This window comes from Aedes albopictus, chromosome 2 (genome assembly GCF_035046485.1).
Source record: "Aedes albopictus strain Foshan chromosome 2, AalbF5, whole genome shotgun sequence".
NCBI classification, from domain to species: Eukaryota; Metazoa; Arthropoda; class Insecta; order Diptera; family Culicidae; genus Aedes; species Aedes albopictus.
The window spans coordinates 492,678,599-492,966,956 of NC_085137.1; the positions used below are offsets into that span (position 1 = coordinate 492,678,599).

At 38.8% G+C, this 288,358-nt stretch overlaps 7 protein-coding genes across 11 annotated transcripts; 4 read left to right on the forward strand and 3 right to left on the reverse strand.

Annotated features, from left to right (window-relative positions):
- The first annotated feature begins 5,739 nt into the window (after positions 1 to 5,739).
- Positions 5,740 to 132,985, forward strand: LOC115265162 (electron transfer flavoprotein beta subunit lysine methyltransferase). Its single transcript, XM_062848680.1, has 6 exons — positions 5,740 to 5,850; positions 87,426 to 87,729; positions 121,193 to 121,429; positions 121,504 to 121,634; positions 132,298 to 132,533; positions 132,659 to 132,985. Exons 2-6 carry the CDS (start codon positions 87,473 to 87,475, stop codon positions 132,833 to 132,835), a joined length of 1,038 nt encoding a protein of 345 aa, XP_062704664.1. The 5' UTR covers positions 5,740 to 5,850; positions 87,426 to 87,472; the 3' UTR covers positions 132,836 to 132,985.
- On the reverse strand, positions 5,878 to 7,420 carry LOC115261964 (growth arrest and DNA damage-inducible protein GADD45 alpha). Its single transcript, XM_029863891.2, has one exon. The coding sequence runs from the start codon at positions 6,799 to 6,801 to the stop codon at positions 6,328 to 6,330; it is 474 nt and encodes a 157-aa protein (XP_029719751.1). The 5' UTR covers positions 6,802 to 7,420; the 3' UTR covers positions 5,878 to 6,327.
- Positions 63,286 to 65,025, reverse strand: LOC109423337 (growth arrest and DNA damage-inducible protein GADD45 alpha). Its single transcript, XM_019698280.3, has 2 exons — positions 64,466 to 65,025; positions 63,286 to 64,018 (listed from the first exon to the last, which is right to left on the reverse strand). Exons 1-2 carry the CDS (start codon positions 64,802 to 64,804, stop codon positions 63,827 to 63,829), a joined length of 531 nt encoding a protein of 176 aa, XP_019553825.3. The 5' UTR covers positions 64,805 to 65,025; the 3' UTR covers positions 63,286 to 63,826.
- An 8,656-nt stretch (positions 132,986 to 141,641) lies between the features above and the next one.
- On the forward strand, positions 141,642 to 174,831 carry LOC109423339 (solute carrier family 25 member 32). 2 transcript variants are annotated; one of them, XM_062854235.1, is made up of 7 exons: positions 141,642 to 142,729; positions 153,772 to 154,294; positions 170,466 to 170,619; positions 170,687 to 170,927; positions 171,040 to 171,153; positions 171,485 to 171,630; positions 174,623 to 174,831. In XM_062854235.1, exons 2-7 carry the CDS (start codon positions 154,129 to 154,131, stop codon positions 174,750 to 174,752), a joined length of 951 nt encoding a protein of 316 aa, XP_062710219.1. In that variant the 5' UTR covers positions 141,642 to 142,729; positions 153,772 to 154,128; the 3' UTR covers positions 174,753 to 174,831. The 2 variants fall into 2 exon arrangements, 1 of the variants encoding a protein (XP_062710219.1); XR_009998093.1 differs by having other exon boundaries at positions 141,643 to 142,729; positions 171,485 to 171,883.
- A 14,782-nt stretch (positions 174,832 to 189,613) lies between these two features.
- Positions 189,614 to 268,030, forward strand: LOC115253596 (ras-related protein Rab-32). Of its 4 annotated transcripts, none has more exons than XM_062854237.1 (5): positions 189,614 to 189,989; positions 266,566 to 266,782; positions 266,849 to 267,030; positions 267,268 to 267,411; positions 267,481 to 268,030. In XM_062854237.1, exons 2-5 carry the CDS (start codon positions 266,572 to 266,574, stop codon positions 267,589 to 267,591), a joined length of 648 nt encoding a protein of 215 aa, XP_062710221.1. In that variant the 5' UTR covers positions 189,614 to 189,989; positions 266,566 to 266,571; the 3' UTR covers positions 267,592 to 268,030. The 4 variants fall into 4 exon arrangements, with proteins under 4 accessions (XP_062710221.1, XP_029719747.1, XP_029719746.2 ...); XM_029863887.2 differs by lacking the exon at positions 189,614 to 189,989 and adding an exon at positions 219,197 to 219,535; XM_029863886.2 differs by lacking the exon at positions 189,614 to 189,989 and adding an exon at positions 219,577 to 220,065.
- On the forward strand, positions 206,140 to 207,956 carry LOC134287476 (synaptic vesicle 2-related protein-like). The gene is made up of 4 exons (XM_062849334.1): positions 206,140 to 206,571; positions 206,640 to 206,765; positions 206,832 to 207,307; positions 207,367 to 207,956. The coding sequence occupies exons 1-4, from the start codon at positions 206,473 to 206,475 to the stop codon at positions 207,659 to 207,661; spliced, it is 996 nt and encodes a 331-aa protein (XP_062705318.1). The 5' UTR covers positions 206,140 to 206,472; the 3' UTR covers positions 207,662 to 207,956.
- Positions 207,749 to 210,243, reverse strand: LOC109423260 (protein MTO1 homolog, mitochondrial). The gene is made up of 5 exons (XM_019698194.3): positions 210,173 to 210,243; positions 208,440 to 210,117; positions 208,277 to 208,380; positions 208,160 to 208,220; positions 207,749 to 208,102 (listed from the first exon to the last, which is right to left on the reverse strand). Exons 1-5 carry the CDS (start codon positions 210,241 to 210,243, stop codon positions 208,007 to 208,009), a joined length of 2,010 nt encoding a protein of 669 aa, XP_019553739.3. The 3' UTR covers positions 207,749 to 208,006.
- Positions 268,031 to 288,358: the final 20,328 nt, after the last annotated feature.

A 288,358-nucleotide genomic window follows, 5' to 3' on the forward strand; every position in this document is an offset into this window, starting at 1 on the left:
TTAATAGTTTCCTTACAAATAGAATTAAGTATCAGATTCCAACAGCACGATACTTAAAAGGAAACTATTAGAGATATGCTTTTTCTAACGGAAAAACGTCTGATCAATTTCGACCTGAAGATCAATTTGACCCCGGTTTACGGTACTTTTTTGGGCTTTTCTCCACTATAACCTCCCTAAGGACACCGTCAGAATTTCCTGGCCGAGAGTAGAAATCGGCAATCATAAACAGAGAATTGTGGCATACCTACTAATGTTTATTTTGTCTTCTACTTGTTTTAATGTTGCACAAATAGTGATATTTAGGAATTCCCTTAGTCGTCTTTTCAATAAATTACTCTGGAAGCATTCCTCCAGAGATTCGTCAGGAAGATTCAGGGGGTTTTTCCCCAAAGATCCTCCAGCGATGGATTTTGATTTATTCAAACATTTTTGCAGAGAATTTGTCTGGTGATGCTCAATAAATTTCTTCAAAAAATCTCTCAGCAACTCCTGCAGTATTAATTCCAGTTCTTCCACGTAGTCTTTCAAAGATTTTTCATTGGTTCCAAGTATTTTTCAATATACTGTCCCAGCCTAATTTACTGAAGGGTGTAACTTCCCGAGCACAGTCTATCAACAAAATAATAGCAAATCGAAAACTCGATTTGTATTCAGCATCAAATTGATATCACAATTTTGATATCAGTTTGTCTTGATTAAATTTGATTTCAAATTTAAATTTCGTTTTACTGCCACTTTAAACTATTATAAAAAATAAGTTTTTGAGTTATTTTAAAACTTCTAGGCAACCTTGCATAATAACTCTAAGAGTATATCATTAGTGTAATTATCTTATGGCATTCATGATTTCATATCAATCGAAAAAAAAAATCCTATATTTAACGATTTTTCCTTTTTTTTCGTACTCATAGCAAAAACAGTTATCAGTTTGCTATCACTGATAGCAGGAATTGTTTCCAACTTGCTGTTACGGGAACATTTTTCTGCTCTCATTTTTGATGTTTTAACCGTTAAAACGACCAAAACGACAACAACCTGAGTTATCATAATTTGCAATAACACCACATCAAAATTTGTTTTCAATTTGATGTCAGACTTTGCTCTTTGAATTTTCTTTAGGGGTTCTTGTCAAAAAAAAATCCGGTATTTCTATCGAAAGAAGATTCTCGCAGGATTTTTAGAATTAATTTCCCCCACGAGTTTCTCTAGAAATTACTCGTAATCTTGAATCTAGCTCATTAGTTTCATCAATAACTCCTGCAAAAACTCTTCCTAGGATTCCTTCAGGGATTCTTAAGGATTCCTTCAAATATCGCTATAGGCATAGAAGTTTGTGTATGTATTCCTTCATTTAACATTTTTGAAGAAACTTTCCCAGGAATATTATCAGAATTTCCTGCAGAAGGTATTCTTGGGAGATTCTCCAGGAATTCTACTAGATATTTCTCAAATAATTCTTCTAAGAATTTCTCCAGGATTTTCTCCAAAGGATTCTTCAAAAGATGCCATTCCAGAAGATTTTTTCACAGAGATTTGGAGTTTGTTTTAGAAATTCCTCCAGGGGTTTCCTTGTGGAAATTCAGAATCTTTTTTTTTAGTAGCTCTTCAGATAATGCTCCATATATTCAGGGAGGAAAGAGCACGATAGGCGAACGAGATGGAACTTCATCTGGCAAGCATTGGGCATGACCGAGGATAGAGAGCGGAAATCATCAACAGAGTATTGTGGCGTACTATTGTTTATTATGTGTTACACTACTTTTAATGTTGTACAAATAATGATATTCAGGAATTCCCTTAGTCGTTCCTTAGCATCCAGGGTTCCTGCACAAGTTTCTACTGATTTTTCCAGCAATTTCGAAAGATATCGGCAGGTTTTTTAAGGGATTCCTTTAGAAAATCCTTCAAGGATTTTTCAGAAGTTTTTTCAGGGATTCGTTCAAGAATTCGTCCAGTAATGATACTTAAAAGAGTCTAAAACGGCTGTTCAAAGGGAAAATTCTGACTAGTCTGAAGAAGACCCGAAACAGACGGAAGAAATCTAAAACAGTCGTTTTGATTGACTGCAGCGTCGATAAAGTAGCTAGACTTCCAGTGATGTTTTGTGCAACTTCTGAAAAAACTTTCAAAAAATCCTTCGAAAAATATCTGAATCAATTCCTGGCGAAATCTTTAGAATTTTTAAGATTTTTTCTGAAAAATCAGAATAAATCTCCAGCAGAATCCCTGTAGAAATCCAACAAAGAACTCTTAAATGAACCCCTAGAGGAATATCTGAAGAAATCCCAAGGAAATTTTCGCAGGAATCCAAGAAGTAATTTCTAACGATTTTGCAGGAAAAATATCTGGATATCTTGGTGGAATCCCTTGGAGAGTTTTTTGAGATTTTTTTAGGAAAATTCCTGGAGAAATTGATTAGTGATATTCTTGGAGAATTTTCTGAAATTATTCCTGCAGCAATCTGTGGACGTATTGCTGGGGAAATTCTTCGAGGAAGACCTGGAGAAAATCGTTTGTAATTATTGTTCCTTAAAAATAAACTCCTGCGATTTTTTTTTTAAATTCCTGGAAAAAATTTCTGAGAAAGATATCTGAATGAATTCCTTTAGGGATCCATGGAGAAATTCTTGGCGTTATCCTTAGAAGAAATGCCAGAGAAATTTCTGAGGAAATGCGTGACCTGGAGGCAATCCTGAATACCTACAAGATTTTCCGGATGAATCACTGTAGAAATTCCTTAAAACATTTCAGTGCTTTCCTAGAGCAATTGCTTAACAAATCTGTGGTGGTGGACTTCTTGAAGGAATACCTGTACGAATTAGTGATAGAATCTCTGAAAAAAAATTCTGGAGAAACCACTGGAAGAATTTACGAAAGATTTTTTGTTCAGTTGCGTATTTTATTGATACAAACAACTTTGCAGAACATTGTATGGGTCTAAAAATTCAACGAATGTATGTTTTGCTTAAAAACGTGTTTTTGGGGTTAAGTTCCAAACACACGCCTCTATCTCCATTGGTGTGAAAATAACAACATTAACGTCTTCTGGAAAATTGTTTGGAATCAAAAATGCTACAACTTTGCCGAAGACGTCAACCCTCTATCTCAATATTAAAAAAAAAATGATTCTGTATCTCACTTTTAGGGGGATTGGTCCGAAAACTCTAACTGTCAAAAGAGGACGCTGGTCATTCCCGTCAACTTTGCTGAAGACACCATTGCTCTATTTCCTCAATCCTACGAGCTATTAATTAAGAGCGTGAAAACGAAAAAATAAACCATTGTTACAACGGTTGGACTGGTGGTGAAAAAACAAAGAACATGCTGGTAGGCGGAACCGAACACGACCGGATCCGTCTGGGTAATAATGTTACGATAGACGGGAATACTTTCGAGGTGGTGGAGGAATTCGTCTACCTCGGGTCCTTACTGACGGCTGATTACAACGTGAGTCGTGAAATACGAAGGCGCATTACTACGGGCTCCAGAGAAACTGCGGTCGAAAAAGATTAACCCACGCACCAAACGCACCATGTACAAAACGCTAATAAGACCGGTGGTCCTCTACGGGCACGAGACATGGACCATGCTCGAGGAGGACCTGCAAGCACTCGGAGTTTTCGAGCGACGCGTGCTAAGGACGATCTTCGGCGGTGTGCAGGAGAACGGTGTGTGGCGGAGAAGGATGAACCACGAGCTCGCTGCACTTTACGGCGAACCCAGCATCCAGAAGGTGGCCAAAGCCGGAAGGATACGGTGGGCAGGGCATGTTGCAAGAATGCCGGACAACAACCCTGCAAAGCTAGTGTTTGCAACTGATCCGGTTGACACAAGAAGGCGTGGAGCGCAGAGAGCACGATGGGCGGACCAGGTGGAGCGTGACTTGGCGAGCATTGGGCGCGACCGAGGATGGAGATCGGCAGCCACAAACCGAGTATTGTGGCTAACTATTGTTGATTATGTCTTGTCTTAAATGTGATGTTGAACAAATAAATGTATGTATGTTATGTGTCCGACAAACTTTTTGTGTGTCTACGTATATCTGTAGTTTTGGTGCATGACAGCATGAAAACGGTAGAATATGATTCAGGATACTTTTCTGGATATCCTAGGTCGTACAAACTGTTCTTGAGTTTAGACCCTAAAGTGTACGGGTGTATCGGTAACTTCTTTCATTATACAAAGCTACTATATATAATCTATCATGTCCAATAAATCTTCTTATTGTCAATGGGCATCACAAGATCAGCTGAAGTCATCCTAACTATTATGATTTTTAAAGTCTAGCATCTACAGCAATTGATGTTTCTGTTTTGGCTATATAGAGTTATGCTGCATAATCTATTTTACTTACTGGAGCTCACAAAATACAATCAGAAACTATGACATAGCTTCGGGATATTCAGAATCGTGCACACATTACTGCAATATATTACATGAAGTCTACAGCCATAATATTTTTTTTTGTTGCTTTGAATTACATAACATCACCAATCCTAGTGATTGTACCTAATTAATTTATTTAGCGTTAAAAATAATTACAGTATGACCCATAAAAAAATGTGAAAGTTTTCAAAGTCATCGTTCCCCTACTTTGAACTGATTAACCTTGCATGTATCTATTGGATAGTATGATAGAGCCACTTATCTGATAATGGTAAAGGAACATAGACTGATTTCATGCACATACCTTTGGAAATATAACGTTGAACATATGGATATCGAAATCGTCCACGCGCCAGAGGCCGTTTTTAAGGATATAATTTTCTTTCAATTGCTTTCAAACACATTCAATCAAATTTTATTTTCAAAATAGTACTTTTATGGCTGGATAAGGTCTTCAGGAGTTCGTTGGTTCGTCGGACAAGAACGAAAAAAATATTAACTTATAAATTAAATGACATTTTCTGATAATTGAATTATTTGACAAATGATAATTTTTGGAAAATATTATGTTTTAAGCATGAAATTGTTTTTAAGTACTTAGTATTTGTACCTATCATATAGGTAGGTTTATATGCCTTCATCGACAAAAAATTGTTTTGAAAAATGTTCAAACAGTGCTAAGTTTTTTATTAATTTATCTTAAATACGGTTTTTAATATGTAGCACCTTTTTTAGTTTTTGTTTCCTAAACATTTGAAATTATTTTTAAAATATTGTTCAAACATGGGCGTATTAAAGAGTACATATTTCTTCATGGTTTTCATGTGTTTAAAAGCTTTAATCTTAGTTCATTTTGCTCTGAAAATTAGAGGAAAACTTGATTTTATTTAGAAATTGTTAACAATTAGAAGGTATCCCATATACGTAACCAATGAATATTTTGACAAAAAAATTAGAGATCCTGTATGACAATGACCTCTTATTGTATCCTAATCCAAAAAAGCTTGATTCATTAGGACTATTTCATTAAAAATCATCAAATACCGCAAAAAATGGAATTTCGCATTTTTTTTATGGGTCATACTGTATAACTGGATCAAAAATTTTCTATGCGCTAGGCATCTGGGAATTTTTTAACAAAATGTTGAACACGTTATTATTCGAAATGTTTCCAATTTGTCAAAACTTTTTCCAATGCAAACTGTTTTTATGGCACTTACCGAGGACTCAAACCATTCTGTTTTCATACTATCTTGACACATGCTAGAATGGCTATAATGAATACCCATACAGCGAAAAGACACACAAGGCGATGCCGTCAAAAACACACAACAGGGACGGTTCTTTTCACATGACAGTACCATTGCGTTGGTGTTGAATGTCAGTTGAGTTAGTGATTTTCGCTTGTTTGTGTAATCTTCTGTTAACCGTAAATTGAACTCTTTCAAGGTTCTCACCAAGGTATTGTGATATGAAATAATTAGGATCTTGTTTTTTTATAGTTTCAATCATAGTTTATATTATGCTCTTTGTACGCAAAAATCGTACGATAACTTTTGATTAGAACTTAATGAGATTAACTAAACTCATTATATCAGTAGTAGTAGATAATACATAGAAGTAAATCACTGACAGTGTTCTGAATGTATTGGCTGATTGATCTTCGTCAATCACTATCAAGGCTATGAATATCGCACCTTCAGGTGCCTATCTTATATACCGCCATATCACTGCTTATATAGAACATCTGTCCTCAACTGTACACTGGATACCCGATGCCATCGTATTTCCGACATCCGGCTTTCTTTATACTCTACTTAGGGGTAGCACACTTTGCTCTGTTATCACAAGCAATGAAAGTGCTTCCCTTCTATAGTTTCACATTCATAGAAAAACTGCTTATCGCTGTTCAAATAGTAGGCGTCTGTCACGTTGCGTTCACTTCTCTGGTAATTTGATAACAGGTTTCACAGGTTCATCCCAATACAGCTCACAGTGGTCGATGAGGATGTTTTCGCTGCGGGAGAATTCCTCCTCTTCTGAATCGCTGCTTGATGGGCGTTTGCTGACCAAGGCGCAGCCAGCCAAGTCTGACGAGCCCAGTAATCGGCTGAGCTTTTCCGCACTGTCGACTTTGATGATGTAGATATCGTTCTCCAAGCAGAACGCCTCCAATAGAACCTCCTGCATGTGAGCTGTGCTGTCCTGGTGTTTAGGTGCAGCAACGAAGCAGAACAGGAAGTTGTCCGGGTTTTCCGAGAGGCTTCGGATGGCGTTGGAGATTCCCACCACGACTCGGGCTTCCTTGTGGGCCTGCACCAGAGTCGATCGGGCGTTCTGCCCGATTCCGACCGTTTTGAAGCCAGCTTTGATGGTCATCTTGAGCGATACTGATCCCTTAGCAATCACCATTTTCGATTGTCCGTAGTATGTTTCGTAGTGAGACTTAGCCAGGGTGGACGATTCCGGAAGCGATTGCACCTTGCGAAAAGGTGTCGTTGTGTTTTCCAAACTCTGTCTTGCACTTGAATATCCGTAACAGGCAGACACTTTTAGCAAACTTTCTTCTTTCACCAAACACAAACTATTAAGCGACGTTGTGAAATAACTTCTAGCTGGAGGAGTATCCGTAGTTTGTCGCGCGTACTGGTTAATGTTCACGGTTCGAGTGTTTCTCACTGAATAGTACCGCTCGGTTCACTCGTGGGGTAGTTATACTTATAACCGAGCTCTCCTCCACACCCCCAAGTTGGGCCCCCTTGCAAACACCGTCCCATACATCGGCGCCACCCATCGCGACGTCGCCTCCGCTAGTTGATTGCCATTGAGCAGCCCCAACACACGATGCTTCACGATAGAACCTGTCGCTGTCCGTGAACGAAGGGAAATTTGCAAAATCATCACGCGCCTGCTGCCCGTGGAAATTCATTCACTCGGAGCGCCGCGACGGCCGACGACGCCACGCGTGTGTTCATTTTTCACCCTCTTTGTTGGAAGCGGCATGCGCTAGCTAAGTGCCTCCACAAACATTTCGCATGAAAGCGTTCCGATTTCGCATGCAGGTGAGTTTGATAAGGAGTGCGGTGTTCAGTGTCGGTCGGCTGCCTCCGCGTCACCTGCATACAAATCACCCATTTACAGCGTGGCGGCGGCGGCGGTGAGGTTGAAAGTATTTGAATGAGACAGGGTAATCTCGGCGTCGCGTCGGTTCACAGCGGTACTGCACTGGTGGTGGAATGATATGGCGCTTCTTTTGTGGGCCAATCAAGGGAGGCGTGTGCTGTTGGTATGGCTTGGCGCGAAAAAATGATGCAATTTACGATTTCAAACGAATGTGGCGAAGGTTTGTTTGGAATTTCATCTTCGTACTGGGAAATGTTATCATATATTTTATGGAAAACATGTTCAACTCTATCATAAAACAAATTGATATAGTAATGTAGGGCAAGAGTTCGAGTGGGACAACCCGGGAAAAATATCAACAGAAGATAGATGCCATTGAAATTCAAAAGTTGAATGGCAGCATTTGTGTTTGGTGTATAGGAAATAAGAGCTAAACCACAAACAAAATAATAACTTGTTTTGTACTGGAAGTAACTACATGATTATATTTTTTGATATTATTAGAACAAACTAAGCACCTTTGTTTCAAATACAGGAAGTCCAAAAATAACTAAAAAAATATCGAGTTATTGAACTAAATAAAAACAAAATGAAAAGGTATCGAAAATAAAAATAACATTGATTGATTGATTTGTCTTTATTTAAGAGACTTGCAGCCCTTGGCTGGTTCGTCTCTAAAAAAAAAAACATGATAAAATGTTCAAGTTTTATATTTGATATAGATGGACGTTGACGCAAAGGAATTTGACAATGGAGAGACAATAGACTTTTGTCAAAAAATTGAAAAAAAAAATCATTTCCAACTGCAACAGGAGTATAATCAAGGATAGCCCCACAAATTTCTCCTGATATTTCTCAACTGGATTTCCAAAAAATCTATCAAAGAACTTTCCCAGAATTTTTTATTTCAGTTTCTCATGAGATGCATATACACTTCCGATCAAAAGTTTGGGGCCACCCCCTCAAAAACATGTCATTTTATTAAGCCCATAGAGATATGGGTTTGCGTCCGATTTCAAAATCCTAGGTTTCATTCAAAAGATAATAAGTCAAAGAAACTTTGAACATGATTTAATAGAAACTTAAAAAAAAAATGTATGTAAACTTAACCCAAAGTTGCCAAATTTTCTAAAAAATGAATTTAAACTTACGACAGTGTCGCTGGAAATTGGGTCGACCAAATTTTAAGATGAGAGCTATTGGCTTTCAAGTGCTTTTACAGAACTTAGCTAAAAAATCTAGAAAAAAAAGTTGTTAAGTTAATTAACCCTTGACGTCATCGGCCAAAAGTTTGGGGTCACTTTAGTAAAACATGGTAAATTGATTTGAAGATATCTTTGTCATCTTTCATCCAATTTTAATTCTTCTTGGCTTATTTGAAACATAATGATTGGTACTTACTGCATAGACATCTAACCATACATATTTGTTGAAATTTACATACTAAAACTTAACGTAAAGTTGCCTCATTTTTTTAAATGTGTTAACTTTACATAACATTTTTATGTACAAAAATCGTTAAATATGTTAATTTAAAATCATCAAACGTAAATTTAGTTAATTATCTTTGAAATGAGCCAAAAAGATTTAAAATTGAACTATAGATGACGAAGATATCACCTAATCACTTTTTCATGTTTTACGAAAGTGACCCCAAACTTTTGGCTGATACATCATATTGAGGGGTGACCCCAAACTTTTGGTCGATGACATTAGGAGTTAATTTACCTAATAACTTTTTTCCTAGCTTTTTTAGCCAAGTTCGGTAATAAGCAGTTGTAAGCTAATAGACAATAGGTTATATTACCGCTCTCACCTTAAAATTTGGTCGACCCAATTTCCAGCGACACTGCCGTAAGTTTATATTCGTTTTTTTTTTAATTTGGCAACTTTGGGTTAAGTTTACATACAAATTTTTTTGAAAAAGTTTCTTTTAAATCATGTTAAAAGTTTCTTTGACTTATTATCTTTTGAATGAAACCTAGGGTTTTGAAATCGGGCGCCAATTGGCGGAGATATGGGCCTAAAAAATGACATGTTTTTGAGGGGGTGACCCAAAACTTTTGATCGGGAGTGTAGGTATATCTACAAAAATCATACAGGTGTTTCAGAAACTCCTCCAACGTTTTTTTTTCAGATAATCTTCCAGGATTTTTTAAAGAAATTTTGACATGAAAAAAAATACAGAAACTAAATTGTTTCTTTTAGTTTTAAAAAATTATAAGTTTCCTTTAGTTTTTTCTACAGTTTTTTTTATAGAAATTACCTCAGAAATTAATCTAGGAACTTTTTTATTAAACCTTCCCGAGATTCCTTCCGATATTGCTCTATGGATTCCATAAGAAAATCCTACGTGAATTCCTTTCGGAAAATCTTCACTGGATTTTTTTTTTGAAAGTCCTACAAAACATTTTCCCTGGATCGTTTCAGAATTTGCTCATGAATTTCCTTAGAAATTGTCGTTAAAGGATCTTCCAGAGCTTTCTCCTAAAAATCCACTTGTAAAGCTTTTATTAGTTTCCTCAAAAATAACTCAATAGCATTTTCAGGAATCCGTACGAGAATTCTTTCTAGAAATCATCCACGGATTTCTTATCCCTCTAATACCCGACCCGCAATGCTCAAACTATACCCCTTTAGACGGGGTACATTTTTAGCATTTTTGTATTTTTTCTTGCCTAGACAATCAAAACTTTTATATTTTTAGCTGATATTTAGGACTGTTCTGTGTATCTGAAAATGGTTTTTGGTGTCTTTTAAAGTGTTATAACATTTTTTTGAAAAATAATTTAAAAATTGATGTTTTGATCACCCTTCAGATCTTATTGTTTCTTTTGTATTTCATCGGAACAATTAATGTTTTTTTTTTAATTTTTTCTCCATCATTCTATTGTAGTAATAGAGTTCAAGGCAGTTGAATACACACTAAAATGATTTTACTGAAAGCTACATGGAATATAAAATTTTCGGTAAAAAAAATAAAAATATTTTAACAATATTCATAAAATTTAAAAATGTTTTCCTCTTAAAAAATTGGTATGCCAAATAGACTTCCAGGAAAAATATAATAGTATAGAGATGTTTAAAAATAAAAATTAGAAAAATAAAAAACCAAAATTCACAAAATTGAGAATTAAAAAGAATCATCTTCCAGAACATGGTAAAATCGATTTTAGATTACGAAAAATGATATTTAGATCAAAATTGAAAATTTGAGTATTAAAGGGTTAAAAAAATTTGTAGCGATTCAATAACGAAATCCAAGATTAACTTGAGAAAATCTTCCACAGACACCTGCAGAAATTTTTACAAAGATTCCTTTAGAAATTAATTCAGGAGATACCCACAAAAAATCCTTTGGAGATTCCTCTACGTATTCGTCCAAGGATTCCAAAATTTATCCACGGATTTCTTCAGTTATAACTCTAGGAATTCGGTCTTCAAATCTATCAAGGATTATTTTAGAAACTTTTCCAGCGATTTTTTAACAGGGGTTCTTATAAAAATTTCTCCAGGGCTTCCTTCGAAAAAAATCCCTGATGAATTTCGCCAGGAATTCTTTTAGGTAAACTTCTATGGTTTCTTTCTGAAGCTTCACCAGGAACTTCTAAGGAACTTCTTCTAAATTCGTTTAAAAAAACAATTTAATTTTTCCAGGAAATCCTTCAGAATTTTCAATGGTTTTTCATTCAGAAATTCTCTAAGGTCTTTCTTCAATCTACCAGAGATTTGTTTAGTAATTGCTATAGGGATTCGACAAATCATATGAAAGTGTCCAGAAATTTCTTCAAGGGTCCAGAAAATACTGCAGGAATTCCTTCATAGATTTTATTTTCAGTGAGTCAGGTAGAAATTCTTCCACAAACTTCTGCAGGAGGTCATACAGAGATTAATTCAAGATTTCTTCCATATATTATCGCAGAAATTTATCCGACATTTACCGCAAGGATAACTCCAATAATTCGTCCAAAATGTATTTCAAAATATTATCAAGAATTTGAACGGTAATTCCTCTAGAAATATCTCCATATTTTTTCTAGGGATCTATGTAGATGTTTATCTATGCATTTCTACAAATTCATCTACATATTTCTCCAGCAATGTTTTCAGAAAATCGTGCAAAAATTTTAATCAAAGATATCTCAAGGAATCTTCCTAAAATCTCTAAACATTTTGCTTTTTAGGAATGCCATGAAGAGTATCTCGATGAGTTTCTTCAGATATTTCTCCATGGATTCCTTCAATAATTTCTATGGGAATTCTTCTGATATCCTTCCAGAGATTTAGTCAAAAATCTCTTCCTAAGATTTCTACTGGGATTCTACTGATGATTTCTTCTTGAGGGTATCTCTCGGAAGTTCCTGCTGAGATTCCTTCTAAAATTCCTTTAAGAAAATGTTTTTTATCTCTAGAGATTTCTTAAATATTTCAGGAATTTATGCAGGAAGTTCAAAAAGAAATTACTTCCAAAGTTCTTCCATGGAGTTTTCAGAGTTTTATCCAAAAAATTCTTTACGAATCCTTTAGGGATTGCTTCGGGAACTCTTCTCAGGGCTTTTAAAAAACTCTTTGACGAATTCAGTGCAGTACAGTCATTGCATAGTTGTGGGTCACTCTGACACAATTGTTAGTCTATTTATCATGCTATTTAAATGGAAATGACTTTAATTGTGGGTGACCCATGATTGTGTTATGACTGCAGTGATTTCTGCAAAATCTCCTACAAGGATTATTTTTTAAAGAAATTGTTCTTGCAGTTTCATCAGGAATGTCTTTGAAGATCGCTGTAGAGTTTGAAGTAGGTGTAATAAACACCGAAACGTTGGATATAGAGCGATATATAGTCGTTTGATTGCGCTTGGTGACAGCGAAGCCTAAAAACTTCCCCGGTCTGATCACATATTTCTGCTGTAATTTTTTCAGAAGTTCGTCCAAGATATTACAAAAAAAAATACTGAAGAATTTTTTTATGAATCCCTGATGGAATTTCTAAATGTTTCTAGAAGTTCTCTAAAAATTCCTGGAGCTAACGTTGGAAACTCCAAAAAGAAATTCTTTGAGGAACTCCTGGACAAAAACTCGTGAGCACCACAATAACGTTGAATACAGAAAGCGAGATTTTTTCAACGTGTTGTACAAAATACAACGGCGCAATCACTCGAGGAATAATATCTAGAAGAGTACCTAAAGAAACACCTTCTGGACGAACTCTTCAAGTATTTCCTAAAATGATGGAAGAGTTTCTGAATGAGTTCCTGGAAATCCGTATAGGAATTTCAGAAGAAATCTCTTTAATTTTGAATTTTTATAAGAAATCCAATAAATTTCCTGGGATTCTTATTCTGAAGGAATTATTGGAATAACAGCTGGAGATACCCCTGAAGGAAGAATCAGAAAAAATCCCATACAGTTTTCGGAAAGATTTCCTGGAAAAATTGTTTGAGCCATTGAATAAATAGTAAAAAAGAATTGATAAGGAATCTTTGACATATTATCAAAAAGAATTGTAGAACTGGTTGCGCAAAGTCCGGTTAGCACGGAGCCTGCTTCTTAGTTTAGTGTTCTAGGAGCACACAGTTGCACAGATCATTCCGCAATTATAAACTGTTTCAAAATCCACCCATTTTTCTCCGATTTTTTTTTTTTTTATCTGTATTAACGAGATTTTTAGCCCTGGGCTAGTTCATCTCGGGACCCACGCTTTACTTCCCTTCCGAAGGAAGAACTCACAATTTGTGAGTTTGTCGGGAGTGGGACTCGATCCCAGGTCCTCGGCGTGATAGTCAAGTGTTCTAACTATCCAACCAGATCCGCTTCACATTTTTCCGATTTATTGAATTTTTCTAACCATCGTAAAAATAATCTGGAAAAGGTTCCTGAAAGCTTGGAATCTGAAGATTTTTTTTTGGTATACTCAGTTCAAAACCGACTTACACCCCTTTGCATCTGGGCTCCTCAATGATCAAGGTATTAGAGCCTCAGGTAACGTTTTTTGATAGGCATTTTTTTATTATCTGTATTAACGAGGTTTTTAGCCCTAGGCTAGTTCATCTCGGGACCCACGCTTTACTTCCCTCCTGAAGGAAGAACTCACATTTTGCGAGTTTGTCGGGAGTGTTGATAGGCATTTGCAATTACTACGTGATGTTGTTCAACTATTATATTTCGTGAAAATTCTCATGGAAATCGATCCTTATGCTTCATTACAACATTCGATTGATATTCCATCATTCTTACCTTTGACCAAAGCGTACTATAACTGATTGGAGCAGTTGGCGTATCAGTAGATAAAACGGTTTCAGATTGGCGTGTGCTCTTGAACTCACTATTACGCTGATGCAAACAATTACAAGGCAATTTACGACGGAACACTTGGAAATATGATAATCCATAATGAAACCGATGTCTGCCATACCTCGGCGTGGTAATTGTTTTGCCTTTCTCGTACACCAAAGTGTACTGAAAGGCTATATGTTCACTCATTTCGTCGAAGTGAGATGATATCTGTATGTGTGTATGTATGTATGGCTGTGTGCAAAAAAGTTCACTCACTTTTAAGGCACTTCCCAATGGCCGATTTTTTTGGATTTTAGCACGATTCTAACCGCAATTTTACCGCATTGTATGCTTTTAAAAAAATTCGGATCGGTTATGGCGATCCTGAGTAATACCTTTTTCAGTGATCCGGACCAGCACCGGTAGAACTGGCCGTAAATATATAAAACTGAATCAAGCCCCATCATACGACACATCAAACTGCGGCGATTTTTGTACCCGTTGACGAATTTTGTGCGGAAATCAGAACTGGAGACCAGAAATGCCGTGTGCAGCATAGTTGTCCCATTCATTTTCTATGGAAATTCCCATTAACATGGGACAACTATGCTGCACACGGGAGAGAAATTCCACGATGTTGGCCCATAATTTATGATGGCAGCCTTTTTTTTTTCAAGATGGCGGCTTCAAATTCAACATGGTTGCTGTTTAATGGAGTATTAGGCCCAAAAACCTTGCAATATGGGTATATTTTGTATATGAAAGATGTCCGGAGTCCAAAAATGGCATCCTGAATATCCAATAAGGAGGCTGCAAATTCAAGATGGCGGCTGTTTAATGGTGTTTTAGACCCAACAATCATGCAATATTAGTATATTTGGCATAAAAAAGATGTCTGGACTCAAAAATGGCGACCAAAATATCCAAGATGGCGTCTCAAAATTCAAGATAGTGGCTGTTTATTGCATATTTAGGCTCCAAAATGAAGAAATTTGAGTTTATTTAATATGTAGAAGGTGTTCCGACTTCGGAATCCGAAATGGCGACCGGAATATCCAAGATGGCGTTCCAAAATTCAAGATGGTTACTGTTTATTGATGTTTAAGGCTAGTAAATCATTATATATTAGGCCTGTCCCCTTTTTCAAAAATGTTCTCTGATTCTCAAGTCCACCATCATATTTTGATTGGCATCTAAAAAGGAGTAACTGGTCAAAATTTCAGCCAAATCCATCAAAATTAAGAGTTGCATCAAATCAATTTTGTGTTTTTAGACTATTTTCGAACTTCAAAAAAATCATAACACACAACGATTGGATGCAAGACATCTCAGAAATTGCGGTGGGCTTATAGTGGGTGGCAGTGTCTAATAGGAGACTCGACTAGACGTGACTCGACTAGAAGTCCAGAAAAAAACAGCTTGATCTTGTGTGAAAAAGCAGGGAAATTTAAATTTTGTATCCAATGGATTATCAAATTGAAACCCGAAGATAACAAGAACAAACCAAACTTTAAAGAAATCAGGCCAAACATTTCAATAGGTCCTATCTGCATTTGAGAGGCTCTCTTTGTTAACTTTCTCTTTCAATTATTGGAATGTAATGGTACACTTTTCAACTATTTTTGCAGTACAAACCAAAAGACGATTGTTTTGACCATCGTTCAATGCAAGAAGGCAATCAAAATACAAATAAACAGCTGAGATATTAACGAAAGAGAGAGAAACCAAAGAGAGCCTCTCTTCTGCAGATTGGACCTTTAGACATGTTTGGCCTGAAATGTTATAAAAACTTATTTCTGTTTGCTGTCGCAATGACTGTTATTTCAGATGAGCAAATGTATGTGGGAGCCGTTCATTAAACTTGTTATTCTTTTTTGTGACGTTGCGTCGCAAATGGGATATAAACTGCTACTCAGCGCTGAGTTTTATGAGCACTACCAAAGTTGTGTATTTGTTCATTGTCACGTGTAAATCGTAAATGTATCAGCTAAGTACAGTACAGAGATAATCCAGTATATGCACTTTGGTGTAGCACGCATGCTCAGTACTCGAACTTACTAATAAACTCACAGTCAACCAAGGTTCAGACACACTAGTTTTCCATAACACTATGAGCACGACCTTTCTAAATGCCGTAAAAGTAGTGAGTATTCGCACGTGACGGAAATCATGCAACTCTTTCATTTCCACCCAAACCAACTGCCATGTGAGTTGATGAAACTGACCTCCACGTCAAACAATACGCTGTGTGTAGATGGTCTCCTGATGGTGTCCTATAGCTAGTCATAACTACCTCCGCCGACAACCCGTCAGATAGATACCTACTATACACCGCAACCAACCAGCAGCAGTTCGACCGTATAGCAGTAAAAACAAAACTCGTGACTGCGACGAACCGCGCGTCACTTACTCGCCATACGCCGCGATACCACCCCCGATCATCCTAAATATAGCCAACCAGCACCCGCCCGATGCGATGCTATGATTCAGGTATTTACCTATACAAACCTGCAAAAACGTGTTTTTATTTTGCTTCACGCGCCCGTAGTCTGTCTACCCCCTTGCTCGGAAGCGCGGAAAAGACGCCGCGCCGCATCGCGGAACCTATAATACGACACCGGGTGAGTCCGTTCCACCCTCTCGCACCTTGATAAGATAATGGCGGCGGCGGTTGTCCGCGGTAGCTACAAGCAATACGATCAGCAAACTATCTAGGGTAGGGTAAGGTGTGGTAAGATGCCATTTTTCCAAACTTTCGTCGTTTTTACTGATAGATATGGCAGCCTATTTATTGCACCCATAAACAAACAGAAACGCTCCATAGAAAATCAAAAAGCGCTCCATAGACAAAAAACATATGTTCCATGAAAATGTACAATGTTACCCATAAATAATTGAAAACGTCCCATACTTTATAGAAAATGTACCGGTAAAACATAAAATTTTCTCATTAAAAGTGCAATTTTGTACCAATAAATAATACTGAAATGCTCCATACTAAAACACAAATGCTCCATAATAAAATGCAAATGCTCCATGGAAAATTAATATTGTACCCATAGTAAATTGAATATTGTTCCATAGAAAAATTAAATTGCTCCATAAAAAGTTGAAATTGCACCATAGAAAATAGATAAATGATCCATAAGTATTATCAAATTGCATCATACAAAATATGAATTGCTCCATGAAAAATTGAAAATTCTCCATAGATAGCATATTGTCGTAATTTAAATTCGGCAGTGGTGAACTGCTTTACGTAGCACTACTTTAGTGGTGCAGATGTTTAAAGTTATGGAGAATTTTCAATTTTTTATGGAGCAAATCATATTTTATATGGTGCGTTTGTTGATACTTATGGAGCATTAATCTATTTTCTATGGTGCAATTTCAATTTTTTATGGTGCAATTTAATTTTTCTATGGAGCAATATTCAATTTACTATGGGTACAATTTTAATTTTCTATGGAGCATTTGCATTTTATTATGGAGCATTTGTGTTTTAGTATGGAGCATTTCAGTATTATTTATTGGTACAAAATTGCACTTTTAATGAGCAAATTTCATGTTTCACCGATACATTTTCTATAAAGTATGGAACGTTTTCAATTATGTATGGGTAACATTGCACATTTTCATGGAACATATGTTCATTCTTTAGGGAGTGCTTTTTGATTTTCTATGGAGCATTTGTAATTTTTTATGGTCGCAATAACATTTTGCCGATAGATATAGTCTCATTGTCATACATTCAAAGTGTTAATAGCAACTAATTAATATTTGCTCGATGTTTCAGCGAAAAAAATCTTGGTTCTGTGCATTTTCATCGACTTTTAGCGTTTTTAGAAGTTGATTCGTAAAACGGAAGTGGTGCATCTGCCACTTAACATGGGCAGCATAGGAATCAACAACTATGCGCCTCCATGTGTTTCTCAATTTTCTTTGGAAACACATGGCTGATAACAAAATCATCGGATCACATCACATTCAGGAATGATTTGTTTTGCAATGTAGCATTTTTTTCCCACTTGTGCATTTTGGGCCACGTTCCCCTACATGTGCGAACACTCTGATGGCTTGTATGAATAATAACAACAAAACGGTTGGGAATTCCTCGTTGAGCTGAGAGTGAATCTGATGGCGGTGGAATTTTCGCTTCTCCTAGGTTGCGTTCGGGGAATTTGTTTAGCCGCGCCCCGTTTGTTTAGAACGTACTTGGAATATGAAATGAGGATAATGCTTCCTTGAAAACGGGAGATTCTGAAGAAGATTATGTTTGGGGATTCCGTTAAATGCGACGAAGAATCGTCAATACGTTGAACATAATGCTTGTGGATGTAGTCTGCTCGCAAAATTTTCGGCCAAAACCGGTTTCTTCTGCTTTGAAGACTCCTTCGAATAGTAGGTCAACCACCCTTTTTCGTCGAGGATTCCACGTGATTACCCCGACGGAGAGATGACATCTATTTATTACGTTACTGTTTTTATCATATATTCTTATTATCAGCACATATTGCAAAGATAATCTTAAAATATTGCATTGTAATGTATACATCCTTAGTCCTTTCAGTATCAGTGACACACCCGAACAGGAATCAGTGTGGTACCGTAAACCGGGGTCAAATTGATCTCCGGGTCGAAATTGATCAGACGTTTTTCCATTAGATAAAGTATACTTTAAATAGTTTTGATGCAGATATCGTTTAGTACCTGTTTTCAACAGCACAATACATAAAAAGAATCTATGTAAAATATGCTCAACCTAACTGAAAAACGTCTGATCAATTTCGACCCGAAGATCAATTTGACCCCGGTTTACGGTACTTGGTTTTTGGTCACACATGCATGGATTATCACATTTCCAGCTACTGCACAAAACATTTTTTTTCTTCTGAAGGCGTGGGTCTCTGATAACATGCTGCTACTAATCTTACGTCCACCGAAGTTTCTCGCATATCTTGCGTCTGATTGTATGTATACTGAAATTCACAATAGTTTTCAGCTATAATTCATCTAGGCTCAGTGTACCAGTTGGTTAAAAGACAGCGAAGAAGTTGTTGGTCTTGTTGCAATAAATGAATTAAAAAAAAAACGCAGCCAACGTTCGCAATTTCGTACAACGTAACAAGTGTTCTTTGTTCCGGCAACGTAGTCAATATGTACTTGGGGCCACGTATGATGATATTATTTCCGCATGAAGTGGCACGACACCGTCGACAATCGCCGATAAAGGATTTGCGTGTGTTTACTTTGGCTCTTCTTCTGAGCCGAAGATAATTTCGCGACAAGGAAGATGAAATTTCGCCACAAGTTTCATCAGTCGAAATTGGGAGAGTGCTAATTACTGGTACCGGATGATGTTCATCGGTGTCGTCTGCATGGTAACCATTATGCAGACTTGATACAGATGTTATGTTTGATTAGTTTAATTGGGATAAAGATATCACACTTAAATGCATGACTGAATAATTACTATTTAAAAAAGTAAGATATCTCATTTACAAAGATTATGTAACGTTAGTTATTATATATAAGTAACGTTATAAGCTTATTTTGAATTCAGATTTTGGGCATACTAAGGAAGTAAGAAAAAAAAAACCAAAAAGAAAACTACAGCACTTTCCAGGAACCATTCCAAGAAAGTTCCTCATTCACATATCGTTGAACCTCCCAACTTACATTTCCAGTGCTATAAGCTTCAATCATTTGCTTTCTGTTGTGTAACAATCGAATTGAAGCAGTCAACGCTGAATAAAAAGGAAGATACCCCAAAATTAACCATAAGCTAATACACAGCTGCAAGTCAAGCACCATACAACTATCCAACTCGGTTTTCTAAAATCAATCACTTGTCACTGGGGCTGCCTTTACTGCACTCTATCCCAACTCCGGGAGATTTTCCAGAAGATGTGAAAATTTGAACTAATCGAATAGGAGTTCCCACTAATAAAACTGCTGCTACTATACAGTATAATTCGCAATACTGATAAATCCACAAACCAGCAGCGTTTTGAAAGCCATTATGCGATATCATTACAGCTAGAAGCTGTAATAAAGAAACTGTTGGTATACCAACACAGCTTGTCGGATGCAAACATTATTGCCAAAAGAAACTTTAAACGGAATTTATAGCTACTGCACAAATACTTTACAGCTATCCATCTCTGTGATATGAAACTGCACTTTAATCCAACTCCGGAAGATTTGGCGGAAGATGTGGAAATCGAATAAGAGTGCCAGCCAATGAAACAGCTGCTTTTAAACAGTACATTTTGTAATGTTGCCAAATACACAAAACAGCAGTGCTTCATAGCTGTTTAAAGAACACTGTTTCAGCTAGAAACTGTGACGAAGTACCTGTTGGCGCACCCACACAGCTTGTTCAATGTAAACATTATTGCGTTTGACGTTTCACTAGCTTTTGCAGCAAGATGAAGTTGGGTAAGGTTTCTTGTGGCACAATTATGAAGCCTTGCCTGGAGTAAAACAAAACGGACTGTTTTCTACGCTATTTATAAATATCAGAGTGGCAGCGAGGACATTATCGAGATCAGCGGATACGGAGATCGGGAGTTCGATTCCAAGTAGCTGCAAGTACTTTAATCATTAAATTTTAAAAGCGATAATTCCAGTTCCATGTGTATTGCGTCACGGTATCCATAACCTAATTATATTCAATCGATGAATTTGGGGATGCCGTATAACTATTATTTAACAACTGTGAAAAGGCTGAAAAAGCACCTTCACATGATGTTATTCAGTTAGTGTTTACATAAGAGCCGAGAAAAGAGCTATGACTTGGTGGCATAGAAGCTGCTCCCACAGCATATACATGTGGATTAAGATCGCCAGATTCATTGGTTCAGGGCTTGGATAGAAGCTTCCGCCCATATGTACAACACAGTAACTCAGCATCAAGCCGTATTGAGGACGATGTGTTGACGTTTACATTCACAATAAAGGTTAGTTGGGCTCCCTTGTGCATTATGGTCATTTTTAACCCAAATCAATTACTACATCAGCGAGCTGTTCTCAACGTGATGCATAGGAAGGTTAAGCAAATTATGTTTCACGCAAATAAATAAATTGTAAACACCATTAAATTTTTGTTCAAATCAACCGATTTTTCAGTTTGCTATTGTGACAAACTGATTTTTAGTTTCAACTGAACTGTTCCATTGTTTGATGATACAAATATTTTCATTTGTCGAAATTTTAACAGTTTGTTAGACCAGACAGAGATTCAATAGTTTCAACATAAAATAATGGATTGTTTCAAGCGACTGTACTTTTGCCACTGACAAAGCCGGAATGTGATTGTGTTAGTGACGACAGCTCCTGCGGCAGCTCGAAAATCTATGTTTAGATATTTGGCAAGCGGATAGAAAGTAGAACGAATAAATAAAAGACAAAAAGGCTGAACCGCTGCACCTTCCTCGTTGTGGCGAAGTTGAGGTAGGAATTTTAAAGATGTGTGATTGCCTGGAAATGTTTGTGGTCCCCATTTTGTAGAAACAAATGAAGCCTCTAATATTTTATGCGATGATGGTAACTGGTTGTTTTTATCGATAAACTTTAAGTAAGAACAAAGAAATATAACTTTGGAGTAAGTAAACTCTCGGTTTAAAAAACAACCATACATTGTTTTAAACAAACGTAATTTTTCTGCGTGTATGCATAAAACAGTGGGTTAGTTGTGTTAGTATAAAATGCCCCTTCAGCAGTATCTTTTGGTACGGAATAATCTCATACTGGACATTAAATTTTTAAAATGGTGGAAAGCATTTGAAAACATTTTGAGTTACAAGTATTCTCGGATTCTAATACTTTTGACATGACACCATTTAACATATATTTTTTAATCATTATGCCCCTTTTTGCTTTGTTAAACGGAGTTATGCCAAATGGAGTAGAGCTATAACAAAGAATAAAAATAGAAAGAATGCCATCTGTTGTCTTTTTCCATGTAAACTCCAAATGACAAAACCAGTGGCGCTCTCTACGCATATCAAGGTGCAAGCTCCCTGTATCAGTGCTAGTTATTCGACAAAAAAGAAGGTGGTTTGCGTATGTTTTGGTATCCGTTTACAATCAGTAACGCACACTACTGCATGAAGATTTAACTCTCATCCGTAGATAGCGCTGCGGTAGTGTCCCCCTGATCGTCAGCGGAGTGGGCATTCTTGATATTATTATTCTTTGACTATAATCTTAATAGTAGAACGTGTCACTTATCCAATGTGTGAGTCGTTTTCACATATTCAAAACAAATCTAAAAAAATTGTTCGTAATCTCTCTAATAAAACGAAAACGAGCATCAAACAAAAGTAATCCATAATTGGCACAAACATAATTCCCACAAAATGGATTCATAGTGAGTCAAAAAGACATATTTTCGCAAAAAAAAACCGCCACGCCACAGTAGTATCACCTATTTACAGAAATGGTAATCCGTTGATCGCTAATTGAAACCGAATCTGGTTAGGACCTTTCTGGTTGGGTTCCTGTAAAACTTCGTTAGACAATCACGAGGATAATCTTTTCATTGTCCACCACATCCAAGATGAATATTAACCCTAGTAAGGTCTTGGGGCCAATATACAGACAGACAGCACGCGGATATTACACCAGGAATGGTGTATGGATTTTTCGTAACAAGGCCGTGCAAAAAAAAACAATCGTGCAAAATAAGAACTAATACATACATTTCAGTGGCTTAGCTAGAAATTTACTCTAGGAGGGTTTCAATAGTTTTAAAAAAATTAAATGTTTTGTAGTTCATCATAAAAAAATGAAGGAAAAAACTGAGGTGTAGCAATTTAAAGATATCTAGTTTGTATGGAAAAATGGCTTAATTGTACTCCAAAAACTAACAGCTCCCCCACTCCACCGTGGAAACGCCACTGATACAATTTTTTGCTCCACATTGCACATAATTGAGACAAAATCAACTATAGTACGCCACAATACTCGATTTGCAACTTCTCCTCCGCCCTCGGTCACGCCCAATGCTAGCCAGATGACGCTCCACGTGGTCTGCTCATCGTGCTTTCTGCGCTCCACGCCTTCTTGTGCCAACCGGATTAGTAGTGAACACCAACATTGCAGGATTGCTGCCCGGCACTCTTGCAATATGCCCTGCCCACCGCATCCTTTCGGCTTTAGCCATCTTCTGGATGCGAGGTTCGCTGTAGAGTGCAGCGAGCTCATGGCTCGGGGTTCATCCTTCTCCGCTGGCCTGCTTCACGTTCTACGTGAGTTTCGCAGTTATTAACATAGAAGTTTCTCTACCAATGATCATTCCAAACTCGTATATCGTATGACAGCCACGAAGATACTCTATACCCAAGAAAGTCAAGCCAGTTGCCATTTCAAATAGTTCCTGTACGGACGGGTAACCGAATCCGTCACCCTCAGCATGTACCACCACGGGTATGGGGGCCCCCAAAAATTATATAGTACCGCACATTTCACGGTGATGAACGATTCTCTTAGTATAGTTATTTGGTAAATCTGACGAAAAATAAATAGAAGAAACAGTGGAACAAAAAACAATGGGTATGACACAAATTCATACCCCTGAATATGAATTGGAGACTAGTCATAAGGTTAACTTTTCGCAAAATGGTCTCACCTGTTTGCAGAAATGGTAAACTGCCGATCGCTAATTGAAACCGAATCTGATTAATACCTTTCCGGTCCTGATTTTGGCGGCGGAAAATCACGAGGATGTTTGTCAAACCGCAAAAATACAACTCCACAGAAGAATGAATTTTGCTACAGGTAGCTCTCTATAACTTGATATTTTAGAAACATTTTATTAAAATCATTTTCGTGTTGATATGACCAAAACAGAAGAGTCAATTAGGTAGACCGTCTTGAAGTTGCCTAGGCTCGACTTGCGATTAGATAATGAGTAAGATTTTCTATATTATTAGAACAATATTCTTTCTGTCACTAAGAAGTTTGACTAAGAAGAGAATCTTGTACCGTAATTCCCGATTGCTCTTCCGATCATCAAAACATGAATTTACTGTGATTCAACGGGCTTCTAGTTATACTACCCGAGCAGAAGGGAATAACAACAGCATAAGGAGCTGTGTTGTTTGGGTAAAATAACTGAATCATAGAATCGATTATTGTTATGTTATTAACATAACATATAATGTTACAAACTTGTCTGTCATAAGCGGCAAAATAACAAATAACATAACAAAAAAATCTCCTTGAAAAAAACATTTTAATAACTTGTTTTGTGAGTTTCAATAACAACTTAATAACAGGTAATTTTTAAAATATTTCAATATCAAATTTTGATATTAATATGTTATTGATAATAATCATAAAGCAAAATTTGTTATAATATCAAAATCGTAACTAAGTAAATTATAATACTTATTACAGGGGATGGCCAATATGTTTGGGATAGGCAACGTTTTTTCTCCCACAGAAAAAATCAACATGCTGTAACTTTTCATAGAGTGCATCAAAAAATCTCAAATTTTGACTGTTTATCAACCTATTATATGTGCATCATTGGTATAAATTTGGGCTCGATTGATTAATATTTCGCAAAGTTAGAACTGTTCGCGTAAAACACTATTTTTTAGACGACTTTTTTTTGAACTGTCATATCTCGGAAATCAGTGAACCAAATTGAATGAATTTTTTAACTTTTATCAACAACATATTGATACTTTATAAAATGTAATATTTTCTGACGACGAATTAAGTTATACCGGGTTGAAATTTTTACCCATATAGAGGAAAATAAGTCAAATTTACAATACCACACAAAAATTATTAAATGTGTTCTTCCTTCAACCTAAATAGGCTCTAATATATCTGATTAGAGATAATTTGAGAACAGAAGTGGAAAATCTTTGGATATCAACACGAAAATTTATTGACATTGATGTAAAAAATTTACGTTTTTTCGAGAAAAGTCCAAAAAGTGTCAATCCATGATAACTTTTTTCAACGTTTAAAAAGAACCTATGTTTTAATAGTTTGAGAAGCATTTACATATTGTTAGTGTACAATCAAAATTTTATTCAATTCGGTTCACTGGTTTCCGAGATATGACAGCTCAAAAATGAGTTGTCTTAAAAATAGTGTTTTACGCGAACAGTTCTAACTTTACGAAATATTAATCAATCGAGCCCAAATTTGTACTAATGATGCACATATAGTAGGTTGACAAACAGTCAAAATTTGAGATTTTTTGATGCACTCTATGAAAAGTTATAGCATGTTGAACTTTTTTGTGAGAGAAAAAAAAGTTGCCTATCCCAAACATTTTGGCTATCCCCTGTATATCCCTTTGGGGACGGATCTTCCTACAAATGGCTCAACTTTGACTTTCCAGAACTCTTGGGTTTCCCAATAAAAAAGTAATTATTTTTCCTCATTTGAAAGAACTACTCTTTATCTTTCGATTTCTAGCTTAGACTACCTAGATAAATCGAAAATAAAAAAAATATGCGACAGATAACACTTTTTCATGTTTTACGATTTTTTCCCACTTCTTGTTTGCCTTGTTGTGGTGAATCTCACAGGCAACGTAAACAAAAGTTTGTTTGCACACATACAAGTATAAGTTATGGCTGATTTATTGAAACAGTTTACGACACATAAAACGACAACACATAAACGTTATTTCCCTTTCGTGACGAACCAGCACAATTATGCTATTGAGTGGTAACAGTTTTGCATATTTTTCCATCTGTTTAGGAAAAATATGCAAAACTGTTACAACTCAACAGCATAATTGTGCTGGTTCGTCACGAAAGGGATATAACGTTATTTACTTTGTCCCCACCTATAACATGAGTAACAATACTTTAAATGATCGACAAATACTATATTCAGTTTTTTATTCATTCCAAGAGAATCTAAAAGAAAAACCTTCCAGAAATTTATCCGAGAATTTTTCCACAAAATCATTCACAGATTTTGAGAATTTCACCAGGAGTTTTTTTTTTCCGAAAAATTCTCGAGGAGTTTTTAAAGAGATTTTGCCAAGAATTCTAATAATTGCTCAGAAGAATTACTTTTGGAATCTCTAAGAAGATTGCGCCAGGAATTCTTTTGAATACTTTTCCAAAGTATCAAAGAGCTCCTCCAAACTTCCGAGTGTTTTTCCGAATATTATTTAAGGAATTTTCAAAGGATTCGATCGAAAATTTCCGTCCAAACTGAATATAAAAATGAAACAAAACAAAAGGACAGGTCATTATCGAATTGTTGTTTTGATTTCAAAACTTGTTACTGTTGTGCTATTGTAAATAAGTTGATCAATAGTATAGCATTAACAAAACTTGTATTTCAACAAAACATGTTATTGGAATGAAATTGAGTGAATGTATACCAATATCTTGATTATAACAAAATGAAATTGTCCAACAAAATTAGTTATGGAAAAGCTATGCCTTGATAAATAAAAAATAACGAAGCAAGATATAAAAACAGGTTATGTGATTTCGTAGTTATTAATTTGATATTCTCCTCTGCTCGGGTACATAGTAGAAACTTTTCGTCAAAACGGAAAATTCTCCACTGAACCACTGAGTGTTCGTATGTTGTCCGTTATCTCATGGTTGTGAACGTTAAATCTATGCAATCTCTGGTGTAGGGTCTTTGATAAAAAAAAATGTCTGTTAGCAAATACCCATTCGTGACAGAAAAGCTGAATAATCAACTAACGAGAAATACTCAGCGCAACGACAATGACAAGAACTGAGTTTCGGTCTTCTCTTCGGATTGTATAATAATGAAAAAAATTCTCCTCTAAATCATCCCGGGCAGAAAAGGATTACAAAGCAATAACAAGTTAAAAACATTAAAAAAGAATTACTGAATGGTAAAATTTGCCATTGGTTTGTTTGAAATAAGTGACAAAAAGACAAAAATAATAACTAACATTGTTCTACGAAATAACTAAAGAATGGCAAATGTTTGCAGTACAATGGCAGACCAAGAACAAAAAAATTTAAGGTTGAAAATTGCCAAATATATATACCTATTGTTGAGTTATTGAAAACCGAACAATAACAAAATTAGTTATTCGCTTGTCAACCAAAAGAATGGTATATTCAGTTGTTTATTCCAATAACAAAATGAAAATCTTATGAGTTTTCTGGATGGAATGTAACTGCAAACAAATATCAAACGAGGGGGTTAGAAGCAAGGGGATGTAAGTGACAAAAACCAATTTTCGAGTAAATGAGGTTTAAAGTTTTTAACCAATTTTTCATCCCATACAAAATGTATGGAGTTTCAAAATCAACCCAATTTTCTCTGATTTATTGTAATTTTTCCAATCATCGGAGAAACAATCTTAAAGAAGTTCCTGAAAGCTTGAAATCTGAAGAATTTTATGATATGCTCAGTTCAAAATCGACAAAATGGTCACTTACACCCCTTTGCATCTGGGCCCCTCAAATGTTACCATTAGAATAACCAAAATTCAAAACTTGTCATTATGTTGTTCTTAATAAGAATCAAAACTGCAATGGTTCATCAAACTTGTGAGAGGTCAACAATATCTCGCCAATTGCAAAATTAGTTATGATAGCAAAATAAGACATTCGGTACTTATTCTTCCAATTTTCAAATCATTTGATAAATGACAAGCAAATGACATAATTTGATATGATTTGATATGATATGATTTTAAAATTTGCTATTGATATGATGTTTTATGCTGTTCATGAAGAACTCATGAATGGTAAAATAAGTTATGACAATACAATTTATCATTCTTTTGTTTATGGTTTGCCATTCACCTCCACCCGGGATGGCACAATGGCACAAATTTCCTAAATGGAGGTGAACGTGCCTCTGGAGCCGACCTACTGATATCTACTGATGGAGTAGTACGACATGTACTTAGTCCTGAGTATACGGGTATTGCCACAAAGGATCTAAGTAATGGTCGCAGTGGCTCATACGAACAGAAAAAAATTAAAAGAAAAAGAAACGACGGCTTGGACTACCAAACCCATCTGAAAAACATTATTATTTATTTTGCAAAAAACTAGAGGTCAGACATATCATTCTTCTTTCTTAAAACAACCGTGATGAAGCTTAGAAGCAACTTAGTATTGTATTAGCACTTCCTCAGTTACCAACTGACAGCTTTCAATGTTCCATTTTTGCAATCAAATTTCGTATGTATAGGTAGCACATGGAGAAAATTTTTACCAAAATGATCAATAAAGTAAACAGTTGCTTCAAACTAGGCACTACTGTGGAAATAAGTATGTGTCATTTAGCAGCCTCAAGCCCTAAAATATTTAAAACTAAATGTCGTGACCGCAGCAGATTATTCCTCGTACACAGAAGCCGCAGTGAGGAAACTCTTCTAAACCTCACTGCGAGCCAACTGTTGTACGGCATTTTATATTCGGCTGCTGCTATTCGAAGCTCCGAGCGGGGGAAGTAATTGCCTTTTCTAGGCGAAGCTGGATCTGCTGCTCTGTAGCTCAAATACCTCCAAATCGTGTTTGCAATAGTCTATCAACTGATCTGCTCAAGCTCAGCTCACAGCTCGACTCACCGTTTGCAATGATAAGTCGACAGTCGACATTGCGACTTTGACAGTCGCTCGGACAGTGTAGCATTGGGCGATTTTGCAACATAGAAATGGGAGCTTCTTATTTTTTTACTTCGATTATGTTGATACTTAATTCGTACGACACTATATTTGTTTAGAGCAATATTTTACATTTTATATTTTATAATCCCAATCTCTTACTCTACAATCCCCCTCTCCCCTACTCTCTTGTGATAAATGTTGATTAGTTTTAGTACAATATATACGAATAATACAACATGGCAGCTTGATCACAGACAAACACAAAAAAATAAAAAAGGCAGGAACTGGGATCTTCAAGGATCTACAAATTTATTTTTTATCGGGATCTTCACTCAAAAACCAATCGAAATCCAAAACTTCATCATTTTTAATGACTGAGAACCATTTTTCAAATTCATTCGAACTTCGTTTGGGGATTTATTTTTCTTCGAAACGAACTCTCAATTTTGAACATAAAAAAAATCAAACCCACACACTTGAGATGAAGAATGTTATGTAAACCAAAGTTTAATCTCAAACTGCAAAAAATAAATCAATAATTTTGTTCCATCCTCCCCAACATTTCAAAGTCTACGTGTTCTTCTCATCAACAATCGTCAGCAGCTGATTTATGAATTTATCATAAAAATTTGAAAAATTCTCAATTGAAACTCCCATTCCATAACCTCTAGACCAGTTGTGCTCAAACTGCGGCCCGCGGTGTGTTTCAACTTGAGCACCACTGACCTAGACCATCTAAGCATCCTATATGTTAATAATTGATTAACGATTTAATCTTTGTTTTAATTTCTATGGATGACACTTATCAGAATCCAGATACTCCCAAACAGCATAATTAGTTTAAATATGTATCAATCAATATGCTCTGTTTACTAAGATTCAACAATTCTTGATACGATTCTGTTTTCTTCGCATGCACATGTCTTCTTTTTATGAATATCATTAGGATTCAGAAGATTTACATAAAGCATCAAAATAGTCATTTAGAATTGGCAACAGATGATTCAATTCTCAAAACATTTTAGCATTAAAATCCACATTTTTTCATTTGTAAATACAGTGCCGATTCATTCGTTAGGGGTTCGCTAGATGGGCTGTCTCGATGGAATTCGCTAGTTGGGGAAAAACCTAACTAAAAAGCACTGTCAATGTTAAAATCGATGTCAAAACGAGTTTGACGTGTGACCGCCGTCGCATCGCACCTTCTATATACAGAATGTTTGTGCAAGTATGTGAGTGTTCCGTGACGTATTTTTCATCGCTTACGTGTGTCTAGAACATTTTGATCAGTTGCCCCAACTAACGAACACAATTCGCTAATCGGGGCGCAATCGTGACCCAACCAGCGAATCCAGGCTGTAGTTTTAAATCTTTAAATTAAATGTTTCTAAGCACCATAATCATATTTACCTCTTAATTCAAAACTGCATAACAATTATCATTCTTCACGTTTTGCTAATTATTCAGCATAAAAAACTTAATACCCCGGACAGACATGTGATACGAGTGTGATTCCTGTACAACGGTACGCAGTGTCAAGAAAATTCTAACAAGAGTGACTTGAACTGAGAAAATTTTCAGTATGGCACTCATTTCAAGCACAATTGTACAGTGATTCTTGTATTACATGTGTCATAAGTATAACAGAGAAAATAAATATTGTACTCCACATCGATATACCTCTTCTATATCTCAGTTATTGGGGCTTTGATTAAGCTTCCTTGAAAATACACTGTACTCCAAAGTAGCAGAATCACAGTGCCCTACATCCCCAATTTGATTTCTTGGCAACTGTAAATGAAATCCCTTTGATCTATTCTTTTCATAGATCATGACGTCGGAGTCAAAACAAATAAATAAAAGAAAATTTGATTGCACATCTCTACATTTGCCTAATGTAAAAATTGAATCATCACAGATATTGAACATTGTCAAGCAAAATTTTCTTCAAAAGATCGGCCTTTCTAAAATATTATTTCAAACAAAATTTAATTTAAAAAAATCAATCACAAACCATTATTTTTTTTTACCCAATTTTTAATGAAGTGCATTCCATATTATTAAAACTCGATGTATTTTTATGTTTTTTTTAGAAGTCAGGAGTCAAAACAGTCGGCGTTCCTTCAGAAGCTCTTATCTTAAAAATTATAAGCTTTTTTTTACCAACTTATCTGTCCTTCACGCTAGGATGTTATTGTCACACTTGCTCATTATCACTTCATATGCACTTGCAAATCTGTTCTATTCTACTTTTTTTTTTAATTCGTACTTTTAACTCCCGATTACATTTGCATTTCAAAAGTTTCCATGTATCTCACCATCTTAACTTAAGCTCAGTAGCCTGATCAGAAAGAATCACTCATAAAATTTCTTGGCTGATACCTGCCAACTTTCTACAATGAGTGTCATTTCATTTCTACAAAACTGTGTACTATGATCGAAAAAGCGATTCCTTGAACGGTTTACTCGAAAACCAATATCCGTAGGAAAAACATTCAATGTCAGTTCGACTTTTGTTGTTGCGAATCTGTCCTTCTTTCACGCCAGATTGCATCCACATTAAGATATCCGTTTTCTCACCGACATAATAACTTGCGTTCCTCATCAAGTCTTTCTTTGTCTCTAATTTTTATTTTACTTTTTTTCTGATCCTGCAAAAATGCCCTTCATTCTCACCAGTTTGCTTTGTTTACCCGCAAGTCAGTCCTTCTATTATATTTTTAACGTTAAACTTCTCCACTACTCCTATCACACTTGCTCACGGTCACGGTTGAATTTCACATGCAAAACTTTCAAACTTCACCAGCTCGCTTTTTAAAGTTTCTTTTTTATAGACTGCAAAAAAAAAACATAACCATCCTTTTTTCAGGCGACATGTAGACACAAATCTTGACTGTCAACAATTAAATTTCCAGATATCCAGATCTTCATTCCAAACGCACTAGTCTCAACCAAAGCTCTTTGAAATTGAGTAGTCTTCCATTCGCAAGCTTGCGTTGCATAATACATAGCATACATGCATACATTCGGTATCAGGTATCAGAAGGCCGGCTCCAGAGGCACGTTATCCTCCATTTGGGACATTTGTGCCATCGCCAAAATAACAGCCTATTTCATCATCTACCTGAGGGAAAAGGAAGGAAAAAGGATTTGGATGGGGATAGGGACAGGTAGGGAAATAGGAAAAATACCCTGGAAGAGGGTACTAACGTACAAGCGTACCACAATGGGTTCAAACAGCGCCCTGAAAAGGGCACTGTAATAACGCATAAAGCGAAAGAGAGCCTATAGCTCTTTACCACAGCGGGTTAAGAACAACAGAATATCCTGAAGATTCAGGTTTCTGAAGTCAGTTTCACTTAATAAGTGTTTACCGAATACTCGGAAACGCAGTTGCGCGAAAACTGGACAGTTACATATCAAATGATACGAAGTTCCATAATCGGATTCACAGCTATCACAGGCAAATGAATCAGCTTGCTGAATATTCGCCATGTGATAGCTGAGTCGGCAGTGGCCAGTCAATGCTTTGACCAGCATGCTGCAATTCTGCTTAGACAGATTAGTTAGATACTTCGCCACCCGTAGAGATGGCTCAGCACTATACAATTTGGTTTGACGACATGACTCCAAACTATTCCAATATTGTCTGTGTTGAGTGACAGCCCAGGTGTGAATCTGAAGCTTAATCCAACACTTCGATATCGGAATAGCTGGCTCAGGGCCAATGAAGTCATGTGATGCTCCAGAGCGAGCTAACTCAACAGCCAATTCATTTCCAGCGATGGAAGAATGACCAGGTACCCATAGAAGGTGAACAGCGTTTGCTGAATTCAGCTCCTCGATTTGAGTTCGACAAGCGATAACTATCTTCGACCTGGAGTTGGCCGAAGCAAGTGCTTTAATAGCAGCCTGGCTATCTGAACAGAAGTATATTACTTTGCCCATTACGTGCTGCTGAAGTGCTGATTGCACTCCGCACATAAGAGCAAAGATTTCGGCCTGAAAAACGGTGCAATGTCTACCAAGTGAGTGAGACTGATACAGCCTTAGCTCACGAGAATAAACACCAGCACCTGCTCGACCTTCGAGAAGGGAGCCATCAGTGTAACATACGATGCCGTCTGAAATACTTCTTTCCAGATAACCAGATGTCCACTCTTCCCGGGAAGGGAATTTCGTGGAAAATGTCCTATATGGAAAATTACAAGCAATTGTAAGATCACTTGGAGCAAGGACAATTTTGTCCCAATTCACCAAAAGTGGAAACAACGAGGTGTGTGTTGAACTGCGGTTCACAGGAGTTTCCTCTAGTAGACCGAGTACCCGTAACCGGTAAGTGCAAGAAAGGGCTTCTTGTTTGAGATGAATGTGTAGTGGGGCAACGTCAAAGAGAACTTCTAGCGCTGCCGTAGGAGTTGAAGAGAACGCTCCAGACATCGCCTTTAAGCACATCCTTTGGAGATGGCCTAATTTTGATTGGACCGTTCTCACTTCACCCTTTTGCCACCACACAAGACATCCATAAGCCAATATTGGCCGAACCACAGTTGTGTAAATCCATTTGATATACTTGGGTTTTAGACCCCAAGTTGTACCAAAAGTACGCCGGCATTGCCCGAAGGCCATACAAGCTTTCTTGATTCTGAACTCAATGTGAGGTGTCCAGGAAAGCTTGGAATCAAGAATGACTCCAACGTACTTTACCTGTTCAGTCACATCGATTTCAGAATCAAAGAGACGCAAAGGTCGAACGCCATTACGGTTTCGCCTTTCCGTGAAAAGAACAATAGATGTTTTACTCGGATTAACCGAAAGGCCATATTGGCGACACCAACCCTCAACTACCTGAAGGGCGTTTTGTATCAGGTCGAAAAGGGTGCTGATGCACATACCAACTAACAATGTTAGGTAGTCGTCGGCAAAACCATAAGTAGGAAAACCGCTATTATTGAGTTGCCTCAATAGCGTATCTGCTACGAGATTCCACAAAAGCGGTGATAAGACTCCCCCTTGGGGGCATCCACAAACACTCAATTTCCTAATCCCTGCTAGACGCAATGTCGAGAAGAGATATCGGTTTTTGAGCATTTGGTGAATCCAATTGGAAATCATTGGAGATATACCATGACTCCGTGCGGCTTCCAATATGGCATCGAAAGGCACGTTGTCAAAGGCACCCTCGATATCTAAGAAAACACCCAAACAAGATTGCTTTTGAGCGAATGCTTTCTCGATATCGTAAACAACCTTGTGTAAAAGAGTCACAGTGGACTTACCAGATTGGTAGGCATGTTGGTTCACATGAAGAGGCACGTTGGCCAGATGAACATCACGGATATGATGATCCACAATGCGTTCTAAGCATTTCAGAAGAAAAGAGGTCAAACTGATAGGTCTGAAACTCTTTGCTTCTTCATACGACGCACGACCCACTTTCGGAATAAACTTTACAGTAATATCCCTCCAGGATTTGGGAATATACCCTGTAGCAAAACTGCAAACAAGTAGTTTTTTCAAAACATGTTTGAAATAATCAAATCCCTTCTGAAGCAAAATAGGATAAATCCCATCTGCCCCAGGAGATTTGAAAGGAGCAAAGCTATTAAGAGCCCACTCAATCGATTCTATAGTTACAATACTCCGAGCCGAAGCTAAAGAATCATAACTACAAGAAAAGACATCAGGATCATCCGAAGATGTAATATCCACACATCCAGGGAAGTGTGTGCTGAATAAGCATTCCAGAACTTCCTCATCAGAGGAAGTCAGATCGCCATTTGGCAAACGAAGTTCGTTCACCCGGAAATCCTTAGATTTCGCAAGGATTTTGTTTAACCGACTGACTTCACTCAAGCTGGAAACATTTGTACAAAGGTTTTTCCAGCCGGATCGTTCAGCAGATCGGAGAGCTTTCCTGTAGGCCTTGCGAGCCGACCTGAAAGCCTCCGAACCAGCCGAACGTCGTCTGTTCCAACTCTTTCTACATTGTTTCCTGAGTTTCGCCAGATCAGAGTTCCACCAAGGGGTTCCTCTTGTGATCTTCACGGACCGTAGAGGGCATGCTTCTTCAAAAGCTTCCATGATGAAGGTCGTTGTAGTATCAACGGCATCATCTAAATCACTTGGAGTGTCAATGGATGGTGAATATCCATGAAATTTGGCTGCAACCAAATCAGTATAAAGATCCCAGTTTGTTGACCGAGGATTCCTGAAACGCAATGTTTGCGAAGTAACATTTAAATGTTCAAAAAAGATATAGCGATGGTCAGATAAAGATTCTTCATCTGACACATGCCAATTGGTCAGCTCGTGACTAATTCTGCTAGAGCAAAGCGTTATATCTAACACTTCCTCTCTAGCAGATACCATGAAGGTTGGGCGGTTGCCTATGTTAAGTAATGCAAGATCTGTACTACTTAAGTACTCCATCAAACTGGAGCCTCTCAAGTTAATGTCTGAGCTGCCCCAGATGATATGGTGAGCATTAGCATCACTGCCAACAATTAGCGGAAGGCCTTTTGAAGTGCAGTATGCGATGACTTGTTTGAAAGCATCCGTAGGGGATGATTCATCATGTGGTAAATACACAGAACAATAGACGTATTTCCTGTTGAGGTTTCCAACAGATACATCAATTGTGATAGCACATACATCTCTGGTGGTTAGTTCAGAGATGAGTGTAGCAACTATTGCGTTGTTGACAAGCACACAGGCTCGAGGCATGACACGCGAGTTTGCCATTTCATGTTTACTGAAAGTGGCAAACACCGGGTTCACAAGGTTTCCTAGATAGAAATTTCCCTTACGAAAGTAAGGTTCTTGTACCAAGGCCACTTGGGCTGTACCATTTTGCATAAGTCTGCAAAGATTGATCGTTGCTGTTCTTTTATGCTGAAGATTGATCTGAGCTATCCTAACCGTAGCCACTACCCAAACTAGGTAAGATTAAACTCTTCGCAACAGCAGCACAACAAAGAACAGCAACAATAAAACCAAATCGGTATCGATTGGAAAACGCCAAAGGCGAGGATACACAGAATACACTGTGTAAATCGCATAATGCGAAACCATATAGGTGAAAATTTAAACTAATTAACAACATCTTCATAATCCCGCCCTTATTTAGCCTCAAGTGAGACTAAAGAAGGGCAGCTGATTGTCTCGGAGAAACACAAGGTCCACTGCACCATTGCTCCGGTTAGCGCAGTAAGGGCTACATACTGTGGAGGGCGCCCTGGTACTCCACAGGCTCCGTTAGCGGTTAGGTTTTTATTAGACCCCCCTAGCCATTCATTCCTAGGCACGGTAAGCATAAAGCCGCATCACACCATGAATTAGGGGTCACCTGTTGGTGGATTCTTACTACCGGAACAGGCGGTCCGTAGTGTTATTCTTAGCCAATTGAGACAATCGCTACCGACACTACACAGCTATCTAGGCTGATCGAGAAAAGAAGTTAATATTGATGATCAACTTCATACGGACTCGAACAGCCGTATTTTACTTTTTTTCTGATCCTGCAAAAATGCCCTTCATTCTCAACCAAAGCTCTTTGAAATTGAGTAGTCTTCCATTCGCAAGCTTGCGTTGCATAATACATAGCATACATGCATACATAGCCAACAGTCCATCCTCACAATTACTAAAAAAATAAACTACTTTCGAGAAAATTCACTTTTTTGTTAGCATTATCCATTCAATTTTTTTTAGCTAAACTTTTCTTCATACTCGCCAGTTTCTGTCCTTCAATCTCTTTAATAAGTCTGTCTTTTCTTACGTCAAACCGTCAATTGCTCATTGTGTTTTTTTTTACTTTATTCACTTGCAAAACTGTCCTTTCACTCGCCAGTATTAGTTTTTTTTTTTACTTTTGTCAATCTGTAATTTTCACGCCAGCTTGCGTTCGCACTGACGAAGCTGTCCTTTTCCTCGCCAGCTCGTTTTTTTTTCCTTCAGCGAAACTGTCCTTTTCTTACGCCAGTTCGCTCTCATTTACCAGCAAATCTGTCCTTTTCCACGCCATACTGCGTTTTTTTTACAATCAATCTTATCAAAATCACTCTCACAAAGCTGTCCTTTTCCTCGCCAGCTTGTTTTTTTTTTTATTTCAGCGAAACCGAGAGCGAAACTGTCCTTTTATCACGCCAGTTCGCTTTGATTTTCCAGCAAGTCTGTCCTTTTCCTCGCCAGACTGCTTTTTTTTTACTGCCAATCCCATCAACATCGCACTGACGATGCTGTACTTTTCCTCGCCAACTCGTTTAGACTTCAGCGAAACTATACTTTTTCCCCGCCCCGCCAGTTCGCTATAATTTACCAGCAAGTCTGTCCTTTTTCGCGCCAGACTGCAGTGCTTTTTTTCTACCAATCCTATCAAAATCACACTGACGAAGCTGTCCTTTTCCTCGCCAGCTCGTTTCAGCTTTTGCGAAACTGTGTTTTCTCACGCCAGTTCGCTTTCTTTTCTCCAGCAAGTCTGTCCTTTTCCGCGCCAGACTGCCGTTTTTTTTTTTAAGTCAATCCTTTCAAAATCGAGCACTGTTTTCTTTTCATACTTACTTCCTGGGAGAACTTCTGCGCCATTGTCGTGACCGCAGCAGATTATTCCTCGTACACAGAAGCCGCAGTGAGGAAACTCTTCTAAACCTCACTGCGAGCCAACTGTTGTACGGCATTTTATATTCGGCTGCTGCTATTCGAAGCTCCGAGCGGGGGAAGTAATTGCCTTTTCTAGGCGAAGCTGGATCTGCTGCTCTGTAGCTCAAATACCTCCAATCGTGTTTGCAATAGTCTATCAACTGATCTGCTCAAGCTCAGCTCACAGCTCGACTCACCGTTTGCAATGATAAGTCGACAGTCGACATTGCGACTTTGACAGTCGCTCGGACAGTGTAGCATTGGGCGATTTCGCAACATAGAAATGGGAGCTTCTTATTTTTTTACTTCGATTATGTTGATACTTAATTCGTACGACACTATATTTGTTTAGAGCAATATTTTACATTTTATATTTTATAATCCCAATCTCTTACTCTACACTAAATATTGATTTTTTTTTTGCCACGACACCGGCACGACACAATGCTATAACCAGTTGGCCGAATTCGCAAACCTGGAATATCATTTATTGGAACCGAAAATGTTTATCGCCTGTTCGGTCGACTGCATATGAAATTCGGATGGAAAAATACCACAACAACAATATTATGACTAGGTACAATGGAAATTCGCGGCAAAATTTCTTAAATTTCGCGGACTACTATTGTGAATTTCGCGGCAAATTCGCGGTCCTATATGTTTGACCGGATTGTCGAAGAAAACTCCAAATTTACTTGGTTTTGTGAGGAGTAATCATAAATTTACTGAAAAAAGTTGCAAATTTGAAAAAAATATAAAACAAATATATATTTAAAATGCAATAAACACGTAAAAAACTTTACACTGTCAAAAGTTATCAGTCAATTTTGCTAAAATATTTGTAATTGTTGGAAATTTGTAGGGTATTTTAACAATGTAACCCAATTTCGCGGAATTCTTCAAATTCCGCGGCCATAGCCCGATTTCGCGGATTTCGCGGCTTCCGCGAAATCGCGTATTTCCATTGTCCCTAATTATGACTGTTCGATTCAAATGTATATAAACCCCAAAATAATCAATATCAGCTGCTGGAAGTTATTAAGTGCTTATATCGTACATCAACTATGTCACTGTTTTACTTTTATTCAAAATCAGTAATAGAAGCACTTAAAGGTCCCAGGTATCCGAAGTGGTAAACAGGCGGATATTTAAATAGAAGTAGACCATACTGATTGCAACCTGTTCGATTATCGGTCACTCCAAGAACTTTTCGTAAGGAAAACTGATATAAAACTAAGCTGAGATAAAGGGTATCCCGACCCAAATTGCACCACGGAAAATAGTGTATAACTTTTTATTGATGCCGGGGCCCCTGGCGCAATTGATCACACGTCTGCTTCATAAGCTGATGGTCATGGGTTCGATCTCAGCCCCGGCACTTTCGTCAGTTGCTTCTCCTTCCTGAGGGCAGCTGACACTGACCCTCTTCTGAGCCCATGGCTCAAACGACCGGATACATCACAGTTCGAAAAAAAAACCTGTAAAATTATGACGGTTCGAATTTATAGGACCCCGTCATATATGATGGAAGTTTATGTGCGATCTTAAAATTACATTGCAGATATTTGTTAAAAAATGTAAAGTAAAATTGCCATCCGAGCGAGAATTTAACTCTGATCCTTGGGGTGTGAGTAGCACGCCCGAGCACTCTCGGCTATCTCAGTTTGCTGAATAGCAGACAGCCAAAGTTAAACTGCTTCTACCATAATGCACGCATTCCCGACATGCTCCAGCTGCTGCAGAGAGTACTGAGAGAGACAACGGAGAAACCGCCACAGCTGCGAGCAGCCGTTCGTTTAGCTGATGACGGAGAGTGGCTCAGATGCATGTAAATTTAAAGCGAATATGCTTTAAAATCTGTAAACAAGCCATCTGAGCTGCAGCGGGCTGCTCGACTGACGTTAACTGTTAATGATTTACATTTTTCTGCCGCAAATTTCAGTTGATCTTCAATTTACGTGCTGTTTAACTTTCATATTTTTTTGCTGTGCATATATAATTTGTTATAAAATATTTGTTAGGCCGTTATAAATATTTATTCACTTTTTGTCCCACCACTCTTTGACTAGTCGAGGGGGGGGGGGGGATAAAAATAATAAAGCAATTAATTTGAAAAATATTAAAAACTCATCGGATTTGTTAAAGATTTTTTAGCAAGACCTGATATTTTGATAAATATTTTTTTATCTGCCCCCTCAAAATGCAAAATCTGGCCAACAATTTTTGAATGGGGGGAGACAAAAAGTCAAAATAAAATTTATATCAGCCTTATTTGGAATTGAATCCAAGATCTTCGCGTAACTATGATATAAGATTCAAGATATTATTTCAATGACACATTTTTAAAGTAAACAATCATCATCGAAAAATGCTGTCATTTCCCACACAATATATGATAAAGTTCTATTTTAAAACAGCATCTGCCTAATCTACTCTGGTATGATCGCGCGACCATATAAACGCTTATCTAACGGTGTATTATCGAATGGCATACCGGGCAAGTCCACCTTCCGCCACCTAATCATACCTACATAAAAGTAGCTGTCGGAAAACACCTTCCCATCTGTATGTACCTAGCGTGAATCAGTTACGAGGTGAGTCATCCGTTGGGCAACCCTACGATTTTTTTTGCCCAGCTGTCGGGGATTCACTTCGGCAAAGAATTCCATCGAAAGTCGCACAAAAAGCGATCATTTGCAATTGATAAAATAAAAATGGAATCGAGTGCCAACCTAATTTGATGGGATTCGTTATCAACGACCGTCGTCCGGCTCTTCCGATTGTTTTGCCTCATTGCACGAGAAGAACGCTACTAGTTCAGTCGTACTCATAGGGTTCAACCGTTTGATGCAAACAGAACAATTTATGCTCATTGAAGTGCGGTGATTGACGAAAAAACGTCAATTGCCAAACATTAAACGCAAGAACGTGTCAATTGAGCTGCAAGCGTTCCGTTTTAAGAACTCTTTATGACGACTGTGTTTTATGGTTCAAGCAACGCACCGCGCAAAGTCCGACAAGCCATCCATGACGAAACAAATTTGGTTTTGCGTGTTTGAAGATCGACTAAATTTCCTACAAACAATTCCGCTACAGTCAGTAGTGACGCCAATCGACGTCGTCAAAATATGTTTGCGTATGATCGCAATCCACTATACGACTCAATGCAATGGTGTCGTCGTCGCCATCGTTTGTTGATGAATTAAATTAATCGTTACTGTTGTTCTACTGATACAGTATTCATTCATTTGTGCTGCTGTGGTGAAGTGAAATGGATCGGTTTCTATTTCTGTTTTTATAAACATTAGTGAGGCGATAGCCCATCAGAAAGCAATTGACTGAGAATGGGAGGCGTGGTCCATTCGTCAACTCCGAGTGGCGCGATCTATAGAACAAATAGCGTGACCGTCGAATGTGGCCTCGTCTCGTCAACAAGGTAACGTTAAGGATCAAGGTTATCGAAATACTAACAAGTTCACCATGACTAGGCACTATGCTCTCATTCTGTAAGTAAATATTTGAATATGGACAGCGCATACTCTTGAATAGGCATAATTTAAATAATCCAAAACTGATACGAAACAGTCTGTCTTGTCTTGGTGCCATCCATAAACGTTGGCTCTCTCAGACCACATGATTGTTTAATAAAAATAGGGTCTATTTCTAGGAGTTGCGCGGAAAATACTACTGAAATTTCTCCAATATTTTCTCTAAAATTTCTGGAAATGTTACAGAAATCATTTTCATAACTAATGCAAGAATTCCTCCAAAGATACCTCCAGGAATTTTTTCGGGTTTTTTTTTTTTATTTTTCCGGGAATTATTCCGGAAATTTCTTCTGAAATTTTTCAGGAGATTCTTCCACTTTTAGCTCAGCCTTTTCTTTAAAAAAAGCATTTCCTGCAGAAATGCATTAACTTATTGTAGAGTAGATCCTCTAGCCAATCGTTTAGGAGTTTCATCAAATATTACTATTTTTTTCGGTAACTCCTCCAGAGATTCTTGCAGGGAAATCTCCAGAGGTTCCCCTGAGTATTCTTCCCAAATTTTTCCAATCAAAAATTTGGATTTTTTTTCCAGGAATGCTTTCTGAAAATTTTGTAGGAGCTCCTCATGAGGTTCCTTTCTGGAATTCCTGCAAAGATTTTCTCAGACATTACTTCAGAGATACCTATAAAGAGTTCTCAGAAGATTATTCTACGAGTTTCAGCATGGGGTTTCACAGAAGTTCCTCAAATATGCCTCTAGGGATTGCACCTTTCTTCATGGATTCTTCCAGACTTTTTCCGGGAACCCTTCAGGAATCCCTTTAGAGATTTTTTCAGGGATTTGTTTTTAATAACTTCTGGGTTTATTTCTTTATGTTTCACCAGGAATATCTGCAGATGTCTAGGCATTCCTTCAATAATTCCTTCGAAAAATCCAATTTCCTACAAATATAGTCATTTTAGTGATTTCTTCAGGAATTCTAGATTTGTTTCAAAAACCTCTAACTTTAAAAAAAACAATATTTCAGGTTTTTTTTTCACTTATACCTTCCGACATTTTGCAAGAAATTGTTTTAAGAGCTCCTCCAGAAATATCTCCAACAGTTCTTCCAGGTGTGCATCTGAACATTCTCCAAGAATTCCTTCAAAAAGTCATGTAATGATCCATTCAACTCCTTAAGTACTTTTGTCTGCAGATCTGCTTGGATTCCTCCAGAAAATTTTTCGTTGTATAATTCAGAAATTCGTCAAGAGTCTCCTTTGGAAATCCTTTTATTTTTTTTTGTTTTTCAAAAACTTCTCAAGGATTTTTTTTGAATTCTTTAAAAGTTTCTCATTAAAATGTTCTGAGAATTTCTCCAAAGCTATCAAGGTGTTTCTTTAGGTGTTCTCCAGAAACTCCTTTAAATATTACTTCAGATTTCTCATAAAGCTATTCTAGGATTCTTTCCAGGAATCTCTTTAGGAAATTTTCTGAAAAAAAAACATGAAATCTCTAGAAGAATCTCCAAGAATTCCTCTAAAAATTTCTCCAGGGAATCCTTGAAATATTTCTCCAGTATGTTTGGGTAATTTTATGTAATACTTATGTAAAATCTGTGAAAGAATATCTGATGGAATTCCTGGAGGAATCTCTGAATGAATCTCATGATATATTTCTGAAGGAACCACAAGAGCAGTACGAAAAATAAAACTTCTAGTAATTTCTTCATTAACTCCTGACATAATTTTCCAAGAAATTCCTGCAAAGTTATTCGAGGATTTTTTCTAAAAAAAAAACTTGGAATCTCAAAAAAAAAACTCAATGAATTCCTTTAGAAATTCCTTCAGGGAATCCTTGAAAGATTTCTTCAGTATTTTTAGAAAATTTTATAAAATACTATTTTATGAAACATTTTATGGAAATCTGTGAAAGAATATCTGAAAGAATTCCTGGAGGAATCTCAGGATATATTTCTGAAGGAACCATAGGAGCAGTATGAATAAGAAAACTTCTAGAAGTTTCTTCATTAACTCCTGGCATAATTTTCCTAGAAATTCCTGTAGGAGAGTTTTTTTTTTTGAAAAGCTATAGAATAATTTCTGAAAAAAAATCCTAGAAATAATTTCTGATAAAATTCATTTGCTAACGTTCATGGAAAAAACCTTAACCTATTGAAGGGGTCTCTGGAAAAATGCCTGTAGGAATTCCTGAAGATGTTTCAGAAATAGTCCGTGGAGGAACTTCTGAAAGGATCATTGAAAGAACTTTTGAATATTGTTTCATTCCAGTAGAAATCTTTGTAGATATTCATAAAAAAATCCCTGGAGAAATATATAAAAGAAGCCGAAGAATATTCCCGAAGAAATCCTTGAAGGTGTTGCTGAAAATATCCTTGAGCAATACCTAGAAAACTGATTGAGAAACCCTTGAAGAATTATTTTATGAAGTTATAACGAAATAATCAGAGGAATTCCTGGAGGAATCCTTTTTCGAAATATATGAATTTACTGAAAAAAATACCGGAAGGAAGTCGTGAAAGTTTTTCCTTCAAGGAGGAGTGTTGAGAGAAAAACTTTAGAGAATTTCTGTAGGATTTTCAAGGGAGGATTTCTTGAGAAACTCCTAAATACATCTTCAGAAGAAATACTGGAACAATTTCCGAGAAAATACATGGAGCAATTAATACTCGGAGGAACTTTTGAAGGAATGTCTGTGCGAAATTCTGCAGGAATCTCTGCTTCGGTGTTCTACTGGAATGTTTGCAGAAATTGCTTCCGGGATTTCTTCAAAATTCTTTCCAGGATTCATCTGGGACCTCTTTTTTGGTTTCTTCCAAGAGTTCATTCATTCTGGAATTCTTTCAGATGTTTCTAATGGACATCCTGCAGAGTTTATAAGGGAGATTTTGAGAAATTTCTCCTGCAGTTTTTATTTACGGCATTCCTCATGAAGTTCCTACAGGATTTCTTCGAGGAAATTCTCCACCAATTTCCTTCTAGTATTCCCCATACAAAAATTCCTGGAGGAATCTCAGATGAACCCTTTTAGGAATCTCAGAAGAAATTAGAAATGGCAGAAGAAGATTCTGAAGGAATCCTAAATAAACCCCCGGAAGAATCTCATCAAGAACTCCCTAAAATTCTTCCAGGAGTTTCTTGTGAATTCCCAGGGAATGGTGAGGTTCTTCCGGGAGTTTATATAGGATTCCTTCAAAAGTTCCCTCTGGAGTTCTTCTAGGAGTTTCCTAAAGACCTGATGTTAGAACAACTAAAATTGTAACAAAAAGTACACCGGTCTATTCAAAATAATAACCTATTTTGTTATGATCTGATCAATATATATAATATAAGTTTTAGCTTCAAGAAAACTAGTTCATATCATATTTTGATACAATTGTACAAAATGATTTTCTGAATGTCAAGTAATTGAAACTTCATTTATTGCACAATGAGTTATCAAACAACATTTATAACATAATATGATATAATTGAGATATAATATATTTAAACCCCAACGATATTAAAATTTGATTATATCACAATGAGTTATAAATATCAGCGTTTATCAAAATAATGTTATATTTTTGTCAGAATCTTCCAGTCGTGGAGGTTTCGTCTGGGATCGTTCAAGAGCTCTTGTCACGATTCCTCTAGGAAGTACTCCCGAGATTCTTCCAACGATTTTTCCTGGGATTTCTTATGACCTTCTGAGATTACACAGGAGTTTCTAGATTCTATCAAAATTCTTTCCGAAATTTCTCTAGAAATTTATTCCAAGACTCCTCCACGAATTCCTTTTAGGTTTACCCCAGCAATTTTTCTTGACATTCATCCAGGATGTTTTCTCCCGTAGTTGTTCCACAAATTTGTCTGGGAGCTCCATCCAAGATTTTTTTGGGGTTCTTTCAGAAGTTCTTCTCTGAGATAATGGAATTTTTCTGGGATTTCTCATGGAGTTCTGGAAATCCTCCAGGAACTCCATCCAGGAGTCTCCCAACAGTTTTTTTTTGGAATGTCTTCAGAAGTTTTTTTTTTTTACTTTCAGAATTTCCTAAAAAATATTCCGGGGAATTCCAGCAATTTCACCCAGTATGTTTTCCGAAATCCCTCTAGGAGTTCTCTCGAGGATTGCCTTACGAAATTCTCCCGAGATTCCTTAAGAGACTCATTCCAAATTTCCGTCAGGGATTGCTTCCAGGAATTCCATGCGAGATTCCTCCGGAGGTTCTTCTGGGATTTCTTCAGGAATTCTTTCTGAGATCCTTCTAGGAATCCTACCAAAGCATCTCCAGGTTTCTTTCAAGAACTACTTTTCTGGGATTGCTTCATCAATTCCTTCTGAGATTCGTGTGTGAACTTCGTCCAGGTTTCCTCCAAAAGCCTTTTCCGGGATTCCTCCAGGAAATTCTTCCAGGATTCCTTCCGGAAATGCTTCTGGTATTCCTCAAGAAGTGCCTACAGGATTTCCGTGAGAAATACTCCAGCAACTTAATTCTAATTTTCCTTCAACCGTTTCTTCCGGAGTTCTATTTGTCCAAGAATACCTTCTGGCAAACGCTTCCTATGTAAATGTAAAGCTACTAGAAGAATCTCGATTGGAATTCCTGGAGAGTTCCCAGAACTCATTCAGAAATCCCGGAAGAAATCCATTGAAGTCTCAGAAGAAATCCTGGCAGGGGTTTCTGGAGAAATGTCAGGCGGAACCTTTAAACAATTTCAGAAGAAACTCCAGGAAGGACCCAAGAGGAAGGAACCCGAAAAAATATCGGATACAGCTCCCTGAGGAATCGCAGAAGGAAATCTTAGAGGGATCCTAGAATAAATTTGTGGAGAAACCACGGAAGGAATTCCTGGAAGAATTTCGGAAATAATTTCTAGAGAAAATTCGGAAGGAATTTTGAAGAAATCCTGGAACTCCTGAGATAATCTCAGAAGGTCTATCTTTAGAAATCCAGGATAGAATCTCTGGAAAAATCCGGAGAGTACTTCCTAGAGGAATCCGGGCAAGAGCTCTTGAAGAACTCTCAGACAGAACTTTTTTAGGAATCTCAGAAGAAACTCCTGGAGGAACCCTAGCTGGAACTTATGCTAGAAAAACGGCTAAGCAGTCTCGAGAAAATCAAATATTATTATTTGATTTTGCCCAGTGTTTCGACCACATTGTTTGGTCTTCTTCAGAAGGCGGTGGAAGTGGGGAAAGCCGGAAGGCGTTCCCTAAGTTATCCCGAATGGAGTTCCTAAACAAATTCCGGAATGAGTTCTAGGAGGATTCCCCCGAGAAGTTTTATCTGGAAAGAATTCCTGGAATTTCTGAAAGAAGGCCTGGAAGCAGCTTCTTATTCAATCCTGGAAAAACTTCTGGAGGAAACTTGTAAACAGTCCAGGGTGGAATTCCTGAAAGGAACTACAAGGAACTTCTGGTAAAATCAACGAAGGAAATCCTGAAGGAATCCTAGAAAAAAAGTATGGGTGAAATTTATGAAGGAATTCAAGAAAAAGTTCCAGGAGGAATCCCGATAAGAGTTAATGAAAAAATCTCGCGAGAAATGGTTGGCGGAATCCAGGAAAAATCTCCTGTATCAATCCCAGAACTCTTGGAGACATCTCAGAAGGAATTTCTTGAGAAATCCAAGAAGAAATGCCTGGAAGATTCCCGGAAGGGACTCCAGGTGGAATCTCGGAATTTCCAAAAGAAGGGATCTCAGAAGAAACTACTTGGAAAATACCAGAAGACTCTTGAAGATTTTTTTTAAAGGAAGGAGGCAATTACGGAAGCAACTTCTGGAGGAATACCGGAAGAGATTACGGTTCAAATTCCCAGCAGGAGGAATCTTTGAAAGTACTCTTGGATAAATCCCAGAAGCAACTCCTGGTCAATCTTGAAAAAATCTTGGAGGAATCCCATAAGGAACTTCGGGAGGTTTCCGTAAAGGAACTCCTGAGGGAATCCTCGAAGCAGCTTCTGGAGGAATTCAAGAACAACTCCAAGATACTTTTAAAGAATTCCCCGAAGAAACTCCTGGAAGAATTTTCAAAAAATGAAGAAACATCTCAGAAGACTCATGAAGAAATCCTATAAGGAAGGAGTGAATTCTGGAAGGAACTTCTGGTGGTATACCGGAAGAAATCACTGTTGAAGTTCTCAGAAGAAGAAATCTTTGATCTGGCTCTTGGATACATCCCTGAAGCAACTCTTGGTCAATTTTGGAAAATCTTGGAGGAATCTCGGAAGGAACTCTAGGAGGTATCCGTGAGGAAACTTCTAAGGGAATTCTAGAAGGAACCTCTGGAGTAATCTTAGAAAAACCTCTTAGATCAATCACTGCATCAATTGCAAAAGGAACTCGTGAATGAATCTCAGAAAAAAACTCTAGGAGGAATCTGAGAAGTAACTTCCGTGGGAAAATTAGAAGGAATTCGGAACGAACTTCTGAAGGAATTTATTTATTATCAATTTTCATGGAGGATTATTACTCTGCAGCAGGTGAATTCACTGTTTTTTAGTGTGTATATAAAAACAAATAAATAATGAATAAACTAAACGGCTGTTTTCAAGTGATGGTGATACATGGTCATTCGATTTGAGCACAAAACTTGAAATTTTCAAAAAAAAAAAAAATGCTGCTCATTAACGGTTTCGGGAGCATTTCTAATTTTTTTATATGTTATTCAAACTTTTGTTAAAATAATAAAAATAAATATAGTCATTGTGGTACCATTTTTGACCATTTTGCATAATAAAGTTTTCCTAATTATTTTTGCGTTTTTTTTTCTAAAATTTAGAACAAGTAATCTTTTCATTTGTGAAAAACGTTTGCAAATTGGTCTATTGGTTCAAAAGTTATGATGGTTTTAAAATGAAGAAAAAGAGAATGTGCTAGAAATGTGTTTTTTTTGCCATTATATTTAAAAAATGGCCATCCTAATGGAAAAACAAGAGAAAACGGGTCTAATTATTTTTGGTATAGATTACCCTACTGAATTTGAGCAATATCGGACACTTTTATTTTCGAGTCTTTTCTTTTTAGAAATCGAATAGAAAATAATCATTCGAGAATTCTCACAACGTAACGGTCAAAACCCATAGAAACGTCTTGAAGTCTACCAAACAAAATCATAATTTCACTCAACTATGCGAAAAAGAAGAATCGAAAGACCTTCGAGAAGGTATCTATATCACGAAAATCACCACGCCATATCACCTTATCACCTGTCTGCCGAGTGGCAAATCCCAAGATCGCTAATTGAAACCGAATCTGGTTATCACCTGTCCGGTTGAGTTATAAGTGCGCCGCGCCGACGATCGGGAAATGGTTTAACTGTTTCACGGTGTGTCTGGTGGACAACATTATTTAAAAAAAATCGGTATCGCTAAAATACCCACCAAACGAAAGCTAAGGGTCCCACCTTTCATTTGAGCCTTAAATGAGAAAGTTCTATCGGCGGGTCTAGAACATTTTTTTTTGATATAGTATGATATTTTTTCGTATTTTCTCAAAGTACTAAGTAATAACGAAAAACAGTTTATCCATTGCCAACATGGCTTTCCGACGAAAGATTTTTTATATAATGTTTATTACACTTCCCAAAAAAGCATAATAGTCCCAAGTGAATAAAAAAATCCAGTAAACAGTAGTCAGTTTCGTGGTTATGGGCAGTAATGCTTGAAAAATTGTAATAGTTTCAAGCAGGTGGAGATGATGAGTTCAAATTCAAATTAACATGTGTACCTCGTCATGCTCTAAGACTGGTAATTATTATTATATCACCGTGTTCCTCCTTGTAGCGTGCATTTGACAAAAATTACAATTATTTGACGAATTTTATTATTTTCTCTATTGAGCAATGCACGATATAAGCACAAACAAACAGACGTAACACTCTTTTACAGGGCTTGGCACATGCATTCAACGATGAATTCAAATTTCGTTTGATTTCCGCGATCCTTTCACCAGAGGTGCTAATGTTTTCGATCACTTTGATGCTTGCGAATGTACACGGTGATACAAACGAAACTTACAGGTGATATGTATAGTAGTGTGCGTGTTAGGCAAACGTCAAATCACAATCCATCATGGCCGACAGTGTCTCATGTGGTTCTACCAATAGGTGGAAGCGTGTTCATGAAACAGACAGCAAAAGAATCCGAGTTAAATAAAATTAATGAATTATCTCTACGAACTACGTCTTCTTGTCTGTGATATAAGGGAATGGCTGTGTCTTTCAAATACCACGAATTGGCTAAAACTGCAAACTGAACATTTTATTGATACTTTTACTTTATAAACAAGTTCTACAAATCTTTAGGCAACGTAACCGTTAAAACATTAAAACACCAAGTCCTTTTTATCATGCACCAATGTATGCGGGTCAACACACGATATTAGGACCAATGCTATATTTAATCATTTTGTTGAGCATGACTTAAATATTTTGAATTCCATTGATAATATTTCGTAACGAAAAAAACATTTAAATGCGAATATTGACCGTTTGAAAAATCAAGAAACGTTGTCAATTTATTTGACAGAGCTGTTTTGAGTGAAAAACCATCCTTAATGTCACGATGTTAGGGCATTCCAAGATACTACAATTAATTACAAGACGACATACACTTTCCAGAATCCTAAGATGACCGCAACTCGATATTTTCTGGAATCAAATCTTTAAAACGCGTGTATTTCTTATGGGGCAGGTGGGTCACGACCCATTATTTGAGATAGGTGGGCCTACAATAATGGAGCAAAACTAAAATAAAAATTGTGTTGTTTTATTTAGTTTATTGGTGAAATAGATACTTTTTCATAATATTCTAATTGTAATCCGAGATTTATTGTTCTCAAGGCCGCCATTAACATAATCGTCATCATTGAAAAATCTAAAGCGGCTTTCTCGTCCAAAACTGATATTTTCGTATTAAGAATGTATTCACTGTATTGCTGCAGGAGAATGGAGTACAGTGATTGCATTTTCAATGCAAATATTAAATCTCCTTTTAGCATCTTTAGCAGAATTGCAACGAGCACTATCTTTTTGCATCATCGGTAGTAGTGCTAAGTCTGTCGCGTTTGCCCGTTAATTAAGAAGAAACTGTAGTTCTTGCAGTACTACATGCTTCACAATTACAGCAAATATCGATGCTCCGCGTAGAATATTTAAATTATATTTATATCTAAAGAGAGTAATTCTAAAGGGTATGATTTCATCATTGAACAAATAAACTTTAAATGAATAATTGCGATATATTATCGAGGGATAGTACCAACTTCTACATCTGATATATTTCAGAAAATGTTGTTCAATAATATCAATAACCTGCAAATACAAATAAAAACAAGATGGGACTTTTCTAATTTATTCTGTCTATTATTTGTATGCTCAACCATATAAAACAAATATCTAAATCAGTGAACATCGACTACCTTCAATGATATTAATGGTTACAGAAAAAGCTTCTTCGATCACAGCACGCACACCTTGGTACGGTTTTCATCGTAACTTTATGATTTCATGTCGTAGTTGTTTCTCTAAAAGTTTGGAGCAAAGCTATGTTGAAATTTAATTTCTTTTATTTTTTTATGATTCAATCCCTAATTATATACCACACAGCAATCCTTTTAATTAGCGAAAAATGTTAAATGCTTTTATAAGTACCAGAAAGGAACACAAAATGAACGAATACCGGACTCGGCACGTGGTCATTTTATCCGAGCTACTTTGTTGATCGTTCTATTTTTATTGACATCCAAGTCATGGCCTACTACGACTGTAAAATTTTTCGAATCTGTGGTACTGTCGATAAAAACGAGGAGAATCGCAGTCGAAATAACTTCTTCTACATGTCAATAAGGAGAAGATAGTTAACATACATACTTAAATATTGGCAAAATTCTATTACAACTATCTTAAATATTTTTTACACTTGTCTGGGCAACATTTTGTATAAAAAAAATTGAATATGTTTTTACCCGTTTACTCTATTAGTATGATACGTTACTAATGAGCGACCTTATACGAGCCCATTAGGTTACACTCAAGGTGGAAAGGAAGAAAATGCAAGTCTCATAATAATAATTTTTTGAAAAAAAAAAAATTGTTCTAGGACCGCCGATAGAAGTTTCTTGTTTTAGCCTCAAATGAAAGGGGGGACCTTCAGCTTTCATTTGGTGGGTGTCTTAGCGATACCGATTTTTTTTAAATAATTTTGTTCTACCAGACACACCGTGTGTTTGTCTGTCTCCAGTCAGTGGTGTCTGGTGCCCACCGTAATCAAATCGCCATCGAAAAGCCCATCGAGGGTTGTTTTGGTTTGGGTAGGTACATGGCTGACGCACGGCAATGTGCTAAATGGACGTTGGCTTATTTGACTTGGGGTATTGGAAAATGTGTTTTTCTCAACTGGTTCAGACAAGATCTCCAGAATAGATATTGGGTTATTTTGTTGGCAGTCAGTGGCGCGTAACCGCGATTCTCGATTGACATCAATTACAGGAACAAGCACATTTTATCAACGGTGCAAGGCTTAGGCCACCGACGAGCACGAACTTCGATAAGCACCATCAGGCACCAGCCAGCACCGGGTTCGGGGGGATTCACAGAGGCTTGGTTAAATGTTGCAAAAGTACTAAGCGAATATTTCTTGCAATTGTGAAATTCTGCATTCGAGTCGCGGTTCTTGGTCGTCCAGCAGTGTTCATGTTCAAGTCCGTCTGGCCTAATTGAACGTACGGCGTGGCGTCGTACCGAAGATGGAAACTTGTTCAATCAAAATCGCTTGGGTTTGTTCCATCGATCACAGCACCAGCGAAGTTCAAGACCATACCAGCATATCTATTCTGATGGAGGTATTTTCACCGGGTGGAATATTTTTCAATGTTATTAGCTTCATCGTGGAATATTTTGTGGGAATGCGATCTAGAGAATCTTCCCGCATCCGCATGCTCTATTTTTGGAATTGAATTGTCTGGTTGATTGAACCCTATAAAAGATTGGCTCAGACGTCACAGCTAGTAGGTATGCGTCTCTTCTAAAGTCCAACTTTTTATATCCATTCAAATGTCACGTAGGACTTAAATTTGCTGCTTCGATTCAATATGCTGGAGTAATTCAATCGATCGTACCATTTTGGATCGCAGCTCAGACTATCGGTTGAAATTGATCGTGTACGTCGTTTGATGGTATGCATAGGGAATGATATTTTTTAATATCCTTATCTTTTGAAAAAAAAAAATAAATCAAATTTTTATAAAAAAAATCAAACGGAAACGTATCAAAATTTGGCAGCAATTGCACGTTATTCCGTTGTTTGTCAATGCATGCACTGTGCAGCTCAAACCAGTTTCGCTTCAGTTTTGCTCACCGAAAAAGGTGTTAATCGAAGAATCAACCAGAGACACCGATTCACGGACTTTGAGCGTGTCGATTGAACCGGAGATCAAAGTTTACCAAATGTATAAAGACCGTCAGTAAGTACTGAAAGCATACCGAATTGTCAAAATAAATTTTCAGAATAGCGAACAAATTTTTTTTAAGGAAATATTAATCACAAATGATCAAAAAGAAAGCTCCTGTATCAGTATCTAAAATCATGATAGAGATCAACAGATGGAGTCGATTTTTATCTAACCTCTCTGATTATTTTATTATTTGTCAGATTCATGCGTTTAAAATACAACTACCTGAAAAAAAATCTGGAAAACCGTGAAAACTCAGGGAATTCTATTTCACCAGGAATACCCTGGAATACTCAGGAATATCTTCTACATATTTTCTACAAATTTCTTCAGGGTTTTTCTCTGAAACTTCTTTAGAAATACATCTTGAAATGCCTCCCAGGATTTCTCACAGGAGCCCTTCCATATTTTCCATTTCTTTTGGTATTATTTTTTTTTGAATTTCCAAGATTTGAATTCTTCCCTGGATTCATCCTTATCAATCTTCCGAGATTCCTGTATTTTTGCCGATTTATGCTGAAGCATTTCACGGGTATCCTGCATTATTATTTCTGAGATCTCCACAAGAGTTTCTCTCAAGATTTATTTCAGGTGTTTACTCAGGGAATGAAATTATCAGCAAATTGATCGATCAATCGATCAATTCTGACTATACATGTCAATGGTTGCTCCTCCGTGATTGATCTGAACTGGTACCAGTTGCACTGAGATCCAACTGAATAAGGGGCTGGGACATTCCACTTATTCTCAAAGTGCAATTTTAGCAGCTCATGCATATTTGATCAATAACGGCGCCGGCCAAGTCCTTATAGTCAGCTGGGAAGGGAAAGGAATGTTAGAGTGTACTGGTTGTTGCTACTAGAGACCGAGAGCACTCTGCGTCCCCACAATCAGCACGGACTGGGGTATTTGTTAGATGGAAAGGATGGGAGGTCTGGGAGTCACCGTTGGGTCGGTGATGCGATCCATGGATTGGGGGTTATTTATAGTGTTCGTGATAGATTGTGTGGTGAATAAGGTGAATAAGGTCAAGCGGCACAGCACGCTTTGGATGCATAACTTATAGGCGTTATATATACTCTGTGCTGTGAGTGGAAGTTGGAAGGGAGGGAAACGACTTTTTTCAATTCGTTTCTGGTTCTAGCGATGGCTATGAACAAATGAATATATATGAGTTGTATATGTAGAGAAGAGAGAGCGAGAGAAAGTGGATAGAAAGATACAAAGTAGGATGAAAAGGACGGGCCAGGGATTGAACCCATGACCTTCTGCATACGAATCAGAAGCGGTAGCCACTAGACCACCAAGCCCGTCTTGGAATGAAATTATCAGCAAATTGAGACGAAAAACGGCGTTTTTCGAGCAACCGATTTTTTCTGTTTTTACTTTTCCTGTGAGAAATGTTTATCGGTCGTTGCTGTTTGTCCCCGATCAAAGATAGCCGAAAACTGGAAATCGCTCTTTTCATTTTCGCTATCCAACTTTATCGCCTGCAAAGTTATCGCGATAATTACACTAGTTTACAGCATTTTTGAACTCGGTAAGCTGATGATCATTTTTGGTGTAGAATCATGCCCTGAGTTCGAAAACGCGAAGAAAAAAAATTACAGTAGAGCGGAATTTTTTTCGACTTTCCATACAAGGTTGATGATTTGAAATCGATTTTTGTTCTATTTTTAAGCAACGTCACTCACTTCACACATCTCATTCTCCGTAATCAATGCTCCGATTGAGCTGAAATTTTTACGGTAACTCGCCTACATATGATATGTCAAATAAACGTCGAGAAAGAATTTTTAAGTTAGTTTTTTCTTATTGAAAAAAATACATTTCTTCAAAAAATTTTGGAAATTTTGCTAAAATTTAAGAAGACCGTCCCTAAAACTCGCCAATATCTTGAATTTCATCAATCTGACGCAAAACCTGTATTCAGATGATCGAATGGTATTGTATTCAGCTTTTAATTTATGGAAAAAGATTTAAAATTGGTTGAACAAAACCCATTATATTTGAATTTTAGTAAATTACATATTTTGAAAAGTTTCAAAACTCGATATTGAGCTAAAACTCAAAAACTGTTCTACTTAAAAAATTTTAAAGGTCGGTTTCGAAATCAGCACTTAATTGTGCTTCAAAAATTTTGGTCGTTGACAGAAGTTCACGACTTTCGTTTTATTTTGTAAACTTGTGTTATCAGAAGGCAAATAACAAAAATTTGCCGCTAACGGGATTCGAACCTAGACCCTCCACAAAAATGTGTATGAGCGCGCACCATAACCACTCGACCGCACAAGCTGTTCGAAAGAGGACAGAAATTTTATACATAAAAGCTACAGCCGGTGACGACGGGACTACAGAAAGGCGAACAAAGAGCAGAAAGCAAACCAGTCATCTTTTCATTGCTGTTGATAATCAATTTTCGGCGCTGCGAAAACACATTCTCGGGAGAAACCCGGGTCTGAATTTATCGCACGTCTTTTTTCACCGATAATGCGTGTGGGAGAGTTTTCTACTATCGCGATCGTGATCGATAATTTCATTCCCTGGTGTTTACACAGAATTTCTCTTTAAAATTATCTCGGGATTCTTCTTGCATTTTCTGCGAGAGCTCTTGCCGAAATTTCACCCAAGTTTGTCTTGCAATTTCTTCAAGTAATTTAATTATCTTCCTTCAAAGTTTCGTCCTAGATTTCTGCAGTAGTTTCAGCTGAAATACATACTTCTTAAAAGTTTTTATGGGATTTTTTAAAGTTTCACCTGAAATTTCTCTCGGAGTTTTTCCCGGCACTCACAAGAATCCTTCCGACGTCCCGGGATGTCAGAGTTTTTTTCTGATTTATTTGCTGGTCTATCTCCTAAATTTTTTTTTTGTTTGAGTGCTTTCTGGGATTTCTCATCGAGCTCTTCCCGAGATTTCTTTCAGAGCTTTTTCTGTCGAAATGTGCATTGTTTACCACAACACACATACCAAGCGATAGTGCGAACCTACGTGTGCACCTCTTCCTTGCGCCCGCCGAAGTGGAGGTATCAGTAGGTTGGCTCTAGAGGCACGTTTTCTTCCATTTGGAAAATTTGTGCAATCAACCGCAAGTGGAAAGAGAAGACAAAGGCCTCAAGTACACAGGGTCAAATATTTGAAAAGGAATGAACTACAAGATCTTTCTTTTTGAACATATCCAGACCAACAATTGAAAAGGCCACATCAACATTGCGTAAACAAACACGTTTCTGTCGACTTGAGGCCTTCTGAGATCCACCTACGCATCTCACCACCACTATCAGAAAGCTTGTTGCTTGCGCTTTCTGTTAGTGGTGGTGAGGTGTGTGGGTTCAAAAGGCCTCTATTCGATAGAAACATGTTTGTTTACAAAATGTTGTTGTGGCCTTTTCAATTGTTGGTCTTGATATGTTAGACCCTGTGTACTGGGATCTGAAGGCTTCCATTATTCAATCCAAAACTAGCGCTTCACGCAATCAGTAGTTTTCTTCTTTCGCTCGGTTAAACGTGTGATATATTTCTGTTTCCCTAACTTTGCCGTCATTTCCTAGACTTTTCCTCGTATTATTCCCAGAAATTTTCTCGAAGTCCTACAGCAAAACGTTCCGAAATTTCGGATGCTATTTTTGTGATTTCTTAAATAGTTTTTCAAGAAATGTCTTCTGGGAGGTTGTATACCATTTCGCCGAAAACCATTTCGCGGAATTTTTTTTCGCGGTGTAACATTTCGCCGAATACCATTTCGCGGAATGACTTTTTGCGGAATGTAATGTTTTGCGGAATACCATTTCGCGGAATTTGATATTTTGCTAATAATAATAATAGAATGACGAATTATTTTCCCTGCTGAACTTTACCTGCCCCATCACAGTTTCATGCCAAACCAGGACCGAAACGTCGAAGCGAGGAAATTGTAGTTCGCTTAATATTTGAATAAGACTGCCGAGCCAATACAATAATTTCCCAAGGTGATATCCAGTCGAAAATCCACCGTATTCATACGCAATCATAATCACCTTAGCTCTGCGCTTGTACTAATTGATGTGAAGTCTGATACCTTTTGAATAAAAATGTGCCATCTTTGCTTGGTAGGCTGTTCTAAAGAATTCTGAACGTTAGGTCAAATGTCATTGGGTCGAATGGAAATAAGACCGATTGGACATTACACGTAATTATCAATAAGCAATTGTTGTCACATAGATTGTACTTCTAGGAGCTTAATTGTTTACTCCATCAGAGATTTTTCCTTCTTTCAAATAAGGCTGTTCTTTCCTGTAACATTATAGTTTGGCTTCCGGAATGTCAAATTTTTCATGATTTGCCGTCTTTTCATCAAAGGCTGTTCATGTGTTGTGAAGTTTGTAGCGATCAAATTGATAACTGTAGAAGATTTCACCTTCTTTTGATAATAGGCTGTTCTTTCAAGTTACACTGTTGAAAATTTTGGCTAGCGACCAAACTGCTAACTAAATGAAGATTTTTCCTTCTTAAGAATATAATTGTTAGTGAGCTTTTTGGTGGCCAGGCAGCTGACCCTACCTTTAGAGATTTATACTTATCTGAATCAATGGTTTTTTCTTACGAGTTGCACCAGTTGGTCTACTGGTAACTCCGTAGGAGATTTGTCCTTCTTTTTTTCAAATGTGCTGTTTTTTTTTCAAATAACACTTGCTGGAGACCAAAATGATATCTACATTTGAGATTTACCTTCTTTAAAGGATAGGTTGTTTAGTTTACTTACAAGTTGCAGTGCTACAGTGTCATTTGGTGACCCAGCAACTAACTGATTCTCATGAGATATTTTCTTCTTATAATAATAGGCAGATCTCTCGATTCAATTGGTCTAACATCTTTCATCCCAACGGTTATTCGGCCTCATGTCAATTCAGCCTAATGTCCCAGCGTCATAATTTTAGAACTGAACGTGCTTCTCAGCTTCCACACGCCCGCTCTTATTGGTTGAAAGCTTTATATGTTAAAATGTTGCTATCTGTAAGCCGTTCACTCCTTAGTGAAAACTTGATCAGCTTTCTCTATCACAGGTTTTCCATCTATCAAACAAACACTTGTTTTTACAGATACATATGCTTTTATTTCTAATCAGATATCTGTCCTTCTTTTCATCAAAGGCTGTTCTTTCATATATATTATTCCAGGTAACATTTTTTTGTCAAAAAAACTAAAAGAGGTTCATAAAATCATAATAAAAGCAAAATATAAGGTATATGGTTTTATGATGGTTCTCAAAACCTCTACAAGGCTCATTGGTCATCAAAATGTAATTTGGGTATGCATAATACTTATTTTGGAATAACAACTGCTAAATTAATATTATCAGATAATTTCCCATTCTTTTACACATAGGCTGTTCTTTCAAAGTGTACCCTTACCAAAATTGAATAGATATGAACCGTTCCATATTATATTTGCTGTTTTGAGTTTTGAATCTTGAATGTTATCATCTCTCATCTCTCGTTCAGTTAAATTTTTCTCTCTTATTAACGATTTTCCGCGAAACGGTACATTCCGCCAAATGGTTTTCGGTAAAACGGTGCATTCCGCGAAATGGTTCATTCCGCCAAATGTCATTCCGCGAAATGTTACACCGCGAAAAGTAATTCCGCGAAATGGTTTTCGGCGAAATGTTATACAATCCTTCTGGGATAACTTACTAAATTCCTTGAAAGAAATTCCCGAAGGAATATCGGAAGGAACCCAGGTGAAATCTTGCGAAAACCACCTCAAAGATATATTGGAAAAACTCGAGAGGTAGACGAGGGGGAGTTCGACAGGAATTTGGTATCACGTGGGTTTCGGCTTCTCAATTATAAGTTTTGCGTCGACTACTTTTTTTTATATTCGCCTGTGTTTCGACCCGCTATGGGGCCTTCTTCAGGTCTTATTATCGATCCCTGAAGAAGGCCCAAACCCTCAATATTGGAGTTTCGTGTTTTGCCTAAATTTACAGACATTCTACAGATGTTGAAATCCTAACTACACCCAGCGAAGTAACATTAGAAAAATCATTAAAATGCCGTAGTAACCGTAATATATAAACCCCATATGGACATTATGGAAATTGATCGTACTGATTATAAATTATTTCATTAGCAAACATGTAAACTGTTAGATCTATGTTCTAGGTTGGGAAATTCGGCTCATCAGTCGTTGAGTTTCTAGAACGAAAACGTTTATGTTTCGTCTCTACGTTTCGGTAACGGTTGTTACCATCCTCAGGGCCCCTGAGTCAGGGGAACTAGGTGGGTGACACTAGTTTTTTACTAATTTTTATAGGGTCTGGTAATTTCTGCAAATTAATCTTGTAGCTGTGGTGCTGACCTAATATTGAAGCGATAAAAATGTTAGAAGAAAGTAATTGCAGCTCACAACCCAAGCAACCAAAAGTTGGGATAAAATAGCATGTTTGGGCTTAATCAGCTATTCGAAGGAAGATGAATAGCATTCTATTCAGCTCACTTTTTAAGTAATTAACCAAACTTCAGTTCACAAAAAGTACACTTGTGTCGCTGAAAGGAATGCTATTCAGCTTAAAAATAAGCTTCAAAAAAATGGAAAAAAAAATCGCTAACTTCTCAAAAGTAGGGTCTGGGACCATTTAGGCAGGAGCACCTATTTTGGGCACTTGCTGCTATAACTCAGCCAATTTCAGACCAATTGATATGAAATTTTGTTCATGGCTTAATACTGCGCGTATCTTATCGTATTCCAAAACTCAAGTCAATTGGCTGAAAACAGACTGAGCTACAGCAGCAAGTCCCAAAATAGGTGCTCCTGCCCAAATGGTCCCAGACCCTAATTTATTATTATGAGACATTAGTACCTGTGTAATCCAAAGTGACTGATACATTGAGATAATTTTGGATGTTTTTTACTTACTGAGAATTGAACTCGGGTTCTCCTCGTTGAAAGCCGGCGCCTAACCACTACTCCATGTATGTGTTGTTAGGAACTGTGGGATTTTACTCAATGTGCTGATATCATTTAGTATAGCTCAATCAGGTACGCGTGTGAACTTTCTCTGAACTTATAATACGCTGCGAAAGAAGTTTACGTGGAACTTCTTGTGAACTTACACAGTTTGACATGTTTAGTTTGTTTTGGTTCGTAATTGAAACAAGTGCAAAGCAATAAATTAGTGCTAGTGCCAATCACTCAGAAAAAAATATAAGTTTTCAGTGACAACGATCGCGTCGATTACCGGCACGCTGGTGCGACAAGTGAGACGGGGTTGAAAACATCCAGCAAAGCTAGAAGACTTTTATCCGCAGCCGAAAAAACTCCGGCGGAATCCTGGGCAGAATAGTTGTCCGCTGCGGGGGCAGCCTTTGAACCACACAATACGGATGCTTTGCGTTGATTACAAGTAAGTACGTTGAAATATTAAGGGCCCATATAGCCGAGGCGGTAAACGCACGGGTGTTCAGCATGACCATGCTGAGGGTGACGGGTTCGATTCCCGGTCGGTCCAGGATCTTTTCGTAAAGGAAATTTCCTTGACTTCCTTGGGCATAGAGTATCTTCGTGCCTGCCACACGATATACGCATGCAAAATGGTCATTGGCAGAGGAAGCTCTCAGTTAATAACTGTGGAAGTGCTCATAGAACACTAAGCTGAGAAGCAGGCTTTGTCCCAATGAGGACGTTACGCCAAGAAGAGAGAGAGAGACGTTGAAATATTATAGTGAAACAAAGTGTACTTGTGAAATTCACACAAGCTGTGACTGCTGAGCTCGACTTCCGAGTGATTTAATTGAATAAGAACTCCTCCCGAGCTCCGCTGTCGCCGAAGTTCAAGTGAAGTTCACTTTTGGTATGCGTATGGTTAATATTTATCAGAACTTTGAGTAGTAAGTTCAAAACAAGTACGAAACAAGTTCGAAACGGAACTTTTCAAGTTGTTGGAATATGTTCAACTGAACTTCATTAGAGCTTTAGAGGCACGCAAAAGTTCAACATGAGTACGGTTAATATTTGATTGAACTCTGTTTTAAAGTTCAACATAAGTTCTTTCTGAACCTTTTTTCGACTTAAATGTAGTTTTGAAGAGATGTCAAAAGCTTGTACATGTACTTCCAAGTTCATAACTAATACATAAGTAACTTTTTGGAGATTTAAGTTCTACGAAACCGGAATTGAACCAAACTTAAACTTCTGAGTTCGTTCTTCAAGTGGTATCCGAAATTTTGGTGGTCATTGATAAAATTAAAAATAATTGGCTAAATTACCTCAACGGCCGTCGATTACAGGTAACACATGGGACTACTCTTAATAAAAACAAATAATTCGTATATCCCTTTCGTGACGAACCAGCACAATCGTGCTGTTTTTCGGCATTGGTTTTACACATTTTTCTCAATTGTTTTTTCCTCAAAATATGTGATGTAAATATTTTTTATGATCGAGTTATTACTCTAACTTGTATTTCTGAGTCTCAGCTTTGATTGGAATCTATATATATAAAAATGAGTTTGAAGTCCCTTTGAGGCAACAAAACTCACGAACGGGTGAACCAATCAGGATGGCTCTTGCATGGTTTGATTCGTATTCGTGATGACTGTGTTTATATGTATAAAAAGTTACGAAAATCAACTAGAAAAGTAAGAAAATTGATAAATTACTGATTTTTCATGAACTGGGAAGAAAATCAACACGATCTAAAATGAAACCAATCTAGATTGCGGTGCTATTTTGAGCTCAACAGTTGTCAAACCTCCACAAGACAGCAAGACAAAGTTTGCCGGGCCAGCTAGTTGTTTATAAAAAACGCCACGAAAAGTTAAACAAAAAGTAAACAATCACCCTAGAAGTTGAAAAAAATTTATCTGTCGTATTTTTATAAATATTTGTTGAATCCAGGTATGCAGGGATAAAAATCGATAGAAAAAGAGTAGTTCTGCAAAACGGCGAAGAAAAAGTGGCGCTTTGTTGGAAAGCACAAGATTTCTGGGTGGTCAAAGTGGGACCAGCACAATTGTGCTGTTTCGTCCCCAAGGCGGTCCAAGTTCCATCGGAAATTTCCTATTCTTAGGCGTTTTATGGTATAGAAGATTGATTTTAATTATTAAATCACTACAAAGTGTTAGTTTGTAAAAACTTAGACGTATAATTTCAACTCAAGGAACACGATATCAGCTTGTACGAGTTTTTTAAGGAACTTTGAATACTTGGGTGAAAAATATTACTCCATATTATCGAAATCATGAATTAGATTCGAACAGGGATTTGCTGTTCTTATTATCTTCTTTTTATTCACTTCTATGATATGAATACCCCGTCAAGCTGGTCTCGTGTTCCTAGATTTAAAATTATACGTCTAAATTTCTACAAACTAACACTTTGCAGTGATTTAATAATTACAATAAATCTTCTGTACCAAAAAACGCCTAAAAGTAGGCAATTTTTGGCAATTAATTAGAGAACATCGACCGGCTTGAGGACGGACCAGCACAATTGTGCTGGTCCTAATTTGACCCCAAAAAGTGCATAGGTGGATAAAGTGGCCGAAGTAAAGAAAGTTTTATTTTAGAGGACGTTAAGTTTATAAGAGAAAATTTGAGATAATCATTCTTTTATGGTCCGTCACGAAAGGGATATAGCTATTTCAGCTTGACAGTTTATTCTCCGTATACTCTAGATTCAATACTGTGAGGAGCGCGCGACTGTTTTCGTGGGTCGGTCGGTTTTCTAGTCTAGGGAGATGGGGACGCGAATCTTGAATGCGGAATTAGAAGGGCTCGAAAACTTTCGTGGAAAGGTCGGTTAAGTAAACGATCAATGCGCTGGCGCGTTTAACCCTTGAGCGATCACGCTGTTGTATTTTGTACAACACGTTGATAAAATCTCGCTTTTTGTACTCAGCCTTAGCGTGGTGCTGACGGTGGCGGCCAACTACGGAAGGTTAATATTGAACGATCATTGACGTACCCTTGCTTTTGTGTGGGGTGGTCATCCCGATCAAATGAATCATAATTATAATTATAATCGTGATGAAGACCGTGCGTGTATTTTCATATATTTCGAGGAGAAGTCGACTGCAGCGTTTTGTTAGAGCGTTTGTGTGTCTATGCTCCTGAGCGTGTTCTGCGGTCAAGATCAGTGATCCAAGTAGCATCTAGGAACACAGTTCACGGCGCAAATGACCCAATGAATTCCATTTGCAGAGAAAGAACGAGCAGCTATGAATAGAAGGAGCAATATTCCCATCCTTCATACAGCAGTTTTTGCCAAAGGTCTAGGGAGCAAGAACCGCCTATAATATAAAGAAGGGTACATAATATATGATTCAGGGAAATGGATGATCCGGGAAAAAATCCTATTAGTGGAAACGGCGTTCGAGAAACCGGCCTTTGGAAGAAACGACATTCAGGGGAAGAGCAGCACAATCAGCTATTATGGCACCCACCCACCCTTCATTAACTCTCCTTGCTTATCTTTTTCCTGTTAATATGGGAGCAACTACACAACAGCGTTATTAACCAATAACCTGATAGTACATCGCGAATTTTGAAAATTGATCCAAATAAACGTTTTTCTTTGCAATAAAATGATTTTTAACTCTGCAGTTTTAAATTTTTACGAGATTCATGCACAATAAATCGCATCTACTGAAGAGCTCATATAGCCGAAGCGGTATTCAGATGTTCAGTACGACCATGTTGATTGTGACAGGAAGGATTCGATTCTCGGTCTTTTGGGGAACTATTTGTAATGAAAACTTTTTCAACCTACCTTGGCATAGAGTACTTTCGTGCTCACACGATGTACAAATACAAAATGGTCGTTGGAGCAGAGGAAAAAGAATTTTATTTTTGAATATTTTTTTATCATGCTTAAGGTAGTATAAAGATCTTTACCTAATATCTCCATATGTTTTCCTCGAAAGAAAACGTACATTGACCCACATTATGTCAATGTGAAGAAGTCACGGGCATCCATTTTAAAGAAATAGCAACCTGCTACTCTTGTTTTCACTACAGTCCGCTTCAAAACAAGCAGCCAACCAACGTCAAACCCTACGTCAGCACGAATCCAAACAACAACATTTCGGCAGGTCGAAGCCCTTCGTCGAACCAAAGTCGAAACCGTATCTATCTGAGCCACATGCCTCGAAGCGATGTAACAAAGCCTGATGTTTACGATTATTGGTGAGTCCTTCGAACACAATCATGTATGTACTGATAAATGGGGTCACTGATCGAATTGGAGCAGTTTGTTACCAAGTGATGCTAACTTTTTCTCGCTTATCAGCGAACACAGATCTAAGATACCTCTATCAAGGCAGATGTGATATATCTTTTATGTAACATACACACAAGCTTAAGTTTCAGTTAGTTGATTCTATATTGTAAATCATCTTGGGGCTCAATTTAATATAAAGCATTTTATACAATTTTTAATCACTGGATTTAGCTTGAAAACTGTTTCATCAGTTTTTGGTAATCATTTGAAAAACACTTCTAAATTGCTTGGACTAATGTCTGTTCTTTTCCGTCACGACTACACTAATAGCCAAAATCACAAACTTTGTCAATGATACGATTTAGCACCACACAGAAGCTGCACACTGCCGCTGTCGTTTTTTTTTCTTGTTCGACAATTATCCGGCCGCCAATGGGGAAATTCCCAAAGATTAAAGCTTTGCACACGACCTGGGCTCATGGTGGTTTTAGCACATGGGTGCTGTGCTAATTTGCATTTCGTATCACCGAGCGAACGCACGAACGAACGAACGGATTCCACGCAGTTGGGAAATGTTCCGCTCTTCTCGTCGCAGATTTTAGCGGGTTTTTTTTGGTTTTGATCTGGATCCATCAGGCTGGCACTGGCATCGTGGTAGGCCTTGGGGCACGTCCGAGGCCTACTTCTCCGGTAGTTTGATAATTGGCTTGATGGGCGCCTCCCAGTGTTCTTCGCAGTAGTCTACGAGTTTGTCTTCGACCTTGGAGAGCACCTCGGTCTGGTGGTCCGGGGACCAATTCTTCTGGATCAGGGCACACGATTGCACCGTGCTGGAGCCAAGCAGTCGGCTTAGTTTTGCTGCACTGTCAACCTGCAAGAGGAGAAGAAAGGAGGAAATTTATTAATAACTAGTGCGTAAATGCATAATTAACGCGAGGTCATGAAGAATGTTTGCCCTCTTCCCTGATAGAAATTTCCAATAAATGTATAGTAAACTCTATTGTGGAAAACAATAACATAACAATTAGACTTATGGTTTTTATAAAATGTGTGGTACCTATAACAAGAATTTACAAAAATAAAGCATAAGGCTTATTAACGGAACATTGACAAAATATTTTTACTTCACAACTTAACAAGTAACCGTACATTTTATGCTTTTCTGTAAAATAGACGGTAAAACTGTATTACTCTACATTTTAAAGTTACGTAAAATTGTTAAAATACAATCTTAGTCTCATTGTTAAATTTATATCGTTAGAAATTTTTATCAGGGAAACCCAACAACGTCTGATGAAACCCCTTCGGAGAAACTCACCTTAATTATGTAAATATCGTTCTCGAAGCAAAACGCCTGCAGCAGCACCTCGTGCATGTGGGTGGCACTGTCTCCGGGCTTGGGTGGTGCCATAAAGCAAAACAGAAACTCTTCGGGCGTCTTGGCCAGATTGCTAATCGCATCCGATAGGCCCATTATCAGCCGGTTCTCGATTTTGGCGAGTAGCAACGCGTGCTTCGCTGCCAGTCCTATCTCCACTTCACTGAGGCTTTCACTACCACTTGCTTCCGACGAGGAGCCCCCATTGCTCTTCTTGTATTCAAACGATGGCACTTGTAAGCACAGGCTCACCGGCTCTCTAACCGCCGCAATAACCATGGTTGTTGTTTGTATTGTGTTCACACTACAGGCACTAACGCTCGGGGCGATGATGGGAATCCGCGAACAATTGCGTAATCCGGTTAGGTTGGTTGTTTTGTTTGCTTTTGCGAACACGACTCTGCACACAACGCGAAACTTTGAGGTGAGCGCGAAACTTTTTCTTCTGTATTGACGACGCGAACTGGTCAGTTGTGGAACGAGAAATGATTGCCCGTCCGGCCCGAGGGGGCCTCTTTTATAGACCAGAGAATCGTGCGCGGTTCGTTTAGGCTCGGCGCACGCGGTCGGCTGTGCTGCCAGATTGTTTTGCGCGCGAGGCGAGGCGGAATTTTTGCAAGGGTCAAATTGGTTGTTAATTCGTTCTAAATATAAAGTGGAATAACCGCGATGTTTGTAAACAATAGCGGCGTAGTTTGACGATGTGACATTAGGATCGCTCTCACTTCGATGTTGTTTGACCTTGGGGCAGTACGATGCTACATATATTCCTAATTTTCGAATAATTAGCCGTAGCTTGAATTGGGTCATAAACATGTTGTAACAGTTCACTGGAAATCTCCAGAGTAAAACAATCATTTAAATCTATTAGTAAATGGAAAAGTTTTGTGGTTGTTAACAAGACTTCATGAACAGTTATAAGTATTTATTTTCCACAATTTTATAACTGGTCCTGAGTTGTATCAAAACAAAAATCCAATTAATCTACAATTCATGACTCCAGATTATAATGAATACCCAAATGGACTTTTCTAGCGGAACTTCCTGAGAAGGAATATGACTGAAAAAAAAACTTTCTGCGGATTACCTGAAATCTACGATAATTTTGACAACAATTCGCAGTAAAAACTTCTAGATTAATTCTTGGTGCATTTCGAGGTTTAGTTATTGATTGAATTTCTAGATGATTCAGTAACTGTGTCGGGAAATTAGCCACTAATGAAATCGAGGCGTAGGCGCGATCGTCCGACGAGATGGAACTTTCCGATTACTTCATTGTACATTAAATTGTTATATAACCAATAGTTTATATATTCGCTATTTTTACCATCCTGTCATCTATTAAAAGTTGTATTAGTTCTGAACTCTTTCTAAGTTTACGATAGGACCTAATAAAAATGCATGCAAAGACTTGGCCAAGTGTGTGGGGTAAGTGGATCTATGTTAATGTAGATAGTAGCAACATCTGCAATGGCGATGTGTATATACTCATCTTTACAACTTCATCCACGATTTGTTTGAGTTTTTTTTCGAATTCTATATGTAGGTTTTACAATACTCAATTTGTTCGTTCTCGAAATAGTGAGAAATGTCCCACTAATTCAGATAGTTTTGCCTTTCTTAAAAAAAAAATAATAGTTCACGTTCAGATATCTATCATATTTCAAAATGCTCTTAAGCTGCTTTCTTGTCAAGAGAAGAGAATTATCGGCCAAAAAAGACACAAAACAAGCAAAAAAAAATAGCAAAAGAACGCAATCAGTGAAGTATTACATTTGCAGTAATGAGCAGAATTTTTGCATGGTGAGAAGGTAACCCAAGAAACAATTTTTGCTTGAAGAAATGTTTCTTAAACCAACGTTACTAAGCTGCTAGTCGTATTATATTTGAATAATTTTAAAATAAAACTATTCTTCAACTCTTGTTCGCCCAAAAATGAGAATCTATTCAACATCAACAGTTCTATAAGCACGATGAAATGGATGTTTATTCAATGATCGTACATTGGTTGTTAAACTCTTGTTCAACATTTGAACCATCAGCTTTTTACAAAAATATCATAAACTTTTCTTCAACGTTTATTAAACATCGTCGTTTGACGCTATTTGTTTAATCGTTTAAGAATGGCTTAAGAAACCATTATTGTGCATTAGCAGCAAAGTGCGTAATACACAGGCTTTCTTCGAAATTTATTCCACCATAATACAATCAAAACATGGTGGTGTTATGACGTATCTATTAATATATATGATTTTATAACTGCTTCAAAAACATTTCTTAAACCTTTCTTCAATATCATTGAAACAATAAAATGGAAAAAATAATTTTACTTTCCATATTTCTGCATTTGTATTTAATCTGAAATATGTATCTCTTTCTGATGTTATACCTGCATCATCACCTTTTTAATTTCATTTTAATGGAACAAATCACATCGGTGGAAAGACTTGAACTCGGGACCTTCTGATTGACAGTCGTCTGTTTTATATAACCAAATTGTAGAACTACTGATGAGCCAGCCGACTGTGTAGACACCGAGAGCTAAAACTGGGGATCGTGATAACAAAAGTAACTGTTTCTAGTGGAGTTTCAGAACAGACTAATGGTCTGATTTATTTTAGCTAAAGAGGAGCCCTTCGGCTTCGGCTATACCGCGCTCGTTTGCTCGATAGGCAAACGTCAAATGACAATTCGCTGGGGATGCTCAGAACGAACATCACAGTCTGCATTCGGTCAGCCTCAATCTGAATTACATGAATCGGCAGATTCGAAGCAGTGTATAAACATTCAAATCCTGAGTCTAGTACATTGCCGTATATATGTTGTTTAAACATTACTTAAGTATTTTATTCAACAAATTGTCCTTATAAACATTGAAGCTGATCAATGCTTGAATCAGTCTTGTAAACATTCGACACTTTTCACTACCTTCATTTCGTTGCCGCAGTCGGGTGTCAGCTTGCTTTGTTACATTCGTGCGCTACCGTTACCTCTTACACACAACATGAGCGGTAGAACGAAGTTCAATAAACATAAGAAAGCGTCAAATCATTATCGTCTGACACGATGACATTTGTCTAATTCAAGCTTTTTGCATAGATTTGCAGCCAATTCCGATTATGAATGTTAGTATTAGTTTATTCTTGCATGTTGCATTGGCCAACACAGCTTTCATTATGGAAGAAGACAGGAATAACAAAAGCCGAACCGTCTCCCGAAGACGCTATCGTGGTGAAGTGCATTCGTTTGACATTTTTGTTTCGTACAGTAGTTTGATTGCTTGTGTGGCGAATGTCGGAGACAAAGGAGGCCGAATATCGACGAAAAGGTTTACATGAACGTGATCTCTAACAAGACTGGTTTGAATAATTGTAACCGCAACGTTTAATCATAAGGCATGTATGCTGATATATTTGTCAGTCCGTCAGTCATTCCCGGTGTAGTGTTGTAAGTTTGGTAACTCTTTGATCATTTTTTGTTTGTACGCCTGAACAAGTGAACTTAGTTATTAGACATATGCTCTTGTTCAACTGTCGGCGCTTTTGTAGAACATTTGATCAACGCGCATGCTTTTTAATGGCTTTGAATTGTTACTTGGGAACTTCTCTGTTTCTGCAATGAAATGGTGCAAATATTTAAAACCGTGGGTATTATGATTTCTTGTCTAATTTGATGGTGTTTCAGCAAAACTATGGCTAACGGTGTTGTTGAAGAGGGAAGAAATGGAGAAAACCCGAAGTTTTGTTCAAACACCATTGATTGATTGATTTATCTATATTTGAGAGACTTTCAGCCCTTGGCTGGTTCGTCTCTCAAACACCATTAAATTATACAAGGAATCATATTACCCACGGTTCTTGCACCATTTCATTGCAGAAACAGAGACCTTCTTACCATACAAAAAGTCTGCTCATTACTACAAATCTAATACTTCACCGAACGTACCCCATTACTCTTCATCCCAGCTGGTAACAGATAATGCCATGATCTCGAAAATTTTGATTGGTGACAAAACTTAATTTCTTGCGTACTTTTCAACTCGTGAATAATCGATTATTATTACTAACCCAAATCGAAACTGTTTGATGGTAGATCTTCTACAGCATTGCAGTGTTCACCGGCTCGCAGGTACCCCTCTAAAATCGCATTGCAGGGCAAAAACATCTCTAAACTTGCAGTGTTCGATATTTAACATTTTAGCATTTTAGAAACTCGATTGTTACATGAGAATAAATCAGGGAAAAATCTCAAATATTTTGAAAAATATAAAGATATACTTTTAGGAGAAGAATTTTAAAAATACCAATAGAAAAACACACTCTTTGAACTTTTATTGCAATAGTCAGATTGTCGGATGGCTTGAAAGTCTGAAAAATCTGTTTTTGCCATTTGGATATTTATTGCGTATCTTACGAAAGCAAAAAAGCATCTTCTGGATGATCTCAGTTTCAGTGGACTGATCTAACTGAAAACTTAGTCGATTGTTCATCACATGAATAATACAAACGATCAATTTTCCAGCCTATTTCGTGCAGAGCGTTAATGATTTAAAAAAATAAACATAAATAGGCATTGATGACTAAAATTTCAATTTCTGTGAATAATGTCTAAGATTAATGCGTTCTGTCAGATTTAATTGGCGGTTTGACCCGAAGTTTTACAAAGATTTTATGGGAATTTCAATAGTATAAATAAAGGAAATTTCAGAGGCGTTTCAAGGCATTTCAGAGCCATTTCAGAGAGATTCAGGGACGTTTTAAGGCATTTCAAGTAGGGTTAGATCAGGGAGGTTTCAGAAACATTTTAGGGTTTCAGGGGCATTTTAAATGAGCTACGGAAATTTCAAGGGCATTTCAATGATATTATAGAGGTTTCAGGGGTGTTTTAGGCATTTCCATGGCATTTCTAGGGTTTTCATGAAGAGGTCCCTGATAGTTCTCTAACATTTCCTGAAACGGTTTAAAAAATCCCCCTAAAACCCCCACGGACCCCATGTAACTCAATTGATACCATCCGAAGCACCGAAAACGTCGCCAAAAATCCTCTGAAACTTCCTGAAAAGCCTTCGAAGTACCCCTAAGACACCCATGGACCTCAAGTTACGCCCCTGAGACCCTCAGAAACTATCGAAAACACCTCCGTGATGCCTTTTAATCCTGCCACAAATCATCTGAAACTTCCTTCAAAACCCGTCGGCATTATGGAACGCTGCTGAGACACTCTGAAATCCCCCGAAATGCCAGCGTACCACCTTTGAAACCTGCCGCAAATCATCTGAGACTTGAAATGCCTGAAATGCCTCTAAAATCCCCCTTAAGCCCCTTCGGACCCCATGTAACGCACCTGAACATCCTCAGAATCTTCTGAAACTTCCTGAAGTGCCCCGGAAACGCCCCTAAGATCAATGTCCCCGACCTGACCTCCAGCAACCCCCCCCCCCTGCTTGCCTTTACGACCTTTCAAAACGCCCCTGAAACCCCCTGAAACGCCTCAGAGATACCAATAACCCCCTCTTCATCTGGATCACTTGAAATGCCCCTGAGACCTATTGGAACCCTTGAAACCCCCATAAATTCCCCTAACTCTCCTGAGACCCCCTGAAGTACTCCTAAGTCTTCCTACAATCCTTGAAGCTCCCTGGGAGAAACCTGAAATCCCCTTGAAAACTCCTCCCTTTGCTCGTCCCTATAAACGCCCCCAATAGCACAAATTTCCCAAATGGAGGAGAACGTGCCTCTACACGGGTAAAATACTGCTCCCAAAAATCGTAAAAACGACTCATGATTTCACGAGCCTAGTGCATTTTCGTTTTATAAAAATACACCATGATTTATGATCATGCCCAAGCAACACAACAAGCTATATAAGTGTTTAAAGTTCACTATTCATACAAAACGTAGTGTATTTTTCTTGTATTATTTACTTAATTTTGAACACTTGTACAATCAAAACAGCGCAAAAAATGGCGGCTTATAAAACATCTTACATGTAATATAAGATGTATCTCAACACATTTATATCGCTTAAAAAAGATATATAGAACATACCATCCAACTTCCAAATACAGGGGATGGCCAAAATGTTTGGGATAGGCAACTTTTTTTTCTTTCACAAAAAAGTTCAACATGCTATAACTTTTCATAGAGTGCATCAAAAAATCTCAAATTTCAACTGTTTGTCAACCTATTATATGTGCATCATTGGTACAAATTTGGGCTCGATTGATTAATGTTTCGCAAAGTTAGAACCGTTCGGGTAAAACACTATTTTTTAGACAACTCATTTTTGAGCTGTCATATCTCGAAAACCAGTGAACCGAATTGAATGAAATTTTGAACGTACACTAACAATATACAAATGCTTCACAAACTATTAAAACATATATACTTTTTGAACGTTGAAAAAAGTTATCATGGATAGACACTTTTTGGATTTTTTTCGAAAAAAAAGTATTTTTTTTTACGTTAATGTCAGTAAATTTTAGTGTTGATGTCCAAAGATTTTCCACTTCTGTTCTCAAGTTATCTTTAATCAGATATATTAGAGCCTATTTAGATAAAAAGAAGAACACATTTCGTAATTTTTGTGTGGTATTGTAAATTTGACTAATTTTCTTCTATATGGGTAAAAATTTCAACCCGGTATAACTTAATTCGCCGTGAAAAAATATTAAATTTTATAACGTTGTATTAAGTATCAATATATTGTTGATAAACGTTAAAAAATTCACTCAATTCGGTTTACTGGTTTCCGAGATATAACAGCTCAAAAATGAGTTGTCTAAAAAATAGTGTGTTACCCAAACGTTTCAAACTTCGTGAAAAACTATTCAATCGAGCCCAAATTTGTACCAATGATGCACATATAATAGGTTGATAAACAGTCAAAATTTGAGATTTTTTGATGCACTCAATGAAAAGTTACAGCATGTTGAATTTTTTTGTGGGAGAAAAAAAGTTGCCTATCCCAAACATTTTGGCCACCCCCTGTATGTATCCAAATATTTATCATTAATATCACATGCAAAATACACATATAAAACAATTACATTCATAAGCTCAAATAATACATTTTGGTAGTAATATAACATGTAAAAAACATGTACACTACCCGTCATAAGTACGGACTCACAAAAAGTATTGCAACAATATTGCATCACCCTGACTCACCTCGATATCTCTAAAACCAGAACACCTATAAAAATGCCGGCTTTGGAAAAGTTGTTGCTTTTGGTCTTCTGAATAACTTTCCTGAAGACAGCATCTTTGTAAGTCCTCAGGTTTTGGAGATATCGAGGTGAGTCAGGGTGATGCAATATTGTTGCAATACTTTTTGTGAGTCCGTACTTATGACGGGTAGTGTATATTACACATTATATGCACAGGTTGGAATTTAGCTATCCTTAAGCTATATAACTGATAGATAGCATTTATACTACAAAAATAATATATCCAACAATATATATGCACAACATGTAGCGTAAGAAATGTCAGAACACAGAAAACAAGATTAATTTAATTATAAATATATTTGGCTTCTTCAACCACATGAACTTGAAATTTGAAAAACGTTATGAAGTCAATATTTTTTGTAGATTATTTGAAAAGCTAATTAAGACATGGTTTATGCTCAATAATGGTAGCGATATTTCACATGCGAATCAAAATTTATGGTGAAACTGTCGATTTTGCTCACCCAAATTTCAAGCGCTGCAGGGTTCAATTAAAAAAACCAACCATGACCATTAAAATAAGCCAACCAAATTGTGCTGTTCTTTCAATTTATTGACTCCACATGAAGAATCAATATGGCTGATTCTCTATGAGACTTACAGTGTCGTACATAAAATGTAAACAACTATCCAAATTATAATAATTATTGTTTTGAGCTTAAGATTTATCACTGTTTATAACACGCGTGAGATTAGAGAAATATGAAATCAACAAATAGTTTTGTTTCCAAATTTATAATGAATAGAATGAATAAAATATCCAATTGGTTTCCATATTTTTATTGGTGCATGCACATTTTTGACAGGTACTGTAATTTGGATGAATTTTCTTTGAAAAAGACGCAATATCTGAAGACGCGTTAAAATTACGTTAGTAATACAAACTATAAACATTCTTACAACAAACGCTTTATCGAGTTATAATTATGTTTTGAGGTGTAAATTTAAACTCTGGAATAACTACACTACAACTTAATTTCAGCATGATTGAATCTGTCAAAATGTAAACGTAAACATTGTCATTGTTCTATTCGCTCTGCTGTTGTTGATGAATCTGAGTCGTTTTCTGGAAATTAATTCGGGAATTCAACTAATCGCTGCAGCCGAGAGGTCTTAGGATAGTACTTGAAGGTGTCCAGAACGATATGTGAGCAGCTACTATTCGGCCGTACACAGGAGTTCGAGTTGCGTTCCAAAATTCGGTAACAACGATAATAACCCAGATCAAACATTTCTGTGGTCTTCATCTTCGACGCCCTGTATGAACTCGACAGAAAACACAAATCTATCTTGGCACAAGTTTCGACATCATCGTCCTCGTCGGAGATCTTTCTGTCCACCATCGACCAAAATATGGGCCATGAAAACTATGCTTAATTCTGTGTTAATTGTGCAGTTATGGAAATTCGGCAAACCCAGAATGTGATGCTTTTGTAAAATTAACCATTGTTGCTTTCATGAGTTATTTCCATGATGTTCTATTATTGTTATAAATTAGTAAAATGTACATATTTATTACTTGGTGCAATCTTCGATATTTTTTTTGCTGTTTGTAATTGGTTTACATTATAAAAGCCTAATAATAACACAATATGCTTCATAATACACTTATATTACAGTTAAAAAACATCTTTTGAAGTTTTGATTTTGAAAGATGTTTTCTGTGTTACTTGGGTGATAGTATGATCTATTGTCTCGTAATGCTACGAATGCGTTACTATCTTTTAATCATAAAGTTAAATCATACATTCGAAATTTCAAATCATGATTTCGGGTGCACATCGCTTATGATTCTGCTGAATTTTCTAGGATCATGAAGCTAAATCATGTTATCGAGATTTCGAATCATGGTTTCAAGTGCGCATCGCTTATGATTCTGCTAAATTTTCTAGGACCATCATAAAGCTAAATCATGTTATTGCGATTTCGAATCATGGTTTCGGGTGCGCATCGCTTATGAATCTGGTGGATTTTCTAAGACCATGAAGCTAAATCATGTTATTGAGATTTTGAATCATGGTTTCGGGTGCGCATCGCTTATGAGTCAGGTGGATTCCATAAGACCATGAAGCTAAATTATGTTATTGTGACTTCGAATCATGGTTTAGGGTGCGCATCACTTATGAGTCTGGGGGATTTTCTACAATCATGAGACTAAATCATTGGAACTGCAATTTACTATTTTTTTGTATTGTTTCACTTTAGCTCGAATATGAATGAGTTGTGTTACCGTGCATACTTTCATTACAATGCTTGATGCAAAACTAGATTCTTGTCAAATTTGCAATGCAGTCATTTCGGAGGTGATTTAGTCGTAACCCAATTACAACGGATAGCCGTAACGGGATTGGACGGATCCGGGTGAGAATTGACAATCGCAGCCGTTCGAGCTAGAATGAGAAGGATGGCGTGCAATCGGATGTTTTAAAACATCTTTTTTTTTTACTCAAGCGTCGCTGAACGGAGCCGGACGCTGTCGGAACGGTGCCTGCGCCGTTTTATGCAGCTGGCAAGAACGGAACGATGTAGTCTGGATGGGGTTGATGTCGTTTGACGGCAGCGGAACTCGAACAAACGAAGCTGGAACGGAATTGGACGGAATTGGAACTGAAACGAGAACGATGGCGTGTAATCGGCTTTGGAAATGAGTGAAGAAAAAACATAAGAAATTTTTTTTGGCACATTCTTTACTTACCAATTTCATTGGCAGACTGTTTTCACGAGAAACACATTAGTTCGATAAGAACACTAAAAGTAATCATACAATAATTACTCAAAACTATATTCCCATTAAAATAATGGCTTTTTACATTTTTTCACTATTCACCAGCGATGCCACACACTGAATGACCATGTTTTTACAGGTGTGCGGAGCACGTAACGCTTGATAATTTTCATGAGTTCGAGCTCATAAAACTGGTTCTAACGAATCATGATATTAGTTGCTCGGATAATGATCATGAGTTCTAGCTCAGATAAATGGTTGCAATGAATCATGATATTAGTTGTCCAGTTTATGAAATTATGATTCGTGATCATGATTTCATAAAATGACAAACCTTTATGTTTTATGATTTGTGAATCATAAAAACAGGATCGGATTTGTTTCCGTGTAGAGCCGACCTACTGATAAACGCCCCCCGTCATTGCCATAGTAACCATCATTATTACATTTTTAATGCACAATTATTACAGGACATAAAAAGGTGCATAAATTGAAAGTGCATAAAAATAACCTGAACAGAAAAGGTTTTAGTCTTTAGAGCAGAACTTAATGTAGGGTATTGGTTCCCTTATTAAGCATGTGGCTCCCATTTTCATCCTACCAAAAACAAAGGATTGAAGCACTGCACAGATTTAGGCATTTTATGTTAGTATGAAAACTTGCATGCAACTTTTGGAGGGCGACTTGTATGGGAAATATCGTACCTAACATAGATCGCTTAAAACTATCAAATTCGATTTGGTAAAACGAAATATTTTGCATGAGTCGTTAATTTAGATGTTAATTGACCATTTAACCTTTTGATTGCTTAAAAAAATATTTCCATGCACAATGGCTTGCCATCAAAAAAGCACAAAATCGCACATTTTGCCCTATAAATTAAGGTATAGCTCAAAATTGTGACGTGTTGGAGCAAATCTGAGCCCGGAATCGGATTCAGCGGTCCAAAATCCTTTGGAAACACATAAGTTTGCTCTTGAGACAGACCAAAGGTTAATTTTTGTTACGCTGTGTATTTTTTATGATGAATCTTTTTCTAGGAAGAATTACTAACGCACGGTGTGCCAAAAACCGTTATTAACAAATAAAAATGTCCACCCAAATGGCACCCAGCATTCGAAAGATATACTATTCTAGTATGTGTTCTGAAAATTTGAAAATCTTTCATCGAGGGAAACTAAAGTTTTTGTGATTTGAAGATTTTGAGCCATTTCTATAGGATTTTCTCATATGAGTAAATATGTACGCACGGTGTGCCTGATACCACTATTAACAAATAAAAATTTACTCCAAACTAACACCCGGCATTCAAAAGATATACTATTCTAGTATCTCCTCCGAAAATTTGAAAATGTTTTATCGAGGGAAACCAAAGTTTTTACTGTTTGAAGATTTTCCTATATTTTCATAGAATTAGCTCATACAGTGTCGGACAAAACAATAAGACCACCGCTTCTATTTCATACAAAATAGCCTAGTTTGACGATATGATACTCGATTTCTAATAAACCTATTTGGCTGAAATGTTGACAGCCGACATGGATTTACGGGAGTTTCGATTTGTATTAAATTGATTGAATTCTGTTCAAAGCTTCCAAAGTCACAGATATACGATGCGAGAAAACAAAAACACCAGATTTTTATGCTGGTTATTTGTGGTCGGTTCAATAAAAATGTCCCTAAGTTCAAATGGCATCCTTAATTTTAGTACTAGTATATCATTTATCAATCATCAGATACTCTGATATATCCTTTGGTAATGGCAATCTGAAAGTCTGGTCCTATTATTTTGTCGTTTTGTACATCTGTAACTTTTGATGTAGTGAACAGAACGCAATCAATTAAATACAAATCAAAATTCACGTAACTCCATGGCAACTGTCAAAATTTCAGCCAAATCGGTTCACTAGAAATCGAACATCACATCGTCAAACTTGGCCATTTTGTATGAAAAATGGTTGGTGGTCTTATTGTTTTGTCCGACACTGGGAATATTGTCGTGCTCTTCATATCATAAACAAATAATAACACTGCTCAATAAAATTTTAAAAAGCTTCGTATTATGAGATGAAAAAAAAAGAACAGGGTTTTGGAACCCTAGAAGTGTCATAGTGAGAGAATTTTCGAAAAAATATTGAAACGGGACTTCACAGTTCAAGACCGAAGTTGGAATGCAGAACTTGGGGTGTTCAATTGATATACGCATTAGAGTTTCTAGGGTCCCAAACCCCTATTATTATTTTTTTCTCATCCCATTTCTCATCTCTGGTTAAATGTTTAAGATATTGAAGCTTTTAAAGTAAACCTAAATGCAAATCGTTTTACTAACCAGCTTTTATACGTCATGTTACTAACGTGTCACTCGTGAATTTAGAAATTTTACATTTGAATGATCATCAGTAACAACAATTTGAAGCTTGGATTTCAATTTCATTGGAGATATGCATACTATCGCTTTATCTATATGCACGTTAAAAACACCTACTGAGTTTTGTAACAGTATAGCAAAAAATGTGATATATAATCAAAGTTTTAGATGAGTTATTCATCGCGAGGAATGATTAACATGCGAAATTGAAATAATATTCTAAGAAGTTACTACATTTTCAATATACCTTATCATATCTTATATTTTCACAAACTGTAATTTGCGATCGTTTCAATGAAATGTTGTCAAATTTTCAGATAGAAGTTGTTTGAATGATGTATCTTTGGAATGGTGTTTGTGAAACTTATTAGTATTTGTTTATGATTTGAAAAGCCAATGAAACATCCTATGACAATATTGCCATATATGAGCTAATTCTATGAAAATAGAGGATAATCTTCAAACAGTACAAACTTTGGGTTCCCTCGATAAAACATTTTCAAATTTTCGGAGGAGATACTAGAATAGTATATCTTTCAAATGTCGGGTGTAAGTTTGGAGAACATTTTTATTTGTTAATTGTGGTATCAGGCACACCGTACGTGCATATTTACTCATATAAGAAAATCCTATAGCAATGGCTCAAAATCTTCAAATCACAAAAACTTTAGTTTCCCTCGATGAAACATTTTCAAATTTTCAGATGAGATACTAGAATAGTATATCTTTCGAATGCCGGGTGCCATCTGGGTGGACATTTTTATTTGTTAATAACGGTTTTTGACACACCGTGAACGATTATAATCACTGAATAATGATAATTATGATTGCGAAAGCAGTGTGGTTAATATTAATGATTAATGATGAAACGATATTTTTGTAATCATGATTAATGATTTTTGATTTATCTTAATCATTTATCATTAATTATGGATAAATTTATGATTAATCTCTAACGCTCTGATTTCATGCTCGAGTTTTGTATCATCAAAGTTTGAAAGCAATGATTGATGATTTTGATGACGCTACGAAAGCCTTAATTTCATTTAATATTGGTAATGATTTTGGATGAGTTATACCGAAAAGTGCAAAACATTATAGGGGTGATACATTAATTATATCACACAAAAATCGACCTTTTTCAACCCCCTCCCCTCCCCCCTATGTCACACTTTTTGTATGGGACCTCATTATTTTTTGTAAGGGTCGTCACGTTCTGCTAAACCACCCCCCTACCCCCCCTCCCCCTCCCCCCAAAAGCGTGACATAATTTGTGTACGACCCCATGTCGCTGTTTAAGTTGTTCAACTCTCTATAGAGAGTTGTTTTGAACATATTAAACTAAAAACAACTCAAATTTAAAAGACCATGTCATCAAAAAGTGAACTCATTTCAAATTAATTGCAAATATTTTTACAATAATCTCAAAGTTTTATATTATTCGATGAACCGAAAAATTGGCAACATTGCTCATACAAGCCTTCATCGACAGACGCCATTTGCTTTATAGGCATCCATTTGGATTCCGGCTTTTGACTATCATACATCTCACTACACAAAAAGGAAAATATCTTAGAGCTCAAGAATTCGATCCATTTGGTCTTGAGTTGGTGGAAACACCACGTCTTAGTCGATTGCCTCATTGGAGATTCCATTAGCTATTTCCGATACCATGATTTTTCAAAAATTAAGTCAAATGTCGCTCAAACCTGTACGCTATCCACTCAATTAACACCCCCATTTGCTGCCACTGAACCATAAACTCGGCAACCCTTCCCAGTGCTGTTCGGCTTCGTCGTCGGCCGTTCCATTCGGTTTGTTATTTTCGCTCTCGCTGTATTTCCCCAGCGTGGCACGCGGCGCAGGGAGTTATCGCTCGCTGATGCGGAATACACGGTAAACCTTGTACGGGCGCGATCGTTCGCGGAATTTTCGTTGCTCCAAGTTGGAGCCTCCAACATCCACGCACAGCAAATACTCCCCTTTTTAGTATTGCTGCCTCCCACCGTACCATAGTTGTTCTCAATGAAAACCAGTTCAACCGAATCCGAATCTCGCGCGCTCTCCATCCCAAGAAGCGATCTCTCCCATTACACAAAGATTTAGCTGCTGGTAATGTGTCGGCTGTCGGGTACAAAAACGATCTTGGCTTGGGAAAAACCCCACATGGAGGCCCATTGCTTGCAAACACGACACGAAAATCCGTGTTCGCGGGTAGATCTAGAATGCCTGGTTTGTACCGCTCGCCTCGCGTACCAAGAGGGGCAATGCAACTTCGTGTCGTAAATCTACGCACGGGGCAGCTGCAGCAGCAGTACAAGTCCGTTGAGTACGCACGTCATCAAAAGTGGAGAGGCGGATATGCTCTTTTAGCTTTGGGGCAGTTTGGTGGTTACTTTTTCGGTCGATCAGTCCCCGTGATGGGGAATTTCGGAAATTCTAGATGCGGATGTACATATCTGGGTTGTATCGTTTGACACGCGACGATGCCATGTCTCGACATCAGACGAAAACCCGTAGCAGCAGCCATCATTGTTTGGTTAAATATTTGATCACACTTGTTCGTCAAAGTGAGAAGATCAAAGTCCGAATAGGCACGGATTCGTCGTCGCTCAAAAATGCGAAATCATCATTACCGATCGCAATTGCTGGTCGTTGGGTTGGGGCAATGTCGTTTTCATTGAAAGGTCTTTATGAGAGTTTTACAGAGAGGATGAAGAGGAATAGGAGAAATACGAAAGACATTTTAAACGGACTACGAAAACCTCACGTGACGAAAGTCGAAATCAAACATTGAAGGTCCAATCTTCAGAAACTATAGTACGAACAAAAGCTTAGATTGAGTCAGTCACCTAAACTACACCCAGTATTACTTCATTACTTAACTGTGTTGCGTTTAGGCGATTTGATTTAGTAATGACAACCAACAGGCAGCACCAAAATGTTGCTCATATTTTCATTTAGAGATCCCTTTGTGAATTATTTTCTTGAGTGTTCAGAGAATTCTTTTGGAAATGTGTTTGAAAAATTCAGTAATTCCATTCAATTTTTTTTCGACAATTTCGTAGGAAGCTTTTTTGGCAATTTTTCTGGAAATTCGAGGTAATGGAATTCGGGGAAATGTCATCGAGTGACAAGAACAATAATAATTTGGCCCTTGGCAAGCATCCAGGTGGACGTCCCACGACAATTCAACATTGTTAATTCGAAAAAGTTTGTAATATTTTTTTTTCAAAGTTGTTTTAAAAGTTGGTTTTTGGTGTTTCGAAGAAACAAATTCGACCTGATTTTTTTTTTCATTTTTTTAAACTGTTTAATTCGTGTTTTTATTCAGGAATGCCAATAGGGGTCGCCCAAGGACTAAGACCAGCACTAAACTAGAAATGATATTTCAGATTCCCTACATAAATGATACATACATTTCTTCAGGACATCTTACAGTATTTTTTTTTTCTTTTTGGAATAGCCAATTGAGTTCCAGGAATATTCAGGAAACTTTTTCAACAACTTTACTCAACTTTACTCAAGATTTCTTCTGAAGCTTATTCTAAATGTTTCTCAGAAGATCTGTAAGAAATGTTTCAGTAACCATCAGGAAAACCATGGACATGAATAAATACCAGAAGCAATTCCAGAAGAAATTATGTAATGAGTTTTTGTTGAAATCTGTGGAACAATTCCTGCTGGAATATCTGGTCCATATAAGAATCCAGAAGACATTTCAGGAAGAATTTCCAATGGGATTTATGTAACAGTTCTTGCAGGAATTCCTGCAGTTGAGCATTAGGATATGCCTGAAGGAATGCCAATAAGAATTTAAGGAGAACCACTTGAAGAATTTCTGAAATCCAAAAAAACAGAAGGTTGAATGAAGAAATTCCTGAGAATTTTTTTGTATAAAATCAATGACAAATTTTCGAACGAAAAACCTAGAGAAATATCTGACGAAAATCCAAATTTATGATTTTCTGGAGGAATTCATGAGGAAATTCATGAACGGTTGTCTAGGGGAATTCTAGCAGAAATTTAGGAAGCAATCTCTAGTGAACATGGAACAATTTCAAAAAGAATCAATGGAAGGTTTTCTTGGTAATATTAGAGCGTTATTTTTTCTACATTAATCTACATACCACACACGCATGTCACAGAAGAGTACGGCAGCTCAGTTTTTTGGTTGAACATGTGCATTTGTTATGTAAATCTAAATCCATGCTTGATTATGACTCGTGTACAACCAAAAAACTGCGCTGCCGTACTCTTCTGTGATATGTGAGCTGCTTAGGTATATAAGAGTTTCTGAAGGTAAATTTTGGTCAAATTACTAAGGAAATTTATAGACGATTTTCTAACAAAATCTATAGGAATCTCTGAAGGATTTCCTATAGGCATCCATGGAAGAATTACTGAGAAATCCACATATGAAGGGTTTTAAAGTAATCCTTAAAGATATTATCGCGGGAATCTTTGTGAAAATTTATGAAAGAAAGGGCTTGAAGCGTTTCACGAGGAATTGCCGAACCATTTTCCAAAGATCATGCCATAGAAATATTTTGAAAAAAATGTAAGAGAAAACATCAAAAAAAAATCCTAAGGAATTTAAGAAAGAATTGCCAGAGGAATTTCCAAGCAAATTCTGAAGGAACGTCCAAAAGAATTCTGAAAGAACTGTCAAAGATTTTCTTAAGAATTTTCCGAAGGAAATCTTTAAGTAATTTGGTGAAGACATTTCCAAAGGAATACCGAAGACGTTTCGAAAGTAGTAATCGAAGAGTTCTCCAAACGATTTGTTTGAGGAATTTCCAAAGAAATTGCTGATGAAATTCTCAAAGAAATTGTTGTGAAAAGTTACATCGGAATTGCTGAAGGTATTCTGAACGAACAAATTATCTAGAAAATTGTCATATTTAGGAACTGTAGAGCATTCTCATATAACTATAGGGTTTCATAAAACACTTGCCAAAGAAATTGCTGATGAAACTATGAAAGCTTTTCAGAGAAATCGGCCAAATCGAATCCCAAATAAGTTGCCGAAATATATTCCAAAAGAGTGACAGAAGAAATTTCCCTAGTAGTCGCAAAGAAATTTTCAAAGGAATTTCCTAAACCGAACCAATTTCGAAAGTAATTCCCATAACAGGGAAGGAGTTTTCTTAAAGAAAGTAGAACTAGCAAACGTAAATACACGTAAATAAAAACTAAAATGATTAAGTATCGAACCTTGGAACAGATCCTATACGGGATCATAACGTCGGCGAAGATTCTATGAAAATCAACGCAACTTGTTGTGGCTAATATTCAGATCCAAAGAGAAGTAAAAAAAAGTTTTGAAGGAACTACCATCTGATTTTCCACATACCATGTTAGAGAAATTCTTAAGAAACAATTTGGAAAAAAAATTTAAAAAAAATTTAGAAGAATTTCTAAAGGAACTGCCGGAGTAATTTCCAAGCAAATTCTGAAGGAATGCTCAAAAGAATTCTGAAAAAATTTCCGATTTTTTTTTCAAAGGAATTCCCGATGAAAATCTCTAAGAAATTTGGCGAAGAAATTTCCAAAAGAAATTACCGACGAAGTTCCCAAAGTAATGATAGGAAAGGTCTCCAGAATATTTAAAAGAGAAATTTCCAACGAAATTCCAGAAGAAAATTTTGAAACAAGTTACATCGTAATTGCCGAGGGTATTCCAAACGAATGTGCTACAGGAAATCCTTCATTAATTACTGAAGAAATCTTGGAGAAGTTGTCTAGAGATTTCTTATAGAAACTGAATAGAAGTCACATAGAACTATAGGGATTCATAGAAGAATTGTTAAAGGAATTGCGGAAGAATTAACAAAGGATTCCTCAAACAATTTACAAAATAATTGTAATTTCCAAAAGAATAGCCAAAGAAATTTAAAATTTGAATTGCTGTAACTTGCAAAAATATGCTTGAAGGAAATCACAAAAAAAATCCAAAGAAATTGCCAAAAAAAAAAAAACTGGGAATTTCCGGATAAGTTCCCGGCAAAATTTCTTAAGAAGTTTCCAAACAAGTTGTCAAAGGAATTGATGAAGAAATTATTAAAGCTTTAAAAAAAATGACCTGATATATTCCCAAAATAAATTGCCAAATTTCATTCAATTGAAATACTTCTGAAGGAATTCTTAAAGAATATACCGGAGAAATTTCGGAAGTAATTCCCATAAGAATTGCTCGAGGAGTGTCATAAGGAATTGTCGAACGATTTCCCAAAAGGAACTGCCAGAGGGCTTTTAAAGCAAATTCTGATAGAATATAAAAAAGAATTCTAAAAGAACTGCCGACTTTTTTTTAATTCTTGAAGGGAAGATCTGAGAAATTTGGCAAAGAAATTTTCAAAGGAATTACCGAAGAAGTTCCCAAAGTAATAATCGAAGAGGTCTCAAAAATATTTGTCTGAGAAATTAAAAAAAAATGCTGATGATATATGAAATTCCCAAATAAATTTTTTAAACAAATAACATCGGAATTGCCGAATTCCAATAGAATGTGCTACAGGAATTCTTGTATTGATTAGTGAAAACATCTCTGAGAAATTGCCTAGAGAATTTTTATAGGAACTATAGAGATTCATGAAAGAATTGTTAAAGAAATTGCCGAAGGAAAACCGGATAGTATAGATAAAGAAATTCTAAAAAACCTACAAACTCCCGAAAAAAATGCAGAAGAAATTGCAGAAGACATTTCAATGTCAACTACGCAATATTTCATTAGAACCCCAGAATAAGAATAAGATTTCGGGAGCACTCGAAAAAACTCTAGGTGGAAAAGTGACTGCAGCAATTTCTTAATTTTTTTTAGAATTATTTGTGCAAACCACATTCTGAGAGTGTTTGACGAATTTAATTATGGAATGCTCCACAAGCACTACTGAAGACCACATTCAAGTATTCACAGGTCGACTTGGGGCAGCTAATAGTTGAAAAGATCTTCAGAAATATAAACAGGGGTTACTTCAACGATTCTTCCGGCAGTTTTCTCCGAAAATTGCTTCAGAAATTTTTACAAGGGTTTCTTTGAGCAGTTTCATCAAGAAATGTTCATGAATTTATTTGGAGTTTCTTTAGGGCTTCAATCCTGCAATTATTTTTCTGGAAGTTCAATTGTAAGTTCTTCTGTGAGTTGCTTAGGAAATTCTATCAGAAGATCTTCCGTATTGTTTTAGAGTTATCTCGATAATTAATCCAGGAAATCATTCGGGAAGTTCTACAGAAGTGGCAGAAGTACAGAAGTGAAAGTATCTAAAAAGGTTCCATCGGGAATCACATCAGGAGTTTCTTCGGAAATTCTTCCAACAGTTACTACGGATATTCATTGATGTTTTACAAAAATTTCTCCAAGAGTTTCTTCAGAAATATCTTCAGGAGTTCCTTGCAAAAGCTCCTTCGGAAAATTGTTTATCAGATCCTTCGGATATTTTTTTTCAAGATTTTTATCGAAAAAAAACCCTTCGAGAATTCCTTCTCAAATAACACTGTCTGCTGAATAACAGCTAATTCAGTCGAAATTTCATGCTTAAAAGCGGCTTGTTCATATGTTGTGCAACAATGATGTTTGTTGGGTTCTTCTAGTTCTAGAAAAGCTTCTATCTATAGCTCTTCCAGAAATGCCTTTGAGGGTTCCTCCAAATTCATGAACATGAAAAGATTTTTCTAAGGTTCCTCCGTGTATTTTTCAAAGATTTCTCAAAGTATTTTTTTTTTATTCCTCTGGGTGTTAATCATACAATAATCATCAAATTCCGGTACGAGTTTCTTTATTATTTTTCCAGAAATTTCTTGAAACGCTTCTCTGACACCTCAGTTCCTCCAAAAATACCATCAGAAGTTAGCCCAAAAGTTCATAATTGAATTACAACAGTTCCTCCAGGAATTACATCCAGAATTCATATGAAAAATCCTCTGGAACTTTCTTCGACGTTTATTTCAGAAGTTGCTTCGCGATTTTTTTTTTGCAGAGTTTCTTCGAAGATTCTTCCATGATACGGAAACTCTGCTAGGAGATTCTATGGCATTAGAGAATTCAAAAACCTATCTCGGTGAATCCCTTCAAGATTTTTTTTAGGAAAATTCTTTAGGGCTTACTTCGACAGTTCCCCTAGGTGTTCATGTAAGAATTCCTTCAAGTAAGACATTTTTTCAGGAATTTTTTCGGCCAGTACTTCAGCAGTTTTTGTTCTGGTGTTCCTCTGAAAATTCCTTTAAGATTATCACCAGGAATTCGTTTCGAAATTCTTCAGAAGTTATTGCGAAAATTCTTTCCAGGAAATCTTACGGAATCCCTATAAAAGTTTCTCTGGAATTTGTTCTGCAGTTTTCTACAGGAGTTTATTTGGAAATTCCTCTAGAGAAAATTACAGCAGTTTCCTACAATAGTTCCCTGGTGAGTTCCTTCATGAGTTCCGTTTAAATCCATGACCCTTCTGAAGTTGGTTTGGCCATACCTGCAAGGATTCATTTCAGGAATTCTAAGGGAAATAGTTTCTTCATGAGAACCTTCAAAAATTTCTTCAGAAGCTCCGACTGTTTCTTAAAAAAAGTTCCAATGAGAATTCTCCCAGGAGCTATTCCAGGGATTTCTCGAAGAGGTCCTTTGGGAATTCTTTCCAGGAAATCTCAAGGAGTTCCTATGAAAGTTTCTTTGGAATTTCTTAGGCATTTTTTGCAAAAGTTTAAAAAAGGGAAATTTCCAGAAGTTCCAGCCGCATTTCCTACAATAGCTACCAAGAGATCCGTTTAAATCCAAGAATCCTCTGAAGTTTCTTCCGTCATACCTACAATAGATCTTTCGGAATTCATTTCATTGGGAAATAGTTACTTCAGAAATACCTTCAAAATTTTCTTCAGAAGCTATTTCGGAAAATACTTCAGGTATTCCTCCGGATGTTTCTAGAGAAGTTCCTATGATAGTTCTCCCAGGGGTTCTTCCGGAGTTTTTTTAATTTCATAACGAATTCCTTCTGGAGTTTCCCCAAGAATTCCTGAAAAAGTTCTTCAGGAACTTTCCATAGTGTTCCTTCAACATTTTCTGCAACAGTTCCTTTGGAAAATTCTTTAGAAGAAATTCCTGGAGGAACTTTTGGATTGACTGTCGAACGAACTCCATGAGGAATTTCCGTAGGATCTTCTGAAGGATTTTCTAAGGAATTCTTGGAAGACTCCCAGAAAAAAAAATGCTGGAGCTATTTTTGAATTAATTTCTGTATAAACTTCTAGAGGAACTCCTGGAGAAATTCTTGTAAAAATAATTGAGGGAAATACCGAAGAAACACAAGGAAGATTCAGAAGCAACTGGTTGACAAATTTTTGAAAGATGTGCTACAGGTATTTTCAAATTAACTCCTAAAAGAATTTCTTAAAAAAAGGTCAAGGATTCTGTGCTGAAGAAAATTTCGAATTAACTCCTGGAGGAACTCTCAAATGTACTTGTCAACAACACCCAAATGAATTCTTAAAGGATTTTCCGATAAACTACCGGAGAAAATTTGGAAAGTACCTTCAGATCTCCTAAAAAGATTTTTATGTGGAGTTCTAGTAACAGTTTTCGATGAAACTCTTACAAAAGTTTGCAAATAACCTCTTGGATAAATTTCCGATGGAACTCCTGAAGTAACTTCTGGAGTAAGGTGCCCAAAAAGAGTGGCTTGACCAAAGTTTGGTCTTTGGCTTGACTGTGTGCATTATTTGGCGGGGTATTATGTTACTGTGCATCGTTCTCAAAGTCCTCTGCAAAGTGCTACTTAACCAGATACAGGAGAAGATGGACGTAACTCTCCGGCGACAACAAGCAGGATTCCGTTCCAAACGATTCTGTGTGGACCATATTGTCGAATTCAGGGAATCTCTCTACCTGGCGTTCATTGATTACGAAAAAGCTTTCGACCGCCTTAATCATGAAAACATGTTAGGAGCCCTCAGGCGCAAGGGTATCCCTGAGAAAATCATCGGCCATATTGAAGCACAGTACAAGGCATTTTCGTGCAGAGTACTGCACAACGGTGTCTTGTCCGATCCCACCTGGGTCGTTGCTGAATTGAAGCATGGAGGAATTGAGTTGTCCAAAAAAAAGTCTCACGAAACCTACTGCAAGCCTATCCATATACGTGAGAACAAAAGATGTTTACAAAGTTCTTACAGATAGATTAACACGGGAAATCTGAACACAAACCACTACCACACAGGAATTTGGATTGGTCAATACTGTCTGAGATCGAAGATCTTTTAATTTGGCACTCTGCACCACCACGGGTGCTCTGGACTTATATTTTCAGTAGTAAGTAGACAAAATTAAAAAAAAAACTTGAATCCTCACAAGTGAAACATGCGATCATCGTGTAGTAGTATGTATTTGGAATCACCAATATCTTCCTGCGTTGGTGCTGAGGAGCGTGATAGTAGCAAAACGCAATAAATAATCAATGTCGCGAATAATCAATGAAATTTAACAATATCATATGATATTCAAGGAGTACACCACCTTAATGCGTGCTCCCCCTAAAGCTAGTGTATTGACCCAACTCACGTGTCACAATATCCCCGATTGTTTATTTAACAGGAATCCACTTGGCAAGTTCATTAGCGCGCAGGTTCGTGGCCGCAGGCATGCTTCGGAGATTAGCGACCGGCTGTTATCAGCAACCAAGGGCCCTGGCGGCGTTGGCGTCTGCGATGGGCGTTGCAGACGGCCTACTAGTACTACGGACGGGAACGTGCCGGCGGCGACACCTTCCAATACGTAGCAGCCATCACGCAGCTTGTTATCATGACGGTGACGCCGGCAAAAACAGATCACTAGATCCCGCTTGCGGCGACAGCGAAAAGCGCGAAAACATCCCATCATCGTCGACGGTCAAGAAGTCGTAAGTAGTGCGAAAAATGTTAATAACAAAAACAAGAGGCGTCGCAGACGCGGTCGCAGCGCAGTTGGTTCCATCCCAGTAGGTGACGGACGAGACAATTTTTGCGCACTGTTGCTGCTTGATAAGAGGCCGCGGCGCGGCAATGCTACATTGGGGCGGCATTTGGGTCGCATTTCGCTAATCACATGTGAATTATTGGTCTGTAGGTAGAGAGTAGGTAATAATAACAACAAGACGTGCTGGGGCGACCCCTGTACAACAAATCGTAGAAATGTGTTATCAGCGGCGTTCGCTCGCGGGAATCTCCTCTCTGTTGCCTGGTGACGACGATGAAGCGAGGCGACGATGGTTCGTAGGTATACCCACATCGAGCCCGTCCAAGCACACGAGGCAGACGAGAATCCAAAACAAGTAATTTCCTGATATTTTGACGCTCGTTGGCCCATTTCTAGTTTGGCGGGTTTTGCTTAGCGCCTAATGGGCGAAACCGACTGGTTGGATAATTGGGATTTTATATTGAAATACAAAATTTGAATTTGGCAAAAATACTTCTATAAGCTTATAATCTACGAGAAAGCTGTTGTTATACAAAGTTGTTTTGGACAGTTTTGTTAAAGCGTAAATAAATTGGAAAAACATTTGGGAAAACACAGCTTTTGTTGCACTTGAGAGTTTGACGTTTGACGCTATATAAAAGTACCATAACAACAATATTTACCGTGAAAAAGACAGCACATGGTGTGCTTATGAACTATCATAGAAAAACAGACGTTGCAGTCTAACGGTGTTAAGCGACTATTGCTTCTTGTATATGCAGTTCTGTTACTCGATCAATCAGACTTGTTGCAGTTCATAAATTTTTCCAAATTAACTTGAAATCTTGAGGTAATAACAAATCCAGGGAAATGCAAACGTATATTAAAAGCAAGTGAAGAAAAGATTATTGAAGAAAATAAACTGGTTTATATTGTAGCACATTCAATTCACACTTTTGAGCTGACTCAGATATATTTTGACAACAAATTTTCTACAAGCTATTTAAAACAAGCAGAGCATATAGGGTAAATACAGGGATTTTAACGACACGTGTCCCATTTCAGCATCAATTATGCCCTTTAATCATTCAAACAAACACAATCAATCAACTTATTCCTAAATTTAGAAACAAAAACAAAAGAGAAGGCTGGTGAACGTGCTTTGGGACAGGCCCAAAATTTAGGGATTGACACGTGTCATTTGGAGGGCACCGACGACGACAACCGCCGGCTCGAGCGAGGACGTGAGAAATAGATCGATCATCGAAATTTGTTGAAGTTTCGTGATCGCAACTAATTTCGATCCCTTGTATCTGGAATGATCCGGAATCTCAAGGCTATAAGGTGTGAAATGTGGCCGGAGCATGATTGTTATCGGCTTCGTCAGTCGGATGTGTGGAACAAAGCGAATGCATGCAAGTATATCTGGCGAGTGAAAAAATCCACTTTTTATTCCTGGCATTACGTTCCTATTTGGGAATAAGCTGGCTCTCACTTCTTAATTCATTACAAAACTACACATTTTCAGCATGTTATTGTTCAGTAACTGTTGAAGTTGTTAACTAAACATAAAAGCCAAATATTTTTTTATAATGTAGCTTAAAGGGTGTAGGGAATCAAATTGCACCACGAGAAATAGTGTATAACGTTCGATTGCATGCATCGAAATGGCTGATTTTTTAACCAATACTACAGTAAGGACCCGATTTTGTCAGCCCCATTTTGCGACGAACTTTTTACTCTCATTATCTTACGGTAAAACTTTGATGTATTTGTTAATGGTCATCATGAAACTACTGCTTGAAGGCAGAACATGGTGGAATAAAAAGTTTGCAAAACTGTTTAGATGGTTAAGGAGAGCAAACAATGTGTATCGGAAAGGGGCTGACAAAATCGGGTCACTAATGTAATAGTATATTGTGTGCAGATGATACTGTAAAATTTTCATTCGAATCGGTAAAGTATTGGCGGAGATATTTCTGACGGGAGAGAATGAGGTTTTGGAATGGGGTTGATTTGGAAGCTGGGAAAATGGGTGGAAAACTTTGAGCGTCGCTTACACCCCTTTGCTTCTAACACCCTCAATTCAGAGGGGCATTTCCGATACGAAAAGAAACCATCCGGTTGAGTTATATGTTCACTAATAAACGGCTTAGTAAGAGTTTAGCCCTAGCAATCGAAATAGCCATAATACCATCTTGTATACAAACCCTTTTATGGTCTTTCCGTGTTTATAGTAGCTTTTCCATATACTGCGCCGTGCATCGATAAGAGAGACAGGCTGCACCACAGCTGGTGCAATTAGCTTTATTTGTTAGTCATTTAACTGCAAAACAACCACTTTCATATTGGTTTCTGGAGCTAAACGCTACATTCCGAGATCAAACTAGTTTTCTCCCGGGGCAAAGAACTTTGTAACACGCCGCCGGCACTTGTAACTTTATCAACCCACGGGAGAGATGCTTGAAATGAGACCGTCTACGCAAACAAGTTGCCTTTTACGTTAAAGTCAATGATTGTTGTGAAATCTTTTCGAGATTTGAGAAGGGCATCAACCTTAACACTAGTTCACGCTTTTATCTTCAACTAGACAATGTAGGATAATGTGTAAATAGTCTGTTCGTTGATATGAAGTTCTACTAACTAGTGGTAAAAGAATTACGGTGAAATCAGAAACTTTTATCCCTTATAATCTGCAAACATGTTAAACCAATTTTTTTTTGCAAAATCTGATACCGCATTTTTTTTCTCTGAAGTTTCCACAGAAGTACTTCTACAGTTTCTTCAGTAATATTGCCAGAAGTTTTTTCCTTGCGCACAACAAGAAAAAAAAACATGGCAATGGTTAACCGAAATCTCAGCCGCTGAGCGTTCGGTAAACATTTTCACCGAAACAATCGGTAAAAATAGTAAATTTCACTGAACTTCTTTAAGTTTGACAGATAATCAAGGAAGTATAGAAAGAAGACTGGTTCTAACAAGTTATAACAATATAATTCAAGAAATTCCCACTAGAGTCACCCCAATAGCGAGACCACAATCTCTATTAACATATCATCCAGATAGTTTTTCCAGGCTCTATAAAAATACTCATAGAATTCCCAAATATGCAACTATTTGTTTATTAATTTATTAATTTGCTTTACAATTGATTAATTCCCCTTCTCAACCAGAGCTGCGAAACATCAGTCAATTCAGAAGTCTACTAATAACGAACTACCGCCACAGACACTGTTGGCCGCGGTTGCTACACTGAAGGAAAACTTCATTCTTCAAACGTATGCAACAACATTCCTAACAATCCGAAATAGGATTCACTTGAATTCGAATGATTGCTGCAACCCAGTGACCCCACCCCCCAACAGGGATGGGAACACTCACTTTCAAAGAGTTACACTCACTTGCTATTTTCTCAGCTCAGAAGCGTGCAATCAAGAAACGATGTGTGGAGCGGATCTGGTTGGATGGTTAGAACACGTGACTATCACGCCGAGGACCTGGGATCGAATCCCACTCCCGACATACTCACAAAATGTGAGTTTCTTCCTTCGGAAGGGAAGTAAAGCGTGGGTCCCGAGATGAACTAGCCCAGGGCTAAAAATCTCGCTAATACAGATAAAAAAAAAAAAAGAAACGATGTATGGACGACTTTTGCCTTGTGGTTTTGTCTAAAACTTTGCCGAATGGAGTAAAGGTCGCACACGAATCCCAAAGTCGTGACAAAGCTGTGAAAGCGACTCTCCACTAGGTGAGTGTAATTTACATTCACCTCGTGGAGAGTTGCCTTTGCAGCTCCCTCATGACTTCGATATGCGTGTGCGACCCCTACTTTATTCGGCAAAGTTTTAGACGAATCCACAAGTCAAAAGTCGTACATACATCGTTTTTTGCATGCTTCTGAGCTGAGGAAATAGCAAGTGAGTGTAACTCTTTGCAAGTGAGTGTTCCCATCCTTGCCCCCCAACTCCCCTCCTGAGCCAAAACTTGTGGATCAAATTTTCAGTTTTATGTTTTATTCTCAGACGAAAAAATTTGGATTGCTGAGTAAATTTGCTTACGATTTCACAGCAAAAAAAATCGAAATTAATCCACCTAGCGGTGATGGCGCCTTTCTCGTGCTTTCGAAAACCCATTTCAACAAAACTCAAGTGACACGTTGATGAATATCGAACTTCCATACATTTAACAAAAATCCATTTCATGGCACCAGAAATTATATCGTTTATCTGGCTTTTTATATTTGAGCCTTGAAAACGGCAATCTTGAATTTTGAGCCGCCATGTTGGATTTTGGTCACCATTTTTGGACTCCATACCCATAATAAATGATTTATCAGCCCAAAACATCATTGCACAGCCGCCATATTGAAGTTTGGACATCATTTTAGATTTTAGATCGCTATCTTGGATATTCTGGACGCCAGTTTTGGACTCCGAACATAGTCTTCATACTGTATATACCCATATTGCATGGCTTTAGGGCCTAAAACTCCATTAAACAACCGCCATGTTGAATTTGGAACCGCTATCTTGGATTTTAGACCGCCATCTTGGATATTCTTGGACTCCAGACATCTTCTCCACACCAAACGTTCCCATTTAGCATGGTTTAAGAGTTTAAAACTCCATTAAATAGCCGCCATCTTGATTGTGGAACCGCCATCTTGGATATCTTGTTCGTCATTTTTGGACTCTGGACATCTGCCCCATACCAAATGTACAAATTTTACAATATTGGTATATTGCTGACCAATATATAGAAGTATTGGTCGGAATTTTTGGACTTAAGACTTCTTCCCCGACCTAATATACCCATTTAGCTTGGTTTTAGGACCTAAAACTCTAATAAACATCATCCAACTTGAAGTTGGAGCCGCTTTCTTGGATTTTTGACCCTAATCTTGAATATTTTGGTCGTCATTTTTTGGACTCCAGACATCTTATCCATACCAAATGTACTCATATTGTATGGTTTTAGTGCCTAAAACTCATTAAAACACCCGCCATCTTGCATTAGGTGCCGCCAACTAGGATTTTAGACCGCCACGCCGCCACCTTGGATATTTTGGCCGCTTTTTTTAGAGTCCGAACTTCTTCCCTATCTATATATATAAAAATGAATTTCTGTCTGTCTGTCTGTCTGTCTGTCTGTCTGTCTGACCGCTATGCATTCGGAAACTACTGAACCGATCGGTGTGAAATTTTGTATGTGGGTGCTGTTGAGGCCGGGGAAGGTTCTTATCTTGGTCCGAGACCCCTCCCCCCACTGGAAAGGGGGGCTCCCATACAAATGAAACAGAAATGTGCTGAGAGAAAAGCTCAACAGTCAAAATCAATTAACCAATCTAGAGTGCGGTGCTCCAGTGACCACAGTGCAGTGACAATTGTCAAATTTGAATTTGTCAATTTCTTGATTTTGCTTTGGCTGACCAAGCCATGTGGGAAATTACACTGTTGAAAATGCTTTGACATCAACTGTAAGGTGCTACGGTCACCCTTACCGTATTCGGTCGGCCGAGGACCGACCCGTCGAGAGTCCGACTGCACACTAATTGCCATACCAATAAGTGATTGGAAGGCAGTGCCCGAAGCTCTCGACAATTAAAAATAACTTCCTCTCCCGCTTTGACATACATGTGCACAACAGACAATGTGTTAGATGTTCATCTAATCCCATCCGAAGGGGGTTTGGATTGTGAAAAGAAGATAACCATGTGCGATTGTGGAATCGAGTTCAGTTCTAGGCCTGCTGGCGACGGAGATAGTCGAGTGACTCCGTAGCTTGAAGGAATAGAAGCGCCCGTCTAGCGAATTGGGAGTCGTGAGTTCGAGTCTCACCGGAGTACGTGGATTTCTTTTCATAATTTCAAATCTCAATTTGTTCATCGAGCACATGTTCTGTTGTGCACATGGATGTCAAAGCATTTTCAACAGTGAAATTTGAATTGCCTATACCAATGTTGAGGCGGTTGAGGCAAACACGGCGGTGGCTGGCTACACACTAAAAAATCCTCAATTTTAACGGTGACGCAATTGAAGAAATTGACGTAATCAACAATGACATAAACAAAATTACGATTTATTTTTGAGTCTTTCAAAATGTGAACGAACAAACCAGCATCGTCCAAATTGTTTAAAGCTTTTTGGAGATATTTTCGAACGCGCACCTGTAGCATTCGAATAACAGACTTAGTTTTGAGTGCTATGTGCCATAGATTTACATGACTAGTAACGTAAAGCAACCGCGCTATGTTTGTTGTCACTGAAACGTCAAACGCAATCGTTAATCCGATGTTTTGTTGAACCTCTTTAGAGTTGGTTTTCTGGATTAAATGAGGCAATAAATTAACATTACGCATTGTGAATGAAGTGCATAATCTAGAGCGTCCGAATTCCTAACATCTGTGTGCGACAGGATGTGCTTTTCGCGAATGCAGCTCGCGAAAGTACGAAAGAATGTTCAAGCTGGAGGAGGAGCTGTTCCGGATCATGCGGCAGTGGCGGCAGTGCAGTGTATGAAAGTAAAAAAATACAATTATTAAAAATATTGAACCTTCAGAAACGTAAATAAAGCACATTCGAACAAAATTCCTGGTTTTCATTACGTTCCAACCGAAAAATAAGGAGGGGGAATTTTTTTTGTTTGGATTGGATTTTTTTTTTTATTGAGGTTATGTTGTCAGCAGGAGCACTCGCTGTAAAATTACAAAGCTGCTTGAAAACGTGTATTGTAAAAATAAGATGCAACTCAAAATTGTGTCATTCTACTCGCTGTCATATGTCGCAGTTAAATGACACAAAATTACATTGTTTTTTCGAAGTGTGTAGGTGGGCCCCGATAGCCACAGAGGAAAGGCCGGGGGATTCTGACCCAACGGGTGCGACGACGGCTTCGTCCCGAAGAACCAGGCCCGGAATGGCCAGGCGCTTGGCAGCGGGCAGCGTGGGTTGGTTGTCGTTGGCAAGGTTGTCGTCGATAGCCACCGAGGAAAGACCGTGGTGTCTAACTCCCGTGGTGTGCCGTTTTCGTCCCCAGGAAACATGCCTGGGAGGACCGGGGGCTGGGCAACTGGCTTAAGAGGGCTGCCACCAACCTGCAGGATTCTGACCCCCGCGGGATGAGGGTTACGACCCGGCAAAACCAGCTCTGGTGGCCGGACGTTAGCTTACTCGCGCCGGTCTGCTTTAGCAGGGCAACAAAAATCCCTGCGAATGTTAACCGACGAACAGATAGCTTTACAGGGCACGTGGAAACCGTGCACGTACGGGTTAGACGCTGGAGCCTTGCAATGGCTATTTAGATTCGCACGATACAACTAATCTTCCGAGGCACTTCCAGAGGGTGCACTGTCTCTCACGGTTGCAAACGGTGGCAAAACCGATCGGTGACGCAATTATATATCGAAAGGGACAATAATTTCTGGCAATTGGATCTTCTCTTATTTTTACTTGAAACTCAACCAACTCGGTAGGATATCATTGAGAACTGGAAGCTCAAGCCTAACTTTACCAAACACCGTATCTAACAAAATCATCGATCGGAGAAAAACGGAGAGAAAGTTCGCAATTCCCATAGAAACTCATACATTGAGCATTACAGAAACGTGAAAAATCCGGGTATTTTTTCACAAATCATCCCCAAAGGTGAGTGATACAAATAGTCATTAACGAGATTCAGCGCCACCTGTGAAAAACTCATTTTTGTTTACATATGTTACATATGGTGTGGTAAAGTTAGGCTTGATTTACTAAATTTGTTGAGGTACGCATGAGGCATTTTCTTACGCATGTTTTGAGCTTTCATAAAAAATAACTTCTTAGAATGGTGCATATCAGAAAAAAAATTAAACTTTGAAATATTTCATATCTGGCGTTCGTTTTGAATAGGTCCTGGCAACAAAGGAATCACAACAAACATACGACATATTCAAATCGAACGCCAGATATATTCATTTGAATAATACAAAAGCAACAACATGTTCTAAACCAAACCTGGGAGACTAACGACTACAATCAAAACACCATCACCGTGTTGCCAACAGACAGCGCCAGCGGTCACACGTCATAAAACCTTAGGAACTAAATTGATGTCCGGGACCCGGCCTGGTGCAGAGAAGGTGCTGATATATGACATTCAAATATATAAATAAGAAAATACTGCAATCTTGATTACGATATGCTTTAGTACACCTCGAAACATAAGCTTCAAAATCTTTGACAGTTTCAGGTAATTTGAAGGATGTAACATGAGCAAAAAAAGAAAATGGCAACAAGGTCGACAAAGTGAAGATTTTTTCGCGATTTACCTAGCTCAAAACATTATGAGGTTATTTTAGTTGGTATGCTGAAGAATGAGCCATTTTATGAAACACAGACAACAAAAACTGTGGGAGCAAGTGGCTTCATAAAACCTAACTGATTTATTCCTGACAAAAGGTTATTGAAGTTAAGTATATGCGAAAACCCTGCATCTTCAGGAAAAGGGGAGCTCTCATACAACAGACATTTCTTCATTACTCGAGAATCAATCGAGCAAAGGGAACCAAATTTGGCATGTGAAGGTTTATGAAGGCAAGAAATGTTTCTTAAATAATGTGAGATTCCACCCCAAGGGGGCCCAATAAAAATGAAATAGACGAAACTACTAAAAAAATACTCCGACACGAATGCATCCTTCTGGTGTGAAGTGTCGTTAATAAATAATAATAATAATAATAATAACTAAAAAATTACATCCGAAATGTTTGCTTCTTTTTATCAAGGATGTCATCTCTACATTCATGTTACTTGATTTTTAGCTACAACACAGTTACAGCGGTACTTTACCCATTCACTTCTGTAATATTGTGATGGGTTCGACACTCAACATAAAATACAAAACAAAAACCAACAATTTGTAACCCAACGGTAACAAAACAGTGAAAAAGCAAAGGGAACTGAATTTGGCATATGGAGGTTTATGAAGGCTGGAAATGTCAATAATATCGTAAGTTCCATCTATGAAAAGCGAAAGGACCATGAGGCCGAACGTCATGCAGCCGAATGAACAATATCCCCAATATCCCGAATGGTCATCAGGCAGCATGGTCATTGAACCCAAATGCCACCAAGCAAAATGTTCATCATTCCCGCATTGTAATACAGGTTGTACTTCCAGATATTTACAAATGCTTCTCACTCCATCTGAAAGTTTTTCTTCTCTTAATAATATGCTGTTTTTTTCAAGTCACACTGCTAAATAGTTGTTCTGAGATTGTTCCTTCATTTAAAAATAAGTAATTCTTTCGCATTACACTCCGGGGCATTCTAGAAAGAAAAGATCGACAAAAGTTAAAATTTATTCAAATAACTGAACACAAACTGTGTGTTTCCCAGATAATAAGCATGTACTGATAAAAGTTTTAATTTCGTCTCAGTCAAAAATGTGGAGGTTTGTGAAGACCAGAAATGTTTCTAGGGTGGTGGGTAGAGGTAAAGGCTCTCATACAGATAAAACATGTCTCATAACTCAAAAATTATTCAAGCAAATAAATCAAAATTTGGCATGTGGAGGGTTTTGAAGGCAATGAATGTTTCAAAAGTTGAGGGTCAACGACCCTTCCTTCATCTGGGAGAGAATATTAGCATAATATGTGCAAAACAAAATAAATTTAGAATGTAGACATTTTTGAAGGCATGGAATGTCTATGATATTGTGCGTGCTTCCAGAGAGTGTAGGGGGTTCTCATGCAAATTAAATTGAAATTTTCGCATAACTAGGAAAAAGTGTACGGCCGACGGTTATTAGGCCGAAGTTTATAGAACAGAATAAATCCACAGGTAGAATGATCACTATGTCCTCTTTGTCACACAGGTTGTACTTCCTGCTGCTTATAATGCTCACTCCATCAGAGATTTTTCCTTCTTTTAGTAATAGGCTGTTCTTTCAAGTCACACTATTATATTTTCTTTACGGACCATCTGCTAAAATTTACAACATACCTAAATGTTTCCTTCTTTTTATGGAAGGTTTTTTTTTCGAGTGGTGCTGTTGTGTAGTTTATGGCAGTTGAACTGTGAACTCTATGGTCGATTTGTCCTTTTAAGATACATTGATGAAGAGTTGGTTAGCAACCAAACCACCAAATAGCATTCTTTATCTGAGATTTTTCCTTCTTTTGAAATAGGCTGTTCTTTTGCACAGTTATGAAAGAGCGGACCTTCACATATAAGTGTAGAATTAGCATTTAAGTTAAAATACACGTTAATTTAAAAAAAAACCTTCACATAGAAAATAAACCAAAGATAACATAAGTTAAAGTCAAATGATTCAAATGGGAGATAACGTGCTTCTGTAGCCGGTCTTCCAATTAATACACACAATGATTTACATATCATTTGTAGCCATATAAACGAAAGAAATGATCAACAAGATTTTTAAATTGTTCAATTTGTTATCAGGGCGAGAGCATTAACATTAAGAAAATAAACAAAAACATTAGAAAAATTGAGAAAATATCATAAGTTCTATGAGAACAGAAGATATTCGAAACCATCAGAACTAAACCAATCTAAAGTATTGTAAAGAATGATCCACAATTAAAATGGGGCAATACAAAGTTTGCCGGGTCAGCTAGTACCAAATAAACGCATATTGCATGGTGTTAGCCCAAAACATCATTAAACAGCCACCATCTTGGATCTGGAGCCACCATATTGGATACTGTGGTCGTTATTTTTGAACTCCGGACATCTTCCTCATACCAAATATGTATATGCAGGGTTTTTGGGCCTAAAACTCCATTGAACAAACGCCATCTTGAATTTGGAGCCGCCATCTTGACTTTTGGACCTGGAATTTCTGGTCTCCGATGTTGATTTCCGCACAAAATTATTCGTTAACCATGCTATAGATTACAGTTGCCATAATTTGATGTGTCGCGTATGAGGCTTGGTTCAGTTTTAAATACGGCCAGTTCTACCGGTGCTGATCTGGATCACTCAATTGCCTATAACTCCGGAACGCCTCCCAAGCAACACACATGTTATACAAAAGTTACGACAGCGCAAGTTTTGGATGTATAGATGTTTATTTTACGTTATTTCAACACAATGTTAGAATTACGTAAAATAAACTTCTATATAACCAAAACTTGCGCTGTCGTAACTCTATTATAACATGTGTGTTGCTTGGGCTTGACCCGATCTGCACCATTTTCAATAGCTAACTATGCGGTAAAATTCCGGGTCGATTCGAGCTATAATCCGCTATAATCGGCCAATGGGAAGAGCCTTAGAAGTGAGTGAACTTATTTAGCGCACAGACATATATACATACACACATACAGACATCATTCCTATTCGTCAAACTGAGTTTATTGGTATATGTGACTCGACTCTACGAGTTTTCTAACGAAAATTCGTTTTTTGAGTGAGCATACAGCCTTTCAGTACACTTTGGTGTCGGAGAAAGGCAAAACAACAACAACAAAAAATCGTAAACATTGTCGCTGTGTGTGCATTTTAATACTTAAAAAAATAGATTTCTTTCATGTTTTAGAAGCTTCTAAAATCTAAATTCATTTCAATGTTAATTTTATTAAAAAAAAAACACTGGTAGAAAACTACTTATTCTGAACCGTCTTATAGGTTAAAATATAAAAGGATTGATTTTTGAGTCAAATAAAAAGAAATTCTCGACAAACTTTCATACAACATATATTGTAGACCTGTGCTTGTAGTTCATCGATTGGTTTTCGCCGAAAACCAATCGATGAACTACAAGCACATCAAATCGCGGCGATTAAAACAATAATAACATATTGTAGACCTACAACTACAACATGCCGCTGCCCGTGGCGCAGTGGCCACACGTCCACTTCATAAGCGGATGGTCATGGGTACGATCCCAGCCCCGGCACTACATCAGCTACTCTTCCCTCCAAGAGCGGCTGGCACTTGTCCCTCTCTGAGCTCTAACGGACCCGGATAATTGGATATCGGCGAACTGCAACTCGTTATGGACTCGTTAATCGAACTGCATAAGAAACAGCAGCCACACATCAACATTCTCGTGCTCATCATTCTATCATGGACAAAAAGCGAAAGCAGCACAAAGACTAGTTTGGCAAAGTAGAATGAATACATTTAGGCACTGTACAAACTGTAAGTGCAACTGTCAGTTTCTCGCAAGACAGCCTTGGACCACTGTGCAATGATTGTTTGTATTTTTCGAGCTACGCCAGGGCATATAAAATGGCCGACTTATTCATTTTGATTTTGAATCTATCGCAAATGAATGGATCAAATTTGCATTGTTTTGGTTGGCCGTTTTTTTCGAAGGAATTGATGGTGACTCACTAGGTGCAAATTAAATTAGTAGAGATTCCGAATAACATGAGTATGATTAATATGAGTCGTAACATTAGGTTACATACAAAAATGTATAAATGTAAGAAATTTCATTTTTGTTGTTTTGCAATTCAATGCCATTCCATTGAATTGTTGGTTGTGCTCAACTGAGTAATACGCAATTGAATCATAACTTTCACTTGAAAGTTTTTCAGAGCCCTCAATCCATGCCCCAGACAGAAAGCGCTTATGAAATTCTCAGTGTGATACTTTTGTTACCAATTGACCCAGTTTCACACATTAGCACTTATCACGAGGCTCAACGCTAAGAAAAGCACATGTATCATCAGCTGTTATCAGATCCGCACGATAAGGATCATCCGATACGATCGTGTTCGAACATGTTCCATCGATGACATTGAACTCTCTGGCGGATTCTTGGATGTGATACGTCGGAGAAGATAGGCCTTGACAACCGAAGGGGTAAAGAAAATATTGCTTTTACCCACGCGTGAATCAGTTTCGGAGCATGCGTAGCGGTGCAATTGCGTACCACACTTTCAAAAATCGCACGATGTGATCATGCGATCGTGCATTTAGCATTCATCAGAACGCCTCAACATCATATCGCACGATATCACACCATCCGCTGCGCAGTTTGCCAAATGCACTTCTTCGACGCATGCAACATATCGCGCACCTACTCGATCGCAAATCGCAAGTGGTTGACCTTCTTTCTATTTAGTATAGGTACCAACCAAGCGAAGAACTAATTTTCTCACCGTTCAGAGAAAGCAAGGTAAACACAAATTGCGCGCCCAATGTCGATAATAACGGTCCTCGCGGGCATCAATTGCAAACAACAAGCGCATGCATTCGTCAACCGTTCTGATTCTGATAGCGATCATTCCAACGCAATTCGATCAAGGTCCAAGCGCAACCAAACAAACTGCGATTAAACCTGACCTAGTACCAAATCAACATGACACCCTTCGATTCGATTCGGGCTGCAGCAAAACAATAATAAACGCAAATATAGATAGATACCTACCTATGCAAACTGCCATCCATCGCAGCTCCGTTGGATTTATTTTCGGTTTTGCAATCGACGCGATTCATGTGACATAACTGTAAAAAATGGTCGTTACACTTTTCGCGTCCAACGTTCGCGATCGAAACGGAAGCTTGCATCAGCATCTTGTGATGGGACCAAGTTCAGGCGCATTTTCATGGTCGTGCGCAGGGGCGTACAATTTCGTTTCAATGATACACTTTCATGCAACATTTGAATGAGTCACTTCAAGTGTTTCATACATTTTTCTAATGACTCGGTCGTTAAAAAAAACTTTTCCACTCATCGTAGCACTCGGTAGTCTCCCACCCGGTCGCATTGCTTGTGCTTCACTCGTCAGAGCATTAGTGTCTCACTGGTGCGCGCTAGTCTCTCAATGGTTACGGGCGCCGGTTAATTGGATTTAAGTGGTCGAATTTGTTATCCTCTTTCATAAAACATAATTATCATTCTATTGGCGTGCACCACTATTTAAAAATGTGGTTTAAATAGTGTTTTTAGCATGTTGAAGTATTTCAATGACTCATAAATGAAACGAAAATCCAAGTGTATCATCCCATGTTTCATACACACTTGTTTCTGTAGCAGCAACGAACGAGTGTGTTGCTGGGTGAAAGATGAAGCATCACAGCAGTCCGTTCGCATGGGAAACGATTTGCTACAGTCGTCGTACGTCATGTTTTCCTTTCGAAATTGCACGACCCTGGTCGTGCGGTCAAATCTGTGCGGCACCGAGGTTCAAAGTCATTGGGTTTTTGCACGTAGTCCCCAACAGATTCGCGTTGATGTTGGGGTTTCGGGTTGTAACTTGAGACGTGCCAATCCACGGCACCTCTTTCGCACAGAAAGGGAAAAGTATGCGAAACTGATCGATCGAAGAATGTGATCGTTGCAACGTAGTTCGATCGGTTGGCATAGCCTTTTTGGCCTCGCGTTTCAATTTTGAACCTGCAAATTATTGGGAATTTATTGGATGCTTTCGACTGTGATTGCTAATTTGTTTCGTAGGTTTTCGGCTCTTGCAGTCTTTAAAGCAGCTTAATCGATCATTGCTTATACATTTCGACGTTTCGGCGTATATTTCGTCTTCTTCAGGAATTTAGAGGCTAACACTAAAAAGAAAACGAAGCCTTCAAATTCCTGAAGAAGACGAAATATACGTCGAAACGTCGAAATGTAGAAGCAATAGTCGATTAAGCTGCTTTTAAGACTGAGAGAGTCGAAAACCTACGAAACAAACCTAAACATTACTCTATGTTCTTGTTGTTTTTATTCGTATATAACACCAGTATCTGTTATAAATTTTAATGGTCAGATAATTTTGAAACACTTCATTGTGCACCGATTGATAACTTAGAAAACGCCAAATTTAGAATAGGTGTGTATAGTGAAAAAAGAGAAAGAGTGTGTGCGGGATGCTTGAAGCTCTCCGCATTTAATCTTCTTTGGGTAAATAAGACACGAATTTTTGGTTCCACGATTGAACCGGTGTTAATTAACACCTGGAATCTGCAATTTTGTCCGTGGTGTCGCAAAATTTGATTATATCCTATCGTTTTGATAAGGGTTGAAGATATTTTGACATTGATTTTCATAAGGGCCTAACTGACTTAATCGATTTCTCTTCGTCGACTCTCTCTTTCGCTAATAACTTTATCAAAACAAACAAAATCATTATTCTTTTAGTTTCTATAGCAACATGTAGTCGTCTTCTTCGCATTTCAACCAAAAAAAACTTTGGAAAACTCAATACACATTCTGTGATAACACAAGCCTAATGAGAGTATATTACAGGTGGGGAAGAAGAAGAGATGGCTATGTATTAGTAAGGAAAGAAAAATGTAAACACAAATAGTGACGTCACTATTTGACACGCGTTCTTATGGGAGCTCGCTTTGCTTGTAGTAGTGACATGTTTTGCGCCAGACACGGATCTCACGCACACGAAGTATCTTCTTCCCCACCTCTATTAGACTCTCATTGACACAAGCCACAAGCCGACATGTGCCGAGATAATCACGGGAATATTCTCACGAGCGAGCGTGAGGTGGTCGAGAGGTGGCGGCAGCATTACGATGAGCACCTCAATGGCGACGTTGCAAGTACCGAAGGGACGTGGTAACAGATCTAGGAGTATGAGCACAGGACGAAAGACTTCCGGCCCCTGACCTCCAAGAGATTGAGGAGGAGGTTGGCCGGTTGAAAAACAACAAAGTCGCTGGAGCAGATCAACTACCAAGCGAGCTTCTAAAATACGGTGGAGAAACACTGGTGAGAACACTACACTGGGTCATTACCAAGATTTGGGAGGAGGAAGTATTACCGGAGGAGTGGATGGAAGGTATCGTGTGTCCCATCTACAAAAAGTGCGACAAGTTGGATTGCGGGAACTACCGCGCGATCACACTACTGAGCGCTGCCTACAAGATACTCTCTCAAATTTTATGCCGCCGACTATCACCGATTGCAAGAGAGTTCGTGGGGCAATATCAGGCTGGATTCATGGGTGAACGCGCTACAACGGACCGTATGTTCGCCATCCGCCAGGTGTTGCAGAAATGCCGCGAATACAACGTGCCCACACATCACTTGTTCATCGATTTCAAATCGGCGTATGATCGGCAATCAATCGAGAACAGCTATGGCAGATTATGCCCGAATACGGATTCCCGGATAAACTGATACGATTGATCAAGGCGACGATGGATCGAGTGATGTGCGTAGTTCGAGTATCAGGGACACTCTCGAGTCCCTTCGAATCTCGCAGAGGGTTACGGCAAGGTGATGGTCTTTCGTGCTTGCTGTTCAACATTGCTTTAGAGGGTGTAATAATGCCGTGGGGGTTGAAGAGAACGCTTCAGACATCGCCATTAAGCACATCCTTTGGAGATGGCCTAACTTTGATTGGATCGTTCTCATTTCGCCCTTTTTCCACCACACAAGACATCCGTAGGCCAATATTGGCCGAACAACAGTTGTGTAGATCCATTTGATGTACTTGGGTTTAAGACCCCAAGTTGTACCAAAGGTTCGCCGACATTGCCCGAGGGCCATACAAGCTTTCTTGATTCTGAACTCAATGTGAGGTGTCCAGGAAAGCTTGGAATCAAAAATGACTCCTACGTACTTTACCTGTTCAGTCACATCGATTGCAGAATCAAAGATGCGCAAAGGTCGAACGCCATTACTGTTTCGCCTTTCCGTAAAAAGAACAATAGATGTTTTATTCGGATTTACCGAAAGGTCATATTGGCGACACCAACCCTCAACTACCTGAAGGGCGCTTTGCATCAGGTCGAAAAGGGTGGTGATACACATACCAACTAACAATGCTAGGTAGTCGTCGCAAAACCATAAGTAGGGAAACCGCTATCATTGAGTTGCCTCAATAGCGTATTTGCTACGAGATTCCACAAAAGCGGTGACAAGACTCTCCCTTAGGAGCATCTACAAACACTCAATTTCCTAATCCTTGCTAGAACAGCAATGCCGAGAAGAGATATCGGTTTTTGAGCATTTGATGAATCCAATTGGAAATCATTGGAGATATACCATGACTCCGTGCGGCTTCCAATATAGCATCGAAAGGCACATTGTCAAAGGCATCCTCGATGTCTAAGAAAACACCCATACAAGATTGCTTTTGAGCGAATGCTTTCTCGATATCGTAAACAACCTTGTGTAAAAGAGTCACAGTGGACTTACAGGATTGGTAGGCATGTTGGTTCACATGAAGAGGCACGTTGACCAGATGAGCATCACGGATGTGATGATCCACAATGCGTTTTAAGCATTTCAGAAGAAAAGAGGTCAAACTGATAGGTCTGAAACTCTTTGCTTCTTCATACGACGCACGACCCACTTTCGGAATAAATTTCACAGTGATATCCCGCCAGGATTTGGGAATATACCCTGTAGCAAAACTGCAAACAAGTATTTTTTAAAACATGTTTGAAATAATCAAATCCATTCTGAAGCAAAATAGGATAAATCCCATCTGCTCCGGCGGATTTGAGAGGAGCAAAGCTATTAAGTGCCCACTCAATCGATTCTATAGTTACGATCAGAGTTGATGTACACGTGCTGTAGTCCCATGTACGGGAGCCACATTGCCGGCGAGCTCCCAGGAGCACAGTACATTTTGAGACTGAAAGTGGTGCGCCTCATTTTTCTCAAGATGTGTCTCATGCAGGTTTGGGATTGATCACCGTTAGTGGTCATATTCGATTAACGAATGATAGATTTCCGTCTTCAGTATCGTGCAATCGCAATAGGCTCATGAAATCATCAAGTACGTTGCTCGAGAACTTGTTGTGTAATGACCATGCATTGGAACGTTCTGTTACCATAGAGAATACGATTGAAGTTTTCCGAAAAATGACCTTCACCAAACAGTGAATCGATATCGATGGTCGTGAGGGTCGTCATAGAAGTATGCTTACAATCCAGAACAGATAAGGTTTGTTCGTTGAGTTATGGGAAAATGGGCTACATTTTCATTAGGTACGCGATAAGTGGTTTATAGCCCGCCTAAGTCGAAGACAAAGACCTTTGTTCGACATGAAACACCTTCTGCATTGGCATTTTCTCTAAATAGGTGCAGTCCCTAATACAGTGATAGACATTCGTTTAGCCGAGACCAAAAAAAGTGTCAGGAAACCCATACAAAAGATTTTATGATAAAACTTTTTTATCGTAGTGATAGTATATCTAGTACTGTTTTATAAAAATGTGATACATCACACTTACATATACACTGAAACAAAAACGAGGGTAAAAACACTTCAAATGTCATTTTTTGCCAAGACATTCGTTTAGCCGAGGTAAATGAAAAATTGGTTTTCAATAGTTTTTTTTTGCAATTTCGTGAATATATTTCGAGGATATACTCCAAGGCATTTAGTTTATGTCGTGTTAGCAAGATAATTGACCTTAAAAGTTTATTTATTTGTGAAATTCAGAGAAATGTTATAAAAATATGTCTCGATAAGGAGAAGCGACGATAAACAAATTTAATTAAGAAAAATGATTTCTGTAAACACTCAAACGTAAGCTAGATTAGTAGTTTTGAAAATATGGCACAGAATTATTGTTAGAAATGTTCAAATTATTACATAAAATGTCATGAAAAAATTAAGTATACTAGTTTTTCGTTGTTTAAACTTTAAAATGGGATTGATAAAAGCTAAAATAAATAGTTCTGCATTGAAATAAAGATGTGCCCTAATGCCTGTGGAGTATACCTGTTTGATACTAGCATCAATAAATGAGTTAGAAGACTACTAAGTGGAAGAACTGCATGTAGTGTCAGAATTGTTGTACACTGTTTATTTAAAAGTGGATGCTCATAAAAAAATGCAAGATATGGTCAAACAATTGGCTTATTTCATTCAATCTGGAGAAATATATTATAAATGAGTCTTAGTTGTGAACCACATTCATTTTTATTATGCTTTATTTGAAAAGAAAGTCTAAATTATGAAACAAGTAGTTCATGCTAGAAATTTGAATACTTTCAGTGCCATTTCTCGAAATATGAGCCGTCCAATGTATGTTATTTCAGCCAGAATACAGTCTGGAAGGTATTGGGAGCTATTAGAAGACGTAATAGTAGTAAACGCTGTGATTTATGCTAGTGAAACCATAATATTTCATCAAAACAATACTTAAATACGTGATATTTTGATGGTTTGCGTTATATTTTTCTGTTAAAAACATTGTTTTTCGTATATTTTCAACCTGCTTTGATCATGAAACTTTCATTGCATTCTTTTGAAACACTTCCGATAAAAATAACTACATCAAATCTCAATTTGCAAACATTTACAATAATATGACATATTTATATGAGATGCATGCAAAATTAATATGGCAACACTTCCAAAAACTACCTAATTCATGATTTACAAGTCGATCTATAATGCAGGTCACCATACAAAATGACTTTATTGGATATTTTTCGAAATTTGTTAGTTTTTTATTATGGAATTCTAAAAAATATTCAATTCGGCTAAACGAATGTCTAGGCAAAAAATGACATTAAAAGGGTTTTTACCCTCGTTTTTGTTTCAGTGTATATGTAAGTATGATGTACCACATTTTTATAAAACAGTACTAGATATACTATCACTACGATAAAAAAGTTTTATCATAACATCTTTTGTATGAGTTTCCTGACATTTTTTTTTAAATTTTTTAGCCTCGGCTAAACGAATGTCTATCACTGTAGCTAGACTTAAGCATCAGTTTTCGCCATGGCTGGTGTTTTTGTTTAATAGTCCCCCGGAGCTTTAATTTTATCTGAGATTTTCCACCTCCAATATAGTAAAAAAAGATTACTGGGGCCCGGCCGGTGCTCGTTTGGAACTGAAAGGGGAGCGCTTGTTATCCTGGATTCAATTCATGTATTATTATTAGTAGAGACAATCACAAAAATTGGCTTCAGAAAACGGGATCGATGAAACGTTTGTTTTATTAGTTCACAATTGAATTCGTTTAAAAAGTCAAGCGAAATTTAATGAATTATTTGGAGAAACACAGATCCAAGTAATGAGTAAGCAAGGCAACTCAGTCATTGTTGAAACTCCAGTGGGCGGACGGTACCGGAGGAATTCATCACAACCTATTCGGGGAAGTCTTTCAGTCTAAATGATTTAGGACATCTACGCGGGGGAAGCCATTCATGACATCTGCGAGCGTCTGTTATGATATCCTGAGCTGGCGGTACCGTCAGGGTCTGCGTACAAACAGGCTCTTTCTGTGCTGTATAATCTTGCCAATGAAACGCCTACCGCATCTTTTGCAATCGGGAGCGGACAAAAACCTTTCCAAAGCCGTCTTCCATCTGAGGAGCAAGGTAAATTGTGTTAAAATTGAAGAACAAACCTTTCAAAAAGTCCATTTCACATTAGCAAATCGAAAAGGTGCTAGGTATTTCTCCTTCAGTCTTATTCAATGACGGTCGAATAGCCGATGGTCAGACTGATGGAAGGTCAAATAGCAAAACAGATCATGACGGTTGCCTATGGTTTCAAAATCGTGAAAATGTGCCTTGCCTATGTGACCTGCAGTTGTTTACTTCGCGCTCAATGGTCCACTGCACGAATTTATGCTGGCCTGCTTACTCTCACGCGAAATTTGACGTTTGAGCGGTGCCGACACCGCTCAAACGTCAAATTTCGCGTGAGAGTAAGCAGGCCAGAATAAATTCGTGCAGTGGACCATAGCGACGCTTGATTCGAGTAAAAGCGTAGCATGCTTGTGAACTTCATGACCAATCCCAAGCTTGGACTCTCATGAGCTTCGTCTCATGCGCTGATTAAATTAGAGAATTTCACGACAAAAACTTCCTAAACGTACGAGAACTGAAACCTTAACCTTTGCATTGAGAGTCCCTAGTCGTATCGCATAGACCAACCACAAACTTGTGTTGTGTACGTTAAAAAGTTGTTGAGGTTCTTCGTTACCAAGTAGTTGTTTTTCACCTTAGATACCAACAGCTCACGCAGCGCATGAGACGGGCTCCCCGGGAGCTATGTGCCTAGCTCGCACCCACCAGATTTTCGTGAGCCTCCTAACAGCGCAGCACACTGCGATTTTGAAGAGCTGGGAGACAATTTGGTGGGAGGCTCGCTGTCACATTTATGTACACATGAGCAATGGAAAACTCTGGTTACGATACTCCGAGCCGAAGCCAGGGAATCATAACTACAAGAAAAGACATCAGGTTCATCCGAAGATGTAATATTCACACATCCAGGGAAGTGTGTGCTGAATAAGCATTCCAGAACTTCCTCATCAGAGGAAGTCAGATCGCCATTTGGCAAACGAAGTTCGTTCACTCGAAAATCCTTGGATTTCGTAAGGATTTTGTTTAACCGACTGTCTTCACTCAAACTGGAAACATTTGTACAAAGGTTTTTCCAGCCGGATCGTTCAGCAGACCGGAGAGCTTTCCTGTAGGCCTTGGCGAGCCGACCTAAAAGCCTCCGATCCAGCAGAACATCGTCTATTCCAACTCTTTCTACATTGTTTCCTGAGTTGCGCCAGATCAGAGTTCCACCAAGGGGTTCCTCTTGTGATCTTCACAGACCGTAGAGGGCATGCTTCTTCAAAAGCTTCCATGATAAAGGCCGTTGTAGTATCAACGGCATCATCTAAATCACTTGGAGTGTCAATCGATGGTGAGTATCCATGAAATTTGGCTGCATCCAAATCGGAAAAGAGATCCCAGTTGGTTGACCGGGGGTTCTTGAAACACAAAGTTTGCGATGTAACATTCACATGTTCAAAAAAGATGTAGCGATGGTCAGATAAAGATTCTTCATCTGACACATGCCAATAGGACAGATCGGTGAAGTACTAGATTTGTAGTAATGAGCTGAATTTTAGTATGGTGAGAAGGTCAATTCTCCGTTTCTGCAATGAAATGGTGCAAAAAGCATGGGTATTATGATTCCTTGCTTAATTTGATGCTGTTTGAGCAAAAATTTGGGCTACAGTATTGTTGTTTTCTCCACTTTTTGCAACATAAACAACATAGTTACCCAAAGTTTTGCTCAAACAGCATCAAATTAGGCAAGGAATCATAATACCCATGCTTTTTGCACCACTTCATTGCAGAAACGGAGAATTGACCTTCTCACCATACTAAAATTCAGCTTATTACTACAAATCTAGTACTACACCGAATGTGCCCCATTGGTCAGCTCGTGACTAAGTCTGCTAGAGCAAAGCGTTATGTCTAACACTTTCTCTCTAGCAGATACCATGAAGGTTGGGCGGTTGCCTATGTTAAGTAATCCAAGATCTGTACTACTTAAGTACTCCATCAAACTGGAGCCTCTCAAATTGATGACTGAGCTGCTCAAGATTATATGGTGAGCATGAGCATCACTGCCAACAATTAGCGGAAGCCGCATAACCGAACTAGGGGTCACCTGATTAGTGGATTTCTACCAATGGAACTGGCGGTCCGTAGTGCTATTCTTAGCCAGTTGAACCAACCGCTGCTACCGACACTACACAGCTATCTAGGCTGATCGGGAAAAGAAGTCAATATTGGTGATCAACTTCATACGTGTCCGAAAAGCCGTTGGCCCTTGATCCTGGCCTGTGTTCCCTGCATCATTTAGATTATCTCTGTTGGATTGGAACTTGGTGTGGCTTCGTGGTCGTGCGATTAGTGTCACCAAGCATTTAGTCGCATCATGCTGAGGAGCGTGGATTCGATTCCCGCCGCAACTGTCAGGAAAAGTTTTTGGCTGTGTTATGTAGCACTTCTTTTGTTTTAGCCACTCAAACTTTGCTGCATCGTGCTCCAAGTAAGTGTACACTGTTCAGGTTTGCCACCATTTTAAATGTTATCATGTCGTGTTCAAAGCATACAAATTGACCGGGTTTCGAAAAAAACGGCTTTTGAGCCTGGTTAACCATGGTTCGTCTCATTACACATTTCAAGGCGATTCTGAAAAGTATAACATTACATGAGGCTTCGTCAACTTGTCGCAGTCCCTGGCGAGATTCGAATGAACCGGATAGTTCACTCGAAATCCTTACGCACTTTATCGTTGTTTTGATCAGCCATGTATGCTTCCCTAGAAAGTCGTTTACGATTGAAATACCTTCATCTTCTTAATATTTAGGCACTACGATTCCCGCATATCTCTATTGAGCCTCTCAAGGTGCATCCGCATACCGCGTGGATCTTGACGCGATCCGGTCATGCGCGCTCTAGTATCGCCATCACAAGTCGATTTCAAATCATGCCCAGATAAGCATTAGTATTGTGGCAAATTGATGCCACATGGCTGTTCCCAGGACGTTCTCTGTCCTTTCTAAATAAATCAAGAGCATCCGTAGTATAATCAGAAACACATGTCAATAATAAATATAATCTGGGAATGAATCCCAGCTGTTTTAGCAACGAATGCATTAGGCATGACGTTACAAAGAATTAGGTATGCTCGTGCATAAGTTTGTAATGCGCAACGAAAGACATTAGTCAGGAACGCGTAATAAAATGTATTGATTGATAGTATGATATGCCCCAGCATATCATAAGCTAGATTGCATTTAAAGGCCATCTGCCAAGAATCTATATTGATTAGAAATAGCAATAAATGTTTATGACCTAGCCAATATTAAATGTATTGTGTTTAATCACGTCCAGCAGGACGTGTCACCGTTCGTTCAAAGTAGAAAGGGGGAGAATCAAAAGATGCGTCAGCTACGCAAGGGGTGCTCAGGATGTGCACGTGCTACGCGCGTGCCAAACAAAGTTAGAAATGTATAGGGGGAAACCCTTAGGACGCGCCGAGGCGCATGCGTGTAGACGCAGAAGAGAACGTCCCTTAGAGATATAAAAATAAAGACGAGCTGAGGTTCGTGGTCCAACATCATTGAAGTTACATCAGTCACCGAGGTGACACCATCATTTCTATCACATTGGTGGCAGCGGTGTTACCACACCGAAGTATTATTAAAAAAAAAAAAACAAAGAAAAAACAAAATTAAACTTTGTGAAACTTAAGAAAAAGCTTTTGTTAAGTAAAAAAAAAAAAAGAAGTTAAAGTGAGTGAAAGTGATTAACAAGGCAGTGCCAGTGCTATTAGAACCAAAAAGTGTGGTTAAATCAGAGAAGAGAAGTATTTTTGAGACAGATCAACGCAGAAAATTAGCAAAAATTTTAACCTCCGGCATTAAAGCCGAACAGTGATAAAAAAATTAAAAAAAGGGCGAACCGGCAACTTGGAGCCGCCCCAACAAACGGCCACGTGCAACAAGGAGCGGCCGCAACGTGAAGAAGCCTGAAGTGCAGCAAAGCAGTAACAACCAACAATCATCGTCGTCATCGTCGTTGTCGTCGTCGCACCCCACATCGAGGACGTTTTCAGCGTAGCCACCCCAGCATCAGCAACAGCGAAGCCATCCCGGGGATCAACAGGTAGCAGCGCCGATATTTTCCCGTAAGTGAATGTTTAAACTCGAGAACGGCTGAACCGCATGATTCGTAAAAAAAATAAAACAAATTTTCAATTTTGGTTTGGGGAAGGTGAAATTTTTTTATAGCAATTAATGTTAATCAATGCGAAATTCGACGAGCCAGCTAGTCCTTCAAAAAAATAGATTTTTCCATTTATTTTTGAAAAATTCAAAAAATGAATAAGTTCAGAGGCTACCTTCGTTTCCTAACGATGTTGTATAAATTTTATTATAAATGTATGATGATAAGAGCAGCGGAACAAACGTATAACTTAATGGAACAGATCGAAAGCGATACTCTTCCAGAAAATGAATTTAAGAGCACCCAAATTAAGCTAGAACTTTTAATTGAAAAATATGCCCACAAATTGTATGCTGATGATTATGACAGCGATGAGAGCGAAGCCGATACAATTGAATTTGATATGTCAGAAAAAAGAGCAAGGGCATAAATCGTTTTCCAAAACAATTTAAAGATGATTGATTGATTGATTTAGCTTTATTTGAGAGACTTTCAGCCCTTGGATTTAAAGATGAATGGAAGTACTAAATTTACGGAAATTCCATTCGAAAATGTGTCATATACAAATAGGCCGTTGGTGGCTTTACAAACAAATTTAAAATTCGATCCTCTTATATTTCTCGTGGATGCAGGAGCAGAATTAAGTTTAGTTAAAGCAATAGGTTCAGGACAGATGAAAATTAATAAAAGAGATGTAATAGAACTTCTAGGCATTACATCAGAATCAACTAAAACATTGGGTTCAGTTAAAGCTAAATTTTGGCTTAATGATTTTATGCAAAATACTCGTCTTATGGTAGTGGAGAAAGATTTTCCAATTCAGTGTGATGGGATTTTAGGCAGTGATTTTTTGAATAGACATTCTTGTGTTATTAATTACATAGATAATGTTTTACAAATTTCAAATCCGAAAAATAAAGTAATGATCAATGTTTTGAAAAAGCAAAATATTGTAAAAATTCCGCCTCGGTCGGAGGTAATACAAAAAATTTATGTACAATCGAATGAAGAGTTGATTTGCCATTCAAAGCAACTAAACAATAAACCTATATATATTGGAAATTGTTTATTGAAACCAAATAAAAATTATGCATATGTTCCTATTTTTAACGGAACACATGATGAAATTGAACTGGATTTAAATACAATAAAATTTGAACCATTATCAAATTATTCTGTACTTTCAATGAAAAATAATAATGAAAGAATCAATAAAATTATAGACGAAGTGAATATCGAAAATTTAAATAACGAAGAAAAATCATCAATAATGAAAATCATTAAAGAGTATAATGATGTGTTTTATGTTGAAGGAGACAATCTGTCATGTACCGATTCAACTACTCACAAAATAAAAACAACTTGCGAAAAACCTATATTTACTAGACAATACAGGTTACCACATGCGCAAAAAGAAATCATAAATACGGAGATTAAAAAAATGTTGAAGGATAATATTATCAAAGAAAGTGATTCTCCGTGGAATTCTCCGTTATTAGTCGTTCCAAAAAAGGCAGGCCCAAATGGTGAGAAAAAATGGAGGGTGGTTGTTGATTTTAGAAAAATCAACGATGTAACTATTAGTGATGCTTATCCGTTACCTTTAATTTCGGATATTTTGGACCAACTTGGAAAGGCGAGATACTTTTCAAATTTAGATTTGGCTAGTGGTTTCCATCAAATTAAAATGGATCCACAAGATGCAGCCAAAACAGCATTTTCTACACCATATGGACATTATGAATATGTTTGCATGCCTTTTGGATTGAAAAATGCCCCTGCTACTTTCCAACGATTAATGAATACTGTCTTAACAGGATTACAGGGCATAAAATGTTTTATTTATATGGACGACATAGTGGTTTACGGAGACACATTACAATCGCATAATAGGAAATTATGTGATATATTTGAAATACTCAGGCAGCACAATCTTAAGCTTCAACCAAATAAGTGTAATTTCCTACGGAAAGAAATTATATTTTTGGGACATAAAATTACTCCAAATGGAATTTTGCCCGATGAATCAAAAATAAATGCAATACGAAATTTTCCAACGCCAAACAACAGAAAAGAAATTAAAATGTTTTTAGGAATCCTCAGCTATTATCGAAAGTTTATTCCTAAGTTAGCAAACTTAGCGGAACCCTTGAACAAACTATTAAGAAAAGGTGAACGGTTCGTTTGGAGCCAAAAATGTCAACAATCTTTCGATGAGTTGAAATCGTTGTTGATTAGTTTTCCTATTCTACAGTATCCTGATTTTAAAAAGAAATTCGTCATTACAACCGACGCAAGTAATGTTGCTGTAGGAGCAGTCCTTTCCAATGAAGGAACTAATTTACCAATAGCATATGCTAGTAGAATTCTGAATCCCGCAGAGAGACGGTATTCAACTGTAGAAAAAGAACTGCTTGCCATCGTATGGGCGGTCAAGCATTATAAACCATATGTGTACGGTCAAGAATTCATAGTGCAATCTGACCATAAACCATTGGTTTACCTGTTCAATATTACAGAAGCATCTGATAGACTAATGAGATGGCGTATATTATTAGAAGAGTATGATTTCAAAGTGTTGTATACACCTGGAAAAGGCAATGTCGTCGCGGACGCATTAAGCCGGATTGAACTGACTAATTTCAGCACAGCTGTTCAAATAACGTCGGAAATCAAAGACGAGATAAATAAGCATAAGGCTAACATCTCAAAAAGAATCAACGCTATAACAAGAAGGCAAGCAAAAGACTTAGCCTCGAATAACCAAAGTACCAGAATTACGGATGCTAATCAGAACGGAATAGCACAGGACTACGGAAGTTTTATTATATTAAAGGACCCATGTGTTAATAAAAACATACGAGAAAAGGTTGATCCAAAAAAGAATAGTATTATCGTATACATAGTACCAAAAGTACTTGATCCAAAAATGGAATATGATTTTGACAAAGATGAGATTGAATTGTCTAAATTAGATGGCTATGGATTTACAGAGAAATCAAATATACACTACGTAATAAGTAAACAACATTATGGCCATAAAGTTTGCTTTTACGAACTGTATAAAAATTTGATGAAGTTTAAAGAAAATATTAAACAGACAACGAATAAAACAATAAACTTTTATTTTATTCCATCAGCAATTGATACAATCAATTGGAATAAATTGAAACTAGTTATTTCCCATATATTTTCAAATCTGGATGTGGAAATATGTTTTATAAATCTTACAGTGAGACAATTAAAGAGTAAGGAAGAAATAGATGCCGTTTTAAAAGAATTTCACAATGGCACATTAGGAGGACATGAAGGTGTCGAGAGAACCATCAAAAGAATAGCCGAAAGATATTCCTGGAAAAACATGAGACAAGACATAAAACAATATATTGAGAAATGCCCGGAATGCCAGAAAAATAAAATTTTATCTAAAAATAAAATTCCATTGAAGATTACGTCTACATCTTCAAGACCATTTGAAAAAATATTTTTGGATATTGTAGGTCCTTTGCCAACAACCAAAAATGGTAATAATTATATATTAACAATACAAGATGACCTCACAAAAATATTTATTGCCAAAGCTTTATCGGAAGCTTCAGCAGAAACAACCTGCAAAGCTTTTCTAGAAAGTTCAATTTGTGTATATGGTGTACCAAAAGAATTAGTCACTGACCGTGGTACAAATTTCACAAGTAAATTGTTTCAAACATTATGTAAACTATTACATGTAAATCAAATACAAACCACAGCATATCACCCTCAGAGCAATGGAGCACTTGAAAGATGTCATAGAACATTAAAAGAGTATTTAAGGTCATATGTCTGTAAAAATTTGGATGATTGGGATGAGTATATTCATTATTTTGCTTTCACCTATAATAGCAGCATCCATTCATCCACAGGATTTTCTCCTTTTGAATTAATGTTTGGTTACAAGGCGGAACTACCGTCATCAATATGTACTACTTATAAAGAAAATGGAACATATTTTTCCTATTTACTAGACTTGAGATACAATTTGGAAGTTTTACAGAAAACTGCCAAAGAGAATTTGTTGATTTCTAAACATGCCAGGAAGGAAAAATATGATGAAAAATCGAATAATTGGATACCCATGTGGGGCGATAAAGTCTTTTTAGAGAATATCGCTACTGGAACAGGTAGAAAACTTCAAGGATTATATAACGGTCCTCATGAAGTAATTGCTATTAATTCTCCTCAAACTTGTACTGTTTTGCTTAAAGGTACGAATAGGAAAATTACAGTTCATAATGATCGTCTCAAACGATACAATGAATGAATCAAATAATGTCAATTGTTAAGATAATATTAATAAGCACATTATCTGACAAAAATTTTTTTTCATTATTTTGAAATTTTTTTTTTTTTTTATCATTTATTTTTCAGAAAATAATCAATGGACAAAGGAGAATGGAAAGAATTCTTTGAATTCCTAAATGAAATTAGTGAGGGAAAAGGTACTGGAGCGTTCGAAAAAATCGACGGGAGCAAAGACCCAAAATCTTGGGAGGAGGTTATACAACGAGTGAACGATTGTCCAGGCGATGAACCAATAACGTGGCAACCGCTAGAAGGGAAAAATAAAGAATAAAATAATTAATGTACCATTTATTTATTTATTTTTTGGACGTATACTATTCTTTATTATTAAAATGGACAACCAAGAAAGGGAAAACTTCAACCAAGAACTCCGAGAGCATGCCCATATTATGCTAGATATTACTCGGGGGATTATATTGTGTTTTAAAGGTCCGTTAGGAAAGAAGCAAAGACTTCTTAATACACTAAAAAAAGTTGACGAGTTATGTGCGGATAAAACTCGCAGAATTAAATCAGCAAATCTATTAAAAATTATAGATTGCGTATTAAGGCTTAAAAAAGAAGCCGAGGAAATACATGAATAAAAAAGAGCGAAATTTTCACTAATGGCTTTATCAGCAAGAAGTCTGATCAACTCATGCTTGATTTAGAAGAAAGCATTAGATGAAGTTTTAATTTGAGAGATTCTCACATACAAAAACAAATCAAACAAACCCGTGATTCAACGATACAGAAAAATAAACAAAAACACCGTGATGTTTGAAAACAACGACGATCTTTCGACGAGTCGAAATCGTTGTCGGTTGTTGATGTAAACCGGTAAAGTTTAATTAAATATCATAGTTGTGTACCGTAAGGGGTACTCAAGATTAAAAACGTAAGACGATTTACGCAGCATAGGAATTCTTTATGAGTAATGAGTTCTGTTGAAACGTAAGACGTAATGACGCTGTTTATAAAAGCGAAAAAAGTGTGGATGCTAAATCCTATGAAGGATACAGTCACTGGCTGTAATGCCAAAGTGAAAATAATTGAGCCTCAGTGAAGGACTCACGTTTTTACGTCAACTTTAACAAGAACGTAAGCTTGTAAAAAGTAATCCATATACAAAAATTTTTCCTTAGTAATAATGCTAGTTGAGGCTAAGCATTTTTATTTTTATTTTTCTCGTTATTGACAATAAAAAAAAAAGATATACACAATTTTTGTGGAATCCTGATCACGAAGAATTGTGACCATTAGGAAATAATTCTTTACGAGGATTTGGGCTCTGCCAAATTATTTTACAACTGACTATTTAATTTTATGGATTATCCACGGTGGGAGTAAGAAGTGGATTGACGAGTGCTGTGAACCTATGGAGGAGGCCTCCTGAAAGAAACGATGCAATTTGCAGCTGCATTCGGGTTCATAGTTTACAAGGGTGCTGCAACCCCTATATTATAGCGAAAGAGCTATTGCACCACACATGTTGCCATGTAAGACTATAGGCAGGTAGACCCGAAAGAAACAGTGTATTTTGCAGATACATTTGGTCTAATGGCAAAGGGAGCTGCAATCCCAGTATAAACAAAGATCGTTTTGATATAACGATGCTTGAAAACAAAAAGAATCACAAAAAAAGGTATAGAAAGGTCGACAAGTAATACAAAAAGAGAGAAATTCAAAATTAAACCAAATAAAAGTTGATAAAAATATATGCATATTTTTTTTTTTTTCATTAAAGGGGGAAGGAGATCGTCGGGATTTTAAAATCACCGAGAGTCTCAAATTATCTAAATTGTATCGGATTGGATTTATGCCGGATCATGAGTCGTACCGTATTGTATCGGATTCATCCATATCTATCATGGAATCGTTCCATAAATAATTAAAGGCCAATAAATAAAAAAAAAGAGCGCGAAGTTTTCAAAAGAAAACCCAAAAAGAAAAGCAGGCTAGCCTAAAAAGGGACCAATTTGTGGTCATTTATCATTTAATTCGCGAAATAATTATAAGAAATAAAATAGTAAAGTAATACAATCATGTAACAAAAAAAACTAACAAGAGAAGAAAGATAATATTATAATTAAATTGAAAAGTAAAATCAAATAATATTGATAGTAAAAAAAGTTAAGAAACAAACTTTTTTTTTCGTTAGGGGAAAGTGATGTGGCAAATTGATGCCACATGGCTGTTCCCAGGACGTTCTCTGTCCTTTCTAAATAAATCAAGAGCATCCGTAGTATAATCAGAAACACATGTCAATAATAAATATAATCTGGGAATGAATCCCAGCTGTTTTAGCAACGAATGCATTAGGCATGACGTTACAAAGAATTAGGTATGCTCGTGCATAAGTTTGTAATGCGCAACGAAAGACATTAGTCAGGAACGCGTAATAAAATGTATTGATTGATAGTATGATATGCCCCAGCATATCATAAGCTAGATTGCATTTAAAGGCCATCTGCCAAGAATCTATATTGATTAGAAATAGCAATAAATGTTTATGACCTAGCCAATATTAAATGTATTGTGTTTAATCACGTCCAGCAGGACGTGTCACCGTTCGTTCAAAGTAGAAAGGGGGAGAATCAAAAGATGCGTCAGCTACGCAAGGGGTGCTCAGGATGTGCACGTGCTACGCGCGTGCCAAACAAAGTTAGAAATGTATAGGGGGAAACCCTTAGGACGCGCCGAGGCGCATGCGTGTAGACGCAGAAGAGAACGTCCCTTAGAGATATAAAAATAAAGACGAGCTGAGGTTCGTGGTCCAACATCATTGAAGTTACATCAGTCACCGAGGTGACACCATCATTTCTATCACAGTATTCTCGCGCAGATTTGCTGGTGTTATCTCATGGAAGAAGTCCCCGCATGGGAAAAAGGTTGAGCGCAAATTCTCGGAATTGTTTGCCCCGGTGGTTATCAGCCGTTTCATTCATGAAAATAGCTTTGGCGCTCCGATTGCGATTATCACATGAACTGTCCTGTTTGGCAATCTTCGACGAAATCGTTGTCGCCTGCGCTCTGCCCTGTTCGAGATAAGTGTACTTGGATGTGCTTATCTTATGCAGAACGTGTGCTCGCGTAAGGGAGATAAGACCATTGTGGCTGATAAGTGTAAAACGTAATTAACGAAATGAATGTTTGTTTAGACTAGTGATGGGATACTTGACGGAAACGATTGGGTTTGAGGGTTTCCTATTGCAGACGATTTAGACTATTATTGATAGTTCTAATCAGTCAAACAGCGTAAGTTTGCCTCACAAAATGTTTGAAATAATATTGTCGAATCCATGTCCAGCATCAGCTTATGACAGTTTCACCTTTAGTCCTCTTGTTGGACGTTTTGTGCCGTCAGGACCTTATCAGAATGTTTGAGTCCGTGCCATGTTGCGAAGTCACCAGTCTCTCCATGGTATTCTACTGAATTTTTTTTCTTCGGCTGTTGTTTCTTAGGCATCCATACAACTCAAAGCCCAAAGAGTACATGAACACAAAACGACATTGCTATGCTGTCTAATACTTAAGCTACAAGACACCACTAAACGAGAATTACAAGTAGTAATACACCTGATGATTTATAGTGAATTGATGGTTTAGAAATCTAGAACACATGTCCAATAAGAGTGGAAAGTTTCACAAGAAGGAAATTATTGAATTATTCATTTAAATACTAAATATAAAATACTTCAATACTAATATGTAATAACAACGAGATCGTGGCTTTGTGGCTGGGAAAACTAGTGTGATGAATCAAAGCTCCGGTAATTGATGAAAAACTGTACAGCCTTTACAATGTATGAGTTATTCCTATTTTCGTATAACGTAAACTCCACAAATACAGTAGAGATAGTCAGACACGAAAAAAACAGTCGTGCGATACATCAATTAACACTCAGCCTCAATATGTATGTTTTGCTGAATAACAAACTGAAATGTGGCCAATGAATTGCACATTTTCCTCTCGACAACAGTGGTGGAAATTCAAAATATGGGAATGAAAATGTGAAGACTACCAATTGAAGACGACTAATGTGTGCCTACCACGTGGTCGTTAAGCACACAAGATGGAAACCATGTGATCAACATATTAGAACGACAGGCATACATTTTTAAATCATGTTTACGTCTTATCTATTGATATGAGTAACTTCTAAGTAATTTTTGAATAAAATAAAATTTTCCTTTAAAATTTCAGAAAAAAAACTTTAAAGCCACTTTAAACTACGATAGGGAAGTGGAACCATCTCGGCAGGGATCCTATTTTGGGCACCTTTCTGCTATAACTCAGCAAATTCTGAACCAATTGACACAATTTTTGGAACGCGATGAGATACGTATAGTATCTAGCCGTTTACAATATTTCAAGTCAATTGGTTTGGAATTGACTGAGTTATAGCGAAGAGTGCCCAAAATATCGGCCGCTGCCCAAGTGGTTCGCTACCCTACATGTTGGGGTTACAACCAAGGGTTACAACTGACTTTTTATGGTAACCTTTCGAGCAATGTTACACACAATTTGAAGCTAAAGTGAAATCGTGACCTGGGTCGTTAAGATGTACGTACACAAATCTTATCATTAAATATTTCCCGACCATTTAACAAGATAAAATTCGAACGATTTATAACCATCCCCATTGAACTTTACCCCCGTTGCACTGTTTTCAAATGATTATTTTATCTCTTCCAACAGGTTTTCTTGCCCCTCATCATCACCTCAATCCCTCACCGACAACCGCGTAAATCCCACCGATCGCTGTAAAATATTGCAAAACACCAAAGTGTCCCGCCAGCACCTGACCCCGGAGCTGGCGCTACACCTTATCACCGAAGAGTGCACAATTTATCACCAGCCCATCGGCGAGAACTTCTGCTTCCTCACCGAACCGTTCTGGGGGTTTTTCTGGCCTGGAGGCCAAGCGCTGACGAGGTGTGAACGAACTTCGTTTGTATACCTACCTACAATAATGCGATCGTTATCTAATTTACACACCGTTATGTTAGATTCATTCTAGACAACCGGCAATTATTCAGTGGGAAATCCGTCCTGGATGTCGGCTGCGGCTGCGGCGCATCATCGATTGCAGCGCTCGGAGCAGGCGCGAAACTCGTCACCGCTAACGATATCGATGCAGGTAAGGTGGGCAACAGTGGTTCGGTGTCGTATTCGTACAAAGCGCCGTTTCGCAGCATATAGCACAATCAACTCCCCCGCAACTTGACAGATGCGCTCAGTTTCGCGTACCTACTTGCAAATCGCAGATGTCGCTACTGTTCGTAAACAGCGGGTCCATCCTTCACTGACGCAACAATTTTTGTCCATGCGAAAACATCTTTTTGTTTCGGGGTGAGTGGAAGCCAACAAGAGGCTAGCGTTTCTTATCAAAAGGACGTATTCAACAGAAGCGCAAAAACTAATGTTCATTAAATTGAAATCATTTTGATTTTTTCTTTTTGTTGTTGGAAGAAATGTAATAAAACCACATGTTTAAACGGTCTTGCATATTGATTGGTGACTGCGCATGCTAGATCAAACCGAAGATCAAACTCGAAAAAAAAACACATCTGCAAATGATTATTTTTAACTTCCATTTTGGCTTTGTTACCAGATATTTAGTTGTAAAATGTTAATATAAGTAACCTTATTTATTACTTGCTAGTGCTTAGAAGAAAACAAGAGTTTCTTATTAATTTTATGAAAGTCGACTATTTTGCCGTTACCCGTTTTATAGATATACTAGCTGTCCCGGCAAACTTTGTCTTGCCCGGTTGTGGTGGTTTGACAACTGGTGAGGTCATTGCAGCACCGCACTCTAGATTGGTTTTATTTCGGTCGTGTTGAATTTCTTCCCAAATCATAATAAATCAGTAATTTCGCAATTTTCCTACTTTTTAAATTGATATTCTAAACTTTTACTACTTATAAACACAGCCGCCACGAATACGAATCGAACCATGCATAAGTCATGCTGAACGGTTCAGCCGTTCGTGAGTTTTGTTGCCTCAAAGGGACTTCAAACTCATTTTTATATATATAGATTTTTCACTTCTAGTAAACAAATTCATCATGCCGCACTTAATTTTCATTTTTCTACCACAAAAAAAGCGGAAACAACAAATTAAGGTTTCTGTTTAATGTTTTAATATTGTTTGTGCGGTTTGTTATGGTCGGTTTTCGTCCTTTTCAAAAGTAGCGCCTGCCGCTTTGAATCTGACAGTACCACCCGGACCAAAATTTTTAGGTACGCTGACGTTGTTCGGCAGCTGTCAAGAAGCTCCCGGGTTGAGCACAATATATTACACTTTTGTTTATCTCAGAAACAAACTTAAGTATTACTGATAGGTTTTGGCCGCTGAATTCGAACCCAGGCTCAGAGTTACTTCGACATGTTAATATTTTGAAATATGATTCGTTAAATTCATTCATTCGTTAAATTATGGCGAAATTTAACCAATGATTGCTTTAAAATATCATTTGTATGCTTAATGGCTTGGGCAGCAGAATAATGGGTCGACAACCAACATTGCTCGGGTCCTTACAAGTTCCTACCTCATGCTTCCACGAGTCAGCCGATGTCAAAGAATACCACCCAGGTAACCACTAAGCATTTGAATAAGCCGTGTATTAGCCCGTATTATACATTTAAACTGCTTGCTGCCCTACATAAGCAGTTTGAATGCATAACTGCCTTGAGTTAGCATAAGCTGTGCTGCTCAAATGCTTTTGGCTGGTCATCAGCATTTCAACTGCTTGAAATGTTTTCACTTGGGAGCAATCAGAATGCTTTTCAACTGCTCTTTAAATGCTAGGAGCAAAAAGGTTGGGAGATATGTTACGCATTTGGCAACACATATTCTCTCTCTCTTTCATAGCCTCCTGTTTACAAATTTGTGCATCTTATTTGTTTCTTCATTTTCCCCTACTCTTCCAAAAGCACCAAAGAAAACATTACTGCAGCTGGATTGGTTTGGGAGTTTGTCCATCAAAAAATCACCAATTATTTATCATTTCGTCGGAAAATGTGTGCCGAATAGGTGGATGCTTTGGTGGATCATAGGATTGTTTGAAAGAGGGAAGAAAGAATCATATTCCACAGATATTTAAAAGAAGGGATCATAATGCTCTATCACAATGAAACATCTCAATGAAAACAAGTTTTGGATGTTGAATCTGAAGCTGTTATCGAATCATTCTTTATATTGGCGATTAAATCAACGCACTCCACCGGAACAGCTTCAGCGTCGTGGATCAGGAGCAACAGAATCAGTAGCAGATATGATTCATCAATCGGCACCAACATTTCAAAAGGGCGTAACTGCTTTTGCAACCAATGCCTTCTCACAGAGCTGTGGGTCGTATTTGATTCATCTCACGCAATTCACGTCCATTAATCGAAAGAGGATGATTTTATCTTCCTATTTGTGCTAATGGATTGCTCGAGAGGGATGGGATACGCTCCACAGCTTTGTGAGAAGGCATTGGTTGTAAATGCAGTTACGCCCTTTTGAAATGTTGGTGCCGCAATCTCCGGATCGTAAGTTCAAACCTACATCACTACAAAAATCAGCAAAAAAGTACCACCTAGCACCGGCTGGAATATGGACGGACGATGAAGCGGGGAAGCAGGCTGAGAGAACGAAAAGCAGACGTCAATCTATTTTTGTTTTTTTTTTGCTCGACGAGGCGTTACGCTTCTTTGACATTTCGTCACGACGTTCCTGAAAGGATAGTACTAAGACAGCCCGTTATTTTGCCAAAACCTGCTGTGAGGTAGCACTATAGGCGCATATATGGCTTATTAGCATTAAACGCCTTGTCGTAAAGGCTACTATAATGCTGAAGAAATGCTATTTTAAATGCTTACTGGTTACTTGGGCAGCTAAGAGTTTTTTGGTTGAGGTACACCGGGGCAAGTTGAAACAGCGTACTAATATGATGTTTTTTTTCAATGGTGATAAACAATTTGATTGCCATAACACATAGTTTTTGTTCCAAACAACCTTTTAGCGAACCCAAATTTATCCACCTAGTGGTGATAGTGCCTTACGCATCGAATATGTTCTCACGATCTTTCCGTCAACGTAAGTCAAAGTGTTCCTGAATCCTGATATTGTTTAAGAAAAGCAAGCATTTTATCAAAGCCATAATTGAATTTAAAACTTATGATGGCACATAGTCCGACGTTATGTTCAACGTATAAGCAGAGCTGAATAGCATCAGACTTCTCAGTTGACTGCTTGAGCACCTTCACTAACACTGAAGACTGATCAATATCAAGACGACACCAAGAAGCTAAGATATAACTTTTTACACAATCACAGATCACTTTGCGGTCTTCGACAAAGTTTTTTTCTGCACATTTTAGGCTATATTTTAATGACAGTTAAAAACAAGAACGATAGGTAGTGAGTATAGTGAGACGTCTGTTTGTATGTGGATTTAATCCCGAGCAGAGGAGAATATCAAATTAATAACTACGGAATGACATAACCTGTTTTTATATCTTGTTTTGTTATTGTTAACTTATCAAAGCATTGCTTCTCCATAACATATTTTGCTGGGTTAAAGTGCGCATTGATTGTTTGAGGGTTGAATGTCAGCTTCTTGGGTAGCGATCAATCTCAAATTTTGTCTGGATATTTATAATAATTTAAGTTTGATCCGTGACAAATGAAAATATTTCCGAGAAAAACTTTTTTAAATATCGCTAAACGTTCATTTCCATAAAAATAACTAAATTGCTTGTTTTACTCAAACGGGTTATTCAGAAAAGGAGTGTGTTTCGATAGACTGATTAACTTTGCTGAAGAACATGGCATAATATGGAAATTTCAGCGTTATTCCGAAATGAAAATTTACGATTATTCTCGAAATAAGTGGATTGCGATAACTATGAAAATCATACATGGAATAGTCTTATTTCTTAACAAGTTAAATTTCAAGTTATTAAAAGTGTCCAGTTCAATTTTGAAGTCAATCTGTGCACTAGAAGCTGCGATTCAAGGATTCCAAACTTAAATATTTTGTATGAAATCGATCAGTGCGTATTTTATTCTGTTCAGTATTGTATTACCTGTACATCATAACAAGTTTTGATTTTAGATTATGTTTAACCCTAAAAGGAATACCTGGGGTCCATTGGACCCCAGGCGCCTTTCAGAGCTCGTCTTTGATGGAACACACTCAGCGAGGTGACGAAACTGAGGCCATGAAGGTATCCCTTTTAGGGTTAATAACATATCAAGTTCAAAATTTGATATTGATCATTTTTTCAAATTCACTATTATTAAGTTGTTATTAAAACGAACAAAACATGTAATTTAATTGGTCGCCCAGGAACATTTTTTTGTTATGGTATTTGTTATTTTGCCGCTTATGACACGCATGTCTATAACATAATATGTTTGTAATAATTTTGCCAAAATAACGCATTGTATCATGCTGTTGTTATTCCCTTCTGCTCGGGATTTGTCAAGATTTTGTTCTCTTAAGGTATCGCGCCACTTGGCCGGTGGCTTCTATATTCAACTGTTTTCAATCAGTTGACTTGAAATGTTGTACTCGGGTAGATACCGTGCCATGCCCCAATACCGTGATGTTAAGGATGCTCTTCACTTCAAAGAGCCCTGTAGAAATAATCCATGTTTCTTGATTTTTCAAACGCTATATTTTTGCTTATTGTGTGCATTATGTATAATATATATGATTAATGGAATTCCAAATGTTTAATCCATTGTTAAAATCAAAATTGTAAAACATAGCATTGTTCCTAATACTGTGTATGTGACCCGCATACATTGGTGGTGCTTTGAATCATCACTATATCAATCATACTAAGTTCATACTTAAAAGAACCTGTACGTTAAACGTTGCCTAGAGGATTATGAAATTGATTCATAAAGTAAAACGTGTCAATAATATTTTCAGTTTGCAAGTTTTAGCCGAAACACGGTATTTGGAACACAAAAGGAACCATGCCCTAATACCGTGTATTGGTACTTTGTACTAACATTCTTTAACTATTTTTAATTGCTTGTTTTTGTAAATATGTGCCAAATTTATCACGCCAAACTTTAGAAGGTTTAATATGCTAATGATTAAACTAGTAACTCAGTTAAAAAAATAATACACTTTGTAAAATATTTGAGTTTTTTGTCAAATACACGGTATTAGGAGGCACACGGTATTGGGGCATGGCACGGTACTATACCTATCTCACCGCATTTTAAAAATTGTGTCAATTGGCTCAAATTTTACTGAGTTATAGCGGAAAACAGACGAATATAGAAGCCACCGCCCAAGTGGCGCGATTCCCTACATATTGTTATCGCTTGCATTGATTTAGTTTACTTTCGTAGTTCTGGCGAAGCACCAAACGCTGGTTGTGCATCCCTACCGGTAGTCTCTAATGTGGTATGAGCTTATTTTCAAGTTAACTATTCATCAGGTTATTAAACAAGTCGAGATGTGACGTGTCGCATGGTACATTTGGTTACTTTCGATGCGGTACCGGAACAGGTTCCGGAGCACTATCAGGTCTTCCAAATATAGTCTGAGGCTATATTATTGCTAACGTTCATATATCATATGGTTACTTGAAACCACGATTTGATTTATCTCATGCATGGGTATAGATCACTTTCACATTTAACTACTTCTAGTGGGACACTTAGAACCGGTTTCGCGACACTACCGGTTGTCTAAAATATGGTCCGAGGCTTTGTTGTTACGAATCGATCATCGTGTTAACAAAAAGCTACTATTTGATGTACTGTCAAACACCGCGTATTCATCACTCTTTAGTACGACACTTTTAAATTCGTACCCCGTTCATGCGACATTTGTCGAATTAAAAAATGATCAAATGTCACAGTGTAATACTCTGTAAATACGAATGATCCGATATTGTGCTGTTACTTACACCCGCAGTGCTGTTATTTCCGGAAGTTCAAATTTGATGCTTTCCGACACCTGATCCGTTTGGTTATCAATCGCAGTGAACTTCGGAAGCCAACAATCGTAAAATGAACAAGCTATTAATTCGTACCACCATGTATTATGGTACCACACGCATGGGTTTGGTTCAATTTCACATTTTACCACTTACCGATTGTCCCTAATGTGGTCTTAGACTAGTTTCATGCAAGTTGTTAATCAGTTTTCTTGAAAAGTGGCGAATTGATGTACCGCTTGCATGGCTGTGGTTCATTTGTGCATTTTGCCAGTTCCGGCGAGACACTCGAAACTATTTAATGTACTGCGTGCATGAGTTTAGTTTTGTTCTACATTTGACCACTTCCGGCGGGGCACCTGGAACCTGTTTCGGCACACTATTGGTTTTCCAAAGCAAGGTCTATGATTTTTTTTTTTCATTTTAACCTTTTATCAGGTTACCGTAAAACGGGGTATCTTTGATAATGCAGGTAACTTTGATAGTGCGACAGGTATTTTTTCAATGAATTGACTTTAATTCTCGATAGATCCATCATAGTAGATTCTAAATCTGGCCTTGAATCTCTTAACAAGGTGTGTTTTTACGAAATGGAGGCAATTTTGAAAAATGGGACATAAATCTCCATACATCGATAAACGTATAAAAGTATACAATGCCATTGTAATTTCATGTAATTAAATCCGTGTTGTTCAAAATTTGTTAATAAAACATTAAACAACATCCCAAAAAAAGAAAACCCACTATGTTTTTCACTCAGTTCTTCACAAACTCATTTTTATATGTAGAATTAATTAAAAATCAATGTTTTGATATAAAAATTCCATCTGATATATTCCACAAGGCTTCTCCCATCATGTTCAAACTCCTAAGCTTTCAATCTGTGATTATTTTTCAAGATTTCATGTGTTTTACAGGGCACTATCAAAGGTACCCCAAAATGAAAATTTGGGTTTCGCTCTATGAAAAACTAAAAATCACCCAAAATATTTAATATTACCGGATCTTTCAATTGCAATTGATAACTGATTCCCCAGTACTGGTTTTAAAAATATAAAACTAGGGGAAATACTGTTACTTGGAAAAATATTAAGAAAATTCGTTGAAAAACTATCAAAGTTAGCCCGTTTGCGGTACCTTAAAAGTCATTTAATGTGTCGCATTTATAGGTTTGGCTATCCTATATTTGACCACTTCCGATGGGGCACCCGTAATCGGTTGCGGAACAGGAGTTGGCCGGAAACTTTTTTTTTTGACATATCAAGATACCTAGAAATCCGCGATTTGATATATCCCATGCATGGGTTTGGTTCACTTTTATATTTGACCATTTCCGGCGGGACATTTGCAATCGGTTCCAGAACACTACCCGTTCCGATATGGTCTGAGAATGTTTTCCTGCTTACTGGTCATCAGGTTATCGAAAAAGCCGCGGTTTGATGTGTTGCATGCATGGGTTTAGTTCACTTTTATGTTTGGCCACTTCCGGCGGGACACCCGGAACCGGTTCCAGGACACTACCGATTTAGATATGGTCTGAGACCATTTTTCTGCTTACCGTTAATCAAGTTAACGAACATCCCGTGGTTTGATGTGTTGCATGGATGGTTTTGTATCGTTTTCATATCTGGCCCCTTCCTGGGGTACCGGTCCGGAACACCCAAATGGCCATAACTCCGGAACTGCTGGACCAATCCGAACCATTGTCAATAGGAAACAATGGGACCAGATTCCGCGTCGAATGAATCATCGGTCATTAAATCGGTTGAGGTTTACTGCCTAAAAGATATGGGCATTTTCTTTAATATCGTACAAATTGGTACCAAGGTTCTCAGAATTCAATGAAATTTTTTTCACAGGTAGGGTTCATATATATGAACAATAACAAAATTGAATAAAATCAGGGTCGCCTAATTTTCCGGAAAACTCCAGTGGAAAACCAACATTTTCCACAGACACCACCTACTTTTAAAAATCATAACTCAAGAACGAAGCATCGTAGACACAATGTTTGTGAAATCATAAGCAAATTGTCTCAGCAATTGGAAAAAAAACACAAAATGAAAATTGTTTACCACAAAATTTTCCACTTTTGAGAAAAATCGGTTGGAAAAGTCAGAAAAACTATTTTCGTACTCCGGGAAAATTCTAAAAAAATATATATATTTTTGGAAGGGAATTACATAAGCTATATTCTGTGAATTTTTCAGGATGTCGTTTTTCTCCGTTCCTGAGTTATGACCAATTTTGTGTAAATTTTCCAGATGTGCTACATGAGCCGTTTTTTTGAAAAATCATAACTTAAGAACGAAGCATCGTAGACACAATGTTTTTTTTTTGTGAAATCGTAAGCAAATTTTCTCAGCAATCAAAAAAAAAAACAAAATGAAAATTGTTTTCCTCAAAATTTTCCACTGTTGAGGAAAATTGGTTGGAAAAGTCGCAAAAACTATTTTCGAAGTCCGGAAAAATTATTTAAAAAAATATTTTTGGAAGGGAAAACATAAGCTATTTTCTGTAAAATTTTCAAGATGTGGTTTTTCTTCGTTCCTGAGTTACAGTACACTTAGTGTACGAGAAAGGCAAAAAGTGTGCGATTCTCTATTCTAAAACATTCAAAGAAAACACAGCGAGGACCTGATTTTGTCAGCTGTAAACAATTTGTTGGGATTGCTCCAGAAATGTATTATGATATTTATGTTGTAGGTTTCCTGCTTGGATTGCTTCAGGAATTACTGTCGAGATTCTTTAAGGGATTTATCCATTCGAAACCCTTAAGGAATTCGTGGTGGTAATCTTCCAGAAATTCTTGCTGCGATTCCTTCTGCTTCGTTTCTTGCAGGTATTATTTCTAGTGTTTCATCAAGAGTTCCGCTGGAAATTTTTCCAGGAAATCTACCGGGGATTCTATAACGATCCTAAAAGATTTTTCAAAGCATTCCTACGGTGATTCCTCCAGAAGATTTTCTTGGATATCTTTCAGGAACTCCTGCTTGGATTCTTGGAAATTCTTGCTGGTATTTCTTGATAAATCTGTATATACTGCTCAAAGTGGACTTCAACTTACAAGGCGGACACTACACTTCTGCGGAGGAAACTTCTTTTAACCAAACACTTCTTTCACGTTATATTAAAACCACTTGGAATTAGCTTGACTGTCTCGACTCACTGATGGACTTCGACTGACTTACTTTTATTTCGTACTCGATGAGTGAACCGCTCTTTTCATCATTTTATCGAACGCACATATTCATTTGAGTGCCTCAATCTAAATCGTTTAACGCATACATAACATTCCTGAAGGACTCTATCCAGTAATTTCTAAAAGAACTTCTCTAATAATGTATTCAGAGATTGCTGTAGATATTTCTGCAATAATTCCTCTATAAATTACTACGTGCGGTCATCCATCAGTAAATCCACGGATGGCACAAATTTCTCAAATGGAGGAGAACGTGCCTCAGGAGCAGATCTACTGATAAAAAATATAGGGATTTTTTTTTCAGAAATTCTTCTTAGGACTCCTTCAGGGATTATGTTAGGAATTTGTTAAAATGTTCCTCTTTAAATGCCTTCAGTTATTACTCATATAGGAATTCCTCTAGAGATTTCACTAGGATTTCTCTATTAGATTCCCCAATTGGGTATCCTCTATGAGTTTCCCGGGGGTTCCTCTTGGGATTTCTATACGAAAATCTTTTGGTATTGCTTCTGAAATTCCTTTAGAAATTCTTGTTGGAAATTTTCCTGGGATTCATGCTGGAAGTTATCAACCCATTTGTGCTGCGATTCTGTGATATTTCCTCAGCACTTTTTTCAGGAACTCATTCGTGGATTTCTCAAGGATTCATGTATTTTTTCGTCTGATATCCCAACAGAGATTTCTTCCAAGATCACAATGATTTTCGCAGGAATTACTGAAGATTTTTTAGAGATTAGACTCTGGAAATTAAAGTGTAAGGCAGCGGAAATGTAGCCAATGGACTACCCGCTTGGCGCACACCCACAGTTGATCAGCAGGAGTAAATCCATTTAATTTTGTATGGTGAAAAGCATCTAAACTTGAATTACTTGAAATAGAAAGCTTTTCCTGAAACAATATTTGATAGACTTAACAGTAGTCATCATTGTGCACAACCACAACCAAATATTTTTTCGAATAATGTATTGCACTTCGATAAATTTGCCTTTAGATGCTATTCGCCATACAATATTTTTGCGATTTACTTTTAGCGATTTTTCGCGCATAGAAGCTAGCGCCACATTGGTCGATGCGGAGAGTAGGAAAACAGCCGATGTAGTTAATTCATTGGGGCAGTATGAGCTATGACATACTTGTCAATCATATGTTTGTTCAGACTTTCATTCGTTGACTGCTGAAGCTAGACATTTTTTTATACAAACTGAGCTAGTTGGTTCCGCTTTCGATGCCGTAATCTGTCTTCTGTAGTTCAAAATTGCTATATGCTGGGAGAAGGTTGTGTTTCCAGTAGGGGTATATGACAAGAAGAAAAAGTCGAAGATTAAACAGTTCTACTGTAAATACATGATTACTTCTAAACGTTCGCACCATGGACTCTGTCCAATACACCTCGTTTATCGCTAGGATGCCGAACCTGCGGTTCTTCAGTAGATCGGCGCGAATGCGGGTGCTTCCGTTGAAGTTGAGAGGTCAGCAGTTGAATTTCAAAGGCATTTGTATTACCCAGTAACCAACCTTTAGCGTGCTTCGTACGAATATGCGATTGAATAACTGTGTGTAATTCCTTCGATTTGCAAGCGCTATTTTGGTATGCATCCACTAATAAAACCCCCATTTCGTAACCATTTCTCACCATACGAACAGTCGCCCTTCAAGCCACGCTTCTCAATGCGGAACTCAATGCGACCACCTCGGACTCGGACTCGGTCGGCAGCAGCATCATTGAGCAGCACCGACTGGAACTGGACCAGTCGAACCAAATCGGGGCGCCGTGTGATCGCTACGACGTCATCCTACTGGGAGACCTGTTCTACGACACCGAAATCGCTGACGTGCTGATCCCGTGGCTGAACCGCCTGGCTCGTGACGATGGCAAAGATGTGAGCAGTTTGCATTTCATTCATAAACTCGCGTGAAGTTTAAACAACTCTCGATTTTATTATGATGACGACGGCGCGACGCGGTGCGCCGTGTGCTTCGCTGCTCTCTTCTCTTATCTTTGTAGATCTACATCGGCGATCCGGGGAGACACGGCCTGACGGAGACGCGACTGCGAAACATGATTCATCTGGCGCGCTACGAGCTGCCGCCGAATGTTTGCCTGGAGAATAACGGGTTTTCTCATGCGAGCGTTTGGAAATTTGTTGCGGATGCGGAGTTTGACCGGCCGCGGATGAGTTAGCACACCAATTATTGTCGATGTCGAGTGAAGGCCGCCACCACATTATGCTTGGAATTGGAGGAGCGTGTGCGGGGATGAACGAGTTTCCTAGAATTTCGGTGAACGAATTGCGGAGCTTGGCGAGGTCATGAATGGGGGATGGGAGGAACTACAATAAGAGTAGATGACATGGAATATATTTTACGGACATACATTATCTGTTTACCGGATTTAGAGAAAATTGTCTTAGTTTAAATACGGCAATGGTATGAATCATGGAGCTTCTGCATTTAGGTTGGAATCTTCTGAATGATTACCGCATGACTCAATTCAAAGCGATCATGCTTCATTATCTTTGAGATCAAATGTTTTATCACCATGCTCCAAAATATTTACAGATTGCATCATTACATTATTAAGTTCGCACCACAACTTCTTGTACCAGTCGGATGACTCTCGAGATCCTTTTTAGTCGGGTTGCTATGCGACATCCTGATGACGTGACCCGCCCACCGTAGCCTCCCGATTTTCGCAGTGTGGATGATGGTTGGTTCTCTCAGCAGCAGATGCAGCTCGTGGTTCATTCGCCTTCTCCAATTCCCGTCTTCCATCTGCACTCCGCCGTAGATTATACGTAACACCTTCCGTTCGAAAACTCCAAGGGCGCGTTGGTCCTCTGCACGTAGAGTCCATGCCTCGTGCCCATAGAGGACTACCGGTCTAATCAGCGTTTTGTAGATAGTTAACTTCGTGTGACGGATTGCGAACATCTGATCCGTTGTAGCGCGTTCACCCATGAATCCAGCCTGATATTGCCCCACGAACTCTCTTGCAATCGTTGATAGACGGCGGCATAAAATTTGGGAGAGTACCTTGTAGGCAGCGCTCGCGCGATAGTTCCCTCAATCCAACTTGTTGCCCTTTATGTAGATGGGACACACGATACCTTCTTTCCACTCCTCCGGTAATACTTCCTCCTTCCTTCGTATTTTAGAATGTCGCTTCGTAGTTGATCTGCTCCAGCGGCTTTGTTGTTTTTCAACTGGCACACCTCCTCTTCAATCTCTTGAAAGTTAGGGACTGGAAATCTTTCGTCCTGCGCATGTACTCCTAGATCTGTTACCACGCCACCTTCGGTGCTTTTTAGCGTCGCCATTAAGGTGCTCATCGTAACGCTGCCACCACCTCACGCTCGCTTGCGAGAAGATTCCCGTGAATGTCTCGGCACAAGTCGGCTTGTGGCACAAAGCCTCTGCGCGAGCGGTTCAGCTTCTCGTAGAACTTACGTGTGTCCTTAGCGCGGTACAGCTCTTCCATCGGATTCGCGATTTCGTTTTTCCTGCTGGAGCTTCTTCCTCAGGAAGACTGAGTTCTGCCTGTTCCCTACTGTCTATACCATGCCTCATTCGCTCTCGTACGGTGTGCGTGTGGTAGCATTATCGCCAATCTAACCAAATAATAGTTTGTAGATTCGTTCAAAAGCTTCGATTTCAACGACTTCATTGAGTATCCTCCATCCATTCCCTCCATCACTGTGACAAAACCGTCATACGAATCTGGCAAGTTCGCTAATATGAAACTTCCTTTAAGAGACGAATGCCGAGTACGATGAAGTCTCTCTAAAAAACAATATTCATTCCAATTCATCCGCTATTTCATAACCTATTTCCACCAAATTGTTGAACATTGCATACATTGCGATCAGGTGTTCTTCGATATTCCCGTACTCTTCCAGTTCCAAACGACTCATACGTTTCAACAGACCCACTCGACAGCCGATGATTGCTTTACAAGATGTTCCGTGATTTTTGGACTGTTTTGGCATTCTTGATGACTTGCAACTGACTATTTTCGACCAAGTATCCAAAAGTGGCCGTATCACGCTCATCTTCATCAATCCATGCCTCAATTCTTTCCGGTTAAGCCGGAAGATCATTCACAACTACATACCACAGTCCCTCAGTGTATCAAGTTCTTATACAGTTTTCATTTATGGGTTCAAAACCTGTTTCATAGAACTTGGAATTCACGTTTTTCTATAAAGAAACAAGTAATATAATTGAAAAAATATGGCAAGTCAATGGTTGCCATGATATACGTAAAACTATTCAACCATAATATCATTGAAATCCTCATTACTTCCACATTATTTGCATCCTGGAAAGTGCTCATAGAACACTAAATCTGAGAAGCAGGCTATATCCAGTTAAGACGTTTTACCAAAATAAGGAAGAACAAGAAGAAGAAGAAGAATAAGAAGAGGTGAACGTGAACCAGAGAGTTTAAAGGGGGAACAATACCCAAGTAACCATTAAGCCGTAAAAATGGCATTAAGTCGGCTCTATAGTCGAATGTAGAACCTGGCTAACAGAGCTAATTGATTCTAAATCCTCTTATAGAGCTGCTCAAAAGCCACCCCAAGTAACAATTGCTATGCTTTCTGCTCTTAGACATTATTTAAATAGGCTTTGTCATGGATTTGGTAAGCCCTTTTTGATATAATGGTGCAGTAAATATTGTCAAGCAGTCTTAACGATTCAAGCAACTTTGAAACAGTTCATAGATATCTAAAAGACCATTGAATAAAACTTATCTGCTTGCCTTTTCACCAAGCAAAAATTTCATTGTAAGCGAATTGTTTAGTACGTATTAAAACTGGGTACTAAAACCTTTTTCAAAGCTGCAGGCATGTCATATCTTATCGGTTTTAAAACCAAATAGATGACATAAAGTTGTACTAAAGCCATGTCAAACCTATTCTGAGTAACCACAGGGAGCATTAAAGCTTACTAAAAAGTGTTACTGCAATTGCGATCAATAGGTTTGATATGCCACACAAACAAACGGTGAATTATCAGGCGTAATAATTGTTCATTCTATTTGAAGTAAACGGAATTGGAAAACCTCTGACTGGCTTAGTTTTTCTAGCTAGGCGACCAAACTAAGTTTTTTCCGCTAGAGTCCGATTGTAACCGAGATTTCGGAAGCAGCCGATGGGGCAAGGGATGGCATCGTTTGCTCTAGCTCCAGCACCTTATAAGTTTCGTAGATTCACTTTATTCCCACAAAGTCTGTCGCAGCTGGTGTAGGAAGCTCCTTATTGATTACCACTGTTTACTTACCATGCACTCGAGCAGATAAATCAGATTAAAAAAAGCGAAACACCTCTTAAAAACTGACAAAAATACAAAACTTTCAGTTTGTTTATATTTTTAAAAGCTATCTTCCAAGCGGTGAGTTCTTAAGATCATTCAGGCTGAACCGCCATTTCTATAAAACCTATTCGTGTTCGATTAGCGCACAAATTCATGCGTTAAGATTAAGAAGGTGTATGATAGTCTTTGCAGCTAAAAAATGTTACTTGGGACTTTTGGCGAATTATTTGGCTGATATACGGCCAACTTGAAAATATCGTTCCCAAGTCTCTGGAGCGAAATTTGTCAAAAGTTGACAAAGAAAAAAGAAAAAAAAATATTTTGTTTATTTCCTGTTCTTTTCTAACTTCCTTCGCTTCCATTGAAGTTGCTTTTTTGCTACTTCATCCATATTCTAGCTGTTGTCCTCCGGGTTCCTGATCAAGTCCAAGTCCATGGCTTTTCTCATCTGCTCCACCAATGCACCATGGGAATGGTGTATTCAAACTAGTATTTAAACCAGGGGTTCTCAAACTTTTGCGACACAGTTTTGATTTTTATAGAATTTGGCGACCCACCAGCACGTATTTTCACGAGATTTTTTTGCAATTTGAACTGCCTTTATAAGTAGATACATTTTATCACTTTCATATGATGTTATAAACATATGTTACGTAGCACTCAAACTTAAAAAAATGTTTTTTAATGCTTCATCAAGCTTTTTGTACTCAGCATTAGCGTGATGCTGGGGTGGTAGCCAACCACGCAAGTGGCGGTAGGTTAAGGTGCCCAAGTGCACATCATCCTTTAACTCTTAGTCTTGTCGAAATTTTAACTTATTGCTTTTTTTTTTTATATTTGAGCTGCTGAATCTGACACGCTTAGGTCTAACTGCTAGCATCTCATTTTTTCAGAAAAAAATTCTAAAATTTTACCCCAATCTTATAATATCTGATTAAAAACCATAGTTTCATAATCTATTTCAGAATGCCTGCAGTAGTTTCAACAATATTCAATATACTCCAGACAAAGACTTATAATTCAATATTTTGAATAGAATTAAGGAGAAACTTAGAAAAAGGTTAGCAATATCATTTGACATAAACATTAATGACTTCGCGACCCACCAAAAATCAGCCCGCGACCCACCAGTGGGTCGCGACCCATAGTTTGAGAAACTCTGATTTAAACCATGAAAAACAAAATAGTTTGGGCATTTCGAAGGCGAAGGTTGAAAATGATATGGTAAGCTTGGTGGTGACGAACGCAGGAATTGATGCAGGAGAAGCAATGTTTATATAAATGGTCGGGAAACGTTTCAGAAGAAGAGGGAAACGAGCTGGAGTTTGTCATGATTGAAAAAATGCAATAATCAAGATAACCAGATTCCATTATTCATTTAACAACACCATTCCGAGAAACATTCCAACAACAAAAATGATTCCGTTCCTCCAATCCCATCCGGCATGGATGTTAAAAATGAATTGATCGTGACCGACTCGAGTCTGTTTTGGTCGAAATCTATTTTGATTGATATAAACGTCATGTTCTCCAAGCCCTCAAGCCCTGTGACAGCACTGACAAACTTCTTTACAGCTTGTAGGCTTTATATAGGCTTACAGGGCTTATTTTAGTGCCTATAAGCATTGGGAATGCTTATATAGAGCTATTTAGCACTGAAAAGCTGTTTAATGGCCGTTATAATGCTCAGAACAGTGCTTAGTGGTTATCTGGGTAGAGATTCTCGGTGAGGATTTTAAATGGTTTCTGGGGTAATTTTAGGAATTTCAAAGGGGTTTTTTTTTTCTCTGTTCGGGACATAACCACTGCGACCAAAATTTTGATCTATTGTGGTATACCCCGTGTCCTTTGTATAGTGCATGTCGTATTACTTTATCACCATTGAGAAGTTATAAAGTATTCGGTTTTGTTACAGTAGTCATTTTCAACATAATCGCAAGGAAGGATTCTGATTGATAGGTTCCGCTTTTAACACGCTCCTTTTTCAGTCAAAATCGGATCCCTTAACGAGAACGTCAAGAAATGATACCGATATTGACCATGCATCGGAACCCTAGTCCTTTCTGTTTCAAACCAGTGAACACCGAATAAAAGATTAGGAATACTAACCCATTTTTCCTTGTTTCAAGATCCATCTCGGCCACACCTAAAACCGAGACCTATCACTTTCAACAAGGTGTGAAATGTAATAAGGACCAAAGTATTTTCCTTTGATTACTCAAATGTGCTGCTCCACTAGCTGGAAGCAGTTAGGACTAGGGTTCGGTTTGGTAGATCTTTCGCCGCAACGCAACCCAAAAAGGTGATCTCACCCACGCTACGGGCTCCGTTAAGGTGAAACATCAAGAAAGCCCATTGGAATTTTGCATACAAACATTAGAGGCACAAATCTGACGAACGAAGAATCGAACCAAGTCGCACTTGATTATCCTGGCTTTGCTCACTTGCAAAAAGAAGCAGCTTTTCCAAATCGACCGCATTTGTTTACAAATTTTTAAGATTTGTGCTCTTGAAAACGTGAGTAGGGGTCCAAGTCGGCCATTGTGGCAGCCATATTGGTACTCTCTGAAGTTTCTCCTTAAAGATCGAGCATATTTTAAACCCCCTCAACCATTCATCCCTCAGCACGGGTCGCCTGACACCTTGGATTGGGGTTACCTGTTTGGTGGACTTTTACCCCCGGAACAGGTGGTCCGTAGTGCTATTCTAAGCCGGCAACTACACGGGCATTCAAAGGGGTTATTTCAGGGAATCTCTGTGGCAGAGTCAGGAGCACTCCAGGAAGTTTTAGGAGGCGGTGGTTTCGCGACGTTAGGCTAACGGATATTAGGCATAAATACGATAGGCCTAAATACGATAGATATAGACGTCAGGTATTATTTTGCATTCAAAAGTCTTATGCCTAACTTGTTTATGCTCAATGGGATATACTTGTTTCAAGAGGTTTTAGTGGGTCCCGGTATGTTTCAGGAGATCCAAGAACGTGACAGGAGGCTTTCTGGGTCGTCTTAGGGTGGTTTAAGGCGATTCAGGGGATTTTTAAGGGGTTGCAGGGTCAGTTTAAAGCGTTTACGGAGGTTTCATAGATTTGGGTATGCTGATTTAGGGTAGGGGGTTTCCAGAGGTGTTTTGCACCACAACATTAACCAACGCAAACACCTCTCCCACCCCCTCAACTCCACCTGGAGGGGCCAATAGGCCAGTTCTCGTCCATGCCGGATTTCGTATCAAGTGCACTAGTGGGGTTTAGTCCCGTGGTCATCAATAAAGACTTCAACGTCCAGGCGGTAGAATGGAATAGCCGCTCTACTAACGCAGCTAGTCTCTATTCGAAATTATGGCTAGACTGAAAGTGGATGTCGTGAAAGTATGTGACAAAAAAACCTACAGTAAAAACGGTGCAGAGTCCATCATTATTGTGACATTCTGAAGTCCTGGTCTAAACCCTACCTCAAACTGCAGGGTCAACAAGATCGTGGAAAAGTTATTCCTGCGCCACGATACAAGACCATAGGCTCCCATCCCCTATTGTTAAATTGGCCAAAGCGCCAATGGCCAAACCGACCAATGCGAGGTCGCCCCAGCAACGAACGAACGAGCTCATCGCAATAGAGAAGTCGCTTATGTTGAACAAGGCTCCGGGTCCGGACGGTATCCCGACAGTAGCCATCATGACGGACATCGAGGCTAGCCATGAAATGTTCCGAATAGCTTAGCTACGCAGATGTGTGCCTAGACAGAGGTCAATTTCCGGAGAGGTGGAGAAGGCAAAGATTGGTTCTACTGCGTACTGCCCAAGCACAGGAAGCCACCTGGCAACCCGTTGGCATACAGAGCTATCTGCCTTCTGGACACCGTCGGGAAACTGTTGGATCGGATCATTCTGTCGAGGATGATGGTCTATACCGAGAAACGAGATGATTCTGGCCTCTCGGATAACCAGTTCGGCTTCCGGAAGGGTCGATCGACGGTGGATACTGTCGTGCACCAAAAGAAGCGAACAGGAATCCACTATTATGCGGTCGTCACGCTGGACGTAAAGAATGCGTTCAACATCGTCAACTGGGTCGCCATCGCGTGCCCCTAGGAATCCCGGTTGGCATATGCCGGATACTGGAGAGCTACTTCCAGAATAGGGTGCTAATCTAAAGCACCAAGGAAAGTGTGAGGAGCACCATCCTGGGCTCAGTACTATGGAACGTTGATGATATTACCCTCGTGGTATACGGCGAGTCGATAGAGGAAGGAGAACTGACAACAACGCACGCAATTGGCATAGTGAAGGACTGGATGACGTCGAGACAGTTGGCACTCGCGCACCACAAAACGGAGGTGTTTTAGGTAAACAACCGCAAGTCTGAACAACAGACAGTGTTCATCACAGGCGGGTGCACGTTCAACTCTAAGCACTCATTGAAACAACTTGGGGTCATGACCGACGATAAGCTGAAATTCGGAAGCAACGTGGAATATGCCTGTAAACGGGCAAGCATGACGATTTTGACATTGTCGAAGATTATGTCAAATAGCTCGGCAACAGTCTCAAGCAAGCGGAAGCTGCTCGCGACAGTAGCAGTCTTCATACTACGACATGGCACCGACGCGTGATCGAGTGCGCTAATGACCAACTGGAACGTGGAGCGTCTTGAGAGTACATACCCACCGGTTGATGTGCCTAGGGTGGTCAGCGCATATCGCGGACATGATGTCCAAAGCACTGGTGGTGGCAGAGGATGAAGAGTGTTTCGAGTAACGTGGCCTAACATCAAGCTCATACCGAGCGTATATGAATGGACGAGCAGGCCGCATGGCGAGGTGAACTTTCACTAGACACAATTTCTGTCAGGCCATGGGTGTTTTAGGTGGTATATCTGCACAGATTCAGACATGCAGGCTCCCCTGTGTCTCCGGAATGCGCAGACAGCGACGTTGTTGAAAGGATGTCTATAGTATACGGAGACGGACAAGTGGGATTCCGTATCCCACGGTCTACCGAATCTACAGAGAAAATGGCGGGTCAACCAACAGCAAATTGCCTCCCTATCTGGAAGCTTGAAACCAGGGTAGTCCATAGTACTAGCCAGGACCCAATCTTCCACAGGGGAGAGGACAACTTAAGGCGATAGCTGGAGGATCGCTTAACAATAGAGAGTACTCATGTACGGTTTCCCTTTCTCGAAGTCGTCCCTAACAGGTGTACCGCGAAGGTGAGGAAGAAAGAGAGGATAAAGTTTTAGTGGGCTGATTTCCAAAATATATAACTAATGCTGATAATCAGAAAAACAGTGCATTGCTGAAAAGTATCCAGCAAAATATGTTACTGTACTATTGAAAGAATAATTGGAATACACATTCGCAAAGTTACTACTAACCATGCGTTTCCATATTACGTAGTTCGTTAAACCATAGACTTGTTGAACGATTATGGAAACGCCTTATGTTTTTTGACGCGCTCAGTCCAGGACGTACCGCTACACAATTAACCGTTACTTTAAATCACCTCCATTCATAGTTTATAGCATCCACAAGCCTGCTATGAAACCATCAATGAAAAGTACCGTTGCGTCCGTCCGCTCCAGCGCTACCAAAAGTAACTGTCAACCTGACACGAGAACGTCGCCGATGAACCACCGCGACTTCATTCATCCTTTCCTTCCAAGGCCTGCCTAGGTACAAACGCACGGGCATCATCCGATCACGAGTCAGTTGCTTCGCTACCCAGCCCAGCTGCTCACCTGCACTCTGTTTTCGTCCTCGCTTCGGTGCGAGTGTCTGTGTGTGTGCGTGTAACTCCATGCGCACGGGGCGGGCGACACACAACACGCCATCCAGCCAGGCAGGACACAGGCGAAGCAGCAGCAGAGCAGAGAGAGCAGTAGTAATACAACAACAACGACGAAGCATTCATCAGTCATCAGAGCGTGGTGGAAGTTGTCAAGAGTCGAAGTAAGCGAAGCCAAGTGAAGTGCGTTCAGTTTTTTTGCCCCTGCGGAAGAATCCACATCACAATCGCAGCAACCGTTGCCATCGTCATCATCCGACAATCTTTCCTGATTTGGGTTGGTGCTCCTCCATGTTGTTGTCAGCAAGTGAGCAACATAAAGAAAATCGATAAGCAACCTTGAAAAGCCAGAGCCTGCTGCGGAGTTCGCGTGGTGTCATTCGTGCGGGAAGCAAAATTATTCGCCATTTCGTGTGCTTCGAGAGGTGTCTCCTCTTTCGTGCAGTTGCCAAGGAAGAAGATCTACGGAATTTAATCCATTTCCGTTCGGAATTTCAATTAATTTTTGTGACTTAGTGCCAGTGCTCGCAAAATGTGCAAAACGCCACTGACTGCAGACGTAGAAGTATCTGCCCTCGTTAGCGAAAAGACTGCGTTTACGTCATATTTCTGTGCCCTTATCAGTCGCTGAATGGCTGCTGAAAGTTGTCCGAAAAAAATCCGAACCCGTGAAGTGCTGCACCGTGACCGTTGTTGTCAATCTGCTACGAACTATCGTCGTCGTGGTTTGCCTATTTGACCCTCCCACCCCCGTCGTCGAAAAGGGGAGGGCCACCGTATAGGTCATCGTGTTCGCTTCCATTTGGATTTTTTCCCTTCCTGTATATATTGTACATAGGCGAGCCGCAAATTGTTTCCCTTCTCTAAACAATAACAAAAGAAGATTGATTCCCTTCGAGGAAAGACAGAACGAAAGATAAATCGCGAACGGAGGAGACACATCGCTTCGTTGGAAATTTTCTAATAATAATAGTAATAGTAAGTACAACCAGTATTTGTTACAAATTTCTAGGGAATCATCACATTTTTAGAGGCTGTCGAAACATCGGGATGAATTTTAGTGAGCAATCAAACACGCTTCGATAACAGGGAAGAGCAGTAGGCGCTGTGATGACGGACGACAGTATGTCTGGGTGGATAGGGAAGGTTGGGGTGGGGGTCTGCTCTTGTGAGGTGGTAACACTGCTACAGTAGCGCCTTCTAGCTTTGAGTGGCAGCACTGCTCACACAGCTTGATGTGAGAGGTGAGAGGTGCGACTGATTCGTAAGGTAAATGGCGAGAATGTTTGACGAAAATTCTGTTAATATTTCGTCAGAAATTTGAGTCTCATTTTCGTTTATTTTTAATAATTACCCTAAACCGGGGTAACATTGATCGACTTGACCCACCTCATGAAATGTTCAAACAAATATTTTTCATTAAATCTGTGCTCACGAATGGTATTTTGCCTATTTATCAATCTGTTATTGTCCAGCTACTGTGTAACATGAAACGCATGAAAATTGAGTTTCATAAACATAAATAAATCAAACTTCTTTTTAATGTGTCTCGTATTGCATTGAGACATCGTTTCGGACATTAATGTTTTTTATGAATACATATTAGATATAAATTGGAATTGAAAATCACTCTCAAGTAACAATTTTTATGCTTTTTACTCTTATATATTATTTATGGAGGTTTTGTCACTGGTTTGGTAAATCCTTCAAGGTTTAATGAAGCATTATATGCAGGGTGTTAGGTTGATGAGTGCAAACTTTTTAAGCGGTGAGAAATGATTTTCTACGCATATGATCAAATCTTAACCGTTTACAACGTTGTAAGGGCACGCTACGAATTCTCATTTTTAACAAACTTTTCCAATGAAAACTACCTGTTAAACAAATCATTCTTTTTAGAAATTTTACAAGGAATCCGAACATGTAAAAATATTTGAGGGCTTACGGTCGAATTTACGAGTTATAGTGGGAAATCTGACAGAAAAGGTATCAAAACGTTGTAACGTCACGGTAGGATGTGTCAGTAACTTTCTAGAACAACAAAGATTTTATTAATTGTACGCTTACAGTGCCACAAGCGTGGGCCACCCCCTAAAGAATATGATTTAATTTTATGTCTTAAAAAGCAAGCAAAAAAAAATTCATGATAGACATTCTTTTACCGAGAATACCACGTACAGATTCAGGATGGGATTGGAAAGATTCAAAATAAAAAAAATATGTCTATGTAATTCAAATCAATGACATACACATTAGTATGGGACAAACATCAAATTCTCGCTCCAGTCGACTTTTTTGATTCCATTTAGGTCCCATATGAACTGTACAAAATTTCAGCGCAATCGATGAAACTATAATTTAGCGCAAGCGGTTCAAAGTTTTCATAGGATTTACTATAGGAAAAGTTACATTTTCAGATAAAAAATCCCAGAGGTCGTCCCTTGTCTCCTTAATTCAAATCGTTCAACGCTTCTTGCAGAAAAATCATTTATGAAACTTTCCTTCGAAGACCGCAAAACAATTGGATGCTTGTGGTAAAAGTTATTGATTTATTACCGATTAGTGATCCACCGAACGGCTTTTTTGTTTTGTTTTATTAGCAGCACTGTAGCTGCTGCCTTGGCTGCTGCTGTTTCTGGGGGTGGTGATGCCTCCCGCCACCCCGTGCAACAACGGCAGCAGCAGTGCTGCTAATAAAACAAAACAAAAAGCCGTTCGTTGGATCACTAAACGGTAATAAATCAATAACTTTTTTAACAAACATCCAATCGTTTTGCGGTCTTCGAAGGAAAGTTTCATAAATGATTTTTCTACAAGAAGCGTTGAACGATTTGAATTAAGGAGACAAAGGACGACTTCTGCGATTTTTCATCTGAAAGTGTAACTTTTCCCATAGTAAATCCTATGAAAACTTTGAACCGCTTGCGCTAAATTATAGTTTCACCGATTGCGCTGAAATTTTGTACAGTTCATATGGGACCTAAATGGGATCTAAAAAGTCGACTGGAGCAAGGGTTTATTTTTTCCATACAAGCGTGTCCCATACTTACAATGTAATCAATGTCTTCATAAGATTCTTCAAATTTCCTGAGATGAGAATCCTTAATTTTGATGCGATATAAATGACAATTACAGATTTAACTATTTGAAATTATTCTCGAAAATGAGCTATTTAAATTTCTGCTTATAAAGAAATTCTTGTATCACAGTCTTACTTTCATCTTTTGTTTTTTGATGTTCGTAAACTAAAAATAGTGCATTAGCCGAAAAAAACAAAGATATAATTTTACAGAGCTACACTGCCGTGAATCGCAAGTCAGTCCCATCTGCATTTTGGACAAAAATGAGTTAATAACCGTTTTCGATCTTTCTACGGATGATCTTTTAGCTGCGTGAATAAAAATATATAGTTTGTTAGTAAAATTAAAAAAAAACAACACCAAGTCAGATTGTCCCATAATGAAATGTAATCGCAAGTCAGTCCCATTACGAACTTGGGTACCCTCCAGTACAAAACTTAACACTGTTTTAGCCAGTTTTATATTTTCACTGTTACGTTTTCACGTTTGAAACAGTGTGTGAAAGTTTCGTGATGATCGCAGAAGTTCTCAATTTATCAGTGGCGTCGCGTAACCTCACTTTTTATCTGTGCACCAAGTATAAATTCTTGAATTGTTTGAACAAATTTGCTTGTAATAATTATAATATGACAGGAACAGCTGCTTACACCCATTTCTATTTCGATTTTGACCATAAATCCTCTTCAGTTGCAAGTTTTAGGGTCGGTGCACAGGTAAAAAGTTAGGTTACGCGACGCCACTGCAATTTATGGCAATTTTTTGAAGTTTCACATAGAAATCGAATTTGAAAATTTTAGAGTCCATTTTCTCAATGCCTACTTTTTACAGATGGGACTGACTTGCGATTCACGGCAGTACACTACATTGGCAGATTATATGATTCTTTGATTACACGGCTTTATTTTCGCGATTTTATTTTGCACGATTTTTTACCCGATTTTCTCGAAGTTATGCGATTTTTTTACGCAATTTTGGCAATTTGCTTTTGCTAGAAATTATTTCGATTTGTTTCAAACTGCTTTTTACCAACATGCATTTGAATTGATTTTATTTTTTTACATTTCTGCAATACTTTACTAAAATTTGTTCAGATATACACATGGTTTCAACCAAACCTATTAACCATGAATATGTATAATCAAGGGTTGGTGATAAAAGTATAATATTGTTGTCTTAGCCTTTCATGATTGCAAATATGTAAATATAAAATATTTAAATAAAATTAGTCATTCCGATCCTCATATAATATATTACTGTATAGTAGTAAGTACTGAAACTTAAAATCACTTTTAACTTCAAATGTTTTTAAAGGACCCGGTTTGTCGAGGAAACGTATTAGTATTCACTAGCTAATCGCATACCAGAGAACATTCTTTTTTACATGGTAAATTTTTCAAGTAATACAAGCATTGGGGGTTACGTACCTGCCCTAAAAATGTGCACTTTAAAAATCCGGGAAAAATTTGGTAATCGTCCCGGGAAAACCGGGAAAAAGACGGGAATTCCAAAACTGAAATTGAGTGGCCACCCTGATCATGTTTACCTGTGAACAAATGTAGTACACTGTGGTGCATAATTGATCTGACAAACGTCGATTTTCATACAAAATGGCCAAGTTTAAGATGCTGTAGCTATGGTTTGCTTTGATGGATTGAGCTCAATGTTTGACACGGAACTACAAATATGCTGAATTTTGTGTATGCAAAGTATAAAATGTTTTCTTTCACAGGTCTGGGCGTGGCAAGGCGTTGAAAACATTGCAAAAGTGATCGGACAGCGGCACGCGTCTAAATCAAAGGGGTACCGCTGTCCGATCACTTTTGCAATGTTTTCAACGCCTTGCCACGCCCAGACCTGTGAACGAAAACATTTTATACTTTGTATACACAAAATTCAGCATATTTGTAGTTCCGTGTCAAAAATTGAGCTCAATCCATCAAAGCAAACCATAGCTACAGCATCTTAAACTTGGCCATTTTGTATGAAAATCGACGTTTGTCAGATCAATTATGCACCACAGTGTACAAATTCCAAATATTTTACCAATTATAAAATCAATATTCTATAGACTATGGATAGAAATCTAATGCACGAATTTTGTGATTGAAAATATTTGAAAATATTATATATAACTCTCAGTTTTGTCATAGATCCAGCCTGTTCCTTTTCATAAATATGAGTATAGCAACATCCTTTATATTGGCGAATAGCGTAAATAAATTGGGAGGGGTCAAAGGCCGTATGGAATCAATCTCTGGATAAAATTGAACTGTGCTTTCGGTAAAACTATTGCATACCTATGCCTCTATTACGAAAAATATGAATAATTGGGCTTGAGACATCATTGACATCATAAAACATCCTGAACACCAGAAAGTTAAAACAAAAACGAAATAATTGATTACACCTATTGCATTGAATGCTGAATCTGTATACGGATTTCATTTATACATATTTTAATGAGTAAGGAATTGTTTTTCATACCTTGGAATATTCTACATACTCAATCCTGAATTGCTTGTTCAGCACTTTTTTGACGAAAATAGAACAGCAGAACTATTTCGGTAGCTTCGGTAATCGATTTTACTGAGGCTCAGTACACCAACTGTCAAAAGCGGGTGCAAAAGGTAAACGATGCATTTTGACCGCATTCAGCTGTTCTATTTTCGTCAAAAATTTACCGAACACGGTATTCTAAATTAAGTGTGTATGCATTGCAAACTATTCTGAAATTCAGTCCTTTCGATCTGCAGAAATATTTTGTTCGTTTTAGCAACATCTTCTGTAAGCCGAGAATCTCTTGGAAACTCAGAAGCCACTAATCAACCTTAGTAGGATAATACAAGCTACTCAAACTAACTTGGAGTTTAGAATTACATATCTAACAGTAGATAGTCATATCCGTTGCATAATCGACTATGGTTGCTGGACATGCTTCAAGACTAATAGATAATAGTATATACATTGAAGGTCGTTCATATTATCGTCGAGTAAACCCTTGACATCTGCAGACGATACTATAGTTATATTCGCTATAAACTGTAACATCACATACCCAACCATTATCTATGACCTCCTTAGAATTGCATACACCATTCCAAAATTTAATTGGGAAATTCTAGATCAACTAAACTATTCCGAATAGTAGAGTTTCAGATCTACACTCGTAGTAGTCAGAGTGACGTTACATAGTTACACGAAAATCAATAGACTTACTTGAAGAGTGACATAAACTGTTTTATACGAGATATTCAGCGTCGTTCAAACTGTCTTCCAAACTATTATGATGCATAGGTCATATGTTTTGCAGAGCTTATAGTAGTTGTTTGCACTGTGAACTTAAACATTAGCAATTAATTATCAACTGCCTTCATACAGTATCGGACAATAAAAATGCACCAAAGCCGTTTTCCCATACAAACTAGTCAACTTTAGATTACCATATCTCAGTTACTTCTCAACCGATTGTTTTCATTTTTCTGTGACGAACTACAAAACATTCCAATTTTCAAAAACTATTGAAAAAGTTCAGTGATAACTATTGCTACAAAAGTTACAGATAGGTTGAATTTTGACAATAAAATTGCACCAAGACAAAAAAATGTTATAGCAAAAAATGATTACGTCATATCATTATGGTGTCTTCGGCAAATATGTTTCTTGTGTGATGACGAATAAGTTTGCTGAACAGACCAACATGATTTGACTTCAACATTTTTTGCTATACAATTTTTTGTCTTGGTGCATTTTTATTGTCAAAATTCAACCTATCTGTAACTTTTGTAACAATAGTTATCACTGAACTTTTTCAATAGTTTTCGAAAATTGGAATGTTTTGTAGTTCGTTACAGAAAAATGAAAACAATCGGTTGAGAAGTAACTGAGATATGGTAATCTAAAGTTGACTAGTTTGTATGGGAAAACGGCTTTGGTGCATTTTTATTGTCCGATACTGTATATATGAACTGGCTCCGTTTCCGCTTTAATGAACAAAGTGTTCTGAGCTAAAATCATTCCCTGCCGCGAGTCCCATAATGAATGTTTGATGAATTCTCTAGGGCGCCGTCCACAAATTACGTAACGCTCTAGGGGGAGGGGGGGGGGGTACGGCCAAGCGTTACGGCCCATACAAAAATTTTAGGATTTTCATACAAAAACGCGTTACGGAGGGGGGAGGGGAGTCCAAAATTGACGATTTTAGCGTTACGTAATAAATGGATGCTACCTAGATGAGTTCCAGGATGAATCTCTTGAGTTATTTCTGAAAGAGTTCCCTTTACAAGCATTCCTAGAGAAATTGGCTTCTTTATCAGTGTTAAGATAAATCCATATTCAAAATCTGCACGCCAAACCGGGAATCAATTTGAATTTTCCATCGTCTAACATTCAAAAATCAACATATTTTTAAACATTTTAACACCCAAATCGTGAAGTAATTCCTTGGAGAATCATTAAAGAATCCTTGTAAGTATTCCATCTGAAATTAAAAGAATTCCTGAAAAATTTCTGAGAAATTCTAACATAAATTCCTGGGAAATTTCCAGAACAATCTTTCCAAGATTCCAAGGAAGAAACCGAAAAAATAGGCAATATCAAGAGATTGCCGGATGTTTGGGTCCGAAAGAAGTTGATCATCAATATTAATTTCTTCTTTCGATCAACCTAGATAGCCGTGCAGTATCGGTAGCAGATCCTTTAACTGGCAAAGAATATGACTGCAGATTACCTGATCCGGTGGTAAAAGTCCATCAAACAGGCGACCCCTAATTCATGGTGTCAAGCGGTTTAATGAGAACCGTGCCTAGGAATGGATGGTTGGGGGGGCTAATAAAAACCTAAGCGTTAACGATGCCTGTGGAGTACCAGCGCGCCCATTTTCATTAGCCATGGTCCAATAAACAAAAGATTCTTAGGGTTATGACACAAAATAGTAAACTGTTTTAGGATGAGATACCTCCTCCTCCTCCTGAGACCGCATCATTTGTTCAATTCTGTTAAAGAAAACAACAAATCATTCAACATTGGCTGTGACGCCAATGCTCATCACACAGTTTGGGGTAGTACGGATATTAACAGTCGAAGTGAGCCACTATTGCGGTCTCCAGTTATCGTAGTGGTTAAGGCTATGGATCGCCAATCCGGAGACGGCGGGTTCGATTCCCGTTCCAGTCGGGAAAATTTTCTCGACTCCCTGGGCATAGCGTATCATTGTACTTGCCTGACAATATAGAAATTCATGCAATGGCAGGCAAAGAAAGCCCTTCAATTAATAACTGGGGAAGTGTTCAAAGAACACTAAGTTGAACGAGGCAGGCCAAGTCCCAGTAGGGACGTAGAGCCATAAAGAAGAAGAAGAAGAACATGAAAAAATTCCTGCAGTCATCCCTAGAGGGTTCCTGTTAGTAATTTCTAGATGAATCTCTGCCTGGAAGAATTACTGGAGGGATGCCTAGAAGAATTCCTCGTGGAGACCCTGGAGCAATTCCGGGGGGAATCCCTGAAGGAATTTCTGGGGTAATCACTGGAAGAATCCACGGAGAAACTTCTGGGAGAACCCCTTTAGAAGTTCGTTCCTTCAGGAACTGGAGGAGTTTCTGGAGGTATATCTAGAAGAACTTCTGGAAAAATCTTTAGAGTAAAGCCTAGAGGATTGTTAATTATTATTATTATTGTCTTTATTAATGAGGTTTTCAACAGGATTGTTAAGAAGAATTCCTGCAAAAATCTCTGGAGGAATTTTTGGATTTCTCAGAGGAATCCCTGCAGAAATCCCTGGAGGAATCCTTGGTAGTATTCCAGGTGGATTTTTTTTTGAAGAAATCCTAGGAGGACGTACTGAAGAAATCACTGAAGGATTTCTTGACAAAGTCCTGGAGGAAACCTAAGAAAAGTTCTTGGGGAAACTTTTAGAGGTATTCTTTTAGCACTTCCTGAAGTAGTTCCTAAAGAAACCCCAGGACTAGCCCCAGGATGAATCCCGGAAGCATTCTCAAGAGGAATTCATAAAAAAATCTTTAACAATTCCTGTAGAATTCCAGGAGGAAGTCCAGAGGAGGTTTTTCAATAAATACCTGGAAGAATTTCTGTAGGAATCCCTGGAGAAAAAAATCTAATGAAATTCTTGTCTGCAGTTACTTCTGGACGAATTGTTGAAGGAAATTCCTAAAGAAATTTTTGTACAAAATTTTGAAGGAATACTGTGAAGTCGCCATTCACCGCTCAGGCTCCATTCACCACTCGTTCCATACGATTTATATTCAAATTCGTTATATACAATGGTGAATGGTGACCTAACGGTATCTGCATTATTTTTTTAATCTCCTTGTCGTAGTCCCTGTCGAGATTCTAATGAACTGGATAGTGCACCCGAAATCCTTACGCTGTTCTGCACACCGTCCATCGTTGCTCTTATCAGTCTGGTAAACTTCCCGGGAAAGCTGTTCTCGTCCATGATGAAGATCGACCGGCCGTCGATGAAACCGGCTTGGTAACTTCTCACGAACTCTTTTACTTTAGGTGAAAGACGACGGAAGACGATCTGACATAGCACTTTGTAGGTGGTATCGCTCGAAAGTTCTCACACATTAACTTGACGCCTTTCTTGTGGATGGGACAGATTTGTGCTCATTCTGCGAATGGAGTGACGTGAGAAAAGTCGGAGTCGTATATCGAAGTGAGAAATCTCGACTCGAATGAGGTGACTCTCCATTTGATTTACACGGCGAGTCACTTCATTCGAGACGGTATTCCTCACCTCGATATACGACTCCGACTTTTCTCACATCACTCCATTCGCAGAATGAGCACAATTATCCCTTCCTTCCACTCCTCCGGTAGCTGTTTGGATTATAATAATATTAGCATGAAGATGATGATTAACCTGGGCTTGTTAGGGGAATATGTGTAAATAAAAAGAAAATCGCGTTAAGTACTGTTCCTTTGAATTCCACTAAGAATTTGCATCTTTTGACAGATACGTATTTCGACCTCAACTGTAAGGTCGTCTTCAGTGTCTTGTACTTGACTTGAGTCGAGTCAAGTACAAGACACTGAAGACGACCTTACAGTTGAGGTCGAAATACGTATCTGTCAAAAGATGCAAATTCTTAGTGGAATTCAAAGAAACAGTACTTAACGCGATTTTCTTTTTATTTATTAGCACGAATTTAAAGGGAATATCCAGAAAATATTTCTAGAAGAATGCTAGCAGGAATTATTGAAAGAATCCTGGAAGGAATTCCTGAAGGATTCTTTAGAAATTTCTGGATATATTCACGGAGTAATTTTAGGAGGAAACTTTTGAAAAATTCTTACAGAATTACAACTCTGGGAGAATCCCGGTAGCAACTCCTTAAGCATTCTCTGCATAAATTTCTGAAACATTCCCAGCAAGTTTTCCTAGATGAATCCTTGGAGACAACGTTGGTAACAAGATTTTTTTTTATGTATTGGGACGAGAATTAATGAAATAGAGATTTCTACTCCAGCGTCACATGTTTTGAGATGTCTTATCACGTTACATCACATTGCTCTATTCCAGATGTAACTACGAAGAAGAGTCTTTCAATTTCTATAGAGTCTTGAAACTATATTAGTTAGATGAGTGCTAAATAGTTGGAAAAGATGCTGAATAGATGGAACAGACAATGTCTAGTGCAGATGTCGAGTAACATGCACCATTCATAATGTGTAGGTGACCGATTGTAGGGCAATGTGTTAACGACCTCAGTTTTCTTAATAAAGAAATACAGAAATATATTTATTTTTGCATGTACATAAAGAGATGGGTGATTCTCAAAAGTGCATTTATTTCATCATGAAATGATGCGATCTTTAGATGATGTTTCAATTCTGGCAGGCTATTTCATAAGGAATTCTTTTATCTCCGTTATTGTCAGATGTTTTTCAAAAGAATAAGAAAATTTCACCAATATTGTTATCATATTTCATTTCCAGATAAAAGATTCTTATTTATCTGATTGACGAATTAGTGGGGCTATCTGTTACAGTATGTTAAACATTATTTTATTGAAAAGGACATACGTAAATCTGGTAAAATTAATTTAAAGAATATAAAATCTCAAGTTCAGACTCCATTCGTATATGTGCTCTAATGTACTCAAATGTACATAATGTAAATTTCAAACAGTTTTTATTTCTTTCCCATAGTAACCTGTATCAATGTTATTGAAATATTCAGCGAGTGTTCACGAAAACAAATCATCTTTACTTTTGATATGGCTGAATGAAAGATAATCCAAAATGATTTTTTTTTTTTCATTTTATACAATGGCAATTTAATTTTATTAACAAAAAAAATGTTTTTGTTTTCGTCTGTTGCAGAACAAACAACCCATTTAGGTATGCAGAAGCACTAGCAGCAGCACCAAGTTATCATGCCTGACCGTGGTGGTTGCTTGGTTGGTGATACGGTGGCAAAGTCCCATTAACACTGACAATCCGAGGTCAAGTTTTTATTTACTCTCCGCAATTGATATGTGACGCAATGTTCCGTGGTAAACATCGGGTCCGTCTAGACGGAGCGGTACACATGTTGTCCGAATTCTTTCCGGGGCAAAGTTCTTTTCGCCCTATCTGATTTTGGGAACTATGTTTCCTGGTTCGATTGTTTACCCCTATATTGTTAGTTCACTTTAGAGGAAATTTCTTCTGCGAGGGGAATTTCCAACAGTTGTTCCGCTTTGTTTCGCGTGGAAAGTTTTTATCGTAGGTAACTAGCACTAGGTAGTCGAAGCCCTTATTGTAAGAACCTACCCAACAGGTAGAATCGGTAATTTATATTCGTCAGCCCATTTGTTTCTTCAGCCTCACTTCGTCACCAGCAATCCAGTTGTAAAACTAGTCCAACTTAGTGTCATATACCTAATCGTAATCACAACACTTCTGTTTGTTTCCCATTCCCTGTTTCGAAAAACGCAGAATTCACAACGTATATCAACACGAATCACGCACACTCAGAGCATCACAACATCACCAGTTATTCCAGAGACGGACAGACAGACAGAGGTGGAGTGAGAGAAAGCCACCCAATCGCGTCATATCAACTAAAGAGCCGAGTATTTAGCAACAGAAAACATTGAACGAGCAGCTCTAGGCCAGTCGAGCTTACCGCAGCAGTGAGTGAGAGAGAGTAACGAAGAAACCAGAGACCAGAACGGACATCATAGCACAACCCGTCTCGCCGTTTCAGGTGCGACAAAGATAAGCAACAAAATTGCGCCAAACGATAAGACTCAACCGCAGCAGACCAAATCGTCATCGTCGTCAGAAAAAGAAATGGCATCGGCCCTCAAAAGTCCCACGGCACCGGCCGGGGCCGGAGGTGGCAAGTTCAGCTGGATGGCCCACGTCAAGTACGAACACCTGATGGCCGGAGTTTCCGGCGGAGTTACGTCCACGCTGTTACTGCATCCACTGGATCTGATCAAAATTCGCTTCGCAGGTGAGTACAACAGTGTTATTGAATATCCTTACGCAATGCGTTGTTGATATGACTAACGAGGTCTCCACGTGCTTGCCACGAGCTCTTGTCCTTAGGCGACCAAACGGTGACAAATGTTCGCGGTTAGATCGGTCCTACTGTATTTACCGCTACTGGGGGTCTGCCTCGATCGGCTCAGACGTCGTCGTGAAAGATGTAAATAATGATTAGTGAGAGCTACGGAAAACGTCTACTAAGCAGTTCGACACTAAGGGCAGCAATCTCGTATGGTCAGAGATTGCCCTATCGCATTTTCTATGTGTTCTTAGCACTACAACAGCAATCTCCGAGTAGATCAATTTGAATAGCCTGGCCTAATGCCGCAAGTGATAATGTTTGAAAGTTTACATTAGTTGATCTGTTTATAAACAAAACTTATCAGCGATATTTGCTCGATGATCTTTTCACGATCTGTGTTCATAACTAATACCTACATACTTGCAAAATGTGCTGCTGCCGTATGCGAAGGATATGTTTGGAAATAAAATTAGAGAGTGAGCAGTGCAGTACTTTGAACTGTGATAATTTGTTGATCAACACCAGAGTCGCTAACCGATGATGGTTGTTATCGGACTTGCATTCAGATGGGTGAGTTTCATCTAATCTGTTTTTCAGTTTCTTGACGTCAGCACGTTTGTTGTTCCGAGCACCGCACGGGTCAAACATGTTGTTCTAGATTGGTGGTTTGTATTACTTTGTTATTGTTATACCATATCGTGATACGCATAAATCCATATTGTATACTATCTTTATGATATCGTTGGTATTTATATATGTTACCAGCACAGCGTCTGAGAGCAAATGGATAATTAATTTTGATGTTCTGATAATACAAACTATGATTACTTTGGTTGTTGTCGTTTTGGTTGTATTAACTGCTGCACCTATCGCAGTGGTCAAGAAACCAGGAGGAAAGATTCGTATCTGTGCCGATTAAGTGTCCCGCACAATGCATACGTTTGCGTGTGCGTGACAGTAGTTTGACACATTTCCCATGGAAAAACTTTCAAAAAAACGCAATCCTCGACGGAACGGACGTTATGTGCTCCAGGCTTTATTGAACCGGTCTGAACGCCGCCCTGGAGTTCAACAACTAACCGCTGCCAGTTCCTGACGACATCTTCAGCACGCTCAACGGATGTAAATATTTCAGCATAATCGACCTTAGTGATGCCTCCCTGCAAGTAGAAGTGAATGACGACTCAAAAAACTTGCCGACCATCAACATACATCGCGGATTATTGCAGAAAGATTCAGAATCGCGCGCGAGTTTGCTCACGCGGGAGCGGTTCATGAGTGCGCGTTGAGAGTGAGTTTAACAACACTGCTTGCACACATCTTTGACCAATCTGGACTACGACCGAATCCTGCTAAAATCGAAGCCATTGTCAAGATGCCTGCTCCCAGCGACATTTCCAGTCTACGATCGTTCCTCGATGCGGTGAATTTTTATGGCGAGTTTGTATCATAAATGCACCAGCTAGGGAAGTGGAGCCATCTCGGCAGGGGTCCTATTTTGGGCACTTTTCTGCTATAACTCAGCCAATTCTCAACCGATTGACACAACTTTTGGAATGCGTAGCCGTGTACAAAATTTTAATTCAATTGGTTTGGGATTGACTGACTTATAGCGAAGAGTGCCCAAAATAACGGCCGCTGCTCAAGTGGTTCGCTACCCTACGAAGACCACTCGACGCACTTCTCAAGAAGGATGCCAAGTTCGTTTGGAGCCATGACTGTCAGAAGTCTTTCCAGAAGTTTAAAGAATTGCTCCAGTCAGATCTTCTCCTAACTCATTACGACCCGACTCTGGACATCAACGTAGCAGCAGACACATCCTAGTCAGGAATTGGAGCCTTCATCATGCACAAGTTTCCCAACGGCGCTTTCAAAGCGATGCGGTGGCACATGCATTCCGTTTTCTCACCGATGCTCAAAATCGTTACGGACTCCAAGGTGTGTGCCGAAGATTATCGATAAACTTCGTCAGCTGCACGGACGGCCCGAACTGATTCTCCAAAGTCACCTAGAGCGTATTCGAAGGTTAGAGCCCCCAAAGCCAGACAAGTTAGCGACGTTTGTTCCCTTTGGGAATGCTATCGAACAACTCTGTGATCACCTGGAGGCGGCGAATCTGCAGCAACACATGGTCAATCCGATTCTAATTCAAGATTTGGTTGATAAACTGCTGACCAGAAAACTAGAGTCTGCTTCAGAACCAGTTCCTGAAATCCGAACAAAGGTCTAGTCTTGGTATTCACTGTACCGAAGTTCCAAGTTTACGCTACAAACGGATCATCAGTCGCTTTAGAGGATATTTGGATCGAAAAAGGGGATTCCAATCCGCACCATCAATCGCTTACAACGCTGGGTACTGACGCTTCTGTGTTACGATTTCGACATCCAGTATGTATTCACCACCCAGATCAGAAATGCCGACCGGAGGAAAATTTCGTCATCGCTTCAATCCAACTGAAGGTGACATTAAAGTACCTCTTCAGGAAGTAGTCGGATTACTTCCTTGCTCCGTTCTCCAGCAAGTTGTCAAGCACATCGAAAATAGGTTATCCATTTTCAAGGAATCAAGGACATTTCAAACCCCGATGTTTCACACCCATCAGTACGCCTTGGAATTGGTAAAGGGATGTATTATGCTTGGAAACCGATTGCTTATTCTTGAAACATTGCGGAAACGGATTCTGAAGCAGCTCCATAGAGGACATCCAGGAATGAAAAGGATGAAAGCTCTCTCAAGAACGGCCAGTACTGGCCCAAGATCGATGGCAGCATTTCCGATTACGTCAAGCAAAGCGACAAATGTGCTACTCACTCGAAGACACTTCCGAAAATTCCTCTGCAATCATTTTCGCTAGCACAGTCTTCTTGGGAACGCATCCACATAGATTTTACTGGTCCAGTCAACGGCCTGCATTTTTTAGTCGTAATCGACGCCTTTTCCCAGTGGCCGGAAATCAGCATTGTGCGCACACCGACAACAGCAGCAGTCATCAATTTCCTGGACGAATTGTTTGCTCTTTTTGGAATCCTAACCACCATCGTATCCGACAATGGAACATCATTTTCATCGGCACAGTTCACTGAATTCTGCAAGAAGAACGGAATTCAACGTTTGAGAATCTCTCCCTATCATCCGCAGTCGAACGGCCAGGCGGAACGCTTTGTAGAACCTTGAAGACAGCGTTGCTCAAGATTAACGAGGTGGAAAAGATCTTCAAATCACTGCAAATCTTCCTTCAAGCCTACAGAGCAACCCCGAGTCGAATCCTGAATGGAAAATCTCCGTTTCAGCTGATGATCGAAAGGAACATGCAGACAGTCCTGAGTCTACACTTCAGCACCCACAGCCGATGAGCCCAATCATTAATCAACAAAAAAATGATCAGTTCAATCGGCAACATGGCGTAGTATCTGGGAATCTACAAGCTGGTGATGCAGTTTAGTCCAAGGTCTACCAAACCAATTCAAAATGAAAATGGGTTTCCGGAGTCATTATTGAAGTCATTGGGCAAGTAAACTTCAACGTTCTATTGGACGAAAGACATGGCCGATGGAAGTTGATCCGTTCATATGCCAACCAAATCCAGCATTGCTTTGACAACCAACAACCAACTATGGAATCAACGGAGAAATCTTCCCTCAACATATTCGTGGGCAAGTTTGGACTGCAGGATAATTTCCAACAAAACGAAGTCGCTACCGTTGCTCCTTCAGAACCTGCACCTGGACCAAGAAGTTTCCATTGATGCCACTGATGCAGACGAAGCACTATCTGAAATGGAAGTAAACCTGCCGAAATCAATCCAGCCTTCACAACCTGATGAGGAAGCCTCTACGAGTTGGCCATTATTCCATCGCTGGAAATAGATTGGCTGATGAGTAAGCTCGCACTGGAGCATCACATGGCTTCACTGGCGCTGAACCAGCTACTCCGACATCGAAGTGTTGGGTATGATGCCTTCGCTTGTCACAGAGAACAGACATTCAAGCTCGAACAAAAGTACGTTGAAAACGTGTGTAATGGATTTGAGTGTACCTCAATACCTTCAACGGAGACTGTCCTACATAAAAACTTGATTTCACCACTCGGTGACGGTGTTCATCGTTGAAACACACTAGCCCACAAAGCGACCCGAATGATCAAATGCTAAAAATGGTGATCCTAAGAAACAAAAATGACAATACGACCATGTATGTGATGTTAGGCTAGCACCACGCAACAAAAGCATAACGACATACTCTGATATGACCATTACAAAGTGTTACACATAGCAGAAAGCAAAGGTAGACGTCTGTTCTTCGTGGTTATAAATAGCGTAGAAAATAGCCCGTTTTGTATTACAACAAACAAGATTTTACAATAGAACAGATGAAGTAGGTGAAGTACTAGATTTGTAGTAATAAGCTGAATTTTAGTATGGTGAGTAGGTCAATTCTCCGTTTCTGCAATGAAATGGTGCAAAAAGCGTTGGTATTATGATTCCTTGCCTAATTTGATACTGTTTGAGCAAAACTTTGGGCAACAGGTTGTTGTTTTATCCATTTCCTGCAACATAAACAACATAGTTATCCAAAGTGTTTCTCAAACAGCATCATATTATTTCATTGCAGCAACGGAGAATTGACCTTCTCACCATACTAAAATTCAGCTCATTACCACAAATCTAGTACTACACCGAACGTGCTCCATTGTGTCACAAGAAAACTTATATTGTTAACCTAATTAAATAACTTCAACAGTTTGTTTATTGAAGTTTCTAAAATGACATCACACAACAAGCTTATGTGTGAATTTGATAGTGTTACAAATTGTGCAGTATAGTAGTAGATGTTTGAGGGGGGGAACTTCCAATCGATTACTCAAAGTTTTGAAAATCTCATGGAGTTGGATTAGTGTGCAGTTATTGATCCAGTTACTAGACTTATTGATTCATTTCAGAAAACTGAGCTGGGTAGTTGTATGGTGTGTGTTCTGCAGCTGTGAACCTTCCATACCCGTTGATTTGGACGACACCTCAAGTAAACCAACAAGGTTATGTTTTTAAGTGAACCTAGGCTTCGAAAATTACGCTGCTGGTATTTTTTGCTGTTTTTTTATTATGAGATCCGTATCACTCCGTTCCATGATCAGAAAGATGTTTGAACCATTTTTAATTTGGAAGATGTGTGCAGATTAGCGGGGGTCAAATTAAACATTAGAAGCGTTCAAACCACCGGGGGTCTATGGTATTAACCTATGGTTTATTCTTGACTTTTTCCAATTTATTCTGCATTGACTGGTTCAATTCGACTGTTACACACACGACAGAAAGCAAATTACTGAGGCATATAGCGCTGATTGTGTTAGTTGGGTTCTTCTCGGTACAGATACGTTGGATGGTTTTGCTCTGACTGGTCTTCTCCATTCCTTTCTGCCAGCCAAGGGCTGAAAGTCTCTTTAATAAAGACAAATCTATCAATCAATTCTTTTCTGCGCTAAATTACCGCCAGTAAATTATCGTATCAGTTAATTACCGCGTCAGCAAATAACATACGAGTAAATTACCGTCAACCAGCTCCATCTTAAGGTCTTTGTCAGTTTGTTGAACTAATGGCATGCTTTCTTGAATCACTGCTACTTTCAAATTCGCGCCCAATTTCTGGCCCGCGTTTGCCAGACTGCAGAAAAGTTCCTTTATCTTCTTGGCACTGAAATGCTGTTAAATGACCTATATAACGCTTACAACAGTGCTTAATGGTAACCTTGTAAAAAGCTTTAAAAATATCAGGTGTGCTAGTTTTTTTTTATGAAGAGATTTGTGCCCTCGAAATCGTGAGTAGGTGCCAAAGTCGGACATTGTGGCGGCCATTTTGGGATTCTAACAAGTCTGTCCTTAATGGACCACTTACTGCACGTGTTTACCAATGGCCCAACATTATACACGCGTTCATTCGGTTGACTTCTGAGTGGGTCGTGTTGTCTAGGTGGCCATAGACTTAAGCTACCGATGAACCGAATTCACTCGATCCGTGAATTTTGACACCAGAGCAAAACCGCTTCCAATCAGAACCATCCAATACTGATTGATACGGCCCCGCTCTAGTGTCAAAATTCTCGGACCAAGTGAATTCGGTTCATCAGTGGATAGGTCCATGATAACGAGTTTATTTTTCGTACTCGTTACCCCTCAAACATTAGTCAACTCGTGCACAGAACCATTTCTCGGTTAACCTTCTTCGGGCATTAAAAAAAAGTTACGAATAATGCATTGGGGTCATTATGACCCAGAAAATCAAACTCTTATAGAATGATGATATTTTCACCAATCATTTGAATTTGAAAGTCTTATTTGATAGATAATTACGTCAAGAATGTGTTGATATGTTGAAATAGTGGTTCCGGGATCATTGGCCACCGGGAATCTGCTACACAGGGCACCATGTCGGACATGTGGGATAGCACTACATTTTGCCAGTAGTTGTGGAATATCTCGCATTCTGGACTACTTAGAAGGATACTGTCTTCGGCAAAGTTGCTCAGAATACTAAGAGCTTTCACATAGGAAACAATTTAGTTCGAGAATCACTCACTGCGTGGCGCTAGTGTTCCTATAAGCTTCCAGTTCAGTCTGAATATCGTATATCTCGCGTTCTAGATCACCTAGAAGGATACTGTCTTCGGCAAAGTTGCTCAGAAGACTAAGAGCTTTCACATAGGAAATAATTTAGTTCGAGAATCACTCACTGCGTGTCGCTAGTGTTCCTATAAGCTTCCAGTTCAGTCTGAACGTCGTATATCTCGCGTTCTGGACCACCTAGAAGTATACTGTCTTCGGCAAAGTTGCTCAGAAGACTAAGAGCTTTCTAATAGGGAGCAATTTAGTTCGTGAATCACTCACTGCGTGGCGCTAGTGTTCCTATAAGCTTCCAGTTCAGTCTGAATGTCGTATATCTCGCGTTCTGGACCACCTAGAAGGATACTGTCTTCGGCAAAGTTGCTCAGAAGACTAAGAGCTTTCACAAAGGAAACAATTTAGTTCGAGAATCACTCAGTGCATGGCGCTAGTGTTCCTATAAGCTTCCAGTTCAGTCTGAATGTCGTATATCTCGCGTTCTAGACCACCTAGAAGGATACTGTCTTCGGCAAAATTGCTCAGAAGACTAAGAGCTTTCACATAGGAAATAATTTAGTTCGAGAATCACTCACTGCGTGGCGCTAGTGTTCCTATAAGCTTCCAGTTCAGTCTGAACGTCGTATATCTCGCGTTCTGGACCACCTAAAAAGATACTGTCTTCGGCAAAGTTCCTCAGAAGACTAAGAGCTTTCACATAGGAAACAATTTAGTTCGAAAATCACTCACTGCGTGGCGCTAGTGTTCCTATGAGCTTCCATTTCAGTCTGAACGTCGTATATCTCGCGTTCTAGACCATCAAGAAGGATACTGTCTTCGGCAAAGTTCCTCAGAAGACTAAGAGCTTTCACATAGGAAACAATTTAGTTCGAGAATCACTCACTGCGTGGCGCTAGTGTTCCTATAAGCTTCCAGTTCAGTCTGAACGTCGTATATCTCGCGTTCTGGACCACCTAGAAGGATACTGTCTTTGGCGAAGTTGCTCAGAAGACTAAGAGCATTCACATAAGAAATAATTTAGTTCGAGAATCACTCACTGCGTGGCGCTAGTGTTCCTATAAGCTTCCAGTTCAGTCTGAACGTCGTATATCTCGCGTTCTGGACCACCTAGAAGGATACTGTCTTTGGCAAAGTTGCTCAGTAAACTAAGAGCTTTCACATAGGAAGCAATTTAGTTCAAGAATCACTCACTGCGTGGCGCTAGTGTTCTTAGGTGCTTCCAGTTCAGTCTGAACGTCGTATATCTCGCGTTCTAGACCACCTAGAAAGATACTGTCTTCGGCAAAGTTGCTCAGAAGACTAAGAGCATTGACATAGATAACAATTTAGTTCGAAAATCACTCACTGCGTGTCGCTAGTGTTTTTATAAGCTTCCAGTTCAGTCTGAACATCGTATATCTCGCGTTCTGGACCACCTAGAAGGATACTGTCTTCGGCAAACTTCCTCAGAAGACTAAGAGCTTTCACATAGTAAACAATTTAGTTCGGAAATCACTCACTGCGTGGCGCTAGTGTTCTTAGGAGCTTTCAGTTCAATCTGAACGTCGTATATCTCGTGTTCTGAACCACTTAGAAGGATACTGCCTTCGGCAAAGTTGCTCAGAACAAATAATTTAGTCCAAGAATCACTCACTGCGTGTCGCTAGTGTTCTTAGCAGCTTCCAGTTCAGTCTGAACGTCTTATATCTCACATTTTGAACATCTTAGAAGGATACTGCTTTGCGAAAAGTTACTCGGCAGACTGAGAGCTTTCACATAGAATACAATTTAGTTCGAGAATCACTCGCTATGTGGCGCTAGTGCTCTTGGGAGATTCCAGTTTAGTCTGAACGTCGTTTATCTCGCGATCTGAACCACTTAGAAGGATACTGTCTTGGGAAAAAATGATCGAAAGATTAAGAGCTTCCGCATAGAAAAAAATTTAGTTCTAGACGGAATCTACTTCAGAATTCCCTTGTAAAATTTCAGTAGCAATTCCTTTGGAAAGTCATTCGGTAATTTCTTGAGGGTGCCTTCAGCTATTTCAACATTCAAACGTATTTGGAATTTGCTTCTTGAAATATTCTGAATTTTAATTTTTGATGGTCTTCTTGAAAATACCTTGATTTTTGGAAATTCTTTAGGTAATTCCGATGAGCTTTTCTCCGGCCATGCCATTGTGTTTTTTCATTTTGTGAGGAGTATCTAATTGAATTTCCAAATTAATAACAAACGATAATCTGTAAGGATTTTCTAAAGGAGTTTCCAATGCTGAAAGAATAATGAAGAAATTTTTAAAAATTCAATTTTGCAAAGAGCTGATGAAAGAATAACAAAAGTAATTGTCAGCTAAATTTCCAAAGGTATTGCAGATAAAACTTCCAAAGAAAGCCGGTATGAACCTGCGGCAGAAAATTCCCGAATAAAGAGATAAAAGAAAACTTTCAAAGAAATTGATAAAGGAAATCCCGTAAGAGTTGCCTGATAAATTTGAACACCTTCTTCAGCCAAAGACCACAGACTGTATATATTTTACACTAGACAACGGATTACATGTAAGACTGTAAGATATCTCTCTCTCTTCTCTCTTCTTGGCGTAACGTCCTCACTGGGACAAAGCCTGCTTCTCAGCTTAGTGTTCTATGAGCACTTCCACAGTTATTAACTGAGAGCTTCCTCTGCCAATGACCATTTTGCATGTATATATCGTGTGGCAGGCACGAAGATACTCTATGCCCAAGGAAGTCAAGGAAATTTCCTTTACGAAAAGATCCTGGACCGACCGGGAATCGAACCCGTCACCCTCAGCATGGTCATGCTGAATACCCGTGCATTTACCGCCTCGGCTATATGGGCCCTGTAAGACTGTAAGATATCCAGTGGCTCAATGAAGAATTTTCCGTTTGGCGAAAATTTTCTCCCGACCGGGATGGGAATCGAACCCACAATTCGTGGCTTACAATACGCCTAAAAGGCTGGCGTTATTAACAGTACAATCACGAACCCCACAGTTATGCTGTAGGTATTTTCAAATATAATAACTTCGATCAATTTCCAATATTACTGCTGATAAATTTCCAAAAGATTTATCGAACAAAATTTCAAAGAATTGCTGAAATAGAAAACCCAAAAAAACTTATATGAAGTTTTGGATCAAATCCACTAAATATTGCTAAAGGATTTTCAAAGAATTTGCTGAAGAAATTCCGCCAAAAGGAAATTCGAAATATTTTCGCAGAATTACTTTTACGGAATTCGCCAAAACGATTTGCAAAAGAAATACCGAATCAGTAAGAATTGGCACATATTTTTCCTAAAGAATGTTACAAATATTCCCAAAGTAATAAGCATAGGGTTTTCCAATTGAATTGTAAAAAAAAACAAAAAGAACTTTCAGATGGGATTCCCAAAGAAATTTCCGTAGAAGATTTTTTTTTGAAAAAGTCCACAAAGCCATTGCCGAAGCATATGTTACATAAGTTCTTAAAAAATCTTGAAAACTTTCACCAAAGATTTTTTTTTTATCTATTCGTATATTTGGAAGGCTCAAGCGCCACATGGGCATAACTGAGCCGAAATCTTTTGTTATTACATTGATTTCACATTTTTCAATTTATTACTGCCTTAAAACTATGTTAGTTTGGGAAGCCGAAGTACTCGCGGCTGTTTCGAGGTTAAGGATTGAAAATAAAATAAAATAAAATAAAATTGGGATGGATTTATGAGTTTAAAACAAAATTTTTTGCTTACTTATTCTAAAAACATTGATGGGTCAAATTGTCCATATCTGTAACGGAACCAAAAAGAAATGACTTTATCGGAAGACAACGACAAGAAGGGGACAAACGGAAGGCGGGCGACGACAGACAGGGGCGAACAACAAAACCAAAAGGCGGACAACGAAAACAAGGTACATAATACATCAAACTCTGACAACAACACGTTACAAAAGCTGGTAAATCAGGTTCATGTATTCCAAATCAAGTCCTGCCAACACTTCTCTAACGGGTTGCTGTTGTTTTCCTCGGACCCGGAGAATTTCATGCAGCTCAAATCTGACCTCAGGAATTGCTGCACAGATATCCAAAGTCGTAACTGAAAAAAAAAAATCCGAATAAACTGCATGACCCGAGAATAAACTGACAGCTCCAAAGAACACAAGTACCACGTTGTGAGAAAATTTTGAAATAAACTTTCAATGTAAAAGCTTCTTTTCTTCTTGGAAGGTTTTACAAACATAGTAACACGGATACACAACGATTATATCAAGCTTTCAGCTACTAAGAACAATACACCCCAAAAATGTTTAACTAAAATTTGCCGAGTTAAAAGTTTTAGCAAAATATTTGTGAAAATTCAGCAAGGTTTGCTGATTTGTTCAGTCAAATCAACTGATCACCATCAACGTTTTGCTGTAACTCAGCAAATTTTGCCGAAAGTTCAGCCAAAAAGCTTAATCTTTCAGCTCATCAAAATTTGGCTGAAAGCGTCTTGGTTTGTAGCATCACATCAGGAAAACTCTTAGTCTTCTGAGTGACTTGGTTGAAGACAGTATCCTTCTAAGTGGTAGAGAGCGCGAGATATACGACGTTCAGACTGAACTGGAAGCTCCTAAGAACACTAGCACCACGCAGTGAGTAATTTTTGAACTATTTTTTTTCCTATGTAAAAGCTCTTAGTCTTCTGAGCTTTGCCGAAGACAGTATCTTTCTAAGAGGTCCAGATCACGAGATATACGGCATGTAGACTGAATTGGAAACTCCTAAGAACAATAGCGCCACGCAGTGAGGAATTCTCGAACTAAATTGTTTACTATGTGAAAGCTCTTAGTCTTCTGAGGAAGTTTGCCGAAGACAGTATCCTTCTAGGTGGTCCAGAACTCGAGATATACGACGTTCAGACTGAACTGGAAGCACCTAAGAACACTAGCGCCACGCAGTGAGTGATTCTTGAACTAAATTGTTTTCTATGTAAAAGCTTTTAGTCCTCTGAGTTACTTTGCCGAAGACAGTATCCTTCTAAGTTGTCCAGATCACGAGATACACGACGTTCAGACTGAACTGGCAGCTTATAGGAACACTAGCGCCACACAGTGAGTGATTCTCGAACTAAATTGTTTCCTATGTGAAAGCTCTTAGTCTTCTGAGTAACTTTGCTGAAGACAGTATCTTTCTAGATGGTCCAGAACGCGAGATATACGACGTTCAGACTGAACAGGAAGCTCCTAAGAACACTAGCGCCACGCAGTGAGTGATTTTCGAACTAAATTGTTTTCCATGCGAAAGATTTTAGTCTTCTGAGCAACTTTGCCGAAGACAGTATCCTTCTAAGTGGTCCAGAACACGAGATATACGACATTCAGACTGAACTGGAAACACCGAAGAATACTAGCGCCACGCAGTGAGTGATTCTCGAACTAAATAGTTTCCTATATGAAAGCTCTTAGACTTCTGAGCAACTTTGCCGAAGACAGTATTCTTCTATAGGTGGTCCAGAACGCGAGATATACGGCGTTCAGACTGAAATGGAAGCTCATAGGAACAATAGCGCCACGCAGTGAGTGATTCTCGAACTAAATTGTTTCCTATGTGAAAGCTCTTAGTCTTCTGAGGAACTTTGCCGAAGACAGTATCTTTTTAGGTGGTCCAGAACGCGAGATATACGACGTTCAGACTGAACTGGAAGCTTATAGAAACACTAGCGCCACGCAGTGAGTGATTTTCGAACTAAATTGTTATCTATGTGAATGCTCTTAGTCTTCTGAGCAACTTTGCCGAAGACAGTATCCTTCTAGATGGTCTAGAACGCGAGATATACGACGTTCATACTGAACTGGAAGCTCATAGGAACACTAGCGCCACGCAGTGAGTGATTTTCGAACTAAATTGTTTCCTATGTGAAAGCTCTTACTCTTCTGAGCAACTTTGCCGAAGACAGTATCCTTCTAGGTGGTCCAGAACGCGAGATATACGACGTTCAGACTGAACTGGAAGCTTATAGGAACACTAGCGCCACGCAGTGAGTGATTCTCGAACTAAATTGTTTACTATGTGAAAGCTCTTAGTCTTCTGAGCAACTTTGCCGAAGACAGTATCCTTCTAGGTGGTCCAGAACGCGAGATATACGAATTTCAGACTGAACTGGAAGCTTATAGGAACACTAGCGCCACGCAGTGAGTGATTCTCGAACTAAATTGTTTCCTATGTGAAAGCTCTTCGTTTTCTGAGCAACTTTGCCGAAGACAGTATCCTTCTAGGTGGTCCAGAACGCGAGATATACGAATTTCAGACTGAACTGGAAGCTTATAGGAACACTAGCGCCACGCAGTGAGTGATTCTCGAACTAAATTGTTTCCTATGTGAAAGCTCTTCGTCTTCTGAGCAACTTTGCCGAAGACAGTATCCTTCTAGGTGGTCCAGAACGTGAGATATACGACGTTCAGACTGAACTGGAAGCTTATAGGAACACTAGCGCCACGCAGTGAGTGATTCTCGAACTAAATTGTTTCCTATGTGAAAGCTCTTAGTATTCTGAGCAACTTTGCCGAAGACAGTATCCTTCTAAGTAGTCCAGAATGCGAGATATTCCACAACTACTGGCAAAATGTAGTGCTATCCCACATGTCCGACATGGTGCCCTGTGTAGCAGATTCCCGGTGGCCAATGATCCCGGAACCACTATTTCAACATATCAACACATTCTTGACATAATTATCTATCAAATAAGACTTTGGTCATTTGAATTGGTGAAAAAATCATCATTCTATAAGAGTTTGATTTTCTGGGTCATAATGACCCCAATGCATTATTCGTAACTTTTTTTGTGGCGCCATTTTGGTTTCACCTTAAGAAAATTTTTTTTTTCAAAAGACTCGTTTTTGCAAAATATTAAAAGTCAAGAAGTTTCATTACGATAAGTTAACTAACAAAAGAGATATTAATGCTTGAAATCGCGTTTTGGGTCATAATGACCCTAATGCACGACGAAGGTTAACGGTGTCTTACACGGAGACAAATTTCGTCCGTTTGAAACAAAAATATTTATGTTTATTCGGTAAACTCATAAAATTTTTAAAACTAACATATTAATTTTTTAAACTAACTCAATTACATATCGATTTCTACAATACCCATTGAAGAGCCCCCCGTTCCGCCGTCGAGAACATAAACAAAACTCTCAAGTTCCAGCTGCAGCACCAAACAAGATTTCCTCTTGCAAAAAAAGTCAAGTTTCGCCAAAAGTTTCCACGAAATCACATTGATTTCGAGAGCGTATGTTATCTACATGATGCTGGCATTGAAAGTGCCACGCGGGAAGTGGGTTTTCCTAGAGAAGGAAATGACTTTGTAAAATTAATTGCAAAGCAAATATTTCCGTAGGGCCGACCTGCCACAAAAAAAACTAAAATGTTTACATTTGTTTCTAACATAACCTGTCAGAAGATGCATGCTTGTTTTAAAAATGGATTGAATTTGCTTCAAATGTAACGTTCGATTTGCTCCAAACAGTTTTATTTTTGTTGCCAGAACTAATTGACAATTTATTTGAGTTTGCCTGAAATATTTTTGATTTTACCATGCTTTTTTCTGCGTGTATGTCGTTTTTTTAACCTGGGTTGGAACTGGATTGGCCAGGAGGATGACGAAGGGCCAGAATTATCAACCCAGTATTCGATTTAACATGGCGTCCAATGTTTTTGTTTCGATTGCTTAATTCATGGAATAAATGCGCTGGAAACATCGACACTGCTTCGCTGCTAAATATAATATCTCCATAAATAATCAGCAAAAACAATGATTTTGTTTGAAATGTGTAATTTCCTAAATAAGCACTAGCAACATACGAGCCACACACCCGAAAATCAGGAGCAAGTTAGGGTAAAGCGACCAGAAAGTGGGTACCAAAAAGCGCCGTACCAAAAACGATGATGGGTAGAGCTGCGATGTACCGAGCTTGGCAGCTGTGTCACCCCACTGGGATTGGCGGAAAATATATAAACAAACAACGTCAAACAAACTTAAGTACAAGCGAAACTGAAGTCGGGTTTATTGGAGCTATCACAGTGGAACACACAACAGCGGGACAAGAAAGCAACTTTCCGGAAAAGCAAAACACTTGCGTACGGTTTAACGATCACGATTATACAATAAACAATAACAATGTTCGACAACATAAAACATGTTCACGATGTATCTTTACACATCGGTTGTCTCGATTACGAGGGGTGCTCGAATGCACAAAATACATATTCCTAGCAGGGTTGGGGTTGAGACTGATCTCATCCAGTTCCAACCCAAGTTGGAAATAGATCAAAAAGAAAAACGGCATTAGTTACAGGAAATGAACTTGTTTCCATAGCCACCTCAGATATCACGGATTTGCTCAATGGATTTATTCACCGATGAACTGAATTCACTCAGTGCTACAATTTTGACACTAGAGCGGAGTTGTTTCCAATTAAAATTTGACGTTTCTTATTGGAAACGCTCTAGTGTCAAAATTCGCAGACGGAGTGAATTATGTTCATCGGTGGATAAGTCAATGGACTAATCCAGTGATTTACCGAATTCATCGTGGTCCGAGAATTTAGACGCTGAAGCGGGCCGCTTCCAATCAGAATTGAGCGAATTCTGATAGGGAATGACCCCGCTATAGTGTTGAAATTCACGGACCGCGATTAATTCGGTTCATCGGTGGATAATTTTATGGACTTATCCACCGATGAACCGAATTCATCGCGATTCGAGAATTTTGACACTAGAGCGGGGCCATTCCCAACCAGAATTGTTCAATTCTTATTGGAAATCGTTCAGTTCTGATTGAAAACGGCCCCGCTCTAATGTCAAAATTCTCGGACCGCGATGAATTTGGTTCAACGGTGGCTAAGTCCATAGTCAAATGAATGAACACGCGTATGAAATCTTTTTAAAGAGTAAAGCTCCAAGCAAGACATCATGTTGAACCTGGAATTCGATTTGATAAGTTGTAAGTTACTAGGAATCAGGGGGCCTATACGATCTATTCAAATCAAACTCCATAAATAACTATTTTAGGACTGACTGGCGAATCAAAAATGTATCTAACAACCTTCTTGAAAAAATACCTTAAGTCCCCGTCGTTCGTTAAAGGTCCCTAATAAATAGTTATTTATGTAACGAGTTGCAAAAAGTTGATTTTCTTAGAACGAGTCGTACATTTATCCAACGAGGCTTGCCGAGTTGCATAAATACGAAGAGTGCTGAAAAAAATCGAGCTTTGCAGCGAGTTCCATACAAAATGTTATGCAATGATTTTTTTCATTATGCACTCAAATGGGTTGCATTATGAACATTATTCAACTATTTTTTATTATGCAACTCATTTCAGTAGCATAATAAACCAGTTGGGAAAAATAGGCAATTATGAAATCAAAATGAGTTATATAAAATATAAATTATGATACTGAATTGCATAAATATATATAAAAGATTTCAATCCAACCAAGCGCTCTAACATTGTTTATCTTTTTCCATCAATTCTTTCAGTAAATGACGGCCGAACGGCAACGTTGCCGCAGTACCGAGGCCTCTCGGGTGCGTTCCTGACCATCTTCCGCCAGGAGGGTTTCCGAGGACTGTACAAAGGCGTCACGCCGAACATTTGGGGCTCCGGAAGTGCTTGGGGATTTTACTTCTTGTTGTAAGTTGCTTCTTTATGTCTGTTTCTGGGAGCTGTTGAATCTAAATACTGCTGTTTCCACTTCCAGTTACAACTCCATCAAAACGTGGATCCAGGATGGTAACACGGCGCAACCGTTGGGCCCAGCACTGCACATGCTGGCGGCAGCCGAAGCCGGCGTCCTGACCCTGGTGATGACCAATCCCATCTGGGTGGTAAAGACACGACTGTGCCTGCAGTTTAACGAACCGGGCCAGAAGGGCTACGCCGGCATGGTGGACGGGCTGAAGAAGATCTACCGAACCGAGGGCATCCGGGGGTTGTACAGTGTATGAAATGCTACCAATCTGGGGGTTTCCGGGAGGGGGGGGGGGGATCCCGGAAGGGTTGAGTCAATCATATTGAGAGGGTGTTTTCTTTTCTTTTTTTTGGGATTTGCAGGGATTCGTACCTGGCATGTTGGGAGTGTCACATGGGGCACTGCAGTTCATGACGTACGAAGAGATGAAGAATCGGTACAACCAGAACCGGAAGCGGCCCATCGATGCGAAATTGGTATGTTTTGTGGGGATGTGTTGTGTATTGGTTTAAATCAGAACACTATTGACATATTGTTGCTGTCATTGAATCAAATTCACTGATATTGTTCTTGTTTCATCATATTAAAAAAGTCCATGTTGTAGTAAAGAGACGATCTTGAGGACTTTTCAAGAGGTTTTGATGGATGATAAAATTTATAAAACCTCTTAGAGAGCATTCCAAAACTGTTACTTGAGAATGAACTGTCCCTTAGACGAAGAAATAAAATCAAAGACAATATGTAGAAGCTTACATCGGATTGAGTGAGAATTGTTCAGACATAACCTCTTTTGTTCTTTTCCCGCAGACCACCGTAGAGTATTTGACGTTTGCCGCCGTCTCGAAGCTTATCGCCGCTGCAGCCACCTATCCATACCAGGTGATACGGGCCCGCCTGCAAGATCAGAACCACAGCTACAAGGGCACCTGGGACTGCATCAAGCTGACATGGAGGTACGAAAGGGTGTCAGGGTTTTACAAGGGCCTCATGCCGTACTTAGTCCACGTGACGCCCAACATCTGCCTCGTGATGCTGATCTATGAGCAATTCACCAAGCACTAGCAGCAGCACCACGGTGCAGTATAGTAGTCGTCGTCGGCAGTCGGTTCAGAAGACAGTGTGAGATGACTCATGGCGAATAAGAAAAGAAAAACTGAAACAGAGATTCTCTCCTCTCTTAGGCTGTCCTGAGTAATATATACTTAAGTACGTTCTGTTTAGGAAGCTACTTTGTCGATATGTTCGTTTTGTTCTATAGTTGTCGTCCCCGCTAACTAGCTAAGTTAAGAAGTGTTCAGTGTTCGATGCGATATTCGTAAGAAAAACCCATTTCACCCATTTTAAGCACGAGAAAAAAGTGAATTTGTTAGACGCAAAAATGAAACGTTATTACTATTATTATTAGAGTTCGAAAAAGGCGCCACCGGGTGGGGGCGTCTTGTTGAAAGAAAATTTTCAATGTTAAGCCATCTTAGTTTGTGTAATTGGAGGATTTTACTTCTTTACTTTTCTTTCTATTGATTACTCTGGTCGATGATGGGAAACATGTTAGAATGGTCAAGGTTTGAACAGAGATCCAAGGACTGCAATGGTAAATGGTAGGATTTTGTTCAAAGTTCTGATATTTTCGAATCTCCAAGATTTTTTGTTGTCGGAAAATATAAGACTGAGGGAATACTGAACAACCTAAGTAACATTTTTCAGTCAAATAGACTAAAAGAAGTTCTTAAAATCATCATAAAACCAAATTAAAAGGTTTTATGACGGTTGTTAAAACCTCTCCAAGACTAACTGGTCATCAGAATGTTATTTGGAAATTATATCTTCAAGTAATCGAAAATTTCACTTCCATTGGAAAGTTGGCATATTTTTTAATGGAAGTGAAATTTTCGATTATTTAAAGATATAATTCCCAAACAACATTCTATTGACCAATTAGTATTGGAAATATTTAAACAACCGTCATCAAACCTTTTAATTTGGTTTTATGATGGTTTAAGAACCTCTTCTAGTCTATTTGACTGAAAAATGTTACTTGGGTTGTTCGGCATTTTCAGTTGAGATAAAGTTCCAAACAGAACTTTCTTGTTCCTTAAGAGAGCAATTTTATAAGGTCCGAGGAGTATCTTAAGCAATTTTCAAGTTGCATAAGAAGTTCACACTGAATTGGATCGGACCTCCGTACATAATTTCCAATAAGGAAGAAACTCCAAGGGAATACGTGAAAATAATCTGGATGAAATCCCAGGAGATACTATGGAAAAATCCTGAGAGAAACTCCGGGAGAAATCTCGGAATAAATCCCGGAGAGCCTTTGGGAGAAATCGCAGGATGCTTGGAAGAAGTAATCACAAGAAAATCACATCGGAAGAAGTCCTGCGAGGAATCACAAAAGACATCCCATGGAAATCTCTGCAAGAAACATCAGGAGAAAAAATTTTAGTATAAAAATTCTGCAGAAGACTCTAAGGAAACTCCAGAAAAAAATACTCTGCAAAGAACTGTACTCTAGGGAATTCCCGGAGTTTCTCTCCAGATTTCTCATTTGTGCTCATTCTACGAATGGAGTGACATGACGCAGCTCGACTTGAATATTGAGATGAGAATTATCGACTCAAATGTGGAGACACGCCGTGTAAATCAAATGGAGAATCACCTCGTTCGAGTCAAAATTTCTCCCTTTGATATTCGAGTCAAGCTGCGTCACGTAACTACACTCGTAGAATGAGGACAAATGAGTTCTGCAGTTCTTTCTAGTAGTTGTCTCAAAAGATTTTAAGGTTTTCTTTCAGTGTTTTTTTTTCTAGAATTTTCACACAAGTAGTTCCAGAAATTTCTCTCAGAAACTTTCACGGACTTTCTTCCAGAATGTGTTACAGGATTTATACAAAAAGGTTCCTCGGATTTTCCTAGAGTGATTTCAGGATTTGAACTAGAGCTTCTTCCGAGACATCTGCTAAAGTTTTACCCCCGGAGATCCTGCTCGAATTCATCATCGGATTCTTTTAGGAGGAGTCAGAGGAATTTCATTTGAAGATTTCCCTGGAGTCGATCCCAGAGATTTTTGTGAGATTGCTTCCAATATTTTCCAGGAGTTTTTATCGGGACTATCCTGGATTTTTTCACAAGGAATTTTTAAAGATATATCAAGAGGTATTCCGATATAAACTCCAGTAAAATATTCTGGAACGAACTTCTGGAGCAGTTTTGAGAACATTTCCGGAAGGTACTGCGTGAGAAATTTCCGGAGGAATTTCTTGTAAAGTAGCAAAGTTCTCAACCTGGAAAAATCCTAAATTTTCCCTAAACGATATCTCAGTCAATGGATAACCGAACAAACTACAGTTTTTGTAGTTCTATGCCCGATGCTCAAACCATGAACTCTAACATTTTCTCTATTTCTGTCGACCAGCGTTATGATTTCATATGCTTTGGGTGTTGGTAGACCATCTTCATTTCCGTTCAAGTCGTTACGTAACTGTCGGTCTTTTATTTTCGCGTGCAAGACTCTCTCGTTGTGTAATGACCCATTTTTATCTCAATCTGTTAAATAGTTTCCTGTACTAACCTAGCCAATATCATAATAGCAAAAGTTCAACCCACAAACGCTCAAGGATTGTTCGATTAGCAAAATGCCGAATAGAAAAAGTGACTTAATTTAATCTGAACGTAGCAAACGAAACGGCGACCAGTTCGTAGTTAATTTAGGTTAGTTTTCCATTTAGTACAACCTGCACAGTCAGAACATCCTCAATTCCATTTCTGTTAGTTTTAACCCCCAAAAGCAAATGAAAAGAAAAGAACAAAGAAAAAAAGTGAAAAATATATATTTTAGAAAAAATATTAAAATAAGCCAAAAAAAATCGAAACAAAGCAAAAAATATCAAGATTAATAAAGACGTTTTCTTCTTCTCCTTCCTTTCTCTTTCTACCGAACCATTTCAGATTTGAATCGTGGCGTGGCTTCTATAAGGGGCTCGGTCCGAACTTGTTGCGCGTAACGCCGGCGACGATGGTAACGTTCGTTACGTACGAGAACGTTTCGCGCTATCTGTTGGACTTCAGAAAGTCGTAGTTTAGAAGCCACTTGAAGCGGCTTACCTAGCTTTACCTCAAACCTTATCCTATGTGTACACAATCAGTTCAAGTAGGTAGTTAGCACCAAAATTGTCCGAGCTTCTAGTTTTCTAGTTGTTGCTCTGCCGGATCGTTTCAATCTAAACGATCACTCGCAACGACGATCGATCCCAGCATCCCAATTCGGACTAGAACCGCACTGAATGGGAGGGGAGCTTTTGAAAAGCACCGCCCCTTTCCCTCCGGACGAAACCAAATTTGTTGCCCTAGCTTAGTAAGGATTTGTTTTGCCATAGTTAGTTAATGCAATTGGGGGCATTGAATGTCCCCTGTCTAGTTTTGTTGTAGTTTTTGTTTGTTCCTATCGATACCTAGTGAATGTAAATTTAAGTGAGGATCCACCCCCAGTGGAAATGACAATAGGAGATTGACAAGGAGAAAACTTCTGGAGTGTCTCGCTTCGAGACAAGTCACGTTCCAGAACTGTTCAAACGGATTGGAATGAACAACTTTTTGATGCTTTTGAGTACACGCCAGATTCTATTACTAAAAAAATTGGGTTTCATTTGTTTCATTCCGAAAAGTCAAAAAAGTTTTCTCTACTCCACTCTCAGGCAGCTCTGCTGAATTCAAGAAATGCGAAGCATCGTTGTGTCCTATTCCACTCAATAGTCCACTGAAGAACCGGCGTTGAATATCCGCAACTACGTTTACTGTCACCCAGCGTTGCCTCGACATTATATACAATATTATACTTTTGGCAAATCAGGATGCTGTTGGATCTCCCAAGGCCAACAATCTTTAGTAGAAACTCAAGCTTCATGACACATATAAAGTGCATCTTTTTGCTTTAAAACTTTCCCGGGAATATTCCAAAGATTTCTTCCGAAATTGTTATGAAATTCAGGAACTATGTCAAGTAACTACCCTCTGATTTCTCCCAGAATTCTTTCTAAGAATCCTACTGGAGTTCTTCCAGTGATTTCTTTTGGAATCCTCGTAGTAAGTTATCCATATTTCCAAGGATTCCTCCTTGTACATTTCGTTAGATTAATACTGGAATTCTTCCAAAGATGCTTCCAGGTAGGTAGCTTCTGTAAATTTCAAAGCGATTTCTCGCGAAATTCTTCGTGGGATTCGTTTCCAGATTTTTCCTGGGTATTCTTCCCGGAATCCGTAAAAGGAGTTCTCTTAGTATTTTCCCGATTCTTTTTCCAAAGTACAAACATCTAAGTTTCTTCTTTGTGGAATCTCTGCAAGAAGTTCCAGAAAAATATCTAATAAAATTCGTGAAAAAATCTCTGCAGCAACTCTTACAAGAAACTTAAAAAAAGTCTTCAGAGGAATTACTTATGGAATCTGTAAAAGAGCTTCCGGAGAAATTGATGATTTTAAGTGACAATTTTGTAGCATTCTTGCAACTTCTGATGAATCTTTGGGAGAAATGGAGGACAGTTTTTACGAAAAAATAATAATGAAGCACTACAAATGCACATTAAACTACACCATGTTTAGTGGAACCTTACAAATGCGTAATAAATTAGGACATCACATACAGAGCCGTAGCGTGGTCCCACGGCGCCCTTGGCAAGGATCCAGATTGGCGCCCCACGACAATTAGACATTATTATTTTGCTAATTTTGTTTATTCAAAGTTATTAGTACGTTTTCGAAGTTTTCAAAGAGTATAAGTACGAAAACATTTTGTATTTCAAGAATCATACTTATAGACCAGCACAAAAGCTAAAAATTACAGATTCTTAAGATTCTTAACATGCATGATGCATATATTTCTAAAGAAAAACTTAGTTTTATTTTCGGATTTTTAAATGAATTTTGTTTTCAAAAATACTGAATTGAATTTCAGGAGCTTCCAGAAATCCTCAAACGTTTTTACTATTTTTTGGCTATAGCTTCAACTGGTTTTACCAGAATTTTCTAATAACTTCACCAAAAGTTCCTTCTGAAGTTCAATCAAAATATTTCTTAGAAAATTTTCAGAAATCATTAGACAAAAATGGAAATGAAGTAATACCAGGAGAAATTCCTGAAGGAATCTCTATATGAGTTTTTGTTGAAATCTCTGGATGTTTTGCTGGATTCATTGAATGAAATAATGAAAGAGGTTGTGAAGGAATTCCTACATTTATCCGCAGGAATAAATGATAAAAATCTTCAAGAACTTTAAATAAGCATTCTAAATGGAATTCATGGAGTATTTTTTGCAGGAACTCATGAAGCAATTCGTAAAGAAATGCCTGATGAAATGCCCGTAATAGTTTGTAGAGGACCATTGGAAGAGTTAAAAAAAAGCTTGGCAGAATTTTTGAAGGAATCTCTGAAAAAGTTTCTTAAGGAATTTTTGAAAGAATTTCTGAAAGAATCTATGAATGGCTTTCAGAAGAAAGCTTTGTAGAAATTTTGGATGAAGTCAATGCCAGATTTTTTTACGAAAAACCTGTAGAAATTTCTGAATTAATTCCAAATTTATAATTTTATGGAGGAATTTATGAAGACATTCATGAAAAGTTTTCTAGTTAAATTCTAGCAGAAATTTATGGATCAATCCCTAGTGAGCATGGTACAGTTTCATAGAAGATTTTATTTCAAAAATCCCTAGAAGAATTTCTGAAAGATTTCATTCTCAGAGGGACTTCTGAGGGAATCCCTGAAGTGATATCTAATGGAATCTCTACAGGATTTTTCATAGGAATCCATGGAGGAATTATAGCGCATTTAGTTCACCACTGGACTATCGCACTAGTTTTCAAGCGTGCGAAAACGCAAATAAAAGTGCGCGATTGCATCCAATCGACTCGGTGTCTTCAAAGCGCTTATTCAGCATACATCGAAGTATTAGTGCGCCGAAGACATCAATTTGATTTGATGAAATCGCGAAGTTTTATTAACGTTTTTGCACTTATGAAGACTCAGTGCGCAGTCTAGAGGTGAACTAAATGCGGTATACTAAAGAAATCTGTTGAAGAGTTACTTAGTAATCCTTATAGACATTTTTTGCAGGAATCCATTGAAGGCAATTATTAAATATCCATGTATAAATGTCGAGAGGAATCCTTTGACTAATTTCTGAATAAATCCTTAGATAACTTCCTGAAAACCTCCCTGAAGGCATTTCTAAATGGATTCTTCTAGAATTTTTAGTAAGAATCTCCAGAAGAATTCTTTATTTGTTTTTTTTTTAATAATTTTCAATATAAGATTTTGAGAGAATTTCTGGAGAAATTCTTTGATTTTTTTTAAAGAAATCCCTTGAGGAATTTCTGAAAGAGTTTTTGAAAGATTTTCTTAAAGAAGCCCAGCAAAAAATCCAAAGAAATACCTGGTGAAATTTATGAAGAAATTCCCGAAATATTTCCTTCGTTTGAAGGGAATGAACAGCATCGCCGAATATTTTTCATTCAAAATACTTGTTATAAATACTCTAAAATATGTCAATAAATAAGTTTCCAGTAATTTTCAGAGAAAAACTTTCACTAGAATTTTGAAAACTTATTGATTTTGCTTTGCTCGTTAAAAAACAACTAAAATAACTTCCCAAAATTAAAAAAAAAATGTTAAATTCCCAGGTAACATCATGATAAATAATCTAGAGAACGAATTTTTGAGAATAACGTAATGTAAAAAACACTTGATCAATCTTAGATATTTTGAAGTCTTGGTAACATGCAAGAAAACAATAGCATCATAATATTCCTTCTAGCCTTAGACCTTTTCGGCGCCCCTTAGAGGCTGGCGCCCTTGGCGGGGGCCAACCTGGCCAACCCCACGCTACGGCTCTGATCACATATGGACGTACACAACACAGAACATATATTTTGCCCAGTTATCCTAGTGGATAACAATTTCCAATGACAGGATGACGATGTTTCATTAATGTTGTTGGTCCATCAGTCAATCCTGTAATCGTATTTTCTTTGCAGGTTGCCTTTTGTTCGCAGCATTAGTTGCTTTCATAGCTTGAGTTTTGACTAGGAATTTCTTATCCTAAGATGGCATCCCGATGCGGGTTTCATCACTAGTGTTCTATAACTCAAAGTCTGTGCCAGGGAAAGGTTTACATCTCTAGTACTTAATCATGGCCCAAAATGGCTTGAATGTTGGCAATCGAAATAGGATTGCGGGCCTCTATTCTGCCAGAGCCATATAAATGTACATTGATACTAGGGGAATATTTACAAGTTAAAATAGCACATTTAACACAAAAATAAAACTTGTAATACAGTCTTAGACGACACTCTGGAGCAACTACAGCAGGCACTCATAGAAGAATTCCTAAAGAAAGCTTTCAAAAAACTTCCGTAGAAATCATTGAAGCATTCTCAGGAGAAATTATTTATGAAATCTCTTGGATGAATGCTGAAAGAATCGCTGGACGTTCTTTCGGATAAATCTTTTGAAAAATATTTGGTGAACGTCCACAATTCTTACAATTGATTATTCTGTTTTCATTTTATGAATCTGTTTTGCGTTTTTTTAATAACCTTTAAAAGAAAAACACTACACCGTCTTCAACCAGCAGTTGCCCAGACTGAACAATCACTAGCATGAGACAACGGACAACACACGAAACACCCAGTGGTCCAGTAGAAAATTTTACATTTGACAAAAAGTTTTCACCGACTGGAGCAGGAATCGAGTCCACACTCCGAGGCTTACGACATGATCAAACGACTGACGCCACGCCCCTAACCGCACGGCCACGAAGTCCACTATTCTTATTCACCTCTCTCTACTGGATGCGTACAAACCATGCAAACCCTTCGCCAGTACGCGTGCGACGCGATGCGCCACTCTTTTGGCATTGCTATTGTTGCCTTTTCGATCGTTTGTTTCGATCAGAAGTGTATAAATGGAGAATAGTGAAGGTGTAAGGAAGCGGTTAAAACTGCTATTTTCATAATTAATACAGCATTTTACAATGAATTGTAGGTAAAAAACGTTCGCTACGAGGCTATATCCGAAAGATTATAAGGTAGGTTTTTTTTTTAAGGCTTCCTGAATTTCCAACTTATGCACCAAACTTTTTTTTTGATCCCAATATTTATTGATTTGGTAAATTGTCGTCTATTAACTAGAAAGTTTCGACAAAGTTCCGAGTGGCTTCTTAAGAGACATCTGTGCGAAGTTCCAGTAAGGTTCATGGGTAACTTCTTAAGCAGCCAGAAAGTAACCAGCGGAAATTTTATCTGAATTTTGTCGAACTTGAAAGTGTAATTTGTCGTGGGAGTCGGTCCTTCTGGTAACATGAGTTTCTAAGTTGATGATAGCACTTTAATGGCCAGGAGTTTGGAGTTGAGTATGTATGTTTGATGTTTTGGCCAAAGCTTACACTCCATACAAGTTTTGTATGGACATTTTTATGGCGCGAATATAAGACCATGGACCCCCGAACCCTATGACCAAACCGGCCATAACGAGGTTGCCCCGGTGACGAACGACGTACTCATTGCAATAGAGATAAGTGACATTTCAACACACGAACACTAGCGCAATTTTTTCCTCACACAAAAGTGCACGCCGATTGAAAGGCTTTTTAGATTGCATATGCAAATATTACCCAATCGAATTGGGTAAAACAGGTAAATAATGATAAAACTAACGCCCGGGGCAAGAGTGCAAATATTTTCCTCGCAATTTCACAACTACAGGGGATACTCAAAATAACTGGGACAGGTAAAACTTTCACTTTTTAAAAAATGTTCAACTCTCTGTAACTTTTCGAAAAGGGCATCAAATAAGCTCAAATTTTTACTGTAAGTTGATCAACTAGTTGTGTATCAGTGGTCAAAATTTGAAAAAGATCGGACCATTCTACACAAAGTTATAAAGATTCAAGAAAAAGGTATAATTATCCGATGGCCAACTTTGAGCTATTATATCTCCGGATTCAATGAACCGAATGCAATGAAATTTTGATCATTTATGACTCATATAATGAACTTTGAAAAACAGTTTACATAATTTGAAATTATTAATAAGAAAAAAAGTTATGGCGGTTAGAATGAATGTGTGTTTTTTTAGTAAATTTATCTATTTTTCTTATGCATCCCATTACTTTTTCAATTTAATGCCGATTATTTTGTTACTTCCTTTCAAAACATATTAATATTGAAGTCAATTAGAGGGAATTTAAATGAACTATAATTACTATCTCGAATTTTGAAACGATGATGGAATTTTGGATAAATTGGTGTTATATTAGAAAAATAATCCAATCGTAATAATTTTCTTTCGTGTAAAGAATTTTAAGTTTAGTCAAATGTTTTTAATAGCTCATTATATTAGTCATAAATGATCAAAATTTCATTGCATTCCGTTCATTGAATCCGGAGATATAATAGCTCAAAGTTGGCCATCGGATAATTATACCTTTTCCTAGAATCTTTATAACTTTGTGTAGAATGGCCCGATCTTTCCCAAATTTTGACCACTGATACACAACTAGTTGATGAACTTACAGTAAAAATTTCAGAATATTTGATGCATTTTTCGAAAAGTTACAGCGAGTTGAACATTTTTTAAAAAGTGGAAATTTTGCCTATCCCAGTTATTTTGAGTATCCCCTGTACATCTACAAAAAAGGCACGCATACATTTGAACGTGATTACCTATATAGTGAAGTCACTTAAATTGAACAAAGCTCCGGGTCCGGACGGTATCCCCACTGTTACGTGAGAATGTAGCTTGCGAACCCCTGTGCAGTGTCGGAGTCGATTGTCTATACATGTGTATTGTTTTATACTTCGTGTTTTCTGTCAGTCCCGTTCTGTCAAATATGTCACACAATAGAGTCAGTGAAAACAAGGCACAGAATGGGCGCGTATAGATTGTTAGAATTTGTATGTGGAGAAATGACCGAAGTTGTAAGTGTTTTAAATATTTTTTTTATGTTTTACGATAATAATAAAGCATCATTATAGCTTTGTTGCAAATGGTACAACTCAGCGTTTTATTTGCCCTGCTGAAAGGTCGGTGCCCATACATGCTTTGTTCTCAACACCAGCAGTGGTACCACCGGAGGTGGTAGTGGTAAACAACCGCAAGTCTGAACAGTGCAGTGGTCACCACAGGCAGATGCACGATCAACTCTAAGCGCTCATTGAAGCAACTTGGGGTCATGATTGACGATAAGCTGAAATTCGGAAGCCACGTAGAATATGCCTGCAAAAGGGCAAGCATGGTGATCATGGCATTGTCAAAGATTGGGTATGTCAAATATCTCGGCTATAGTCTCGAGTAAGCGTAAGCTGCTCGCGGCAGTAGCGATCTCCATATTACGGTATGGCGCCGCTGCATGGTCAAAGGTGCTAGTGGTCAGTGCTAGTCTAGTGGAAAGTGAAGTTCTCGAGAGCTGATGTGCATTAGAGTCGTTAGCGCATACCGCACGGTCTCAAAAGACGCGATATGTGTGCTAGCTGGCATGATGCATGCCCTGCCCATAGCACTAAGTAGTGGTGGCAGAGGATGAAGAGTGCCTCGAGCGACGCGGCATAAGAGGCGCGAGGCGAATCACCAGAACATCGTCTATGCTGAGGTGGCAGAGGGAATGGGATTCCTCCAGTAAGGGTAGATGGACACACAGGCTCATACCGAGCATGTCCAATAAGACGGGCAGGCCCCAATAATGGCGAGGTGAATTTTCACTTGACTCAATTTCTGTCAGGCTATGGGCAGGTTCCCCCGCATGTCCAGAGTGTGCCGACTGCGACAAGACTGCGGAGCATGTGCTCTTTGAATGTCCACGTTTCGTGGAGCAAAGGTAGCGAGTATGCTGCAGGAGGTAAGCGGTAAATATATCACGCCTGACAACATTGTTGAAAGGATGTGTACGGGGGCGGACAAGTGGGATTCCGTTACTTCCACGGTTTCTCGCATCAAACTTGAACTACATAGAAAATGGCGAGCCAAACAACAGCTAGTCAATATCCCGATTAGATATGAAAATCAAAATTATTACAGGTTGTGTTATTTTGTTACAATGATTTTTGAAACAACGGTATGGACTTGATTTGCGTCAATCCATGGAGGCTGCGTTCTGGAATGGTCACATCAGCGATGGAGGATAACGATACTATTGGCCACTCCCTCAAGGTTGGCTGTTGTTTGAAGCGATCCTGATGACTCGGCGATTGTTGTTTAAATAGTTGTCGAATTCACGAAAGAAGATGTTTTTAGACCACGTGTCTTGTGATTGTGCTACTTCCTTAAGCTTTTTTCTCACTTCATTTTTGAAAGTAACAAATGTCAGCATTCCTGGATCCTAGAGTTGGCTGAAGCAAGTGCTTTAATAGTAGTCTGGCAATCCAAACAAAAGTATATTACTTTGCCCATTACGTGCTGCTGGTATGCTGATAGCCCTACGCACATAAGAGCAAATATTTCGGCCTGAAAAACGGTGCAGTGGTGACCAAGTGAGTAAGTCTGATGTAGCCTTAGCTCACGAGAATAAACACCAGCACCTGCTCGACCTTCGAGAAGGGAGCCATCAGTGTAACATACGATGCCATCTGAAATACTTCTTTCCAGATATTCAGATGTTCACTCTTCCCGGGAAGGGAATTTCGTGGAAAATGTCCTATATGGAAAATTACAAGCATTTGTAAGATCACTTGGAGCAAGGACAACTTTGTCTCAATTCACCAAAAGTGGAAACAACGAGGTGTGTGTTGATGTGCGGTTCGCAGGAGTTTCCTCTAGTAGACTGAGTACCCGTAGACGGTAAGTGCAAGAAAGTGCTTCTTGTTTGAGATGAATGTGTAGTGGGGCAACGTCAAAGAGAACTTCGAGCGCTGCCGTGGGAGTTGAAGAGAACGCTCCAGACATCGCCATTAAGCACATCCTTTGGAGATGGCCTAACTTTGATTGGACCGTTCTCATTTCGACCTTTTGCCACCACACAAGACATCCATAGGCCAATATTGGCCGAACAACAGTTGTGTAGATCCATTTGATATACTTGGGTTTAAGACCCCAAGTTGTACCAAAGATTCGCCGGCATTGCCCGAAGGCCATACAAGCATTCTTGATTCTGAACTCAATGTGAGGTGTCCAGGAAAGTTTGGAATCAAGAATAACTCCAACGTACTTTACCTGTTCAGTCACATCGATTTCAGAATCAAAGAGAGGCAAAGGTCGAACGCCATTACGGTTTCGCCTTCCCGTAAAAAGAACAATAGATGTTTTACTCGGATTAACCAAAGGCCATATTGACGACACCAACCCTCAACTAACTGAAGGGCGCTTTGCATCAGGTTGAAAAGGGTGGTGATACACATACCAACTAACAATGCTAGGTAGTCGTCGGCAAAACCATAAGTAGGAAAACCGCTATTATAGAGTTGCTTCAATAGCGTATATGCTACGAGGTTCCACAAAAGCGGTGATGAGACTCTCACTTTTGGGCATCCACAAACACTCAATTTTCTAATCCCTGCTAGAGGCAATGTCGAGAATAGATATCGGTTTTTGAGCATTTGATGAATCCAATTGGAAATCATTGGAGAAATACCATGACTCCGTGCGGCTTTCAATATGGTATCGAAAGGCACATTGTCAAAGGCACCCTCGATACCTAAGAAAACACCCAAACAAGATTGCTTTTGAGCGAATGCTTTCTCGATATCGTAAACAACCTTGTGTTAAAGAATCACAGTGGACTTACCAGATTGGTAGGCATGTTGGCCAGATGAACATCACGGATATGATGACCCACAATGCGTTCTAAGCATTTCAGAAGAAAAGAGGTCAAACTGATAGATCTGAAACTGTTTGCTTCTTCATACGATGCACGACCCAGTTTCGGAATGAACTTCACAGTAATATCCCGCCAGGATTTGGGAATATACCCTGTAGCAAAACTGCAAACAAGTATTTTTTTAAAACATGTTTGAAATGATCAAATCCCTTCTGAAGCAAAATAGGATACATCCCATCTGCCCCAGGAGATTTGAAAGGAGCAAAGCTGATAAGTGCCCACTCAATCGATTCTATAGTTACAATACTGTAAGCCGAAGCCAGGAAATCGTAACTACAAGAAACGACATCACTGACATCAGGTTCATCCGAAGATGTTATACCCACACATCCAGGGAAGTGTGTGCTGAATAAGCATTCCAGAACTTGCTCAACAGAGGAAGTCAGATCGCCATTTGGCAAACGAAGTTCGTGCACTCGGAAATCCTTAGATTTCGCAAGAATTTTATTTAACCGACTGACTTCACTCAAACTGGAAATATTTGTACAAAGGTTTTTCCAGCCGCATCATTCAGCAGACCGGAGAGCTTTCCTGTAGGCCTTGCGAGCCGACCTGAAAGCCTCCGATCCAGCAGAACGTCGTCTGTTCCAACTCTTTCTACATTGTTTCCTGAGCTTCGCCAGATCAGAATTCCACCAAGGGGTTCTTGTTGTGATCTTCACAGACCGCAGAGGGCAAGCTTCTTCAAAAACTTCCATGATGAAAGCTGTTTTAGTATCAACGGCTTCATCTAAATCACTTGGATTGTCAATGGGTGGTGAGTATCCTTGGAATTTGGCTGCAACCAAATCGGTAAAGAGATCCCAGTGGGTTGACCGGGGGTTCCTGAAACGCAAAGTTTGCGAAGTAACATTCACATGTTCAAAAAAGATGTAGCGATGGTCAGATAAAAATTCGTCATCTGACACATGCCAATTGGTCAGCTCGTGACTAATTTTACTAGAGCAAAGCCTTATGTCTAACACTTCTTCCCTATCAGATACCATGAAGGTTGGGCGGCTGCCAATGTTAAGTAATCCAAGATCTGTACTACTAAAGTATTCCATCAAACTGGAGCCTCTCAAATTGATGTCTGAGCTGCCCCAGATTATATGGTGAGCATTAGCATCACTGCCAACAATTAGCGGAAGGCCTTCTGAAGTGCAGTATGCAATGACTTGCTTGAAAGCATCCGTAGGAAATGGTTCATCATGCGGCAAATACACCGAACAATAAATGTATTTCCTGTTGAGTTTCCAACAGATACATCGATTGTGATAGCACGTACATCTCTAGTAGTTAGTTCAGAGATGAGTGTAGCAACGATTGCGTTGTTGACAAGCTCACATGCTCGAGGCATGACACGTGAGTTTGCTATTTCATTTTACTGAAAGTGGCAAACACCGGATTCACAAGGTTTCCTAGATAGAAATTCCCCTTACGAAAGTAAGGTTCTTGGACTAACGCCACTTGGGCTGTACCATTTTGCATAAGTCTACAAAGATTGATCGTTGCTATTCTTTTGTGCTGAAGATTGATCTGAGCTATCCTAACCGTAGCCACTATCCAAACTAGGCAAGATTAAACTCTTAACAATCACAGCACAAAAAAGAGCAGCAACAATAAAGCCAGATCAGTATCGATTTGAGTGCGCCAAAGGCGAGGATGCACAGAATACACTGTGTAAAACGCACAATGCGAAACCATATAGGTGAAAATTTAAACTAATTAATAACATCTTCATAACCCCGCCCTTATTCAGCCTCAAGTATGAGATTGAAGAAGGGCAGCTGATTGTCTCAGAGAAACACAAGGTCCACCGTACTATTGCTGCGGTTAGCGCAGTAGGGAAAAATACTGTGGAGGGTGCCCTGCTACTCTACAGGCTCCGTCTGCGTTTAGGTTTTTATAAGACCCCCCTAATCATTCATTCCTAGGCACGGTAAGCGTAAAGTCGCATAACACCTTGAATTAGGGGACACTTGATTAGTGAACTCCTACCACTGGAACAGGCAGCCCGTAGTGCTATTCTTAGCCAGTTGAACCAACCGCTACCGACACTACACAGCTGTCTAGGCTGATCGGGAAAAGAAGTTAATATTGGTGATCAACTTCATACGGGCCCGAAAGCCGACAGATTGCACTTTTCAATTGCCGAAACTGTGCAGAAATGGCCTACTTTTCTTGACTAGCTCAAGAGTGCTGAAAAGTAGTACTTTTTAGCACTTTTAAGAGTGCCGAAAAGTACTACTTTTCGGCACCTTTACAATGGCACACTTTTCACAAATTTCCTGAAGCACTAATGTTCTTCCGTATACATTTGTTTATCCCAGGGGTTCCCAACCTTTTTGAGGTGGCGACCCCGTTTAAGAATTGTCAAAGCATCTGGGGCCCAATGAAAATTTTTAGAAAAAATATGAATTAAATGAACGAAATCGAGTTTGTTGGGTACACAGTGACGTAGTTAGAAATTTACTGTGGGAGGGATTTTCGATGATCAATGATACGTTTTTTTTATTCGACACTCAAATTTCGTAAACAGTGATGCCATTTACAGTCAATATGAGTCGTAGCTAATAAATATTATGCGGTTTTATTGGCAATTATCGGTGAAAAAGGACGGCGCACGATTCGGCGGTTTCTCAATTTTTCACCGATAATTGCCAATAAAACCGCATAATAATCGTTCACGGTGATCAACCCCAGTCAGTAGCTAATAAATAGCGGCGCAGCCGATAAATTTTTCTTCTAAAGGCGTTTTATACTGAAAATTTGTTCCTCAAATTGTGACTTTTGGGGGTGACGGTATACAAAATCAAAAATTGGATTAATTTGCACAAAATAGAATAAAAATTTAACATATTTTGGTAACATCCTGGCCTCCTGGACTGGCTTCACGGCCCCCAGGGGGCCGCGGACCACTAGTTGGGAACCCGTGGTCTATTTGATGGCTGCTTCTTTGTCTGTTCGGCAGATCGAAACTTGAATCAAACTTGAATAGAAGCGATTCCAATTATGATTTGATCAGTCAAACAGACGTAGAATTAGAAGCAGCAGCACAAAAAACACTTATAAACATAGTCTACCTGATTGAAAAAAAAAATGAACGTGTGCGCAATGCGCATGGATGCTCGCTCGTGGTTTTAGCTGACACAGGCTGACACCTCTGTCTGAGCAGTCAGAAATGATCGTACTTGAGGGTATTTTTCATATTTGCAAAAAATGTTGAATGCAACGCGTTGCAAAACTCGATTTTTTTCAGCACTTGTCGTATTTATCCAACTCGGCAAGCCTCGTTGGATTAATGTACGACTTGTGCTGAAAAAATCATCATTTTGCAACTTGTTGCATAAAAAGCTATTGTGCTATGATTTTGTCATTATACAACTCATTTGAGTTGCATAATGTTCATAATGCAACTCAAATGAGTTTCATAATGAACATTATGCAACTATTTCTCATTATGCAACTCATTTCAGTTACATAATGAACCGGTACTGAAAAGTAGGCCATTATGAAACTGAAATGAATAGTATAAAATAGAAATTATGATTATGGATTGCATAAAAAACTTTTTGTAACTCCACACTATAATTTCTTATTTCATACTTGCCTTTTAGGTGTTGAAACGGCCTACTTTTCATCACTAAATCGAACAATTGCATTATGGTTCATAATGCAACTCATTCGGGTTGCATTATGAACCATAATGCAATTGTTTGATTGGCACACTAAGTTTCCTCGGTAAGAGCTTCGAATGGGCTTGCGATATTTTTACGGTTATAGCACGGCTTGCTTGATTAATACTTCGTAGCTATTAACTATTAAGGATATATATAAGCGAATCCAAAGATCGCCGTCACAATGGCTGCCTTGCAAATACCGAAAGCACAGATCTCGTCATCTAAACAACAAACAGAGTTGAAAAAGCAATGAGTTGCCTTGCTCACTCGTGATAAACATTGAGTAGCATTTTCGTTTTCGGGAAATTTGAGGATGACGAGATCAGTGCTCTCGAAAATGCGAGGCAAAAATGCACCTGGACGCGCTCCCATTTCACCTTAAACTTTTCCCTCATGAACCTCATAAACCTTCCTGACATTGTAATTAATGATAAATAGAATTCGAGCTTTTGCTCTAAGGACTTTTTTATGAGCATTGTTAGCAATTGATCTAAAGTATCGTTCCAACTTCTTCATGTGCCACGTACATATGTATATTAGTGTGGGTCATCGGAACCGTTTTCTCAGATCAAAAATTTTTTGGTTCCGTTTCGGGTCCTGAGTATCTGTGCAAAATTTGAGTTCGATCCGTTGCGTCTACACTTTGAGCATTGCAATTGAAATTTGTATGGGATTTTGTATGGGAAAACATACTTTTTTTGCATTTTTGTCATAAGTTGAAAAAGTATGTCTGAAACTTTTTAACCGATACTGTAGAATGATAGCCAAGGATGTTCTGGAAAACTTGATTGAAGACCGTAAAGCGATCCGATGCTCGTGAAAATAGTTATAACCAACGAACCGCACGCATGTGTTTATGTTTTAACATGTAAAGGAATAACAATAGCAACAAAATCATGCTTTTTCGCCAAGCAATGCCAATGCTATCACTTCTTTCACAAGCAGGCAGGTCTTCGACAAAGTTTTTCAGGACAACCTAGGCTATGTTTTCACTTTATCAATTACTTTTAGTTTTCCCATATAAACGATGACCCACTCTAATGTATATCTTTTTGCAGTGAAACAAGTACGCGTAAAAGGGTAGTTTACGTGCGATTATCTGTGGCTGCATGCCATGCTGTTTTCTACTGCGCTGGCGCGTGGTCCCTCTGGATGATATCACATCCTTTCCTTATGCTATCAGAATTGCCATCTGTCCGCTATTGGTCGTTTTTCTCAGTAATTCTTCGCGTAAAAGTATATCAACACATGAAACGTTCCTTCACTTCCCCGTCGTCAGTTCGTCCACAAATCTCGCCATCCTAATGCTGTTATTCCGCTCTACGGTTGATTAATAATGATGAATTGGCGTGATGTGTGACAATTGTATTATATCCACGTAAGTCACGACACCGCTCAGAAAAAAAGAAACTGGTTCCCGTCCAATAATGGTAGTGATGAGTTCCTATTGAAGGAATACGCAAAACAGCAATCAGAAGTGAAGTGTGCAATTAACACGAAAAACAAATCCAAACGCAGCAGCGGGAACAAACCAAAAAAGTAGCACGCAGAGAGTTGATTTGATTGATGTAGGTAATAACTGGATATACAGTGCAGTGTACTGGTAAACGTTTAGCGCAGAGACGTGAAACCGATGCATCCGAATCGGAACCGGGTGTTTGCGGTCAGGAAGGGTCCAGTTAGGAACAGTAGTAGTAGCAGCAGCAGCAGATGAAAACCGGAAGTGCGTGTTTGGGAGCATCTATCAAATGATGCAATACAGTTTTACGGCGAAAGGCAATGAATACGGGAGGAAGCGGTAAGTTGAATGAATGTTGTTAGAACAATAATGGCCGTGGGTTACTGATTACAGGAATTGATGGACATTTGTTAATTTTTCATATCAATCTCTTTTTAGATTGCATCGCTTCTTGCTTTGACATGGTGCCACTGTTTCAATTAGTATAAATGTTGTCTATCGATGTATGTTTTGAACCACCTGCAATCGTAGCAACTTGCAACTTGAAGTTCAACAGGCTTTAGAAAACATGCCATTACGAAGAGAACAAAGCCATTGGAACTTCTTCTAAAGATTGCTTCAGAATTTTCTCAAGGAAAAAACATATTCAAAGGATTTTTACAGAAATTTCTCCTTAAGAAAATCTTCTGCAGATTGCTTCTGATCACAAATACCAGAAATTCCTTCAGGAAACCCTTACCAAATTGTTTAAAAAAACTCCCACAAATTCATTCGGACTTATTAATAGGGCTTGTTTTGGATATTCACTTAAAGGTTTTTTTTCAGAAATTTTATTGAGGATTCCTTAATGAAGAATTCACATAAAAAAGTCATGGATTGCTTGAAAAAAACCTACATGAATTTCTTCACAAATTTCTCCAGAGACTCTTTCATAAATTCATCTTGGGATTCCTTCAGAAATTTTAAAGATTTCTTGAGACATTCTTCTATAGTTTTTCAAAAAATCTCTCAAAATATTTAGAAAATCGTTTGGGAATATTTTCGAAACTTGTGACATACTCATGTAGTATTTTATTCTGGAATTGCTTCAGAAATTCCAGTGGGGATTGTTTTGCACATTCCAAAGAAAAAAAAAAGTTTAGACATCTTTGCCTGCATTGCTATGAAAATTCCTTCCATGAAAAACCTCTAGAGATTGCAGCAAAAATTCTTCCATTTTTTCAGATTTTTTTTTAAATTCTTTCAGCGATTAGTGCGACCCACATAGCCGTAGCGGTATACACGCGGTTTTCAGCTAGACCATACTGAGAGTGACGGGTTTGATTACCGATCGGTGAATACATTTTCAAATAAAAATTTCAGTTTTGAACGACAAAGCTGCTTTCGACTCTTTTTTTTTTTTTTGAAGCCGACTCATTCGACTTCAACAACTGTGGAAGTTTTCACAGAACACTTAGCTGAAGGACAGGCTTTGTTCCAGTTAGGACGTTACGCCTGGAAGAGAAAAAGAGGATTATGTTGATTTTTTCAGGGATTGCTTCGAAATTCCTTTCGGGAATCCTCAAAAATTCCTCTACGGATTCCTCCAGAAATTTCTCAAATAATTCTTTTCGCCAATCTTTTAAAGATTTTCTCAGAAATTTGTCTGTAATTATTTCAGAAATTCCTCTTTCTTAATGTTTCTTAATATTCCTCTAGATTTTTTCTGAATATTCCTATAGTAAACCTTCCATGGATTTCTTCAGATATTTATTTAGAAATTATTTAAAAAAATACTCCAAAAATTTCTTCAATTAGTCTATTGAAACATTTTCCAGAGACTAGTTCAGAAAATCATATAAGGGGCTGGCCATAAACCACTTGGTCATGAGGGGGGGGGGGGGTTCGGCCAATCACCATTTTGTATGGACGAATAAAAAATTTTGTATGGACTAATGACCACGCGGGGGGGGCGGGGGTTGAGAAGTCCCAAAAAAATGACCACGTGGTTAATGGACAGCCCCTAAGGAGTCTTTCACATATGTTTCAGGTATTTTTGTTTAATTTCTTAAGATTTTAAATTTTTTTTATGGAATTTTTGTTTTTATACATTGCTTCAAAAATTTCACTGAGATTTTTTCCAAAAATTTTTCTACAGATCCTTCAGAAACTCCGCTAGAGATTCTTAAGGAAGTGTCTTCAAGGAATTCTGTTGAAAATATTCCATAGATTAACTTGGTAGCTCATCCATAGGTTCCTTTGGAAAATCGTTTCAGGAATCCTTCCAGAGATTCTCTTGCGAAATCTTACATTTTCTTCAGAAATTCTTCCAGAGATTCCTGCAAAAAACCTTAACAATCTTGGATTCATTTAGAAACTTCTACCGGCTCATTCAGAACTTTTTCAAGAAATTATTTTGAAAAACTTCGAAGGTTTGCTAAGAAAACCCAAGCAACACACATGTCATATAATAGTTACGGCAGCGCAAGTTTTGATTATATAGAAGTAAATTTGACGTAATTTTAACATAATGTTAAAATAAAATGACGTCAAAATACCTGTTATACAACCAAACCTTGCGTTGCCGTAACTATAATATGACATGTGTTTTGCTTGGGAATTCCTCCAGCGATTCCTAAAAAAAAAAATGCTCAGACATTTCTTCTGAGCATTTTTTAAAGCATCGGAACTTTCTTCAGAAATTATTTTATGGATTCCGTCAGGAATGCATACAAGTGTTCCTTCAGGAACTCTTCCAGGGATTCCATTGCAAATTCTCAAAGGACAGTCTCCAGAAATTTGTTCAGGAGTTTCTCCAGCCCGGAGATTTCTCCTGAGATTCCTGTAGAAATTCATACAGAGGTTTCTTCAGGAATTCCCCCAGGTTTTCTTCCATGGATATTTGTAGGAAAGGAATTTATTCATTGATTATATCAGAATCATATTCAGAAATTTGTGCAGAAATATTTCCTAAGAATTTCTTAAGGAATTCTTTCAGAACAGCTTCTTTCTCAAGACATTTTTATAGAAATATTTAGAGGTTTATCCGTTTATTTGTCCACATATTCCTCCAGATATTTCTTGAGAATTTATAGAGAGAATTCATTGGACTATTGATTACGGATAACTTGTTACACGATTTGTTTCACCTCCCAGCTTATATATAACCCCTCCGGCCTCAAAGGGTTGAGGGCTTCGTCCAGGAATTCTCCTGAAAATATCTGACTCATCTTCTTTCTTTCAGTGATTATTTTTGTGGTTTAAACAAGGTTTTCCCAAAGAGTTCTTCCCGAATTTCTTCACAAAATTTTCCTCTGATTTTTTCAAGGATATTCTCTTGGATTTTTCTAAGTATTTCTCTATCGTTTAGTTCAAGAATTTCTCAAATTTCTGCTTTAATTGGACAAAAGATCTCTTCAGAAACTTCTTTAGAAATAGCTCCAGGGATGGATAAATATATCAAGGTTTTTTTTAGAAATCTCTGCAGGAATTTCTTCAGATTTTTTCCATGTTTTTTTTCAGAAACTTCTCTAGGGATTCCGATAAAAATTCCTTCAAGAAATCCTTCATATGTACCCACGAGGATCCTCTCAGAAGTTTTTCCATCGGTCCTTTAAAAATACCTCCGGTAATTCCTTCAGACATTGCTCCAGGAATATGCAGATACGTAGCCAGAAATTTACTCTAGAAGGGGAACTGGTTCCTTTTTTAATGTTTGCGCTTTCAAGAAGGAAAAAGAGGGAATTTTGTGCATAAATAAAATTGCGGCTTCAATGAGGAAACTTAGCTCGAGAGAACAGGTCTTGCTCCTGGGCATTTGAGGTAGGGCCAAGAGGGTTTCCAGAAAGCTCAGGGTTCTAAGGAGCTTCTGAGACAATTCAGAGGTTGTTCAAGTGGCATTCAGGAGTCTTTTAATGACGTTCCGGCGGGTTTTGTTGGCGTTTCTATGGGGCTACGGGAGTTTCAAAGGCGTAAGTATTACCAAGTCTCAGGAGCCTTTGAAGAGTGTTACAAGGGGTTTCGGAGGCGTTTCAAGAGTTTCAGGGATGTTTTAAGGGCGTTCCGATAGGAGCCTCATGGTGTTACGGGGCCATTTCATATTGTTTACGGGAATTTTTGGTATCAAAGGCGTTTCGAGGCATAGCAGGAGCGCCTCAAGCGGTTTTCAGCTGTGCTTTAGAGGACTATGGAACTTTTTAAGGTTGTTGCAAGGGGATTCAGGAACACTTTAAATAGATTTAGGGGATTTCAAGGGTATGACATGCGGATACAGGGGCGTTTAAAGGCATTTCAGAGGCGTTATTAAAGAGTTTCAGAGCGAGAGAACCCCTGGAAGCTCCTTAAACTCTCTATGAAATATCCCTGGGATCTCAGTAAATACGCCTGAGACATTCTGGTGCCCCAAGAAACCCCCTGAAACGCCACTGAGGCTTCCAAGTATCCCCCTGAAAAACCCTTGGACCCCAGAAACACCCCAGGCTGAGACCTTATGAAGATCCTCAGAGACCCCTGGGACTTTTTGAATCCCCCTGACTTGCCCTCTGAGACCCTCTAAAACGCTCAGGCCCCCCAAATCGTGCCTGAAACGCTCATGAAACTTCCAGAGACGTCTTGAAACGCTCGAGAGGTTCCCTGGAATGAATGTCCCTGAGACTTTTTCACACTCTTTGTAAACCCTTTATAACTTCAAGAGATCCTTGAAAACAAGCTAGAAAACCCCTGAAGTGCACCTCAGATTTGCAGGTACTCCTTCGAAAAGCCACTGGAACCCCTCCTCCGAATCCCCTTGCGACCCAATGAAAAGTCAGATAAATGTCAGAAAATGTCCTTGACCAGCAGATACCCCCATGAAACCTGCTTCGATCTCATGAAATGCCCCAAAACGTCTCTGAGAGCCCCTGGAACACCCTCGAGACAAAATTAAGTCCCCTGGGACCTTTTAAAAAGCACCTGAGACCTTAATGTACCCTGAGAAATCCCTCTGCAACTCTTTTGAGACCCTCTGAAACGTTCCTGAGACTTCTGAATAAAACCCTCTGAAATAAAACACTGAATTCTGAATTTCTGATTCGTTCGCGTTAAAAAATCATGTAAAAAAGTTTTTAAAACTTTTTTTTATTATATCGTCTTTAAATTTCGACAGGGATGAAAAGAGAGATCTTTGGTAGACATTTGCGCCCCGTCGGAAAGAAATGGCGATCAGCAGATATAAATCTTTACAAAAGAACATCGCATAATTTCGAGAAAATCGTGTAAAATAAAACTGCATAAAAAAGACGTGTGGAAAAGAATTTAGTGTACTGCGTTTCAGAGAGTAGTGTGACCCTTGAAGCGCTCCTGAGAACCCCCGTTACTCCATTAAAACGTCCTCAGACCTCCAGGTACCCCCTGAAGTCCTTTGAACCACCTGAGAAGCCACTTAGCCCGCCAAAACGCCCCTGAAAACCCCTCAAACATTCCTGTGACCGACTGGTACGAGCCTGAGACGCGTTGAAGTGCCCATGGAGCCTCCTGAAATGCCCTGAAACGTTCCTGAGACTCCTACTCTTTCCTCGATCCACTAAACAACATTCTCATGATCGTCAAATCCTTCGTATCATCATGGATCCCTCCAGAAATTCCACCGATGATTCCTGCAGTAATTCCTCCTGAAAATCGTCCTGGAATACCTCCTGGAACTCCACCAGAAATTCCTTTCAGCATTCCTCTAAAAATTTCTACAGGAACTCCTTCAGAAATTTCTCCATGGATTTCTACCAGAATTCCTCTAGAGATTCTTCAAGGAATTCATTCAGGGATTTCTCAAGGTATTCGTTTAGGAATTCCTCCAGATATTGTTTCGGTGATTCCTCCAGGTTTATTTCCTAAAATTCCCCCAGGGATTCTTCCAAGTAATTATCTAGAAATTCTTTTAAGGATGCTTCCAGGAATTCTTCAAGAGGTTTCTTAAGAATTACCCCAAAAATCTCTTCAGAAAGTCCTCCAGAAATTGATCCAGAAACTCCCATAGGAATCCCTTCATAAATTACTAACGCTATTCCTCCAGGAATCCCACCTGGAATTCTTCCAAAAATCGCTCTGGGAATTACTCTACAAATTTCTATTGGAATTTATTCAGAAATTTCTCTTGGAATTTCTTTAGAAATTTATCTTGGAATTTCTTCTGAAATTCCTCCAGTAATTGCTTCCAGAATTTCTCTCGAAATTCCTCCAAGAATTCATTCCAGGAATAGTTCCTCGGAATTTCCCCGAAAATTCCTTTACAAATTTATCCAGGAATTCTTCCTGGGATTCCACAAGGAATTTGTCCAGAACTTTCCAGGCATTCCTCCTGAGGATCCTCCAGAAATTGCTTCAGGGATTCCTCCAGGGATTTTTCCAAGAATTTTCCCAGGAATTCTTCCAAGAATTTCTCTAGAAATTCCTCTAAGGGTTCCTCTAGGAATTTTTCAGGAGGTTTCTTTAGAAATTTCTCATCCCAGGATTTCTCTAGGAATTCATCTAGAGATTTCTCCGGGAGTTCTTCTAGACGTCCCTCCCAGAATTCTTCTGAAAACTCCACCAGGAATTTATCTAGTAATTTATCCAGAGATTGCTCCAGGCATTAGTCCAAAAATTTCTTCAGGGATTCTTGAAGGAAATTCTCCAGGGTTTCCTCAAAGGATTTCTTAAGGAATTTCTCGAGATACTCCTCCAGCAATTGATACAGGAATATCTCCAGAAATTTATCCAGGGGTTCCTCCAGGCATTCCTTCAGAAGTTCCTCCAGAGATTTCTATAGGGATTCCTCCAGGCATTCCAAGATTCCTTCAGAAATTACTACCGCAATTTCTCCAAGAATTTATCTATAAAATCCTCCAGGGATTCATTAAGAAATTTTCCCAAGAATTCCTCCAAGAGTTTATCCAAGAATTATTCTAATAATTTCTCCTGGGATTCCTGCATGAATTCCTCCTGAGATTTCTCTAGTAATTCCTTTAAATATTTTTTCAGGAATCCTCCAGGAAATCCTCAAGGGATTCTTTTAAAAATTTCCCCAAAAATTCTTTCTGGAATTCATTCAAGAATTAATTCAGGTATTGCCCCTGGCATTCTTCCAGGATTTCATCCAGGCATTTCTACCACAAATTTCACCGGAGTTACCCCTAGTATTTCTTCAGGAACACCTCCGGGAATTTATTCAGGAATGGATCCAGGAATTCCTCCAGGCATTTCTTCGGAAATTCGTACAGCAATTGCTTCAGGAATTCTTCCAGGAATTCCTCCAGAAATCCTTCCAGAGTTTCCTCCAAGAATTCATCCAGGAATTTCTTCTCCTCGGTTTCCTCTAAACATTCTTCCAGGAATTATTTCATGGTTTCCTCCAGAAATTCCACCGATGCTTCCTCCAGTAATTCTTCCAGAAATTCCTCTTCAAATTTCTCCTGGAACTCCACCAGAAATTCCTCTCAGAATCCCTCTAGGAATTTCTTCAGAAATTTCTCCATGGATTCCTTCCAGAATTCCTCTACAGCAGGGCTGCCCAACCTTTTTCGCATGTTTTGGTCATTTCCAATTGGTATGATCGCAAAACAAGTCGAACATGGAATATTTTGGCATCAAATGAAAGCTTAGTGTTACATCTAACTCATCTATGTGAAAAAAATTAGAATTTGTTGACGATTTTTAGCTACCGGTGCAGTTGAACCCAAAAAACAGTCCGGCCCGCGGGCCGGATCAATTTTTTGACAGAATTATCACGGTCGCTAAGTGGATAAGTTCAATTTGAATTTCAACACATGTATCTATTAGCCCTAATACCAGGCTTCCATTTGATGCTAAAAGATCTAACATCTGACCATTTTTACGATCGCATGGACCAAAAATGTACGAAGCAAGCGAAAAAGGTTGGGCAGCCCTGCTCTACAGATTCTTCCAGAAATTCATTGAAGGATTTTTCAAAGAATTGATTTAGGGATTCCTCCTGGAATTCTTCCATGAATAGTTCCATGGAATTTCCCCAAGATTTCCCATAGAGATTTCTCCAGGAATTCCTCCTGGGATTCCACCTGGAAGTTGTCCGGAAGTTCCTCCAGTAATGCCTTCTGAGGTTTTTTCCAGAAATTTGTTTCAGGGATTCCTTCAGGGTTCTTTCCAAGAATTCCACCAGAGATTCTTCCAAGAATTTCTGTAGAAATTTCTCTAAGAATTTTTCCAGGAATTCCTTAATAAAAGGTTTCTTCAGAAATGCCCAAGGAATTCCTTCAGAAAGTCCTCCAGGAATTCATGTAGGAATTCCTTCAGGAATTCCTAAAGGCATGCTTTCAGAATTTACTACCGCAATTTCTCCAGGAATTTCTCCAGGGGCTCCTTAAGAAACTCCCACGGGATTTCCTCCCAGAGTTTTTCCAGGAATTATTCCAAGACTTCCTCCAGGGGTTCCTGCTTGAATTCCTCCTGAGATTCCTCTAGGAATTCTTTCAAGGATTTCTTCGGGAATTCTCTAGGAAATCCTCCAATGATTTCTTCAGAAATTCCCCCAGAAATTTCTCTGTGAATTTATCCAGGAATTATTCCAGGTATTCCTCTATGATTTCGTCCAGGCATTTCTCCAGGGACTCCTCCAGGAATTCCACGAAGATCTACCCCAGGTATTTCTTCAGAAATTCCTACAGGAATTTCTTCAGAAATTGATCCAGGAATCCCTCCAGAATTTCTTCGGAAATTCCTACAGCATTCCTTCAAGAATTTCTGCAGGAAATCCTTCAGAGATTACTTCAGATATTCTTTCAGGAGATTCTTCAGGAAATTTTATAGGAATTTTTCCTAGGAAATTCTTGCAGGTTTCTTCCAGGAATTAATCCATGAATTTCAACTCCAAAGATTCCTCTAGAAAGGGCCCATATAGCCGAGGCGGTAAACGCACGGGTATTCAGCATGACCATGCTGAGAGTGACGGGTTCGATTCCCGATCGGTCCAGGATCTTTTCGTAAAGGAAATTTCCTTGACTTCCTTGGGCAAAAAGTATCTTCATGCCTGTCACACGATACACGCATGCAAAATGGTCATTGGCAAAGGAAGCTCTCAGATAATAACTGTGGAAGTATGGGAGCGGACCTGGTGGGATGGTTAGAACACTTGATTGATTGATTGATTTGTCTTTATTAGAGAGACTTTCAGCCCTTGGCTGGTTCGTCTCTTTGGTTAGAACACTTGACTATCACGCCGAGGACCTGGGATCGAATCCCACTCCCGACAAACTCACAAAAAAATGTGAGTTCTTCCTTCGGAAGGGAAAGTAAGGCGTGGGTCCCGAGATGAACTAGCCTAGGGCTAAAAACCTCGTTAATACAGATAAAAAAAATGTGGAAGTGCTCATAGAACACTAAGCTGAGATGCAGGCTTTGTCCCAATGAGGACGTTACGCCAAGAAGAGAGATTCCTCTAGAAATCCGTCCAGGAGTTATTTCACGGATTCCTCTAGAAACTCCACCAGGAATTACTCCAGGAATATATAAGAAACTAGCTGTCCCGGCAAACGTTGTTTTGCCATTTGTGGCTGTGGTGGTTTGACAACTGTTGGGTTCATTGGACCACGGCACTCTAGATCGGTTTTATTGCGATCGTGTTGATTTTCTTCCCAGTTCATGCAAATTGCGGTAGTTTCACAATTTTTCTACATTTTAGTTCATTTTCCTGACTTTTTCTTACATATAAACACAGCCACCAAGAATACGAATTGAAACGTGCAAGGGTCATGCTGATCGGTTCGGCCGTTCGTGAGTTTTGTTGCCTCAAAGAAGCTACAAACCGTTCAATTTCGTTACAGTCAACTCGTTGGCCATCTTGTGGGATCCCTGGAACCGGTTCCAGAAGGACGGGACATAACCAGAAACATACAGAAATAGTTCTCGACAGATTGTATTATGGCCTAAAGAAGTTTGATGCAAAAACTTCTATCCTGTAAATAATATGAATGTGCTTTCTAGCACATTATCGTGAAAAACATTACTTTCCGGATGTTCCGGATTTCCGCAACCGGTTCTTAAGAATAAGTCAATATTAATGTCTTTAATCAAAGTCCACGTGAATACCTTTCCAACGATTCTTGAACGGTCCTGATTACTTGTTTGGTTGCAAAGTTATAGCTTGCCAAAGTTAGGGTCTCTAAAGCGGCATTTCTCAGTTGAAGCAGGTTCCCGGTGGCCACAGTGACCAAATCCGGAACTCTCCGGGGGTTTTGAAAACAAGACATGTGTGGCTTTCATTTGGGCCAAAGAAAACCAAAATCGGCCCAGCCACTGATTTTTGAGAGCCGTTCAAAGTTTGGGGTCAAAAATGACCCCAGGGTCTTATTTGTAACTTTTTTTATGGGAGCTCCCCTAGGGGTCGTCCAATGTTTTGGATGAATGGAAATAATAGTTTTCCACAAAAAAATAATTGTCCGAAAATTTCAGATTTCTAGGCCTTTCGAAACAAAAGCTATAGCGAATTGAAATTCGGAAAAGGTCAAAAAAGACCCCAAGACCTTACTAAGGTTAAGTAATCTACTGTCGAATCATACTTTATTACCTCTATTTAGATTATGAAATTCTTGTTTAAAATGGAAAAACCTTGGGTAAAACAAAAAAATCAAAAGCATGTATGTATTTTTTATGTTTTCCTCTTAATATCTTCCATTATTTTTTCACTTAACGCTGCATAATGCATTCTTCTGAGCATTCAGATGTCGTCCATAAAAAAATAAAATAGGGAAACAGCCTTTTCAAAATTCATGATTAAAAAACATTATTTAATGATCGTAAAATTATGTAAGGGAGAAGATATTACTGAAAATCTTGAAACCTCAGATTTATTATTGGCGAGATTCATCAACTGTATAATATGGCGCTGTCCATAAACTACGTAGACTCATTTTGGACCATCTCAGAACCCCCCCTCCCCCTCCGTAGACTTTTGTTCATACAAAACTTTCGAAATTTGTATGGAGCGTAGACTTTGGCCAGACCCCCCCCCCCCCCCCGTCCCCCCTTAAGAGTCTACGTAGTTTATGGACAGGTCCTATAGAGACCAAGTTTTGAAATATTTTGTCTCTTCACTTTCTGGCGCTTTTTGTATAAAAAAAATCAATTTATTTTGTATGAGCTGCTAAAGTTGATTTAAGTTTTTTTTCCCCAGCTATTTGTTAAGTGTTACGTAATTTATGCATGATACCATAAACCTCTTCTCATTTTAATCTCTAAAAATAGTCATTCATATAAGAGATTTATGATTTATGTTACCTTATTTGTTGCAACTTATATTAAGCCCTTCGAACAAAAACTCTGAATAGGTTCCACATGCCCCGTGGAACGCAGTAAATGAAGATCTGCTACACTTTTCATTATATGCAGAATATATGGATTGTAAAAATTTGGAAACAATTTTAATGCACGTTAATAAGCACAAATATACCAACAACGTCTTTTGGGTCCATTAGAATTATTAAAGAATTTGTGTTCTAAAATTTTTGGCATGACAAAACCAAATTAGCATTTTTTTAGGTCCCACTTGCCCCGGGGTACCTTAATGGAAGTTTACATGATATTTTATGACTTTTACGTGATATGTTATGTAAACTTCTGTGATATCCCACGCTCCAATTATGTGCATCATATGTCACAGAATTGTACACTCTTTTTTCGATCTGTGTCACTTCTTAAGGAAGTTTATGGAAATTCCTAATTTTCTTCTCCAAAAAAATATAACTCGGAAATGGTTTGTTGAATTGAAATGATGTCTTCGAAGATGTTTGAGGATATTTCAAGGACTTTTAGAGGAAAAAAACTGAAAAAAATGCTTCCAGAAACTCCTGCAGGAGCTCATTAGAGTTTCTTTCAGGATTTCCTCTATGTATTTCTCCAGAATTTCCTCCGCCATTTCCTCGATGTATAAATCTATTAATTTCTCCACAGATTATTCAGGCAATTCAGAAACATTTCCTAGAAACTTCTACAGGAATATTCCGTTAAATATATCTCAAGAGTTTTTGTTTTCTTGAGATCGTTACAGAAGCTTAGCAAGGCTTTTCTTCAGGCGTTCTCAAATGAATCCTTCCAGAAATACGTCAACATATTGCTTCAGGAATACTGTCAGCAAATCTTCTAAGAATTTTATTGAAGGATTTTTTAGAATGCCACCAAGGATTTCCCGAGAAACTCTTCGTGGGATTTCTTCAAAAATTTCCCCGGATTTTTTAAAAATATATTCCTCTAGAGATTCACTCAACAGTACTACCCGATACAGGGATTGTATTGGAGTATTCTTCAGAAATTTCTTCAAGAATTTCTTCTGTTTATCTCCAGAGACTTCATACGAGTTTCAGAGTTTTCTTCAGGAGTTTCAGCAAGCGAATTCTTCAAAAGTTCTTCCTTGGAGTTTTTTAGGAAGCTCCTCTAGCATTTTACTTTAAAATCTCACACAGGTTTTTTAGGAAATTCCTCTTAAATTACTGGAACAATTCTTGAAAGAATCTCTGAAGAAATTTCGGAGGATTGTCAGAAGGAATCTCTCCAAATACTCCTAGTGATATCTTTGTAGATTCCTAGAGGTTTCACCAGGTCTACGGAAAAGATCTGAAAGAAAAGCTGGTCTACATAAATTCTTGGCATTTCCTGGAAAAATAACTATAGGAACTTGGGGAGAAACTCCTGCAGGAACCTCTAGAAGAATCGCAATAGAAATGTCTAATGATTTTTTAAATAAATAAATCTTTATAATTAAATCTCAGAAAAAAATCTAAGAATCTCTGACAAGAAACTTTTCTCAGAATTGCATATTTTCAAGCAATATTAGCAGAAATTCCTGAAAAAAACCTGGAAAAAATTTCAACGAAAAACTTCTAGAGGAAATCCTGTTTATATTCCGTCTGAAATGTTCAAAGAAAAAATACTAAGAATTACTCGGAAAAGCATTTTTCTCAAAAGTTTATCAAGGCGTTTCTTCAGGAATTCCTAAAGGAATTCTTTTAGAAATGCTTCAACAGAATTTTCCAAGAATATTCTCAAAAAAACCTCCAATAGTTTCATTGAAACGCTTTTCAAGGAATTTTCCCAAAAAATACTCTATATGTTTTGCCAGGAATTCCCCCAAGAGTTTGCCGAGAAGTTTCTACAAGTTTTCTTCGGGAAATTCCTCGCGGGATTCCTTCAAGAATTTCCCTGGGACTTTTTTCAGATATTCCTCTAGTGATTCACTCAACGGTACTTTCTCAGACAGGGGTTCTACTGGAGGTTTCTGAAATTCCTTCAGGGATTCCATCTTAGACATTTTCAGCATTTCAGAGATTTCTTCAGAAATTTCAGCAAACGATCTCATCAAAAGTTCTTCCATGGAGTTTATTTGAAATATCGCTAAAAAAAATAGTTGGAAAAGAAATTCATTCGGAAATATGTATTTCTAAAAATTACTGGAAAAATTATTGAAATAATATCTGAAGGCATTACCAGGAAAATTCTGATGCATCGTCTTAAAGAATTAATCGACAAACTTCTGGTGATACATACCTTTGGAGGTTTCTAGAAGTTTTTGAAATTTTTCTATAAGATTTCCTAGACAAAAATTTCTTAAGCAATTTCTGAGTTTACTCTGGAGGAATTCCTTGAGAATTGGCTAGAAGACACTTCTCAAGATATTTCCCTAATCCCTATATAAAAAAAATAATGACTTCTGGAGTTACTCCAGTAGTTATTCCTACGATTTCTTTGTTTGAGAAGTTTATGGAAGGATTGCTAAAAAAATCTATGGAGAAAGTTTTGAAGAAATCTCTTAAATGACGTCTGCGGAAATCGTAGACAAAGGCACTGGTGGAATTATTGAAAAAATCCATTAATTAACTTCTTTCAGATCCTTGGTGGATTTTCTGTAAAATTGCTCGAAAGAATACTTGATCACTTGAAAAATACCTCTCAAAAAACCTCATAAGAACTTGCCATACAATTTCTAAAGGGATATAAAAAATTAAGCTTTCACAAAAAAAAATAAGGGAAATTTTTCAGAAATAGGAAATAAAATTCTGCAGGAACTCTTTGAAGAGCCCAGAAGAAATTTCTGAAAATAATTTTTTTGAAGGAATTTTTGAAAACAAAGGGACTCTACAGGCGATTTCTTTAGAAATTCCTTCAGAAATACCTTCAAATCATCTCCAGAGATGCCTCCAGAGTTATCATCAGGAATTTCAGCAAGTTCTTCTATAGAGCTTGTTTTTGAAAGGTTTCTTTAAAAATTATTCAAAAATACTACAGAGATTTCTCCGGAAATTCTTTAAAGATTAATGTAAGAATTCTTGAAAGAATTTCTGAAAAAATGTCTCAAGAAATTCCTGAGGAATGTCTGAAGAAATCATAAAAAAAATCCTGGAGATACATCTGGACATTCCCACAAGTTTTCAAAAAAATCTGGAAGGATTCCTGGACAAAAAATCTTGAAATAATTTCTGAGTTAACTCTGGAGGAACTTCAGGACAAATGCCTAGAAGAATACCTTGACAAACTTCTCAAGATACCTCCTTAATATCTACAAAAAATCATGACTTCAGGAGGAACTCTGGAAGTAACACCAAGTAACAAAATGCATTTTTTTTAATCCTAAAATAAAAATTATTAGGAATTTTCTTTAAAAACATCTACAGCAATCGCAGACTAAGGTTCTGGTGGAATTTCTTGACGAAATCCATCAATACGTGTCTTTGAGGTCCCTGGAAGATTTTCTGAAGGATTCCGTGGAAGATATTCTGGAGATACCTCTGGAGGAATCATCAGACAAATTTCTCATACAATTTCTGAAGGGTCATAAAATAATTAGAATAAAAAAACTGACGGAAATTTTGCAGAAATAAAAAGAAAACACTGACTGAAGAAATTTTAAAATAAATTTTGAAAAGAATCCTCTAAAAACATGCCATGATGAACTGGATTACCCTGTGAAGGTAAACATAGAAGAATTTATTGAAAAATTCCTCGAAAAGGTCAAGGAAAAGATTCTGGAGTAAATTCTACAGGAGTTGCTGAGAGAATCTTTGAAGAAATTCCTGAAGCATCGCCGGAAAAAATCTGAAAGAATCGCCAGAGAATAGTCGGCATAAATCGTAGGCAACTCCTCGAAGAAACCCTGGAAAAAATTGTGGAGAAAATCCTGGAGGAACTTCCAAGAGAATCGGGTTTTTAATTTGCTAGAAAAATCTTAACATATACCTGAGCAAATCTTTGAAATTGTCATAATTGAGGGAACCATTTGAGAAATTCCAACAATAAAGAATCTTTGAATATCTTTGAAGGAATTTCTCCTGGAGAACTGCTTATTATTAAGAAATATTTGGGTCCGTCCATTAATTACCAATTATTTTTTGGCCAATTTTCAATACTTCCTCCCTGCTCGTGGCCTATTTTCCCATACCTAATACATGGCTGGTACAAATTTCAGGGATTTCCTTCTCCCCTTAAAATGCTACGTCTTTTATGGATGACCTCTTTGGATGAGTTTTTCCAGAAATTCTAAACGAATATCCTTAGATATTTCCAGAAGAATTTCTGGAGAAATACCAAAAAAAACTTCTGAAGGAAATTTTGTTACAATTCCTGGAGGCATTCCTTCAGAAATGTCTAAAGAAATACATGCACAAACTTTTGTGGCAAGACAGTTCCCAATAAATCCCCGAAGGAATCCGAAGAGTTTTCAGAGGAACGTTTGAAGAAACCTGTGGACTCCCTACTAACAAAAGAAGCTGCATAATAGCTTATGCAGCGAACGCTTTGGGAAGAAAGCTCTTTTAAGCTCTTATACAGCAAAAATGTTAGTTGGGCTAGTTTCATCATAAATCTTTCGAAAAACATTTTGAGAAACTCCTGAAGAAAACCCAAGAAAATTTTCTGAAGGGATTTCTAGAGTAACTTTCTCAGAGAAACATGAACAGAAATGTGTTAAACAAAGAGAAATCTTGGGAATTCTTGCTGAATTAGATTTATAAAATCCTGCACAAATCTCTTTTTTTTTCAAATTTTGAAAATGTTTTTGATAATTACTTAAAAAAAAACTGAAGGAGTTTCTGGCGGTGTCCCAGGTGGTTAACGTGGAGAAACTTGTAAAGAAATTGATTCTAATTTTTTTCTATGCATAAATTATTGTATTAATTCTTGCTAAATTGCTGAGTTACTGAAAAAAAACAGGAAAAAATAATAAATGGAGGACTTTTTCCGGAATACCTAATTGTTAATAAGGCGTCATATTGAATCTCTATGGAGTCGTACCAGTACAGGGAAAGCTTAAATTTGTAAACTTTCAGTAAACAGCTGTGATTCTACCAAGATAATAGCACTGTCTGGAAGGATTGTCACAAAAAATGCCAGATTGTGACTCATTATTGTTGCGCGATAGTCAATTCAGCAGTTATAAGATCTAGTTTATGGCAGATCCCTACTAAAGTAACATTTTGGTGGCTAAATAGTTTTGTGTAGGTTTTGAGAAGCATTTTAAACACTTATATGTTTTATTTGTTTTATGATGAGCCTTTTTAGTATACATATTTGTCATTTTGGAAGTACCATTTCTTAGACTAATAGATTAAAAAAGGCTCTTCAAACCATCATAAAACCAATATGAAAGGAATAAGCTTATTGACGCTTATTAAAACCTCTACAAGGCTAATTGAGCATCAACGTGTTATTTGGGATTTCATCAGTGAAACACAATGCCCAGAAAGTCTAATGTTACGGAATTTGAGTTCGCAATCCGGATCGGCTATCCTAAGCCTAATCTACTAGACTAATCCTAACGGTTCACGCAACCCACATCTGAATTTTCTCATTTTCAGGTTTTCGTAATAAGTCGATGTTGATATTATTTTTCTTTGTTTTCAATTTTAGCGTCACTTTATACGCCGAGTTTCTTCCAACAAAGCAACGAGCCAAATGTGTTGTCCTGCTAGACGTGAGTATTATTTCACTATTCTAAAGGTAAAATCGATTGTTCTTAAACGCTTGTTCCATGCTTTGCAGTGCTTTTGGGCCCTGGGAGCGTGTTTCGAAGTGGCTCTCGCACTGGCCGTTGGACCCAATCTGGGCTGGCGTTGGCTCCTGGGACTTTCGGCGGCTCCACTGTTCGCATTTGCTGTGATTACTCCGGTAAGTATATCTCAATTTCTAATCTTATCTTCTGGCAAGCTAATCATGAATCCACAACTGTTCCAGTGGCTACCGGAATCGGCCCGTTACCACGTGGCCAGCGGTCAAAGTGACAAAGCCTTGACCACCCTGGAGCAGATCGCCAAAGACAACAAGCGACCGATGCTGTTGGGCCGATTGGTCGTTGAAGGACCCAGTGGATCACGTGGCAGTGTGAAGGCACTGCTGGGTAGCTCTCTAAGACGGACCACGCTTCTGCTGTGGTTCATCTGGATGTCGTGCGCCTTCTGCTACTACGGGCTGGTTCTGATGTCGACGGAGCTGTTCGGAGGAAAGAACAAAACCGTGCTTCCCGAAACTGAAAACGATTGCCACCCGTTGGCGACCACGGACTACATGGATCTGCTGTGGACTACGCTGGCTGAGTTTCCAGGAATTTTCGCTACGATCTACGTGATTGAGCGGTTTGGTCGTAAGAAGACTATGGCCCTGCAGTTCCTGTTCTACGCCGGATGCGTGCTGATGATCACCGTTACCGATGTGTAAGTTTGATCTGATCCTATTCCGTTGAACATCCGAATGACTCATCTTCTCATTGCAGTCGCGTCTTCCTGACGATCATCCTCTTCATGGCCCGAGGCGTCATTGCAGGTCTCTTCCAAGCCGCGTACGTGTACACTCCAGAAGTCTATCCAACGGCGCTGCGCTCGGTCGGAGTAGGCGGTTGTTCGGCACTCGCTCGACTAGGAGCCATGGCAACTCCATACGTGGCGCAGGTTCTCTTCCAGTCGTCCATCTGGAGTGCCGTTTCGGTATATGGGTTCTTTGCCGTTTGCGCCAGTGTTGCCTGTATGCTGTTGCCGTACGAAACGAGAGGCACCGACATGGGACAATGATTATTATCCAGAGTATACTCAGCACAACGACATAAACCATCTGACACAAAGATACCTCCTTGAAGAATTAGGAACGAACCAGAAGAATCCCATTTGTTATCGCTCTTTATTACAGTCTAAGGAAGTAGGTTACTGTATTTTTGTTGACCAAACGACGCGTTTTTTCAATTTGTTTAGATTTTAGTTGAATGTGTGAAGTGTGTATATAAACGACTATTTATTTATATTAAATAACTAACTAATTATATTTATGTACGAGCTTTTTCGAATAAAATGTACTTTTCTATGGGTTTAACATTGTGGTTAAGCGTAGTTTCTTTTGCGATTGGATCAATCAGATGAGAGTTAGGCAGAGGCTGCCATTTCTTGTTGTTTGACGTATCTCACCAACCGGACAATGGTTGAAGGGGTGATACCTTGGATGCGGCTGGCGGCAGCAATCTGAAATAACAAGACAGTTTGGTAATGTTTCTGTTCAAATGTTTATGGTATACTTACAGTATGTGGTTGTATATGTACAAGCTTTTCTTGTTCCTCGTACGAAAGATTGAGAGTTCTCCTAGAAGTACAAAAGTAGCGTGTTTAGAAATTCAACTCAATAGCATGCCAACTTACGAAAGATAGTCAATTGATCTAGGGATCTGAAGTTGTTCATGTCTTTGGACTTCTTCGACTTCTTTTGCCTGTTCCTGGATCGACAAACTGTACAAAGCCTCAATCTGTAATTACAAAGTTTGTTTTAGCAAACTTTTCCCATGAGCATTCATCTTCAACTCACCTTTAGTCTTTCACACAAAACCCGATCTTCCTTAATCCACCCTAGCACTCCTGGAGCCAAGTCACACAAATTCTCAGTCGTAATATCCTCCACAGTGATAGCCAACATTTCAAAAGCACTCTTTTGTATGCTCGCCTTGCCCAGAGGAAGCCCAAGCTGCTCCTTCCAAGTGTTGCTGCCTTTTTTGATGTCGCTCAACAGCTCAATTCCCATTTTGAGCTTCTCCCTGATCGAGACCATCCTCCGGTACCGCGCCTCCGACACCAATCCCATCCGGTAACCCTTCTCCGTCAACCGTAAATCGGCATTATCTGGCCTCAAGCTCAGCCTGAATTCAGCTCTACTGGTGAACATCCGGTAAGGCTCGTTCGTACCCAAGGTCGTCAAGTCATCAACCAGCACTCCAAGATATCCCTCCGTTCGACTGATCGTCAATGGATTGCGCTTCAAAATTTTCGCAGCTGCATTAGCTCCGGCTAGAATTCCCTGTGCTCCTGCTTCCTCATATCCTGTTGTGCCATTGATCTGCCCTGCGAAGAATAACCCTTCCACACGCTTAGTCTCCAACGTGGGATACAGTTCCCTGGGATCGACGAAGTCGTACTCTACGCCGTACCCCGGTCTAGCCAGTTCAGCTTTGTCCAAACCGCGCAAGCATCGAACTAGCTTGACTTGCTCATCTTCTGGAAGCGTACACGACAGGCCATTCGGGTAGATCAACTCACTGTCGAATCCTTCCGGTTCCAACCATATCTGATGGGTCTTGCCGCCGAATCGAAGAACCTTAGATTCGATTGAAGGACAATACCTAGGTCCGGTCAGCTCTTCCGTTACATGACGATTGCAGTGCAAGTTCCGCTTGACAATATCGTTTACATCCTGACTCGTGTGAGTGAGGAAACAATCCAGCTGATCCTCGTTGTTCAACCACACGCGATCGTTCATGAAAGAAAACGGTACCGGAGGGTTGTCACCTGGATGACGCTCCAAGATATCAAAGTTAATCGACGAAGCCTTGATCCGTGGAGGGGTCCCTGTCTTCAATCTGGACATCCGAAAGCCCAAATCCTCAAGGCTCTTCGCCAACCCAATAGCAGGCTCATCTCCGATCCTTCCAGCTGGCATCGTCTTCAACCCTATGTTGATCTGTCCCCTTAAGAACGTACCCGTCGTGATCACTAGCGACTTCGTCCACACAACTCTCCCATCCTTCAAGCTAATCCCCTTTATCCTATTATTCAATTTACCCTCCTCCCTCTCCAGAACGATATCCTCAACGGAAGCTTCCACAATTTCCAGATTCGCCGTTCCATCCAGCTCCCTCTGAACCTCCGCTTTGTACAACTTCCTATCAATCTGCGCCCTAGGTCCCCACACCGCAGGCCCTCTCCGCTTATTCAGCACCTTGTACTGAACACCACTGTTATCGCAACTCCGCGCACAAACTCCATCCAGTGCGTCCACCTCCCGCATTAGATGCCCTTTTCCAATGCCTCCGAACGACGGATTGCAGGACATCTCCCCGATGGTAGACTTCTTGTGGGTGATCAACAGCGTACGAGCACCCATGCGAGCCGCAGCCTCACATGCTTCCGTGCCGGCATGGCCACCACCGACTACGACCACGTCGTATTGAGGTGTGTTAGCATCCACGGAAGCGCTAACAGTGCTGCAGTATCTGAAATTAAACGTTTAAAATATTATTTTTGACTAAAGAATCTTATAGTTCTTACCGATTTGAGAGTGGAAAGCCAAGCGTAACACGTTTACTTAGTCCAAGAATCGATGGAAGCCTCAGTAACATTTTACTTGAATCTATCGAGCAAAACAGGTTGATGGCATAACCAGAAGCGTACCGAACTGAACCAATGGCAAGAGAACGCAGTGCTGGTAGATAGGGAGAATTTTGTTTGTAAACAGAAGCATGTGCAAAGAACGCACCACAAAAGCAAGGCAAACGTGATGTGTAGAAGAAACGTCAAAAATATACTATCGAGGGGTAAGTGAATCGCAATTGTTATTATTCTCTAGAAATAATAAACAGTGAAGCCTTCCCCATTCGATATTTTACAATTATTAGTTTTTAAAATATGTAATTCCAGTTTTTAATCTCTCCGTGATTTTGTAAAAAAAAATAATAATAGATGCTTAAGGGCTCATTAGAATGCTTGCCGTTATAACAAATATTTGTCATTGAAGCTCGACATTCGTCCAAGGTTGCTTTGATTCACGTTGTGTTTGTCATTTGTTGGGCTTGTTTGGCCAAATATTTGCCATGTCTAATGGGACCTTTACTGCCGTTCTACGCCCGATTGTCCCATGTTATGAGCCAATCTCATATAACATGGGACAAATATGCATATAACGGCAGTTTAGTAGAAGCACATAATTTTGTTGAATTTCGAATACTGATGTGATTTATGACTAAAATTTCAAGTACTATGATGGATGATTGAATTGATTTTCAGGGTGATTCACAAAAATAACACTAGTTAGCGAAGTAAAACAAAAGTCGTGAACTTCTATCTACGATCTTTTTTTTTTCTTTCATTAAAACGTACTGATTTCGCAATGGTGCTCCAAAAACTCCATATGGAACAGTTTTAAAGGATATTTGATGAACCGATTACAAATCTTTTGACATGAAAGTAATGTTATAAGTCTCGATTAACTGAAAGCAGTTTTTGCGTGAGATCAATGAAAGTCATGTTATCCAGCTTTTTACGCTAACAAGAGGGGTGATTCAAATATGACGTTTCTTGCCGACGACCAAATTTCAGTTCAATGCCGTCGTAGTAGACTGTTTGAGGAGTTTGTTGATTGAAGTGTCAAAAATTTTCACTTGACTCGCATGATTAGTAATCCTCAGCATATTTAAGATGGTGTTACATTTGTTATTTGCCGAAAGAAATTATCTCGTTTTTAATTCGTTTTAGACCAAGCAGCTGTATCGCAAAAATTGGAAGTCGGAGGACTCGAAATGGCTGAATTGACCCAGGAGGGTTCTGATAATTTCCATGCAATTTGGTGCAAGGCCTGTCGTTTTCAGCGTTTATGACTTCCCCGGTTCAATCTCCATTCGCAAAAGAACGATTCTAGTTTTGGCAACGTATTATGCTCGGATACACAAACTGAAATTGAACAAAATGCTCTAAATATAAGGAACCAACCGTGTATTTTTATTATCAAACGAATTAGTTTTATTAGCTCCGCCAAGTAGAAAGCTGGATAGAGCAGAAAAGTGCGGACTAGATTGATTCGTCAAGATTCGAGAGTGTGAGAGGATATGCTAACATATTTCCAATCAATGTGCGGTAAATCCTTTTGCAGGTAACCTAAAAAAATGTAAGGTAGATTAATTTCTCCAGCAGAATAAATATTAACACCATTTCAAAATTCCCTGAGGATCGCTGTTGATGTGAAACGTCTCAAGTGAAAAAGGTTGACACTTCAATCAACAAACTATCCTAGCAGTCTACTAGGATGGCATTGAACTGAAATTTGGTCGTCGGCAAGAAACGTCATATTCGAATCACCCCTTGGTCTAGCGTAAAAAGCTGGATTGGCTAGTTTATGGGACGATCTCCTTAAATTTTCCCTAAACGTCCAAAAAATTATAGAAAAAAAAAATGAAAAAAAGAATTGAAATTTTTTTCACCATTCATTTGAAGTATTGAGAAAAAAAATAACAGCTTAATCTGAGCATTGTCTACGAAGAGTGAGAAGTATGTATGTAAAAGTCTTCCAAGGTTTATTTTGGGAATTTTCTTCGGCGATTTCTTCTGAATCCTTCTAAAATTTCACTAGAGATTTTCATAAAAATATCACGAATAATTCGTTTAGAGAACTTTGAATTGATTGCATTAGAAATTTCTCCATAAGTTTTCACCAAATTCATACAATTCCTCTAGTTATTTTTTCAGAAATTGATCCAATTTTTTTTACACTTTTCAAGGACTTCTTCAGAAACGCTTTCTGACGTTTTTCAGAAAATCTTACAGAAACCCTGTACAGTCTCGATACATTTTTTTCAAAATTTTTAGATATTCTTACTCGGTTTAAAAAAAAATTGAAAACTTTTTGAAAATTGATTCTCCTAATCGTCCAGGAATTATCTTTGATAATTTTTTCGAGAACTTATCCAGTAATTCTTGCAGGATTGCTTCAAAAACTCTTCCAATGATTCAGGAATTGCTTTTGATTTTTTTCCAGGCAGCCTTTCAGAAATTTTGCTAGGGTTTACAGAAGCTTCATAAACATGTTTTTAGGAGTTCAATGATTGGTTCTGAAGTTCTTCTATGATTTTTTCAGACTTCTGTAGAGAATATTCCAAGGATTTGTTTGTTGTTTATTTTAGAATGACCACTAGAAATTTATTCAGGGAATCATATCAAAATTCTTAAGAAATTTCTTTTTTTTTCGGGAAATACTTCAAAAGTTTATTATAAAAAAAATCCTATAGAATATTGTTGGAAATTCCTTCAAAAATTTCGTTAATTCTTAAAGAAAATCTTACATGGATATCTTCTTTAGTGATTCCTTCAGAAATTCTTCTATAATCTGCTCACGAAATGTTTCGAAAAATTCTATCAGAGAACCATGATTTTTGTTTCAGAAATTTTTCATCGGATTATTTTAAAAGTCCCAAAAGAAATTAATCAGAAATAGGCTCAGAAATTTTTCGAGGGAATCCCAAAAATCTTTTAGAGAATTCTTCAAAACTAATCCCGTTGAAAATCTCCACGGATTACTACTGAAATTCCCCACCACATTTATGGAATTTGTCATCACATTAAAAAAATAAATAAATGTTAATTCCTTTCAAAACTTTTCAAGGGATTTTTGGGGAATGTGTAAAGTTGTTTATTCATTTGTTCCTCCAGGCATTGCTCCATTGTTTATCTTCAGGAATACGTCTCCTCGGAATCTTTTCAGGAATTATACAGGGGATGGCCAAAATGTTTGGAATAGGCAACTTTTTTTTGTTCTGACAAAAATGTTCAACATGCTGTAACTTTTTATACAGTGCATCAAAAATTCTCAAATTTAGACTGTTTGATCATCTATTATATGTGCATGATTGGTACAAATTTGAGCTCGATTGGCAAATCTTTCGCGAAGTTAGAATCGTTCTCGTAAAACACTATTTTTTAGACAAGTAATTTTTGAACTATCATATCTCGGAAACCAGTGAACCGAATTTAATGAAATTTTGAATGTTTATCAAAAATATATAGATACTTGATACGACGATATAAAATGTAATATTTTCTCACGATGAATAAAGTTATACCGGTTTGACGTTTTTACCCATATAGAGGAAAATAAGTCAAATTTACAATATCATACAAAAATTACTAAACGTGTCATTCTTTCAATCCAAATAGGCTCTAATACATCTTATAAGATATATCTTGATAATAGAAGCAGAAAATCTTTAGATATCAACACAAAATTGCAATGACATTGTTGTAAAAAAATGCATTTTTTTAAAGAAAGATCCAAAAAGTTTCAATCCATGATAACTTTTTTCAACATTCATAAAGTACCTATGTTATAATGATATGAGAAGCATCAATGTATTGTTGATAAACGTTCAAAAGTTCATTAAATTCGGTTCACTGGATTCCGAGATATGACAGTTCAAAAATAAGTTGTCAAAAAATAGTGTTTTACGAGAACGATTCTAGCTTCGCAAAAGTTCAACCAATCGAGCTCAAAATTATACCACAGATAGTAGGTTAATAAACAGTTGAAAATTGAGAATTTTTGATGCACTCTATGAAAAGTTACAACGTTTGTGAGAGAAAAAAAGCTGCCTGTCCCAAACATTTTGGCCACCCCCTGTATTTAAGGCACTTCCCCAGGAACATTTCGGAAACTATCTCTAGGGATTCTTTTTGGAATTAAACGTGAGTTTCCCAAGCAGCTTCTTCGTGTATTCATCCTGAATTTCCTCTGAAATCGTCTTTTATTTTTTCAAGAATTAACGTCGGTGTCTTTCAAGGATCCTCCTCCAGATATTTTTTTCTATTTTTTTAGGAATTTCTTCTGAAATAGCTAGAGAGTACTTCAGTTTCCAAAAATCTCTTCAAAAATGTTCCCATGTGTTTGTGTTTCTTTAGAAATAAATATCAAAAATCTTATAAAAATCTTACAGAAACTCCTTGAGTTATGGTTGGCTTATGTTCTTCTTGACAGGCGGTCATTCTTTTTTTTTTTTTTTGAGGAAACGGATTTGTCACAATAATTTGTCGATTGCTCTAGAAATCAATAAATAGAACTAGAAGTTGCACAGCCAATTATCATAAATCTTCTATAATCTTCTATCTTCTATCTTCTATATATATAAAAATATATAAAAAATGAATTTCCGTCTGTCTGTCTGTCTGTCTGTCTGTCTGTCTGTCTGTCTGACCGCTATGCATTCGGAAACTACTGAACCGATCGGCATGAAACTTTGTATGTGGGTACTTTTGGGGCCGGGGAAGGTTCTTAGCTTGGTGTGAGACTCCTCCAGTCGCTGGAAAGGGATGTTCCCGAAGAAATGAACCGGGAATGAGCTGAGAGAGAAGTTCAACACGGTCACAAACAAAACCGATCTAGAGTGCGGTGCTACAATCTAGGATAGGATGTGACACCTGCAACTTCTCTGTCTAATTTCACAGCTTGCTGTCTTGTTTTTCCGCGTTGCTAAGATTTATTGGTCCCCAAATTGGTCTCTTTTGGGCTGACTAGTTGTCGTATCCTATCCTAGGCTGTACCCGGCAAACTTTGTCTTGCCTACTGCGTTTTCTGACGTTTCAAGCCCCTAGCCAAGCACGCAAGCACCAGTGTTGCCACATTTAAATCTGTATTTTGCCTTTCAAAAATCTTTATAATCTGCATCACCATTTTTTGTTAGCAATCTGTATGAAATCTGTAGTATTTCGCGAAAAATCTGTTTGAAATTCTGTAAGTTTCTCAAAAATCTGTATAATCTGTATAATTTCCAAAAATCTGTGTATATTGGTATACAGAATTCTGTATGAAAAGCTGCAAAAAAAATCTGCATGATTACAGAAAAATCTGTATATGTGGCATCCCTGGCAAGCACCCAAGTCTCCGTTCAAAATGTACGAAAACCCGATTTTCAAAAACTCTTCATTTTCCCATGTTTTAGGCCTCATAAACCTTCCTTGGGTGAAAACTAACAGAACAAAACTTAGACGACCTAAATCGGACCACCAGTTCGCAAGTTATGCGCGGTCCCACGTATGCCACTGCATTTTTATATATATAGATTCCTTCAGGGATTCCTCTAAGGATGCTTCCGTGAAATTCCTCCAGTAATTCTTCCACAAATTCCTCCAAGAATTCCTCCAAGAATTCCTCCAAGACTTCCTCATGGAATTCCTCCTGGAATTCCTCCAGTAACTCCTCTTGGAATTCTTTTAGAAATTTAACTTGGAATTTCATCAGAAATTTCTCTAATGATCCAGGCATTACTCCAGGAACTTCTCCAGGGATGCCTCCTTCAGAAATTTCACCATTAACTTCTCCAGGGATTACGCCAGGAATTTGTCCAGAAAATTCTACAGGATTTCGTACCAATTTGTACGATAATAAAAAAAAAATCCCCTTATGCTCCAGGCATTAGTCCAGGAACTTCTTCAGGGATTCCGCATGAAATTTATCCAGAAGGTTGTCCAGGATTTCCTCCAGAAATACATCTAGGAATTCCTCCTGTGATTTCTCGAAGAATTCCTCCAGGAATGCGTCCAGAAATTCCTCCAAGGATTCATCTAAATTTTTTCAAGTAATTTCTACAGGGATGTCTGATGCGGATTCTTCAGAATTTTTTTTCCTGAAATTCTCGCATAATTGCTCTTTGGATTCCTCCAGGAATTCATCCAGGAATTCCTCCAGGTATACTTTCAGAAATTTCTCCAGGGATTCCAGCAGGTTTTGCTTCAAAAATTTCTATAATCCGTTTATAATCTTAATCACGGATTCACTCCAGGGTTTCTTTAGGATTACTTGTAGATTTTTTGAATAATTTGAAGGATTTCTAGAGGAATTCCTCCAGCGATTTGTATTGGATTTTTTTTTAGATAATTTTAGAGGGATACAGAAGCCAAGAAATTCTCCAAATAGTCATGCAGGAATTCTTCCACAATTATCTATTAAATCTTTAAGGAATCCAATCATGAATACCTTCAAGATTACCCCTTGCAGCAAAAGCTTTTAAAAATATTAAAATTTAATCAATGGTTTTTTGAATGTGTGCTTTGTTTGATAGACGCACAAGTACCCTTGGCCCACGAAATAAAAGATAGTAGTTACAGACTAGAAATCACCTCCAGCATGGATTTAAAGAATACACTCGCGTTTACGCTTGAGCTACATGGATCATTTCTTATTATGTAACATCTATTCTCACTAGGAATTCAAAAACTTTTGCTGGAATTCCATAGCAAATTCAACCAGATTTTTTGAATTGACATGATACTTGAATTCCACAAAGAAGCACTTCGCACATATTTTGTAGTAATACTGCTAGAAAATTCAAAGATTCTTAAAGATACTCATCAAAGACTTCCTGGAAATTATCATTTAGATTTAATTTCTCAGCGATTCAAAAAAGAAGACTAACAAAGCATTGATATTTATATAATTCTGGTTATATAATGTTTGGAAATCAAAACTAACTAACTACATAGACCATTTTGAACAATGATCTTGTAAAGAGTGACAAGTTGAGAATAGTCTCCAATAGAGTAAGGTGGGGCAAAAGTTCGACCCTAGTTGAAAATTCAATTTTTCTCAAGAAATCGAAGCAGATATAAATAAATGAATACCGTGTGGTGATTCTACCATCCATGAGCTAAAATTTTGATGAACAAAGTTACGCTAAATGTCTTTTCAATTTTGAGTTACAACACTTTTTGTATGTGTGTGTCTAATTCGAACTCTTGCCCCACCACTGGGGTAAAAGTTCGAATCTAGTGTTTGTGGTATTTCGCTAACCGTAGCACACTATTTCCACACTTTGGTAAGTGGAATACCTAACACCAATTAATATTTGATGTTAGAACCGGAATACACTGTAAAGTTCGATCAAAATTTTACCCAAATCAGGATTAAATTTACTACACCAAAAATTAGTAGCTTTCCGCCAAATTCAGATAAAACAACATTTTTTTTCAATTTTGATCAAATTTTCTCACTGATTCCATCATTTTTAGAGATAATATGTACATTTTGCAGAATTTTAGGGTTTCACCTAAAGTTGCCACATGACTTGAACTCTTGCCCCACAATTCGAACTTTTGCCCCACTATGTGTAAAATATGATTTCCAAATATTTTTTGCAAAAAGTTATACATGCTAAGGCATCTTCAAAATATACCTAGTTACGCCCCAAAATAAAACATCGAATTCGATTTCATTACAATTCCATTCCATGCGTTGGAAGAGCCATCGCATGTTACAATTTTTTGATCAAAAACCAACATTTTGTCATAACTTTCCGAAACATTGATCAATTTTCATAATTTTTGGAGTGAAAGACTCTTTTTCAAAAAGGCTTCGAACAACCTTGACACCCGAAAGATATCATTTGAATTAAGCTCAAAAACTTCAAAAGAAACTCTTGCCCCACTCGAACTTTTGCCCCACTTTACTCTAACTGTCAATTTGAACACATATTATGCCATATAAATGTCTATTATAGATCTATGTTTGTCACCACGACAGTGGTTTTCAGATTTTTTCTAATTTCCATACATATAGTCATGAAAAACTTCTGGGGAGGGGGGCCTGGCCCTCCAGACCCCCCCTCTAGCAACGCCAATGCTTTCTCTACTAAAGAGTTATCACTTATCGTACATATTTACTAGGAAAAATCATCCAAAATACGGTTTTTCTTCTTCTTCTGCTTTATGGCTCTACGTTCCCACTGGAACTTGGCCGGCCTCTCTTTAACTTAGTGTTCTTTGAGCACTTCAAACTTTGAGTAAACAATTAACCATGGCAGTCACTTGGTTAAATGTAAAACAACCTAAGACGGACTGCACTGCAGGTTATTCTTTTGAGCCTTATTTGTATTATTGTCATTTTTTCTTAAACTCAATCAAGTCACATACAAATTAGCTCAGAGGGAGTAATATTCGTAGATTTTGTTCAAGGCTTCATACAGTACGATCCTCCGTGCACTTTGAAAAGCTCTCAATTATTCTCTCTTGGTGGTTATAGAGGCTTCTCTACTGATAAGCTTTTACTAGTGTGTGCAAATAGCTAGGGCTACCGTCATTTCCATCGAACTGCCGAGTTGGTGAGTGAGCTCATCACATCCCCATAGGCCTACCGGACTTGCATTGAAGCATTGAAGGTCCCACCATACCGCACCGTACAGTTCAATAACTCGTCTCTGCTGACAGCCACCGAGCGTAGTAGTAGCTCACCCAGTCCTGATAAGATAGGAAGCGGCGAGAGTTCCATTCGTTAACCTTTCTACGTCCATAGTTCCAGCTCGCACGTCCAGTGCACCGTTTCCGTAGATAACCGTAGAACTCACGGCTTATCCGCTTGCACAGGATGGATGGCGATGACTCAAATGGAGGAAAAAAAAATCGTCCAAAAAACGGCGGTGGAAGCGTGGCGAGTTCTTGTCTCTTATCAACGTACACAGGCCGGTCAGAGGTAGTGCGCCGCGGATCTCAGTTTGAGTAGTCAACACGACGACGACGTGTGGTATTTTCAGTAGACGACGACGACGTATGCCTACGCTGCTGCTGATGTTGCACTGGACCACGGGCTCGGGACGTCCGGATTTCTGTGTGTTCGTTGCATCTGTAATCGCCCATCTCCAACTAGAGTGTTTACCAAAAGAAGCAGCATTTCCCTGTGTGTAGCGTGGAAAGTATCGAGTATTGTTTATCCCTCTGTGTGTTCAAACGGTGTAGTGGGCTGGTGTGGAAAGTAAAGCAGGCTGCGGTATAGTGTCGTTCTGCGAGCGATAAAGGAGAGCAGTAGGCGGTGGTGTGGGGCGGCTAAACAAACGAGTTGAAGCGGTCGGTGGCTAGAATACGGGCGACGGACGGTGGCGACAAGAAGTAAGTTAAACATTCAAGATTGACTGATAAAAACTGTTGCACTAAGCAGCGCACGACTTGCTCTCGTCGTTGCCTCTCGGGGCGCATTATTTATTACAAACGAGTGAAGAATCACACTCGGAGCATGGGGCCGGGAGCAGCCTCCATCAGTTACGTGTGAAATTTCCTCGCGGCATAATTCAATCTTTTTTTTTTTGTGTGTGGTCAAACAAAACCAAATTAAGAGTGCCATCTCGAGGGCAGGGTAGGATGACATTGTAGTTGCACACTTATCTGCCACCATAGTCTTCTTGATTCGGGCAGCGATGGTCACAAGAGTCATCACGGTTGTGTCTTCCGTGGCCTCGCGATCAAACGGTGGTGGTGCTACTAGTGATCTGGAACTGGATCTGGGAACGGTGAAAAGTGCTGATATCAGTGGTGCCATTCGTAGGCGGTCGTCAATTCTGCGAAGTTGGATCAAACGGGGCGCGGAGAGTCGTAGCAGCAGTGTGACACATCAGCGACAGCCGGGAAGAACAATGACTAAGGTACATACTGTAGTGTCAACAATCTGTGCGACAGTTCTGTGGATTATTGGATGGTGGAGATGGTTAACGTTTTTAGTCTACAGAATATAACAAATACTAAACCATCAACTTTAAGGCATTGTTTATGTGAAAGTAGACTTGATTTGAACATAAAATAGTAAGATCATTGAGATGATAGAATTACAGAAAATAGTAAGATCATGTGGCCAAAACACAAGAAATATAACTTGTTCTAACTGTCGATTAGTCCTATGCTGATCCAGTAAAAAGTTGTGGTAAATTGTAGTTTAGTTGTATTTGTTCGATTTTTTTGTATGAAGTATGAATCCAACATTACACAATAATTTATAGCATTTGAATTATAAATAAGTACATCTTTCTTTAATTCTTATTTGTTACCCTTGATCTTAGTTGAATACATATTACGTGTACTATATTGCATTTTAGAAGCAACATCGAATTTAATTCGATGCAGTTTTTATTTAGATTCGCTCGGGAAATTGCGGAATTTGTAAATAGATAAAATTCAACCAATTTACATCATTCACTTCACTAAATAGTCAACTTATCACAACTGGAAATTTGAAAACTCGATATATAGTTTATATGATTAATTACATTGTGCAACGCAACAGAAAATGTTTAGAAAATTCGTTAGTTTAGTTCGAAATTTTGTTTATTGCCACAATCAAGCTAATGGCATAAACATTAGTTAAAGCTAGTTATTTAGATGAAATACCTAATTCAGCCATATTTTACCGAAATATCAACCGATAAGCTTGTTTTTCGGGAAATATTCAGTAAAGGTAGTAGTTTACCGAATTTCTTTAGAGTTCGACAGATAAACGATAACATTTCATCGAAATTAGGTTATTTTTCACAAGGAAGTGGCATCCCTATTCCACCAATGCAATGTTTTCGTAGCCAACATAACTGCGGCTCAAGCGTACGGCTCAAGCTGACAACCTATCTTTTTAGCACAGCAGCATAGTTTTAATGTTTTCTTACCCAGCAAACAAGAAGACCATAACAGTCCCCTGATTTTTCATGGAGTTTCGTTTAAACCCGTTACCGAGCGCTCAGTAGTTGAGATTTCGGAACAAATTACCAAACGCGACTACCTGCCTACACAGCTAGAAAAATCACCTTCTTGCTTACCTTACCGGTCAGGCTAAAACCTGAGTGGCATCTGCTGTACATAGCAGCCGTCTCCATTCTACTCGGTCCATGGCTTTATGTCTCCAGTTCCGCACTCTGCGAAAGGTCCGCAGGTTGTCCTTCATTTGATCGACCCACCTACTTCGCTGCGCACCACGCCTTATTGTACCGGCCGGATGACTCTCGAGAACCATTTTAGTCGGGTTGCTAAACGACATCTTGATGACGTGACCCGCCCACCGTAGCCTCCCGATTTTCGCGGTATGGACGATGGTTGGTTCTCCCAGCAGCTGATGCAGCTCGTGGTTCATTCGCCTTCTCCAAGTCCCGTCTTCCATCTGCACTCCGCCGTAGATGGTACGCAACACCTTCCGTTCGAAAACTCCAAAGACGCGTTGGCCTTCTGTACGTAGAGTCCATGCTTCATGCCCATAGAGGACTACCGGTCTAATCAACGTTTTGTAGATAGTTAACTTCGTGTTACGGCAAACTTTATGCGATCGTAGAGTTCTGCGGAGTCCAAAGTAGGCACGATTTCCTGTCACAATGCGCCTCTGAATTTTTCTGCTGGTGTCGTTGTCGGCGGTCACCAGTGAGCCCAAGTACACGAATTCTTCAACCGCCTCGATTTCATCACCGTCGATATAAATTTGGGGTGGCGGGCGCGGTGATTCCTCCCTGGATCTTTTTGCCATTATGTACTTTGTCTTCGACACATTAATGACTAATCCGATTCTCATGGCTCCACTCTTTAGTCGGATGTACGTTCCCGCCATCGTCTCAAACTTACGAGCTATAATATCAATATCATCGGCGAAACCAAGCAGCTGAACGGACTTTGTGAAAATCGTCCCACTCGTGTTTATCCCCGCTCTCCTAAAGCAATGTTGAACAGCAAGCACGAAAGACCATCACCTTGCCGTAACCCTCTGCGAGATTCGAAGGGACTCGAGAGTGTCCCTGATACTCGAACTACGCACATCACTCGATCCATCGTCGCCTTGATCAATCGTATCAGTTTATCCGGGAATCCGTATTCGTGCATAATCTGCCATAGCTGTTCTCGATCGATTGTATCATACGCCGATTTGAAATCGATGAACAAGTGATGTGTGGGCACGTTGTATTCGCGGCATTTCTGCAACACCTGGCGGATGGCGAACATGTGGTCCGTTGTAGCGCGTTCACCCATAAATCCAGCCTGATATTGCCCCACGAACTCTCTTGCAATCGGTGATAGTCGGCGGCATACAATTTGAGAGAGTATCTTGTAGGCAGCTTGTGATCGCGCGGTAGTTCCCGCAATCCAACTTGTCGCCCTTTTTGTAGATGGGACACACGATACCTTCCATCCATTCCTCCGGTAATACTTCCTCCTCCCAAATCTTGGTAATGACCCAGTGTAGTGCTCTCACCAGTGCTTCTCCACCGTATTTTAGAAGCTCGCTTGGTAGTTGATCTGCTCCAGCGGCTTTGTTGTTTTTGAACCGGCCAACCTCCTCCTCAATCTCTTGGAGGTCAGGGGCCGGAAGTCTTTCGTCCTAGATCTGTTACCACGCCACCTTCGGTACTTGCAACGTCGCCATTGAGGTGCTCATCGTAATGCTGCCGCCACCTCTCGACCAGCTCACGCTCGCTCGTGAGAATATTCCCGTGATTATCTCTGCACATGTCGGCTTGTGGCACAAAGCCTCTGCGCGAGCGGTTCAGCTTCTCGTAGAACCTTCGTGTGTCCTTAGCGCGGTACAGCTCTTCCATCGCTTCGCGATCTCGTTCTTCCTGCTGGCGCTTCTTCATCCGGAAGGCTGAGTTCTGCCTGTTCCGCGCCTGTTTGTAACGTGCCTCATTCGCTCTCGTACGGTGTTGCAGCATTCTCGCCCATGCTGCATTCTTCTCGTTTTTCAACTGTTCACATTCTCCGTCGTACCAGTCGTTTCTGTGATTCGGAGTCGCGAAGTCTAGTGCTGTAGCCGATGTACTACCTATGGCGGATCGGATGTCCCTCCAGCCATCTTCAAGTGTAGCTGCGCCAAGCTGCTCTTCCGTTGGTAGGGCCACTGCTAACTGCTGCGCGTAGTCTTGAGCCACTTCTGCGTTACGCAGCTGCTCGATGTTGAGCAGCGGCGGTCGACTTCGACGCGTGGTAATAACTGTCGAAAGTTTTGAGCGCATGCATACAGCGACTAAGTAGTGATCCGAATCTATATTCGCACTGCGGTATGTGCGGACATTGGTTATTGGTTATATCCGAGAAGAATTTACCGTCGATTAGAACGTGGTCGATTTGATTTTCTGTTTGTTGGTCGGGTGATCTCCAGGTGGCTTTGTGGATATCGGAAAGATTCGACTGGGATTTTTGATAACTATGGGAGTTTTTCGGCTTTCAGTCACGGAAAAGCGTTGATACTTCTATATCATTGCCAACGTTTTGATCCTTGGGTTGGGATCTTCCTCAGGGCTCGATCTTTGCGGGGAAGAAGGTGCTTCGGACTACCATACTACGGGAGGCTGCAAAGATTACGCATCGCTGGCCGTTATCATTCGATACGGCGTGCAGGCTGTTTCGCCCGATTACCGGTCTGTACATTTCCTCCCTTCCTACCTGCGCGTTCTTGTCGCCGACAACGATTTTCACGTCACGTGGCGAGCAACCATCGTATGTTTGCTCTAACTGCGCGTAGAACGCTTCTTTCTCGTCATCGGGTCTCCCTTCGTGTGGGCAGTGGACGTTAATGATGCTGTAGTTGAAGAAACGGCCCTTAACTCTCAACATGCACATCCTTGCGTTGATCGGCTGCCACCCGATCACACGTTGTCGCATCTTGCCCAACACTATAAATCCTGTTCCCAGTTCATTGGTGGTTCCACAGCTTTGGTAGAAGGTAGCCGCTCGATGCCCGCTTTTCCACACTTTCTGTCCAGTCCAACAAAGTTCCTGCAACGCCACGATGTCGAAGTTGCGGGGATGTAGTTTGTCGTAGATTATTCTGTGACATCCTGCGAACTGTACTTGTTTACATGATACATTTCTTCGTGCTAGTGTAGTTCGACCGCAAAAGCGTTGCGTGATTTTTATAGTAATGGATCTGTCATTTGATAGTACACTACAGTTCCAAAATTACAGTACAGTGCAGGTAGTTTTCTGATAGTCTCTACGGCATAGTGCAAGTAGTGCTTTGATAGTTCAATATATGATATTATTTGTGTTTAAGGACCTCTGTAAAGTTTTTTTTTAAAACTCATTATCGATGACAAAATCCATTTCTCTTACTTTGGAAATTCTCATAGGGATTCATTTGGAAAATTCTTCGGAATCTTTTCTAAGGATTCCTTCAGAGTTTTCTACATAGATTCCTATAGAAATTCGTTCAAATATTGATTATTTCATACATTCTCTCAGTGGTTTCTTCAGAAAATCTTATAGAGACTCCTTCAGAAATTCACAAAGGTATTTCTTGAAGAAGTGCACCAGAGATATGTTCAGGAAGTACATTGAAAATTTGAGCAGTAATGTGGTTGGGAATTTCTACAGAGATTTATTTAGGAAATCCCGCAGGCATTCTTGCATTGTTACTTTCAGTGATTCATTTAGAAATTCTTAAGAATTTTCTCCAGACATTTTCCACCTATTTCCCCAGTAGAATATTTATTAATGACCCTAAGAATTTCTCCATGGATTATTTGAGGAATTTATTCAAAAATATTCCCAAGGAATTCCAACAGGAATTCTTCTCGAAATATCTTAAGAGTTTTTTTTTATCTCTGGGAATATTTACAAAAACCTATTTAGCCGTTTACCAGGTATTTCTACAGGGATTTCTCGACAAATATGACCATAGATGGCTCCAGGAATATTTAAAAAAAAAAATCGAACTCCACGGCTCAACATTGAGCGGCTGCGGAGCGTAGAAGTGGCTCAAGACAACGCGCAGCAGTTAGCAGTGGCCCTACCAACGGAAGAGCAGCTTGGTGCAGCTACACTTGAAGATGGCTGGAGGGACATCCGATCCGCCATAGGTAGCACCTCAACTGCAGCACTTGGGTTCGCGACTCCGAATCACAGAAACGGCTGGTACGACGGCGAATGAGAACAGTTGAATAGCGAGAAGAATGCATTATGGGCGAGCATGTTGCAACACCGTACGAGGGTGAATGAGGCACGTTATAGACAGGCGCAGAACAAGCAGAACTCAGTCTTCCAGAAGAAGAAGCGGCAAAAGGTAGAACGAGATCACGAAGTGATGGAAAATCTGTACCACGCTAAGGACACACGGAAGTTCTACGAGAACCTGAATCGCTCGCGCAGAGGCTTTGTACCACAAGCTGACATGTGCCGACAAAATCACGGGAATATTCTCACGAGCGAGCGTGAGGTGGTCGAGAGGTGGCGGCAGCATTACGATGAGCACCTCAAAGGCGTCATTGCAAGCACCGAAGGTGGCGTGTTAACAGATCTAGGACTACGTGTGTAGCACGAAAGATTTCCAGCCCCTAACCTCCAAGAGATTGAGGACGAGGTTGGCCGGTTGAAAACAACAAAGCCGCCGGAGCAGACCAACTACCAAGCGAATTACTAGAATACGATGAAGAAGCATTGGTGAGAGCACTACACTGGGTCATTACCAAGATTTGGGATGAGGAAGTATTACCGGAGGAATGGATGGAAGGTATCGTGTGTCCCATCTACAAAAAAGGGCGACAAATAGGATTGCGGGAACTACCGTGCGATCACACTACTGAGCGCTATCTACAAGATACTCTCCTAAATCTTATGCCACCGTCTATCACCGATTGAAAGGGAGTTTCCGAAGTCCGCTCAGTTTCATGGTTTTGCTGATAATATTGATATTATAGTTCGTAAATTTGAGACGATGGCGGAAACGTACATCCGACTAAAGAGTGAAGTCAGGCGACTCGGATTAGTCATTAATGTGTCGAAGACAAAGTACGTGAAGGCAGAGAGCTCCAGGGAGGAATCATCGCGCCCGCCACCCCGAATTTATATCGACGGTGATGAAATCGAGGCGGTGGAAGAATTCGTGTACATGGGCTCACTGATGACCGACGACAACGATACCAGCAGAAAAATTCAGAGACGCATTGTGGTAGGAAATCGTGCTTACACACTCAGTTTTATTTCCCGAGCTCGGCTGTGCAAATCTCGGTTTCTGAATTTCAACCGAGACTCAGCTGACAAAGTGGTAGGTTGCTTGGCAACGAGGCGTGTTATACTGTTTCTCAGCATTTATAAGCTGAGATCTCATGAAAAGCTATAACTGACTTCTCGGCTGTGCAAATCTCGGCATTCATAAACTGAGACTCGGCATTCTGAATTAAGTGTGTACTTTGGACTACGCAGAACTCTACGATCGAATAAAGTTAGCCGAAGTTAACCATCTACAAAACGCTGATTAGACCGGTAGTTCTCTATGAGCACGAAACATGGACTACGTGCAGAGCATCAACGCGCCCTTGGAGTTTTCGAACGGAAGGTGTTGCGTACCATCTACGACGGAGTGCAGATGGAAGACGGAACTTGGAGACGGCGAGTGAACCACGAGCTGCATCAGCTGCTGAGAGAACCAACCATCGTCCATACCGCGAAAATCGGGAGACTACGGTGGGCGGGTCACGTCATCAGGGTTTCGGATAGCAACCCGACTAACTCGACGGTTCCAGATGCGTTTGAGGAGGTTCTTGGGTGATTCAAGTGGGTTTTTAGGGGATTTTCAAGGCAAAACCAATTGAAAATCATTAAGAACTCCCTAAAATTTCGTCGGTCCCCTGTCTGTAAAGCACCTGAGACCAAAGCCCCTGAAAATGCCTCAGTAACGCCTCTATAACCCCCGAGGGATTGTGTCTTCGGCCGCCCTCAGCGACACAATGGTGCGTGTACTCAGTACACGACACGACCGCTCCCGGGAAAACGTCTCCGAATTCCGTAGAAAATCCTCTGAAACTTTTTAAAATGCCACCGAAATCCACCTAAACCCATTCGTGCCCTCCGAAACCTCCGAAATCGCCTATAACGCCTTTTAAACGTTTCTTAAACCGCGTAATGCTTTTGTTGACTCGCCGGTCAACGGGTCGGAGTAGCCAAAGGAGATAACGAAGTTCCAATTTCTTAATGTTTTATTGCGTTCATTAAAAAATTCCTATAAAGCAAACTCATTAAGTTCAATCCGGTTTTATCATAAGTTCACTTACGTTTAGTTCTTTCGCTATTTTATTTCCTCCTTTCTACGTCCTCGTTTGTGGATCTAAGCTTCTAACGACAAACCTGGTTGTGAGCGTGTATAACTGGAACCGACACCCGAATTCACACAACCGTTCGGTCAGTTATATGCTATAAGCCATAACGATCTAAACTTATATCAAATAATGGCTAAAGAAATAATGAAAATAATTGAATCTAGTAGCTTTTTAATAGGTATTTGCACTTGTACACTTCGAGAACTATCGCCCTTTTTTGTCGAATCATTCCTGTCACGATCACTTATTTGACAAGCGGGTCTTTCATGACAGACAACTTTGATCAGGCGTATGGTATTATCTACGAAGGTCGTCTTGATGAGCCGCGCCGACCGAGGGGTCGCAACAGCTTTTCTGTATGAAAATCTGCGGGAGCGACACTAGTTTTGCCAAGCCGAAATATCCCAAAAATGCCGTAAAAGTTTTGCTGGTGTTTTCGTCTTATTTGGGATATTTCGGCTTGAAAAAACTTGTGTCGCCCCCTCAGATGAATAACCTAAGACGTTCGGCCGTAGGGTAGTGGAGGTATTTTGGACCGGGCAGGTATTTTGGCCCACCTAGGGAGTTTTATGATATTTATCACATAATCTCTACTAAATCTTGGTAAATTTTTATTGAAACACGAAAAGTATTCAACTGTGTGATGACCTTTATTTTGGATGTCAGTTAAATATGCTGTTCAGTATCAAACATAGAGAAAATGTTTTCACTTCCAATGAAACGCACGGAAAAGCACCAAAAACAAAAGAGGTGACAAATTTGTAGTCGGCTTCGAAGAGGTATTAAATTTTACAAATAAATATTTATTTCATGTGAATGTAGTTAGGGCCATGTAAGAACTCAAAATAAACTGTTCTTAACCTCGGCGGAGCGATAATATTCAATAAAATGGTGGTTTGAGGTATGGCCAAAATATGTTCAACATAATCAGATGTGGACATATTTTGGACCACCTGCCAGATCCATCTCTCCAGTTCCTTCTAAAGGGAGAAAACATTTATGCCAATCTAATGTAGTCCGAAAACAGATGAATAGAATAAGTTGGGACCTCCCGTGATCTGAGTTGTTATACGTTTATTTCACAATGAGATTGTTGTGGGTTCAATTTGTTCTAACAAATTTTCGCCAAGTTGTTTCATTTCGATTCGATTTGTGCCCTAACAACTTTTCGACAAGTTGAAGTTTTCAGGTGTTCAGTCGTCCAGTTTAGAAAAGTTGTCCTTTTCGGCAATTAGTTGATGACTGAGACACTGTGTTATCTATTGTATGTTTGACAAATTATGTATCATTCAAATTACTTTATTTTTGATGGCCTTTCCACTCATTACAATATGTGTGGAACGCCTTTATATTTAGCAAAATCACTAGACTTTCACACTTCCTATGAAGCGTTACGTAATTTATACATGGTGACTTACGTCATGAGATAGTTAATAAATATACGTTTTGCGTAACATTTTTTATGAAACATCATACTACAATGCGTAAAAACTGGCAATAGCAACAAAATTTAATCTTTTTTTACCGTTACGTAATTTTTAAACGTTCCCTGCCTCAAAAAAATGAATAGAAAAGATGTAATCGTCACGTAGTTTTAACTATGTTTAAATTTTTGCTGAGGTGGCTTTCATTTCATCAATAAATTGAAGTTTAATTTGGTGGGCCAAAATATGTGCACTTGGTGGTCCAAAATAGAAGCCCGAGATCCTTCAGGAGTTTTGATATTTCTTGTATTTACTACAACAATTTTGAGTTCTGTTTGGCCTTTTTCGACAGAAAACATGTTGCTCTACGTAATGCCTACTGAAATTATCCATGTTCAGAAGTGGGGACCTCCTTTTTTCGCTGAATTGTTCATCCACTTCCTAAAGCGGTCCAAAATACCTCCCTTACCCTACTCCCCCTTCCCGTACGGCGTACAACATTAGGCAGCATTCAATTATTACGTAACGCTTAAATTGCCTTTTTCCCACCTCCCCCTTCCCCCTTTCGTAACGCTTTTTTGTATCAAAATTCCCCCTAGAGCATGACATAATTTGTGGACAACGCCCAACTCGTTTCTGTTGACTGAATCGTATGCCGCCTTAAATTAATTAATAGATTTATGGATCTGCAAGTTGTTCTTCCAAAATGTCCAAGAATCTGCCACAGGGTGAACATCTGTTCGATCGTTGATCGGCCCTCACGAAAACCCGCCTGAAATTAGCTCATGAGGATCCCTCAATCAGCCAGAGTATAATAAACAAAATTTTGGACAAAATCTTGTTACGCTGAATTAAGAAGCGTCATTCTTCTGTAGTTTGTGCACTCCAGTTGATGCGCTTTCTTGTATAAAAGGAAAATGAGACCATCCAACCAACTATCTTCTTCTCATAAAGCCGATATCAAGCTTCTGGTTACATTTTTCTTGTTCCTTACCCTCTGGTACTCCTCTTCGAACCCCTTCGAATCACTGACCTTCTACTTCAAAGTTTGCGTTATCATGTATGATTTGATAAACAAAAATGGCAAATGCTAAAGCCACATGTGGCAGTGTTGGCAAAGATGCTCAAAATTAACAGCCATATAAAAGACAACCTGAATGAAACATTCAATGAATGGGCATTGATACCGCCCAAACGGGAGTTCGTTTTTATTTTCTAATTGCAACAATCTCCGCTTGACCTTTGCTCCGTCATCAATCGATGAGCTATGCAAGGGCGTAGCCAAGGGGGGGCAGGGGGGGGGCCGTGGCCCCCCCCTGACCGATCAACTATATTCTAACTTAACTGAAAAACTTAGATGATCAGAGCTGTTTTTGACTAGTAAAAATAAAATTCTCCTGCATCCTCGTATTTTTTAATGTATGCAGGAATTCCTTCGGAAATTCTTGGAGGAATACCTTCGAAAATTCCTGAGGGTATTCCTTCGGAAATACCTGGAGGAATTCCTTTAGAATTCCATCCAAAATTCCTGGAGGAATCCCTTTGCAAATTCCTGAAAGAATACCATCGGAAATTCCTGAAGGAATTCCTTCGGAAATTCCTGGAGCAATTCTTTCGGAAATTCCTTGGGCAGTTCCTTTGGAAAATCTTGGATGAATACCTTCGGAGATTAGTGGAGGAATTCTTTCAGAAATCCATAGAGAAATTCGTGAGGAAATCCTTAGGTGAATTCCTTACGAAATTCCTGGACAAAATAATTCCAAACTTCCTGGAGGGATGCTTTTGGAAATTCCTGGAGGAATTCCTTCGGAAATTGCTGGATGAATGTCATTGAAAATTCCTGGAGGAATTCCTTCCGAAAGTCCTGGAGGAATTCCTTCGGAAAGTCGTAGAGGATTTTTTTTCGGAAATACTTTTTGGATTTTTTTTGGAAATTCTTGCAGGAATTCCTAGCGGAATTCCTGGAGGATTTCCATCGGAAATTCCTGCAAGAATTCTTTCAGCAATTTCGGAAGGAATTTCTTCGGAAATTGCTGGACGAATTCCTTTGGAATTCCAGGAGGAATTCCTTTAGGAATTCCTGGAGGAATTCTTTCGGAAATTACGGGAGAAATCCCTTCGGAAATTGCTGGGCGAATTTCATTGGAAATTCCAAGAGGAATAATTCCTGCAATAATTTCTTCGGCAATTACTTGATGAATTCCTTCGGAAATTGCTGGACCAATTCTTTTGGAAATTCCTGGAGGAATTCCTTCGGAAATTCCCGGAGGAATTCCTTCAGAAATTCCTGGAAGAATTTTTTTCGGAAATTCTTTTTAGATTTTTTTTTTTTTGAAATTTCTGGAGATTCCCGGAGGAATTCATTCGGAAATTTCAGGGGAAATTCCGGAAATTTCTGAAGGAATTCCATCGGAAATTGCTGGAGGAATTCCTTCCAAAAGACTTGGAGGAATCCCTTCGCAAAATCCTGGAAGAATTCCTTCTGAAATTTCTGGAGAAATTCCATCGGAAATTCGTGAAGGACTTCGTTCGGAAATTACTGGAGGAAATTGCTGGACGAATTCCTTTGGAGATTCCTGGAGGAATCCATTCGGAAATTCCAGAATGAATTTCTTCAGGAATTCCTGGAGGAATTCTTTCGGAAATTCCGGAAGGAATTGCTTCGGAAATTCCTGAAGCATTTCCTTCAAAAAATCCTGGAAGAATTCCTTTAAAAAATTCAAAATTCTTGGAGGAATCCCTTCGCAAATTCCTGGAAGAATTCCTTCGAAAATTCCTGAAGGAATTCCTTCGGAAATTCCTGAAGGAATTCGTTCGGAAATTCCTGAACGAATTCCTTCGAAAATTTCTGAAGGAATTCCTTTGGAAATTCCTTGGGGAGTTCCCTCGATAAGTCTTGCATGAATACCTCCGGAAATTTCTGGAGGAATTCTTTCAGAAATCTATAGAGAAATTCCTGAGAAAATCCTTGAATGAATTCCTTAGGACATTCCTGGAAAAAAAATCATTCCAAATTCCTTAGAGGAATGCTTTTTTATGATTCCTGGAGGAATTCCTTCGGAAACTACTGGACGAATTCCTTTGGAAATTGGAGGAATTGCTTCGGAAATTGCTGGAATAATTTCTTTGGAAATTACTGGAAGAATTCCTTCGGAAATTCCTGGAGGTATTCCTTCGGAAATTCCTGGAGAATTTTTTTCGGAAAGTCTTTTTGGATTTTATTTTTGGAAATTCCAAGAGGAATTCCCTCGAAAATTCTTGGAGGAATTTCTTTACAAATTCCGTTAGGAATTCCTTCAAAAAATCCTGGAGGAATTCTTTCGGAAATTCCGGGAGGAATTCCTTCGGAAATTGCTGGACGAATTCGTTTGAAGATTCATAGAAATTCCTGTGGGAATTCTTTCGGAATTTCTTCGGTAATTCCTGGAGAAATCCCTCCGGAATCTCTTGGATGCATTCCTTCTGAAATTCGTGGAGCAATTATTTCGGAAATTCTTGGAGGGATTGCTTCAGAGATTCTTGGAGAAATTTCTTAAAAATTCCCGGAGGAATTCCATTGGAAATTCCTGGAGGAATTCCTTTGGAAATTCCTTCGGAAATTCCTGGAGAAACTCTTTTGGAAATTCCTAAAGGATTTTTTTTGGAAATTCCAGGAAGAATTCCTTCAGAAATTCCAGGAGAAATTCTGTCGGAAATTCCTGGAGAAATTCCTTTGGAAATTTCCAAAGGAATTTCTCCATGAATTTCCGATGTAATTCCACCAGGAATTTTGCGAAAGAAATTCCTTCAGGATTTTCCGAATGAATTCCCCCATGTATTTCCGAGAGAATTCCTCCAGGAATTTCCGTGGCAATTCCTCCAGGAATTTCGGAGGGAAATCCTCCAGGAACTTCCGGAGAAATCCCTCCAGAAAATTTCGGAAAAATTCTTCCACAAATTTCTGGAGGAATTACTCTAGGAATTTCCGGAGGAATTCCTCCAGGAATTTCCAAAGGAATTCTTCCAGGAATTTTCAAGGGAATTCCTCTTGGAATTTTCAAAGGATTTCCTCCTGAAATTTCCGAAGGAATTCTTTCATGAATGTCCGAAGAAATCCCTTCATGAATTTCCGAAGGAATTCCGCCAGAAATTTTCCGACGGGATTCCTCTACGAATTTCCGAAGAAATTCTTCTAGGAATTTTCAAAGGAATTCCTCTTGGAATTTTTAAAGGATGTCCTCCTGGAATTTCCGAAGGAATTCCTCCATGAATGTCCGAAGGAATTCCTCTATGAATTTCCGAATGAATTCCTCCAGGAATTTTGCGAAGGAATTTCTAAAGAATTTTCCGAAGGAATTCTTACATGAATTTTCAAAGGAATTCCTCCAGAAATTTTCCGACGGAATCCCTCCACGAATTTCCGAAGAAATTCCTTGAGGAATTTCCGGAGGAATGCCTCCAGGAAATACCGAAGGAATTCCTCCATGAATTTCCGAAGGAATTCCTCCAGGAATTTTGCGAAGGAAATCCTAAAGCATTTTCCGAAGGAGTTCCTCCATGAATTTCCGAAGGAATTGCTCCAGAAATTTTCCGAAAGAATTCATTCACGAATTTCTGAAGAAATTCCTCCACGAATTTTCAAAGGAATTCCTTCAGGAATTTCCTGAGAAATTCCTCCATGAATTTCCGGATGAATAACTTCAGAAATTTCCGGAGAAGATCCTCCAGGAATTTCCGAAGGAGATCCTCCAGGAATTTTCAAAGAAATTCCATCTGCAATTTGCGAAGGAATTCCTCCTGGAATTTCCGAAGGAATTCCTTCATAAATTTCCGAAGGCATTCCTTCAGGAATTTCCGAAGGAAATCTTCCAGCAATTTCCGAAGGAATTCCTCCTGGAATTTCCGAGGGAATTCCTGCAGTAATTTCCGGTGGAATTCCTCCAGGGATTTTCAAAGGAATTTCACCTGGAATTTTCAAAGGAGTTCCTGCCGGAATTTCCGAAGGAATTCTTTCGTGAGTGTCTGAAAGAACTCCACCAGGAATTTTCGAAAGAATTTCTCCAAGAATTCCTTCACGAATTTCCGAAGGAGTTCCTCCATAAATTTCAGAAGGAATTCCTCCAGGACTTTTGCGAAGGAATCGCTCAAGGATTTTCCGAAGAAATTCCTCCAGGAATTCCCGAAGGAAATCCTTCACGAATTCTCGAAGGAATTCCTCCAAGAATTTCCGAGGGAATTCCTCCAGGATTTTCCCGAAGAATTCATCCATGAGTTTCCGGAGAAGCTTGTCCAGGAATTTCCGTAGGAATTCCTCAAGGAATTTTCAAAGGAATTTCTCCTGGAATTTTCAAAGGATTTTCTCCTGAATTTCCGAAGGAATTCCTCTACGAATTTCCAAAGAAATCCCTCCCGGAATTTCCAAAGAAATTTCTTATGGATTTGCTTTGAAATACCTCCAAAAATTTCCGAATGAATTCCTCCAAAAATTGTTGACGGTTGTCCTCAAAAAATTTCCTTAGGATTTTCTCACATAATCCCTAAACGTGTTTCTGAAGGATTGTTTGAAGAAGTTTCTCAAGTTTTCATAGGAGTTTCGCAGTACATTTTTGAAGGAATTTCTTGAGGAATTTCCGAAGAAACTTCTCAAGGATCTTTCGCTGGAATTCCTTGAGGAATTTTGTAAAGATTTATAAAAAAAAATCCTCAACGAACTTATCAAACAATTTCTCACAAAATTTCCGAAGGTATTCCATAAGACATTTCAGACATATGTCAAAAAAAAAATCCAAACGAACTCCTTTAACAATTTCCGTATTTTCCTTATCAAGGCATTTTTAAAGGAACTCTTCAAAGAATTTCCGAATGAGTTCCTCTAGGAAATAAAAAATCACAAAAAGCATTTCTTCAGGAATTTTCGAAATATTTTTTCAAGGAAGTTTTGAAAGATTTTTAAAGAAGGAATTTAAGGAATTTCAGAAGGGATATCTCAAGAGACTTTTAGTGATTTTTTTTTCAATATTTTCGAAAGAATTGCTTCAGGAATTTGGGAAGGAATTCTCACAGAAATTTCTGGATGAATTCCTTTAAGAATTTTTGAAGGCATTCCTCAAGGAATTTTCGGAAGAATTCCTATCGAAAACTCCGAAGGAGTTTCTCAAGGAATATGCTAAATCTATTTCAAAGAAATTCCTCAAGGAATTCCCGAAGAATCTTCTAAAGGGAATCGTAGAAGAACTCTCGAAGGAATGTCTTATGGAATTTCTCAAGGAGCTTTAGAAATGAAGGAATTCCTCATGAAATTTATGAAGAATTTGTCAATGAATTTCAGGTGGAATTCCTCATGGATTTTCGAAATAAATTCCTGAAATTATTTTTAATTGATTCCTTTAAAAATTTCCGAATGCATTCCTCTAGCAACTTCCAAAGATATTCCTCCAGGAATTTCCGAAGGAATTCCTTTAGAAATTTTCAAAGAATTTTTTCCCGTAATTCCGAAGGAATTCATTAAAGGATTTTTCGAAGAAATTTCTCTAAAAATTTCTTAGGGTATTCCTCAAGGAAAGGAATCTTAGTTTGATTGGAATTTTTGAAAGAATTCCCGGAGAATTTCTTAAAGTATTTTCTGGAGCTTCTCAAACGGATTTCTGGTGGAATTAAGAATAATATTTGTAAAGAATTACTGGGGAAATTCTCAAAGGAACGCATGGTGAAATTCGTAATAAAACTTCTGGAGGAATTATTGAAGAAATTTCTGAAAGTATTCCCAACGGAATTACTGCAAGTTTTCCGAAGGTGATTTCTTCTGGAATATCTACATTAAAATAACCTGGAAAAATATTAAAGAAATTTCTGGAGAAACTGCTGGATAAATTCAAATTCATGATGGCATTTGTTAAGAAATTCCTGGAGCAATATCTTGAGGAATTGAGGATTATAATCATATACATATGATTCTTCCATTGAACCATTCCTGTTAATCACCCATATTTCATACTTCACTTTTAATTTTTTTTAAATGATGAAGTATTTGAACTCGTTGTTACTGCAAAGTGGTTTTCAGTTTAAGGGTGCTCGCCCCCCTCTGGCCGAAAAGCTGGCTACGCCCTTGAGCTATGTATACTTCAAAAGGAAAGATTGCTTTCTTAATGCTCACAAATGACCAAAAAACGAAACAAATTGACGACTCCGGGGCGATAAGCGGTTTAAGAACGTCATTCCTTAAACTGACCGTCGTTTGTCGTCGGCATAGGTTTTTTTTTGGTTCATTGCCAGCTTTTCCTTTTGAGTGGTGGTCTGGCGAGTGAAAGCAACCCTCGTCGCAGATAATGAAGTTTGGAAGTTATAAATGGACAGTAGTAGGAATATGCAAACGAACGCACGGTCTGGTTTTCTTTGGAACACGAAATTCACTTTTCTGTGGCTTCCTTTTCGGTTTTCTCGATCCGAGTTACAAGACGCAAAGCAGCTGAAATGGAAATTTTCGCTTGGCTCGTTTGTCCTTTGTAGGTATCGACAGCGAGGTATTCCGAAACGCACGACTGAACTCCCAAGACGAACGGCGACCAACAACAACAACGTGTGTACTTCAATGTAAGTAGCACTCGGTCGTGGAAGAATGGCGACATGTTCGAGTGTATCACTTGCTGGGCCGGATTGAAAGGCCAATCCGATGCACATTCTGAAGGATATCGAATTTCCCGTGTCTGCCCTTGTCGAGACGTGCTGCCTGCTACACGGTGAGGCAGAGGGGATCAGTGGGAATGTTTGTAGCACACTACTGTCCATCAATTGATCGATACACCTATTAATGAAAGACAAAGGGTTTTTGAGACTTATAAAATATAACGGTTTACATAAGTCTAATTGAAACAGTATTTTACCTATGTATTATGCTCCTTTTATTGATGTTGAACAATTTGATGCAAATGATCAATCTTTAATAAGAATTTCAACAATGAGATGTGGATCAATCGTGTACTTTATAGACATGTTCAATATCCTGCCCAGCTTAATTCATCTGTGTTAATTATGTGGTGTGGGAACAAGATCAGTAAGATCGCTCTCTCACAACCAACTGGAATGTTTTCAGCTGTACTGAAACAAACCTGGTTCTGAGTGGTTTTTGCGGAGGGTTTGCACTGATTGCACAAGCTTCTTCGCGATTTGGATTTCAGCGTAGGGGGATTAGGGGCATAATGGACACCCTAAGCAAATGAGTATGTTAGGCCAGTATAACAGACAAAAACTTAACAAATTATCAGTTGGCTTACAACTTTAACTTATTTCCTACGTATTTCAATAATTTACAGCACGTAGAATGTCGGTATTGTGAAGAAATAGTGAATTGTAAACCGTGTGTTTTTTGGGGCTGGCAAGAAAGGTACGGGGCGAAATGGACACCCATCGGGGCATAATGGACACCCCTGCATATTTTATGCTGTATCTTTGATAATATCGACCAGTTAAGTAATTTGCCTACGGAGATCAATACCACAGATATAATACTCCATCTTAGACGAGTTTACATAACATCAAAGTTAATTAACTAAATTTTAGGCTAACATAATCGGATTGATTTTTTCCAAACTCTCTAAAACGCCTAACAGTATGCAATGGACGTAAATCCATTCATAATTGCGAGTGTTCATTTCGCCCCGAATCGACTACAACATTGAAATTGCTATTTTGAGTAAGTTCTGATCAAAAATATAATACTTCATCCATTGCCAAATCTGCGTATACATGTAGATAAGCTAACAATTTACTTTTTTGTATGATGGACACACTCAAACACTCGTAATACCTTATTTGCTGCTGCTTCGAAATTATAAGAATTTCACCATATGAAAAACATACTTCAATTTCAATGATATTTTGGTTATTTTGAAGCAATATAAATGGTACTTTTGGAAAATAGAACAATAACTTGTTTCTTTACACTTATGCATTCAAAGTTTGACATAAAGGTCAACGGTTTCGGCAAAAACAGGGGTGTCCATTTCGCCCCGGGTGTCCATTATGCCCCTAATCCCCCTACCTACCTAACTTACACGGTTGTCGCCGTCGGATATTCGATATCCCATTTGCACTTGACTGCGTTCGCCAATAATGCGTTTGGCACCATGCGTTCAACCAGAGCGTTGCGTTGGCGATTGTGGAGCACATAGTTGGGCTTCGATGAGTATATCAGAGTCATTGGTATGTTGTATATCATTAAACAATTTGAATAACAATTTTGTAAACATCGAAAATGTACAAAATTGATTAACACTGCTTATACCAACAGGGTTTTTGTAACGTAAAGTACCGACAGGCAAAAAAACGTGGAACTAATTTTTTTGCACATCCATATCTCAGCAGTTAGTGAACCAAATTTCAATCTTTTTGCGTTAACGGAATCCTACACTATCCTAGAGAGGTGTAGTGGAAGCCGATTGGAATTTCATGCAGCTTCCGGTGAGAACCAGGCGAAATATTAGTTCCACATTTTTAACTTCTTCCGGTTCCGTTTTGTTCCCAGATTGGTTGTGAGTACCATGTCTTTGTAGCGAGTTTTTTCGGAACCTCGACAAGATAGCAACATTCTGTCTTCGGCAAAGTTGTTCAGAACAACAACCACTTCCTGGTGATGGATTTCATAGTTCCGAATTTCCCCACCACGTGGCGCTACTGTATATAACTACTTCCGGTATGATTTTGAAAGGATATAGCACGAGATTGAAGCCAGATAGGGAGGTACGATCTTCGGCAAAGTTGTTCAGGACTACGAGTACTTCCAGGTCATGAAGATCATAGTTCCAAATTTCACCACCACGTGGCGTTAGTGTACATAGCTACTTCCGGTATGACTTGGAAAGGATATAGCACGAGATTGAAGCCAGATAGGGAGGTACGATCTTCGGCAAAGTTGTTCAGGACTACGAGTACTTCCAGGTCATGAAGAGCATAGTTCAGAATTTCACCACCACGTGGCGCTAGTGTACATAGTGACTTCCGGTATGACTTTGGTGGGATATAGCACGAGATTGAAGCCAGACAGGAAGGTGCGATGTTCGGCAAACTTGTTCAGAACTGTGAGTACTTCTAGGTGATGAAGAGCATAGTTCAGAATTTCACCACCACGTGGCGCTAGTGTACATAGTTACTTCCGGTACGACTTTGGTGGGATATAGCACGAGATTGAAGCCAGATAGGAAGATGCGATCTTCGGCAAAGTTGTTCAAGACTACGAGTACTTCCAGGTCATGAAAAGCATAGTTCCGAATTTCACCACCACGTGGCGCTAGTGTACATAGTGACTTACGGTATGACTTTGAAGGGATATAGCACGAGATTGAAGCCAGACATGAAGGTGCTATCTTTGGCAAAGTTGTTCTGAACTGTGAGTACTTCTAGTTGATGAAGAACTTGTTTCGGAATTGCACCACCATGTGGCGCTAGTGTACATAGTTACTTCTGGTACGTCTTTAATGGGATATAGCACAAGATTGATGCTAGATAGGGAGGTGCGATCTTCGGCAAAGTTGTTCAGGACTACGAGTACTCCTACGCCATGAAGAACATAGTTCAGAAATTCACCATCACGTGGCGCTAGTGTACATAGTGACTTCCGGTACGACTTTTGTGAAATATGCACGAGATTGAAGCCAGATAGGAAGATGCGATCTTTGGCAAAGTTGTTCAGAACTATGAGTACTTCTAGGTAATGAAGAACATAGTTCAGAATTCCACCACCACGTGGCGCTAGTGTACATAGCTACTTCCGGTATGACTTTGAAGGGATATAGCACGAGATTGAAGCCAGATAAAGAGGTACGATCTTCGGCAAAGTTGTTCAGGACTACGAGTACTTCCAGGTCATGAAGAGCATAGTTCCAAATTTCACCACCACGTGGCGCTAGTGTACATAGTTACTTCCGGTACGTCTTTGGTGGGATATAGCCCGAGATTGAAGCCAGATAGGAAGATGCGATAAAAGGGCCCATATAGCCGAGGCGGTAAACGCACGGGTATTCAGCATGACCATGCTGAGGGTGACGGGTTCGATTCCCGGTCGGTCCAGGATCTTTTCGTAAAAGGAAATTTCCTTGACTTCCTTGGGCATAGAGTATCTTCGTGCCTGCCACACGATATACGCATGCAAAATGGTCATTGGCAGAGGAAGCTCTCAGTTAATAACTGTGGAAGTGCTCATAGAACACTAAGCTGAGAAGCAGGCTTTGTCCCAATGAGGACGTTACGCCAAGAAGAGAGAGAGAGAGAGAGAGAGGAAGATGCGATCTTCGGCAAAGTTGTTCAGGACTACGAGTACTTCCAGGTCATGAAGAGCATACTTCAGAATTTCACCACAACGTGGCGCTACTGTATATAGTTACTTCCGGTACAAGATTGAAGCCAGGTAGGAAGGTTCGATCTTCGGCAAAGTTGTTCAGAACTACGAGTATTTCTACGCCATGAAGAACATAGTCCCGAATTTTACCACCATGTGGCGCTAGTGTACATAGTTACTTCCGGTACGACTTTGGTGGGATATAGCACGAGATTGAAGCCAGATAGGAAGATGCGATTTTCGGCAAAGTTGTTCAGGACTACGAGTACTTCCAGGTCATGAAGAGCATAGTTCAGAATTTCATCACCACGTGGCGCTAGTGTTCATAGTGACTTCCGGTATGACTTTGGTGGGATATAGCGTAAGATTGAAGCCAGATAGGAAGATGCGATCTTCGGCAAAGTTGTTCAGGACTACGAGTACTTCAACGCTATGAAGAGCATAGTTTCAAATTTCACCACCATGTGGCACTAGTGTACATAGTTACTTCCGGTACGACTTTGGTGAGATATGTCACAAGATTGAAGCCAGATAGGAAGGGACCGTCTTCGACAAAGTTGTGCAGGACTACGAGTACTTCCAGGTCATGAAGAGCATAGTTCCAAATTTCACCACCACGTGGCGCTAGTGTACATAGCTAGTTCCGGTATGACTTTGGTGGGATATAGGTAGCATGAGATTGAAGCCAGATAGAAAGATGCGATCTTCGGCAAAGTAGTTCAGGACTACGAGTACTTCCAGGTTATGAAGAGCATAGTTCCAAATTTCACCATAACGTGGCGGTAGCGTACATAGTTACTTCCGGTACGACTAAGATATCCCAGCACGAGATATAAGCCAGACAGGAAGGTGCGATGTTCGGCAAAGTTGTTCAGAACTGTGAGTACTTCCAGGTAATGAAGAGCATAGTTCCGACTAACACCACCACGTGGCGCTATATCATAAGAACAAATCCAGATAGGAAGATGCGATCTGCGACTATGTTGTTCATAACTACGAGTACTTCCAGGTCATGAAGAGCATAGTTCCGAATTCCACCACCACGTGACGCTAGTGTACATAGTGACTTCCGATACGTCTTTAGTTAGGTGTATCACAAGATTGAAGCCAGATAAATAGGTAAGAGACTAGCTCCCACGTTCAAGGATCAAGGATCATTTCAGGAACACTTGGAGAGTATTCCCCAAGAATATCTACAGAAATACTTTTCGCGAATGTCCAAGGCGCTTCTCTAAAAGATTCAGTTCTAGTAGAGTAAAGGTTTCAGTATAATTATTGCAAAATCAATGTCATATTTTTGTTTTCGTTTAAGTTAAGTTTAAGCAAAGATATTCAAATAAATTTCTGGCTTCAACTTGATATTTATTATCCAGAGTAATATATCAAACCCATGACCATCCGCAAATAAAGGGGACATGCGATCAACTGCGCCACGGACTCGGGCACTCTGGAGAGGAATTCCCCAATATATCATTGCATAATTTTCTGATGGAATCTTTCGAGGACTTCGCAAACGAATTCTATGAAAAATTACGTAGCAATCCCTGCAAAACATATTCCGAAAGCATCACTAAAAAACTTTCCTTAATACTCAATTTTGGAGTTTCATAATGAATCTCTGTAAAAATCACTAAAATTTATCGTAAATGAATCGCAGAAAGAATCTCCGGAGTGATTTGAAATGAAATCGCTGAAGTTTTCAAGCTTCGGAGGAATTTCTGAAGAAATCCTTGGGGGAAAAAAGTGTTAGAGGATGGGTTCATGAAGGAAAATGCAAAGGGGCATCTAGAGAAACTCTGGAATCCCTGTTTAAAATTTCCTGTAGAAAATATTAAAGGTATGCCTGGTTGAATTTTTGAAGATATCCCTGAAAAATCTCCTGGAAAGATTTGCAAAACAATACATACTCAAGGATCCCAAATGAAATCACCCAGATGATTTCCCGAAAGAAATCTTGGACCAATAAAAGAATTTCCAAAAAATTACTAGACGAATCCCGACATAATCCCTGGAAAAATTTGGTAAAGAAGTCGCAGGAGAATGGATATTCTAAGGAATCTTTAGAGGCATTTCCGAAGCAATCTCTAAAAAACCCTAAAGAATTCTTGGTGAAATTTTTAAGAATTTTTCGAATATGTACCTGGAAAAATCTTTGTATGAATTATTTAACTATTTCTTGAAGAATTCCTGGAAGACTATTTCAAGAAATTCCAGGAGCAATTCCTTTACTGGAAGAAATTCAGCTGGAACCTCTGGAGGGATATCTGAAGGGTGCCCGTGAGGAATTTTAGTAATGACGACTGCATAAATTCCATTGGGAACTACACGAATGAATATACACAGGAATTCTTGGAGGAGGAATTTCTTGAACAATATTTTGAGGAATTCCGCTTTGAAAAATATCCGAAAGAATTCCTGGAGACATGATGAATAGGTGGGTTGATTCAAGAAGGAATCTCTGGAGAAATGCTTGAATAAAAATCCAAAGAAATTCCAGTAGGGATCTGTGGAACAAAAATCCCCAATAAAACTCTCGAATACATTATTGAAAAAACCCAGGACCAACCCTGAGTAAATTCCTTGTCGGAATTTCCAAGAGGAATTCCCTTACAAATAGCTAGATAAATTGTCAAAACAATCCTTCGAGTGAGTCAGAGAAGTCCCAATCTGGCCTAAATTTCTCTTGCATAGCTCTTAAAAATCGTGTTTGAGGTTCTTTGTATATTACGGTCGAACCTCCATGAGTCGATGTTCCTTGACTCGATATCGACTCATGGAGGTATTTTTTTCCATACTGATTTTTTTTTCTGGGTTTACTATGATGGTCCCTTTAAAAAGATTCCCAAAGCATTTTTGTTCCACTTTTCGATATTTCCTTGAGTCGATGGTCCCTTCAATATCGACTCATGGAGGTTTTACTGTATCACAAACGTGGTGGTGAAATTCCAACCCCGGTAGTGCTCGTAGTCCTGAACAATTTTGCCTTCCTATCAGACTTGAAGACCGTGCAATACCTTATCAATTTCGTACCGGAGGTTAGTATGTACACTAGCACCACGTAGTGGTGACGTTCGGAACTGGAAGTACTTGTAGCCCTGAACAACTTTGCCGAAGATCGTACCTTCTTGTCGAGCTTCAATCTCGTGCTATTACCCACCAAAGTCGTACCGGAAGTAACTATCTACACTAGCGCCACGTGGTGGTGGAATTCGGAACTATGCTCTTTATGGCGTAGAAGTACTCGTAGTCCTGAACAACTTTGCCGAAGATCGCACCTTCCTGTCTGGCTTCAATTTCGTGCTATATCCCACCAAAGTCGTACCGGAATTAGCTGTGCACACTACCGCCACGTGGTGGTGGAATTCAGAACTATGTTCTTCATTACCTAGAAGTACTCATAGTTCTGAACAACTTTGCCAAAGATCGCATCTTCCTATCTGGCTTCAATCTCGTGCTATATCTCACAAAAGTCGTACCGGAAGTCACTTTGTACACTAGCGCCACGTGGTGGTAAATTTCTGAACTATGTTCTTGATGGCGTAGGAGTACTCGTAGCCCTGAACAACTTTGCCGAAGATCGCACCTCCCTATCTGGCTTCAATCTTGTGCTATATCCCTTCAAAGTCATACCGGAAGCAACTATGTACACTAGCGCCACGTGGTGGTGCAATTCCGAAACAAGTTCTTCATCACCTAGAAGTACTCACAGTTCTGAACAAGTTTGCCGAACATCGCACCTTCCTGTCTGGCTTCAATCTCGTGCTATATCCTTTCCAAGTCATACCGGAAGTAGCTATGTACACTAGCGCCACGTGGTGGTGAAAATTGGAACTATGCTCTTCATGACCTGGAAGTACTCGTAGTCCTGAACAACTTTGCCGAAGATCGCATCTTCCTATCTGGCTTCAATCTCGTGTTATATCCCACCAAAGTCGTACCGGAACTATGTACACTAGCGCCACGTGGTGGTGAAATTCTGAACTATGCTCTTCATCACCTAGAAGTACTCACAGTTCTGAACAAATTTGCCGAACATCGCACCTTCCTGTCTGGCTTCAATCTCGTGCTATAACCCACCAAAGCCATACCGGAAGTCACTATGTACACTAGCGCCACGTGGTGGTGAAATTCTGAACTATACTCTTCATGACCTGGAAGTACTCGTAGTCCTGAACAACTTTGCCGAAGATCGCATCTTCCTATCTGGCTTCAATCTCGTGTTATATCCCTCCAAGGTCATACCGGAAGCAGCTGTGTATACTAGCGCCACGTGGTGGTGAAATTCTGAACTATGCTTTTCATGACCTGGAAGTACTCGTAGTCCTGAACAACTTTGCCGAAGATCGTACCTCCCTATCTGGCTTCAATCTCGTGCTATATCCTTTCCAAGTCATACCGGAAGTAGCTATGTACACTAACGCCACGTGGTGGTGAAATTTGGAACTATGATCTTCATGACCTGGAAGTACTCGTAGTCCTGAACAACTTTGCCGAAGATCGTACCTCCCTATCTGGCTTCAATCTCGTGCTATATCCTTTCCAAGTCATACCGGAAGTAGCTATGTACACTAACGCCACGTGGTGGTGAAATTTGGAACTATGATCTTCATGACCTGGAAGTACTCGTAGTCCTGAACAACTTTGCCGAAGATCGTACCTCCCTATCTGGCTTCAATCTCGTGCTATATCCTTTCAAAATCATACCGGAAGTAGTTATATACAGTAGCGCCACGTGGTGGGGAAATTCGGAACTATGAAATCCATCACCAGGAAGTGGTTGTTGTTCTGAACAACTTTGCCGAAGACAGAATGTTGCTATCTTGTCGAGGTTCCGAAAGAACTCGCTACAAAGACATGGTACTCACAACCAATCCCGAGCAGAAGGGAATAACAACAGCATAAGGAGCTGTGTTATTTAGGCAAAATAACTGAATAATAAAATCGATTATTTTTATGTTATTACCATAACATATTGTGTTATAAACTTGTCTGTCATAAGCGGCAAAATAACAAATTCCATAACAAAAAAATGTGCCTGGAAAACCATTTCTATAACTTGTTTTGTTAGTTTCACTAACAACTTAATAACAGTGAATTCGGAAAATGTTTCAATAACAAATTTTGATATTAATATGTTATTGATAACAACCGGAGAGCAGAATTTGCTATGATATCAAACTCGTTACTAAATAAGTTATAATACTAATTATATAAATTTATTCGCTTTGTCTCACAAACCCGCCAATAATATGAGGTTCATCACTTTGACGTAAGAAATATTTTCAAATGATCGAAAAATACTATATTCGGCTATAGAGACGAACCAGCCAAGGGCTGAAAGTCTCTTTAATCAAAACAAATCAATCAATCAATCAATCAATATATTTGGCTTTTAATTCATTCTAAGAGATTTGAAGTCGCAAGATAATCGAACTTTAGTAATTTCTATATTATCAAATACGATGAGCTTCGATTTCCACCTGTAATTTATAAACTGTTATACTTTAATTGTTTTCGGAGCACGTGTGACCTTTGTTTTTTTTTTCAGCATAGAAACTGAAGAATTTTTAGAATGCTCAAAAGTTTTGCAGACAATTTTCGGGATATTGGATATATTGTACAGATTATTACTATTTTCCTGGAAAGATTGTTTTAATTCCTCCGATTTTTCCCTGGATTCAAGAATTATGTCGTATATTCCTCCTGGATTCTACAAGAATTCCTCCTAAAATTTTGCTATAATTTCTCCTTAACTTCCTCTGATGATTCCTACAGGACTTTCACCAGAAATTTTTGCTTTTTTTTTTCTAAAATTCCTCTATTTATTTCTCTAAGGATTCCGTCAAAAACTCGTTTTATGTTTATCAAACGACTTTGTCATAAAATTCTTCCAAAAATTTGTCGACAGATTTGGTCATAAACTTTTCCATGAATGACTCCAAAAATCTTCCAGAAATTTCTCGGAGAGTTCTTTGACGGAAATTCCTCCAGAATCCTGCATAGAATCCCTTCAAGGGTTTCTTCAGAATTTCCTGTGATCATTAGTCCTGAAGTTCATCTTAAGATTTCTCTGAAAAATTCTCTGAGGATTTCACCATGAGTTTTTCCGAAGAATTCTCAAGGAGTTTTTCAAAAGATTCTGCCAAGAATCCTAATAATTGCTCAGAAGAATTAACTTCGGAATTTCTAAGAAAATTGCGCCTGCAGTTCTCTTGAAGACTTCTCCGGGGATTTATCGAAAGGTTCCTCCAGAACTTCCAAGTACTTATCCGAAAATTATTTAGGGATTCTTAAAAGGAGTCGTTCAGGAATTCCCCCTTTGACTGAATACAAAAATGGAACAACACAAAGGGACAGGTCATAATTGTCGAATTGTTGCTGTGATTTCAAAACTTGTTACTGTTGTGCTTTTGCTGATAAGTTGATCAATAGTAAAACAATAACTAAACTTGTACTTCAACAAAACATGTTATTCAAATGTAATTTAGTTAATGTATATCAATAGCTTGATTATAACAAAATGAGATTGTCCAACAAAATTTGTTATGGTAAAGCTATGCCTTGATAATTTAATAATAACAAAACAAGATATAAAAACAGGTTATGTGATTTGGTAGTTATTAACTTGCTATTCTCCTCTGCTCGGGATCTGGGAACAAAACGGAACCGGAAGAAGTTAAAAATGTGGAACTAATGTTTTCGCCTGGTTCTCACCGGAAGCTGCATGAAATTCCAATCGGCTTCCACTACACCTCTCTAGGATAGTGTAGGATTCCGTTAACGCAAAAAGATTGAAATTTGGTTCACTAACTGCTGAGATATGGATGAGCAAAAAAACAGTTCCACGTTTTTTTGCCTGTCGGTACTTAGCATGTTAAAAAAATATATAAGAATACAACTTTATTCATAGATTTTCAACTACGAACTGTCGGTACTTAGCATGTTAAAAAAATATATAAGAATACAACTTTATTCATAGATTTTCAACTACGAAAGTATCTGACAGCCCTTTTTCTATTGTTTTTATATCATGTCTTTTACTATCTCTTTCACTTTTTTTTTTGGAAAAATCCTTATTCCATTTCCAACTGTAGTCCAAACAAATGATTTAATTTGTATTTATGTAAAACTTACGTAATGTTTAATCCTCTAATACCCATAGTTTCGGCCATGGGTGTCTCGAAGCAGAACACAAGTTATGGGACTGCAAAGGGAGCAAGCTGACAGCTGACAGGAGCAAGCTGCGAAGGCCATAAGGTACAAGGTTACACGGGTCCACCCACGTGCTTGATTTGCTCCGGGAAATCCGCGAACAACAAGCACCCAACGGGAGGTCCAAGGTGCCCGGCCTTTCGAAGTGCCACGGCTGACAACTCTCTTATGCAGCTGAACCTAAACCACTGTGACGCAGCTCAGCAACTGCTATATCAGGCAGTTGTGGAGTGGGGGACGGATGAACACAAACGATGTACTAAATAGCGAGGAATGAAAGTATCAAAGTGGGCAGCTTTCATAAATAACCTGACTACCGCTGAGGCTAATTCATTTTACAAATAACAGTTTATTCTAACCTACGGCGTCACATTAGGGTGATAATACTTGCGAGATTCTGCATGCTTTTGATTGTGATCCGGATCATCGGGATGTCTGGGCGGTACGTTGCGGTCTCTTATCAGCCTTTGGCGGTAGAAGGATTGAGGTTAGGTACGCTGGGTACCTCTTTCCGGCCTTTTCCGGCAGGATGATGATTGCTATGGTGATTTCACGGCGGATTCTGGCCAGACGGTAGCCCATCGTACAGGGAGGGGGGCGTCTCTGGAAGTTGAGAAGCCTTGTACTAAATCACCAGCGGTTTGCCGGACCAGATGGAACTCCAGTGGGTTGCCAACGGAAGCAAGAAAGGGTTCCCAACTGCCAAACGGATGACATTAGCAGTTTTTCGACAAATGGCGGGCTTCTGGCGTCGGTAGAGGTTTCAACATGGCGGTCGCTGCGCCGATGTGCGCCGCTGCTATGTACTGGGAATCGATGTCAGTGCCAACGGAAGATCCGTCCGCTGCACCTTGAGCTTTGCAAAAATACACAAAAGAAAAAGGTCCTTTTCGTTGGACCTGACCACACATTTTTAGCATAGCTTTACAATGGTAATTTACCTTTTTCTTGCGTTATGACCTGTTTTCGTGTTCTGTTCTTTCGATGTTCTTTGTCTAACTGTTTCATAGCTATAAGTTTTAAACAATTAGTTTTAGGTTATAATTTGCTCTTTGTTTGTTCGCACTAAGCCTTTTAACACTAACACATTTTACTAACACAGTTTCTTTAACGTTTACAACCGTATTTTAAGTTTTACCCTATTTTATTTAAGAAAAGAAACCAAAAGTTAATATAAGTTTCACCTTGCGGTGGCCTATTGTTCTGACCATTAGAATTAACCAAATACGCGCACTACACTATTTAGGGGCTGTTCATAAACCACGTAGACCAAAATTTGGCCATCTCAGACCCCCCCCCCCCCCCCTCCCCCCTCGTACACTTTTGTCCATACAAAAATTTTGAAATTTGTATGAAGCGTAGACTTTGACCAGACCCCCCCTCCCCCCCAAAAAAGTCTACGTGGTTTATGAACGGCCCCTTAGGTATCAGTTGTGGACAAAGACGGAAATTCTGGTCAAATCCAGCCTTTTTATAAGAAATCCCCTTTCTCTGAAGGTTGGATTTGACATCTATGTTTCATGTTGTGTTTTGGCAACCATGTTTCACCTATGCGCCATCTGTGGATTGGTATGTACTTGGTATTTCTTTTAAGGTATTGTTCACACTACCCTGGAATGTACGCTTTTGAGACCTGGTATGAGTTGAAAGTGGAACGCTCAATCACTCATGACTCATCAACCAGTGAGTTTGAACAGTTCCTAGTGTAATTTACGGAAAGGGTCTATTGTGTTCGGGAGGAAAATGGGATTGATGGTGGAACCAACGGTTACAATCTAGTGGATTGGTTTCCAAAATAGCATCAGATCATGGACTAAACTACCAGAAATGCCAGACACCTGCTAGAATCTTGTATGGAATGTTAAAAAAATAGCTTTCATATTCTGGAATATTGTATCTTTTGTTAACTGCCAAAACATCTTGAATCGATTAACAAATGAATAAGAAAATCAGTGAGATGCACTTTGTCTAATATCTCTTAATCAGTCGAATAAATTAGCTCCGAAGTACTTGGTATTCATGGTTATGGTGTAAAAATGATGTGCCTACTATGTAAATCAGTTTTAGCTAGTTATTTTGGCTGTCCGGTCCTTGCATTTTTCCCACAATATATAAATTCAAAGCTTTCATTTAACATATTGTTAGTTTTCATAGAATTCCTATTTATTTGTAATTTGTTATTTATAATTTTGTTGAAAATAATAACCTGCTAGTATACACTTTTTATGAGGTCAGCATTATTTATAGAAAAATAATTTTCCTTAGACTGATCCAAAAGTTCATGCAAAATAACAAGCGAATATAATAGTAATAAAAAAAAAGGAATTTAGTAAATAAAAAGAAAATCGCGTTAAGTACTGTTCCTTTGAATTCCACTAAGAATTTGCATCCTTTGACAGATACGTATTCCGACATCAACTGTAAGGAATTTATTATTATTATTATTATTATTATTATTATAAGCTTTATTAGGGAGATTTTCAGCCCGAGGCTGGTTCATCTCCACGGAATTTATTGAAATACTCTTCGAAAGACATCTCAGTAACCAAATGTCCAATCGAAATAAACTTTCAGGGCCTTTTACAAGGATATTGTAGCTTTCATTTGATGCTAAGAGAACCCAAATAGGTTGACAGACGGCTGAGATATTTATTATGATGCACTTGGCCAAAAATCTCATAAAGTTTAGTAAAAAATCTCTCAAAAAGCTAACCCATTTTACTTCAAAGTACTCTTCGAAAGATATCTTGGTAACCAAATGTCTGATCGTATTAAAATTCTGTAGGGTTCTACTAGGATGTTGTAGCTTTCATTTGCGACTAAGAGAATTCAAATCGGATATCAGACGGATGAGAAACGTACGTTACTTTTTTTTGTAACATACACAAAGTCGGTTTTTCGAGCGGTATTTATACCCTTCTTATGGGTGTAAGAAGGGTAAAAAGGAATCTCAGTGCCATTCCAGGATTGATAGGTTTCAGAGTTATTTCAGGTACCTTTCAGGGGCATTCGAGTCTGAGAGGATGTCATTAATATTCGGGTTGGCGCGAAATGCGTCACAAACTGAGCTTACCATTTAAAAACTCTTAAATTTGAACGAATCATTTTAATTCAATCGAAGCGTTCATACCATCTCATAAATGGAGACGCATGGTATTTCAATTTATTTATAATTTTTTTAATTCTTTATCTTCAACTGGATGGTCATTGCAAGAAAAGTTAAAATGACAATTGGGGGCATCCATTTAGTACGTCACGTTAAAAATGGGAATTTTTAACCCCCCCTCCCCCCTTCGTACGGGTTTTTCCTATACTTAACACATTGCTTGTCACACTTTTCAGAACCCCCTCTCCCCCCTCTAAGCGTGACGTACTTTATGGATGCCCCCATTCACTGATGCAAGTGATTCGTGTTCACCTCATTGATGGATATCACCAGTCCGATTGCCACAGATTAATTTCCTTATTGTAAAAGTGATGATCGACACATCGTTCTTAATTTAATACGCTTGACTGCGAAATGAAGCTATTCTTCATTGAAACGAATGGAATACAATGTAAAAGGAAAAACAATCTTGATCTAAATCCTCAGTAGTCACACAATGCCAGTAGTTGACCGAGAACTTTATGTGCAAATATAGCGGTTGTCTGAAGCCTGGCGATCAACAGCTCAGTTGTTGGTTACATTAATGGCTTATCTGTTCCTAATCTTTGAATCCCTTCGAATAAGCAGCACGCAAATTTTTCTTCCAACTTCGTCTTTGTTATCACAGCGTAATTCACATATTTTCGTGCTGATCACGGAATGAACGAAGATTAAAATTTCGGCAACCAGCAACAGCCTCACCGAAAGCTGTCTCTGTGTCATCCATCGCGTCGCCGCCGTCGCCGCCAAAAAAGGCGACTCAATTTTCGGGTTCCTTGCGATTGGTGGTGCTGAGCTGCTGATAGCCTTTTCCTCTGCGAAGATTTTGCGGCAACAACCGCACAGCGAAAATATTTATTCCTTCATACTACACCCTGGAATTCGCTTCCAGTTCAATGATTTTAATCGCTATAAGGCAGGATGGTGGGATTGAGCGGCGATTGTGAAGTTCTGCTCGCGGGAACAGGAAGCTAGTTGGGTTGTAAGGTTTGTCAAGTGCGCGCGGATTTGGATCGTGGAAAGCGTGAAGCGTTTGGGATTGTGGAATACCTTGAATTGTCGTATGTTCCCTGGGTATGCGACGACGCGTATGAAGAGCTTCGTGAGGAGAGTGACGAGAAGTTGTTTGTTTCGGAAATTCGATACCTTGCATTAGCTAGTGCATGAAGAGCAGAGAGGTGCTTATTCTGTGAGAAGAATACCCCTCCTTTGGGCGGACAGGTTGCAGAAATAAGCTCATAACACACACGGAGGGTGCGAGGGTCTAGTCGTTCCTCTACTGGTGTGTGATTTTTATGTAACGCATATTGCAAGTTTTGAAACGAGGAGACATCGTCGTCGTCGCTGGCTGGTAATCGAATTAGGTTTTGCTAGTGAGTTGTTGCGGAGTGTGTCGTTTCGTTGTTCGTCGTTCTTCAAAACAAAAACATTGGTGAGCGGGAGTTAGTGCCTTTCAGGGTTCGAATCGGTCGGGATCCTCGTCTAAGTGAGTGTCGTTTGGTGGCCTGGTAAGAGTCCTGACAGGATTACGCGATGAATCGGGTAGATGCGGAAGAAAGTCCGGTCGAAATGGTTGTGGAAACCGTGTCTCCTACGCCGTCCGACCTAGGTTCTATGTCCGATTCTCCAGTGCGACAACCGGAAAGAAAGAAAAAGAAGCGTGGGATATCATTCAAGAAGTTTAGAAGTAATGCACAAAAGTTTATTCCGGGTAAAAAGAAAGAAGAAAAATCGGAGGAGGATGTGTTTACGACTGAAGAAGATCCGCTTCCATCGCCGCCTCCCACACCGGTACTCAAAGACATGAAGTCAACAGAGAGTCTACCGGCAATCAAGGAAGAGCCACAGGTTTTACCAACGACCAAGTCCATCGATGAGATCCTCGATGCCAAGAAAACCAAAAAAGCACGCAAACCGAGTCGTGCAGCAAGCTTCGTGAAAAAAATTGCAGGACGCAAAGGTAAAGTGGCGCCAAATCCCAAAAAATCTTCCTCACTTGAGGATGAACACTCGGCTTCGACGACGGAGACTCCGTTGAGCATCAAGAGGCGAACTCCGGAGGGAGCCAACCTCAGTGTATCAGAGACCAGTTTGTACGAGGGTGACAAACCCAGTGGCAGTTTCAAAATCGAACAACTCGAAGGCGAGCCCAAAGTGCTCCGAACGATTGCACCGAAAAAGACCGAAATGAAAATCACTCTGGTCAAAGAACGGCCCGAAAGCGTCGCCAGCACGGGCGAAGGAAGTTCTAGGGCTTCTTCCGGTATTCAGTTACCACAGGCATCGGCTTCGACTGACGCCGAGTCGCCTTCGTCGGCTTCGTCATCATCGACGAGCGGCATTGATAAAGCGAACCTCGTCTCAGTCGCAAGTGTTGGTGAATCGAAGACAGTCGCTCCCGGTACTGCTGCCGCCTCGGTTAATTCTAATAAACCAATTAGTGTCAACCGTCCATCAAAAGTGATCACAACCGCCATCGAGGACAACGTCGCCATTTCTTCCAACAAAGAAATCACCATCGGCTCTCTTCTCAGCGGCGACTACATCGCCGAGATCAATAAAATATCGATCGACAAGATCAATACCGTTGCCAGTAGTGATCAGCCACCGCTTGGTTCGCGGGAGAGATTCTTTCAACCCCATCCCACAGCAGCAACGCCCACCTCCGACAAGAACGGCTCTCTACCCCGAGAAGAAAAGGACAACGTGATTGAAACACTCGAGGTGAATGACAACGTGGTGAATTCCCCCGTCGCGTCAAAACCACACTCGGAATCAACCGCCGAAAAACTCAAAAACATTTTTATGAAGAAGGACAACCAGAAAAAGAGTTCCGCTGCCACCCCTTCATCGGAACCATCTACCACCACCTCGGACGCTCCAGTTCTGACCACCGTCCGCACCCAGGAAGCCGCCAAACCGTACCAAATCGGAAACAACATCAAAAACCCCAATCTCTCCGGCTTCAAGGAATCCCCCGCCGAAGAGCCCAAACCATCCACCTCAACGCAGCCGCCAACTGACCCCACGAGTGATTCGCCGATAGTGTTCAAAGTCGGCAGCCAAGTTCGACCGAATCGCACGTCCAGTGCCGCCAAATCCACCAAATCCAACCTCCTAACGCCGGTCCAACCCGTAGCGGTCGACGTTGTCGATCCATCCGGAAGCTTCAATCCATCGAAGTCCCTCGAAGAGTACGGTTCGCTCGAGGCGCGGGGTTCGTCCTCCTTTGAAGAAGGACCACTCAGCGAGAACTCACGCCGAAGGATCGCGTACGTAGCGCAACCGACGCTGTTCACACCGGAAGAGGAGGAACTGGTGAGCGGAAGGCCGTCGCTGTTGTCCAGCATTGCCGGGGGAAGTTCGCTGGATTCGGAGGATTTCCTCGAGAGCAAAATGTCGCCGCACGGAGATTTGCTGCTGGAGAAAAGTGACAATTCGGTGAGTGCTTGTTTTGGTGGTATGTGGGGTTGATGATACGGGGGGATGCATGTGGTGTATGAATTAATGCGATGCTGGAGTAGTGTGATAACGTAACGGTTTATGTGAGTGATTAGCTGTACCCGAAATAACTGGTAAAAAAACATAATGGAGATAGTATAATCATAATACTGAAACCGAGTTGCAAATTTGAGCGCGATTTGCATTAGTGAGACCTGATCTAGTAATATACCATCCTATTTTGTTGGAAACGGAAAGTGGTGATGAATATTGAACATCATAAAAAATCAGGAAGCGCTACTGAAGTGTTTTTTTGGTAACGAAATGGTTTGATTTGATGAACTTGGTAGTGCAATCATAGGTGAATTTCATGAAACAAAACACAAATTGTGTAGAAAAAGAAGCAGAAAATAGTTTCGATTGTGCCTGGATAACAATCTGATTTGAAAAACAGTCTTTATGGATTTTTTTGGGTTTTAATTTATCTTCTTAGATTGAACCGTAATATCCGTAATATCCGTAGAGTAATAAACAAGACTCAAATTAAATTTCCTTTTTTTCTGGAGTGAAGTCTAAACTAACGTACACGACTAGAGGAAAAAAAATGAAATTATTACAGGTGGTGTTATTTTATTACAATGAGTTTTGTGACAACGGTTGTTATAAAACATGTACCGTTAGTAGTTAAAATAACAAAACTTCTTATAAAACTCGTACAATAAAGCAAGTTGATATATAATCATAACAAGAGATTTTATCATTTTTTTTGTTAAACTAAACCTGCGTTCTGTGTGTTATGTATTGTGTTATGTGTTATATATTTCAGAACAAATTGGCTCGAGTGACTAAAATAAATAAAATTATCAATCTTTTTCGCAACAACTCAAAAAATCTCTAAATTCTGAAACAATTTTGTTAGAAAAACTATTACAAAGATTGCAATAATTTGTTACGAATTCATGTTTGAGGCAATTACATTATAATGCATAATATAACAAATGTTGTTATGCATCTGTTTGAATGAATGGAACATGTTTTGTTATAATTTTGTTACTTAAATTATATTAAATGTCAATATAATTTTGTTACAGATTTTCACATGGAAAAATCCTTAAAACAGAATTATATCAACTACCTACTGTTATTTCTAACAACAGTTTTCATAATTTTGTTATGACCATGTAATGTGTTTCTGGTCGGGTAGGCATTCAACAAAAGAGACTTGAACAACTAAGTGAATCATCCTTTTGTGGCTTCTTATACGCTAAAAATGTACTAACTCGACAACTCTGAGGTTTTCAATCGAAATAGCTTTACATGTAAATATTTTTATAGACTTCCATCTAGTGTGCATTGCATGTGCGTGCTTCGAAATCTAAAGATGAAAACTCCTAAGCCCATATTGATAATTTTTAGAAACTTTTAAGGAACTTTTTTGAGATTGAGTAAGGTTTTGGTGGCAAAGTGTACTGGCCGCGTTTTCATTCGGATCGTCCGTCGTCGTCGTCTATTTGACTGTGCTCATCTTCGTGATTTTGGAGGCAAAGTGAAGAGGCCATTTTTTTCATATGGGCCTGCCGCATCGTCGTCGTCGCAGATTTGGCTGTGCTCATCTTCGTACGGGACGGTTTAGTGTGATTTTTGAGGCAAAGTGAAAAAGCCCCTTTTTTTATTCGGACCGGCTGCGTCGTCGTTGTCGTCAATTTGAATGTCCACATCGTCGTACCCGTGTGTAGTTGTAGCGGTTCAGTGTGATTTCGGAGAAGAGGCCAGTTAGTGGAAGATGCTGTAGCACATACGCACTGGACACTTCGAAGGATGTTTATTGGTGAGCTCTTTCCATTTTATCATAATAATAATAATAATAATTAATGCTAAAGGATTTATACAATTCTGCTCTGGTTTTTGTGTATTTATCTAACAAATATTGAAAAGTTCGTCACGTCATGTGTCGGCGTTAGTACCCAATGCACATTCAGTTGATAATAAATATGTTTCTTTCATTTTTTTGCATTTACACAAAAATTTGAATGGTTTGTCATCTTCGGTGTCGACAATTGTAATATTTTAGTCCAAATGAATAAATGTTTTGACTCAAATAAAGGTTGCATGAATTTCTGGAAAAAGAGAGGGTCGGTAAAAGATAGACGGCGAACCATGCGGTAAGATCTTTCTGATTTATTTATCACGTGTTATTTTGTTAATACTTGTGAATTGATCGCGTTCAGCATTGTCTCGCGCGGAAACGCAAACTACAGATGCGTCGGTGTTTAGCATTGTGTTCTCCTTAGTTGCGAATGAATAACTTATGTAGAGTGAGTTTTGAGGCACAAAAGAGCGCGTTCGTCGTCCAAGGTTTAGAAGGGTATTTCTCCGCGAGCGCATTATTAATCGCGAATCAAAACATTACACTCGTTTACCACGATGAAATCCTCAACACATCTCCATTTCCCCCGTCCAAACTCCTAGTGATTTTTCGTAGTAACGCAGAGAATTCCTCGGTTATTGGCCTAAGCGAGAATCACGTCATCTCTTCCTTCCCTATTCTCAATTGACCTGCATTCGGACGCGGCCGGTTCTGGTATTGCTTATTGAAAAGTATAGGGATTCCAGCATTTACACAATGAAGAGAATCCTAATCCCAAGCATCCTCTGTTGGTTCTTTGTGTAAATGCAGTTGTCCTTGCAATAACAGAGGAGCAACCGCGGGCGGTCAATCATGCTCATGCTCATGCTCACTTTCAAGGAACTTTTTTGAGATTATTTTTACAACGATTAGAAAAATAAATCCGAGAAAATTTAGTAGATTCTGAAACTCCAAACGTTTCGTATGAGATGTAAAAAAAAAATGATGAAAAACTTTTAACAGTCTTTTGCTTCTTACCCCCTCACATATTTTTAAAGTTCCATTTGGTAAACAAGATAAAGGGTCATGATTTCATGTAAAATATGTAAACAATGCATAGTATAGGTTTTTTTATGCCTAAAATCAAGATATGCTTGATCAATAAAGTTTACAACAGGGGACTGTTATGGTCTTCTTGTTTTCTTACCCCGCATTAAAATTATGCTGCTGTGTTGAAAGATAGGTTGTCAGCTTGAGCCCTACGCTTGAGCTGCTGTTATGCTGGCTACGAAAACATTGCATTGGTGGGATAGGGATGCCAATTCCTTGGTTTACAACGAAACATGAAAAAGGAATTTAATTAGGGAAAACAGGTAACTATCTGAGCTCTCTTATACTTCATATAATATCTCAAAGCTCTTTGCATCATTATTGCTCTGATTTGCATAAAAACAGCTTGAGAAGCGTGGCAAAACAAAAAAAAAATAATTTTTAAGGAATGTGGAGGAATACATAGTATGAACCTGGTATTAAATAACAGCACGATAATTTTCCACCACCACATCGATTTTTCTTTCTAGAGTATTGAGCGTTTTTTTAGATTAAATCAGTGTCTGGGTCCTATTGACCCACACACTGATGTATCCTACTAGGGTTTCCATGTTTTGGGGCAAAATGTGACATTACTGTGATTTGGGCAACATAAAAATGTTGCTCCCTTCGAAAACAGCTTGAAAAAAGACAAATAAATATTTTAAAAGCATTTAGGGAATATGGGGTAAATTGGGTCATTATCGTGATTAGGGCAACGTGAAGACGTTCCACCCTCGTTGTGGATTATTATAGCCAAAATATTAAACTTTTGTTATGGATGCATATCATCAGTTGAGATCTTTATAAGGTTTTTGATCATAATTTAGTTTTTTATCGTTTCATGAGAATTATAGAGAATTGGAACAAAATTCACTAAATGAGCTTGTTTTGACCTCACTTGCAAATTTATTTCCACATCATCACTTGAAGAGTATTGTTTAGCTCTTTACCTATCTATTTGGTTTAATACTAGGGATGGAAACTTAAAAATTAACCTTTTTAACTCTATTTTGTTACCGTGTAATGAGGGGGCTAAGGGGGCCTACAGTTTCTGAAAATACATTTTGGATTACAGCTCTTGAGTAAGCTTCAGAGAGATTTCAGCGGCGCTTCAAAGCGTTTCTTAAACGATTCAGGTTGCTCAAGAAAGATCTTAGGAAACCTTACACAGTCCCAAATCAACCCCACGCCCCTGAACTTCCATTTGCCGACCTTAGCGGATAGAAGGATACTACTGGAACGCCTTTTCATTTTCGACATTTTGCAAAATAACATCGACTGTTCAGATTTGCTTGGCAAAATCCAGTTCAACGCCCCTTTCCGATCAACGAGACGAGCTGATTTTCTTCGTTTACCAAGGCACCGCACCCTATATGGACAGAATAATCCCTTTGATGTTTGTTGTCGTCGTTTCAACGAAGTGTTTGTCTATTTTGATTTTGATATGTCGAGGAATTTGTTTAGAAATAAGATTAGCTAGTAAGTTTTAATCTGTCTGCACGATAAAATCGAAGACGAGTATAAATTAACTCCAATTGCAACAAATCCCTTCAACCAATGGTTCCCAAACTTGTCGGAGCAATCGCCCCCTTTGAGCTGTTGAAAAATATATTCGCCCCCTAAGTTTACATTTTTTGAAATAAGATTCAAAATTTTTGAATTTTGAAATTTTGGTATGAAAAATCGTGAATAAATATCATTGAGAATCACATCTTTGGAGAATATTAAGAAAATGTAACTTCTAAATATAATTATTTTCAAACATCGAAGAAGGAAGATTGAAAGTAGTTGAATCCTACAGCTTTGTAAGTCGTCTTGGTTTTGCTCACATAAACTCCAAAAGTTCGACGAAGATTGAAACTTTTCCATTAATTAGATAAACCGTAAAAATATGCCAAATAATACATAGAACAGAAACCTTTCATGTAGAGTGGCAAATTTCAGCAATTTTACTAAATATGTAGGCGTAAAATGTCATCTTGGATATCAACTTCGAATAACGAGATATTTGTAAAATTAAAAAAAAGAGGAAAGGGGCCGTCCATATACCACGTGGACAGAAAATTCATGGTTTTTGACCCCCTCCCCGTGGACAAGCGTGGACTTTTCATTGACCCCTACCCCCCTCCCCCAATGTCCACGTGGACATCCCAGAATTTTTTTTTTCATAATTCTAAAATAAATGGAAAAAGTGATTTTGAAAAAGTGAAGCTTTAAGATGAGGAAAAGCCTGTTTGAGTAGACCAGCAACATATGTCTCTCTCAAATAGGCGTAAAAACCTCATTTCTTTTCAAATAACATTACAGTAGGTCAACATATAAAACTTAAATCTAGTGTACTGCAGGTGTTCTCGGGATACATCCATATGCAGGAAGCTCAGGGGTGACAGCAACAACAATCGAGAAAAAAAAACATTATGTAACACCGTCAACAAACATAAAAATCATTGGACAGAATCTCACCTGTTTCCCATCGGAAATGAGTTTCTAACTTGCAAACGCCGTTGGAAGGCAGTTGAAATCGAATAATTGGAAAACTTCGTTGAAACTAGCAGATGCGAAGCGGATTGGTTCGTGAAGGCCGTATTCTGTATGGCGTGGCTCAAGCTGTAGAAAACTACGTTGACGAATGATTCTCTCCGGAGCGTAAAGGTTAAGGCGTTCCACTAATTCAGCTGAGTCTATGTCTCCGCGTAGAATTTTACCAATGAAGACTGCTTGATTAATGAATCTTCTTTCACTTAGCGTCTGTAGTCCTAGTAGTCAGCAACGATCTTCGTACGACGGCAGGTTCTGTGGGTCACGCCAGGGAAGAGTCCGTAGAGCCACCCTGACAAACTTTTTTTGAACAGCTTCCATTCTCGAAATCCAGTTCGCTTGGTATGGACACCATACGACAGAGCACGACTCCAGTAAAGAGCGAACTAGATTAGAAACATCTTAAATTTTAAAGGAACCTACGAAATAAAGTTTTTGAGATAAGCCTGCAAATCCCTACATGTATTTTGACACTTTGAAGTAGTTTAAAAAATTGATATGAAACTTCGAAAAACCCATACACATCTATACTTCAATGAAAATTTTCTAACTTGAACACCAACATTTGCATGGTCTACACTCCAATTTAAATCTCCAGAATATTCCTCAATGAAAAAAAATTAAGTAAATAGAAATTCTGATAATTTAAAACAAATAAGTCTATGAATCAATACCATGATTTTTTTTCCTTGAAGAAGTAACTGCTGAAGAGAATCTCACCAATAATGCGACATAATTTGTTTCGTTTGTAGATTCTTGTTTCCCAATTTATACCTATGTCAATGTTGTCCACGTGGACATTTGACGAACCCCCACCCCCCTCGCCGTGGAAAAGCATGGACTTCTCGCTAACCCCCTCCCCCTCCAAGCTGTCCACGTGGTATATGGACGGCCCCTTATTCTATTTTTGGTTATTGGTTCTATTCGTCTTGGAATAGAATATTATATTAGGCCTGGTAAAACCCGAATTGGCATCAAAATGTTGCCAATCAAGCTGAATTATTTGACCAAGTTTTAGATAACTCGGATTGATTGATTTAACTTTATTATGGAGACTTTCAGCCCTTGGCCGTCCAGACAATTTTAATGACAAAACCCCCTCTTGATGAAGAGACCAAAACTGTCAAAAAATTCACTCTAAATGAAATATTTTTTTGAAAAATCGCCCCCTTGTTGGATTTTTCGCCCCCCAGTTTCTAATTCTGAAATTTTCGCCCCCTTTGATATCGTTTTTTTCGCCCCCCAGGGGGCAATTTCGCCCACTTTGGGAATCACTGCCTTAAACCAACCTTATCCCTAATCTAAAACACTCCAACTGCTCTGAACACAATCAGATTCCATTTCGGTAAGGGGCTGTTCATAAACCACGTAGACCAAATTTTGGCCATCTCAGACCCCCCCCTCCCCCCTCGTAGACTTTTGTCCATACAAAAATTTTGAAATTTGTATGAGGCGTAGACTTTGGCCAGACCCCCCCCCTCCCCCCAAAAAGTCTACGTGGTTTATGAACGGCCCCTAACGTTACCTAAATGGAGGGACCTAAATAGATTTTACCTAAATGGAGGTTTGAGGGTATTCCCTGTTCGCGAAGAACTGGTCAAGAAGAATGCCAACTCTGAGGTCAGGAGGTTCAAGAAGGCTCCGCTTTGAGCTAGTCGGCAGTTACAAGTGAAATAATGGGGTTCCTTTAAAAGAACTCACTGTTTGCTTAGATTACTCGTTTTCGTGGTTTTGTCCTTTCAACGTTTTGTCCCTTTCGACGTTTTGGCATTCGACCTTTTATCTTTCGACGTTTTGGCCCTTAACCCAACAATTCATACCACTTTTTTGTCCATAATTAGGCCGTTACGAATATTTATTTCACTTTTTGTCCCACCACTCTTTGACTGGTCGGGGGGGAAGGGGGGGGATAAAAATAATAAAGCATTTAATTTAAAAACATATAAAAAACCCATCGCATTTGTTTAAGAATTTTGAGCAAGACCTGAAATTTTGATAAATATTTTTTTTATCTGCCCCCTCAAAATACAAAATCCAGCCAAAAAAATTTGAAGGGGGGAGACAGAAAGTAAAAATTTAATTTGTATCTGCCTTACTCCATTTTCCACTGTGTGATAAAATGCATTACATGACCACTGTAACGCATAAAAAAATTACAAAAATTTAAGTTTTAAGCTCATTTTAAACAATTGATTTTCTTAAGAATTGTTGGGTATTTTTTCCAATAGTGGACCCTTCACCTATAGTGGACCAGTTGCAATTATTCTCAAATTTCCCGCTCAAATCTGCTTCTACCGGTAAACTTCCACCGGGAGACCATGGCTCATGGCCCTAGGCAGCAGTACCGCGTGATGAAACTAGTCTGGAAAGCGTTAATTCGATTATTTGAACAAATTTGTAAATGTTTATGTAAGTCTGGGGGTCCACTATTATTACCGATTTAACATGGTAAGAGAATACGATCTACCCAATAGTGAACCCTAACAACCCAAACTATAGGATTATTTGATCGAGATTTCAAACAATTGATATAGATACTTGTTGTGCAATCAATTTATCATATCATATCATCATCATATTATATCAAAAATTATAATATCATAGTATTTTTACGATCAGAACAAATTTCAGCTACTAAGGTGTCCACTGTTGGTTAAAATTCCGTATTTGTAATTTAAGAAAACAAATGCAACTTTTTTATTACAGTGCAGACGTGTTTTATGTATTTAGTCCCATGAATAGTCCAAAATATTGTCGAAGACAGCTCATCAATCGGACAGACCATTTATCAGTTATATTCTTGGAAAACTTTCGAAGATTTTTATTTATTTGGGCCCTTTTCAATAGTGAGGTAAGAGTCAAAAAGGCCAATTGATGATGCAGATTGTCCATTTTGGTCATGCACAATGTGCTCAATTTGAAATAAATAAAAAATTGATCATCGAATTTCATGGAAATGCATATTGTGCGGCTTCGTGGTCGTACGGCTAGTGTCACCAAGCACTTAGTCGTATAGTGCTAAGGAGCGCGGGTTTGATTCTCGCCGCAGCTGCCAGGAAAAGTTTTCGGCTGTCCCACTGACTGGGTGTTGCATGCTAGTCCGTTGTCTAGAGTCGTGCTCAGAGATGGAAAATTTTGCGAAATTTCATGAAAAAAAATGTCATGACATATATCTATTTACACCACTTGCGGTATAAATATTAGTTTGTACGCATCACAAGTCCATAACACTGATTAGTTATGGATAATCAATGATGTCGCCGATTAACATTTCCGACTAAGTGCAGTGAAATTAGCAAATATCGAAATCACATTTTTATGACATTTCCCATCCCTGGTCGTGCTTCCTTTAATGAGCGAATAGCTTGCAGGAAGCATTAAACTTATCCGCGTCTTATAAGATGTTGTGGAGCTGCGTCTTCGTGCGGTTAGAGTCACCATGCTTATGGTCGCACCATACAGCCACAGCTCTAAGGGCGTGGATATTCAGCATGGCCATGTGAGAGTGAGAAGTTCGAATCCCGATCGACCTTTTCGGTTTTTTTTTAGAAATTCTTGCTAAAACTCTCAGGAGGAGTCCCAGCAGATATTTCTGGAAACCCCATGAGGAGGTAGAATTCCTGAAGGACATTCTAAAGAAACCCTTTGTTAAATTCCTGGAAAATCCCTGGAAAAATCCCAACAAAATTACTCAGAAATTGGAAACATATCCAGTAAAATAACTTGTAAAACCCCCGGAGGATTGCCTAGAACATTTTCTTTAGATACTTACAGAAGAATATCTGGAGGTTTTTTTTGAGGAAATTCTTCGAGAAATCCTTCAACTTATTCTGAAAGAGTCGATGTAAAAAAAAAATGAAAAAACACCTAGATAAGACTCCAAAAAGTTCTTTAGAAAGTATTTAGAAAGATTCACCCCAACAACCACCCCACCCCCACTCAAAAGAAATTCTTAAGACATACTTGGAAAAGATTCGTGACGCATTAGGCCGATGCAAATATTATTTTTCTTTTATGTCCGAGACCTCTCATCAGGTACGAGGGGGGGACAAAAATAAATAAGGAACAAACGAAAAAAAACTATTGAAAAATTGGAATTTTTACCAACTATTGAAAAAAATATTTTTCAACTATTGAAAAATAGTTGCTTGTAAAAAAATTGTCTATTGAAAATGTAGTCATGAGACGCCATGTTTTTTTTCGCCCCTTCAATATTTTGAGATTTTTGAAGGGGGGGGGGGGGTGACATAAAACAAATTAAATATTTGCATCGGCCTTATAAAGAAAATACTTACATGAAAGAATACTCCCCAGAGAACCAGTAATCGTAAAGGATGTAAAGGATATATTCGGAAAGGATGTTGCATAAAAAGATGATTAAAGTGTAGGCCATATGAGCGCATGCCTCCATTTAGGCGCATGTAAAATGTACGCATATCGCCTCCACTTTAACATCTTATTCTACATCTTATACGATCACTGGTTGACTGGGTCGGGAAAGTTTCTGAAAGACTGAAGGAATATTTTTATGATTGTCCAGAACAATTTCTGCTAGAACCACAGAACGAAATCATGCAAGAAGCTCTGTTGGAATTCTCATTGAAACCCCTAAAAGAGTTTCTGAAAAAAGCTGGTGAAAAGAACTTTTGAAGGATTCCTGGAAAAATTGTTGTAGAAATGCCTGAAGGATTTTATAAATGAACATCTACAATTTTTTTTTTTCTTGAGATTTGGAAGAACTTCTGAAGAAGTCGCTCGCCGAAATTTGTGGGGAAATCTTAAAGGAATACTTGAAGGAATAAATGGAAGATTTTATGAAACGGTCCCTGGAGAAAATTCTCAATGAATTTATGAAAGATTTTAGAAATAAAATGTTGAAGAAATTCCAGGTAGAAACATTAGATTAATTTTCTTAAGAAATTCCTGCAAAACTTGCTGAAAGGAACTTTCTGAAATTCTTGACGGAGGTGTTGCAGGAGCGTTTCACTTACTTCTCGAGAGCCGAATGGGCTGCGGCTTTGGCTCCTGGTATTTTCGCTCGCTCTATCACGACTTTGACGCTTTTTTGCTCCTGTATCTACCTCCTGGTGTCATATGTAACCCACTGCTTTCTCTTGGTGCGTAGCTCACCCAAATTATTCTTGCCCCTGACCATGAATACGTTCTTTATAGCGCTTCATTTGTCTTCTACACCTCCGCCACCTTTCAGAATATCCGCAGCACGGTTCTTCAGCTCTTAGGTTGAAGGACCTTTTTACAGCAGCGGCTTCCAGTCGGCGTGTGTTGAACTGACTCCCGATTTTTTTCTCCTGCTGAAGGACCCGATCGCGTAGTCCTAAGTCCTTAGCTTGCTTTATTGACTAGTTGTGCCAGTTTTTCCTGCTAGGCTAGGGTTAGTGCATTCCATGCTCCAGTTCAGTTTTAATCCGTTGTTTTACGCTGAAAGTCGTTGCGGGTAAGTCAGTTCATGACCCTCAATTTTTGGCATTTGTCACAATAATGGTAGTTGCGACTGGTATTTAGTATTGACTTTCATTTGCGGCTATATCAGTCGTACAATTTATTGGACGTTACTATTTTGTTTTACCCGACGTTTCGGCCATTGAGTGTGTTACGTTTTTTTGGGTTTCGGGAACAGTAGGTTGTTGACCTATGGTCCCCTATCTAACGTGGGGCTGTCGCCGGATACCAGTGTATACGCTGTTTGAGCCACACCTCCTTCACGGATAGACGCTTGGGACGTACCTCCTCAATTTAGCTAAGGTCTGAAGGACAATAGTACCCAGGCTGCACTATCAGTTAGCACGCAAGTCTTAGCTGGCGATCTTTGTCATGGATTATCTCGTAGAAGCATGAGGTAGGAACTTGTGATGACCAGAGCTTTGTTGGGCGCTCCTTGTCAATTCACCATTTTGCAGGCTCCTTTAATGCTTCTTAAGCCCTACTGATACCTCCTTAAACCACTTTGAAGTCCTCTGAAACCTCTTGAGATCTGCACTGGAGGCCTTCTAAAAATTCTTGTCGATGGTTTCTAGGTGCAAATATGTAGACTAATAGCTGATCCACACTTTTGCATTTCATGGCGAATCATCCAGAAGAACTTCTGATAGCATCTCAATATCAGTGTTGTTTGAACGTTTTAAGTACTGTGTGTTGAGAAATCTACTATTTTATCAAATATTGTGTATTAGGAGAGGAGATGATATTTTCCGAATTATTACAAATTTTTCCTAGAGAATTTCGGCTTGCAATCTGCTAAATTGCGTTGATTAAGGTGAAGATATGACGAAGCCACAGCTCAAATTTTCAAGAGCACAAATCTGAAGAACCAAACGTCGGATTGCGCTGAAAAGTTGATCGATTGGTTACCCGCTGGTGGTGACCAATCGATCAACTTTTCAGCGCAAAACGACATTCGGTTCTTCAGATATGTGCTCTTGAAAATTTGAGCTGTGGCTTCGTCATATCTTCACCTTAATTGTTTATCATCGCCGATGATAAACAATTAATCAACGCAATTTATCAGACTGCAAGCCGAAATTCTCTAGGAAAAATCAACAGTCATCCAGTCGAATCATATAATCATTACAAATTTATTTCTATAAATATCTTGCGTAGGACGATACACTAAGTGTCCTAACCATATGGTGATGCATGGTATATTTTAATAGTTATTTATGTAACAAGTTGCAAAAAGTTGATTTTTTCAGCACGAGTCGTACATTTATCCGACGAGGCTTGCCGAGTTGGATAAATACGAAGAGTGCTGAAAAATAAAGTTTTGCAACGAGTTCCATACAACTTTTTATGCAATGATTTTTTTCATAATGCAACTCATTTGAGTTGCATAATGTTCATAATGCAACTCAAATGAGTTGCATTATGAACATTATGCAACTATTTTTCATTATGCAACTCATTTCAGTTGCATAATGAACCGGTACGGAAAAATAGGTCATTATGATACTGAAATGGGTAGTATAAAATAGAAATTATGATACTGAATTGCATAAATGTATTTTAGTTAACTACTCCTCGCGCATCAACCTTTACTCATTATACATACTTCTTATTTCCCTTCAAGTCAAACATGTCCACGGCACCAACGGAAAAACGTGAGCACCTGTACAAAATTTTGGTAATCGGCGAGTTGGGCACCGGCAAAACATCCTTCATCAAGCGGTACGTCCATCAGTTCTTCAGTCAAAATTACCGGGCCACCATCGGGGTGGACTTCGCCCTGAAAGTGCTCAACTGGGACCAGAACACAATCATACGGTTACAGCTATGGGACATTGCCGGTTGGTATTAGTTCAGCCATCCGATGATACACCTTTTAAACTTTAATTTGTTTTTTTTTTTCTCAGGTCAAGAACGGTTCGGTAACATGACCCGCGTCTACTACAAAGAAGCCGTCGGAGCGTTCATTGTGTTCGACGTGACGCGAAGTGCCACCTTCGACGCGGTCATCAAGTGGAAGCAGGATCTCGACTCGAAAGTGCAACTACCGGATGGAAAGCCCATTCCGTGTATATTGTTGGCGAATAAGGTAAGAAAGGTTTTCAATCGGAACCTCATACTTTCGTTTTCTTGACATTGTCATCACGTCCAAAATGGCTTGCTTCTCAATTAAAAGCTCCATGAGCACTTCCACGGTTATTAACTGAAAGCATTCTCTACAAATTCATAATTCTTTCATACTAACATATACGGGAATTATCCATGCCTAGACACCATCAGCAAATTCTTGAATCTAGAAAAACTTCAAAACATCTCTTTTTTCCAGAGTGACCAACAGAAGCAAGGTATTGTCACGACGCCGGCCAAATTGGACGAATACGTGAAAGAACACGGCTTCGCGGGTTGGTTCGAAACGTCCGCCAAGGAGAATGTCAACATAGAAGAAGCTGCCAAATCTTTAGTCAATAAGGTATTGCGTCTTTCTTCTTAATTTCATGCAATGTGGATGATATGACGGTTATTTCTCTCCACCTTCTAGATCCTGACGAATGACAAGCAGAATAACGCGGGCGAGATTGTGGACTCGGACCGGTTTGCCCTGGCCGGCGGAAGCAAAGATCCGCATCAGAAGAAGAACTGTGCCTGCTGACCGTATGCCGCCCCCATATGTCTCAGTGTTTTCATTACTCGATTTTATGTTTTCTTTTATGTTATGGATTATTTTATTCGTCTAATATATACAACAAACCAGTACAGAAGGCAGAAGAAGCCCGTTTACAAATGATCCAGCCAGAAAAAAAAAAATCGAAAAGCGATTACAAATGCCAAGCTTATAAAATTGCGTCCAGTGAGAATATCGATGGAAACAACTATACCAAATATAACTTTAGTGCACCTTCGAAATCACAAAGAAAGGTGTAGGTCGAAGTCAATGTATTCTAAATGGTCGAAACGTTGATACAAATTGAGTCCCCTGAAAGTTTACTGGAACCGTCTCGGGCTGTAGCTTTTTACATTTGAAATATTGTTAACGTAAGAGAAAAATGCCTGCTGAATAAAAGTAACAACCTGTTGGATATATTATACAACGTTTAGTTATTTTTTTCTTCTGAGAACATTCATTGAACAAATTTTGTCTCGTTCTTTCTCAGTTCAACATGGTTTTGGATAGGAAGCTCAGCTGAATTGTGAAACGACTGATAATGCCACTCCATCCGGCAATTTTTTGCACACGAAATAGTTATTTATGTAACGAGTTGCAAAAAGTTGATTTTTTCAGCACTAGTCGTACATTTATCCAACGAGGCTTGCCGAGTTGGATAAGTACGAAGAGTGCTGAAAAAATCGAGTTTTGCAACGAGTTCCATACAAAATTTTAAGCAATGATTTTTTCATTATACAACTCATTTGAGTTGCATAATGTTCATAATGCAACTCAAATGAGTTGCATAATGAACATTATGCAACTATTTTTCATTATACAACTCATTTCAGTTGCATAATGAACCGGTACGGACAAGTAAGGCATTATGATACTGAAATGAGTAGTATAAAACAGAAATTATAATACTGAATTGCATAAAGTATTTAAAGTGATCTTCTATTTTTTGTTCCTGTAGATTTTAGCGGATCACGTAGAGATAATTCGTGAGGCGTAAAGTGAGCGCGTGGTTTTGTAGATTGTACACTCCGACCCTATTTATTGTTCGTATATTCTATGCTGGATTGATTAACGTCCACTTTTTTACGTGTAATATTTAAACATTTAACGTCCATTTCAATCATTGCTCTAAACCATCAAATGTTTTCTGTATATACACATGTGATGTTCAGTTAAGTTCGAAAGAATAACAAAGGACAACCAGCGATAATTCCTGATATCATTTTTTTATGTTTAATGGCAACACTGTTCAAATAGAATCATATATTGCTGAATATCTGAATCATATCTCAAACCGAACAAATTCTGATGTCATATCTGAGTTTGATATTGAAAAGATATTCAAAAATTCATTAAACATCACATCAATATCTTAAAGTGATATGATAGCTAAACATGTACTTGTTGAGATATTCGAGGAGCCGCGAAAAGAAAATAAATAAGAATTTTTTGAAGTTTCACTCAAAGGCTCCATCAACGATACCTTATCCGGCAGAGGCTTTTTTGGATTAATTTCGGTATTTGGTGCCCAAACAACCTTATTTTGGCACTGATTCCCAGTAGCGCCTGCTCCTGGCGTAGCAGGAGGTGACTGACCAAATACTGTGTCAGCTCATTCGTTACATGGATCACTTAAATTATTACATTACCTACGTGTCCATAATTGGCTTCCCCGACTAAAAAAATACATTTTACATACCTCTAAATCAGATTCCCAAATGAAACACCGTACAAAACCAAGCACAACAGGAAATTTATTGCGGTCGAACCAACCGGAAGTTTGCACACGGATCACGAACAGCGGGAGCAGTTTTTCTATGGCGATCTGTCACATCGACCAGTCCACAAGTCTGGTAACAGGGACACTACAGTATACTTTCCTATCTGAAGCCAACAATCACTACATCTCAGTTTTATTTACTACCACCGGTCTATTTGGAAACTTCACCTGTGGACATCTTAAAATCAAATTCTCACTCTATTTGTTGACATTGCGATATTTGAGAATATCTCTATAACATCAAGATAAGTTCTTCTGAACGAAATCCAAAATGGACGTCGAAGCAGTTGGATGAAAGAGCAGCTTGTATGACTATGCGATAACAGGACGCTCTTATTTTATCTTATTTCCCGCAATGAGCTCTGGTTGAGTAGTTAAGATCACTACTCATGAATCTGAAGGTCTTGGGTTCGATACTAGTTGATGCCATTTATATATATATATATATTTTTAAACTTTTAAGATCTGTCAGATATTATGGTATTGATTTGATGCTTTCAATCCAAAATGTAGCCAGATATGTATTACTTTGATCCAGTAATACTAATTTATGACATTTTTATCTCTTATGTCAAACAAACCAATAGCATTCACTACAATTGGGATGGTGTTCATGTTCATTAAAGTTTAAGGTAACGTAACACAATTTCAATAAGTCATCAAGATTTACTTTGAGTACTTGTCTTTGTAATATTTAAACATCAACACGATTTTTTAGAGAATATATCGAATTCGATTTTTCAGTTATGTAGAAGTCAAGTGACATCTTTGACGTCATTTTATAATACAGAAATTTTTGACGTCATTTAATTACACATCATTTTTGTAGTAGCTGGCAACACTGGGCATACAGATTCATATCAGGCGTTCGATTTGAATAGGTCGAATTTACATAGGAATCACAGCAAATATACGACCTATTCAAATCAAACGCCAGAAATATAGCTCAATATCTCTGATATGGTGTGAGATTGGCAATTCGAATGTTTGACAGTGTAATAGTACTCCTCAAGTGCAGTACATTGTTATACGTTTGAACTCAAAAAAAATATTGCGGACAACACTAGTCATGCAGATTGAGCATGAGCATGATCATAGTAGATGACCACACAATTCGTAGTTGCTACTTCGCGATTGACCAGAGCAATCGAAATTGCACAAAGAACCAATGAATAGGGCTTGGGACTAGCTTACCATTCTCAATATACACAGTTTGAGAGGTCTCAACTTTAGTAAGTTCAATAACGGCACCGGCCACGTCCTTACGGTCATCGAGGCTGGAAAAGAATGTTAGTAAGCAGCAATGCCAGATGGTTTTCAAAATTTGGGTGAAAAATCATACAAATGAAAAATCTGTATTCCCGACAAACTCATAAAATGTGAGTTCTTCCTTCGGAAGGGAAGTAAACCGTGGGTCCCGAGATGAACTAGCCTAGGGCTAAAAGTCTCGTTAATACAGATAAAAAAAAATCTGTATTTCATATAAACACAATCAGTATAGATGCTCAAAAATCTGTAAAATACAGATTAATCTGTATATATGGCATCCCTGTTAGTAAGACAAACGTTGTTATAAACCGCGAATCGCTGCATCTCCACGTTTGTCTCAGGAAGGATTTTCTTGGTAGTAGAGTAGGGAACATTGTCAGTCTGGGAGTCACTTATGGTTGATGATATGATTTGACAATGGGTCAGTAAATACTTACTTTCGCTCACAATCGTCCACTTTTCTATACGAAAACATATCTAATAAGGGCCTGTCCATAAACTACTATTAGGGGGGACGGGAGGTCTGGCCAAAGTCTACGCTCCATACGAATTTCTAAAATTTTTTATGAACAAAAGTCTACGGAGGGGGAGGGGGGGGGGGTCTGAGATTGCACAAAATGAGTCTACGTAGTTTATGGACAGCGCCTAAAAGAAATCCTGTCGCGCGTCTCCACCCCATCAGGGAGCAGAAACATTTAGCCCATCCCACGCAGCAATGAACAGAACGCAACATAGGAGATATTAATAAACCAAACCATATGCATACACAAGGTGAAACAACACAATACTAAACACTAAACGCCCAAGCATCTATTGTTTTCGTTTTCGCGCGAGACAATAACGAACGCTATCGAATGTGCTAAGATACTCACTCCATGCAAGAGCGATGCATGCACAGCAAGGAACAACTCAATACTCCAGACAACACTTGTCATGCAGATTTAACTGAAACTACAAACAGATCCAACTCGATTATCCAGAAGACTCCATAAAAATCACCCCGGATAATCAAAATTTACGGACAATCGAGCCACACTTTTTTTCTTTTATTGATGAAATTTTTATTTATATATTGCCTGTACCAGTTATCGCACTACCTAAGAAAAACTATTTCTACAAAAATAAGAAGAAGACCGATGAATGTAAACAATAAGTCAAATGATTGATTAGTTTTCAAACTTTACAGGAAAAATGTAAAAATGGAGCCAAAACCAGAGATGGAAACACTCTCATCGTGAATCAACTCGCGAGTGTAAAAGCAACAAACGGTTTACTCACGGTGCCGAGAGTAAGCCGTGTGTGAGTTTATTCGCACCCGCTTGCTACACGAGTATGAAGCAAAACAAAAACAAAAACACTCATGAATTTTTATTCGCGAAGAACAAGTGGAGATGCGGGAATTGCATTTTAGTGCGATTTTAATAGCAAAACAAGTGCTTATCCATCAGATAGTAGTGTTTTGTGCTTTATTGTTCCTGAAAAGTTAATCTGTCGGCCGTGTAAATTCGTTTTTTCACCAAATTGAAAACTTTTCAGAGCTGCTTCGTGAATCAATCACGAGTGCGACCAGCTTCGTTAGCTCGCGAGTGAAGGAAGTGCGAATATATTCTGGCTTCTGTTGTTCACGAGGAGGATAGCTTTGCGTTTGTGTCTACTCAGCTGCATTCCTCACTGTTTTCCATCACTGGCCAAAACTACTTTTAGTATTTATTACGGCGTGTGCCAATGATAGGAACCCTGTACCAGTTATGGACACATTTGTTAATTTGGGTTCCACTTCGCACTATTTACATGCATTCCTTATGGGATTTGCCATAACTGGTACACTATGGCGAAATAACGGGTGGTCACTAAATAACGGGAATGCTTTGAATGTGCTCTTAAAAATATATGATCTTTAAAAATGTCAATCTGAATTTAACTATCATAAAGGTTTAACAATGTACGTCCATGGAAAATATAAAATTTAAGAAAGTTGAACGTAGTAATTTGTACAGTATTTTTTTGCAGTGATGTTGGAGCAACTGCTTTGTACGACTTTTCAGAGTTTACTTTCACGCATTTTCTGCGTCTGTGAAATCGTTGGTCAAAATAAATGGTTTCTCAGCTACCTTTAGCATCTACACACTCAAACAGTAATAAGAAAAAATGGGGATACTGACTTGTTTTTTTTGCTTTGGTTGTAGCCTTTTCCCGTAAATGACATTTATAGAAATTTCCAAAAAATGTTATTTTTCTGTATCACTAAAACGTGTCGATGTAATTTGTGCACTGCGGTTCATTGTTGAACTTTTTTTGTGCTATTTTTTTATAACGAACCATTTACATGTTGTTCAATGTGTAAATGTGATTTGATGTAAATATTTGTTATTTAACAAGGCATTCTATTGATTTATCCAGCCCATGTCACAAAAGAAGATTTTATTATGTAAAATGATATCATGCTTATTGGTTTTGCTAGTTTTCCTCTATTTCCTTCAGAATCTGTTTCTTGGGATGCCGAAATGTGGAATTCATTCAAAACCGGGCGGGTTCTAGTTTTATAATGGTTTACTATTAACTTTTTTTACGGTTGTTTTGAGCAATCAGTAGAGCCGTCCAAGGCGTTTTGGTAGTGCTTCCTGTTTCAATGTCGTTTTCTGCAGAACAGAATAAGTTGACACAAAATAAAAAATACGCTGACTTTGTGGATAGATAGACGATGGTTTTGTCTAAAAAATGTTTACTCTATGGACGCTTCTATTGTTTTTAATCAGCTGCTAAAAGCACTCCCGTTATTTAGTGGCCACCCGTTAGGGTGCAAGGAGGCCAAAAAGTTAAGGAAAATGATTTATTTCTACCATAATTTGAGCAAATTGTGAAGTTTGAATGATTGCAATCATCTTTTGTGATCGTGATCTGTTGTTCACGAATTTTTTCTTGTTGATTTGCATCTTTACAGGTTGAAAATCAACTATGGCGAATTTGAGGTACTCCGTAACTGATACACTGAGCCTAGATGTTCTTCAATCAAAAACAGTGTCAGTGACAGCTGCTCTCAGGGAGAAAGAGAAACTGACGAAAGTGCCGGGGCTGGGACCGAACCCATGACTATCTACTTATGAAGCAATCGTGTGACCTATTGCGCCACAGGTCCCTGGATGTTACCCGGGCAAAACTAGCGGTAAAACTGCAGCAGCAAGCGTTCCTTAAAGCTGTGTCTCAAGGTCGGCTTACTACTGGGCAATCGGAGGGGCTTCACGACCAACAACGTGCAGACACTGTCACCTTACTTAGGCTATTGGAATCAAAACTTTGGAACTATGAATGAAACTACAGGTCGGACTCCATTATCCGGAGACTCAATTATCCGTGATTCGATAATCCGGAATTTTAGACTCGATTATCCGGAGTTTTTTTTATTGAGATTTGTTTAATATTTTAATGCAGAAATTCGAAATCGTTTAATATTATAATATACAGTACTGGCCGGATTTTGGGGATTTTCTGATCCGATTGTGTTAGCTTTTATTAACAAGAAAAGTGTTTTATATTCGGCATACCATTTTTCAATCAATCTTAATATGAGTTCATATATTTTGGCATCATATACAAATTATGTAACAAACAAATCTTAAATCTATCGTTATATTTGAAAAGGGTCAAACAATTTAAAATTTCGTCTGGAAGCGATTGGCCCAGGACCGAGTTCAGTGGAGGCGGATACTTCATTCGGCGTAGACTCATCGCTACGAGTTGTAGCCCATCAAGTATCAAGTAAGTACCAGGAAAGACCGTTACCAGAAAGAGCAAACATCGATCTTTCAGATAATGGTGTTCATTTGCGTGGGCGGGCTGCTGTTAGGCCATTTCGGGGCATTTTCGAAAAGAGGCACAAGACCTTTTGGGCCCTTTTCAAATGCTGCTCCAGATTATGGAGAATTCATAAAAGTGTAACGTCCATGCAAATATTGTGGAGGTCTTATAAAAAAAGTAGGGCCGTGAAACGAAATATTTTGCATGAGTCGTTAATTTAGATGGTAATTGACCAATTCACCTTTTGATTGCTTAAAAAAATATATATATTTCCATGCTTAACGGCTTGCAGTAAAAAAAAACTTAAAATCGTATACTTTACTCTATAAATCAAGGTATAGCTCAAAATTGTGGCTGGCTGGAGCAAATCTGAGCACGGATTCGAATTCAGCGGCCCAAAATCTGTCAGAGGTAATATTTGTTACGCTGTTCTATTGAGCTAAAAACTGCTTTAACCCTTTAGAGCCGGATTGTTTTACCTTCGCTGCCGCAACCTCGCTGGCCTCGAAAACGTTTCATATTCTCGGTTTCATCGCCGGGGTCATATTGACCACACCGGTTCCAAAGGGTGAAGTTAATGGTAAATACAAATATGAAAATAGAAATATTTCCCGATTTCATAACTATCTATCTGTGTGCCAAGGAGGGTACACATAAATCGGTACATTACTTTATTGTCGGAAATGTCTGATGAAAATACTCTCAGTTTTTTTTTGCTTATAACCTGGAAATGTCTGGATTCAGGTTTTATCATAATTCAGCCAAAGCACATTCGACCGGATCATATTTGGACAAATGGCATTCGGCCTTAAGCTGATTTGTGCTTTTAAAATTAGTATGCAAAATTGGAATAAGATTTATTGATGTTTCTCCTTTTATCTGATTTCTAAGAGATGTTTCCAAGATCATTATATTGTTGGGGCATTCAATGCATTCGGGAGATTGTTACATTGGGGCGAATGACTTGTCGCCCTTTTGATTTTTAAGCCCGTATAGAAGCCGAAAAGAATTAAAATATAGGAGCTACCCCAGTATTGGTGTATCGATCACGTTTCACAGACTAAGAAAAGGCCTCAATACACATCATTTACTGATGAAGTTCCCTGAAGTTTATGTGAAAACCAATCAATTACTTTTTGTCTCCAATCCCACACATTCACGTAACTTTGGCATTGGCCAGGATAGGTCAATATATTTTCATTCACGGTCTCACATTCTGGTAGGATAAGCCATATCCATAATTCCCGTTTTTTCATCATTGACTATGATCCAATAAAACCCGTAACAATGGGTGGCCCTCTTCACGTAACGGCCACATAACTGACCTTGCACGATCTCACCATGACCTCCCTCTACGGAACCAGTTGGCCAGCGTGGCCGGCCACGATTGCCCTTCATCTTGGTTCCCACCACCAGGGACGGTGGTATGCAAACAGCCCAAGGCAGCGGTCACCGTAATTAGAGAGCCCTTGCCAACCGCCGACCCAGCGGCCTCGAAAGCTAACCACCCCTTAAACTACCGCCGACCGACCACCGTGGCAGGTTTGAAACGCAGTGCTGTAACCCCTTAATGGTCAATTGTAATACTCAGTTATGTTTCTGCAATTAAAACCTCGGGATAATTACCTCCAAAGGATCGAACAGTTTGGTGAAATACGCAAAACACGGTTTCCCCACCCTTCCCCCCGCTCTTACCAGTCTTCACCGTACCTATATCGTTTAGGAATCTACGCAAAACTGCAGCCACTGAACTGTGCGATCTGAAAACCCCAACGAGCCGGCCTGCCAGCCAGCAGCGTTTCATAATTTGCAGCCAATAAACTCGCGCTGGCATATTTTACAGCTTCAATCTAAAAGCTCCAGTTCGCTAATTACCCCAAGTACAGTGCACTTCCGGTTCCGTCAGCACATCCGCTCCCAACCCAACCGTATGGGATATGGATGGATAAGCAGCCGTTTTGGCCCCTTCGGGTATAGGAGTTTTAACGAGCAATTATAACATACTCAAGCGCTCTTACGGTAGTCGACCGATCTATTCCTCCGACCCGCGGGCTAAAGGAGGAGCTTCCGAAATCCCAGAAAGCAAAAATCGGGTGCAAGATTCCCTCACTCCTCTTCCCAGCCAGCCAGCAGTCAGTCCGAAACAAATAGAAAAACACTAGTTAATTTCCCCTCGTTTACGATCGCGCTGATCGATCGTTCAATCGATCTCGATATTCCAGCCTACTCCATTCATTCCTTCGTACGATTCATTCATGGATTGGAACTTCCCCCCTCTTTCTGCCAGCAGCGATGGTCGTCGCTTCTTCTTGCGCACTACGCTCGGCGCTGGTATGGTGGCTGCTGGTTGGCAACGCAGAAAAGGTATTTATAAATTTTGACTAATTCCCGTTTTCCTCTGCGCGGAAAACATAAATCGATCGGGTGAACTGACTCCGAGAGCACCGTGAGTAGCTCCATACACGTACCTACCTATGACCGTATGCTAAGCAGCGCTTTTAGAGCACCTTGATTGGGTCGATCCGAGACCTGAATGGGGATTCCTACGGTTGGTGTAAGCGGGGCACAGTGGGGGAAAAGATGGACAAAACTGGTTAGTTAAAAACTCAGCTTAGTGTTCTATGAGCACTTCCACAGTTATTTACTGAGAGCTTTCGTTGCCAATGACCATTTTGCATGTGTATATCATGTGGCAAACACAATGATACATATTCGATTACCATAAAAGTCAAGGAAATTCTCATTACGAAATTATACAGGACCCTCAGCACGGTCATGATGAATACCCACGCTATGGTCACACGGGCCTTTTACCACATCCTTTATCCGGAAGATAATACACTTCTACCGCAAGAAAACCAGTTTGTAACGAGAAAACTGTTTCCGAATTCACAGTGCTGTCGATTATATCGATAAAACCTTGGAATTGGCAAATGGTGGCAAATAGCATGGAACGAGCTCATCAATTCATATGCGGTAGGTTGCAGACAATATCTCGGAATTCAGACTTTTCTAAATCCACATTTAATAAAGGAGGACACTCCGGGTTTGTGGCGGTGTATATGTCTTGGAGTTGGATTCTCTGGAAATGAAGTGTTATTTTTAATTTAATTCTTATAAACATGAACTTTCAATCGTTTTTATCCAGTGACGATGTGCCTCTGTTATAATCGTTGTCTTTTTTTTTTTTACAAAAACAATTTAAATACTTTTGTTCCGGGAATATATTGAGCTTTTTCTTTTTTAACTCAAAATGTTGATTTCTGGTTTCGATGACATTCATATATCCGAACAATTCAAGACCTATTGACATGATTTAAGGTATATTTTTCTTGTCTCTAAGTGTGGCCAACAAACCAAACGTTTTGAAAATTATATCGCACTTACTATGGATCAAAAAAGAAAAAAAAAAGATTGCTTGCTTAATTTTGGTGCATAGTTTCGGGCTTATGAAATTAAAAATCTTGCCATATTTGGCTTGCGTTCCATACCGCCTATAAATATTATCATCGACATTCTTTGAAAAACTATGAAAAAAGTATCGGGAATTTTGGATAATTTTAAAATTTTCATTCAAAAAAGCTCCAAGATTTTATTTTTTTTTAAATTTGTGAATTATAACTAACTTGCTGGTTCTTCATGAAATTTCTGCAGGAGTTCCTCATTGGTTTCCGTTCAGAAATTTTTCATTGAATTCCTCCAGGATTTTTTTCAAGAATTTTCATGGGAATACAATTATCATATATTTAAGAATCGCTCTAGAAATTGAACTTCTTCACGCATTTATTTAGGGATTGACGCTAGGCTATTTTCCAGGAATTTCTTCATGAGTGTTTTAACATTTCTTTCTAAGAATTCATCGAGAGACTTTCACATGAAATTTCTCAACAATTTTTTTCTGCTCTCTAGATTTTTTTTTTTCTGGAATTCTGCCGAAGATCTTTCTGGAATTCTTTCAGGCAGTCTTTCTGGGATTGTTTGGTAAATTCCTTTACGAATTCCTTATTTTCCTCAATATTTCTCGAGCTGTTATTTAAAAACTTTAACAAGGATTGCTCAATGGACACTTCTTGATTGCTTTTCATGGATGATAATACTATAGTGAGTAGAATCCTCCTGGAATTCCTCTAGAGATTTCTTTGGGAATTTTCCTCTCCAGAAATTTCTTTGGGAATTTTCCCAGATATTTGTTCAGGGTTCCTGTGAATATTGCGTAGTCCACCGGAACAATTTGTTCCCAGCCATCTTAGCAAATTACAGTAGAATTACTTAGCATGATACGGGACATCGCGATGCAGGAGACTTGCTCTGCCAAAGCTACACTCTTCAATGAGGTCACCGACGATTGCAAGCGGAAGAACACCCAAGGGTCACTAATCTTTGTTTACACCCAACAGTTCCCATCGGGAAATTTTCCAGGGGTTGCTCCAGGAAATCCTTCAAGGATTCTTCCTGAAACTCTTCCTTGAATTCCTCCTTGAAGTCCTACAGAAACTTTTCCGGGACTTTCTCCAGAAATTTCGCAAAGATTTTTTTCCTGGAATTCCTCAAACAATGCCTTATGGAACTCCATCCAGGAAATCCTTCAGAGTTTGCTTCTGGAAATCCCTTAGGGTTTACTTTAACCCTTATGTGGCCGACAGGGTACCCGGGTACCCAGTGCCCATTTAAAAAGCACGGTGTAGAAATAAGCAAAAAGTTTGTCGGACACATAACGGTTAAGAAATCCTTTTTTTATTTTTTTATTTTTATTTATGTGTATTTTAACTTAAATGCTAATTCTACACTCAGGTTAAGAAATCCTCCAGAGTTAACTCCAGGCAATCTTACAGAAATTCCTTCAAAATTCCTCTGATAACACTTTCAGAAATTCAATCACAAATCTTCCCAGAAATTTCTTCTGGTATTTCTCCGGGACTCCTGCATTAACTAATGGAATTCCTCCAGAAATTCCAGCAAGCTTTCCTCTAGAAATTTTGTTAGAAACTCCTCCAGTAATTCTGCCACGGTTTCTTCCTGGAATTTGTTCCTTTCTAAACTCCTCCAAGATTCCATCAACAAATCCAAATATTTTTTTAATGAATTTCTCCTATATGGATTCCTTCAGAGATTCCGAGGATTTCTACAAGAATTCCTCCAGGGATACATGCGCAAATTTCTCTGAGGATTTCTTTATAAATTCTCCTCCGGAGATTTCTACAAGAATTCCTCGAGGAATTCCCGAAAGAGTTCAAAAGAGTTCTTCCATGGATTCTTCCAGGAATGCTTCCGTGACTCCTCCACAAATTCCTTTGGAAGTTCTTCTTGTAATTCCTTTGTAAATGGCTACAGGGCTTCATCCGGGGATTGCTCTGGAGATTCCTCCAGGAGTTCTTCCGGGGACTCCTCAAGAAATTTCTCCGGGGATTCCTTCAGGAGTTTCTCCGGGGATTACTGCAGGTATTCCTCCTGAAATTTATGTGGGGGTTCCAACAGAAAGTCCTTGGGGGATTCCTACAGGAACTACTGTTGTAACTCATTCCTTGGAATTCTTACAGGAACTCCTCCGGTGATTCGTACAGAAACTCCTCCGAGCATTTCTAAAAGGGTTTTTATCGAAAGTCGAACAGGAATTTCTCCGAGGATTTCTCCTGGAATGCCTGTTGGGATTTCTTCAGGAATGCTTCCAAAAACTTCCGGGAATTCCTAGAGGTATTCTTCCGAAAATTCCTTCGGAGATTTCTTCAGAAAATCCTAAGGAAATTCTCCAGAGATTTCTACTGAGACTCCTCGGGGTTTTTCTCACAGGTATATCAAAAGGAGGGAATTATTTCAAAGATTCTAGCAGGAATTACTTCAAGATTTACTCTAGCGGTTTTTTTCCAAATATTTTCCCCAGATTTACTCTAAGGGCCGATTATAAACCACGTAGACTTTTTGGGAGAGGGGCGGGTCTGGCCAAAGTCTACGCCCCATACAAATTTTATAATTTTAGGTATCCTCCAGGAATTGCTCCACGGATTACATCAGAAGTTTTTCCAACAAATGTATTTAAGAATTACTCCAACGTTTTTTCTAAGGATTCCGTCGGGAATGCATCCAGAGTAACTTGGGATCTGAAGAATCTTTTTTGTGATTCTTTTCATTTCAATAAGAACTCTTCAAGAAAGTCCTCCCCGAATACCTCCACAGAGTTTTGAAGATTTTTCCTATAGGATTTTCTGAAGGTTTTCGTTAAGAAATTCTTCCTGGAATTACTCCAAGGATTCCTCCAGGAGCTTTTCCCAGACTGTGTTTTTAGAGCAAAGGGGTTTCAGGAGTTGGTTCATCTTCTTCTTCTTTTGTATCTTCTTCTTGGTGTAACGTCCCAACTGGGACAAAACTTGCTTCTCAGCTAATATGCTATGAGCACTTCCACCTTTACAGCTGCGGTTATATGGACGCACTTCACAGGAGTGTTCCACCAGGGATCCCCAGAGGAGTGCCTGTGGCGATTCTTACTGTTGCTTCTCTGGGAATACCCACAATAGTATCTCCAGGGATTTCTGCAGGAATTTCGGCATTTCATTTAGGACTTCATCTGGAGATTCATAGAGGAATTTGTGTGATGATTTCTTGACGAATTCCTCTGTGGATTTCCTTCCGAGAATTACACCTGTAATCCACCGGCGATTCCTAAAGCAATTTCTCCGGGGCTCCTCCAGGAATTCCTACAGGAGTTTTTCCACCGGAACTTTTTCAGGGATGACTCTACTAATTATTTAAAGAATTTATGTAGGGATTCTCTCGAGATTTGTACAGGAATCCTGCAAGATTCTCCGGAGAAATTCCTCCCGAGATACATTCATGATTTTTCTCTCTCAATACAGAAGAAATACCTCCGAGTATTATTTTAAGAATTCCTCCAGCGATTTCTACAGGAGTTTCTCCAATGATTCCTCCTAGTATTCCGTCAGAGACTATTCAAAAAATTTCCCCACGGATTTCTGCAAGTGTTTCTCCGGGGATTTTGATTGAATTCCTCCAGAATATCTAACAGGAATTCCTACGGGGATTTCTTTCGAGTTTTCTACGGGGGTTTGTTTCAGGCATTCCTCCAAGAATTACTTCAATGATTCCCCTAAGGATTTATAGTGCAATTCTTCTGAAAAAATATTCAAGCCTTTTTTGTTCAGAAATTTCTTAAGGGATTTCCCCAGGAACATCACCAAGAATTGTTAGGGAAGCTTCTCCTGGGATTGTTTTTTATCGACCATGGATTTCTCCAGCAATTTCTTCTGGTTTCCCTCCGGGATATTGCCGAGGAAACCTTCAAGAATTCTTACGGGTATTTTCCCATACATTCCTACAGGATTTTCTCTCGGGATGACTTCAAGGATTACTAAGAAAAACACAATGATTTCTATAGGTATTCCTCCCGAGATTTATACAGGAATTCTTCAGGGATTCTCTACAGCAATTCATCCGAGACTTTTTCTAGAGATTCTTCTCGGAATGCATTCGTGAGTTCTGAGAGGAATTTCTAAAAAGTTTACTAAATAAACAATCGAGGACTTCTTGAGGAATACCACGGAAGATTCCTTGAGGAATACCTTCGGGAATTGCTCCAGGAATTTCTCTGGGATTCCTCCCAGAATATTTTCGGAGAAATCTTCAAGAATTCATACAGGAAATTCTCTATGGATTCCTACAAGAACTCCTCCAGGGATGATTCCGGGAATAACTCCATCAATTCCTTTAGGGATTCCTTTCAAGATTCGTACAGGAATTCCTCCGGGGATCTATACAGCCATTTCACTGGGAAGTTTTTTAGCATTTCCTCTACGGATGTTTCTCGAAATCCATCCGTAAATTCTTCAAACATTTTTTTCCAAAAGATCCAAGAGGAATGCCTTCGGGAATTCCTGCAGGAATTTTCCCGAGGATTCCTATAATAATTTTATTAGCGATTTTTCCAAGAATTTCTCCGGGGAGTATTTCTTCTAATTTTTTACAGGAATTCTTCCACTTTCCTGCAGGATTTTCTCCGGGTATACACACTAAGATCAGCTCGGTATTTTTCCCATCTTTTTACTGAGTTCTCAACAGCAGATTTAACTCGGTACGCTCGGTTGTTTCTTTTGCGGATATTCTGTAAATGAGTTACCGAGCTCAGATAATAAACTGTCAGAAGTTACTGATACAAGGTAAATATCGTTACTGGTGAACGGTTAATACGATTACCGAGTGTACCGAGATAAATCTGCTGTTAAAAACTCAGTAAAAAGATGGAAAAAATACTGAACTCAGTGAAAGTATTACTGAGCTGGAACATCTGAATCTTAGTGTGTACCTACAGGAATAACTACGAGGATTTCCATGGGAATTCCTACGGATTTTTTTTTTTGTAAAGATTCCTCCAAAGTTTCTTTTAGTGACTTCTACAGAATATGTTTCTGAAATTCTTCGAGAAATTCTTTCACGGATTCTTTCAGTAATTCCTCCAGGGCCTTCTTCATTATCTTGGTAGCCAAATGGCGGCCGATGGCGACACCAAGATCGACATAGGTGAACGGATCCAGATATTCAAGAGATTAAGAATGTTTGAAAAAAAAAACAATCAGATCAGTCGACGTACCAAAATCCGAATTTTCAACTCGAACGAGAAATATGTGCTGCTGTATGCCAATGAAACTTGGTGTGTATCAGTGGAGAACAATGAACAGCTCATCATCATCATCATCATCATCATCATCATCATCATCATCATCATCATCATCATCAATCATCAATGCCTGCGTTTTATAATTCGTGCTTGGTGGCCTCACAATTGGATCTCCAACGTTGAACTCTTTAGGACGATAGCGACAGAAATTCAACAGCCAAAATGGAGGTGGGTCGGCCAAACTTTACGCAAGGGCAGAAACAAAATCTGCAAGGAAGCGTAAGATTAGAATCCGGCAGGACATCGGCCCAGAGACTCATGGCGGCGCAGCTTAAACAACGAAATAATTCAAGTCGACAGAAATTAGACCTGCCACAGGTCAAGGCGGTGATGGTGGGCAATCGCCCAGGATGGAGATCTTTCATTACGGCTGACTGTACGCCGTGGATGCTCAGAACTGAAAGTAAGCAAGTCGTAGTTAAATAATTCCGGCGATTCTTGCAGCGGTCTCCAGTTAGCCTAGTGGTTAAGGCTGTGGATCGCCAATCCGGAAACGGCTGGTTCGATTCGGGAAAATTTTCTCGACTCCCTCGATTGTATCATTGCCTCATTCTGTTTTTACGCGATTTTTTGTTCCGCGTAAAAAAAATCGTGTAATAGTAGTTTACGCAACAAGGTGCAGAATGATGATTTTTACAGCACGAGGCGTACATTTATCCAACGAGGCTTGCCGAGTTGGATAATTACGACGAGTGCTGGAAAAATCGAGTTCTGCACCGAGTTGCGTACAACGTTTTTTGCAATTTCATAAATTACCCTTGAGGATAGTTTTTAACAAACTTTTCCATCAAACTGCACACTGATGTTCATAGCCATGTTTAAGAAAATCTGAACATAACAGGTTATACTGTGCAGTTGTCACAATTTTTCAAAACTGCGTCCAGAAAGCATCAAGAAGTTGACCAAAACTAAAAACAGTGCTGTAATGGTTCATTACGCAACGCAAATCAGTGCTGTAATGAACCATTTCAGCACTGTTAATTTGGTGTGGGAAAGTAGGCCTTTTCCTGTCAGATTTGCGTGAGGTAAAACAGCCTATTGCGATGAGAAATTGCAAAAAAAAAGTTTTCAAAACTTTTTTTATCGGATCATCCTAAAATTTTGACAGGGTATCAAGGATGATAAGAGAGATCTCTGGTAGAAATTTGAGCCCCATTCGAAGTAAATTGCGACCAGGAGAGAAGAATCTTTCCAAAAACACATCGCGTAATTTCGAGAAAATCGTGTAAAAATATCGTGTAAAATAAAACCACGTAAAAAAAGGATCGCGTAAAAAAAGAATTTAGTGTGTACAAATTCATGCAATGGCAAGGAAAGAAAGCCCTTCAATTATTAACTGTGGTTGTGCTCAAAGAACACTAAGTAGAAGAGAGACAGAAATACTTTCGAGGATTCTTACAAGAATTCGTTCAGCGATTTTTCCCAGAATGCCTACGAAGATTCTTTTGAGAACTGTTTATGCAATTCTTCTGGAATTTCTTACAGTAATTCTTCCTGAATTTTTACCCGAATTTTTCAGAAAATTCTAACATGAATTATGCTGAACTGAAAGTTCTGATATGATGAACTCCGGAGGTTTCTACAGAAACACCTTTAGTTTTTTTCTAAGGATTCTTCCAGGAATTAATTCTTGAAAAGATTTTTTCAATAATATCTCCAGGACCGTCCACAAAATAAGTGTAGAATTTGCTTATGTTGAAATACACGTCAATAAAACAAGAATACAAAAATAAATCTTAGACAATTCTAAGTGATTTTTCTAGGAATGGCTATAGGGATTTTTGAAAACTTTTCCTTTTCCTTTTCCTAGGAGTATCCAAGGAGGAATCACGAAATTTCACAAGGATTCTTACAGGCATGTATTGGAATCTTAAATTTAGGAAATAATATGGGAATTGTACGTGACTCCTTTAGGAATTTTTCCAGAGATTCTGACGATTTTTTTAATATAATTTTTCTACAAATTACTTCTTACATTCCCCCAGCTATATTTGCAAACACTTTTCCCTGGAATAGCCCCAAAGATTCCTCTAGCATTTGTTTCAAAAACTTCTACTGGACGTGCTTCAAGCTTTTCAATAAAAATTCATGTAGGGACTTATCGAGGTTTCTTTTTTTCAGAAGTTGCTTTAAAAAATGCATCAGAAGCTGGTTAAGGCCCCTTATGAAATTGTTCCGAGAATTCTTATAGGAATCCGTCTATAAACTCGTCCATGGTTCGGAGTTTGTTCCAGAAATTCCACCTGATACTTTTTTCTGAATTTTCTCTATGAGTCACTAAACATTCAGTTATTTTTACAAGCAAATGTTCTAAATATTTCTCTAGAAACTTATGATTTTTCGTGGATTAACACTCAACAAATGCTTGACATACTAAAGAGTATAACAGAACATCAGAGGGCAAGAGTAACAACTTTTTGCCTTTCTCGTACACTAAGTGTACTGGAAAGGCTATATGTTCACTCCAAAAATGACTTTTTGATAGAAGGCTCGGAGGGTCGAGTCACATATACAAATCGACTCAGCTCGACGAATTGAGGTGATGTCTGTGTGTGTGTATGTGTGTGTGTGTATGTGTGTGTATGTGTGTGTACAAATAAACTCACATCACTATTTGGCAGTAAACCACAACCGATTTTAATGACCGACGGTTCATTCGACGCGGAATCTGGCCCCATTGTTTCCTATTGAAAATTGTTCGGATCGGTCCAGCCGCTCCGGAGTTATGGCCATTTAGGTGTTCCGGACCGGTACCCTTGGAAGGGGCCATACATAAAAATGGATCAAACACATACACGCGACACATCAAACTGTGGTATTTTGGATAACCTGATGAACAGTTAGCAAGAAAACAGTCTCAGACCATATCTGGACCGGTAGTGTTCCGGACCCGGCTCCGGGTGTCCCGCCGGAAGTGGCCAAATATAAAAGTGAACCAAAGCCATGCATGCGACACATCAAATTGTGGCAATTTCGACAACATGATGAACAGTTCGCAAGAAAATGGTGTCAGACCATATCTGAACCAGTTGTAATCCGGAACCGGTTCCGGGTGTCCAGTTGGAAGTGGCCAAATATAAAAGTGAACCAAAGCCATGCATGCGACACATCAAATTGCGGCAATTTCGATAACCTGATGAACAGTTAGCAAGAAAGCAGTCTCAGGCCATATCTGAACCGCTAGTGTTCCGGAACCGGTTCCGGGTGGCTCGCCGGAAGTGTCCAAATATTAATCAAAGCGCGGCTTTTTTGATAATGAAAGGTTGACATAAAAAAAGACTCAGACCATGTCTGAACCAGTAGTGTTACGGAACCGGTAGCGGGAGTTCCGCCGGAAGTGGCCGTATATAAAATTTGACATGCGGCACATCAAATCACGGCTTTTCCGACACCTTGATGACCGGTTATCAAGGAAGAATGCTACGACCACATTATGGACTGTCAGTAGTTCCGAAACTAGTTCCGGGTTTCCCTCCGAAAGCGGCTAAATATAAAACTGTACCAAACCCATGCATGGGACACAGCAAAGAGTGGCTTTTTTGCAAGCAAATAGGCTCAGACTATTTAAGAGACTATCGGTAGTGTTTCACAACCGGTTTCGGGCCGGAAGTGAAACCAAACCCATGCATGCGATACTTCAAATCACGGCTTTTTAGGTAACATGATGAACAGTTGCATGGAAATAGACGCACGCCATATCAATGACTTATTTAGTAACATGATAAACGGTTAGCCAACAAATAGTCTCAGACCATATTTGGGAGAACCGGTAGTGTTCCAGAACTGGCGACGAGACGAGTAACCCACTGGAAGTGGTAAAATATAGAAGGGAACTAAACCATTGCGGCATTTTTGATAATCTGATGAACGGTCAACAAGAAAATTGTCTAATGCCACATCTAGAACATGTAATAATATTTCGGAATCGGTTGCGGGTGTTCCATCGGAAGTGATTTAACCTTCCGTAACTCGCGCGGTTGACTACCTAATTGATCACATTAATCTTCAGTTTTTTAGATAACCCGATGAACAGTTGACAAGAACATATTCTCAGACCTTATTTGAGACAACCGGAATCGGTTCCACGCGTCCCACCGAAAGTGGTCAAACGTAAAATTTAACATAACCCATGCAAGCTGCACATCAAATAGCGGATAAATCAAATCGTGGCTTTTTTGACAGCCTGTAACATTGGGTAAGATTTTGAGTGAAGAAATGGCCAAAGCCTTCATGTATGCAAGAGAACAAAATCGTGAAAAAACCGATCTCTTAAAATCATACTATTTCCAGATTTCACCGGTGTAAATGTATAGTAGGATGGATCAACGTTTGATGGGAAAATTATAATTTAATCGCAACAACACCTTATACAGTTTTTTCAATCTTCAATCTCATTTTTCTTCTAAAATTACTGCTCACAATTTGGGTGCGGCTGGTAGAGCACTCGCTCTTCTCATTGCGATTGAAATTTGAATGGAAAATTTACATTGTCTGCATTTTTTTTTGTAAGAAGGTCAAATTTTACATGAATCGTGTTACCAATGGTAATAAAATATAGCCTAAAGTGTGATGAAATAAACATTGGCGAAGATCACAAAGTGATCTGTGATTGTGAATAAAGTTAACCTTCTTCATGCATCAGCTGACGCTCACCCCGTAGTGCTTGGAATGAAGTCATAATGACCCCAATACACGACTTGGGTTAAGGTGGTCAAGCAGCCAACTGAGAGGTCTGTTATTTTTCAGCTCTGTTTTGCTGTTGAACATTACATCGGAATATGTACCATCAATAAGTTTCCCAAATCGATGGTTGCTTTGTTAAAATTGTTGCTTTTCTATATAAAGTGTTTTCAGGATTCAGGAACATTTTGGCTAACGTCGACGGAAAGTTCATAAGGACAAATTTGACGAGAAAGGCACTATCACCACTAGGTGGATTAATCTGGGTTTTTTTTACAAAATAGTCACAGTAAAACTTCCAGAAAGGTAAGCACGATTGTCTCATTGAGAGACATGTTAGCCCGACGTTTCGACACTGGGGTTTTGTGTCATCTTGACACAAAACCCCAGTGTCGAAACGTCGGGCAAACAATAAACTTCGTTTTCCGTATTGAAGACTGCGTAGCCGTTTAATTCCTGCAGTAGTAAATACATTGATTATTATCGAGTTGAAAAGTACGCAACAAAATCAGCCTCCGTTTTGTCTGCATAAAATAATGTTCGAGATC

What these genes read in the sequence shown, in the direction of transcription:
- LOC115261964 (XM_029863891.2), bottom strand. Translation starts at nt 6,801, where the DNA reads ATGGTGATTGCTAAGGGATCAGTATCGCTCAAGATGACCATCAAAGCT.
- LOC109423339 (XM_062854235.1), top strand. Translation starts at nt 154,129, where the DNA reads ATGGCATCGGCCCTCAAAAGTCCCACGGCACCGGCCGGGGCCGGAGGT. An exon ending in GGCCCATCGATGCGAAATTG is followed by an intron (nt 171,154 to 171,484) that starts GTATGTTTTGTG and finishes CTTTTCCCGCAG; the next exon opens with ACCACCGTAGAGTATTTGAC. An exon ending in TGCATCAAGCTGACATGGAG is followed by an intron (nt 171,631 to 174,622) that starts GTACGAAAGGGT and finishes GAACCATTTCAG; the next exon opens with ATTTGAATCGTGGCGTGGCT.
- LOC109423260 (XM_019698194.3), bottom strand. Translation starts at nt 210,243, where the DNA reads ATGTTACTGAGGCTTCCATCGATTCTTGGACTAAGTAAACGTGTTACG. An exon ending in GGCTTTCCACTCTCAAATCG is followed by an intron (nt 210,118 to 210,172) that starts GTAAGAACTATA and finishes GTTTAATTTCAG; the next exon opens with ATACTGCAGCACTGTTAGCG. An exon ending in TTTTGTGTGAAAGACTAAAG is followed by an intron (nt 208,381 to 208,439) that starts GTGAGTTGAAGA and finishes TTGTAATTACAG; the next exon opens with ATTGAGGCTTTGTACAGTTT.
- LOC134287476 (XM_062849334.1), top strand. Translation starts at nt 206,473, where the DNA reads ATGTTGATATTATTTTTCTTTGTTTTCAATTTTAGCGTCACTTTATAC. An exon ending in AATGTGTTGTCCTGCTAGAC is followed by an intron (nt 206,572 to 206,639) that starts GTGAGTATTATT and finishes CATGCTTTGCAG; the next exon opens with TGCTTTTGGGCCCTGGGAGC. An exon ending in CATTTGCTGTGATTACTCCG is followed by an intron (nt 206,766 to 206,831) that starts GTAAGTATATCT and finishes CAACTGTTCCAG; the next exon opens with TGGCTACCGGAATCGGCCCG.
- LOC115265162 (XM_062848680.1), top strand. Translation starts at nt 87,473, where the DNA reads ATGCTTCGGAGATTAGCGACCGGCTGTTATCAGCAACCAAGGGCCCTG. An exon ending in GGAGGCCAAGCGCTGACGAG is followed by an intron (nt 121,430 to 121,503) that starts GTGTGAACGAAC and finishes CCGTTATGTTAG; the next exon opens with ATTCATTCTAGACAACCGGC. An exon ending in CTCGTGACGATGGCAAAGAT is followed by an intron (nt 132,534 to 132,658) that starts GTGAGCAGTTTG and finishes TTATCTTTGTAG; the next exon opens with ATCTACATCGGCGATCCGGG.
- LOC109423337 (XM_019698280.3), bottom strand. Translation starts at nt 64,804, where the DNA reads ATGGTTATTGCGGCGGTTAGAGAGCCGGTGAGCCTGTGCTTACAAGTG. An exon ending in ACGATATTTACATAATTAAG is followed by an intron (nt 64,019 to 64,465) that starts GTGAGTTTCTCC and finishes CTCCTCTTGCAG; the next exon opens with GTTGACAGTGCAGCAAAACT.
- LOC115253596 (XM_029863885.2), top strand. Translation starts at nt 252,098, where the DNA reads ATGAATCGGGTAGATGCGGAAGAAAGTCCGGTCGAAATGGTTGTGGAA. An exon ending in GTATATTGTTGGCGAATAAG is followed by an intron (nt 267,031 to 267,267) that starts GTAAGAAAGGTT and finishes TCTTTTTTCCAG; the next exon opens with AGTGACCAACAGAAGCAAGG. An exon ending in CCAAATCTTTAGTCAATAAG is followed by an intron (nt 267,412 to 267,480) that starts GTATTGCGTCTT and finishes TCCACCTTCTAG; the next exon opens with ATCCTGACGAATGACAAGCA.